We start from the raw sequence: 259,555 nt of genomic DNA on the forward strand, positions 1-259,555 counted from the left end.
TCAAACCCTTGTTAAATGTCAGTGAAGACTGTAGATATCTATCAAGGAGACCTAGGGGCATTTCTCCCCCTGGGATGGTCTCGCTGTTATGAACTAGAGCTGAAGTATACACAGAAAATGGCAATGAGGTCACCATTTCTGAGCTCCGAAATATGCTGATGTCCTGCTTATGTGGGTGCTGGGACTAGTAGAAGAAAGATCTTTATATTCAGTACAGAGTTCCAGCAGCTCTTCTCAGTACTGGGATTCCTTCTACAACAGACAGAGCTATTAGTAGTGAATATTTCTACAGGAACACTGAACACTGCCCTGTATCACACTAGAAGTGCTCCTATTCGTCTCTGTTATAACTCATTTTTCTTTCCCTCATACCTTTCTATTGCTTTTTTACCTCCCTCTATTATGAATACTATGTACTATTTAGTAAAATCTTGGTTGCTATATCCCATAGCAACCAATCAGATCTTTAAATTTGTTGATTTGATGATGCCAGGCTGCTATAGCTGATATTTGGTTGCTATGGGTTACAACACATCCTTACTTTTCACTCATGTTATTAAAAAGATTGCACAGAGGTCATATTTTTACCAGGCTATTAATAAAGACCCTTCACCTTCTTTTATACTAGTAGCACATTCAAATTATACAAAAAAGTGGCTTAGTTCACAGTGATCCAAATCAGACAGGACTGTCCTGCATATAGAGCCGGATTAACAATAGGGCTAAAGGGGCTACAGCCCAGGGGCCTCGGGCAGCTGGGGGGCCTGCCGTCATTCATCGGATCGGGGCGTCCCTGCCCCCAGCTCCGACTGTCACCTGTTCAAGGAGAATGAGAGGCAGCTAACAGCACATGTTATGCTGTTAGCTGCCTGCTGTCACTGTAGTACTTCAGCGGCACGCAGTAATCTCCTTACTGAGGAGATCTCGTGAGAGTGAGACTATGAGTCATAGTCTCACTCCCACAAGATCTCCTCAATATGGAGATTACAACGCGCCATGGAAGCACTACAGGGAGTGGAACAACGGAAGGAGGTAAACTCACAGGGGGGCTCATGGAGGGGTCCTTACAGTACCCTTAGCCCGGGGGCCTCCCTTCCCTTAATCCGGCCCATATCAGGCTGCATATAGACTGATTGACCATGTACAAACAATATATGTAATCTCCATTTATGTTACTTGCAGATGTTTCATTAACATTTGGTCTTAACTAAAACCTGATAAGGATAAATGTGAAGATTCTGTTTTTGAACCAATATGTTTTTCCACTATTAATAGATATTGTACATTCTACTACATTTTGAAAGATGGAACAAAGGGTTGTGGCTCATGGGGGGCTGACAATCTGGAAACCAATAATAAAAACACCCAAAAGACCATTTATCATTGTTATCATTATAATGGTGGATTCATAAGCGCACTGATATCTTTATGTAACCTCATATCCCAGCATTTTTTATTTCCAATTTATGTTCGCAGTAGTAGAAGCTGCTAATGTGGATGAGCCTTTACTTTCCCTACACAAACCGTAGCTCCAAGTAACAAAACACTCCTCCAGTTTTATTTCACCTACTTTTGTCAATTCCTTCTACTCAAGGCTTAAGTATAGGTAGTATAAGATCCCCAGATATAAATGACTGTACAGCCGCAAACAGCTCATTCATGATTGGAACTCTAAGTGAGCGAGTACTGCGTCAAACCTAAATGTTTTTTCTTTCTTTTCACAACTGGGATCCTTGGACCTAAATTTAGATGAAGAAGATTCCAGTAGTACCAGTATGTATCTAGGTGATAATGAGGGTTGGCTAGAGCAGTGATGTATAATAAATGTTGTTGTTTTTTTTTTAATTCCCTGATGCACTACAGGGCCCTTGGTTTAAGGGTATACTGTCACTTGTGTGCCACCAAATAGCAGCATGCCCTGGCTGCCACTTAATGGCTACCTGTGCATGCTGAGCCTTGTAGTGCAACTCTGACAAAATGCTTTAGCTCATCTGTGTTTGGTACATTTCCAAGCACCCAATGCTCCAGGATTGTGGGAATAGTCATAGTGCTTTTCACCACTAGACTTTTTCAGCCCAGGCTGGTGGCACTATAGCAGGGAAACCCACAGTGTATGGGCCCCCTGCCATAGAGCTAAACCAGCCCTACGCCTGTGAGCACAGGCATAGGCAAACCAAGGGGAGGGGGGGTTCCTAGTGCCTGAAAACCCTCCTCCAAGCCTGTGGCACTGGATAAGTGAGGTGGCTGGACCCTGCCCCCTTTTCACACAGCTCTGCTCAAAAAGAGAGAACTGCGTGCACCTACAACAGTACAACAATACAACAGTAGTGCTTGCAGCATTGCCCATGTATATTATGGGGATAGAGAGAGTGGGAGAGCAGCCAAGTACTGTCTAAAATTATAGCCATGCCCCCATGCATGATGGTCACACCCACTGGCAGCGTGGTGGGGAAACCCCCCTCTGCAAATCCTGCGTGTGCCCCTGACAGGGTTGGTTACACCTACGGGAAGGTTGGTGACTCTGTGATTACTGTAACATCAGTTTCATGTTCTAAGCTGACCATAGAGGACAGGAGTGTGAAATAACAGCTCCATCATTTTGTAGGTGACAGGAATCTCCCTCCATGATCGTTTTCCTAAATTTTAGATTTTCATAATTGAAAATGTTAAAGCATAAGGTTTTTTTCTGTCTATGGAATTTCATGGGTGTCATGATCTGCCTACAGCGTATGCATTACATGCTGCCTTGCATGGCAGCTCCTGTCTTTTTGTCATTCTATTATTTGTATTTCTATTTTGTGTTCCAGCAGTACCTCTTTTCACCAGAGGTGCTGCTATCGTGCATTATTCTTGTGCTTAAGGAGTTAACCTGTATGTTCACTAATTATCTCATGCACCTGGGTGTGTCTCATTCCCCTTATATATACCTGTTCCTCCCAGCAGTCATTGCTGGTTATTGTTGTCCCATCCTGTGATGTCCTTTCCTGTTGTCCTAATCCTGATGTCATTTCCTGTTGTCCTTACCTGATTGTTTCTGGACATTTCATGCTACTTGCTGCATCAGCTGGAACCTGGTATTTATCACTGCTCCTTATTACCTGTTATCACCTCTCTGCAAATAAACACAGTGTTTTTCACCGAATTCATGACTCCTAGCTGTACTTCTGTTTGAGAACCGTGACAGTATAACCAGCCTAAAAAACAGCTTTGGAGTCAGGTGAAAGTTTTGTTTTATTCTTGGACTTTTTTTTGCTGCAATCAAGTTTTCATTTGTCTTTTGCAACATGTCTGTTTTACCTATCATGAAATCACCCCTGCTACAAACCTTACAAATGGACATTATATTGTTGCGCTCCCAGCTGGCCGGATTTTCCGCTTTGCTTTCGGACCCACTCAGGAGACTATCAGAGACGGTTTCACTGAAATCTAATGCTGTTGATTTGACCCAGCCAACTCTGTCTGCTGCTGAATCCGTGCCGGCAACACCTTGCAATAATACCATGTCAAATTTGCATATAACTAACAACTGCAGTTTAACTAATGCCCGGTTCACAAGTGGGCCACGCCCCCATCTGACCGAAGTGGAGCGACAGCGCAGAGTAACCAACAAACTGTGTCTCTACTGTGCCAGCAATGCACATTTCTTGCAGGACTGTCCTGTCCGTAGACCACGTCAGCTTACTGAACCATCCCCTGTTGTTTCCTCTCGGCACTCCAAATCTGTTTATGCTCCAGCATTCCTGTTCTCTGCGAAGAGACCCAATCTGCCAGCTCCAGCCTCTGTCTCCTGTGCCGAGGTGCCAGCCTCTGTCTCCTGTGCCGAGGTGCCAGCATCTGCCTCCAGCTCTGAGGTCACATCATCTGCCTCCAGCTCTGAGTTCACATCATCTGCCTCCAGCTCTGAGGTCACATCATCTGCCTCCAGCTCTGAGGTCACATCATCTGCCTCCAGCTTGGAGCCTGCTGCCACTGTGTCCGGTTCCGAGTCTCCTGCCACTGTGTCCGGTTCCGAGTCTCCTGCCACTGTGTCCGGTTCCGAGTCTCCTGCCACTGTGTCCGGTTCCGAGTCTCCTGCCACTGTGTCCGGTTCCGAGTCTCCTGCCACTGTGTCCGGTTCCGAGTCTCCTGCCACTGTGTCCGGTTCCGAGTCTCCTGCCACTGTGTCCGGTTCCGAGTCTCCTGCCACTGTGTCCAGTTTTGAGTCTTCAGCCGCTGTCTCTGTTCCTGAGCTCCAGTCTGCTCCAGAGGGGGCGCTGCCCTTCCAGTCTGCTCCAGAGGGGGCGCTGCCCTTCCAGTCTGCTCCAGAGGGGGCGCTGCCCTTCCAGTCTGCTCCAGAGGGGGCGCTGCCCTTCCAGTCTGCTCCAGAGGGGGCGCTGCCCTTACCGTCTGCTCCAGAGGGGGCGCTGCCCTTACCGTCTGCTGCAGAGGGGGCGCTGCCCTTACCGTCTGCTCCAGAGGGGGCGCTGCCCTTACCGTCTGCTCCAGAGGGGGCGCTGCCCTTACCGACTGCTCCAGAGGGGGCGCTGCCCTTACCGACTGTTCCAGAGGGGGCGCTGCCCTTCCAGTCTGCTCCAGAGGGGGCGCTGCCCTTCCAGTCTGCTCCAGAGGGGGCGCTGCCCTTCCAGTCTGCTCCAGAGGGGGCGCTGCCCTTCCAGTCTGCTCCAGAGGGGGCGCTGCCCTTCCAGTCTGCTCCAGAGGGGGCGCTGCCCTTCCAGTCTGCTCCAGAGGGGGCGCTGCCCTTACCGTCTGCTCCAGAGGGGGCGCTGCCCTTACCGTCTGCTCCAGAGGGGGCGCTGCCCTTACCGTCTGCTCCAGAGGGGGCGCTGCCCTTACCGTCTGCTCCAGAGGGGGCGCTGCCCTTACCCTCTGCTCCAGAGGGGGCGCTGCCCTTACCGACTGTTCCAGAGGGGGCGCTGCCCTTCCAGTCTGCTCCAGAGGGGGCGCTGCCCTTCCAGTCTGCTCCAGAGGGGGCGCTGCCCTTCCAGTCTGCTCCAGAGGGGGCGCTGCCCTTCCAGTCTGCTCCAGAGGGGGCGCTGCCCTTACCGTCTGCTCCAGAGGGGGCGCTGCCCTTACAGTCTGCTCCAGAGGGGGCGCTGCCCTTACCGTCTGCTCCAGAGGGGGCGCTGCCCTTACCGACTGCTCCAGAGGGGGCGCTGCCCTTCCAGTCTGCTCCAGAGGGGGCGCTGCCCTTCCAGTCTGCTCCAGAGGGGGCGCTGCCCTTCCAGTCTGCTCCAGAGGGGGCGCTGCCCTTCCAGTCTGCTCCAGAGGGGGCGCTGCCCTTCCAGTCTGCTCCAGAGGGGGCGCTGCCCTTACCGTCTGCTCCAGAGGGGGCGCTGCCCTTACCGTCTGCTCCAGAGGGGGCGCTGCCCTTACCGACTGTTCCAGAGGGGGCGCTGCTCTTACAGTCTGCTCCAGAGGGGGTTCTGTCCCTCCAGCCCGAGTTGCCAGTCCATGCGGTCCAGCCCGAGTTGCCAGTCCATGCGGTCCAGCCCGAGTTGCCAGTCCATGCGGTCCAGCCCGAGTTGCCAGTCCATGCGGTCCAGCCCGAGTTGCCAGTCCATGCGGTCCAGCCCGAGTTGCCAGTCCATGCGGTCCAGCCCGAGTTACCACTTGGTGCTGTCTGCCCTCAGGCTTCTCAAAGTGCTGTCTGCTCTCAGGCTTCTCAAAGTGCTGTCTGCCCTCAGGCTTCTCAAAGTGCTGTCTGCCCTCAGGCTTCTCAAAGTGCTGTCTGCCCTCAGGCTTCTCAAAGTGCTGTCTGCCCTCAGGCTTCTCAAAGTGCTGTCTGCCCTCAGGCTTCTCAAAGTGCTGTCTGCCCTCAGGCTTCTCAAAGTGCTGGCAAGCCTGCCGCCCAGTCCGGGCCTGCTCCCAAGCCTGCCGCCCAGTTCGGGCCTGCTCCCAAGTCTGCCGCCCACTCCGGGCCTGCTCCCAAGTCTGCCGCCCAGTCCGGGCCTGCTCCCAAGTCTGCCGCCCAGTCCGGGCCTGCTCCCAAGTCTGCCGCCCAGTCCGGGCCTGTTGTCAAGCCTGCTGCCAAGTCCGAACCATCCGTTGCCAAGGGTGCCAAGTGTGAGCTGTCATCTACCTTTGAGGGGCACCTTTCTCAATTTAGTGCTCTACTGAGGTTTTGTGCTTCTTATTTCCCCTCAGTACCTAGCCTTGCCAGTGACCCAAAGAGGCAAGTTTTGTTTTTGTTAACACATTTTAGAGGAGAGGCTATGGAATGGGCAAACCCTTTTGTTGAGTCTGATCACCCCATTCTTTCTGATTTACAACTATTTGTCGAGGCAGTGATCAACAAGTTTTCACCAACACCTCCCGCTATGCCTTGTTACGGGGCCTCTGTATTGTCAGCAGGTCCACCCATCTCACCTGGCCTAGAGATTTCTTTGTGCTCCACCCAATTGGTTCAAACTGCTGTTCCAGGGAATTCTCGCAAAAAGAAAAAGCGAAAGAAGAGAGCAAGGTCTACAGAGCTTGAACTGGCAGCTGGCATAGTCTCCTTTGCTCATCCACCCATGGACGAGGACTTTTCTGCTGGCCCCCCAATTCTGGACTATGATTCCGATGATTTCAGACATTTTTGGTAATTGGGCGTCTGGAATCCGCCCTTAAGGGAGGGGGTACTGTCATGATCTGCCTACAGCGTATGCATTACATGCTGCCTTGCATGGCAGCTCCTGCCTTTTTGTCATTCTATTATTTGTATTTCTATTTTGTGTTCCAGCAGTACCTCTTTTCACCAGAGGTGCTGCTATCGTGCATTATTCTTGTGCTTAAGGAGTTAACCTGTATGTTCACTAATTATCTCATGCACCTGGGTGTGTCTCATTCCCCTTATATATACCTGTTCCTCCCAGCAGTCATTGCTGGTTATTGTTGTCCCATCCTGTGATGTCCTTTCCTGTTGTCCTAATCCTGATGTCATTTCCTGTTGTCCTTACCTGATTGTTTCTGGACATTTCATGCTACTTGCTGCATCAGCTGGAACCTGGTATTTATCACTGCTCCTTATTACCTGTTATCACCTCTCTGCAAATAAACACAGTGTTTTTCACCGAATTCATGACTCCTAGCTGTACTTCTGTTTGAGAACCGTGACAATGGGTTTTTGTAAAGCTAAAATATTCATGATTTCAAATATAGAATCTTAGAATTTGTCAGCATACAAGGACCACACGGCCCATCTAGTTGCCAATATTTCTTGAGAACAATAACAGACAGCAAAGCTCATCCAACAAGATGAAACGGTCAGAACCATGGCTAATGGTGCAGAAGCTATCTAATGCTGGGGCAGGGGAAGTGAGATGAGACAACTCCTCCCATGTCACCATACTCTACCTATACAGCCCATGTTAGATCCTGTCGCATAGGAAATTGCAGTAAGAGCTTAGAGGTTTTATTGAACACAATATAGATTGAGCCCAATTAACCTGCATTTTAAGCACAAATATACACAAACTATGTGGGTCATCAGGTACAAATGTTCTATTAGTTCTAGCTTTCAGAGGCTTATATTTTTAAATGAACACATAACTATGGAAAATATCACCCATTTTTGTACTTTCAAGTATGTAATAATGTGAATATAATGGGCTTTATGCAGAATTGGACACATTTTATGTCCAAAATGCAATTGTAGGATGCATCCAACAAATATGCAATTTACAGGTGTATTCTGTAATATACGTGTGACTCAGAATACTATATAAAATACATAGGCCAGATGAACATATGTTTAAAACATAGCATACATTTTAAGGGATTTATGTAGAGTTGGACATAATTGTAATTTGTTTGTGTAGAATACACATCTCCATACTGTGCATGCACATTAAACCTGCGTAAACCTCACTCCCTATGCAGAGTCAGTTGCATCGTACACATACTACACTATGGGCCTGAGTCATTAAGGAGAGCAAAGCATAAAAAAGGAGTAACTCTGCACCTGGGAAAAACTATGTTACATTGGAGGGGGAGGAAAATTTAAAATGTGGGGACAGATTGATAGTTGGGGGTAAGGCATGTCCTAGATCAACTTATAATTTCAGTGTAAAATTAAAGGTATTGAGTATTTGTACGCTAGATGAAAAAAAAGCTAGTATTTTACTTATGTACAAATTATTAAACTAATTTGCACCCCTTGCATTCTAACATGGTTTGTCCCAGAGAACATTTACTCCTTTTTTGCCTTACGTTCCTTAATGACTCAGGCCCTATATGCTTAGAAAGTTGAAACAGGGTGGGGGGCTGTACTTGGAGTCTGGAGCCAGCCCATCTGATTGTATGTTCAAAGAGCTATTTCACTGCTCCAATCAAATGGTAGCGAACACGCTGTCACTTACCAGAGTTATCGGGCTCCAATATCAAATATTCAAAAGAAAGTTTCATTAAGTGAATGATCAGTTACTTATAAAATATATGATCACATTCTTACTGTTTGAGTCCCTGTTTCAGAGTTTATAAATGAAGGTAAGTTATAATATGTGAGTATCAGACTAGAGCAGGAACTAATCCCGCTGCTTCCCACACAAACGCAGCTGTATTTACAGTTCTCTGGATGCAGTGCGGTGATGTTACTGAGTAGATCTGACACTTGCACAGGTTCCTTTAAACTAACTGCCAAATGGCAAAAATGGGTTTGATCTGATTTTATAATTTTTAATTAGGACTGTTTCCCTATATCATATAATCAATTCCTGATAGTCCCCTTCGATATTCACATGTTTCTAAATCATTAAAATTGTTACAACCTATTGTTACTTTACCACAGTTTATACGTGTATATATGGCCATATTTATATTAATGTGTTTCTCCTTTTCCAAAAACATAAATGTATGTATAGTTCTTGATTTACTCCACCCCACCACTACCTGCCAGAACATGCATACATGCTGCACGCTTCACCTCTGCCTACCAGAACATACATACATTAATGCACCCCACCACTGTCTGCCAAAACATACTTCCGTACATGTTCCACCCCACCACTGCTTGCCAGGACACACATACATATATACTGCACCCCACCACTGGCTGTCAGAATATACATACATACAGAGCCGCCATCAGGGGGGTACGGGGGGTACTAATGAATGGGGGCCGGGCTCACCAGGGGGCCCGCTGGCCACCGATGAGCTGTTCATCACTGCTGTGAGCCTGGCAGTGTCAGGCAGCTGTGAAACGCGAATTTCATCTCCGATCCACATCTGACAGCTGCCTGTCACTGCCAGGCTCACAGCAGCAGCAGGGACGCTGGGGAGGACACAACAGAGATTGCAGGGGAATGTTGGCTCTGTCCATTTGAACATGCGATCAGCCTCCTCTTCCTGTCAGATGATGACCTCACATCACACAGAGGGGTTGCAGCAAGCAACTTCTTCATTCTGGACAGTGTAAGTAATTTTATTTTATTTTACTTGTAGGCAATTCAACTTAAGCCATTAGTTCACACTATATTTTATATGGGGTTTGCCCCTCATTCCGATTATTCACTTGGTAGTTTCACTTCAATAATAATATGTAGTGTTAATTTCTATATGTATATTATTCATTCAATATAGGATGTAATACGTCCTTTTGATTTATTGTATGTTAATGGTAGGATTAAGGGTATGAATATTATGATACATTAGGCAGATGTGCTAATGTATCTCTTATTTATTTTCTTCACTAGGGTAATTTTGTTAATAATTCATTTAGTTGTTCACTATAGGGCACTGTATAGTATTAATAGGTTTATTTAATTTTTCTCTTCTTCTATCTACACTTTATATTTATTGAATATTAGGATTTATATAAATTGATATGTCTTTCTAAGGGTACTATATTACTGCTGAAAATGTTTTATAGAATTATCCATTGACTTCAGGGTGATCAGGTTTGTATTTTTTATTTTAATTTTAATTTTTAATTTTTTTATTTTTATTTTTTACTGGATCGCTCCCATATGTTCCATTCCTCTAAATGGGAGGGCCCTTTAATGCCTCACATGATAGTTCTAATGCAACTTACTTTCCTGTCATTTAATTTTCATTATAATTTCAATGCCTTAATATTTACTTTCTTGTCATTTGCTGAAAATGAAACATTCAGTGTTTAACAGAATTTTCAATTCGTATTTACAAACATGTGGTAAGAACGGTTGCCCCCAAGCATCGCTAGATATGATATAAATAGCCAATAGACAGGTCGCCTCGGGCTGCCTTGAAAAAGACACTAGCGAAACGCGCGTCGGCAAGACAAGCTCAACGCCGGCTCCGTGCTATATAATTAAACTTTTAGGAAGGGTTTGACTTAAAAACAACAGAATTACCATTGAGAGTGACCTTAATTTAAACTAATAACTTCCCCGATCGCTAACTGAATATATCATGTCACAAGGAAGAATTACTAAGGGGAATTGTTTACTTAAGAGGAGGCATGCTTTTAGTGGCTATTTGTCGCTATCTTAACAGTCATTAATATTTTTCAGATTCAGCATATTTTTCTCTTTTAATTATTTGGCTAATCTTGTTTTTAATAAATACATTCTTTTGCAATTTGTGTATTATATTAATGCATATCAATAAAGCTTTTTAGCATGTTTTATTATAGACAGGACCATTTGAGTGCCCTATTAGCCGCATTTTCTTTCTTTCTCTTTCTCTAAGATAATTGTAGGATTTTCAACAAGCACAGTGTGGGGAGGATAGAGATAGAGTAAACTAAGTGCAGGTCTGTAAGAAAACAAATATTATTATGTACTGTGTCCACCATAACAGAGAAAGTAAAAAAAACTAAATACGGTGCATTGAAAACCCTTGACCACCACACACACAGCACCACAGCTCATAGAGAGGGAGACATTAACTGTGCTTGTGGGGAGGGGAGAGGGGGACATTTACTGTGCTTGCGGGGAGAGGAGAGGGGGACATTTACTTTGGGGGGAGGGGAGCATTTACTGTGATGAGGGATAGGGGGCGCATGTATGGCGAAGAGGGAGGGGGGCACATGTATGGGGAGGGGGCACATGTATGGGGTGGGGGGCCCCGCCAGATTAATTAGTACTGGGCCCCACAGTTTCTGATGGCAGCCCTGCTTACATACATACTTCACCCCGCCACTGTCTGCATGGACATACATACATCCATACTGCACCCCAACACTGCCTGTCAACACACACATACATTCTGCAACTAATCAATGCCTGTCAGGACATACATACATGCTGCAACCAACCACTGTCTGCCAGGACATACATGCTGCATCCTACTACTGTCTGCTAGGACATACATGCTGCATCCTACTACTGTCTGCCAGGACATACATGCTGCATCCTACTACTGTCTGCTAGGACATGCATGCTGCATCCTACTACTGTCTGCCAGGACATACATGCTGCATCCTACTACTGTCTGCCAGGACATACATGCTGCATCCTACTACTGTCTGCTAGGACATGCATGCTGTACGCTACAACCGCCTGCCAGGACATACATACACACACACTGCACCCCACCACTGTCATAGCATACATGCTGCCCACCACTACTCACATTCAGAACATACATGCTGCACACCAACACTGCCTGCTATAACATACATATATACTGCTCCCCACCACTGCCTGACAAAACATACATACACACAAACATGCTGCACCACACAAGTACCTGCAGAACATACATACTCCACCCTACCACTGCCTTCCAGAACATACTTACATACATGTTCCACCCCACCACTGCCTGAAAGGACATGCATACATGCTGCCCCCCACCACTACCTGCTAGGACATACATGCTGTACCCTACCACTGCCTGCCAGAACATACCTGCTGTACCCTACCACTGCCTGCCAGGACATACATACATGCATTCTGCACCCCACCACTAGGTGCCAGTACACACATACATACATTAATGCAAACATACATGCTGCACTCCACCACTGCCTGCCAGAACATATATACCTACTGCACCTTATCACTGCCTGCCAGAATATACATAGTTACATACTGCACCCCAACCCTGCCTGCCAGACCATACATACATACATACATACATACTGCACCCCTTTACTGCCTGCCAGAACGTACATACATACAAACTGCACCCCTCCACTGCCTGCCAGAACATACATACATTCTTTATGCACCTCACCACTGCCTATCAGACAATACATACATACATTCTGCACCCCACCACTGCCTGCCAGAAAATACAAATATGCTGCACCCCACCACTGCCTTAAAGACCATACATATATACTGCAACCCAACCCTGCCTGCCAAACCATACATACATACATACATACATACATGCTGCAGCCCACCACTGTCTGCCAGATCATACATACTTACAGACTGCACCCACCACTGCCTGCCAGAACATGCACACATACTGCACCCCACCACTGCCTAGCAGACCATACATGCATACTGCAGGCTACCACTGCCTGCCTGAGCATACATACATACATACATACATACTGCACCCAACCACTGCCTGCCAGATCATACATACATATTGCACCCCACCACTGCCTGCCAGAACATATATACATATATGCTGCACCTGAACATGGCTTAGCAGACCATACATACTGCACGCTTCCACTGCCTGTCTGACCATACATACATGCTGCACCCCACCACTGTCTGCCAGAAGATACTTACATACTGCACCCCACCACTGCCTGCCAGACCATAGATACATACATGCTGCACCTGAACATGGCCTAGCAGACCATGCATGCATACTGCAGGCTACCATTGCCTGCCTGAGCATACATACATACATACTGCACCCCACCATTGCCTGCCAGAACATACATACATGTTGCACCCCACCACTGCCTGCCATAACATATATACATACATGCTGCACCTAAACACGCCCTAGCAGACCATACATACATACATACATACATACATACATACATACATACATACTTCAGGCTACCACTGCCTGCCTGAGCATACATACATACATACTGCACCCCACCACTGCCTGCCAGAACATACATACATGCTGCACCCCACCACTGCCTGCCATAACATATATACATACTGCACCATTTAGTGTAGCACATAACATATGGTTGAGGGTATACAGTTTAGCATAGAAAAGGATATATGGATGGGCCATGATAGCAAATCTGTTGGGCATATTTGGTGACATGTAAAGAAAAGCTTATAACAATGGGGTGCCATGTGAAAGAGACTGTTACATGGGAGGTGACATGAAAAAGCTGGTGCAGTTGGTGGTGGCATGTGTGCATGTGATCACATAGCTGGTGCAGTTGGTGATGGCATGTGTGCATGTGATCACATAGCTGGTGCAGTTGGTGGTGGCATGTGTGCATGTGATCACAAAGCTGGTGCAGTTGGTGGTGGCATGCGTGCATGTGATCACAAAGCTGGTGCAGTTGGTGGTGGCATGCGTGCATGTGATCACAAAGCTGGTGCAGTTGGTGGTGGCATGCGTACATGTGATCACATAGCTGGTGCAGTTGGTGGTGGCATGCGTGCATGTGATCACATAGCTGGTGCAGTTGGTGGTGGCATGCGTGCATGTGATCACATAGCTGGTGCAGTTGGTGGTGGCATGCGTACATGTGATCACATAGCTGGTGCAGTTGGTGGTGGCATGTGTGCATGTGATCACAAAGCTGGTGCAGTTGGTGGTGGCATGTGTGCATGTGATCACATAGCTGGTGCAGTTGGCGATGGCATGCGTGCATGTGATCACATAGCTGGTGCAGTTGGTGGTGGCATGTGTGCATGTGATCACATAGCTGGTGCAGTTGGTGGTGGCATGTGTGCATGTGATTACAAAGCTGGTGCAGTTGGTGGTGGCATGTGTGCATGTGATCACATAGCTGGTGCAGTTGGTGGTGGCATGTGTGCATGTGATCACATAGCTGGTGCAGTTGGTGGTGGCATGTGTGCATGTGATTACAAAGCTGGTGCAGTTGGTGGTGGCATGCGTGCATGTGATCACATAGCTGGTGCAGTTGGTGGTGGCATGTGTGCATGTGATCACATAGCTGGTGCAGTTGGTGGTGGCATGTGTGCATGTGATCACATAGCTGGTGCAGTTGGTGGTGGCATGTGTGCATGTGATTACATAGCTGGTGCAGTTGGTGGTGGCATGCGTGCATGTGATCACATAGCTGGTGCAGTTGGTGGTGGCATGTGTGCATGTGATCACATAGCTGGTGCAGTTGGTGGTGGCATGCGTGCATGTGATCACATAGCTGGTGCAGTTGGTGGTGGCATGTGTGCATGTGATCACATAGCTGGTGCAGTTGGTGGTGGCATGTGTGCATGTGATTACATAGCTGGTGCAGTTGGTGGTGGCATGTGTGCATGTGATCACATAGCTGGTGCAGTTGGTGGTGGCATGTGTGCATGTGATCACATAGCTGGTGCAGTTGGTGGTGGCATGCGTGCATGTGATCACATAGCTGGTGCAGTTGGTGGTGGCATGCGTGCATGTGATCACATAGCTGGTGCAGTTGGTGGTGGCATGTGTGCATGTGATCACATAGCTGGTGCAGTTGGTGGTGGCATGCGTGCATGTGATCACATAGCTGGTGCAGTTGGTGGTGGCATGCGTGCATGTGATCACAAAGCTGGTGCAGTTGGTGGTGGCATGCGTGCATGTGATCACATAGCTGGTGCAGTTGGTGGTGGCATGTGTGCATGTGATCACATAGCTGGTGCAGTTGGTGGTGGCATGCGTGCATGTGATCACATAGCTGGTGCAGTTGGTGGTGGCATGCGTGCATGTGATCACATAGCTGGTGCAGTTGGTGGTGGCATGCGTGCATGTGATCACATAGCTGGTGCAGTTGGTGGTGGCATACGTGCATGTGATCACAAAGCTGGTGCAGTTGGTGGTGGCATGCGTGCATGTGATCACATAGCTGGTGCAGTTGGTGGTGGCATGCGTGCATGTGATCACATAGCTGGTGCAGTTGGTGGTGGCATGTGTGCATGTGATCACAAAGCTGGTGCAGTTGGTGGTGGCATGCGTGCATGTGATCACATAGCTGGTGCAGTTGGTGGTGGCATGCGTGCATGTGATCACATAGCTGGTGCAGTTGGTGGTGGCATGCGTGCATGTGATCACAAAGCTGGTGCAGTTGGTGGTGGCATGCGTGCATGTGATCACAAAGCTGGTGCAGTTGGTGGTGGCATGCGTGCATGTGATCACATAGCTGGTGGGCAGTGGGGTATGTGTGAGAGAAAGATGCACTGGAAATGGAGGGTACTGGGTTTAGAGGAAATCTGAGGAAAAATTACTTGACCAAAATGGTAGTTGATAGGTGGGATAGACATCCAACAGAGGTGGTAGAGTTTATTATAATAGAGCAATTTAAACACTCTTGTTTATTAAGGATTAAAAAGAATTGTGTAAACTAGATGGGCCAAGTGATTCTATTTGCTGTCAAATTTCTATGTTCATGTTTCTGAATTTGATATCATACATATTTTAACTTTACAATAAGCTATGAAATTCCATAGACAAAGAAACTTACGGTTTAACATGTCCAATTAAGGTTCCTTATACACAATCTACAATGTAAGAAAATGATTGAAACTCTTCAACTCAAACTGCAAGAACCAATGAAATTACGACAATTAAGGCTGAAACATTAATGGACGTGTTCCATGCACAATACAGACACAGTATGCCATAACTTCCTGTGGTTAGCTGCAGTTTCAGCACTATCATGGAGTGAGATTGCTGTCACTCACACAATGGTGGAGCTGCTAATTCACAGATTTGTGTGTTTACTGGAATACACACATACAGTACTATCACATGTTAAAAATAGAACTACAAAATAACAATGTATTTGAAATACATTTAATTGGTGGAGAGACCTCTGCTTAGTTTGGTTATCAGTGAGCAATGTTTGCCATTACATTCCCTTACAAGGTTCAAGCTGACTTTTAACAACAATTCAAGGATACATAAAGTCAACAAGACGTTAGCAGAAAGTATTTTATTAGTTAACTGCACAGTACTGTAAACCGAACCCACAGAGAGCACTAGAACAAAGCAGCAAGGGGTATATACATAAAATTAAAATATGTTCCCACATTAAAAATAAAATATAAACTAGTTTATTTTAATATAGTAAAGCATATCAGATTGATTTATTTAGAAAGTAAAAACTTCATGCAAATGGATTGTGGATTGCCAACAGTAATACAAAATATGTTACTAGTGCAATGAGTGTTCGAATCAGCATTTACAGATAGACACAGATGTTATAAATGCTCAGAGAAAATAAATCCTAAATTAAAGAAGGAGAGAACCAATACTAAATCCTCAATATAGGGTTCTGTTCTGCCAAAAGATTCACAAACCAGGCTTCGGTAGGTATCTCCAAATTTGCATATAGGCTTAAATAAATGACCACTCATAAATCAGGACTGAGTGGGCTGGATGTTGTGATTATCTTTTCTGCTACATAGCAGCTCAGATCCTCAGTTGCATAGACTGTATGTGTGTATTCCAGTGATCACACAAATCTATGAATTAGCCGCTCCACCATTGTGTGAATGACAGCAATCTCACTCCATGATAGTGCTGAATCTGCAGCTAACCGATCACATGACTGTTACCAGACCAATCAAGAAAGGTTATAACAACATATGTTACAGTGAATTGGGGAGAGTTCTTTTGAGAAATGTTATATTTTTTTCTACATTTGGTAAAAATCTGCAGAATTTTAATGATAGGGTTTATAACACTGAGCATGTGAGCTACAGGGGGACTAGTTATACATACTAACTACAGGGGGCAGGGTGGTTATTATGGGCTGTGGGGGCTGACACTATCACTATTAGCCCTGGCTCTGCATAGACAGATAAAACATACAATGAGGGTGGTGAAAATTCTAATTAGGACTCGGCAGGTGGTAAAATAATTCATGCAAGTCCATCATAGTAGTTTCTGACATCCTGTTATGCCAACAAATGGACTTATTGTTTAGAAAGTACCTATTGTCTATACAGACAAAGTGAGCAGAGAGAACTGCTTTAAAAAAAATCAGCGAAAACTCTGATTTCAAATTGATTCACTGTTATAAATAAAGTTCCATTCACTCTCCATGCCGTCACTTCTAAATTTCCTTGTCCACTGTAACCACTGTCTATATATATATATATATATTCTAGATAGTTATAAAAGAAACTCCTCAAAACTTGTAGTACAGTCGAATATTTTATGTCCTAAAATATAATGCAATAAAGTATTCATCAACATAAAGACTCAGTACATGCTTCTTACATGTTCTCCACCTGCCAAGGACAGATCTACAAAATCAGATAAAGAACACAGAGGAAGAGTGATAATAGTACGGTAAAAACTCTATGGTTTAAATAACAGGTGTAATATTGCATACATAAATAAAAATGGTAAAAGGTTTTCTGTACACAACACAAGACAAAAGCTGTGATATATTTGTGAGAGAATAATGCAGACATCATTTTCTTGTAGTTATCTCTGTGCCATGTATGTCACTGCTGTCTATGTGGCCTGGAAACCTTAGACTGTCATTACTGGCGGTATACTAGTGTCATACACTTAAGTGTATATTTACTAAACTGCTGGTTTGAAAAAGTGGAGATGTTGCCTATAGCAACCAATCAGATTCTAGCTGTCATTTTGTAGAATGTACTACATAAATGACAAGTAGAATCTGATTGGTTGCTATAGGCAAAATCTCCACTCTTTCAAACCCGAAGTTTAGTAATTATAACCCTTACTCTCTGTCCCCAGAAATTCTGCTGACTGTCGTTCAGGGTTGAATGGAGATAATATATTCAAACAAATGTTTTGCTTATTTTAAGATATATGTAATCCAAAATATACAGGTAGGAAGGCAAATTTGCAGGTTTTTCGTCTTATTACATTTGTCTGCAGCATTGAGTTCAGTTATAAATGAGACCCAAGAGGTCTATAACCCCTATCCCATATGTACCCTTATGCTATGTACAATCTTTAGAGTGTATATGGCCTCTCCTTCAGCTTCTGCCATCTTTTTGCGGGTCGTGTTGGGTACTCAGCATTAGGTACTAATCTGTGACAGACCCCTATTGCTGCATCAACTTAGACTTTAACCAGAGTAGCGTAAATAGCAATATCAGATTTGGGATGCAGCGGTGAAGGTTGGCCGTGAACTGAAAGGCTGGTGCAGCCGGCCCGATGATGGTGGCAGGTCTGTATGTAAGTTATGTGCTATATACTATATACCAGTGTGTCCCAAACCCTGTCCTCAGGGAGCCCTAACATAGTGTATTTTCCAGCTCACATGTGAAATAATTATTACTACCTGTGAATCTATTACTATGTGTCATTGAGTAATACATACACCTGTGCTCCATCAAGGAGATGGGAAACTGTTAGGGTACCCTGAGGACTGGATTTGGAATACACTGCTATATACACTTCTACCTGGGTTATATGCAGATTGTTACAGTTGAGAGAGCACAATTATTTGCATAATAGACCTTTTGGGCCTCATGTAGTGTTGGACGCATTTGCAGAAAAAAACCACACATGAAAAAGTGTATTTACCTGCACATGTACAGTCTGATACAGCTCAAGATGTGTCCAGTTCTGCAACACCAGCATATGCACCAGGTTTACACCAGGACTCGGCGTAACATGTGTGTATACTTTAGCACCACAATATGGCAGAGAAAGCGTAAGGGTGCTATAGAGATATGACTTGTCTATGTTAGTAGGAGGTTGTGAGTCTCCATTACCCTATTTGTACACAATATGATATAGTAATTTACATAATAGAGACTAGTGACTGGACAGTGTTATTAATAAATGTGAATATCACATTTATCATGTAAAATATAATTAAATACTGTTATGCACGTTTTGTCGCTATCCAATAACGATTGTCGAATCTCGATTTGTGTTTCCAATGCACAAATATTTATTCTCAAAAAGTAGCAGAATAATTCAGGCGAAATAATAATAAGTACAGCCGTTACTTATCTCAGGCGCTCTGGATCCAGTGCAAGTCATTCAGGTCTGAAGTCTGTGTCAATGTGACTGAACACTAGATGAGAGCTACTGCTTATATGCAAACAGAAATACAGTAAAACAATGCAGATGGTATGGCTTACTTCTATTGGTCCAGGCTTCAGGAAGGTCCAGGGGGTTGCAGATCATAGGCTAGTTTAAACTAAAGAATCCAAAGGTGGGGGTCATCTCTCCAGGGGATGTGCTCCTTTCTTCCCGCCCAGACTCCAATTACAACTAGTCTATTAGCATTTTATAGTCAGCATCATATTAAAGGTTTATTCCCTAACATCAATAACTAGAGTATGCAATGTGCGATCTCTTCGCCGAATGCATCGGACAGCTGCTGATGTAAAGGGGATTAATATGATATCAGACATGACACATTTCCTTTAACCTGAACCATATGTATCACTAATATGCATATAACTTATAATATTACACATAAACACTACTATATTTCGAAAAAAATAACTTTGTGTTGCAACTACGATTAATGTGTACTATTTACAAATGTGTGTGTTTGTGCGAATGTATACAAAAGTGTAAAAACTGTTATTGCCACGTGTCGCGGCTGGATACGCCCTTCCACGTCGTAGCGTGCTCTATGCATAATTTCAGACAAAGACAATCAAGTTTGCTCGATATTAATTGAAATGACTATCCAATTTGCTGACTTCCACAATACAGAAATAAATACAAAATCCAAGTAAAATTCATTTCAATACAGAAATTTCTACAAGAATCAAATGTGAATCTTTCTTCCTGCCGAATTACTAATGGAAATACGTATAATTTAAAAGTCACATTAATGAATTAAGTATTTTCAGTGAGAGGGTTCAAGATGCATTCAGTCAATTAGAAGCAGCTGGCTGATGTCATCATGATCATCTTTGCATATTTTGCACCAGCCCTCCAGCACCATCAAGAAACAGACCTCTGAGAGGCGCATATTTATCTGTGTCCAGGTCTAACTATAAGTGTCGTGTCTTGCAGCCATGTCCATCTTCAGGGGGGGTACAGGGGGTACACCTGTAAGAGGCCCGAGAGAGTAGGGGGCCGGGACAGGACCCTTAATTTGTCGGAGCACACCTAATCTGTCCAGGCCCACCAGTCTGACCGCTGTGACTGTCATCCCTCCATGATGCAGCGGCTCCCAACTACTGATGACTGGGAGCACGCGCCAAAGTTGCATCATCATTGCACAGCGCCTTGGCAGTCTTTCAGCATCTGGGAGCCACTGCATCACAGAGGGTAGAAGGGGTAGGCATTATCACTTCTCACATCACTGAAAAACATCACAGGGTCACACAAAGGCAGAACAAGGGAATGGAATTGGGACTTGTATTGTGAAAAAGGAGGCATATTTACTGCATAGGGAGGGGGGAATGACTTGTGAAGAGGAATGGGGGAATGACTTGTGAAGAGAGGGGCATATTATGCAGAGGGAGGGGAGAATGTATTTTGAAGAGGGGGCATGTAATGTGAATAGGGGGGCATATATTGTTCAGAGAAAGGGGGGAATATATTGTGTAGAGGGGGCATGTATTGTACAGAGGATGGGGGGAATGTTTTGTGAAGTGGGGGGTGTTGGATTGTGATAAGTGGGGTTTTGTCCAGAGGGAGAGGGGGCTGCCAGATTAATTCATACTAGTCCTTACGGTTTCTGATGACCGCCCTGCATGCTGCGGACATCCCGTTATATTCACCGGCATCCAGCACGCTGCAATCACATGGTCACTTACGTCCCTGGTCCCATTTCCTCTCCTATCGAGCGGGTTATTTAAAAATGCTCAATGCACCTCATAGATGCCAGTGCATTTATCTAAGTTCCTGTTTGGTATCCTTGCTCCTTGTTGGGTTAGTCCTTATACCTAGTGCCTGATTGCTCTCATGTGGTGCATTTTTCTCCTATAACCTGGATTGTTCCCTATCTGTACCCCTGAGCCTACTGCTCCATTGTGTGTGAGGCTCTCTGTTTCCTGGAACATTTCCCTCATTGCCAGCTCCTGGAATTTCTTGCCTTGGATCCCGACACCAGTTCTGCTTTCGGTATTTAGTGTGCCATCCCTGTGCCAGCATACCGTGCTGCTAGCATACATAGCCACTAGCTATGTATAGGTCCCATCCTGGCTGCTGCGACCTGTGTGGCATTCGTAGCTAAGTCCATACCATCTTGCGGGGGTCCATGGTTCTGGGATCCAAACTTGCATAGTGAGCCCGATATAGCATTTACAAGAATATGCGGAACTTGTACTGGCCCTACTCTTGGGCTAGGTTTACTAACCTGCGGGTTTGAAAAAGTGGAGATGTTGCCTATAGCAACCAATCAGATTCTAGCTGTCATTTTGCAGAATGTACTAAATAAATGATAACTAGAATCTGATTGGTTGCTATAGGCAACATCTCCACTTTTCAAACCCTCAGTTTAGTAAATCTAGCCCTTGATCTCCTACTCTGCACTGTTCTGCATCTCTAAGTGTTATGAGTCCTAAGTGAAAGATATTTTTGATGCACATGCGCAGTATGGAAATGTAAATTTGACATAAATTAGCTACTTTGTCTGTTTTGTACAACTAATCACTAAACGTTTTGCCTTTAGAGTTGACAGGATTATTTTAAAAATTGTATTTCTCCACATATGTTAATTTTCCTTTGCTCATCTCATTTACTAAACATTTGCATCAACAGAAGCTCCAATAGTACAGAGGGGAAGGGAAAAAAAGAGGGAGAAAAATATTGCACCAGTTTAATTCACAGGTTTGTATATCCTCAGAATCATACAGATATATCTTCAATGTTATGAGAATAATTTTCCGTTTTTATTCATTATACATTATTTATATAATTTTTTCTTAAGGCAAAGTGTCTTTCCTCCTAATTATTGTCTTTAGACTCAGTAAGGCAGAAAAACATTAGGTTCCTCCAAATATATTAAATTATACAGTTAAGTGGAATCCAGTGTATCATTTTGAATTCAGAGTAACAGCTCATACTTAAGTCTTTCTGCTCAAACTGTCTGCATTAACAATAGGTGGATCTTAAACAATAGATCCTCTTGTTGACATAACAGGATGGCAGAGACTGCTGTGATCTAATTAGAATGCAGGATGTTACCACCTACCAAGCTCTAATTAGAATTTTCCATTGTTGTAAGAGACCTTCGGAATGTTTATACCTCATTTACAAGTCAAAGAGATCTATGTGAGAATCTGAGAAAATGCACAAATAGTGTGAGACCCTAATCTAAATTTCACCTCTAGACAAACAGTCTGAGAATGTGTTTTTGTCATCCCGGGAATTATTGAAATGAGATAAGGAGGATTGATTATAAATAGGCAGTATCAGGATATAGTTAGTACATGGAAGAGTTGGTGACTGGAAAGCTGGAAGGATGGAACAGTGCGAATGAGCAGGAGGAAAAGAAATAGAAGGGGAATACTCCAGAGTAAGGTAATTACAGTTCATGTCTCAGTATGTCCAATATGTTCATCTGTATTGCCATGTTATTTAGCTGTACTATCAAGTAATTCCACCTGCGCTACACTGACTTCTCTCCAAGTCTCTCTATACTTCCCCATGTTCCTCTCCTCTATCCTATCCTACCCCTCCTCCAGTGCTCACCCTCTTCTCCATCCTCCTTACCTAATATCCTTACCAAAGTCACCACCCCCTCCCCCGTAAACGCGACTGTTTAGCCTCCGTTACCAAATCCTCTGCTACCTACATGGACTGTTAATCTTAATGTCCCTTTAGCTTCTATTGTCTCACTAACCCCTTGCTATCTACCCTAAGGGCTAGATTTACTTAGCTGCGGGTTTCAAAAAGTGGGGATGTTGCCTATAGCAACCAATCAGATTCTAGCTGTCATTTTGTAGAATGTACTAAATAAATGAAAGCTAGAATCCGATTGGTTGCTATAGGCAACACCTCCACTTTTTCAAACCCGCAGTTTAGTAAATATACCCCAATGTCTCATGTCTGTCCAGTCTCTGTCTTCCTTGCTTGTATCTGTCATGTCTTTTTCTGAATTGTTCCTGTATGTCATAAGGTTTGTTCTGTTAATTACATCCATGCATTTATTATTCTGCTCTGTACCTATGTACATGTTGTAATGTTCACTGTTTTCATGTATGTCATATCTGTATCACTATGTTAGTCACTACGGAATCTGTGGTGCCATGCAAATAAATAATAACAATAATAATAATAATAATAATAATAATATTTTAACCAAATAATGAATAAACACAAATGTTTGTAGATATTATGCTGTACATGGTGTATTGTTATAAATGTGGGATGTGGTTTTGTCTTAAGAATGTTTATATAGTTAGGATTTCAATCTAAAAGAATTGTAGTTATAAAAGAATAATACTGTGCTTTTTACATTGTGTAATTTCGCATTATCTCTAATTAAATATTGTAGTGCTAAACAAAGTTAGGTTTACATGGCATGAACTTTACAATTCCTTATAATAAACTACAGATGGCAGTGCGGCAATATATACATGAACCATTACAAATGATAATGTACAACAATAATTTAAACCCTTAAATATATGTGTAATATATTGATGTGCATTTATAATTTGCCCCCCTAAAATGTGTGTATATATATATATATATATATATATATATATATGTAGATAGATAGATATAGATATAGATATACAGCCGGATGGTAGGCACTCCTCCTTAAAATATCTCACTGCCTGGGTGCCCTCCCAGAAAAAATAAAAACTTTTTCAAAATACATCACCACATGGGGGCGCACTCCTTGGTCTTCCAAAGAATCTATACACAAAGTTGTTCTTATTCCAACGTTTCAATCATGTTTGATGATCCCTGAGGAAAATCATTAAACATGAATGTAAAAAGCACAGTATTATTCTTTTATAACTACAATTCTTTCACACACATATATATATATATATATATATATATATATATATATATATATACTGTGGTATACCATACCGGCACTTCTCCTACTGCCATCCTTGCAAAACTATCAAAATCCATTTACTTCCATTTTCCATAGCGCCAATGATACATTTTAATACTTCCACTTCTAAATTTTCACTTTGTCCTCTATGACTTATATATGACATAGGTCCTCTACATTTTCCATGTACTGGGGTGCAAGATGGGCTGCCCACCTTGTATAAATAAAAAACATGGATTCTCTGCACTCTCCAAATACATAATTAATGTCCTACTAGCTGCTGTTCCATATTACAAACAAGGAATGTTAGTTCCCCTTATTGCATTATATGTTATAACGAAGCTGTGGTAAACTCAGGCATTGAGCTAAACAAGTTTTCTATAAGAAGTTTATAAATATTATCGAGTAAGTGTGAAGGGCAGCTTGTAGATGTGAACAACATTTAAAATTTTGTGAGGTCGTTGGTTGCATCGATACTCGGAAGACCCGAGACCAGGAAGTGGTTAAATTGAAGGGATCTCCATATTTCTGAGTTTGGTAAGTCCCATTTATCCTGGATCTCTTGAGGATCCGATCAGCTGTGGGATACGTGTGATTCCTGCCCGAACCCATGCCATGATTGCACTGTTAGGATAACCTGGAGGGAATAAGGGGTTATCAAAGATAGAGGACATGGGTGCGATGGGTGAGGAGATATGGTTAAGCGTTTGGAGTGTGGACCACCTAGTGATGGTGGGTCCAACTGTGGGGTGTTTAACAGAAGGCAATTTACTCAGGGTGTATCTGGCAGAGGAGGGTAGGTGTGATCCTTCTATCATTGTTTATCACCATTGGGATTTGTCATTTTCAGAATCCTTCTCAACACTATGGCATCATTGTGCGAAGGAAAGTGTGGAAGTTGTAGACCCCCCAAGTGCCTCTACCTGTATAGGATGTGGTGATTGAAGCAGGGCTTCTTTCCCCCTCACAGGAACTCTCTCAATAATCACTGTAGATCTAGAACCACCTGTCAGGTATGTGAATTGGGAGAGTTTGTAGGAGATATAGAATTCGTGGGCGGATGTTCATTTTTACTATGTAGATCCTACCTACCCAGGAGAAGTTTTTGTTCCGCCATTCTCCCAAGCCCAGTCGGAAACAAGTTAAGAGAGGTTTAAAGTTTAGTTCAAACAATTTGGTTAGATCTTTAGATATGAGTATTGCTAAGTATTTAATATGGGAGGGGTGCCATTAAAAATCAAAGCCCTCTTTGAATTCTTCCATCACATGAGGGGGTGAGGACAGGTTAAGGGCTACCAATTTAGATTAATAATTGATTTTAAAGTTAGAAATAGAACCGAAACAATGAAAATCTTTAATCAAATTGGGAATTGAAATGACTGGATTAGTGACTATAGTGAAGAGGTCGTCTGCATAAAGCGCTAGTTTATATTCCAGCATCCCCGCTCATACCCCAGAAATATCAGGGATGGCTCTGATGGATCTGACCAGGGTGTGTGTGTGCGATAGAGGGCCAGAATCCTACGGAGGCCCACTGGACCTAGACCTATGTGGAATAAACATACATTGCATGAATGACCAATCAATATGGTCAAAGTCATTACGGCATCTGTGGACAACGTTATGGATGAAATAGTTGAGAGCAAAGCAAATTAAATCAATAACTTTAGTGTTGTTATCCCGCGCCTCACACACCCGGTAACATAAATTTTATTCGGTTAGTGATAAGTTTTGTGCATCATTTAAATATCTACATTTAATATCTACAAAGAAATTGGCTTGTAACTAGGACATTGTGATGGATTCTTGCCTTCATTAGGTAGCACTGTAATGTGGGCCTCTAGAGATTGGGTGGAGAACAAAATATCTTCAGATACAACGTTGAAGGCCTGTGCCATCAGCGAAATCAGCTTATTTTTAAAAGCTTTATAATAAGAAATTGAAAAGCTGTCGTTGCCAGGGCTTTTACCAGAGGGGGTGAATCTGAACGTGTCTGATAATTCTTCTTGTGTGAAAGGTTGTTCCAACAAGGTCTGATCTGTATCTGAAAGGGCGGGGAAATTAATCTCTTTCAGGTAAGAGAGTATTATTGAGCTTCTATTAGCTAGGCCCAACCAGGGGGTTTTACCTGAGATATTGTAAAAACGGGAATAATATGAATGGAAGGCTGCTCCTATTTCAGGTGTGAGCTTACAGTCCTTGCCCTTATCATCTTTAACTGCTCCTATGAAGGTCTTGGCCCTTTGAGATCTTAAGGCTTTCGCTAGCAGGGAACCTGGTTTATTCCCCCGTTGAAAGAACTGGTTTCGCTTCAGTTAGTTCTACTAGTACCTCAGAGGATAAAGTGGCTTTATGTCTGGATTGTAGGTCACTAATTTTATTGAGAAGTTGGTTTTTGAGAATTTGTTTTGTTGTTTCATAAAACAGCCCAGTTGAATAAGTTTGCCCAAAAGGACACTTATGAGCCTCTCAGACAGATACTGCTGAGATTTATGAGGTATTGCTAAATTCAGCATAATCGTCAATGGCTGTGTTCAATTTGTGTCTTAAAATGAGAATCTTGTAAGAGAAGCTCATTGAGCCTCCATGAGCAAATTTTAACTTGCTGTCGTAATAATAGTAAGGTCATGGAAATGGGTGCATGGTCCGTCCATGTTGCCTGCCCTATAGAGGTCGAGTGAACTAATGGGGGATGTCTATGTAAGAGGAACAAGTAATTAATATGAGAGTAGACTCTGTGTGGGTGTGAGAAAAAGTTGTAATATCGGACAGTTGGTTGTTGTAGTCTCCGCGTTTCAACTAACTGAAACTTGAGCAAGGTGTGACTTACCCTGTGAAGGAGGGACCTACGATATCTTGGGACCTGGTTAGACATATTGAGTTCTGGATGCATGGACCAGTTGAGGTTTCCTCCTACCACCAACACACCCTCCGCCAGCACCTCCACCTGTCTCAGAACTTTGTCCAAGAATGAATGTTGACCCTGGTTTGGGGCCTATAAACTGACAAAAGTATAAAGAGTGTCATATAATTTACATTTCACTAAGAGGGCTCTCCCCTCCACCAGTCTGATCTTCTCTAAAGTGGTAAAAGGGAAACTTTAAGAAAAAAATTGCAACTCCCCACAAAAAATAATTACAACTTACCACTCTGTTACTGCTAAAGTACGGTTAGCATAGTAGCTATCTCGGAACTTCGGAGAGGTTCCTTGTTTAAAATGCATCTCATGTACAAAAACAACATCAGCGCTTTCTTTATGGAATTCTCTCAGAGCCCGTGAATGTTTCTCCGGTAAGTTTAGACCATTATCTTTAATCAAAACTATCTTAAGAATAGAAGTCATGGAGGTAGGTTAATACTATGCACTGCAGATCTAGAAGCCAAAGACCAAAACCAAATGATAAATAACTCTAGGAAACAAGGGGGGTGGATTTTTGTGAGAGAAAGGAAGAAGCAAGGAAAGTGAGAGAAAAATAGCATAGAATATAAAACATACATGTAAGAACAACAAAACATAATTTAAACCGCTCCAGGAAGAGAGGAGGAAGGTGATTACTCTCATCTCCTGGCTAAATTTTTTGGGTGGTGGGGGTCAACAGGGGTTAGTGATATTGACAACCATGGAAGATTAGTATTGGGATGGAATTTAGTGGGGACAAACCTCCGAACTTAAGAAGCTTAAGGGGACCAAAGTGAAGATATATGGACTAAGGTACAGGGATAATCTAGTGTGAGGCTGGGCATCTGATATACATTGGGGCTGGTGTTGCTAATGAAAAAGATATAGCTATAAAATGATCAACTAGCATATTAGGGGTGGGTAGGGGTATGTTGATCATATGGAATAATATGGAGATAAGTAATTCAACAGAAGTAAACATAATGCATACTTCCAGACTAGCCCTAAGACCCTCAAAACAATGGTGTTGATGTCCGCAGTGTGTGTTCCCATGTAGTAAATCTTACAACATAGGAATATAAGAACAGTACACTAAAAATGTCATAACTATAGTAGCAACATAATATATCAGAGAGGCAGGAATTAGAAGGGAACTGTAACGATCAAGAAATGTGAATCTAGAGATCTAGATATGGTCATTTCAGGTTTATGAGTTTCCTAAGGGGGGACTGCTGCTGCTTCGTGATTTCTTCCAGTGTTCTATCACTTGCTAGTTCCCTTTCGTCATAGGATGAAGTTTTGCGACATGCTTCTGCAGTTCCGGAAGATGAATGAATGTTGACATGTTGAATGTCCAATGCAGAGCAAAAGGAAGCGAAATCTGAGGGAGTGTGTATGGATTTAGTCCTTCTGTTGCGTGAGATCTAAAGATGGAATGGAAAGCTCCATCTGTATTTAATGTTTCGTTTATGGAGGGCATCGGTTAATGGTTTGAGCATACAACATAACTGAAGGTTATGCCAAGAGAGGTCCTGGAAGATTTGTATTTTTTGCCCATTATAATCTATTCCATCCAGATTCCTTGTTTTCTGAAGGAGCGCCTCCTTTTGCGCATAATAATGTAAGTGACATATAACATCTCTCGGGTGTTCAGATTGTGTACTCCGTAGTTTCAGAACTCTATGTGCCCTGTCAAAGTGGATTGGTTCGTGGAGGTCCTCTGCCTGAACTTCATTGAAAATTTTGGTGAGGAGCGGAAATAGGATCCTGAGCTTAGATATCTAAGGAAATGCTACGAATCCTCATGTTATTCCTGCTACTTCTACTGTCGAGATTATCTACCCTGGTTTGGAGTGGTTGCAGTTGTTGTGCTTGCTGTTCCAAGGCTTTCTGGAGTTGGTCTTGATGGTCCTTGAATTCTTCCCTGTGGTCTTCTAAGATTAATTTTCTGGAGGCTAATTGATCAAAATCAGCTTGAAGGTGTGCCACTTCCTTACGGATTGTCTCATGGAATCTGACCTCCAGAATTTCAAAATCTTTTTTCGTCGGGAGGTCTTCTTTTGTGGGAAGTGATTTTATGAGTTGCAGGATAGCTCCAAGATTGTGACTGTTCTGAGAGATTGGGTTAGTATTTGCCATATTAGCTAAAGAGGATATGTCAGATGAAGGAGTGGACATTCTCTGGAACCGTCTGATATCAGGTCGTTGCGGGCTATCGGAAGATTTCCCCAGAGTCTCTTTTTGAGGGGCTTCTCCTGTCTTTGCCCATGAATACTGCGTGTAGTACCATGGTCAATTTGAAAGAGCTAGACTTGAGTCACATAAATGATGCATAACAATGTAGGTCACCTCTAGTCACATCCCCCTGTATGGAGGCCTAGGCAGTCATGGAGGCCGGAATGCAGAAAGGGCCTGCAATTACATAACATTCTTCTTGCATAAATATAACTTTGTAAAGGTTTTTTGTTTTTTTTTAAGTTTTATTTTTGAGAAGGTCAATAATGAGCATCAGTCCAAGACAAAATCTGTTACAATCAGGTTATGCATGTTCCGGGACTAATACAATCATTGTACATCATAATAAAAAGAGTCTTGATATTGACCAAGTTTTAACTATAAGAATAGAAGAAAGAAGAGACAGAAAAGAGAGGATAGTCAGAGAAAAGTGGGCAAGATAGATTAGGAGGCGGTGTGGCAGGCCGCCAAAAAAAGAAAAGAAAAAGAAAACAAAGCAAGAGATAGAAGAGAAGTGGGGAGGGGGGAGGCAGGGGGGGGGGGGGCGGGGGGGATGGTAGCAGGTTGAGGGGGAATATCAAGTGGAATGTTTTAGAGGAGTCATAGGACAAAAGGAATTTGGATTTGAAAAAATTACATCCACGGCTCCCAGACTTTATTGAATGATTTAGAGGTATTGCGCAGTATGCATATAATAAACTCCATTTTGTATGAGTGCCAAACTCTATTAATAATTGTCTGCATAGTAGGCGAACTTTGTAAAGGTTTTGTTAGGAATTCACTAATACATATAAGAGAAAAGGTTGTTATATAATCTGTCACCACTAGGTGGTACTGCAAATTAAGATACTCCCTTTCCCTGTGTTAGTAAACAGTTTGTAAGTGATGTATGTCGATTTTGAACATTCAAATTTATTTACTAAACTGCGGGTTTGAAAAAGTGGAGATGTTGCCTAAAGCAACCAATCAGATTCTAGCTGTCATTTTGTAGAATGTATTAAATAACTAACAAGAATGTGATTGGTTGATATAGGCAACATCTCTACTTTTCACTTTTTCAAACCTGCAGTTTAGTAAATATACCCCTTGGTGTGGATCGTGGGTCTCAAGCTTCTGATGGCTAGAGAGCAGGTTACCACTAGGGAGTAGCATAATTTTAAGAAGATTACGCATGTAGTTAGAGAGATACAAGTGTGACTATTTTTTGGTAACATTTTGTAAGGTGTCCACTTGTGTAATGGGGGAGCGTGTTCTCCAAATATGTGTCACTGGAGAACAAAAGTGGGGGTGATAAAGAAGAGGATGGGATCTGTGGCAAAATATTCACACAGATATAAATATCTGGACTCACGTACAGGAATAGAAGTCCTGGGGTGTCATATCCAAGCGATAGCTATGAGCCACCTGTTTTTCAGAATAGGGTATACCTGCTATGGGGAGTGGCGTGTTGTGTCTTGATATGGCCACTTAATTATAAAATGGCGGGCTGCATTGTTTCTGTGTGTTGCTTGATTGGGGGTGATTTGTCTTTTGTAATCCCACACCACTATCCTAGAAGAGAGTGTAGAGGTTTACTCATGGGTAGTTACAGGGTCCAACTGCTGGATCCAAACTTGATGTTTTCTGTGTCCGGAAGCTGACAGTTCAGCCCTGTGCACAATTTTTGTTCAATGCAATATATAAATTGACCACAAGATGGTAGTGGTATTCTGTGCACATTATTGGTTCAATGCAATATATACGTTGGCCACAAGATGGTAGTAAACCTTAAATCAGATGAAAGTCGCAAATCTCTTTTCACTGGTCGGCAATAGAGACTGGAGGTCCTGCCGAACTGGAAATAAACATGGACATCTGTATTATATTATATAAACCAATTGTTGGTTCACCATAGAAAGCATATAAATATAAAAATAAATGCACAGCACTGGGGTCATGAGTTAGATTCCCAACCATGGCCTTATCTGTGTGGAGTTTGTATGTTCTCCCCGTGTTTGCGTGGGTTTCCTCCGGGTGATCCGGTTTCCTCCCACACTCCAAAAACATACTAGTAGGTTAATTGGCTGCTATCAAAATTGACCCTAGTCTCTCCCTTGCTGTCTGTCTGTCTCCCTCTCTGTCTGTCTGTGTGTGCGTGTGTGTCTATTAGGGAATTTAGACTGTAAGCTCCAATGGGGCAGGGACTGATGTGAATGAGTTCTCTGTACAGCGCTGCGGAATTAGTGGCGCTATATAAATAAATGATGATGAAGATGATGATGTGGCTGATAAAATTCTATAGTCAGAAGTGCGTTTACTACAACATACGGCACAACTGCTCAAAATGATTATAGCTCTTTTGCTTATAATACAGATACATTCCCCCCCCCCCCAATCCCTATTTCTTTCTTTCCATTTCTTTTTGTTTTTATTATTTTTATTTTCATTCTTTTTGTTTTAAATTTTATCTGTATCACCTTTTTTCCTTCTGCTCATATTGTGTCTGGTTACAGTTGCAAAACTTCATATTGCGCTCCTTTTCATGTGATATCGTTATATTGTTTTATAAAGAGCAGCAGCGGAATATATTGAGAGAGCTCCACCTACAACTTTGTTCTTACAATAAACCTATAGCTCATGCTACAGATCATGGATTGAACGCTGTCAGCTAAATTGTTAGGATGCTGCCGTTTCCTCTGCACACCTAGCACTGAGCAGAATGACTGGAAGACGTTCTCATGATTCCCATTTTCATTATTTGTGCAGAGAAAATCATAGTTCATTGGCTGATAGCAGATGTGACAGGATCAATACCATGTGTTACCCCTCTGTCATAGTGCAGAAGGTGGGTAACATATAATCGTCCCGCTCTGAGGTCACCATATGATGATTATACAAATGTTTCTGCAATCAATAATAGACTAAGACCAAACTATGGGTTTGAAAAAGTGGAGATGTTGCCTATAGCAACCAATCAGATTTTAGCTGTCATTTTGTAGAATGTACTAAATAAATGATAACTAGAATCTGATCGGTTGCTATAGACAACATCTTCACTTTTTCAAACCTGCAGTTTAGGACATATACCCCTATGTGTATTAACTTAGTAAGTATTAGTATCTGCTGCAGGAGAACAGAGTCTATACTGAACCTTTGACTGGTAATGTAGCCCTAGCATTGTGCCAATGCACACAGAAACTTAAAACATTGGTCATATTTGTTAGTTTAAAAAAATAAACTTAGTGTTCCTTACACAACAAAATGCAAAGACTGATTTACTCAGGTACTAATGATGCTTTAAAATACTTGTGTTTTTGCAGGTCAATTAATGAGCTGGATTTCCACTTAAAACAGAAGACATCTCAGAACAGGACCTTATTCGCTGAATATCTAAGTGCCCCAAGAAAAACCTCACATACAAATCTTATTGACTACAGCTGTCAATTTACCCAATTGTAAAGGATTCACAATAGCTTTTTTCTAAATAAGAGAAAGCTTTGACAACTAAGTTGTTACTAATCAGACACGTGATGAATCTCACAGGAGAGAAACCCCACCTATGCCTTAACTGTGACAAAAGTTTTACATATAAATCACAGCTAATCATACATCAGAGGATTCACACAGGAGAGAGGCCATTTAACTGTTTTCAATGTAGCAAATGTTATACCAACAAGTCAGATCTTTTAAAACATCAGAAGATTCACATGGGGGGAGAGAAGCCATTTAAATGCTCTGAATGTAGTAAGTGCTTTACCTACAAATCAGATGTTGCAAAACATCAGAGGATTCACACAGGAGAGAAACCATTTGAATGTTCTGAATGTAACAAATGTTTTACCGAAAAGTCAGTTCTTGTAAAACATCAGAGAATTCACACAGGAGAGAAACCATTTACATGCTCTGACTGTAGCAAGTGTTTTACCCACAAATCAAGTCTTGTTGCACATAGGAGGATTCACACAGGAGAGAAACCATTTAAATGCCCTGAATGTAGCAAGTGTTTTGCCCTCAAGTCATATCTTGTTGACCATCAGAGGATTCACACAGGAGAGAAACCATTTACATGCTCAGAATGTAGCAAATGTTTTACCCAAAAGTCAGATCTTGTAAAACATCAGAGGATTCACACAGGAGAGACACCATTTAAATGCTGTGAATGTAACAAGTGTTTTACCAACACGTCAAATCTTAAAAGACATCAGTTGACTCACATAGAGAATCAATCAGTTTCATAATCTGATTACAGCAAGTGTTTTACCAACAAGTCACCTTGAAAGATATCTTTTACCAACAAGTCACCTTGAAGGATATCAGATAATTCAGTGTTTTACTTATAAGATAACACATATCATTTACCAGAGGATCTTAATGCAGCATGTGTTCATAAGCAAATTAACTTGTTATATTACTATAATATCCATACAAGGGAAATCTATTTTTATTGTCTATTTAATGTCTCAATGTGGCAAGTGTTTTATATAAATTCAAAACCTTGTTAAATGTCAGAGAATACTGAAGAGATCTGGCAGAGGGACTTGATAGCATGATCTCCATGGGCCTGATTCATTAAGGATCTTAACTTGAGAAACTTCTTATTTCAGTCTCCTGGAGAAAACCATGTTACAATGCAAGGGGTGAAAATTAGTATTCTGTTTTGCACATAAGTTAAATACTGACTGTTTTTTCATGTACTATGTATTCAGAAAGGGCTATATAGTAAAATGATGTAAGTAAAACACAGTTTGCTATATCCCATAGCAGCCAATCAGATCATTACATTTGTTAGTTTGATGGCACCAGGCTGCTAATAGCTGATATCTGGTTCCTCCTGGTTACATCATGTCCTATTTTTCATGCCATGTTATTAAATAAATCCCAAGGAGGAGAAATTGTTTCCCAGTTGACACGTCCTGCATAAGTATTTAGTTTAAATTCCAAAGTGATTCAAATCAGACAGGACTGTGCTGAATACAGACTGAAGGATCACGTTACAACAATCTCTGTAATTACCATTTATGTTACTTGCAGCTATTTCCATAACAATTGATGTTGAATAAAAACTGATATGGATAAATGGGGAGATTTTATTTTTGATTGTGGATCTAATTTCTTTTTTTTCTCCGGTTTTAATGAATAATGTACACTCTTCTATATTTTAGAAGATGGAACCAGGGGTGATATTTAGGTAAACATTTGGGGCTGACAATCTGACAAAAAATACCCAAAAGGCCATCATCATCAGTTATTTATATAACGCTACTATTTCAGCAGCGCTGTACAGAGAACTCATTCACATCAGTCCCTGCCCCATTGGAGCTTACAGTCTAAATTGCCCAACACACACACACACACACACACACACACACAGAATAGGGTCAATTTTTGATTGCAGCTAATTAACCTACCGGTATGTTTTTGGAGGGTGGGAGGAAACCGGAGCACCTGGAGGAAACCCATGCAAGCACAGGGAGAACATACAAACTCCACACAAATAAGGCCATGGTCGGGAATCAAACTCATGACCTCAGTGCTGTGAGGCAGAAGTGCTAACCACTGAGCCACCGCGCTGCCCCCAAGGCCAGTTATCATTATTAACATACAGCAATTGTATCAGCTATGTCTTAGTTTGCCTGTACTGAAATGTAAGCACAGGGTCTTTCTGCCAATCAGTAATTGCTCAGTAGAAGGAAAGATACATAGTATTCCATGATCACTGTTATCTTGCATAGTCTCCTGTCCTGCAGAGGAAGAACTATTCCCTGTGTAATGGTGGACATATACACACACTATTAACAGTGTTATGGTCCCATATTGTTGAGTATGGGTGCTAAAACCAAAAACCTGATCAAAACTGATTGGCCAGGTCATGTCATTCACCTTAATCAGATGACTCACTGACAGATGAGTACATTACTGCCTCCTTGTGGTCAGCAGAGGTAGTGGGGTATAGGAATTAATAGCTCTCTATGATATCCCATTTCACAATGTTTTTTAAAGTTGCGTTCTCAGATGGAGAGTATGCTGCATAATATGGGCAGGACATGAACCCTCCTGCCAGCCCAGTGCAGTGCTCCTCACAGTGCTCAATTCACCCCTACAAAGCAACAGATTGCTAGCAGGGCAGCAGTATATAATATCAGTGGGGTCCAATTATGGTTGTTTCTTTAAACATCTATGAAAGCCCAAGAAGGGAGGAGTGGCTGAAACCCTCATTCTATATACAGAAGAAATAAATACAAAAATAAGTATATATTAAATGATTACATGAATACTAATATACATGCAGACAATGTATTAATGTACTGGTACTGGAGATATATGATGCCCATTCACAGTTATGAATATGTCTTGCTGGGTAGAGGATTTTGTTGTACTATCTGTGATACTCTGTTAGGTGATGGTCAAAAAGTGTCAACTGTGTCCCTTCTAGAGAGAAACTCACCAACCTTAATGCAGTGAGATTTGAGATCTCCAAAGAGGACAAGACCAAAGGATAATTGACACGTTTAAAGGGAAGATGCTAGTGGGGAAGAGGGAAGATCTGGGCATCTGATTTAATATAGAAGTTAAGCTAAAATAAGAAAAAAACATACAAAGTAGGTTATAATATCTAACACAGTACACTACCTATTCAGTCACGAATCTGTGCATGAGCATTATAATCATCCTATACATCTATATATATATATATATATATATGTACATATATACGCTGGTGTACGCCGGACGGAACTTTGACCCAGGGAACCTGTTCTGGGGCTTCCACTGTATGGATTTGGACAGAAACTTCCCAGACTGGTAACATTGGATCCCAGAAGACATACTAGAGGGTTGATGCCCCAGTCGGACCTCCTGTTGGTGTACGCTGGGCAGAACTTTGACCCGGGGAGCCTTTTCTCGGCCTTGGATTTGGATGACATCTATATATATATATATATATATAATATGTTTTGCTTGTCAGCACATGCAGAATGAGATGGTGGGTGGTCTAGAGCAGTTTCAAATACACAAAGATGATAACAGTCAAAAGCACTAGTGAACCGCGTGTGATTGGCTGTCTGAGAATGCACCAATGACGCTGGTTGGTGGTTTCTTTGTTGCATATATTATGTAATTATATGCGTGTTTAAGCAATTCTGTTTCCATTCGCAAGATTGAGAGCTGTGTCTCCTGTATTAGAGATGTTTTTTTAAATTTTATTGATGCCAAAATGCAAATGCATATTTTGCAAGTAGAAAGAGATTGGTAAGTGTAACGTTACATATACCTGCTGTAAACTAATGCATATGTTACTATTGCCAACATGCATACATCTTGAAATCCCTATGACTGACCATATGGGGGTTAAAAGGCTATTTTTAATATCAGCTTTTATAAGGAGAAATTATGCCCAATTTGTGATCAGCTCTGCGTCAAGCCCATAGTAATTCCTGCTCACTGCTGTCTGTCCTTGTCTCATGTCCTCTAGAGAAACAACAATTCACTGTATAATGGTCACTATGTATCAGCTAACTGATCCAATATCACTGTGTGTGTCTGTTTGGCCAGGTTATGTCATTGTTCTTAATCAGATGTCTCACTGACATATGTATATATATCTGCAGTTCTTGTGGCTAGCAGAGGTGGTGCAGTATAGGACAATAGAATCTTGTGTTTGCAGCTGAAGAAACTGAATAAACTGGTTGCGTGGATGAGCCCTTAGTGTCCGTACACAATCTGTAGCTCGCAGTCATAATATTCTCCTCCAGTTTGTAGTTATTCAGTGCTGTCAAATCCTTCCACCATCATGTAGGGAAAGAAAACCATACATGGCACCAGGTCCAGATGGATTATGAGCTGAATATTATAAAATCATTTCCATACATATTGTGCCATATTTAATGACATTAATAAATTCTATAATAGGTGGAAATCAATCACCAAGAGATTTTAATTTGGCAAGGATTATTTTAATTCCAAAACCAAATAAAGATGCAGAATTAGTACAATCATACAGACCCATATCTTTATTAAATCATGACATTAAACTTTTTTCGAAAATGATTGCTCTTAAGCTGGGTACACACTACACGGTTTTCGTCCAATAATCAGCTTAATCAGCTGACATACGACTGCTCGTTCAAAAGTCGGGGTCAGTGTGTGTAGTAACACGATGGTCGAAAGTCTGCCCAAATGGACGATTGTCGCCTCATTGGATTGGTCGTACCATTTAATATTTTCGTTCCAATCTCGTTTCCGCTGTGTAGTGTGTATAAACTTCCGACCGATCCACAACAGTGAGTACGAAATAACAGTCATTGCTCACGACAACATGGCTGTAAAAAGTCGCTAAAGGGACGTCCGCTCTTCCCTTTATCGTCCTAAACAAGGCTAGTGTGTATGCAGTCCATGGACCGAGCGATCGGACCATCGATCGCATGTAAAATCGCTCGGCATAAAAAGTTGGTGGAAAATTCTGTAGTGTGTACCCAGCTTTACACTGCAATATATCCTACCAACGATATTACATCAGCACAAACAGGCTTTACAAAAAGTAGACATTCAGTTCACAACATTAGTAATCATATTGCAGCAATGGTTAAACACATCAATGTAAGGAAATAAATAATATAATTAGTTTAGATGCAGACAAAGCATTTGACCGCATTTCGTGATCACACTTAATAAGGATATTTGAATTTCAAAAGTTTGGTTCTACTTTTCTACATGTTTTTAAAAATAAATAAATAACCAACCTAAAGCCTATTTGAATGTTAATAACAAAAATACAGCAACGTTTTTGCTGGGTAGAGGAACAAGATCTTCTTTAATCTTGCATTGGATCTTCTTTAATCTTGCATTGGATCTTCTTTAATCTTGCATTGCATCTACTTTTGAGACATTTGGATAAAATGTCAAAGTGGTAAGGGATAAAAATGAGAAAGAATGAGCTTAAAATATCTGCTTTTGCAGATGATGTTCTCCTATATGTTCATAAGCCGAGAGAAGCAATACCTTGGATAATGCAGAAGTTAAAGGATTATGAATGCATAGCAGGATTTATGGTGAATATTGATAAGATGGAGGCATTGACTTTCTACCAAGATACTAAGAAAGGCTGGGATAATGATTTTCCATTTAGATGGGCAAAGGGTACAGTTAAATATCTTGTCTTAAATATACCTCCACATCTATCTCAGATATATACAGAAAATGTTCCAGGTTTGATAAATATTCTAACCAAAGAACTGAACTTTCCAATCTCATTTTTGGGAAGATGCCGTCTTATTAAGACGATAAGCTTCCCAAGGCTATTATATCTTATCGAGATGCTTAGAGTAATATTTACTAAACTTGATATTAAAGCTTTAAATAAAATCTTACCAAAATGTGTATGGTCAAATAAACCTTCAAGAATTTTGTTGGTTAAATTACAACAACCTCAGAATAAAGGAGGAGTAAACTTACCAAACATAAAAGAATACAACTTAACAGTAAATTTTATATATGCAATTGATTGGATAAGAAAGACAAATATATATAGAATTATCCACTATGCTTCTATGCTTTTCGAGCAATATCAAAGAAAATACTTTGATATACACAGTGTGTAAAGCTTGGAGACTCATGCAAAAAAAATCAAAGTTATCATCATGTTATTCCCACTTACTCCCAATAAGTCACAATCCAAAATTTCAGAATGGCCAGGTATCTAAAGAAATAAAAATAGCTGTTATATAAAGTGTTAAGGCTAATATTTCAATTTTTGAACATTAAAAGGTTTGCATTTTATGATTCTGAACAGCTGAATAGCAGATATCCACATGTTAAAATATCGATGTTTGTATATCTACAAGTAAAAAGTTATGTGGCCAAGATACTTCAAGAAATTAAAAACATTGAAAGACAATTTGTGTTGGAGGAGAAGTTATGGAATCAAGTTTCAAAAAAATTATAATACTTCGTATATTTCTTTACAAATGAGAAATTTCATTGATAATAAAAATAGAAAAGGTGGAATGATAAAATGGGTACGAGAATTTTCACATTTGGATATAACATTTTGAAAGCACATGTGAATATGAATAGATTGCTGACAGCTAGTTCATTTAGAGAAATGAATTATAAGATATTACATATATTTAACACCGAAAATGAACCAGGATTATAGGAAGATCATAAAATACACACTGCTACAAGTGTCAACAAACAGGAGCAGGTGCATTGCATATGGTTTTGTTCTAAAATTAGAGTTTTTTGGACAGGAATACAAGATTATATAAGAAATAGTTAAAATATTGCATTTGAGATTAATTGTAAATGGTTTATTTGGAATATAGATGACAAAGATCTAAATTGTGCCTTAACATTGAAGAATAAAAAGTTATTATTGAAGTTTGCGGCAGTAGCACAAAAGACTATTCTATCCCAATGGATTTCAGCAAACCCTCCTAGTATAGAGATGTTGCTATATAATTCTTTTCATGTTTTTCAATTGGATTAGTTGGAAACAACCTTAAACAAAGAAAAACTGAAAGGAAATTTTATTGAAATATGAAAACCCTATATAAGTTTGCTTCCTCCAAACACAAAAGAGACACTCATATTATCCTTACAACTCTCTGATTGATATAATCTATATATATAAAAGAAGAAGTTTGTTTATAGGTTTGGTTGTTTTTAGGAGAATATTTGTATCTTCTACACCCCTGCACCGATTCGGATGAAACCAACGCAAGGTGATTCAGTTGGATCCCGGGGAAGATATTAAGGGGTTTAGGGACCCAGTCGGACCTTCCGTTGGTGTCAACTGGCCAGACATTTGACACGCGGAGCCTGTTCTGAGCCTTCCACTGGATGGATTGGACAAAAAATTTTCAAAGGCTTTTAACACTGGATCCCAGAAGACATACTAGGGAGTGTAGGTTTCAGTCAGATCTCCCGTTGGTGTACGCTGGCCAGAACTTTGACCTGGGGAGCCTGTTCTGAGCCCTCCACTGGATGGATTTGGTTTGTTTTCATTTGGACAACCCTGCACCGATTGGGATGAAACCAACTTGAGGTGCTCCTGCTGGATCCTGGGCAGGGTTTAAGGGGGTTAGGGTCCTGGTCGGATCTCCTGTTGGTGTACGCTCGGCAAAACTTTGACCAAGGGGAGTCTTTTCTGAGCCTTCCACTGGATGGATTTGGACAAAAACTTCACAGACTGGTAACATTGGATCCCAGAAGACATACAAGGGGGTTAAGGTTCGGGTCAGAACTCCCGTTGGTGTACCCTGACCAGAACATTGACCCGGGGGCCTGTTCTTAGCCTTCCACTGAATGGATTTGGAAAACATCTATATATATATATATATATATATATATATATATATATATATATATATATAAATAAAATAAGAAGTTTGTTTGTTTCTTTGTTGGGCGAATATCTTTGACACTCATGCAACTATTGGGATGAAATCAATGCAAAGTGGTCCAGTTGGATCCTGACCAGGTTTTATGAGGGTTAGAGTCGGATCTCCCGTTGGTGTACCCTGGGCAAAACATTGACTCGGGGAGATTGTTATGAGCCTTCCACTGGATTGATTTGGACAAAACTTTCACAGACTGGTAACAATGGATCCCAGAAGACATACGAGGGTGTTGAGTTTCCGGTCAGACCTCCCTTTAGTGTATGCTGACCAGAATATTGACCTGGGGAGCCTGTTCTGGGACTTCCACTAGATAGATTTGGTTTGTTTGACTGTCCGGTTATGCATTCAGACACCCCTGATTCGATTGGGATGAAACCAATGCAAGGTGGTCCAGTTGGATCCTGGCCAGGATTTAGGAGGTTTCGGGTCCAGGTCGGATCTACCATTGGTGTACGCTGGCCAGAACTTTGACCCGGGGAGCCTGTTGTGGACCTGCCATAAGTGGCATCAAAACAGGCAATACCAAACAAAATGTGGTTGAAACAATCATATAGCCTTCCTCTCAAACTTCACTCCCTAACTTGGTTATGACAGTCTACAATTTTAAAGCTCTCATTTTAAAATTAACTTCTCAAAATCAATTGCTCTTCACCTAATTCTCAGTGATGGTTCAGCACAAGTAGAAAGCTTTACTCTTCTATTAGCATCTCTCACAATTATGGGCAGGTGCATGTCCATCATTTACCTGGGGAAGAGATGTGACCGGGATGCACTATAGGAAGAAGGCAAGCCAGCTGAGGCAGTGTGATGCTCTTGGCAATGTTCTGCTGGAACACTTTGGGTGCTGGCATTCATGTGGATGTTATTTTGTATTGTACCACCTACCTAACCATTCTTGCAGACCAAGTATACCTCTTCATGGCAATGGTATCCCATAATGGCAGTGGCCTCCTTCTGCAGGATAATGCTCCCTGCCACTCTGTAAAAATTGTTCAGGAGCGGTTTGAGGAACATGACAAATTGTTCAAGGTGTTTACTTGTCCTCCAAATTTGAACCATTTGGCTCTTTTGAATTATTTGGCTCTTTTGACTCATTTAGATCATGAATTAACTGAAATTAACTAACTGAGCCAAATGAGCTAACTGAACTAAATGAGCTAAATTAACTAAGTGAGCTAAATGAACTTGAAGTAACTGAGCCAAATGAGCTAACTGAACTAAATGAGCTAAAGGAACTAAGTGAGCTAAATGAACTTGAACTAACTGAGCTAAATGAACTAAATGAGCCAAATGAGTGAAATGAACTAACTGAACTAAATTAACTAAGGGGTAAATTTATCAAGCTGCAGGTTTGAAAAAGTGGAGACTTTGACTATAGCAGCCAATCAGATTCTACCTGTCATTTTGTAGAATGTTCTAAATAAACAAGAACTGGAATCTGCTATAGGCAACAACTCCACTTTTTCAAACCTGCAGCTTGATAAATTTCACCCTAAATGAGCTAAATTAACTAATCGTTTGAACTAATCTTTTGAGTTGAATTAGATCAGAATAAACTAATCTCCAAAATGAACTAGATTTTCCATCACTACAGGAGACTGGGCGTGGACACGTGACGTGAGGAGACTGGGTAGGGTCAAGGGGGGAGGAGACTGTACATTAGGAGCTCAAGAGATGAGAACTTGCTGTCCTGGAGTTTCTCTTGATGTCATAGGGTCACGTGACTATTGAAGTCATATGATATAGAGGGTTATAGGCTGCTTTAAATTTGACAGTAACCTGCTTTTCACCCACCAGACTTCTGACTCAAATGGTACCCTCTTGCTGGTTCCTCACATATCCTGCTCCTACCCACCAGCTTATACCTCAGTATATTCGCCTGACCACACTTCTCACCATCTTTGCCACATGCCCCTTTCTCAGTTGCATTTGTCACTTCAATTTTGTGCCCATATCACTTCTTCTCAGACTACAGGACCATTCTGTTTCAGGGGGTCCTGGCCCATGATTTTCCTCCTGGCCCAGGCTCCTGGGAGTTGAATTGTACTCTGCTGGTAAGAGAGGAGGTGTTGGAGGAGCTGATGGATGCCACCGCTACATGGAAGAATGATAAATGTTATTTAGATTGTATGAGTAACTGGTGATATGCTAAAGTCAAAATGTGCATTTTCTTTCGGGTCAAAGGTAGACAACAGGCCTGTGAAAGGTAGAGAAACTAGAAGGCTGCAAAGACAACTGTAGTCCCTGCAGGACCTCTGTTTCCGGTAAAACTATTTCAGGTTCTTTCAGCTTGCAAGGAGTTAAAGTATAGTTCTCTTAGTAATATGTTTAATCAGCAATTATCCAGGGCCCCACTCAACTTGTGTCGCAGCAAAACTAACTATTATAGAGAGGAAACTAAGGGTGCCGGATATCACTAACATATAAAGTATAAACAGATTTAAGAACTACTTATTGGTACAGCTATGAGTATTAAACAGTTTAACTTATTCTACGCAGGTACAATAGCAGTGAAGTTACACGGGACATTCCAGTACATGCGCAGTTAGTACTGGGACAACGCCTAGCTGATATATGTAAATAGACATATCCCGGCCTGGCTTTGGTTACTATAGAATTTCATAATACACACAATAAAAGTAGAAGAACAATAAAATGGAGTTCAGCGCCATTTCACTTGCCCTGTCACAGCCTCCAACTGTGCAGCTTGGATGTGAGAAAGGTTCTGGAGGAAACCAAGGGGACACTAAAAATGAAGGATCCAGATGCACTGTCCTCTGTTCCAAGGTGGAGTTACCTAGAGAAGGATGAGAAATGTAACTTTCCTTTCCCTACTCCATGGCAGCCCTTACAATAGGTTAATCCCTGATCAGCTTAGTGTACCAGGAAGAATTTTGTCCCACCTGGCCCCTATATAAGGCAGCTGCTCCTCTTCCTCAGTGTCTTTTCTTCCTGTCTCAGCAGTGTATAGGACAGGTAGTGTAGTGAGTGTTTTTTATTTTATTTTTTATTTTATTCAAGAGGGCTGTGCTCTGGCTGTATGGTACAGCTCCAGCAGGGCAAGTACCAGACAAGTCTGCCTTTGAAGTTTAGCAAGACTGCCGGCGGGCGCGCACACTGAAATCGTGCGCGCAGGACAAGGACGCTTGCGCGCATGGGTAAGCCCAGGAAGGTTTTGCAGCCCACCCCCCGAGTGTCGAAGTCTACAGGATCTGTAGATTTCCTTCCAAGAAGCAAGGGGGAAGCAGGTGTAAAATAATCTGCTAACGATCACCTGGGTGTGGTCAAAGCAGGCACTGTGTTGAGCAGCTGCAGCCCATTTATGAGGCTCAGTATTAGCTTGGTATTTGAGGCTGCAGGACTGAGCAGCTACCTGGATAGTGCACTATGGACCAGGAGCTCACCTCAAAAAAGCTAAAGGACACCCCAAGGTAAGCCCTTAAAAAGGGGTTTTTGGTTACTCTTAGATAGCTTACCTAGGTCCTTTTTTCTATCATTTACAGTACCTCTGTGGAGCTTGTGCAGGGAAAAAGGAACTATAAACTGAAGAATCGTGTATGTGCAGCTTGTGATGTCAGTTTACCCAGTTTGTACTGACCCATTATGTGTGTCATGCACCCCAGAAATGGTAGAGGAGCCGGGGCCTCCTGAACAATTAAAGCAGTTCTTTTCATGGATGGTTAAAGCAATGCAAGAGTATCAGGCCCCAGAGCAGGATCCCTATAGTGTTACGAGCTGCGGTGGTGCTCTGCCGTCGCGACTCTCTCACCTGCGTCCCGGCCGTCGCTATGACGACCGGGACGTCACTTCCGGGTAACGGCCGAGACGCTGTTGTAGTTAGCACCGCGTCCCGGCATTAGGGTCAGCCAGGGGCGTGCACAAATCAGGCCAGGGGACATTAATTAACAGCCTCCTGTGGCTGATCCCCACTGCCTGTCCTCATTGGCCTGCACCCGTATATAAGGCAGGGAGGGCTTAGCCTCCCTGACCGTGCTGATACCTGACATCCCCTCCGGTGCTCCGTCCAGTCTGCAGATTGCTGGCCCGCCTGTTCCGTGTCACCTTCAGTATCTGTGCGCAGCTGTGCGAGTATAAACTTATACTACTTTGAGTTTAAGACCTGAGGGCATCTGAGTACCTGTGAGCATAACCAGTCTCTATGGGAAAGGCGGCTGCTAAAGGTAAAGACCTCTTCTACCAGTTCTATAAGTTTATGCCGCACTGGTTGTCGTAACATATAGTAGTAGATATGGACGAAGTAAGGCCAGGGCCGTCCAGGGAGTCAGATAGTGAGGATGAAGTGAAAGAGGATCCCAGGATATTTAACTTGGATACGGTGAATATTATACTTAAGCATATTAACAAGTCTTTAGGTATTGAGGAACCAACTGTACCAATTAAACCTCATGATGCATTGTTTTCAGAGCACCAACTGAAGTCTAGAGCAGGGTTTCCCAAACCCAATCCTCAGGGCTCCCCAACAGTGCAGGTTTTCCATATCTCCCTTCTGGAGCACAGGTGTATTCATTACTGACTGACACATTATTACAGATCCACAGGTGGTCCTAATTATGTCACATGTGATCCTGAAAACCTGCACTGTTGGGGAGCCCTGAGGACTGGGTTTGGGAAACCCTGGTCTAGAGTATTTCATACGCATAAAGTGGTTAAAGACTTGATCGCTAAAGAATGTCAGGCCCTAGACAAGAATCATCCTAACATGGGGAGATTAAATCGTATGTGTCCTTGTCAGGATGAAGATGTGCTGAAATGGTGTTCTGTGCCGAAGGTGGATTCAGCCATTGCTGGCTTATCCTCAAAGACCACTCTCCCGTGGGATGATGGGGGTCCATTAAAAGATGCTATGGATAGGAGAATGGAGACTTCCTTCAGGAAATTACACATCTGCTCAGGCATAACTCTAAAGTCTGGGATAGCCATGGCTTCGGTAGCTAGAGCCCGAGGCTGTGGGCCAGTACTCTACATACAGACATTGAAGATAAGATAAATAGATTATATCTTCTTAAATCCTTAGAGGTTATGCAGAAAAGCATTGATTTCTTGTGTAAAGCTTCGTTGGATATGATTGTTTTGTCTTCCAGGACCATGACCGCGGCAGTTGTAGCAAGAAGGCTACGTCCATGGGCAGCAGATCACCAATCCAAGAGCCATCAGACAATGCTTCCATATGAAGGCAGTTTCTTGTTTGGTGAAAAGCTGGATAATCTAATGCAGAGGCTTGCAATTGGCAATGCCAATCGCCTACCACAGGACAGAAAGGTGAGACGTTTTCACTCTTATTCCCCAAAAACAACAGTTTGCAGGGGCCCGTACCTATAGGCCAGGGAGACAATACCCTAGACATCAAGACAATGTGGCAAGACAGTCCTTTTGGCCCTTCAGACCAAAAAGGGGAAAACCAGGACTGCATAGATCCCAATGACTATCTAGAGATCCAGTCTCCACTAGCACCAGTGGGTGGCAGGATATCACGCTTTGCAAAAGTTTGGATTCGGACCACAAGACAAATGGGTCCAGGGGATAGTCATCAACGGCTTTGCCATAAAATTCCATACATACCCAGTGGGAAACAAATTTATTCAGTCAAGGAGCGCCTCGTCTCCCTTAGAACAGTAAGCGCTGGAGGAAAGCCTAAGAGGCCTGGTGAAAATAAAGGCTATCACACCAGTGCCATCCAGTCAGGAAAACATGGGATTCTATTCCAGACTATTCCTCATCCAGAAACCATCGGGTGCCTTCAGGACAGTGCTAGATTTAAGGGCTGTCAACTGCTATGTGCGAGGAAGACATTTCCAGGTGGAATCTGTAAACACAATTCTCAATGCAGTGGAAACTGGGGATATTCTGACGGCAATAGACTTAAAAGATGCATATTTCCATATTTCAATCACACCTCATCACCAACAGTTTCTGAGATTTTGCATTCTAGGGAGCCACTTCCAGTTCACTTGCCTTCCGTTTGGCCTTTCCACGTCTCCAAGAACATCCACCAAGGTGCTTCTAGTTCTCATAGCGGCACTCAGGGAAAAAGGAGTGACCTTGTGGCCGTATCTGGACGATATTCTAATTTCAGAAAAGTCAGAAAAAGCAGCCTTGGAAATTACATCTCAGGGAATCCAGTTTCTGCAACGACACGGTTGGTTATTCAATATAGAAAAAAGCCATCTGACACTGTCACAACAGCTTGTGTTTCTAGGAGTGCAGATAAATACACGTACGGACAAAGTCTGCCTCTCTCAAGAAAGGGCCGACAAAATTCAGTCCTTAGTGCACCAAGTTCAATCCCGTGTGTCAGCGTGAACATGTCTGCGTCTCCTAGGAATGTTTTCCTCAACAATAGGAATCCTCCTGTGGGCAAGATGGCATATGAGAGATCTTCAAGCAAACCTCTTTGCACAGTGGGATCATACAGTGGGGTCTCTAGACTCCAAAGTCAATCTCTCAAGGTCAGCGAGGCAGTCCTTACATTGGTAGCAGTTCCCAGGCCTGAGAAAACAGGGTGTGACTCTCTCGGTGCCAGACTGGTGTGTTCTTACCACAGATGCCAGTGCACTAGGTTGGGGTGCTCACATGCAAGATATGGTCACGCAGGGCACTTGGCGAGACAAAGAGAGAATTCTTCAGGGAAACATCTTGGAGATGAGAGCAGTCTGGCGTGCGGTTCAGTACTTCCAGCCCTATCTACGAGCCAGGCATCTACGAGTCTTTACCGACAACAGGACTGTGGTAGCCTTCATAAACAAGCAAGGTGGTACCAAGAGCAGAACAATGTTGGCAGAAATAACCACGCTAATGGACTGGGCAGAGGCAAATCTGAGATCTCTCTCAGCCCTCACGTATCAGGCAAAGACAACACAGTGGCAGATTACTTAAGCAGACACCAAGTCCATCCAGGGGAATGGAAGCTGCACGAAGAAGTATTTCAACTGCCACAAAGCAAATTTGGAACAACAGAAATAGACCTTATGGCCACAGGAAGCAATGCCAAGGTACCCCTCTTCTACTCCCGTCACAGAGACGTCAGGGCCCTAGGGATAGATGCCCTGTCAATGCAGTGGAACTTCAAACTGGGGTATGTGTTTCCTCCCTTTCTACTCATTCCTCAGGCACTCAGGAAAATAAGGAAAGAGAAAGTGGAGGCGATAGCAGTTCTCCCGGCGTGGCCAAGGCGTCCCTTGTTCGCTGTAGCACAGAGAATGTTGCTGGAACATCCATGGCCGTTACCGATCAGGCCAGACCTCATACATCAGGATCCAGTTTTACATCCAAATCCAAACTCCCTGAGTTTGATGGCATGAAAACTGAGAGGCAATTACTGAAATCCAAAGGGGTCTCAGATGAAGTAACAGACATTTTAATTCAGCCAAGGAAAAAGAACTCCTCTATGATTTATTACAGAATCTGTAAAACAATATTTCTTGGGCAGTGGACATGTTGAAGAATCTCTGCCAGTATGCCAGATGTGTTAGAATTTCTCAATGAGGTTTTGTTAAAGGACTAGCACCTGCTATGCTAAAGGTACAAGCATCTGCCCTTAGCATCCTTCTTCATATCAAACTGGCATCTCAGGGTCTTATCTTCCAGTTTTTTCAAGCACTAAAGAGGTTATGTCCAAGACGGAAACCATTCTTAGCCCATTGGTACCTTAATATTGTTTTGGATGGCTTAACAGCCTACCTTTTTGAACTGTTGCAAGACATATCTCTTAGATGCCTCACTCTAAAGGTACTCTTTTTGGTGGCTATCACTTCGGTTCGTCGAATAGGGGACATACATGCTTTGTGGTGTGAAGAACCCTTTCTAAATATCTATGAAGATAGAGTGGTTTTGAAGACGAATACGGATTATTTACCCAAGGTGGTATCTTCATTCCACATCAATCAGGAGTTGATTCTGCCATCTTTCTATCCTCATCCCTCTAATAGTGATAAAGCACGTCTCCACACTCTAGACCTAGTGAGGGCTATATCTACGTACATCAGCAGGACAAAAGATATAAGGAAGACAAAGCAACTATTCGTGCTTCCGGAAGGTCCCCGCAAGGGACATGCCCCATCCAAACCCACATTGGCAAAGTGGATCAGAGAAGTGATTGCACAGGTCTACAGGGGGAAAAGGGCATGAAGTACCTAGAATACTGAAGGCGTATTTAACTAGGGCGGTAGCGACCTCCTGGGCACATAGAACCCATGCATCGACGACTGACTTCTGTAAGGCAGCCGGATGGTCATCGATGCACACTTTTTCTAGCCATTATCTTCTTGACGTTTCAGTCCCTAAAGAAACACAGTTTGGGAGACGAATTCTCCAACAAGTGCTGTGAATAAAATTTTCTGTTTGACCTTATTAAGGTGTTGGTTTTATTGCCCTCCCAATTACTTTACTGCTTTGCTATATCCCATTGTAAGGGCTGCTATGGAGTAGGGAAAGTAAAATTAAGAATTATACTCACCGTTAATTTCCTTTCCTTGAAATACTCCATGGCAGCCCTATATTTTCCCACCCTTGTTCGGACAGTTATGTTATAGGACAGCTTGGGAAGTTACGAAAGACACTGAGGAAGAGGAGGATCTGCCTTATATAGGGGCCAGGTGAGACAAAATTCTTCCTGTCTACACTAGCTGATCAGGGATTAACCCATTGTAAGAGCTGCCATGGAGTAATACAAGGAAAGGAAATTAACGGTGAGTATAATTCTCAATTTTCTTTTTCAGGAAACTTCACTCTGGCCACGTATCCCAGTCTGAACTGCAAGATGAGACCGGTATTCCCAGAAAGGGAAATCAGAGTCCATTATGGCAACAGATGATGCAGATGATAAGCTCCTGTCAGTTATCACAAACATTGTTGATCCTGCAGGCACATATGTGGTCCTGGTCAGCCTTGATCAGGAGAAAGCCTTTGATAGGGTTTCACATGAGTTTATGCCTAGGGCACTGCAGAGATTTAGTTTGGGAGAAATGTTTTGTTTGTATATTGACCTTCTGTAACTTGACATTTACTACTTAGTATTGGTTAACAGCTGGAAGACTGACCCCTTCCCAGTTCTGTCTGGGTTCAGACAAGGTTGTCCTCTTGCACCTCTTATTTTTGTTTATTGTATATAGCTCTTCATGATGTGCATCAGAGAGACTAACGGGATCAGTGCGCCAGGACCTGATCAACAAAAGGCCAAGTGCTCGCTCTACATTGATGATGTCACTGACGTCTGTACTGATCAGGGTTCAGCGACAGCAGTCGTTCAGACCTGCGAGAATTTCGGCCGAGCTTCAGGGACAAAGGTCAATCTGTCACCCCTCCGTTCATTATCTTTCACAATCAAATCAGACTTCATCAAGATTCTGGGAGTCTGATTTGATGGCGAGGACGTGGCCCTGAAGTGTTGAGAGGAGTGTTGTGCAACAAGATCCTTCTTATTCTGCAGAACATGGCACAGGTGTGGCCACCCCTTTCTGCGGTCTGCAAGACCATTACAAAAAAAAGTCCTCCACTTCATCTGGGGCTCCAAACTGGACAGAGTAAAGTAGGCAGTTATGTACAAGTAGCCCCACAGAGACAGCTAAAGAGTACCTGATGTCCCCACTCTACTTGAACTAAACATCAGCACTGCTGACAACTCCATTTCTCCTAGCCATGGCCCCTCCAAAGGGGCAGGAGTTTTTCCTCTGGCTGGGACCAGTGGGACAAGCTCCTTCACTAACAACTATACTATTCACTGGTGTTACCTGCATGTTGAGCAATTTGTGAAGGAGCACCATCTGAAGAGAGTTATAATAGACTTGTGGAAGCCTAAAACTATCCACAAGTTCATCAGAGCTAAAGGACCTTATGGAGTTCCAGGACTCCCTGCAGCAATTGAAAAATATGTTTGGGACAATGTGGGCTCTAAGAGGTTAATTAATAGATACAACCACTTGACATTGATGGCCCTCAAGGGGTGGTCTGCCTCTCATGACATTCATGCACTCCTGGAACCTGTACAGATATGTTTATTGCCCCTGTCATTGTCAAAAGTTTTGCTGAAATGTCTTATCAATAAAAAAAAAAAGGTAAACCACACTTCCTTTGCAAGTGTGGTGCAGCCTAACAGGAAACCTTGTGCAAGAGGAGGGTCCCTTTCCTCTAGAGTGTATAGATGAAAAAATCTGGTTCCTGGCAAAATGTGGATATGTAATTGTGGAGTAAAATAGTCATTTAAGCCCAAGATGTATTAAAAACAAGTGTGAGTTGTATAATGAATTGATGGGTATAAGTGCACACAGTGTGAATCTATAAAGACTGACACAAAATTCCAGTATAAAAGTGTGTAAAGTATGTGCTTCTTTGCACTAATTACCTTGCATATCAAACAGTTTCCAGGTAAGTTAAAGTAAATCACAATATTTAATGTATAACATAAAGCATTAAAAATGTTTTAATCAGTGCACTGATAAAGAAATACAGGGTAAATAAAAAATCAGCATTAAAATAAAAGTTCTCTACCAGGAAGATACATAAGTATCTGCTTCCCATCTGGGGTATGCGGTGCCTGATAAATCCTGATTATTAAATAACAGAGTCTCAACAACCTGGATAGATCACAGAGTTCAAGTGAAATTATCATCGATGGTAGTTGATATCAAAGCTGATGTAAATAGTCCACAATGTGAATGAAATCTAAAATATTGCTTGATAAATTGTCAATGAATAATATGAGAGTTCAAGGCAGATTCACTCACCCTTAAGTGTAAGAGATGGAGTTTCAGCAGTTCTTATCCTTGTGGTCCAGGCAAGATGGGGTGCTTGCCAGCCTGGTGATGTAGATAAAAGAAAAATGTTGTCCGGCGTTCAGAAACAAACAGAATTTAAAAATCACTGTGTCAGCATAAACATAAAGGAGAATTTTGTGCACAATATAGCTATATTGGGGTTAAGCTCACCTGCCGGACGTCAAGGCATCTCCTGTAGGTGAGTCCCTAAGCTAGTGATACAAATTTACATTCAGGGTGTTCCATTTAAAACCTTCCCCTGAACCTCCATCTTATAAAGCCTGCAGCACCTTTGTAGGGAGTGGTCAATTCCCAAAAAACTAGAAAATGGTGATGTAGATAATAATGCCCGGATAATCCGGTCTTCCATTGGCTCCCTCTAATACAGGACCTACAGTCAAGTCCATAAATATTGGGACATCGCCACAATTCTAATATTTTGGGCTCTATACACCACCACAATGGATTTGAAATGAAACTAACAAGATGTGCTTTAACTGCTGACTTTCAGCTTTAATTTGAGGGTATTTAAATCCAAATCAGGTGAACAGTGTAGGAAGTACAACGATTTCTATATAAGCCTCCCATTTTTTAAGGGACCAAAAGTAATTGGACAAACTAAACAATCCTACATCAAACTTTCACTTTTTAATACTTTGTTGCAAATCCTTTGCAGGCAATTACAGCCTGAAGTCTGGAACGCATAGACATCACCAGACGCTGGGTTTCATTCCCTGGCAGAGCCGGATTTACACCTCATGGGGCCCTAGGTAAGATATCAGTTTGGGCCCCCCCCCTCTTCACACACACAGTGGCCCCTCGCACACACATAATACACGCACACAGTGGCCCCTCACACACACACACACACACACCTAATACACGCACGTGTATTCTTCAGCATTCAAATTTAGACAGATTGTGCCATTGTCTCTTACCTGTTCTTGCTCTTGTCTCTTGCAATTTTGTTATCCTCTCGCTGGCTTCTGGAAAGTTGGTGTCCTGTTTTGAAAATGCAAAAATGTATTATAATACAAAATGTTAACAAACCCTGAATGATTAGGCCCTTTAGTTAAAACAAAACACTCCATTATGGCCAGCTAAAAGTACCCCATTGAACAGGCATAAATAAGCAATATCTAAATATTTGTGGTCAATCAAATACAAACCTCTACCAGCCCCATCTCACTAATATTTAGTATTCTAGTGATTGCTGAGACAACAGAGAGCATCCATGTGACCACCACACAATCATGAGATTATGCCCTCCAAAGCTGCTCTATTTTTTAAATAACCCCTGCAGCCTTTTTCCTTAACCACCGCTTCCCCCCACCCCGCAGCCATTTTCCTTAACCCCTGCTGCAGCCATTTTCTTTAACCCCCCTACAGCAATTATCCTTACCTCCACTCTGTAGCTATCCCCCCCGTCACATCAAAACTCCCCCAGTCACATATATCAGCCCCCCTCCTCTGCCCTCCTTCACACATATCAACCTCTCTCCCTCCCTATAGATTTTCATGGCAGCCCCCCCCCACTTTATAGATTTATATGACAGTCCCCCCTCCCCCATCCCTATAGATATGCAGGGCAGTGCCCGTCCCTATAGATATGCAGGGCAGTGCCCCCCCTCCCTATAGATATGCAGGGCAGTTCCCCCCCCCCCCCCTCCCTCCCTATAGATATGCAGGGCAGTTCGCCCCCCCTCCCTATAGATATGCAGGGCAGTCCCCCCCCCCCCTTCCCTATAGATATGCAGGGCAGTTCCCCCCCTTCACTTACCTGTAGTTGTGTCGGCCAGCGTCGCTCCTCAAGATCAGCAGACAGGAAGTGAAGACGTCCTGCTTCCTGTCTGCTGCACAGCAACAGGCAGCCTAGCGATTGGCTGCCTGTTGCTAACCACTGACCACTAATGCTTTTGATCATGGAGCACCAGACCCCCCCCCCGTGCGACTTGGGGCAGGGGGCCAATTTTTTTATTTTAGGTTTTAAATTGCTCCTGTCCCCCCCAGCTGGCCCCCCCGAGAGCCGCTAGGCCCTAAGCAGGTGCCTAGGTTGCCTAGCGGTAAATCCGGCCCTGTTCCCTGGTGATGCTCTGCCAGGCCTCTACTGCAATGTCTTCAGTTCCTGCTTGTTCTTGGGGCATTTTCCCTTCAGTTTTGTCTTCAACAAGTGAAATGCATGCTCAATAGGATTCAGGTCAGGTGATTGATTGCTAGCCTTAAAAAACTCTTTAGTTGCTTTTGCAGTATGCTTCTGGTCATTGTCCATCTGCACTGTGAAGCACGGTCCAATGAATTCTGAAGCATTTGACTGAATATGAGCAGAAAATATTACCCGAAACACTTCAGAATTCATCCTGCTGCTTTTGTCAGCAGTCACATCATCAATAAATACAAGGGAACCAGTTCCATTGGCAGCCATACATGCCCACGCCATGACACTATGTAACGCTCCAGTCCCACAGATAGTACCTGTCCCGTTACCTGCAGTCCATTCATCTGGAAACTGCCATGTTCCAGCATCAGACATTCTCCAGTTCATTCATTCAGCTACATTCAGATCTGTGCAGGTGCAAGCCTATTGCACTTCAGGACCTCCTCCCTCTTTTTCATTGGCTACGCACTTCTGGAGCACTATTTAAACCTCCTGGATTCACCTGTCTGATGCCTGTTCTTCAAGCTCACTTCCTGAAGCCTGTGGTTCTGGTTCCTGTTCTCCGTGTGGTTTGCCTGTACTCCAGCCTGCTCTCAGTCTTTGGCCGTGTTGAACCTTCGCTGCTCAAGTACCTCACTTACCATCTCCAGTGTACATCATCGTGACAGCTCCGGTTCTCTCATTGCTACCACTCAGAGCCGCTACTACATTTGTGACTCATCAGCTGTTACCACGGGTTACCTCCGCTACTCCAGTCTGCTCTCAGTCTCTGGCCGTGTTGAACTATCGCTGCTCCAGTACCTCTATTACCATCTCCAGTGTACATCATCGTGACAGCTTCAGTTCTCACATCAATACCACTCAGAGCCGCTACTACATCTGTGACTCATTAGCTGTTTCTACGAGTTACCTCCACCACTCCAGTCAGTCTTCAGCCTCTGGCTGTGTTGAACTATTGCTGCTCCAGTACTTCCATTACCATCTCCAGAGTACTTCATAGTGACAGCCTCTGTCCTCTCGTTGTATACCACAGAGCAGCTATTCTCCTAGTGACTCATTGGCTGCTGACCATCAGCCTATATCATTGTTGTGCCTGTATTTATACCACTGTCTGTGGACTCCATCGTCTCCATACACTTCACCTCGCTCCCCCACATCGTTCTGCTGTACACTCACTCAAGGGACCGCGACCTGCAGATTTGGTGCAGCCAAGACCATACCTCCTTGTGGGAGTTCCTGGTGAAAACCACCTGTCTGTTAGACTCTGCGCCCGTGGGTGGGCTTAGCCATGTTCAGCAGAGCCTAGGGATTAATTCCCTGTAAGCCAACCGTGACAGTAAGAACAGGCCAAATGTCTGATCCCCCGGTGAATCCTTCAGCAAAAGACTTGCTACAGCATCTAGTTTCACGCACCAAGCAACAGGGTAGCATCCAACGGCAACTGTTACAGTGTTTACAGACTCTGACCGGTCACCTGGACATTCTACAGGCTGCTCAGCCACCTGTTGCTGTCTCTCCTCAAGACCAGCGCTCTACTCCGCATAGTCCGTCCTCTTCTCTGAGACTACCTACACCAGCAAAATTTGATGGGGACCCCAAACTCTGTTGTGGTTTCATTAACCAATGCTCCATACAGTTTGAACTACAGCCCCAAAATTTTCCTTCCGATAGGTTTAAAATAACTTACATTATCTCCTTGTTGTACGGTCAGGCCTTGGCATGGGTCTCTCCCCTATGGGAGCGAGAGGATCCTTTACTCAGCAACTACGTAGTCTTCTTAGCTACTTTCCGGCGGATCTTTGACGAGCCCGGACGAGTTTCTTCAGCCTCTGCCAGCATTCTCAGGCTTCGTCAAGGTGCTAACACAGTCGCCCACTATGTCATTGAATTTCGTACCCTTTCCTCAGAACTGTCCTGGAATAATGATGCCTTGGTAGCAACATTCTGGCAAGGGCTATCGGACAAAATTAAGGACGTACTGGCACCCCAAGAACTTCCTACCACTCTGGATGCGATAATCTCTCTTTGTAATAAAGTGGACCTTCGCTTCCGCTTAAGGTCAGCAGAGAAAGAATATCCTAACTGCTCATCCTTGAAATCTGCTCTTCGTTCCCACTCAACCTCCCCTACTCCTGAAGAGCCTATGCAGATCGGGAGGACCGGTTAACATCCAAGGAGAGGGATAGGAGACGTCTTAACAAGTTATGTATTTATTGTGGCGAGCCGGGCCACTTTCTGAATTCCTGTCCAAAGAGGTCGGGAAATGCCAGGCACTAGTCTGCTCTGGGGAGGTCAGACTGGGGACATGTAAATCCTTCCCATCCTCCGCTTGTTTTCTCACAGTCTCCGTATTATGGGGTTCCTCTGAAGAATTCTCTTAAGCACTAGTGGATTCGGGTGCTGCGGGGAATTTTATTTCCTGGACTCTAGTATCTCAGTGTTCTATTCCTGTAATCCCCTTATACCATCACTGCCACTGATGGGTCTCAACTCCCAGGAAGTATGGTTCGCTACCAAACTAAACCACTTACTCTCCGTATTGGGGTTCTGCATTCCGAAACAATCTCATTCTTTGTTTTGCCGCACTCTACCACTCCCATTATCTTAGGTCTGCCCTGGCTTCGTATACATTCTCCTAGCTTGGAATGGAATACCTTTGAAATTCTGGGCTGGGGATCTCATTGTCAGTCCAACTGCCTAGCTCATTTCAAGCCAGTTAAGATTCTATCTTCCGCTACCAAAACGTTTCTCCCAGGATTACCTCCTCAGTATCAAGACTTCGCGGATGTATTCGATAAGGTCCAAGCTGAGCTTTTGCCCTCCCCACCGGCCTTGGGATTGTCCGATAGAATTGCTCCCGGGGAAGGATCCTCCCAGAGGAAGAGTCTTTCCACTTTTCAGCCTGAAACCTCGGCCATGTCAGTATATGTCAAAGAAAATCTACAAAGGGGCTTCATCAGGCCGTCTGTCTCTGCAGCCAGAGCGGGATTCTTTTTTGCCAAAAAAAAGGACGGGTCTCTCCGTCCCTGTATTGATTACCGAGGTCTCAATGCGTGAATCCTATACATCTCATCACCGAGTTGTTTGACCGCATCAAGGTGGCCAAAGTCTTCTCGAAACTAGACCTACGAGGGGCCTACAACCTAATCCGCATACGCTCCGGAGACGAACGGAAGACAGCATTTAATACCCGTGACGGTCATTACGAGTACTTAGTTATGCCCTTCGGACTTTGTAATGCTCCAGCTGTCTTCCAAAGTTTCATTAACGAGATCTTCAGAGACCTGCTCTATTCATCTGTGGTCGTCTACCTGGACGACATCCTCATCTTCTCCCAGGATGTTCATTCACATCACCAACATGTCATTGAGGTTCTGTCTAGGCTCCGGAAGAACCAACTGTATTGTAAGTTAGAGAAGTGCTCCTTTGAAGCTTCCTCAATGCCATTTCTAGGGTATATCATCTCCGGTTCTGGGCTACAGATGGACACTGAGAAGGTTCGAGCAATCTTGGATTCACCACGTCCCGCCACCCTCAAAGCGGTGCAACGCTTCTTAGAGTTCTCAAACTACTACAGACAATTTATCCAGGGGTATTCCACCATTGTTGCCCCCATCACAGCGCTCACGAAAAAAGGGGAAAATACCAAGGATTGGACGGAGGAAGCCTTGGAGGCATTCACATTTCTGAAACGGGCCTTCTCTTCTGCACCCATCCTCAGACAACCCAATCTCTCGCAACCATTTTTTCTAGAAGTGGATGCCTCTGCTATTGGAGGAACAGTACTCGCCCAGAAGTATCCTCCTAACAAACTTCTTCCTTGTACCTTTTTCTCCCGCAAGTTTCTACCCGCAGAACGGAATTACACGATTGGAGACAGGGAGCTGTTGGCCATGAAGTTGGCTCTATCAGAGTGGCGTTATCTTCTGGAGGGGGCTCAGCATGTGGTTACCATATTTACTGACCATAAAAATTTGTTATACCTACATTCCGCTCAGTGCCTCAACCGTTGCCAGGCTCGTTGATCACTGTTCTTCTCTCGTTTTAACCTCTGTGTGACCTTCAAGCCAGGTCATCTTAACAAGAGAGCAGATGCACTTTCCAGGGCCTTTAACTCTGACCTGAACCCTGATCTACCTCTCAGTCGTCCCATCTTGGATCCTAAATGTTTGGTAGGACTGACTACGACCAATTCTCCTCCTCCTGGGAAAACATTTGTTCCTGCTTCTCTTCGGAAAAAATTACTCCGCTGGTGTCATGCCTCCAAATTCTCCGGACACACAGGGTTTCTCAAGACCTATGAGTTGATATCCCGCTCCTATTGGTGGCCTACTATTCGATCAGACGTCAAAGATTTTGTAGCTGATTGTAACATATGTGCCCAACACAAAAGTCCTCGTGCGAGTCTTATGGGTCCATTACAACCCTTGTCCATACCCACCAAGCCCTGGACTCATATCAGTATGGACTTCGTTACTGAGCTTCCACACAGTAAAGGATGCAATACCATCTGGGTCATTGTGGACAGCTTCTCTAAGATGGCCCACTTTGTTCCTCTCACAGGTCTGCTCTCTTTATCAGTCCTCACTCAACACTTCATAAAAGAAATCTTTCGTCTGCACGGTTGTCCTATGGCAATTGTATCTGACAGAGGGGTTCAATTCACCTCTAAGTTCTGGCGTGCCCTCTGTAAATCCCTCGGTATACAACTCAACTTTTCCTCGGCCTATCACCCACAATCCAACGGCCAAACTGTAAGGGTGAATCAGGATCTGGAGACATTCATCAGGTTATTCTCTTCCGCCTCCCAGGACAATTTGTTTGACCTCCTGCCATGGGCCGATTTTGCACATAATCTCTTCCATGAGTTTTCTGCTTCTTCACCATTCTTTACGGTTACTGGGCTTCATCCTCTGTTTCCCAAATTTTCTCCTCTCCCACCCACTCATGATCCAGCTGTTGAGGATACCATTTGTGACTTTTCCACCATATGGACTAAAGTGGTTGCACATCTTAAAAAGTCTTCCTCTCGTTATAAGACATTTGCGGAGAAGAGGCGCCGAGCGGTTCCAGCACTCATGGTGGGAGACAAGGTCTGGCTACCAACTCGTAATATTCGCCTCAAGGTTCCCTCCATGAAGTTTGCTCCTCACTTCACTGGACCCTATAAAATACTTCGGGTCATCAACCCAAGCTTCAGATGCCCGCTTCCCTTCATATTTCCAACTCCTTCCATATTTCCCTTCTCAATCCCCTCATTATCAACAGGTTCTCCGTTCCAGTATCCACCTCCACAGTACCTAAATTTTCTCAGAAACAGGAGTTTGAGATCACACAGATCCTGGATTCCAAGATCTCCAGAGGAACCACCAAGTATCTGGTAGATTGGAAGGGCTTTGGTCCAGAAGAACGCTCTTGGGTCAACGCTTCTGACATCCATGCTCCAGCTTTGCTCCGAAGATTCCATGCTCAGTTTCAACGAAAGACTTTGTCTAAGCGTCCAGTGGCCAATTTTAAAGGGGGGGGGGGGTACTGTAACGCCCCGGTCCCACAGATAGTACCTGTCCCGTTACCTGCAGTCCATTCATCTGGAAACTGCCATGTTCCAGCATCAGACATTCTCTAGTTCATTCATTCAGCTACATTCAGATCTGTGCAGGTGCAAGCCTATTGCACTTCAGGACCTCCTCCCTCTTTTCATTGGCTACGCACTTCTGGAGCACTATTTAAACCTCCTGGATTCACCTGTCTGATGCCTGTTCTTCAAGCTCACTTCCTGCAGCCTGTGGTTCTGGTTCCTGTTCTCTTTGTGGTTTGCCTGTACTCCAGCCTGCTCTCAGTCTCTGGCCGTGTTGAACCATCGCTGCTCCAGTACCTCACTTACCATCTCCAGTGTACTTCATTGTGACAGCTCCGGTTCTCTCATCGCTACCACTCAGAGTCGCTACTACATCTGTGACTCATCAGCTGTTACCACGGGTTACCTCCGCTACTCCAGTCTGCCTCAGCCTGCGGCCGTGTTGAACTATCACTGTTCCAGTATCTCTATTACCATCTCTAGTGTACTTCATCGTGACAGCTTCAGTTTTCTCATCACTACCGTTCAGAGCTGCCATTTCATCTGGGACTCATCAGCTGTTACCACGGGTTACCTCCGCTACTCCAGTCTGCCTCAGCCTGCGGCCGTGTTGAACTATCACTGTTCCAGTATCTCTATTACCATCTCTAGTGTACTTCATCGTGACAGCTTCAGTTCTCTCATCACTACCGTTCAGAGCTGCTATTTCATCTGGGACTCATCAGCTGTTACCACGGGTTACCTCCACCACTCCAGTCAGTCTTTAGCCTCTGGCTGTGTTGAACTATTGCTGCTCCAGTACTTCCATTACCATCTTCAGAGTACTTCATAGTGACAGCCTCTGTCCTCTCGTTGTATACCACAGAGCAGCTATTCTCCTAGTGACTCATTGTGTCACGGGCACTAGGAGTCTTTACCCAGGGATCACCAGGTGATAGGCTTACCAGAGCAGTATAGGTGGTAATATGGTACTCTGGTAGCAGGGTGATCACGGAACAGGAAATAGCAGATGATGAGATGCTCAGGAAAGTCTATGACTAGCAGCACTGGCAATATGGAGGTAGTAATACACGAGGAACTGTATGGACAAAGGACACGTGAAGGTAGTCAGTGGTCTGCGGTAGCAAGTTGTACCACTGCTATAGTGAGGAGGAATGTCCAACAGAAACGAGGAGGTGATGAGAGTCAGCGGTCTGCGGATAGCAAGTTGTACCGCTGTCTGAGTGAAGGAATGGAATCCAAGTGGAGGTATCCGGGGAGTCAGTGGTCTGCGTTAGCAAGTTGTACCACTGCTATGTGAGAGGATACTGGAACGGGTGAAACTGGAAACAGGGGTCAGTGGTCTGCCACTAGCAAGTTGTACCACTGAATATATATGTGAGGAGGTGCACGGGGAGAGACTGCAACACAATATATACACGGGCACCTTGACTTTGATCCACAGTAATATGCACAATATAAATGTATAAATGACTGAACAACACTGCCAATATAGAAAGTCTCTTGAAGTAATCCAGCATGAGATAACACAGTCAATGATGGCAATAGACTCAGTAGATAGTACACTCCAGAGGAGAACCCACACAGTCCAGCAAGGTATGCAATACACAGCACAGTCAATGGGAAGTATGCATACCGTGGTTCAGGAGAAGGCAGTCAGACAGAAGTGCAGAGATACCTGAACGGCAGGAGGCCGGCAGGATGCAAAGTCCCTGGATGGGTGAAGCGGTGGTCTAGCAGGTGCAGCGCACAGGTAGGTAGACCAGCAGGGAACCCAGGAAGGCGTGGAGAGCGGATCAGCAGTAGATGGATGCGTAGCGCTGAGAAGTAACAGCAGCGGGTCTCTGCGGGAACACGGAGGTAGCCAATAGCAACCAGCAGGTGCAGTAACGATGGGACACCAGAGCAGAGTTGAACTGGAACAGTTGATCACGGAGAGTAGCGGGTAGCAATAGTGGCAGCAGACTCAAGGAAACACGGGAGAGTTGACAAGGACTGAAGACTGAAGCGCACAGAGGCAGCGGATAGGAATCAGCTAAACAGTCACGATGAAACACAGACGGGTTGCAGGTTGAAGACTGTAGTGCACGGAGGCAGCGGATAGGAATCAGCTAGCAGTCACGATGATGAAACACAGACGAGTTGCAGGTTGAAGACTGTAGTGCACGGAGGCAGCGGATAGGAATCAGCTAGCAGTCACGATGATGAAACACAGACGAGTTGCAGGTTGAAGCCTGTAGTGCACGGAGGCAGCGGATAGGAATCAGCTGGCAGTCACAATCATGAACAGGTGAGTGGATGTGAAAGAAAGACTGTAGTGCACGGAGGCAGCGGATAGGCATCAGCTAACAGTCCCAATGATACAAGGTAGAGTTGAAGTGGTTAGAAGACTGTAGTGCACGGAGGCAGCGGATAGGAATCAGCTCACAGTCACGATGATACAGTAGATGGTAGAAGTGGTATGGGAACCACAGTAGTAGAAGTGGTTTGGAAACCACAGAGGTAGAAGTGGTTTGGAAACCACAGGAATCAGCTGGGCTGAATAAACGAGGAAACACAGGAACACCTTCAGAGACTCATGGGGAATGAGACTCCAAGATCAGGCAACGTGGTGTTGACCACAGGTGCTTAATATAGGGAGGTTGCCTGATCTGCCAATTAAGTTAAAGGAACATACACTGAAGGTTTGGAAAGGGCTGCGCATGCGCAGTCCCTCAGGATAGAGGACGTCCACGGTTCCTAATAGTCCGGGAAGAAGCACTCACAGTCCGGTGAGTGACAGTACCCCCCCTTTTAAAGGTGGGCACAGAACGCCTGGAACCGGGCTTGTCCGGATTTTTGGAATAAAACTTCTTCAGAAGGGCAGGAGCATTAAGATCTTCAGCTTTGATCCATGAACGCTCTTCAGGACCAAAGCCCTTCCAATGAACGAGGAAACGGAGGACTCCTCGCGAAATTTTTGCATCCAATACCTCAGTAATCTCGAAATCCTCCTCCTGATGAACTTGGCATTGGAAATCCGAAGACTCTTAGGAAGAAGAAGTTTAACACATACTGGATTGATAACTTGAATGATCCTATATGGACCAATAAAACGAGGGGCGAATTTCATAGATGGGACCTTCAAACGAATATTTTTGGTAGATAACCAGACACGATCTCCAATTTTTAGTGGTGGAATAGCCCGCCTCTTCTTATCTGCGAAAGACTTATATTTGTTAGATGTCTTCTTTAAACAGGTTTTGACCTGAGACCAGATATTTTTGAAGGTCTGACAAGCAGTCTCCACAGCAGGAACTTGGGTGGGCGGGAGGGCAGGAAATTCCGGAAAAGACGGATGGTGACCGTAGACCACAAAGAATGGAGTTTTGGATGATGACTCATGGTACATGTTGTTATGGGCGAATTCAGCCCAAGGGAGCAATTCTACCCAGTTGTCTTGGTTGGCTGAAGAGAACATCCTAATAAAGGTCTCAAGATCTTGATTGACTCGTTCCGTTTGTCCGTTAGATTGCGGATGGTAAGAAGATGAGAGTGCTAATCGTATGCCCAAGGTTTTACAAAGGGCCCGCCAGAATCTGGAAACGAATTGTACTCCTCTATCCGACACAATCTCAGACGGACATCCATGGATGCGGAAGATTTCTTTAATGAAATGTTCAGCCAGAGTAGACGAGGAAGGTAAACCGGGCAGAGGGACGAAATGAGCCATCTTCGAAAATCTGTCTACCACTACCCAAATAGTATTGTGATTCTTACTTGGTGGCAAATCAGTAACGAAATCCATACTAATATGGGTCCAAGGCTTGGACGGAATGGGTAGTGGTCGCAGCAACCCTGCTGGAGTTCTGCGGGAGGATTTGAACTGAGAACATAAATCACAGGAAGCAACAAACTCTTTGACGTCTCTCCTCATTGAAGGCCACCAGTAACTACGAGAGAGAATCTCAAAGGTCTTGTGTTCACCGGCGTGTCCAGAAAAACGAGAGGCATGGAACCACGAAAGGATTTTCCTCCTCAGAGTAGGAGGCACGAGGGTCTTCCCAAATGGCAGCATTTTGGTGGATGAAGCAGCCAGAGAAATACATTTGGGGTCTAGAATAGCATGGTTGGGAACCTCTTCTACATCAGAGGACGTCACAAAAGCTCGAGATAGAGCGTCAGCTTTCTTGTTCTTAGCGGCTGGTTTGAAGGTTATAATTAATTCAAAACGGGAAAAGAAAAGAGACCATCTTGCTTGACGAGGGTTCAAGCATTGAGCAGATTGCAAATATGACAAGTTCTTATGATCCGTGAAGATCGTCACCGGATGGCGAGCTCCTTCCAACAAGTATCTCCATTCCTGTAATGCAGCTTTGATGGCCAGCAACTCCTTGTCCCCGATAGTATAATTTTTCTCTGCGGGCAGAAGACCCCGAGAGTAGAAGGCACAAGGATGTAATTTTTGTTGCTCCGAGCGTTGAGAGAGAATAGCTCCTAAGCCCACATTAGAGGCATCTACTTCTAGGAAGAAGGGGAGTGTCACATTAGGCTGTCGCAGAATGGGAGCAGACGAGAAGGACTCTTTGAGGATTTGAAAGGCTTGGAGAGCCTCAGATGACCATTGCTTAGTATTAGCCCCTTTCCGAGTTAGGGCCACAATGGGAGATGCAATGGATGAAAAGTCTTGAATGAAGCGTCTATAGTAATTAGCAAAACCTAAAAAACGCTGGATGGCACGAAGAGTAGTTGGCTGAGGCCAATGTAGTACAGCATTTACTTTGTCTGGATCCATCTTCAGGCCAACTCCGGAAACTATATACCCCAAGAATGGAATCTGGGGTAACTCGAATGAACATTTTTCCAATTTACAGAACAACGAGTTCTTCCGTAGTCTGGAGAGGACCTCTGCCACATGTTGGTGATGAGAAGGCAGGTCCTGTGAGAAGATCAATATGTCGTCCAGGTAGACAACGACACATACATATAATAAGTCCCGAAATATCTCATTGATGAAACCCTGGAAAACCGCGGGGGCATTACATAGCCCGAAGGGCATTACTAAATATTCGTAATGCCCATCTCTGGTGTTAAACGCGGTCTTCCATTCGTCACCGGAACGGATTCTAATTAAATTGTAGGCACCACGAAGATCCAACTTAGTAAATATCCGAGCTCCCTTGATGCGATCAAATAGCTCAGTGATCAGCGGAATGGGATACCGATTCTTGATAGTAATGGCGTTGAGTCCACGAAAATCTATACAAGGGCGTAATGATCCATCCTTCTTTTTGACAAAGAAGAACCCAGCTCCAGCGGGAGAGGTGGAAGGTCGAATGAACCCACGCTGGAGATTCTCCTGTATGTACTCAGATGTGGCTTGAGTTTCAGGTAACGAGAGAGGATAGACCCGACCCCTGGGAGGAGTCTTGCCAGGTAGAAGGTCGATCGGACAATCCCAAGAACGATGAGGAGGAAGACGTTCAGACTGAGCTTTATCAAACACATCGGCATATGAAGCATACTGAGGAGGGAGTCCCGGGGAGGAAGATGAGATGGAAGATTGCTGTACTTTAAGAGGAACTACTTGAGAGAGGCAACGATGGTGACATTCAGACCCCCAAGACGTAACTTGAGGGGTGCGCCAGTCAATCTGGGGAGAGTGACATTGAAGCCATGGAAGGCCTAAGACAATCGGACTTGTCGTAACTGGAAGAATTAAAAACGAAATTTCTTCATGGTGTAGTACACCAATCTGAAGGGTTACTGGAGACGTACTCTGGGTGATGAGACCATTGATGAGACGTGATCCATCTATAGCCGTCACAGTAATGGGTGTTTTTAAAGTGATCACTGGTAGGGACCATTGATTCACTAGTGATTTGGAAATGAAATTTCCTGCTGCTCCGGAATCAATCAATGCCTGTGACTCAAAGGATTTGGTAGCAAAGGAAATTGTAACATCGAAAGCGCAGACTTTAGATTTCATAGACAATGGAGAGGACTCCAGGGACCCTAACTTCACCTCTCCAGAACTAGTTAGGGCCTGGCATTTCCCGATCTCTTAGGGCAAGAGCTGAGCATATGCGTGGAATCAGCACAATAGATACAGAGTCTATTCTTTACTCTTCGTTTCCTTTCCTCTGAAGATAATTTGGAGCGTCCTATCTCCATGGGAATCACAGATGATGGAGCTGGACGAAATTGAGGGTTTAAACGAAGAGGTGCTTTAACAGCCGTTGTTTTCTCAGACTCTCTTTCACGAAATCTCATATCTACACGATGGCAAAGAGAGATCAAATCTTCTAGTGACGAAGGAAGCTCTTGGGTAGTCAGTGCATCTTTAATTTTATCGGAGAGCCCCTGCCAGAAGGCGGCAACTAATGCTTCAGTGTTCCACTGAAGTTCAGAGGCTAAGATCCTAAATTGAATGACATACTGTCCTACTGTATGGGAGCCTTGTCGCAAACGAAGAATGCTGGAAGCAGCGGAGGTCACACGACCTGGTTCATCGAACACACTTCGGAACGTGGAAATGAATTTGGCACTATCCTGTAGAATTGGATCGTTTCTCTCCCACAGAGGGGAGGCCCAAGCCAGGGCTTGTCCAGAAAACAATGAGATAAGATAGGCCACTCTGGAACGATGGGTAGAAAAATTTTGAGGTTGAAGTTCAAAATGGACTGAACATTGGTTAAGGAAACCTCTACAAGTTTTGGGGTCCCCGTCATATTTTGACGGAGTAGGCAGGTGTAGCGTAGGAACTGTAGACACCTGGGATGGCACTGGGGAAACGGAGGAAGGCACAGGAGCTTCAATATTAGCTGTAACGGTCTGTCCAGATGTTCCTTGGGAGGTTAAAGATTGGTAACATTGAAGTAACAGCTGTTGGCGAGCATCCTGTTGCTCCACACGGCTGACCAGATGCTGCAGCATCTCCTTAGCGGTAGGTTCCGTATCTGGGTCTGTCATGGCCTGATCTTACTGTCACGGGCACTAGGAGTCTTTACCCAGGGATCACCAGGTGATAGGCTTACCAGAGCAGTATAGGTGGTAATATGGTACTCTGGTAGCAGGGTGATCACGGAACAGGAAATAGCAGATGATGAGATGCTCAGGAAAGTCTATGACTAGCAGCACTGGCAATATGGAGGTAGTAATACACGAGGAACTGTATGGACAAAGGACACGTGAAGGTAGTCAGTGGTCTGCGGTAGCAAGTTGTACCACTGCTATAGTGAGGAGGAATGTCCAACAGAAACGAGGAGGTGATGAGAGTCAGCGGTCTGCGGATAGCAAGTTGTACCGCTGTCTGAGTGAAGGAATGGAATCCAAGTGGAGGTATCCGGGGAGTCAGTGGTCTGCGTTAGCAAGTTGTACCACTGCTATGTGAGAGGATACTGGAACGGGTGAAACTGGAAACAGGGGTCAGTGGTCTGCCACTAGCAAGTTGTACCACTGAATATATATGTGAGGAGGTGCACGGGGAGAGACTGCAACACAATATATACACGGGCACCTTGACTTTGATCCACAGTAATATGCACAATATAAATGTATAAATGACTGAACAACACTGCCAATATAGAAAGTCTCTTGAAGTAATCCAGCATGAGATAACACAGTCAATGATGGCAATAGACTCAGTAGATAGTACACTCCAGAGGAGAACCCACACAGTCCAGCAAGGTATGCAATACACAGCACAGTCAATGGGAAGTATGCATACCGTGGTTCAGGAGAAGGCAGTCAGACAGAAGTGCAGAGATACCTGAACGGCAGGAGGCCGGCAGGATGCAAAGTCCCTGGATGGGTGAAGCGGTGGTCTAGCAGGTGCAGCGCACAGGTAGGTAGACCAGCAGGGAACCCAGGAAGGCGTGGAGAGCGGATCAGCAGTAGATGGATGCGTAGCGCTGAGAAGTAACAGCAGCGGGTCTCTGCGGGAACACGGAGGTAGCCAATAGCAACCAGCAGGTGCAGTAACGATGGGACACCAGAGCAGAGTTGAACTGGAACAGTTGATCACGGAGAGTAGCGGGTAGCAATAGTGGCAGCAGACTCAAGGAAACACGGGAGAGTTGACAAGGACTGAAGACTGAAGCGCACAGAGGCAGCGGATAGGAATCAGCTAAACAGTCACGATGAAACACAGACGGGTTGCAGGTTGAAGACTGTAGTGCACGGAGGCAGCGGATAGGAATCAGCTAGCAGTCACGATGATGAAACACAGACGAGTTGCAGGTTGAAGACTGTAGTGCACGGAGGCAGCGGATAGGAATCAGCTAGCAGTCACGATGATGAAACACAGACGAGTTGCAGGTTGAAGCCTGTAGTGCACGGAGGCAGCGGATAGGAATCAGCTGGCAGTCACAATCATGAACAGGTGAGTGGATGTGAAAGAAAGACTGTAGTGCACGGAGGCAGCGGATAGGCATCAGCTAACAGTCCCAATGATACAAGGTAGAGTTGAAGTGGTTAGAAGACTGTAGTGCACGGAGGCAGCGGATAGGAATCAGCTCACAGTCACGATGATACAGTAGATGGTAGAAGTGGTATGGGAACCACAGTAGTAGAAGTGGTTTGGAAACCACAGAGGTAGAAGTGGTTTGGAAACCACAGGAATCAGCTGGGCTGAATAAACGAGGAAACACAGGAACACCTTCAGAGACTCATGGGGAATGAGACTCCAAGATCAGGCAACGTGGTGTTGACCACAGGTGCTTAATATAGGGAGGTTGCCTGATCTGCCAATTAAGTTAAAGGAACATACACTGAAGGTTTGGAAAGGGCTGCGCATGCGCAGTCCCTCAGGATAGAGGACGTCCACGGTTCCTAATAGTCCGGGAAGAAGCACTCACAGTCCGGTGAGTGACACATTGGCTGCTGACCATCAGCCTATATCATTGTTGTGCCTGTATTTATACCACTGTCTGTGGACTCCATCGTCTCCATACACTTCACCTCGCTCCCCCACATCGTTCTGCTGTACACTCACTCAAGGGACCGCGACCTGCAGATTTGGTGCAGCCAAGACCATACCTCCTTGTGGGAGTTCCTGGTGAAAACCACCTGTCTGTTAGACTCTGCGCCCGTGGGTGGGCTTAGCCATGTTCAGCAGAGCCTAGGGATTAATTCCCTGTAAGCCAACCGTGACAGTAAGAACAGGCCAAATGTCTGATCCCCCGGTGAATCCTTCAGCAAAAGACTTGCTACAGCATCTAGTTTCACGCACCAAGCAACAGGGTAGCATCCAACGGCAACTGTTACAGTGTTTACAGACTCTGACCGGTCACCTGGACATTCTACAGGCTGCTCAGCCACCTGTTGCTGTCTCTCCTCAAGACCAGCGCTCTACTCCGCATAGTCCGTCCTCTTCTCTGAGACTACCTACACCAGCAAAATTTGATGGGGACCCCAAACTCTGTTGTGGTTTCATTAACCAATGCTCCATACAGTTTGAACTACAGCCCCAAAATTTTCCTTCCGATAGGTTTAAAATAACTTACATTATCTCTTTGTTGTACGGTCAGGCCTTGGCATGGGTCTCTCCCCTATGGGAGCGAGAGGATCCTTTACTCAGCAACTACGTAGTCTTCTTAGCTACTTTCCGGCGGATCTTTGACGAGCCCGGACGAGTTTCTTCAGCCTCTGCCAGCATTCTCAGGCTTCGTCAAGGTGCTAACACAGTCGCCCACTATGTCATTGAATTTCGTACCCTTTCCTCAGAACTGTCCTGGAATAATGAAGCCTTGGTAGCAACATTCTGGCAAGGGCTATCGGACAAAATTAAGGACGTACTGGCACCCCAAGAACTTCCTACCACTCTGGATGCGATAATCTCTCTTTGTAATAAAGTGGACCTTCGCTTCTGCTTAAGGTCAGCGGAGAAAGAATATCCTAACTGCTCATCCTTGAAATCTGCTCTTCGTTCCCACTCAACCTCCCCTACTCCTGAAGAGCCTATGCAGATCGGGAGGACCGGTTAACATCCAAGGAGAGGGATAGGAGACGTCTTAACAAGTTATGTATTTATTGTGGCGAGCCGGGCCACTTTCTGAATTCCTGTCCAAAGAGGTCGGGAAATGCCAGGCACTAGTCTGCTCTGGGGAGGTCAGACTGGGGACATGTAAATCCTTCCCATCCTCCGCTTGTTTTCTCACAGTCTCCGTATTATGGGGTTCCTCTGAAGAATTCTCTTAAGCACTAGTGGATTCGGGTGCTGCGGGGAATTTTATTTCCTGGACTCTAGTATCTCAGTGTTCTATTCCTGTAATCCCCTTAGACCATCACTGCCACTGATGGGTCTCAACTCCCAGGAAGTATGGTTCGCTACCAAACTAAACCACTTACTCTCCGTATTGGGGTTCTGCATTCCGAAACAATCTCATTCTTTGTTTTGCCGCACTCTACCACTCCCATTATCTTAGGTCTGCCCTGGCTTCGTATACATTCTCCTAGCTTGGAATGGAATACCTTTGAAATTCTGGGCTGGGGATCTCATTGTCAGTCCAACTGCCTAGCTCATTTCAAGCCAGTTAAGATTCTATCTTCCGCTACCAAAACGTTTCTCCCAGGATTACCTCCTCAGTATCAAGACTTCGCGGATGTATTCGATAAGGTCCAAGCTGAGCTTTTGCCCTCCCCACCGGCCTTGGGATTGTCCGATAGAATTGCTCCCGGGGAAGGATCCTCCCAGAGGAAGAGTCTTTCCACTTTTCAGCCTGAAACCTCGGCCATGTCAGTATATGTCAAAGAAAATCTACAAAGGGGCTTCATCAGGCCGTCTGTCTCTGCAGCCAGAGCGGGATTCTTTTTTGCCAAAAAAAAGGACGGGTCTCTCCGTCCCTGTATTGATTACCGAGGTCTCAATGCGTGAATCCTATACATCTCATCACCGAGTTGTTTGACCGCATCAAGGTGGCCAAAGTCTTCTCGAAACTAGACCTACGAGGGGCCTACAACCTAATCCGCATACGCTCCGGAGACGAACGGAAGACAGCATTTAATACCCGTGACGGTCATTACGAGTACTTAGTTATGCCCTTCGGACTTTGTAATGCTCCAGCTGTCTTCCAAAGTTTCATTAACGAGATCTTCAGAGACCTGCTCTATTCATCTGTGGTCGTCTACCTGGACGACATCCTCATCTTCTCCCAGGATGTTCATTCACATCACCAACATGTCATTGAGGTTCTGTCTAGGCTCCGGAAGAACCAACTGTATTGTAAGTTAGAGAAGTGCTCCTTTGAAGCTTCCTCAATGCCATTTCTAGGGTATATCATCTCCGGTTCTGGGCTACAGATGGTCACTGAGAAGGTTCGAGCAATCTTGGATTCACCACGTCCCGCCACCCTCAAAGCGGTGCAACGCTTCTTAGAGTTCTCAAACTACTACAGACAATTTATCCAGGGGTATTCCACCATTGTTGCCCCCATCACAGCGCTCACGAAAAAAGGGGAAAATACCAAGGATTGGACGGAGGAAGCCTTGGAGGCATTCACATTTCTGAAACGGGCCTTCTCTTCTGCACCCATCCTCAGACAACCCAATCTCTCGCAACCATTTTTTCTAGAAGTGGATGCCTCTGCTATTGGAGGAACAGTACTCGCCCAGAAGTATCCTCCTAACAAACTTCTTCCTTGTACCTTTTTCTCCCGCAAGTTTCTACCCGCAGAACGGAATTACACGATTGGAGACAGGGAGCTGTTGGCCATGAAGTTGGCTCTATCAGAGTGGCGTTATCTTCTGGAGGGGGCTCAGCATGTGGTTACCATATTTACTGACCATAAAAATTTGTTATACCTACATTCCGCTCAGTGCCTCAACCGTCGCCAGGCTCGTTGATCACTGTTCTTCTCTCGTTTTAACCTCTGTGTGACCTTCAAGCCAGGTCATCTTAACAAGAGAGCAGATGCACTTTCCAGGGCCTTTAACTCTGACCTGAACCCTGATCTACCTCTCAGTCGTCCCATCTTGGATCCTAAATGTTTGGTAGGACTGACTACGACCAATTCTCCTCCTCCTGGGAAAACATTTGTTCCTGCTTCTCTTCGGAAAAAATTACTCCGCTGGTGTCATGCCTCCAAATTCTCCGGACACACAGGGTTTCTCAAGACCTATGAGTTGATATCCCGCTCCTATTGGTGGCCTACTATTCGATCAGACGTCAAAGATTTTGTAGCTGATTGTAACATATGTGCCCAACACAAAAGTCCTCGTGCGAGTCTTATGGGTCCATTACAACCCTTGTCCATACCCACCAAGCCCTGGACTCATATCAGTATGGACTTCGTTACTGACCTTCCACACAGTAAAGGATGCAATACCATCTGGGTCATTGTGGACAGCTTCTCTAAGATGGCCCACTTTGTTCCTCTCACAGGTCTGCTCTCTTTATCAGTCCTCACTCAACACTTCATAAAAGAAATCTTTCGTCTGCACGGTTGTCCTATGGCAATTGTATCTGACAGAGGGGTTCAATTCACCTCTAAGTTCTGGCGTGCCCTCTGTAAATCCCTCGGTATACAACTCAACTTTTCCTCGGCCTATCACCCACAATCCAACGGCCAAACTGTAAGGGTGAATCAGGATCTGGAGACATTCATCAGGTTATTCTCTTCCGCCTCCCAGGACAATTTGTTTGACCTCCTGCCATGGGCCGATTTTGCACATAATCTCTTCCATGAGTTTTCTGCTTCTTCACCATTCTTTACGGTTACTGGGCTTCATCCTCTGTTTCCCAAATTTTCTCCTCTCCCACCCACTCATGATCCAGCTGTTGAGGATACCATTTGTGACTTTTCCACCATATGGACTAAAGTGGTTGCACATCTTAAAAAGTCTTCCTCTCGTTATAAGACATTTGCGGAGAAGAGGCGCCGAGCGGTTCCAGCACTCATGGTGGGAGACAAGGTCTGGCTACCAACTCGTAATATTCGCCTCAAGGTTCCCTCCATGAAGTTTGCTCCTCACTTCACTGGACCCTATAAAATACTTCGGGTCATCAACCCAAGCTTCAGATGCCCGCTTCCCTTCATATTTCCAACTCCTTCCATATTTCCCTTCTCAATCCCCTCATTATCAACAGGTTCTCCGTTCCAGTATCCACCTCCACAGTACCTAAATTTTCTCAGAAACAGGAGTTTGAGATCACACAGATCCTGGATTCCAAGATCTCCAGAGGAACCACCAAGTATCTGGTAGATTGGAAGGGCTTTGGTCCAGAAGAACGCTCTTGGGTCAACGCTTCTGACATCCATGCTCCAGCTTTGCTCCGAAGATTCCATGCTCAGTTTCAACGAAAGACTTTGTCTAAGCGTCCAGTGGCCACTTTTAAAGGGGGGGGGGGGGGTACTGTAACGCCCCGGTCCCACAGATAGTACCTGTCCCGTTACCTGCAGTCCATTCATCTGGAAACTGCCATGTTCCAGCATCAGACATTCTCTAGTTCATTCATTCAGCTACATTCAGATCTGTGCAGGTGCAAGCCTATTGCACTTCAGGACCTCCTCCCTCTTTTCATTGGCTACGCACTTCTGGAGCACTATTTAAACCTCCTGGATTCACCTGTCTGATGCCTGTTCTTCAAGCTCACTTCCTGCAGCCTGTGGTTCTGGTTCCTGTTCTCTTTGTGGTTTGCCTGTACTCCAGCCTGCTCTCAGTCTCTGGCCGTGTTGAACCATCGCTGCTCCAGTACCTCACTTACCATCTCCAGTGTACTTCATTGTGACAGCTCCGGTTCTCTCATCGCTACCACTCAGAGTCGCTACTACATCTGTGACTCATCAGCTGTTACCACGGGTTACCTCCGCTACTCCAGTCTGCCTCAGCCTGCGGCCGTGTTGAACTATCACTGTTCCAGTATCTCTATTACCATCTCTAGTGTACTTCATCGTGACAGCTTCAGTTTTCTCATCACTACCGTTCAGAGCTGCTATTTCATCTGGGACTCATCAGCTGTTACCACGGGTTACCTCCGCTACTCCAGTCTGCCTCAGCCTGCGGCCGTGTTGAACTATCACTGTTCCAGTATCTCTATTACCATCTCTAGTGTACTTCATCGTGACAGCTTCAGTTCTCTCATCACTACCGTTCAGAGCTGCTATTTCATCTGGGACTCATCAGCTGTTACCACGGGTTACCTCCACCACTCCAGTCAGTCTTTAGCCTCTGGCTGTGTTGAACTATTGCTGCTCCAGTACTTCCATTACCATCTCCAGAGTACTTCATAGTGACAGCCTCTGTCCTCTCGTTGTATACCACAGAGCAGCTATTCTCCTAGTGACTCATTGGCTGCTGACCATCAGCCTATATCATTGTTGTGCCTGTATTTATACCACTGTCTGTGGACTCCATCGTCTCCATACACTTCACCTCGCTCCCCCACATCGTTCTGCTGTACATTCACTCAAGGGACCGCGACCTGCAGATTTGGTGCAGCCAAGACCATACCTCCTTGTGGGAGTTCCTGGTGAAAACCACCTGTCTGTTAGACTCTGCGCCCGTGGGTGGGCTTAGCCATGTTCAGCAGAGCCTAGGGATTAATTCCCTGTAAGCCAACCGTGACAGTAAGAACAGGCCAAATGTCTGATCCCCCGGTGAATCCTTCAGCAAAAGACTTGCTACAGCATCTAGTTTCACGCACCAAGCAACAGGGTAGCATCCAACGGCAACTGTTACAGTGTTTACAGACTCTGACCGGTCACCTGGACATTCTACAGGCTGCTCAGCCACCTGTTGCTGTCTCTCCTCAAGACCAGCGCTCTACTCCGCATAGTCCGTCCTCTTCTCTGAGACTACCTACACCAGCAAAATTTGATGGGGACCCCAAACTCTGTTGTGGTTTCATTAACCAATGCTCCATACAGTTTGAACTACAGCCCCAAAATTTTCCTTCCGATAGGTTTAAAATAACTTACATTATCTCTTTGTTGTACGGTCAGGCCTTGGCATGGGTCTCTCCCCTATGGGAGCGAGAGGATCCTTTACTCAGCAACTACGTAGTCTTCTTAGCTACTTTCCGGCGGATCTTTGACGAGCCCGGACGAGTTTCTTCAGCCTCTGCCAGCATTCTCAGGCTTCGTCAAGGTGCTAACACAGTCGCCCACTATGTCATTGAATTTCGTACCCTTTCCTCAGAACTGTCCTGGAATAATGATGCCTTGGTAGCAACATTCTGGCAAGGGCTATCGGACAAAATTAAGGACGTACTGGCACCCCAAGAACTTCCTACCACTCTGGATGCGATAATCTCTCTTTGTAATAAAGTGGACCTTCGCTTCTGCTTAAGGTCAGCGGAGAAAGAATATCCTAACTGCTCATCCTTGAAATCTGCTCTTCGTTCCCACTCAACCTCCCCTACTCCTGAAGAGCCTATGCAGATCGGGAGGACCGGTTAACATCCAAGGAGAGGGATAGGAGACGTCTTAACAAGTTATGTATTTATTGTGGCGAGCCGGGCCACTTTCTGAATTCCTGTCCAAAGAGGTCGGGAAATGCCAGGCACTAGTCTGCTCTGGGGAGGTCAGACTGGGGACATGTAAATCCTTCCCATCCTCCGCTTGTTTTCTCACAGTCTCCGTATTATGGGGTTCCTCTGAAGAATTCTCTTAAGCACTAGTGGATTCGGGTGCTGCGGGGAATTTTATTTCCTGGACTCTAGTATCTCAGTGTTCTATTCCTGTAATCCCCTTAGACCATCACTGCCACTGATGGGTCTCAACTCCCAGGAAGTATGGTTCGCTACCAAACTAAACCACTTACTCTCCGTATTGGGGTTCTGCATTCCGAAACAATCTCATTCTTTGTTTTGCCGCACTCTACCACTTCCATTATCTTAGGTCTGCCCTGGCTTCGTATACATTCTCCTAGCTTGGAATGGAATACCTTTGAAATTCTGGGCTGGGGATCTCATTGTCAGTCCAACTGCCTAGCTCATTTCAAGCCAGTTAAGATTCTGTCTTCCGCTACCAAAACGTTTCTCCCAGGATTACCTCCTCAGTATCAAGACTTCGCGGATGTATTCGATAAGGTCCAAGCTGAGCTTTTGCCCTCCCCACCGGCCTTGGGATTGTCCGATAGAATTGCTCCCGGGGAAGGATCCTCCCAGAGGAAGAGTCTTTCCACTTTTCAGCCTGAAACCTCGGCCATGTCAGTATATGTCAAAGAAAATCTACAAAGGGGCTTCATCAGGCCGTCTGTCTCTGCAGCCAGAGCGGGATTCTTTTTTGCCAAAAAAAAGGACGGGTCTCTCCGTCCCTGTATTGATTACCGAGGTCTCAATGCGTGAATCCTATACATCTCATCACCGAGTTGTTTGACCGCATCAAGGTGGCCAAAGTCTTCTCGAAACTAGACCTACGAGGGGCCTACAACCTAATCCGCATACGCTCCGGAGACGAACGGAAGACAGCATTTAATACCCGTGACGGTCATTACGAGTACTTAGTTATGCCCTTCGGACTTTGTAATGCTCCAGCTGTCTTCCAAAGTTTCATTAACGAGATCTTCAGAGACCTGCTCTATTCATCTGTGGTCGTCTACCTGGACGACATCCTCATCTTCTCCCAGGATGTTCATTCACATCACCAACATGTCATTGAGGTTCTGTCTAGGCTCCGGAAGAACCAACTGTATTGTAAGTTAGAGAAGTGCTCCTTTAAAGCTTCCTCAATGCCATTTCTAGGGTATATCATCTCCGGTTCTGGGCTACAGATGGACACTGAGAAGGTTCGAGCAATCTTGGATTCACCACGTCCCGCCACCCTCAAAGCGGTGCAACGCTTCTTAGAGTTCTCAAACTACTACAGACAATTTATCCAGGGGTATTCCACCATTGTTGCCCCCATCACAGCGCTCACGAAAAAAGGGGAAAATACCAAGGATTGGACGGAGGAAGCCTTGGAGACATTCACATTTCTGAAACGGGCCTTCTCTTCTGCACCCATCCTCAGACAACCCAATCTCTCGCAACCATTTTTTCTAGAAGTGGATGCCTCTGCTATTGGAGGAACAGTACTCGCCCAGAAGTATCCTCCTAACAAACTTCTTCCTTGTACCTTTTTCTCCCGCAAGTTTCTACCCGCAGAACGGAATTACACGATTGGAGACAGGGAGCTGTTGGCCATGAAGTTGGCTCTATCAGAGTGGCGTTATCTTCTGGAGGGGGCTCAGCATGTGGTTACCATATTTACTGACCATAAAAATTTGTTATACCTACATTCCGCTCAGTGCCTCAACCGTCGCCAGGCTCGTTGATCACTGTTCTTCTCTCGTTTTAACCTCTGTGTGACCTTCAAGCCAGGTCATCTTAACAAGAGAGCAGATGCACTTTCCAGGGCCTTTAACTCTGACCTGAACCCTGATCTACCTCTCAGTCGTCCCATCTTGGATCCTAAATGTTTGGTAGGACTGACTACGACCAATTCTCCTCCTCCTGGGAAAACATTTGTTCCTGCTTCTCTTCGGAAAAAATTACTCCGCTGGTGTCATGCCTCCAAATTCTCCGGACACACAGGGTTTCTCAAGACCTATGAGTTGATATCCCGCTCCTATTGGTGGCCTACTATTCGATCAGACGTCAAAGATTTTGTAGCTGATTGTAACATATGTGCCCAACACAAAAGTCCTCGTGCGAGTCTTATGGGTCCATTACAACCCTTGTCCATACCCACCAAGCCCTGGACTCATATCAGTATGGACTTCGTTACTGACCTTCCACACAGTAAAGGATGCAATACCATCTGGGTCATTGTGGACAGCTTCTCTAAGATGGCCCACTTTGTTCCTCTCACAGGTCTGCTCTCTTTATCAGTCCTCACTCAACACTTCATAAAAGAAATCTTTCGTCTGCACGGTTGTCCTATGGCAATTGTATCTGACAGAGGGGTTCAATTCACCTCTAAGTTCTGGCGTGCCCTCTGTAAATCCCTCGGTATACAACTCAACTTTTCCTCGGCCTATCACCCACAATCCAACGGCCAAACTGTAAGGGTGAATCAGGATCTGGAGACATTCATCAGGTTATTCTCTTCCGCCTCCCAGGACAATTTGTTTGACCTCCTGCCATGGGCCGATTTTGCACATAATCTCTTCCATGAGTTTTCTGCTTCTTCACCATTCTTTACGGTTACTGGGCTTCATCCTCTGTTTCCCAAATTTTCTCCTCTCCCACCCACTCATGATCCAGCTGTTGAGGATACCATTTGTGACTTTTCCACCATATGGACTAAAGTGGTTGCACATCTTAAAAAGTCTTCCTCTCGTTATAAGACATTTGCGGAGAAGAGGCGCCGAGCGGTTCCAGCACTCATGGTGGGAGACAAGGTCTGGCTACCAACTCGTAATATTCGCCTCAAGGTTCCCTCCATGAAGTTTGCTCCTCACTTCACTGGACCCTATAAAATACTTTGGGTCATCAACCCAAGCTTCAGATGCCCGCTTCCCTTCATATTTCCAACTCCTTCCATATTTCCCTTCTCAATCCCCTCATTATCAACAGGTTCTCCGTTCCAGTATCCACCTCCACAGTACCTAAATTTTCTCAGAAACAGGAGTTTGAGATCACACAGATCCTGGATTCCAAGATCTCCAGAGGAACCACCAAGTATCTGGTAGATTGGAAGGGCTTTGGTCCAGAAGAACGCTCTTGGGTCAACGCTTCTGACATTCATGCTCCAGCTTTGCTCCGAAGATTCCATGCTCAGTTTCAACAAAAGACTTTGTCTAAGCGTCCAGTGGCCACTTTTAAAGGGGGGGGGGGGGGGGGTACTGTAACGCCCCGGTCCCACAGATAGTACCTGTCCCGTTACCTGCAGTCCATTCATCTGGAAACTGCCATGTTCCAGCATCAGACATTCTCTAGTTCATTCATTCAGCTACATTCAGATCTGTGCAGGTGCAAGCCTATTGCACTTCAGGACCTCCTCCCTCTTTTCATTGGCTACGCACTTCTGGAGCACTATTTAAACCTCCTGGATTCACCTGTCTGATGCCTGTTCTTCAAGCTCACTTCCTGCAGCCTGTGGTTCTGGTTCCTGTTCTCTTTGTGGTTTGCCTGTACTCCAGCCTGCTCTCAGTCTCTGGCCGTGTTGAACCATCGCTGCTCCAGTACCTCACTTACCATCTCCAGTGTACTTCATTGTGACAGCTCCGGTTCTCTCATCGCTACCACTCAGAGTCGCTACTACATCTGTGACTCATCAGCTGTTACCACGGGTTACCTCCGCTACTCCAGTCTGCCTCAGCCTGCGGCCGTGTTGAACTATCACTGTTCCAGTATCTCTATTACCATCTCTAGTGTACTTCATCGTGACAGCTTCAGTTTTCTCATCACTACCGTTCAGAGCTGCTATTTCATCTGGGACTCATCAGCTGTTACCACGGGTTACCTCCGCTACTCCAGTCTGCCTCAGCCTGCGGCCATGTTGAACTATCACTGTTCCAGTATCTCTATTACCATCTCTAGTGTACTTCATCGTGACAGCTTCAGTTCTCTCATCACTACCGTTCAGAGCTGCTATTTCATCTGGGACTCATCAGCTGTTACCACGGGTTACCTCCACCACTCCAGTCAGTCTTTAGCCTCTGGCTGTGTTGAACTATTGCTGCTCCAGTACTTCCATTACCATCTCCAGAGTACTTCATAGTGACAGCCTCTGTCCTCTCGTTGTATACCACAGAGCAGCTATTCTCCTAGTGACTCATTGGCTGCTGACCATCAGCCTATATCATTGTTGTGCCTGTATTTATACCACTGTCTGTGGACTCCCTTGTCTCCATACACTTCACCTCGCTCCCCCACATCGTTCTGCTGTACACTCACTCAAGGGACCGCGACCTGCAGATTTGGTGCAGCCAAGACCATACCTCCTTGTGGGAGTTCCTGGTGAAAACCACCTGTCTGTTAGACTCCGCGCCCGTGGGTGAGCCTAGCCATGTTCAGCAGAGCCTAGGGATCAATTTCCTGTAAGCCAACCGTGACACACTACCACCACCATGCTTCACTGATGAGTTGGTATGTTTTGGATCATGAGCAGTTCCTTTCCTTCTCTATACCCTTCTCTTCCGATCACTCTAGTACAAGTTGATCTTTGTCTCATCTGTCCATAGGATGTTGTTCCAGAACTGTAATGGTTCTTTTAGATGTTGTTTGCCAAACTCTAATCTGGTCTTCCTGTTTTTGTGGCTCACAAATGGTTTTCATCTTGTGGTGAACCCTCTATATTCACTCTTGTGAAGTCTTCTCTTGATTGTTGACTTTGACACATATACACCTACCTCCTGGAGAGTGTTCTTGATTTGGCCAACTATTGTGAAGGGGTTTTTCTTCACCAGGGAAAAAAAAATTCTGTCATCCACCACAGTTGTTTTCCGTGGTCTTCCGGGTCTTTTGGTGTTGCTGAGCTCTCCGATGTGTTCTTTATTTTTAAGAATTTTCCAAACAGTTGATTTGGCCACTCCTAATGTTTTTGCTATCTCTCTGATGGGTTTATTTTGATTTTTCAGCCTAATGATGGCTTGCTTCACTGATAGTGACAGCTCTTTGGATCTCATATTGAGAGTCGACAGCAACAGATTCCAAATGCAAATGTCACACCTACAATCAACTCCAGACCTTTTACCTGCTTAATTGATGATGAAATAATGAGGGAATAGCCCACACATGTCCATGAAATAGCTTTTGAGTCGATTGTCCCATTACTTTTGGTCCCTTAAAAAGTGGGAGGCACATATAGAAATCGTTGTACTTCCTACACTGTTCACCTGATTTGGATGTAAATACCCTCAAATTAAAGCTGAAAGTCTGCAGTTAAAGCACATCTTGTTAGTTTCATTTCAAATCCATTGTGGTGGTGTATAGAGACCAAAATATGAGAATTGTGTCGATGTCCCAATATTTATGGACTTCAATGTAACTGATGAATATCCAATAAGACTCCGGCCCTTCACTCTCTATACTATGCTGCCACCTCTTGCCTGGTGGTCACGGCTGCTTTCAGGTATATGTGCACAAACGCAGCAGCATATATTATGCTGAATAGCACTCACTAGTCTTAGCTGACAACGTGATATATAGATGATTAATGTTAGTTTCCTTTGTGTTTTGCCCTGAAAAGAGCTTCCTCAGGGCTGGTATAGATATGTGTACAGGATGAAATTTTTTTTATAGAGTCAACAGACATAAAGTGAGCTCAGTGATTAGTGGGACCGCCTCCATGGTGGGGGTGTGTGGTCATCCCTAATTTGCATAAGTTCAGTTATTGGTCTGAAATCACTAGTGCAGTCTCTAACATTTGTATATAGGGTTCAAAGCTAGTATTTAGGAGCCAACGAAGGACTGGATTATCAGAGCATTATCACCTAAATCATTTTATTATGTAATGTTTATTATATGTTCTCAAAGAGGTCGATAACCATAAAACATTATAGTTGGTTCATATTGATGATGGTTAGTCTAGGGTGCTCTCCTGGATAAGTACCTCTCTGAGGAACCTCTAACTCACATACAGATCATATTAGCGGTACTCTGCGCTATTCTCATCTCGTAGTGGTCACCTGTTCTGGATTCACACTCTGAGATCCTGAGAGGGATAAAATGATCTCTGTTGCTTCACTTGTTTCTCTCAGAGCTCAATCATTACTACTCACATGCTCAGGAGCTTCTACCCCACACACCCATTCCTCTCCACACTTTGAAGTTGACTCGCTCAAATATAGAGCACACAATTCCAAACTCCACATTTGAGCGTCACTCACTCACTTTACAGGTAGCATTGCCCTTAGATAGAGCCATTGTGTTTATCAGTAGTTGCCAAGAAACTAAACTTTCATTCATGCTTCTCTCATATACCCTTTACTTGCTCCCAATCCTGGTTACAGAAGTTCTTTCATGCTGCCCCTACCCTGTGGAATATCCTTCCTCATACAACAAGACTTTCCCCTAGCCTTCCAACCTTCAGGGGTTTCCTGAAAACTCACCTCTTTAGGAAAGCTTATAAAATTCCAGAACCACCTTTATTACCTCCCTGGGCTATTTTACCTGATTACTGCATCTACACAATTCACTCAAAACCTACATTTATTCTCAAACAATCCTCTGATTTCCAAACAAACATTTCTGTGTGACCATATTGTAATATACCATGTAATAAAACGGTTGATAGACACAAAATCACCATATGAAATATTAGAAATATAATTTACTTATAAGAAACCAGAAGGCAAAACAGCAACATAAAGTAACATGTGCATAACCAATAAAATTGCGTAAGTACAGGAAGCAAGCTTACAGAATTACAACTTGCAAAATTACATAAATAAAACACTTGAAAAAAAGGTCTTGCTTGGGTTTCAGCAGCATAGAGATGGTAATGGAGGCCAAAGGAAATGATACTATCACAGAGGGAAGAAGTGTAGAGGGAGAAGAGCAGGGGAGCGAGAACAGATCCTTGGGAGATGCTGACAGTTAGTGGGAGAGGAGGTGAAGTGGTGGAAGAAACAAAGACCCAAAAGGAGTGGTTGGTGAAGTAGGAGTTGAAACATGTAAGAGCGGCGTCACGGAGTCTAATGATGTAGAGGGTTTGCAGGAGGAGAGAATGAACAATGGTGTCAAATTCTGCAGAGGTCTAGAAAGATATTCAGGATGAAAAGACGCTTGGATTTGGCAGTGAGGATGTTAATAGTTTCCTCGGTGAGAGCGGTTTCATTGGAGTAGAGGGGGATAAAAGCCAGAAGGTCAAAGAGAGAATGTGGGTGAAAAGGAAGATGGTGATACAGTTGTAGTCAATCATATGATTATTTAATAGGTTTGCAGAGTGAATTGAATGCACTTCGTGAAGAACATCCACTTTGCAAACTTTGGGGGGGGGTATTCAATTAGGTGCATTTTGGCAAACTTCAGGTGGGCTGTCATGTGTTTTGTTTTTGTTTTTTACTAAGGAGTGGCTTACGTCTAGCTACTCTACCATACAGGCCTGATTTGTGGATTGCTGCAGAGATGGTAGTCCTCTTGGAAGGTTCTCCTCTCTCCACAGAGGAATGCTGTAGCTCTGAGAGTGACCATCGGGATCTTGGTCACCTCCCTGACTAGGGCCCTTCTCCCCCGATCGCTCACTTTAGACGTCCGGTCAGGTCTAGGAAGAGTCCTGGTGGTTCCAAACTTCTTCCATTTGCGGATGATGGAGGCAACGGTGCTCATTGGGACCTTCAAAGAAGCAGATATTTTTCTGTAAACTTTCCCAGATTTGTGCCTCTAGACAATCCTGTCTCGGAGGTCTACAGACAATTTATTTGACTTCATGCTTGGTTTGTGCTCTGACATGCACTGTCAAGTGTGGGACCTTATATAGACAGGTGTGTGCCTTTGCAAATCATGTCCAATCAACTGAATTTACCACAGGTGGACAATTAAGCTGTGGGAACATCTCAAGGATGATCAGTGGAAACAGGATTCACCTGAGCGCAATTTTGATCTTCATGGCAAAGGCTGTGAATACTTATGTACATGTGATTTCTTAGTTTTTTATTTTTAATAAATTTGCAAAAATCTCTAAAAAAACTTATTTCACATTATGGGGTATTATATGTAGAATTTTGAGGGAAAAGGGAATTTATTCCATTATGGAATAAGGCTGTAACAACAAAATGTGGAAAAAGTGAAGCACTGTGAATACTTTCCGGATGCACTGTAAAACATTTGCCACATTCAGAAAATGAAAATTGATTCTCCTCTATTTGAATGCTATGGTGCTTAAACAAGTTAACTTGCTTATAAAATTCTCTGGTGAGTAAGAAGTGTTTTCTTTTTTTTTAAATATTTATTTCATTCAGAACATAGAAATGGTTTCTTTCCTGTGTGAATTCTCTGATGTTTAACAAGATCTGACTTTTGGATAACACAATAATCACATTCAGAACATGAAAATGGCTTCTCTCCTGTGTGAATTTTCTGATGTCTAACAAGATCTGTATTAGTGATAAAACACTTGTTACATTCAGAACATGAAAATGATTTATCTCCTGTGTGTATCTTCTGGTGCACAATAAGGCTTGACTTTTCCTTAAAATACTTGCTACATTCAGAGCACTTAAATGGTTTCTCTTCTGAGTGGCTCCTCTGATGACTAACAAGGTGTGTATTAGTGGCAAAACACTTGCTACATTCAGAACATGAAAAGGGCTTCTCTCCGGTGTGAATCTTCTGATGTCTATCAAGATCTGCCTTTGTGATAAAACACTTGCTACATTCAGAACATGAAAATGGTTTATCTCCTGTGTGAATCTTCTGATGTCTAATAAGATTTGGCTTTTGCGTAAAACACTTGCTACATTCAGAGCACTTAAATGGTTTCTCTTCCGAGTGGCTCCTCTGATGAATAACAAGTTGTGCATTAGTGGTAAAACACTTGCTACACTCAGAGCATGAAAAGGGCTTCTCTCCGGTATGAATCTTCTGATGTCTAATAAGATTTGGCTTTTGCGTAAAACACTTGCTACATTCAGAGCATGAAAATGGTTTTACTCCTGTGTGAAGCATCTGGTGTCTGACTAATTCTGAAGTGGTCCTAAAACATTTGCTACATTCAGAACATAAACATGGCTTCTCCCCTGTGTGAATCCTCTGGTGTATGATCAGCTTTGACTTAAATGTAAACATTTTATCACACTCAGAGCATAGATATGGTCTCTCTCCTGTGAGACTCATTGTGTGTTTAATGAGTAACAAGCTACAGAAGGCTTCTTAATCAGAAAATGAAATCCTCAAGTTTAATAAGCAGTGACTTCTGTAGTCGATATGACTTGTCAGTGAACACTCAGATATTAAGAAAAAAAAGAATGCGAGTCCTCTTCTGTTGCTAGAGGAAATCCTGTTCATTAATCCACCTATTAAAAACATATAATAAGATTTGATACCCTAAGGATATGAATGTAAATATTACACCACGTTTGAAAACTGTCCCTAATTAAAAAATATCTCATCTTGGAGTATATTCTGATTTGATATATAAATAGTAAAAATAAAATAAAAGAACAAAAAAAGTGATTAATAGTGTAGTATTTTCCAATTAAAACAGCCAACAACCCAAAATGTGCTAAAAAATCATAATGTGCATAACATGAATCAGGATTATCTGATTATCTCCAAAGCTCCTTCCTGGTGAGGGCTCCAGATCCAAAGACATACATTCAAATAGAAAAGGAATACAAATAGTGTAATATGTTCTGGATAAATGTAATCACAAGATACAAGTAATACACGCACAATGAATAAAACAAATCCTGCTTATCTGATGGTTCAATATACAGGATAGTCCTACTTCATCCAACGTAAAGCACTCAAAAATAGCAGTGTAAACAGCAATAAGGTAGCAGGTAGAGGCACAATAAAACAGGACAAACAAACCTGACATGTTTCATCCAGCCATTCATGTGACACCGACGTCCTCAGGGGGTATATACACACCAATCAGCCACGACGTTAAAACCAAGTACACCCCTTCATGGCAACGGTATTCCCTGATGGCAGGGTCCTCTTTCAGCAATATAATTTGCCCTTCCACGCTGCAACAATTGTTCAGGAATGGATTGAGAAAAGCGAGAAAGAGTTCAAGGTGTTGACTTAGCCTCCAAATTGCACAGATCTCGACCCGATTGAGTATCTATGGTATGTGCTGGAAAAACAAGTCAGAGCCAGGAGGCCTCACCTCACTCCCGCAATTTACAGGACTAAAATGATCTGCTGCTAATGTCTTGGTGCCAGATACCACAGGACACCTTCAGAGGTCTTGCAGAGTCCATGTCTCGATGGGTCAGAGCTCCTTTGGAGGCATGAGGGGCACCTGCATGATATTAGGCAGGTGGTTTTAATGTCGTTGCTGATTGGTGTATATATTTATATAAATATTACATATTCGGCTAAATATCTACCAGAATTTATGTCTTCTTCAAGCCGAGTTACTGAGTCGTATATTGAGTTGATAATTAAATATTGGTGACCTCACTGATGTTTAAAAGGGGTCACATTATATATATATATATATATATATATATATATATATATATATATATAGTGTGTATATATATCTCTACTTCATTTTACTACTATTTTTTATTTCATTTTACTTATATAAAATAATCGATGATTACACTGCTGCTGTCTAAAGGAAAATTCACTCAAGTTGTCGGTAGGATATATGAAGTTGTATAAAAAGAAGAAGAAAAAAGGGACAAGCGATGCCTATTGTTGTTTGGGCACTTGGTAATATTTAAATTTTTACCCGTGCTGTTTCTAGTATAGCTGGGTGACTGCAAGAGTTGCAACTATGTAAATTATCAAACAAAATAAACAAAAATAAATAAATAAAATAAATAAAAAATATCCAAAATAAAAAAGGCTTGCTTATAATCTGAAAATTAATTTATTATAATGCAATAATTACAATACAATGGACTAGTATCACTCAACAAATTTATGTGTGTGTATATAAATAAATATATATATATATATATATACACACACACACACTAGCAAATATGACCCAGCCCACTATTTTAGTGTGTTATCACATTACCAATCACACGTGCAGTCCCAAGAGCTGTATATTTCCACAGCAAGCACAGATTCTTAACATAATACAAATTGTCCATATTTATAGACAAAGTCTAATATAATATTTGTCTAATTGCTGCTTTCTGAAACCAAACATTCGTAGCTAGCTCTACCAATCATCTCATCCCAGTTATCAGGCGATGCACTGGGGTGCTGGCATTTTCTCCGTCATTCTGCCCAGTGTGAGGTGCGCAGAGGAAACAGCGGCGTCCTGGAGTGTTGGCGGACAGCATTTGTTAATTTCAAGAGCAGCTGGCAAGAAGGTAGTTTTTCAATGATTGGATTTCAGGTATATCACCTATTATATAGCACCACCTCACTTCCTGACCCCTAACTAACACAAGTGCAGATAAGTCTGCTTAACAGACTCTGGACTCTGGTCTCTCAGTCCCTCTTGGACTCCTCTCAGACCTCCTGCCTGATACAGATTCTTCACTGGGCCTCCTCAGATCATCTCAGAGCTAATGTCTTGTTACATGTAGGTGTGTACTGAGGTCCTCCCACAGGTGTAACCACACCTTTATACCTCTGTGGGGGGAGGATCCTCCCAGACCTGAACAGATCAGGACCAACCAGCACCACGCAGATATTACCACATTGTATTTATAAAACTTACTCTCAACAGTAAGTTATAACAGATAGTAGAGATCACGTCAGTTCCATTACCTGTATAAAAGCACTCAGTATATGGTGTCGTCCTTTTAGATGTCCATAGAACATCTAAAGCCATATAATTTAAACGTAATGCCATCTAGTTTGGATTTCTTGATGTGAATTATTAGAATAAAACAAATTTACGATTGTTTTATTACATTACAGTGTTTCCTGGATGTGACAGGATGGACCTACTATGCTACCCTGTCTGTGCTGCTGGGGATCGGCTGGGCTTGCCTTGCCACCGTCCCTCTTTCTTTATCCCAATTGCGCCCCTCTAACCGCAGTATGAGGGGCCTGCTTCCACCACTAGGCTCCTTTGCCAGCAGCCACAAACGCTTCCTAATGGGTAACTTTCGCTGCAAGCCCCTTGCTGGGCACCTGGGCTGGTCCATTTGACCGCTTCCTTTAGATCAGGGTTGCTGTGGATGGTTCCCTCTGGCCTATTACACTGGCCAGAGCTGCATGGTAGCGGGCAGAGCGTTTGTACTAGATGCTGGTCCAAACCTCAGAACAGCCAGATAACGGATTAGAGTGGTCTAATCTTTAGGTCACAGGAATTACAGCAGGTAAGGAGGAGTCAAAGCAGGATCTTGAAGCAGTGATGTGTTATTAGCTCAAGCAGTCCTAATAAGCACAGTTACACACTAGTTTGAGGTACTAGCGATCCAGAAGTTACAAATGTAATGATACATTTCAGGGTAAAACAGGGCTCTTTTTATACAGTTTTCAAGCTCTAACCTGGCAGGAGGTAATCCAGCCTTCTGCCCCTTTAACCAATCCAGACTGATTCATGCCGCCTGCAAAATCAGCCGGGAGGGTTTAACACCTTTTTACATTGTAGCTTGTGACAGGAAGGGGGTGTTCTTCCCTCCTGTTCACGAGCTCCCAGGGAGAGGGGGGCTCAGCCCCCTCTCCTCCCCTGATGCCAGTGAGTCTACGGAGGGAGAGCGATATTTTAAATCTGCCACCTAAAATCACTTCCAGGGACCCTGCACCAGGATCTGGCTCTCCACGCTGGCCAAAAACAGTACCAGGGGAAAAGCAGTCAGATCTTGAGGCAGCACTCCCTAGCTGCCCCTACCTGGAGCTCTCTGAGCAGCTCCAGTATGTGGCTTAGCCACCTGCATCTCCTATATTCATTTGACTCCAGGAAGTTAGACTGTAAGTACCTCCTGCAGCCACTGAAGCTGGCTCCCGGGGGGTGACGGCTCCAGGGCTGCTCCTGCAGCTCCAGCTGGACCAAAAGGGACCAGGTAAATCATTTTTATTTATTATATACATTAATACACTTAAACCTTTACACATTTTCCGCATGTTTACACTCCTGGCGACTAGTGCCAGAAGTTATCCCTTTCACTGCACGCCAGTTAACTACCATCGCTGCAGCACCTACACATTAAATATTTCATTAATTACTTTAAACATTTAAATAACATACATTTATACACTCCCCAGTACCTAGCTCCGAGGTTTAACCCATTCAATGCTGCGGCGCTGGATATTACGTCCCCTGTGCAGCAGCACGCATCGAAAACACTTTTATTTCATTAAAAACATTTAAAATATTTGCTTTGCCCAAATTGTGCCTAGCGCCAGTACTTTAATCTCTCTGGTGCCAGGAAGCAACCCTCCCGGCGCCGGAGTACATTTAAAGATGGCCGCAGCACAAACCTCCAGACCGGGCCACTCTGGGCATTTTATATTGAATTTTAAAATGTTTCTATCGCTGATTGGGAGATTTGATGCAGCGATGAATAATGCTTTCTAGAGAAAGAGCACAGTAGAGGGATATTACATCAATATGGCGACAACCTACAGAATATCTACACACTAAGGCCATTTATGTAGCATCAAAATGTGACTGTACAAAGGAAATTACATTTTGTGATGTGGACACCCTGAGGTGTCCCCCCTGTGAGAACTGTCTTGAGCGCACCTTTGCTTCAGATGCACTAGCTACCAGCCTTTCACCCCTTAAAGTACCATGGTCACACAGCTGTGCAGAGCCGGACAGTGGGGAAAAACAGAACTGACATAAAACAAGAACATACAAGGAAGAAAAACGTAAAGGAAGACATGATATCAAAATGTAGGGAGGGCCCTGCTCTTGAGAGAGTGAATATTCTAATTGGAAGGGGGCACAGCTGAAACAAGAGGGGCACATGTGGTACAGTGTGGAGGTTGGGACAGTTGTGAGTGTGTATTAATGTGGGTAATATATGGGCGGCACTAGGGAAGGCTCAAATAAAAAGATGAGATTTTCAGAGGGTGTTTAAAGCTTTAAAGCAGTGTTGTCCAACCCGCGGCCGCCGGCGGGCCACATGCGGCCCAGCCCGTCTGTAAATGTGGCCCAGCGGTTGTGACAAGGGGGCAGCGCTGTTAATGAAAAAAATATCCTGCAAAAAAAAAAGAAAGAAAATATTTACCTTGCGGTCACGTCAGCTGGCGCTCCGGCTCCCTCCCTGGTCTCCTCCTCCGTGCGGCGCTCACAGTGAATGTCGGGGGTGACGTCATCACACCTAACATGCATTGCGTAGCGCAGCACAGAGGAGTCACCCGCGCAAACTATCAGCAGCAGTGAAAGATTATCCAGTATCTTATTGTTGTTACTCTGAATTTGGACTTTCTGCAGCATGCAATTATGAACTAGCTGTGTTCTCTGTATGTATCTAATATAAATATTAAGAGATGATTGTATTTTTAATATTTTAAGCCATTTTAAATGTGCAGTGCTGAGTAGGGTGAAATTATCACCCACTGTTACCCTCATCGGAGGCTGCTCCATGAGCCATTTTTCCTGCCACCCTATCTTTAAATCTCTGTAGATTTCTATTAGTCCTCCTGATGCTACCTATATCCGTGACCATTTCAAACTGGTCAATAAAAAAAAATGATTCATGGGTGCAGAAAGAGAGAAAAAAAAAAGTTTTGGGCATTTAATTCCCCAAACCCCACTAAGGGACAGAAGCAGGTAAGTTAAATTGTAGCTGGTAATGGGACTACTGCTTTAATCATGATTCTGCAACAGGTTTCCTAACTCTTACTAACTTCATTTCCAAGTAAGTTTAATATGTTAACTATGTTTTCTATGTTTTTTTGGATGATCAGCTATCGTTAGTGTTAGTGTATTTTATGTACGGCCAAAACCAACTCGTCGTCTTCCAATGTGGCCCAGGGAAGCTAAAAGGTTGGACACCCCTGCTTTAAAGGCAGAGTGATCTTTAAAGAGAGAGTGATCGGATGTGATAGAGAATTCCATAAGTGGGTAGCAACACGAAGTCTTGTAGGGACGAACGAGAGGTGGTTACGAGTGGCAGGGTGAGGCGCTGTTCAGAGATGGATAGATATGAGATGTATATAGGGGTGGTGTTATTAAGAGCTATGCAGGAAAAAGAGAGTAATAGTAATTGAATTGGCTTCTGGAGGACACAGGGACACAGTGCAGGGATTTGCCAAATGGTGCAACAGATGTTAAGCAGTAAAAGAGGAAGTTTTTACAGTTTTTGTTGCACCATTTGATGGAATGAAGCAAGATAGATGGGTGAGTAGAATGCCAGATAAGACATTGCATTAGTCAATGAGAGAGTGCATTAGAGATTTGTGAGCATCTTGGGTAACAAAATGGTACATTCTAAAAATATTTCTAAGGTGGAGTAGACAGGGCTGGGAGAGAGACTGGATGTGAGAAATAATGCAGAGGGTGGAGACAAGTGCAACACTAATGCACTGGGCTTGGGAGACTAAATCGGGGTAGAAAAGGAGGACAGTTCCCCATGTACCCGGTGAGTGTACTCATCTACCAACCAAGAACTCTACTGGTCTTTGCACTGATGGTCACCAAAAGTGGCATCTGGGCCAGATGACTGCCTTGCTGGCAGAAGAAGTACAATTGAACAGAGATTTTTCAGACTGCCTCTGGCTCAGCTACTGCAGGGATTGGCTTGTTTACTATACTATACTATGTTGCTTTGCCTTTATATAATGCATCTGTATTACTGTGCGATTAATCCATTATTTAGTAAAAATACAATAGCTCTTATGGTGAACTGTAAAAAATAAACATAGTATTTTTCATTCAGAGATTTGAACGGATGTGAAATACTTACCCACATACTGGGAATAAGACTGGAGCACAACCCGGTTTGGCAGATCTGGTGGGGAGACGTCTCTAGGTACACTATTAGTTGGTTAGCATGAGTAGATAGCTTAGGTGAGCCCCAATATACTGTGACACTCATCAATACAGGTACATCTGTAGAAAAGTAGGCACATGAAATAACACAATTATCATTGTACAGAACTCTTGCATGCATATAAATAAGCCTTAATATTAACAAACATAGAAACCAAAGAACTATAGAAGCCGAAAGTCCACCTAGTCTGCTCATTTTACATTTTAATGATTTCATCTTAGTCATACATGCCAACACCTGGAATATCCGGAAGGATCCTGGATTTTCCTCCCAGACTCCAGAGACTGTCATTCTCCCAGACATCAGGTGAAGCGGGAAAAAGGAGGATACAACGATGCATATTGTAAAATCCCGGCCTTCCCACTACTAAAACATGTCATTACACAGCTGTGGAGGGTTGTAGCGACATCATCACCCATCAGTGGGCGGGGTATGGTGCAGAGGTGGACTAGTTGGCCACACAGCACATCTAAGTAATTGCCCACTTCATGGACTAAGGAAACACCCCATGTAACAGCAATCTGCACCTAGTTTGGGGGCTGGTAGATGCTGTAGAAAATTGGTTTGGTGCAAACAGTAAAAAGGTGAAACCAATAATCACCCCATTTATTCATTTAGAATAATGCTTGTTCCTCTCTGAATTATAGATCAAATGAATCATTAACAATGAGGGAAGATAAGGTTGATGTTTATATTACAGATGTCTATTTTTGTTGTTTAAAAATGTTTACTACATAGGTACAAACGTGTAAATGCCCCTCTCTACCCCTTTAGCGCATTTCAGTGAACCCAACCCGTAAAGTCTAATCTCATGCAGCCTATCAAATATTACATTAAAACCCCATCCTTAACCATGTGACCCGGTGACTGTATGACCCCATCCCTAACCATGTGACCCGGTGACTGTATGACCCCATCCCTAACCGTGTGACTCAGTGACTGTATGACCCCATCCCTAACCGTGTGACCCAGTAACTGTATGACCCCATCCCTAACCATGTGACCCGGTGACTGTATGACCCCATCCCTAACCATGTGACCCGGTGACTGTATGACCCCATCCCTAACCATGTGACCCGGTGACTGTATGACCCCATCCCTAACCGTGTGACTCAGTGACTGTATGACCCCATCCCTAACCATGTGACCCAGTGACTGTATGACCCCATCCCTAACCATGTGACCCGGTGACTGTATGACCCCATCCCTAACCGTGTGACTCAGTGACTGTATGACCCCATCCCTAACCGTGTGACCCAGTAACTGTATGACCCCATCCCTAACCATGTGACCCGGTGACTGTATGACCCCATCCCTAACCATGTCACCCGGTGACTGTATGACCCCATCCCTAACCATGTGACCCGGTGACTGTATGACCCCATCCCTAACCATGTGACCCGGTGACTGTATGACCCCATCCCTAACCATGTGACCCGGTGACTGTATGACCCCATCCCTAACCATGTGACCCAGTGACTGTATGACCCCATCCCTAACCATGTGACCCAGTGACTGTATGACCCCATCCCTAACCGTGTGACCCGGTGACTGTATGACCCCATCCCTAACCATGTGACCCAGTAACTGTATGACCCCATCCCTAACCATGTGACCCGGTGACTGTATGACCCCATCCCTAACCATGTGACCCGGTGACTGTATGACCCCATCCCTAACCATGTGACCTGGTGACTGTATGACCCCATCCCTAACCGTGTGACTCAGTGACTGTATGACCCCATCCCTAACCATGTGACCCAGTGACTGTATGACCCCATCCCTAACCATGTGACCTGGTCACTGTATGACCCCATCCCTAACCATGTGACCCAGTGACTGTATGACCACATCCCTAACCATGTGACCCAGTGACTGTATGACCCCATCCCTAACCATGTGACCCGGTGACTGTATGACCCCATCCCTAACCGTGTGACCAGGTGACTGTATGACCCCATCCCTAACCATGTGACCCGGTGACTGTATGACCCCCATCCCTAACCATGTGACCCGGTGACTGTATGACCCCATCCCTAACCATGTGACCCGGTGACTGTATGACCCCATCCCTAACCATGTGACCCGGTGACTGTATGACCCCATCCCTAACCATGTGACCCGGTGACTGTATGACCCCATCCCTAACCGTGTGACTCAGTGACTGTATGACCCCATCCCTAACCATGTGACCCAGTGACTGTATGACCCCATCCCTAACCATGTGACCCAGTGACTGTATGACCCCATCCCTAACCATGTGACCCGGTGACTGTATGACCCCATCCCTAACCATGTGACCCGGTGACTGTATGACCCCATCCCCAACCATGTGACCCAGTGACTGTATGACCACATCCCTAACCATGTGACCTAGTGACTGTATGACCACATCCCTAACCATGTGACCCAGTGACTGTATGACCCCATCCCTAACCATGTGACCCAGTGACTGTATGACCACATCCCTAACCATGTGACCTAGTGACTGTATGACCCCATCCCTAACCATGTGACCCGGTGACTGTATGACCCCATCCCTAACCATGTGACCCGGTGACTGTATGACCCCATCCCTAACCATGTGACCCGGTGACTGTATGACCCCATCCCTAACCATGTGACCCGGTGACTGTATGACCCCATCCCTAACCATGTGACCCGGTGACTGTATGACCCCATCCCTAACCATGTGACCCGGTGACTGTATGACCCCATCCCTAACCATGTGACCCAGTGACTGTATGACCCCATCCATAACCATGTGACCCGGTGACTGTATGACCCCATCCCTAACCATGTGACCCAGTGACTGTATGACCCCATCCATAACCATGTGACCCGGTGACTGTATGACCACATCCCTAACCGTGTGACCCGGTGACTGCTGTATGACTTGGGAAGAGCACTGATAGATGTGACGGTGCTGTATAACCAGACACAACACTCCCCTCCATATAATTACCGGCTTCTCCCAACATGCGTCTTGTCTGTGGCCGGAAGAGGGACCGGGAGACCACGTGATGTAGGAGACTGGGCGGGGACACTGGGGAGGAGACTGGGCGGGGACACGGGGGAGGAGACTGGGCGGGGACACGGGGGAGGAGACTGGGCGGGGACACGGGGGAGGAGACTGGGCGGGGACACCTTGCGGGGGAGGAAACTGAATAATATAAGAGCCAAAGTCAGATGGACTCACTCTTAGGTGTAAGAGATGGGGTTACGGCAGTTCTTATCTTTGTGGTCCAAGCAAGATGAGGTGCTTGCCAGCCTGGTGATGTAGATAATAATGCCCAGATAATCCGGTCCTCCATTGGCTCCTTCCGATGCCAGACCTGTCTGGATATCCGATAAGACTCCCGTCCTTCACTCTCTATATGCTACAACCACTTGCCTGGTGGTCAGGGCTGCTTTCGGGTATTTGTGCGCATGCGCAGAAGCCAATATTATGCTGGATAGCATTCAGTAGTCTTAGCTGACAACGTGATATATAGATGATTAATGTTAGATTTTTCGCCCTGATTAGGGCCTCCTCAGGGATAGTATAGATATGTGTAGAGGATGAAAAGATCCTTTTTATAGAGTCCATAGACATAAAGTGAGCTCAGTTATTAGTAGGACCATCTCCATGGGGGGGTGGGGGTGGGAAATGTGGTCATCCCTAATTTACATAGGTTCAGTTATTGGTCCAAAATCACTAGTGCAGTCTCTAACATCTGTATATAGGGTTCAAAGCTAGTATTTGGGAGTTAAAGGAGGACTGGATTATCTGAGCATTATCACCTACATCATTTTATTATGTAATATTTATTATATGTTCTCAAATAGGTCGATAACCATAAAACATTATAGTTGGTTCATATTGATGATGGTTAGTCTAGGGTGCTCTCCTGGATAAGTACCTCTCTGAGGTACCTGTAACTCACATACAGATCATATTAGCGGTACTCTGCGCTATTCTCATCTCGTAGTGGTCACCTGTCCTGGATTCACACTCTGAGATCCTGAGAGGGATAAAACGATACCTGTTGCTTCACTCGTTTCTCTCCTAGCTCAGTAATAACTGCTCACATGCTCAGGAGCTTCTACCTCCCACACCCATTCCTCTCGACTCTTTGGGGGGTATTCAATTGTCAGCATTAACGCTGAAAAACGAGCGCTCAAAAAATATTACCGTTTATACTGTAATATTGCGCGCGAAAAGCGTTAATACGGTAGTTTACTCGCGGAATTTCAGCTCGCCGCTCAGGGGGCTGCGAGCTGAAATTCCGCGAGTAATTACCGTATTAACGGTAAGAATTTTTGAGCGCTCGTTTGTTAGCGTTAACGCTAACAATTGAATACGCCCCTTTGAAGTTGACTCGCTCGAGTACATAGCACACAATTCCACATTCGAGCATCACTCACTCTCATGTTTACAGGGAGCATTGCCCTTATATAGGGCCATTCTGTTTATCAGTAGTTGCCAAGAAATTACAGAAACTTTAATTAATGTTTCTCTCATATACCCTTTACTTGCTTCCAAACCTGGTTACATAAGTTCTTTCATGCTGCACCTACCCTGTGCAATATCAATCCTCAAACAACAAGACTTTCCCTTAGCCTCCAAACCTTCAGCGGTTTCCTGAAAACTCACCTCTTTAGGAAAGCTTATAAAATTCCAGAACCACATTCAAAACCTACCTGATTACTGCATCTACACAATTCACTCAAAACTTACATTTATTCTCAAACAACCCTCTGATTCCCAAACAAACATTTCTGTGTGACCACATTCAGCCCCACTAAGCACTTTTTCCCATTGCAATCTGTCAGAACCAATATAGAATCTGAGCAACTTATTATCATGTATAAAACTCCTATTTTCCTATAAACTGCAAACTTGTGAGCAGGACCTACATACAGCTTTGTCAGTAACCTGTCGTGATCGTTACCAACTGTAAAGTGTGGTAGTATATGTTAATGCTGTATAAAATAAAGTTTGTATTAATAATTGGCTGTGAATTCAAAATGTTCACATTTCAGTACATGGGAAACAATTCATAGTTGACACAATTTCTGTATATTAATATGAATAACTGGTCTTTATGGGTATTTTTGTTGTTCGGTGCCAGATTGTCAGCCCTGCATCAAATATCAATCCTGGTTCCAGCTTAAAAACACATAAGAATGTACAATATTCAATAATAAAGAATCAACATATTAGTTCCACAATTAAAAAAGAATCTCCACATGTATCCACATCTCAATTTGTATTCAACATCAAGTGTTATGGAGGCAGCTGCCAGTAATGTAAATGGTAACTACAGAAATTGTATGAACATGACCATTGAGTCTATATGCTGGGTGTTCCTGTTTCATCATAATTACTATCTATTAGTATTACACAGAGAGCTACACCCTCATATAATGTAACATCACATAATTGTAACATTACTATATGTTATTTATACACATCTATACAAATATAGATAAAAAAAAGATAGAAAAAAAAAATATTTCACATGTACAATTCCCTTAGTAAAATCAGAACCATTTCAAAAAAGTTCATTCCCACATGTCTATATATAACTATGATCCTGCTCTCTACACTGTATATAAAGCACATTTGTGTATCACATGAAAAGGATAATACATCAAGTATCCATTTGTATTAGTACCATCATTAAATTAAAAAGGGAGAGTGTCACTAATAGCAAATCATCAACTGTGCAGCACAAAAGCAGATTTAAGCTCAAGTGCCTTCATTTGCACAAGTGCACCCAGTTTCCACCAGGTTGCATGGGTTTACACAGTAATAAGGAGTGTCTGCAGAACATTGCACAGGACAAGGAGAGGAACTGGGAGGAGTGAGGTTGCTCTGTACAAAGTACAGTGTAAGCATACAGTGCACATTGTTTTGCACAGCAGACACAATTTCATTTTGTGACGCAAGATAGAAATGCGGCAACACTCTTAGGATCGCTTCTTTGCTGTGCTGAATTTTTCAGTCTGCAAAAGGACCTGAGCTTTATGACAGCTCAGAGTTGGAAGAGATCAGGGCATATATTTACTAAATGGCGGGTTTGAAAAAGTGGAGATGTTGCCTATAGCAACCAATCAGATTCTAGCTGTCATTTTGTAGAATGTACTAAAATTAATGATAGCTAGAATCTGATTGGTTGCTATAGGTAACATCTCCACTTTTTCAAACCTGCACTTTAGTAAATATACCTCCAGGTCTCAACCTATACTTTAACATGGGACACCTTTTAGGCCTCCATGCTGAAGTTCTATAAATGTAATAAAAAGGTTTATAGACACAAAATAAATCACCATATGAAATTTTAGAAATATATTTTACTTATAAGACACCAGAGGGCAAAACAGCAACATAAAGTAACATGTACATAATCAATACAGGAAGCAAGCTTACAGAATTACAACTCGCAAAATTACATAAATAAAACACTTGGAAAGAGGGCCTTGCTGGGTGTCAGCAGCATAGAGATGGTAATGGAGGCCAAAGGAAATGATACTATCACAGAGGGAAGAAGTGTAGAGGGAGAAGAGCAGGGGGATGAGAACAGATCCTCTGGGGATGCTGACAGGTAGTGGGAGAGATTGGGAACTGGAGGAAGAAACAAAGACCCAAAAGCAGTTGTTGGTAAAGTAGGAGTTGAACCATGTAAGAGCGGCAACACAGAGTCTAATGATGTAGAGGGTTTGCAGGAGAGAATGAACAATGGTGTCAAATTCTGCAGAGGTCTAGAAAGATATTCAGGATGAAAAGACGCTTGGATTTGGCAGTGAGGATGTTAATAGTTTCCTCGGTGAGAGCGGTTTCATTGGAGTAGAGGGGGATAAAAGCCAGAAAGTCAAAGAGAGAGTGTGGGTGTAAAGGAAGATGGTGATACAGTTGTAGTCAATCATATGACTAGTTAATAGGTTTGCAGAGTGAATTGAATGCACTTCGTGAAGAACCTCCACTTTGCAAACTTTGGGGGGGGGGGGGGGGGGTATTCAATTAGGACGGCAGATCGCGGCTGTGCACATAAAGTGCCATCACGGATTTCCCTTCGTAACCCTATGGGGTGCGAAGGGAAATTTGTGATGCTGCGGAAACAGGAAGCGTGCAGCCGCCCGTAGCCATGATCTGTCGTCCTAACTAAATACCCCCCGTTATATCAGGGAGTTAATCCAGGGAGAAAATGCACAAGGTCTCTTGTGTCAGTTCTTTCAGTGTAAAATAGCTTCAATTGTATATACAGTGCATCCGGAAAGTATTCACAGAGCTTCACATTTTCCACATTTTGTTATGTTACAGTCTTATACCAAAATGGAATAAATTCCTTTTTTCCCCTCGAATTTCTACACACAATACCCCATAATGACAACGTGAAAAAAATTTGGGGGAGATTTTTGCAAATTTATTAAAAATAAAAAACTAAGAAATCACATGTACATAAGTATTCACAGCCTTTGCTCAATACTTTGTTGATGCACCTTTGGCAGCAATTACAGCCTCAAGTGTTTTGGCACGCCTATCTTTGGGTAGTTTCGCCCATTCCTCTTTGCACCACCTCTCAAGCTCCATCAGGTTGGATGGGAAGCGTTGGTCACAGCCATTTTCAGATCTCTCCTGAGATGTTCAATCACATTCAAGTATGGGCTCTGGCTGGGCCATTCAAGGACATTGACAGAGTTGTCCTGAAGCCACTTCTTTGATATCTTGGCTGTGTGCTTAGGGTCGTTGTCCTGTTGAAAGATGAACCGTCGCCCCAGTCTGAGGTCAAGAGCGCTCTGGAGCAGGTTTTCATCCAGGATGTCTCTGTACATTGCTGCATTCATCTTTCCCTCTATCGTGACTAGTCTCCCAGTTCCTGCCACTGTAAAACATCCCCACAGCATGATGCTTTCATCACCATGCTTCACTATAGGTATGTTATTGCCCTAGTGATGAGCGGTGCCTGGTTTCCTCCAAACAGGATGCCTGGCACTCACGCCAAAGAGTTCAATCTTTGTCTCATCAGACCAGAGAATTTTGTTTCTCATTGTCTGCGAGTCCTTCAGGTGCAATTTGGCAAACTTCAGGTGGGCTGTCATGTGTTTTTTTTTTTTTTACTAAGGAGTGGCTTACGTCTAGCCACTCTACCATACAGGCCTGATTTGTGGATTGCTGCAGAGATGGTAGTCCTCCTGGAAGGTTCTCCTCTCCACAGAGGAATGCTGTAGCTTTGAGAGTGACCATCGGGATCTTGGTCACCTCCCCGACTAGGGCCCTTCTCCCCCGATCGCTCACTTTAGACGACCGGTCAGGTCTAGGAAGAGTCCTGGTGGTTCCGAACTTCTTCTATTTGCGGATGATGGAGGCCACGGTGCTCATTGGGACCTTCAAAGAAGCAGATATTTTTCTGTAAACTTTCCCAGATTTGTGCCTCTAGACAATCCTGTCTCGGCGGTCTACAGACAATTTATTTGACTTCATGCTTGGTTTGTGCTCTGACATGCACTGTCAAGTGTGGGACCTTATATAGACAGGTGTGTGCCTTTGCAAATCATGTCCAATCAACTGAATTTACAACAGGTGGTCAATTAAGCTGTGGGAACATCTCAAGGATGATCAGTGGAAACAGGATTCACCTGAGCGCAATTTTGATCTTCATGGCAAAGGCTGTGAATACTTATGTACATGTGATTTCTTAGTTTTTTATTTTTAATAAATTTGCAAAAATCTCTGAAAAACTTATTTCACATTATGGGGTATTATATGTAGAATTTTGAGGGAAAAGGGACTTTATTCCATTATGGAATAAGGCTGTAACAACAAAATGTGGAAAAAGTGAAGCGCTGTAAATACTTTCCGGGTGCCCTGTAAAACATTTTCCACATTCAGAAAATGAAAATTGATTCTCCTCTATTTGAATGCTATGGTGCTTAAACAAGTTAACTTGCTTATAAAATTCTCTGGTGAGTAAGAAGTGTTTTCTTTTCTTTAAAATATTTATTTCATTCAGAACATAGAAATGGTTTCTTTCCTGTGTGAATTCTCTGATGTTTAACAAGATCTGACTTTTGGATAACACAATAATCACATTCAGAACATGAAAATGGCTTCTCTCCTGTGTGAATTCTCTGATGTCTAACAAGATCTGCATTAGTGATAAAACACTTGCTACATTCAGAACATGAAAATGGTTTATCTCCTGTGTGTATCTTCTGGTGCACAATAAGGCTTGACTTTTCCTTAAAATACTTGCTACATTCAGAGCACTTAAATGGTTTCTCTTCTGAGTGGCTCCTCTGATGACTAACGAGGTGTGTATTAGTGGCAAAACACTTGCTACATTCAGAACATGAAAAGGGCTTCTCTCCGGTGTGAATCTTCTGATGTCTATCAAGATCTGCCTTTGTGATAAAACACTTGCTACATTCAGAACATGAAAATGGTTTATCTCCTGTGTGAATCTTCTGATGTCTAATAAGATTTGGCTTTTGCGTAAAACACTTGCTACATTCAGAGCACTTAAATGGTTTCTCTTCCGAGTGGCTCCTCTGATGAATAATAAGGTGTGTATTAGTGGTAAAACACTTGCTACATTCAGAGCATGAAAAGGGCTTCTCTCCGGTGTGAATCCTCTGGTGTCTAACAAGATGTGCTTTAGTGATGAAACACTTGCTACATTCAGAGCATGAAAATGGTTTTACTCCTGTGTGAATCCTCTGGTGTCTGGCTAATTTTGAAATGGTCCTAAAACATTTACTACATTCAGAACATAAACATGGCTTCTCCCCTGTGTGAATCCTCTGGTGTATGATCAGCTTTGACTTAAATGAAAACATTTTATCACACTCAGAACATAGATATGGTCTCTCTCCTGTGAGACTCATTGTGTGTTTAATGAGTAACAGGCTACAGAAGGCTTCTCTTATTCAGAAAATGAAAAAAATTTTGTGGAAAACCTCAAGTTTAATAAGCAGTGACTTCTGTAGTCGATATGACTTGTCGGTGAACACTCAGATATTAAGAAAAAAAGAATGCGAGTCCTCTTCTGTTGCTAGAGGAAATCCTGTTCATTAATCCACCTGTTAAAAACATAATATTTTATACCCTAATGATATGAATGTAAATATTACACCTCATTTGAAAACTGTCCTTAATTAAGAAATATCTCATGTTGGGAGTATATTCTGATTCGATATATAAATAGTAAAATGAAAAGCACAGAACAAAAAAAGAGCATAATAGTGCAGAATTTCCCAATCAAAACAGCCAACAACCCAAAATGTGCTCAAAAATCAAAATGTGCATAACATGAATCAGGAATATCTGATTATCTCCAAAGCACCTTCCTGGTGAGAACTCCAGCTCCAAAGACATATATTCAAATAGAAAAGGAATACAAATAGTGTAATATGTTCTGGATAAATGTAATCATAAGATACAACTATTACAAGTACAATCAATAAATCAAATCCTGCTTATCTGATGGTTCAATTTACAGGATAGTCCTACATCATCCAATGTAAAGCACTCAAAAAAAGCAGCATAACCAGCAATAAGGTAGCAGGTAGAGGCACAATAAAACAGGACAAACAAACCTGACATGTTTCATCCAGCCATTCATGTGACACTGACGTCCTCAGGGGGTATATACACACCAATCAGCCACGACATTAAAACCAAGTACACCCCTTCATGGCAGCGGTATTCCCAGATGGAATGGATTGAGAAAAGCGAGAAAGGGTTCAAGGTGTTCACTTGGCCTCCAAATTCCCCAAATCTCGACCCGATCGAGCACCTATGGTATGTGCTGGGAAAAACAAGTCAGAGCCAGGAGGCCTCACCTCGTAAATTACAAGACTAAAATGATCTGCTGCTAATGTCTTGGTGCCAGATACCGCAGGACACCGTCAGAGGTCTTGTGGAGTCCATGTCTCGATGGGTCAGAGCTCCTTTGGAGGCATGAGGGGAACCTGCATGATATTAGGCAGGTGGTTTTAATGTCGTTGCTGATCGGTGTATATATTTATATAAATATTACATATATGGCTGGTGCATCTAAATATCTACCAGAACTGATATCTTCTTCAAGCTGAGTTACCCAAAATAGGATATAGTATGCTCTTATATTGAGTTGATAATTAAATATTGGTGACTTCACTGATGTTTAAAAGGAGTCACTCATTATAAAATATAAATATATTATATATATACATACATACACACACACACACACACACACACATAATGCTGTTGAGTGATACTAATCCATTGTACTCTAATTATTGCATTATAATAAATTAATTTTCAGATTATAAGCAAGCCTTATTTATTTGGGATATTTTTTTTTTATTTATATTTTTTGTTCTGTTAATTTACATAGTTGCAACTCTTGCAGTCACCCGGCTATACTAGAAACAGCACGGATAAAAATTTCGAAATTACCAAGTGCCCAAACAACAATGAGCATCGCTTGTCCATTTTTACTTCTTTTTATACAACTTCATATATCCTACCGATAACTTGAGTGAATTTCCTTTAGACAGCAGCAGTGTGATCATCGACTATTTTATATAAGTAACATGAAGTATAATTATATATATATATATATATATATATATATATATATATATATATATATATATATATATATATATATATATATATATGTATAGACACACACACACTAGCAAATATGACTCGGCTATTGACTATTTTTGTCTGTGTTGCCACATTACAAATCACACGTGCAGTCCCAAGAGCTGTATACTCCCACAGCAAGTACAGATTCTTAACATAATACAAATTGTCCATATTTGTAAACAAAGTGTCTAATATAATATTTGTCTAATTGCTGTCTGAAACCATACACTGGTAACTAGCTCTCCCAATCATCTCATCCCAGTTATCAGGCGATGCAACTGGGCTGCTGGCATTTCCTCCCCATACCTCACAGAACTGTGGATAATGTCATCATTCCACAGTCATCATCATCATTTATTTATATAGCGCCACTAATTCCGCAGCGCTGTACAGAGAACTCATTCACATCAGTCCCTGCCCCCATTGGAGCTTACAGTCTAAATTCCCTAATATAGACACACAGACACACACAGACACAGACAGAGAGGGAGAGACTAGGGTCAATTTTTTTGATAGCAGCCAATTAACCTACCAGTATGTTTTTGGAGTGTGGGAGGAAACCGGAGCACCCAGAGGAAACCCACGTAAACAAGTGGAGAACATACAAACTCCTCACAGATAAGGCCATGGTCGGGAATTGAACTCATGACCCCAGTGCTGTGAGGCAGAAGTGCTAACCACTTATCCACCGTGCTGCCCATTCTGCTTAGTGTGAGGCGCACAGAGGAAACAGCGGCGTCCTGGAGTGCTGTCTGACAGCATTCATCACAGGAAAAAGCATGAGCAATCAGTTAATTTCGAGAGCAGCTGGGAGTTTTAAAAATGGCAAGAAGGTAGTTTTTCAATTATTGGGTTTCATGTATATCATATTATATAGCCCCACCTCACTTCCTGACCCATAACTAACACAAGTGCAGATAAGTCTGCTTAACAGACTCTATTACGACTCTCTGGACTCTTGTCTCTCAGTCTCTCTTCTCAGGCCTCATTTAGGTATGTGAATATGTCTGAAATACTTACCCACATAAGCAGCACTGGGAATAAGACTGGAGCACAGCCCGGTTGTGCGGATCTGGTAGGGAGACGTCTCCGGGTACACTCTTAGCTGGATAGCACAGGTAGATAGCTTAGGTTATCCCCAATATACTGTGATACTTGTGAACACAGGTGAATCTGTAGAAAAGTAGGCACATGAAATCACAAAATGATCATTGTACAGAACTCTTGCATGTTTATAAATAAGCCTTAATATTAAGAAACATAGAAACCAAAGAACTATAGAAGCCAATTGTCCACCTAGCCTGCCCATTTTACTGGTTTCATCTCAGTCATACATGCCAACATCTGGAATATCATCCACATCAACATTTAGTTATATAACGCCAGCAGATTCTGTAGCAGTTTACAATTATAAACAAACAGTAATAAAACAATACTGGGTAATCCATACATACAGAAAGGTAAGAGGGTCCTGCTTGAAAGCTTACAATCTATGGGATCTAAAAGGATCCCAGATTTTCCTCCCAAACTCCAGAGACAGTCAATCTCCCACACATCAGGAGAAGCGGGCAGGAAGGAAGAAAGGACAATGCGAATCGTCAAATTCGGGCCCACCCACTAGTACGTGATGGTGCAAAACATGTGATTACACAGCTGTGGAGGGTTGTAGTGCCATCATCACCCATCAGTGGGTGGGGTAAGGTGCAGCGGTGGACTAGTTGGTCAAACAGCACATCTACGTGATTGCCCACTTCACAGACTATGGAAACACCCCATGTAACAGCAATCTGCACCTAGTTTTGGGAGCTGGCAGATGCTGTAGAAAATTTGCTTGGTGCAAACAGTAAAAAAGTAAAACCAACAACCACCCCATTTATTCATTTAGAATAATCCTTGTTGCTCTCTGATTTATAGATCAAATTAATCAGAAGAATGAGGGAAAATAAGGTTGATGTTTATATTACAGATGTCTATTTTGGGCGTTTAAAAATGTTTACTAATAGGTACAAACGTGTAAACGCCCCTCTCTACCCCTTTAGTCCATTTAAATAATCCAACCCACAAAGTCTAACCTCATGCAGCCTATTAAATGTAAGTATTTGATTGTCCGACCCAAGTGATGTAATCCAAAGTAGAAAATAGATTTATTATTACTACAATTTAATCTTGGCCAATTGTGGGAACAGCGCTGCTAGTAACTGCATAAAACTTCAATTCAGAACACTCTGCCCCCAACAGCAGTGCCTGACAATATACTGGAATACAATAAGGAATGTAACTCTTAGTAGTGACATCATACATGGATAAAGAAAAGACAGAAGTGACAGTTTACACATGTAACCTCATAGATACAGTAAAGTCTAGAAGAAAAAAGGAAGAGAGAGGTCTGCTATTGGAGGCACTATTTGGTAGTGTGATATCAAATACAATTCTTAATATTTATTATTTATAATGTTTAAAATAAATATTACAGATTTAGATTATTTTTTTTTGTAAATTTTTCTCTTCCAAGTGAATAACAAAGCTAAAATATAAGTGAAAAAGGTGTAAACATCAATAAAATATTAAATGAGCGGGGACAGAGGACCTTCTCATATATTAATCAATGTAAGGTAGGTATACTCCCCATATTTAATTTTTATCAAAATTGCAATTCTTACTCCACTTCTATTGTGTCAAATTTTATCATATGATTTGGTAATATTACATGGATTAAATCCGAAAATCTTATACCATACAATGATCTATGATGCTCCTATACTCACCTAGACAATATATGATTATACGAGACTGTGAAGTTACAAAACACCCTCAGCAAATTGCTGCATGACCCAAACCACTAACCGTATGACCCAGTGACAATATGACCCCATCCCTAACCGTATGACCCAGTGACAATATGACCCCATCCCTAACCGTATGACCCAGTGACTGTATGACCCCATCCCTAACCATGTGACCCGGTGACTGTACGACCCCATCCCTAACCATGTGACCCGGTGACTGTACGACCCCATCCCTAACCGTGTGACCCGGTGACTGTACGACCCCATCCCTAACCGTGTGACCCGGTGACTGTACGACCCCATCCCTAACCGTGTGACCCGGTGACTGTACGACCCCATCCCTAACCGTGTGACCCGGTGACTGTACGACCCCATCCCTAACCGTGTGACCCGGTGACTGTACGACCCCATCCCTAACCGTGTGACCCGGTGACTGTACGACCCCATCCCTAACCGTGTGACCCGGTGACTGTACGACCCCATCCCTAACCGTGTGACCCGGTGACTGTACGACCCCATCCCTAACCGTGTGACCCGGTGACTGTACGACCCCATCCCTAACCGTGTGACCCGGTGACTGTACGACCCCATCCCTAACCGTGTGACCCGGTGACTGTACGACCCCATCCCTAACCGTGTGACCCGGTGACTGTACGACCCCATCCCTAACCGTGTGACCCGGTGACTGTACGACCCCATCCCTAACCGTGTGACCCGGTGACTGTACGACCCCATCCCTAACCGTGTGACCCGGTGACTGTACGACCCCATCTCTAACCGTGTGACCCGGTGACTGTACGACCCCATCCCTAACCGTGTGACCCGGTGACTGTACGACCCCATCCCTAACCGTGTGACCCGGTGACTGTACGACCCCATCCCTAACCGTGTGACCCGGTGACTGTACGACCCCATCCCTAACCGTGTGACCCGGTGACTGTACGACCCCATCCCTAACCGTGTGACCCGGTGACTGTACGACCCCATCCCTAACCGTGTGACCCGGTGACTGTACGACCCCATCCCTAACCGTGTGACCCGGTGACTGTACGACCCCATCCCTAACCGTGTGACCCGGTGACTGTATGACCCCATCCCTAACCATGTGACCCGGTGACTGTATGACCCCATCCCTAACCATGTGACCCGGTGACTGTATGACCCCCATCCCTAACCATGTGACCCGGTGACTGTACGACCCCATCCCTAACCATGTGACCCAGTGACTGTATGACCCCATCCCTAACCATGTGACCCGGTGACTGTATGACCCCATCCCTAACCATGTGACCCGGTGACTGTATGACCCCATCCCTAACCATGTGACCCGGTGACTGTATGACCCCATCCCTAACCATGTGACCCGGTGACTGTATGACTTGGGGAGAGCACTGATAGAGGTGACTATAGTAAGAGTGTAATAATAAGAATACAGAGCAGGAATACAGCTGTACAGACAATAATATCAGTCTGTGTGTGACACAGTCACTTGTTCTGCTGTGTACAGGAGCCCTCAGCTGTGATCACCATCCAGCGTCTCTGCTGCTTTCTCTCCCCCTCTGCACTCTCTCTCTTCCCCGTTATCTTGTGTATAAGTTCCTGGTCAGTGCTCCCCCCTCCTCCTACACATCACATCCACTGCAAACACTATAGACCCAACTACTTCCTAACACAGCCCCCCAGACGTGCACTGCTGACACTCAGGGGCCCCATAACCAGATGATGGGGCCACATATACACACGGTGCTGTATAACCGGACACAGCACACTCCCCCCCCCCCCGTATAATTACCGGCTTCACCCTGCAGACATCTGGTTTGTGGCCGGGAGATCACGTGACGGGGGAGGAGATTGGGCGGGGACACGGGGGAGGAGACTGGGCGGGGACACCTTGGAGTATGGGCGCAGAGTGGGCGGGGATATATGGGAGGAGAATGGGCGGGGAGATATAGGAATATACTGGGCGGGGACATGGGGGGAGGAGACTAACTCGGGAGCTCCGTACTGTGACGTCACCAGCAGTCACATGGTACAGCAGTTGCAGATGACAGCAGTAGATGCAGGATATAAGGGATATATATATATATAGGAGTATATAGGACATCATCCTCCTGCTCCCTCCAGCTTGTCCTAAACAGACTTCTCGCTAGATTCCCCTTCTCAGTTGCATTTATCACTTCATTCTGGTGCATAATACACTTGTGATTCCAAATTTCTTGTCAATATTTGTAATGAACATACTCGGAATGGTAATACATCTATATAGGTTAATGGAACCATGGCAGTACACAAGCATTTACATTTCCAATTAATATTTGCTGTATTATTGTGTTCTGCTTATACTGTACACCTTGTGCACTATAGAAGCTACATGTGACGTTCTCCCCTGTCCACATCACTGACATTGTCATATATATATATATATATATATATATATATATATATATATATATATACACATTCATTAAATGTTATTATGTAACAATGAATGATAATAGTAACTACTGTCTAACCCAGTGGTTCCCAAAATTTGCAGTTCGCGGCACCCTTAGAGTCTCCAAATTTTTTCAAGGCACCCCTCCAAAATAATTACTGAGCAGTCCTGTTTTAGAAGTAGTTGGGTCAAAAAATTGTAATAAGTATTTAGGTCACAACAAAAATACTTATTTAGTTGTATGCAACACTGCCCCCTCTGCATCCAGGCACACTGCCCCCTCTGCATCCAGTCACGCTGTCCCCTCCTCTGCCCTCTGTCACGCTGTCCCCCTCCTCTGCCCCCTCTGTCACGCTGTCCCCCTCCTATGTCCCCTCTGTCACGCTGTCCCCCTCCTCTGCCCCCCTTTGTCACGCTGCCCCCCTCTGTCACGCTGTCCCCCTCCTCTGCCCCCCTCTGTCACGCTGTCCCCCTCCTCTGCCCCCCTTTATCACGCTGTCCCCTCCTCTGCCCTCTCTCTCGCTGTCCCCTCCTATGCCCTCTCTCACGCTGTCCCCCTCTGTCACGCTGTCCCCTCCTCTGCCCTCTCTCACGCTGTCCCCTCCTCAGCCCTCTTTCACGCTGTCCCCTCCTCTGCCCTCACGCTGCCCCCTCTGCAGCCCTCTCTCACGCTGCCCCCTCTGCAGCCCTCTCTCACGCTGCCCACTCTGCAGCCCTCTCTCACGCTGCTGCCCCCTGTCACACTGCCCCCCTGCCACACTGTCCCCCTCCGCTGTCACGCTGTCCCCCTCCGCTGTCACGCTGTCCTCCGCTGCCCTGCTGTCACGCTGTCCTCTGCTGTCACGCTGTCCTCTGCTGCCCCTTTGTCACACTGTCCTCTGCTGCCCCGCTGTCACCTGCTGCCCCGCTGTCACATTGTCCTCTGCTGCCCCGCTGTCACCTGCTGTCACACTGGCCTCTGCTGCCCTGCTGTCACCTGCTGTCACACTGTCCTCTGCTGCCCCGCTGTCACACTGTCCTTTGCTGCCCCGCTGTCACCTGCTGTCACACTGTCCTCTGCTGCCCCGCTGTCACCTGCTGCCTCGCTGTCACACTGTCCTCTGCTGCCCCGCTGTCACCTGCTGTCACACTGTCCTCTGCTGCCCCACTGTCACCTGCTGTCACACTGTCCTCTGCTGCCGCGCTGTCACACTGTCCTCTGCTGCCCCGCTGTCACCTGCTGCCCTGCTGTCATGCTGTCACCTGCTGTCACACTATCACCTGCTGTCCCACTGTCCTCTGCTGCCCCGCTGTCACACTGTCACCTGCTGTCACACTGTCCTCTGCTGCCCCGCTGTCACACTGTCCTCTGCTGCCCCGCTGTCACCTGCTGCCCCGTTGTCACCTGCTGCCCCGCTGTCACCTGCTGCCGCGCTGTCACGATCCCTCTCACTCTGCCCCGCGCCAGCCATAAAAAAAAAAAAAGAGATCACAGAAACTTACCAATCCGTCGGGCGCCGGGACCCAGCAGCCTCCTCTCTCACGCAGCTGTCACTGACGTCGATATTCAGTGAAGCTGCGGGAGAGAGGAGGCTGCTGGGTGCCGGCGCCCGGCGGATTGGTCAGTTTCTGTGATCTCTTTTTTTTTTTTATGTCTGGCCCGCGGCACCCCAGTGACAGCACCGCGGCACCCCTGGGAGCCGCGGCGCACACTTTGGGAACCGCCGGTCTAACCTATATATTTAATGACTTGATATACAAGGGGACACCAGTATACTCCAAAAGAACAGGCTGCCACTATCCATTTAGGAGATGTATGTTGCACGATCAGTTTTTTTATATAGTTATTAAAAGGACGAATAATATCTCTCGTAGCCTATTTTATTAATAGAGAAGGTGTGAATTTGTTTGTTGTCATGGTTGGTAATCTAATTGCTCCAATTATGGTTGAATTTAGCAACATTACCTCTATGTAGGTAAATAGACCAGATCATTGGCAGATCTAAGTGAATTCCGCACTTCCATATTTCAGATGTTGAGATCTCTTGGGACGACATTCATTTGGAAGTGATGTACTTGTAAGTATAAAATAGGGTAATGTGCAAAAAGGATGAATTGTGGATTGGCAATAGGTCAGTATTAGGAACACTTAGGATACACATAGGGGAGTCTTATAATAGGAGCAAGTGACCCCCCAGACACATCACACCAGCCCCTTCCTTGTCAAGTTATGCCCCTTCCTCACTTCCCTCAGACATCATATTAAGATACCCCCCCTTCCCTCACACATTATATTAAAATCCCCCCCTCCCTTCCCTCACACTTACCTTGCTCCATCCACACTGTGTAGGAGAGGCAGATAGTCTCTCTTGCAGCTCTGCACACATGGGGTGACACCTGTGTGGTCCACGTCCTATGGGACCTGTATCAGTGACAGGGTTAGGAGGAGCAGCCACACATAGGGAGAGGGAGGGATGGAACAAAAGATTTGCAGCCAAATGAAGGTGCCTGGTCCCGGAGGAGGAGCCAGCCACCAACTACCATTTTATCACCCCTTGAGAGGATCTGGCCTGGGAGAACCGTGACAGAGGGGGCCCCGGGACACATGACCCTGGTCCCCCCCTTAATCCGGCTCTGCCCCCAATCCACCGCCGCTCCCCTTCCCCTCGCATGCGCCGCCCAAAGGGGTTGAAAAATGTAATTAAAGGAAAAAAATATAAAAATACTAGTTCCAGTGGAGACCTGGGGCCCCCAGGCCTTTTAGCACCCCTGGGGGTAAATGTATCAAGCTGCGAGTTACCGGCGGGTTGGAATTCACTACAGATAGGCTATAAAGTCCCGAAAGATAAATGGGGAATCCTCCTATAAGCTGAGAGTTTTCGGGCGGGTTTGAAAAGTGTAGATGTTGCCTATAGTAGCCAATCAGATTCTAGCTAATATTATATACTAAATGAATGATAACTTGCAACAGGCCAAGCAAATTGGCCGCTGAACTTCATTTTATTGTTCTTGTACTTTTATTGTGTGTACTATGAAATGCTGATGTAACCAAGGCAAAGCCGGGGTATGTCTATATACATATATCAGCTAGGCGTTGTCCCAGTGCTAACCGCGCATGTACTGGAATGTCCCGTGTAACTTCACTGCTTTGCGCCTGCGTAGAATAATTGAAATTGTTTATTACTCATAGCTGTACCAATAAGAAGTTTTTAATTCTGATTATACCTTATATGTTATTGATATACGGCACCCTTAGTTTCCTCTCTATAAAAGCTGGTTTTGCTGTGACACAAGGTGCCTCGTCCTGGACCGTCTGTAATGGTGCCAATCATTTGTCTATCCAGCTTGAGAGAGAGAGAGAGAGCGTGAGGCCCTGGATAATTGCTGATTAAACATATTTCAAAGAGAGCTATAGAAGCTTAGTATATGATTATTATATTTTTACTTGTTTGCAATAAAACATTGATATTTGAATTTTGTGGTCACGACTCTTTAACTCTTTGCAACCCTAAAGAACCCGTAAAACGTTTCACCGCAAACACATATCTACCATCAGCTCCAACACAGTACTCCTTGTGTATCTTATAAAGCTGGTATTGTCGCACGACTGGGACTGTATGTGTGTTAGCTGTCTGTGTTGATAAAGCTGATGTTTTATTCCAGTACTTGAGTATTCCAGTTGGATTCGACATGATGCTAACCAATGCTGACATAGCGAAGAAGTTTAACTTCCATACTTGGAGTGGACATTAAGACCACAGGGCCACTACAGTGCTAAAAACATAGGTACTCCCACAACCATCAGAGTGTAGGAACAGTTTCCGTGCAGCATGTGTATGTGACGTGGATCAATAATTCAACATTTAATCAGCAAATTTGTAGTATTAGAATGAAGGAAATGGGATCTGCGCTTCCTCACCTAGATGTGTGTTGCTGCCATTAGGAGCGTGACAGGGCTCGTCCCAATCCCCAGTAGAATATAGTAATAAAATAATAACTCCCAGGTGCAGGGGCAAATGTATGAAATGGAATAAGGAAGAGTATGGTTAATGGGGCATGAAGTAGCTAAAATGCCAATATTTAATAGTGCCACAAACAGGGATCATACAATAACAAAAATAACCAGTGCACTGGATAACAATAAATGCATACATTTGTACAATGCTAAATAGCAAATAATTTAATAAAATTAGTCCAATAATCCTCTATATACGGAGATGCAGAATGAAAGCAATATTACACACAACCTTGCAGTGTATAAATTCAAATTAATTGCATGAATAAATGCTCCGTTGATAGTAATAAAGAAAAAATCAATCCGTTCTGATACAGTTCACACGGTATGAATTCTCAGTCCATCCAGATAGTATTTAGACAATGAAGAGAAATGAAAGTCAATCCGTTCTGGTACAGTTCTTATAATGCACATAATCGGGTCATACAGGGGCTGATGGAACTAACCTGCTGCTGGAGAATGTGTCCGGAGAGTCCTAGTCCAGCGGTTAGTGTTCCACTTGTTTTCACAGCTGCCCCGAGGTCCTGTCTATACAGGGAGGGAGGTCCTATCCAGCCGTATCAGTATCCTTGCAGATGTGTAGATCGCGTCTGCAGGATGAAAGTGAATGTATTGCACATGCGCAGTGGCGCGTATCGGTGTAAAGAAGTCAGTTGGAAAAAATAATAAGCTCAAGAGCTTGCAATCAAAAGGTGTCATCAATTCCTACCCTTTGTCGGCTTCGTCAGGGATGAATTGATAAGAATGAAGTTGGTTTCCTAAGTCCTCCATTATAAAGGTGGTAACAATGACATCCTTGTATATGGATTGGTTCCTACATTGGATTGACATCTAGAAGGACTAAGGTTGGCGGTCCTCTATGTTTCCATCATAGTGCATAATAACCCTCCTCCCTTGTCGGCGGGTTTTATAATTATTTCTTTATTTTCTCCCAATTCTTTAATGGCCAAACTATCCAAATGGCTTATGTTGGATTGTTGGTACTTTGTTTTTAAAGTCAATTTATCAAAATCATTTTCAACCAACATTTGGAAGGTATTAATAAATGGGCCTTTACAGTGGCTGGGGTTGAATTTAGAGAGATTCTTCAAGGTAGTGTGTTTGAATTTATCATGAGGTTCTTGGTCATGATTAGTAATTATAGCTTTTGAAGGGTCTGAAAAATATTTTTTTAAAGTTATTGTTCTAATACATTTTTGGGTATCAATAAATGTATACAATTTATTAAGGCCCTTCTCTGGAGCAAATTTAAGTCCTTTTTGAAGGATATTTGTTTGGGGTGCAGTCAACTCAAGGCTACTAAGATTAATTATACGATGCTCTTTCGCATCTATTTTCTCATTTTGGGTTTAGTTCCTATGTCTAGTACGTCCCCCTCTGTTTCCTCTAATTCCCACGTGTCTCTTCTCCTTTTTAGACATAATCCTGTTGGGCTGGTTAGCTGATTCTGTACGGGTAGGGGGGAAAGTTTCTTCGCTAATTCTAAAAAAAGATCCAAATTTTGTTCAGCTTCTTGACTATTTGCTGGTGTAAACTTTTCTGCTATTGTTGAAGTTTCCTTAATGTAGCTCAATTTGTCAAGAAACATCTGCTTAGTTTTTCTCCAGTCCGCAGATGCCTCCTGGCTTCCTTTGCGGTACTGTTGTTTTGCTAGCACTGTATGCTGATCCCTTTGGGTTCTATCTCTAGTAGGGATGTGTTTGATCAAAGGAGATCTAGATTAGTTGACCTCAAAGTGCCTAGTGTTGTGGAATTGGGTCTGATAGCTCTGTGGGGGGTTGAAAAGCCTAGGTTTGGTGTGAGGTGTTTTATAAGTGTGGTTCAAAAACCTTTTTTTTAGAATTGGTTTATGATCCTGTTTGAAATTGTAGTCCTTAATGTCCCTAAGGAACTTCCTTTCTTTAGTTTTCATAATCTCTTCCTCAATTTGTAGGAGCTTAGTTTTTGTAAGGTCCTCTAGATTCTTGTAGTCTTCCAATTGGTTAATTGGTGCAAATCTTTTCTCTAAGAGTGCGATCTCTTCTTCTATTCTTTTTATTGATGACTCCCTATCTTTAATTATAAGGTTCATTAGAGAAAAAGAACATTGTTCTAGTATCTGGTTCCAATTCTGTTGGAATTCACTGTTATCCAAATTGATAGTGGATTTTTTTACAATCCTAAGTCCCCTTGGAACAATTTTATTTTCTATATATTTAGACAGAGTAGTAATTTCCCACCATTGTTTAATTTCTTGGGTTAATAGTTTTACATATCTAAGAAAATTACCGCAGAAGGTGTTTTCATCAACCACAGGTTCAACCACCCTGTCTTCAGTAGAGAAAATTCCCCCTACTCTAAGGAGCCTGTTTTTTCTCCGGAATAGGAGCATGATGTACGGAAAAAAGCGAGAGAGAATGTATGTTGATGGTAAGGCATGCAGCGGATAGCCCTAGGACTGTTACTAGTAATAGATTGAAGGAAATGGGATCTGCGCTTCCTCACCTAGATGTGTGTTGCTGCCATTAGGAGCGTGACAAGGCTCGTCCCAATCCCCAGTAGAATATAGTAATAAAATAATAACTCCCAGGCGCAGGTGCAGATGTATGAAATGGGATAAGGAAGAGTATGATTAATAGGGCATAAAGTAGCTAAAATGACAATATTTAATAGTGCCACAAACAGTGATCATACAATAACAAAAATAACCAGTGCACTGGATAACAATAAATGAAACACTAACCGCCGGACTAGGACTCTCCGGACACATTCTCCAGCAGCAGGTTAGTTCCATCAGCCCCTGTATGATTCGATTATGTACATTATAAGAACTGTACCAGAACGGATTGACTTTCATTTCTCTTCATTGTCTAAATACGATCTGGTTGGACTGAGAATTCATACCGTGTGAACTGTATAAGAACGGATTGATTTTTTCTTTATTACTATCAACGGAGCATTTATTCATGCAATTAATTTGAATTTATACACTGCAAGTTTGTGTGTAATATTGCTTTCCATCTGCATCTCCATATATAGAGGATTATTGGACTAATTTTATTAAATTATTTGCTATTTAGCATTGTACAAATGTATGCATTTATTGTTATCCAGTGCACTGGTTATTTTTGTTATTGTATGATCACTGTTTGTGGCACTATTAAATATTGGCATTTTAGCTACTTCATGCCCCATTAACCATACTCTTCCTTATCCCATTTCATACATCTGCCCCTGCGCCTAGGAGAGTTATTATTTTATTACTAAATTTGTAGTAGTAACTAAGTCAAATCTAAGGACCAATAGCATTTCATAAGCAGCCATTGATGGTCTGCACCCACTGACTTCAACAGAAGTGACTCCCAAAACATAAACACCAACAGTAATCCCTCAGATGCATAGGGTAAGTGGTTCCTGTGTTTTGTTTAGGCGTTCCTCAGTCTGTGTTTGTCTTTAGAGCTGGGGTTTACCTGTTATGTGCCTACTGTGAGTGTACAGAGAGCTGGCTATCGACAGTTCTGGAATAAAGGTAATGTATTTGTTTATTGTGTTATGTTCCTAATTCTAGCTGTGTCTTGTACAGGAACCTGGCCATCCTATATGATCCTATTTTACATCAAGACCCTATATTAAAAAATATTATACCACATGATCTGAAAATAGTTTTTAGGAAAGGTAATAATCTTAAGAATTTATTGGCCCCAAGTTTAATTAGATGCGGCCCTAAAAATCTAGGAGAAACCGCAAATTGGATCCCAAAAAAATAGATGGATATTTTAAATGTGGAAATGTAAGATGTACAACCTGTTCTTATACTTCAAATAAGGTATTGAAATTCACTCATGAGGATAAGAAGTATAAGGTTAGAGGGTTTATTAATTGCAACTCATGTTATGTCATTTATATGTTGAAATGTAGTTGTGAAATAATATATATTAGTAGAACTAATGGGGCTTTGAAATTGAGGTTCATGGAACACAAGCGTAATATCATAAATAAAAAGGAGAACCACAGTGTTCCACGCCATTTTAATACCCACCATGGAGGTAATATCCAGGATTTGACATTAATTGGGATTGAGCACGTCAAAATGACAGAATGAGGGGGTGACAGATTTAGAAGATTATGCACACAAGAAGTGTATTGGATTCATCAACTAAATTCACTTAGTCCTGCAGGACTGAATGAAATACTAGAATTGAATGAAGTACTTTCTTAAGAAATCAATAACATGAGTGTGATTTGTTATAGTTCTTTGGATAGGTATTTCATTATCGTAAATATATGTCTGAGTTTGCGTGTATACATTTATGTATACATGTATCCAGAGATATAAATATGTTGTTGTGCCAGTATAGAAATTGTGGTTCATAGTGATTCAGAATAAATGAATCAGATATAATATTGTGACTTTGTGATCCATAATGAATTAGAATAAATTAATTATATATAGGATTTTGAAATGCTTCTCTATATCCATTTATATAACATTTGTGGCTCGACAAAATTTAAAAAAATGATTTATATATAAGAATGAGGAATATCTCTATATCTATTTATAATTAAGAGACAGCTGAATTGAAACAATAAGAACATTAAGTATTGAGAATAGTAAGAAAAATAGAAAGTAAATAGGAATGTATTGATATGTATAGAGAGATGGAGATTATATTGACAAGTTTGTGAAATGGTATTAAATAATAATTAATATAAGTTTATTTTATTTTAGTATATATTATTCCAGACTTAGTTTATTATGAGTTTTATTTTTATTTAATGGAATGTTGTATTATAAACATATTTTTTTTAAAATGAATGGTAAGGATTAATGGGTTAATGCAACACCTGTTAGGTAATTGATTGAAAAAAAGGTATATAAAAAAAAACAATAGTGAAGGAAAGAAATCTAATAATGCCTCTGGAAAAACCGTCTTTAACGATGAAACGCGTCAGGTAAAAAATATTTTCAAACTAGGAATCATCCTATTTTGTCCTGCCACTGTCTGCTACAGTTCCCTTTCTGTGACAGCAAGATTTGGATGCCGGCTAATCCTCTCGAACACACGTTGCTAATGATTGTGGGAGGAGAGTGTCTTCAACGTGCATGCTGAATATCAGCAAACACCCGGACGGTTGAATATCTGTTTGCTGGACTCAAGCTGTTCTTAGTGCGCTTTTATTGGAGACCAGTGGGAGTAGAGAAAATGGGTTTGACATTGACTCCTAAGGTAAATGACACTATCGGACTCTAGCCTACTTCTATAAAGATAGACATACTTTTATCACGGATATCCATGTACCTACTGAAGTGGGTTTATTGATTGATTCACTTTACTTTTATACATTGTGTTTGAAAAACATATTCAATTAAGATTAATGTAGGATTCATTTAATTCAATCAGTATCTGTGCTATTGGCGGAAATATGACACAGAAAGATTAATTACTGAGACGGTCAGTTCGTCATTTAAACAGCAAATATAATATACAGATTGGACAAGTTTTATGGAATCCACTAATTAATTTATGTACTCCTGTAATCCTTATTGGACTCTATGATACAGTTTTACCTGCAATATTGGACCATTTGATCTATAGATTTTTATATCATAAAGTCATGTCAGGCATTTCTACGTATCTATGTGCTATAATAATTCTATAAAGGATATAACATTATCATATTGCATTGTTTTTAGCTGACTGGTGCATTATCACTCTCTCCCTGGAGGTAGCCCTCTTCCATCATTAACCTCCCCAGTCATAACCATTATGTGGTGGCCATATTCTTAATGCTACTAGAGCCGCAATTCCCCAACATAGGAAATCTCCCACCACCCACCTATTTCTGTGGTACTAGCTAAAATCCAAAATAGCTGTAATATGGAAACTCTTGGGTTCCGGTATTCCACCTCTCCTTCCTCTCACCTGATCAAATGGGTCAACTGTAAGAATTATTACACGGAACACTTAGACTCGCTATCTTCCTCCGCTACCTTGTAACTGTATTACTGTATAATGCATGCATACATTTTCCATGTTTCTGATGTGCTTGTAAAATTGCATGTTATTAATTCTCCCCTTTTTCGTCTTCCCTTCCTCCTTTCCTGCTTGTTTGTTTGCTTTCTGATTTTGCTTTCTTTACCCTGTAAAAACTGAAAAACTCAATAAAAACTTTCATGGTTATAACAAGATAGAAGAATCCGCAAATCAGCGATTATCTTTGCTTAAATATCAAGACAATGAACATTGGATTTTTTTTGTAATATATTTTTTTGTATATGTTATAGCAGCTGCGCCTTCACCATGTGGAATGCAGGTGTATAAGTTCCTGATATTCATAATGACAAGAAACAGTTGTCTCCTGGAAATAGTCTTAGACCAAAATAATTATGTTGAATCATGAATAAGTCTACATGATATTGGAGGTAATTAACCATATATTAAGCTAGCGGTAGAGAAAATTGCCCCTTGCAGATAATAGGTTTCTTCCTGGGGGGCGGGAGGGTGTAGCATTCCTACGGATCTTGGGTACAGTATATAGCACTGGACTAATTGGGAAGCAAAAGGTGTTTTGTATTGATATCCAGCCCACAATTGGGGAAGCCTAAATAGATCATCTCATCATCAATCCAGGCTTTAAACTTTAAAGTGTAATCATCATCCAATTGTACATATGCATCAAAATCAATGAGTTGCTGTGGGACTTAATTGCGATTGTATGAGTAGTCCATTATCACTCTAGCTCCTTCTTTATCCACTGGCTAAATTATAATATCCTTATCATTAGCCAATTCTTTATGGGCATTCTCTCAGAAATTGGACAGTTATGATTTTAGCGCCCTTGTAGCTGGACTTTGTTTATACAGTCAAACGTGCCATTAGTTTATTAGTGGTTACAGCATTCTTAAAATGATCTTTTAGCTTAAGATTTCATTGCATTTTATATAGATCAATTTCAGTAGCCACCTCTGACTGAATAAAGGAAGGAACAAAACATTTCTGTAAGATGCTGTCTTCAGTTATAGACGGTGTCCTTTTAGAAAGATTGTAAATTGCGGTTTGCTGACACCCATCTGTGGCTTTTGTGACCTTGTACGTTGAACCCCACTCAGTGGTGTCTTTTCCTTTTTCTCTGCCTTTTGCACTAGTACAATTCACTTCTAAACATGATAAACCGTTTGAAGAGGAGCAATGTGCAGTATCCATTCTGGAAATAGGGGTGCTTTCCCCATCATTAGAGCTAGTTTCCTGGAAAAGGCACCTGGAAGTTGGGTCTATGGGGTCTAGTAAGTTTATCCCAAACAAAGCCAAGGTTATACTCTATTTTCATTAGAGTCTAAAGAAGCTTTTTGGAGTTTGACTATCATAAATGAGATAGGCTCTTCTCCATATTTATTTACCTGATCAGACACCTTCTTAAACCGATCATTCAATACAATGTAAGTGTGAAAATTAATATTGGTGACTTCATTTCTAACATCTACCATCCATCTACTTTGCCTCTTCAATGACCAGATGGATCAAATACATGGAGCATTTATTTAAATTTACACAACATTTACTACAGAAATCTGGGATTGTACTGTCTATAGTGGGCTGGTTACCAGACAGGTATTTGTTTAGCTTTATAACAGTCTGATAGAGTGACTGCATGAAAATGTAAATCCAACTGTTTTCTTTAATTTTAGTAAGTTACTATAAATATCTTTAGATCTAATAGTGCCGGTATTGTTGTGAAAAGTCTCAGAGTGAATAACTTTGCTGGTTTCATTCTCCTCAAAAGCTTCTATATCCAAACATATGTCAATGACAAAGCAAGAAAACAACCACAAAAATGGGCAACAACATTGAGATGTTATCTCCATATGCAGGTATATATAATAACTTTAAAAATATAAATCTGTGTATCTATATATATTTATATATTTCTGTTATTAGTATTGTGGTATCATGTGTGTAACAGATTGTAAGATCGTTTGGGTAAGGCCATCTTTACCTTCTGTCTGGCTAAACAATAGGTGAATCCTAAACAGAAGATCCATTTGTTGACATAACAGGAGAATTATATGATCTAATTAGAATGGAAGATTTTACCACCTGCCAAGGCCTAACTAGAATTTTCTTTTGTAGTAAGTGACATTAGGCATGTTTATATCTCATTTACAAGTTAACAAGTTTTACAAGAGAATTTGTTCTGATGAAAGAAAATGTGTGAGACTCTAATTTAAATTTCACATAGAAACCAACAGACTGAAAATATCTTTTGATCATCCTGGGAACTATTAAAGAGAGATGGGGAGGAATGATTATATATAGTCTGTATCAGGTTATTGTTAGTTAGTTGATGGTTGAGTTGGTGGGTGGAGAACTGGAAGGCTGGAACAGAAAGAATTAGCAGGAGTGAAATAGATTGAAGGAGAACTCTAGAGTGTAAGGTAATTATAATATGTCTAAGAATATATTGATACATACACAAATGTTTGTAGATATTGTCTTGATTTGAATGTGGAATGAGGTCTTATTTTAAAATGTTCCGCCTTAGCAATGTTTATATTGTTATTATTGCAATGTAACAGTTAGATCTGCATAATGCAATATATGTTACCAACTCACCAAGTTACCAAGTGACCAAGTCACTCCAATCTTCCCCTTCTGGTCAGTACTAATATGATTTGTTATCTGGGTCGAAACTTACCTGCATGCAGATTTTAAAGGCAAATCCTCCCGAAGCAATAGCAGCCATAGGAAAACTAGGGACTCACTTAACAGAAGTTGGGATCAATAAATGTAAAGAACTAGAAATGGGGTGCAAGAGAGCTAGGATTTTCTTATTTTCTTTGCAAAACAAGACATAGATTCACTGCACTCACCACATACAAAATATATATATGTGCACTATTTGTATTGAAGATTACACTTGCATATATATAATTATTGGAAAAAAACTGCACTCACATTTTCAAGTAAATTCTCTTTGGGGTGCTCCACAATAGCTCCCATTTCTATAGTAGCTAGCACATGTTCAAAAAATAGAGAGGGCTTTCACCATTTAAAACAGGTAGATTATTCTTTATTATCAATCCAGTTCCTTTATATTATAGTCAAAGTTTCGGTCTTACATCCCATCCAGACCTTTTTCAAGACAGGTTTCATTGAACAGCAGACAAGACAGGCATAGATAATGTATAAGGATATATATATATATATATATATATATATATTATATTTTTTTTTTCTATTGGTACTGTGGTGTCGATGATTCACTGAAAATATATTGTAAAGGAAGGTATACAGTCTGCAATGGATATAGACTAATCCTCTATCTATGTATAAAACAATCATGTATCTGATTATATATATTTATAGGGCGTACACTCTTCTGTCATTACCCAAGTTACATATTAAACAACCAGAATGCTACTGACAATATATAAAGAGGCTGGGAATTGGGTAACAGTGTTACCATGTTCAGTAACTTATGCAAAAGTGATCACATCCTCACTGTTTGAGTGACAATTTGATCCTTTATAAATCAGGCTAGATATACTGTGAAAGCATATAACTAATGTACACTAAGTGATAACAGTATTACATCTTTTTCTTGTTTTATTAGTATAAATGAAATATATATAATTACAATGATATTTGATATTAACAAACTGTTTAGCTGTCTTCTATAGGATGTTAGGGCACCATTAGTGTTTTTGCTTTGTTAGTATATATAAAGGTATATATAGGTGTGCAGCTCCTTCAAATTATTACTATTTTCATTAGTTTAGTATTCTTTCTATGGACAATAAACCCTGTATATTAAGTTAATAAGTAATACTATGTGCAGATGGACCATAGCGTTTAATAAACTGCAGATTTCATTGGCAAAAGGTCCCAGCAATATGGGAACATATACAAAAATGAAAACAATGGTCAATGACTGGGTCATAATTACAACTAAGTAATTCCTATAATTCCTGCATTTCTTGCTATTTTCCTCCTAAATACCAATGTTTGCCAAATTATTTTTTTTGCTTTCATTTCATGGCATTATCTTCAGAACTACATCTTTCTTCACCCTTCCTGAAACACGTACCTCTGTCCACATTGCCCCTTCAGTACTTCACTCACCTCTAGTTAACACTCATGAACTGTTGTCTTATTTAAATTCAATACTGTGCATGTGTCTAAACATACAGAAAAAGAATGGAAACCTAGAATTAGACATTTAGGGGCATATTCAATTAGGATTTGCGCCCGCGATTATGCGCGGCTGCGCATGTAAAGTGTCATTATGGTACACCAACATCCTTGATGCTGCAGTATCGGGACCCGTGCAGCCAGGCGTAATCGCGGCTCAAATCCTAATTGAATATGCCCCTAATAGAGAACGTGAGAAGAAGGACTGTGCATTTATAATACAGATAAGATAACAGTGATCTCTCTTTAGTAAGAGAATATTCCTCTTATAATATTATTATATGTAAGTTGCTTCATTAATATATAGTAGGCAGTGAGTCCATTATCTCCTGTGTGTGGATATTACACAGTGTTTTGTCTTGTGTGGTTGCACAGATAAGTCTTGTGATTTAAATATGTAGTATTATTCCTGCTTTTTATACCTTTGTGTTTTATCATACTTTCTCCCTCAGTGTTCTTTATCTGATTTTGTTGATATGTACGAGGAGGGACACGGAATATAAATTTTAATCTTTGTATTTATTTTGAAATCATAGTTACTGCTGATATTTAAAACAGTGCTCACATTGTTTGTCTAGACTAGAGGTGAATCCTAGACAAAAGATCAATTTGTTGACATAACAGGATAGCAGAGACTGCTGTAATCTAATAAGAATGGAAGAATTTCCACCTGGAAAGGTCTAATTAGCATTTTCCTTTGTAGTAAGAAAGTTTATATCTCATTTACAAGTCAATGAGGTCTATAGGAGAAGCTGCTCTGATGAAACAAATTTTAAGAATGTAATTCGATTTTAATTCAATTTTCACCTGGACACAAACAGCCTGAGAATACCTTTTCATCATCACAGGAACTACTGAAGAAAGATGGGGAGGAATGAGTATAAATAGGCTGTATCAGGCTAGTGTCAGTTAGTGGATGGTTGAGTTGGTGGCTGGAGAGCTGGAAGGATGGAACAGTAAGAATAATCAGGAGGGAAAGAGTTAGAAGGAGAAATCCACAGAGTAAGGTAATTATATTTTGTATACAATTGTATTAATACATACACAAATGTTTGTAGACATTATGTTATAAATATTGTATTATTATAAATCTAGGATGTGGTTTTGCCTTAGATTACAATACTAACTATATAATTGTTGCTAACAGAATTATAATTATTAAGGTATACAACTGTGAATTTTATATTCTATATTTTTATATATTTAATTGTAAATATCGTATTGCAAAATTAAGCTGGTTTTACATGTCTTGAACTTTAAATATCCTGATAATACACTGTATATTATATGTATCTACTTCATCCTATTGTTGGCAGTGTAGTCAGATATTTATGAACCATAATACATATAAACATACATTTATAAAATATTTCTAAATATATTGATGACTATTCCTAGATTTTCAAATAAATTGTATGAGCCATAAATGTAAGGATAGGAATGATTTAGTTGTCCCATAATCTTAAGAAACAAGTTTTATTGCACAATTACTTAACATTAAGGCCAAATAGTTTTATGAGCCAACCATTACATGCATGATAATACATTTGGTGTGGTAATTATTCTAGAAATAAATAGATTATATATATATATATATATATATATATATATATATATATATATATATATATATATATATATATATATATATATATATGGTAGGATCCACTTTTGAATTGCTGCCACATGATTGGCTGATTAGATATTTGCATTACTCCAAAGAGCCTCTTTTTTTTCCCACGTAGTTTGCCTGTTGCCTATTTTGTTTATGATGGTATCACCTACAACTAAATATGTAAATTGCTTAAATAGCATATATATATATATATATATATATATATATATATATATGGTAGGATCCACTTTTGAATTGCTGCCACATGATTGGCTGATTAGATATTTGCATTACTCCAAAGAGCCTCTTTTTTTTCCCACGTAGTTTGCCTGTTGCCTATTTTGTTTATGATGGTATCACCTACAATTAAATATGTAAATTGCTTAAATAGCAGGGAGTAGGAAGGGAGTCCAATATTTACTGTATATAACATAATTATATGTTGTATGGGTGTACAAATAAGCCTGTAGTTTTGATCTATGTATGCATTATTAATCCTGCTTTATATACCTTGGTGTTTTTACCAATACAATTAGTGCTCTCACTTTGTGTGCTTTATCTGATTTTGTATCTCTGTCCTTGGCTGGACAAGGATGTAATCGAATAAATATCTGAGGCTTTATATTGAGCATTATTTGTATTATTATATTATATTTTATGAGCATTCAATATTTGATATTTGAAATCATTACAAATTTTGTAAGGTAGCAGTAGCTTTGACTTGGGGAGGTTTTATATACATGTTTATTTTAAATAGTGAATAATTTGGATATCAGAGTTACTGTTGATATTTAGGACAGGTCTTTCTGCTCACACTCTCTGCCTAGACAATATGTGTAACCTAAATAAAAGATCCTTTTGTTGACATAACAGGATGTCCGAGAATGCTATGATCTAATTAGAATAGATGGTTTTACCACCTGTGAAGGTATAATCAGAATTTTCCTTTGTAATAAGTGACGTTAACAATGTTTATACCTCATTTACAAGTCAAGGAGGTTAACACGAGATGCTGCTCTGATGACAGAATTTTATGAACGCCTAATGTAAATGTTACATTAAGACAAAGAGTCTTTCATCATCCTGGAAACTATAGAAGAGAGATGGGGAGGAATGACTATAAATAGGCTGTATCAGGATAGAGTTAGTGAGTTGGTGACTGGAGAGCTGGAAGGATGGAACAGTAAGAATGAGCAGGAAAGAGGTAGAAGGAGAAATCTCCAGAATAAGGTAATTGTATTTCACATACAAATGTACTGATAGATACACAAACCTTTGGAGCTATTGTGTTCTAGATGTCGTTTTAATATTTAATGTATGGTATTTTTGAACAATGATTAATTCAAGGAATGTAAAGGATTTTTTTGGAAACGTGATCACATTCTCACTGTTTCAGTTCCCATTATATCCTTTATAAATTAAGGATAGATATATTGTGATAATATACTAATAGTGTATGCAAAGTGATAATAGTATTCAACTGTTTCTTGTTTCAGCTGTCTTCTGTAGGAAATAAGGGAACTCTTTTGGTTTTGTTTTGTTAGCATATACAAAGGTGTATCTAGTTGTGTAGCTCTTTTAAAGTATTGGAGTGTGTTAAAAATTACTCTGTGCAGCAGTTTAGCATTTTTTTATTTTCTATATAGAAATGATGAACTCAGACTGAGAGAAACACTCACACATACACTGCCAGACACATATATACATTTATTTTATAATACATTTCTGTCATTTATCTTTTCTATCATTTTGTTCCTTTTCCTGATATACCCTAAACTCAAACCCTAAACCTGTCCTCGTCTCTTAAAGAAAAAAGTAGTACTGTGTACTTACACCTATACATAGAACGTGTAATGTGGCAGTGTGGCATGTGTCTATGTATAGACAAGTGGCATTGTGCGTGTGTCTATACATACAGAAAAAGAATGAAAGCCTACAATTAGACATTTATAGACAACACTAAAAAAGACTGTGCATTTATAATACATATAAGAAAACAGTGATCTCTCTTTAGCAAGAGAATATTCCTCCTATAACATTACAATAATATAATATGTAAATTGCTTCATTAATAGATAGTAGGTAGTAAGTCCATTATCTGCTGGGTGCAAATATTTCCCAATGTTTTGTCTTGTGTGGGTGTACAGATAAGTATTTTGATTTACTGTGGGTATGTAGTATTAATGCTGGTGTTTTTACCATACTATCTCCCTCTGTGTTCTTTATCTGATTGTGTTGATCTGTATTTGGCTGGATGAGGAGGTACAAGAAGGAGGATGAGTTCTTATGAGAATTATTTGTATTTATTTTGAAATCATAGTTACTGCTGATATTTAAAACAGGTATTTCTGCTCACATTGTCTGCCTAGACTAGAGGTGAATCGTAAACAAAAGATCCATTTGTTGACATAACAGAATGTCAGAGACTGTTGTAATTTATTAAGAATGGAAGATTTTCCACCTGCCAGTGTCTAATTAGCATATTCCTTTGTATTAAGTAATGTTTACATCTCATTTACAAATTAATGAGGTTTACATGAGAAGCTGCTCCAATTAAACAATTTTTAGGAATAAAATTAGATTTTAATTTAAATTTCACCCGGAGACAAACAGTATGAGAATACCTTTTCATCATCACAGGAGATACTGAAGAAATATGTGGAATTAATGAGTATAAATAGGCTGTATCAGGCTAGTGTTAGTTAGTTGATGGTTGAGTTGGTGGCTGGAGAGCTGGAAGGATTGAACCTCCATCTGTCTAAAGAATAGGTGAATCCTAAACAAAAGATCCATGTGTTGACATAACAGGATGTGATCTAATTTGAATTCAAGATTCAGGTCTCATTAGAAATTTCCTTTGTTGTAAGTGACCTTAGGAATGTTTATACCTCATTTACAAGTCAAGGAGGTTTACATAAGAAGCTGCTCTGGTGAAAGAAAACATATGGACTTTATGAGACCTTAATTTAAATTTCACCTTAAGACAAAGAGTCTGAGAATATCTTTTGGTCATCCTGGTAACTACAGAAGAGAGATGGGGAGAAATGACTATAAATAGGTGGTATTAGGCTATTTTCAGTTAGTTGATGCCTGAATTGGTGGCTGGAGATTTAGAGGGTGGAACCAGTAAGAAGGTGCAGGAGGGAAATAGACTGAAGAGGAAATCTACAGTTAAGGTAATTATATTATGTCTAAGAAGATATTGATACATACATAAATGTTTCTATATATATAGACTTGATATGGATGTGGGATGAGTTCTTGTCTTAAAATGTCCTGCCTTCAGAATGTTTATACCTATAGTATTGCAATATACCAGAATAATAAATATAATTATAACGTTACACTGCTATGAAGTTTGTACTCTACAACTTCTTTCTATAAATACATTTTTCAGTATGGGATCATGTGTGTAGCTTATATATTTTATAATTTATTTTTCTAGCCATTTTTTTTATTATGTTTTTGTTACTCTTTTCTGTAAACCCAAACATCAAACCTACAAATGCATCTTATATAGGTATTATTATATGCCCTTAAAACCAGCTGAATCAAGCTGATAGCTCATGTTAATAGTCCTGGTTCATGCACTGCAGCCACCATGTTGTGATGTTGCTGTTTGCTCTGTACCCCTCACACTGAACAAAGTGACAGGAAGGTGTTCTCTATATTCACATTTCCATGAAGTGTGTAGTGAAAACGCCAACATACTGGTGCATCAGCTGAAAAAAGTTGTGCCAGGATTGGTAGCAGTTGTTACCCGTCTATGGTCCTGCGGTACTCATTACCACCACAATGTGAACCCCAACAACATTTTAAACGACATAGGAATAATGATGGCTATAAGGCATACAGTAATAAAATGCCTACTTACCTTTACCGTGCACTGTCCAATCCGAGTGGCCTAAACGCCTGAAAATGCCAGTTTTAAAGCGGAAATACCCGGAGCCTACGCCTCTGTAATAGAATAAAGGCGTGTGGTCTGGATACTGCCACTTTAAAACCGCCATTTTCAGTGTGTCCATAGTAAATGAAGTCATATCATACTGTAAGTGTTTAGGCCATTTGGATTGGACAGTGCACGAAGATTTCAAGCTCCAGACAAACTGCATGTCTGGCATATGTTTATTAGGCATTTTATTACTGTAGGCCTTTTAGCCATCGTTATTCCCATGCCGTTTAAAATGTTATCGGGGTTCACATTGTTGTTTTACCGTAGCTCACCCCTCTGGTCAGTGCAGGAGGTGAGTAATGTATAATAGATTATGCTGCAGGAGGAGAGAGTTCTATTTACTGCACATTTCATTAGCAATAGGTTCCCAGCAAAATGGGAACATACACAGAAAAACAAAAAACAATGATCAAGGACTGGTATATATTTGTTAGTTTATATAAATATACGTTGTATTCCTTATTCAACATAACACTGCTACTGTGAAAGCAGATTCACACAGCAAACAGATAATCATTACATTGTTAACATTATCATAACTTTTATTACAGGTGAATTAACGAGCAGGATTCCCAGAATAAACAGAAGGTGTCTCAGAAGAGGACATTGATCTCTGAACATCTAAGAATTCCAAAGAAAAATCTCACTAACAACTAAAGTAGACTACATGCATTAATTATTCTTCAACTCTACAAAATTCCCACAAGCAATTTTCATTTTCTGAATAAGAGAAACCATCTCAACTAAGTTGTTACTCATCAAACATATGATGAATTTTGCAGGACAGAAACACAATCTATTCTGTGAATGTATCCAGTGTTTTACCCTCAAGTCAGATCTTGTAAAACATCAAGGGATTCATATAGAAGAGAAGTTATTTAAATGTTCTGAATGTAGCAAATGTTTTACCCGAAAGTCAACTCTTGTTACACATCAGAGGATTCACACAGGGGAGAAACCATTTAAATGCTCTGACTGTAACAAGTGTTTTACCCGAAAGTTCACTCTTGTTACACATCAGAGGAATCACACTGGGGAGAAACCATTTAAATGCTATGAATGTAGCAAGTGTTTTACCCGAAAGTCAGATCTTGTAAAACATCAAAGGATTCACATAGAACAGAAGTTATTTAAATGCTCTGAATGTAGCAAATCTTTTACCCGAAAGTCAACTCTTGTTACACATCTGAGGATTCACACTGGGGAGAAACCATTTAAATGCTCTGAATGTAGCAAATGTTTTACCAGAAAACCAGAGCTTATAGAACATCAAATGATTCACACAGGGGAAAAACCATTTAAGTGCTCTGAATGTAGCAAGCACTTTACCCAAAAGTCACATCTTGTAAGACATGTTAGGATTCACACAGGGGAGAAACCATTTAAATGCTCTGAATGTAGCAAGTGTTTTACCCAAACTGCAGAACTTGTTAGACATCATAAAATTCACACAGGAGAGAAACCATTTAAATGCTCTGAATGCAGCAAGTGTTTTACCCTTAAGTCACATCTTGTAACACATCATAAGACGCACACAGGGGAGAAACTATTTAAATGCTCTGAATGTAGCAAGTGTTTTACCCTGAAGTCACATCTTGTAACACATCATAAGACTCACACAGGGGAGAAACCATTTAAATGCTCTGAATGTAGCAAGTGTTTTACCCAAAAGTCAGAACTTGTAACACATCAGAGGATTCACACAGGAGATAAATCATTTAATTGCTCTTAATGTAACAAGTGTTTTGCTGATAAGCCACATCTTGTATCACATCAGAAGATTCATGTCCCAGTAATTTTCTGTAGTAAATACCATGGAGGGAAAAAATACTAATCTTCCAATATGTACACACTACATCCAATACATAAAGAATGTTAATCTTATGAGAATACAATAAATAAGTGACTTATATGAAGAATTATTTTAAATAAATATATTTAACAAAATTAAGTGTCCACAGGCTAGTAAGCATAAGATTACCTATAAGTGTAAAATATAATAACACAATGATGTAAGCATAATAGGAGCAATAATATATGAAAACATAAGTGTTAGCCAAAAGACATGTAAGACCCAGCTGAACATTCAGGACTTTAGGATGGAGAGTTTATAAATACATAATCCAATGGCTTTATCATTTAAGCAACATTTTTCCCTGTTTCCTCCTTGGGCTGTTCTCTTAATACGATCAATTGGCATACAGTGTAGTTCCAGAATCATATGTTCAAATGATAAGAAATGTCAGGCCACTGGTTGTTCCAAGATTTTATCTCTCAATGCTGCCATGATACTAGATTTCTGATTGGCAATTAATTATTTTAGTGGGCATTCAGTATTACCCATGTATAGTAACCCACAAGGGCATTCAATGATGACATAGGAGCTGCTATAAGTAAGGTGATGGTTAATTTTATTATTTTTACCCAAATGTGTAAGGTTGAAGTTTGTACCTACTTGCATATTGTTGACAAGCATCAGTCCTAATGCCACAAAGTCTAAGTGGAGGGGTAAAGGATGGATGACTGCTGTATTTTTGTACTGGGTCATTCAGTACCAAAAGGTCCCTCACACTGCAATCTCTTTTGTACCATATCAAAGGATAATCAGAGAAATAATTTTGCTCAGAATTATTTTTTTTCAAGCCAGTATCATTTGTCAAAAGGTTCCAATTTTTGTTGATAGCTTATATAGTGGCAGGCTCTGTTACTGAATGTTGTACAACCATCTTTATATTATTTTATGTGGTTTCTTTTTTTTTGGCCATAGTATCTATTGTCTATCGATTTTAATTGCTGTAATGATCACATTTCTCACGTGCATTGTAACTATACTGAATAAATCTATATCCCATATCTGTCATCTGTTTGTGACTTTAAATATCATTTCTGACGATTTGTGTGACTCTTAAGAATTGTTATAGGAGAAGATCTTCTTTAGGAGATGGAGGGTGATGCCTGAATGTATTTAATATCAAATTATGGTCTGTGGATTTTCTTAATAAATTGCAATACACCAGCTAACAGTCTATTACATCACAGTAGTTCACGTATTCCTGCCATTCTCAAGGGATTAACCAAGGGCAAATTTTTCCAACTCAGACAAAACTGCTTAGATGAACAGAGAAGCCAGAGAAGTATATCCAAGAAAACAACAGGATGACAAGAAAAAGAATGTATAGGAATTTTTTGAACCTATGGAAGTCCATCAGAGGCAAACTATAAAAACATTGGGACATCTTATTAACAAGCCTGATATATTAATCTGACATAGAGGTAGGGTATGAAGGATTATGTTACTCCATAGTAAATTTGATTTGACTATTATAGCCATTCAAAAAATGTAAGAAACAATTTAACAAAAGTTCATCACCCTCCCCGATCATGAAAAGATAATCTATATAGTGACAAAATATCAATATTTGTGAAGCGAAGGCAAATTGAAAGACGTTCTTCAAACTGAAACAGAAAAATTTTCATAAATACTGATGCCATGTTTGACCCTATTGTGGTAGCAGAGTGTTGGACATTGAAGGACATCCAGATGAAATGATTTACATCTCTAAAATAAGAACGATCTGTAGAAACAAATCTAAACTTTTTTCCAAATTAAATTTATTGTCCACAAATTTACGTGATGTTAAATACTTTTTTTTGTCAAAAAAGACAAAAGTATTATAGGAGTGATACCTTTATTGGCTAACCAAAATACATTTTTTATATTTGCTAGCTTTCAGAGCACAGAGGCCCCTTCATCAGGCTGGTTTATAAATGAAAGAAAAAGGAGGCAATATATATATATATATATATATATATATACACAACAAATCAATGATATATAAATCAATGTAGCAAGTGTTTGCCCAAAAGTCAGGTCTTGTAAAACATCACAGAATTCATACACGAGAGAAACCATTTACTTGCTCTGAATGTAGCAAGCATTTTGCCATTGAGTCTTATCTTTTAGCAGATCATAAGATTCACACAGGAGAGAAACCATTTAAATGCTGTAAATGTAGTAAGTGTTTTGCCATCAAGTGTCGTTGGACATCAGAGGACTCACATAGGAGAAAACCATTTAATGCTCTGAATGCAGCAAATATTTTACTCAAAAGATAACACTAATAACTCAACAGTCACTCCGAGTTACTCAATGTAATATGTGTTTCATAATTAAGTTAACTTTTTTTTATAACCATAATATCCATACAAAGGGGAAGCAAGTTTTTTTTTTTGAAGTTGAGAAATTACGGGAAAAATCTAACTCTTGTTAAATGTCAGAGAAGATTGGAGAGATCTGACAAGGGGACTTCAGAATATTTCTCTCATATGTTATGAACTAGACCTAAATATATAACCGCCAATAACGATAGGTTCGCCCTTCCTGATCTCTGTAATATACTGCTGTTCTGTTCATCCAGGTGCTGGGACTAGGAGAAGAAAGATCTTTCTATCCAGTAGAGAGTTTCAGCAGCTCTTCTCAGTACTGGGATCCCTTCTATGACAGACAGAGCTATGAGTACTGAATATTTCTACAGGGACACTGCACACTGCCCTGTATCACACTAGAAGTGCTCCTATTGGTCCCTGTTATTCCTTCTTATTCTTTCCCTCATACCTTTCTAGTGCTGTTTTACCTCCATCTATTAAGAGTAAAATGTAGTATTTTGTAAAATGGTGCAAGCAGAACAGTGGCAGCTGTATCCCCAGCAGCCAATCAGATGATCACATTTGTTTGTTTAATGGCACTAGGCTGCTAACAGCTGATATAGATTTTCTATGAGTTTCAGCGTATCCTTGCTTTTCCCACCATGTTATTAAATAGATCTATGGGGGGCAATTTGTGTATCAGGTTATTAATAAAAAATCCTTCACACTCTTTTAAACTAGTAGCACATAAAAGTATACAAAATAGTAAAACAGTGCAGGTTAATCCAAATCAGACAGCACTCTCCTGCTTGTAGACTGAATAACTAAAGACCGGTTATTATTGTTATCATTATAATGGTGGCCACACAAGTGCACTGATATCTCTATGTTTCCGCATTCCCCTGTGTTTTTATTTCAAATTACATTCACAGCTTCAAAATCTATATCTCACAGTAATAAAATACACTCCTTTGTATTTCACCCACTGCTGTCAAATACTTCCAATCAGGGCTTGCGTTCTGGTCGTGGGAAATCCCCCAGTTATAAATATGACTGTATGGTCGCAAGGACTTCATTCTCTGCAGGAGCTCTTAACGAGTTAGTATTGTGTCAACCTAATTTTTTTGACAAAACCAGATGAAGAAGATGCCAGGTGTGCCAGCCTGTGGTTTGAAAGAGTGGGGGGGTTTATTTATATTTTTTCCTGGTGCACTATAGGTCACAGTGGATCCTTGGTGCCAGTGGATATTGGCACTTCATCATGATCAGGATCAACATTTATTTATATAGCGCCAGCAAATTCCGTAGCGCTTTACAATTGGGAACAAACATTAATAAGACAATACTGGGTAATACATACAGACAGAGAGGTAAGAGAACCCTGCTCGCAAGCTTACAATCTATAGGACAATGGGAGTTAGAAACACAAGGGCATGTGCTACATCATATTGCACAATGGACCAGCTAGACTGCAAAGGTAAAAGTACTGAGTGGGCTGTGTGTGTTGCAATGTTGGTCAGAGGGTTGTTGTCTTGCGTTAGCTGTGTAGAGGATGGTAATAGGGTAATCTAGGGAAATTAAGATGGTGGTTGAGGAATATCATAACCTTGTCTGAAGAAGTGGGTTTTTGCAGTGAACGCTTGAAGGTTTGAAGACTAGAGGAAAGTCTTACTGTGCGAGGGAGGGATTTCTACAAAGTGGGTGCAGCCCGGAAAAAATCCTGTAACCAAGAATGGGAGGATGTGATGAGAGTGGAGGAGAGACGTAGATCTTGTGCAGAACGGAGGTATCGAGTGGGGAGATATTTCGAGACCAGTGAGGAAATGTATGTTGGTGCAATTTTGTTGATGGCCTTGTATGTTAGTAGAAGAATTTTATATTGGATTCGTTGAAATGCAGGCAGCCAATGTAGAGACTGACAGAGTGGCTCAGCAGAGGAAAAAAGGTTAGTAAGGAAAATCAATCTAGCCGCTGCATGCAAAATAGATTGTAGGGGTTCAAGTCTGACTTTGGGAAGACCAGTAAGGAGGGAATTGCAATAGTCGATGCGGGAGATGATGAGTGCATGAATTAATGTTTTTGTGGTGTCTTGTGTCAGATATGTGCGTATTCTGGAAATGTTCTTTAGGTGTATGTGACATGATTTAGATATAGAGTTGATGTGGGGAATAAATGACAGTTGTGAATCAAGGATTACACCTAGGCAACGAGCTTGCAGCTTGGGATTTATGGTCATGTTATCAACAGAAATTGAAATGTCAGGCAGGAAGCTTCTGTTTTTGGGTCGGAATATTATTAATTCATTTTTTGAAAGATTGAGTTTGAGTTGGCTAGAAGACATCCAAGATGAAATGGCAGAAAGACAGTCGGTAACGCGAGACAACACAGATGGTGAAAGATCAGGAGAGGATAGATAAATTTGTGCATCATCTGCATAGAGATGATACTGAAATCCAAAGGAGCTTATTAGTTTTCCAAGAGAAGTGGTGTAGATAGAGAATAGCAGAGGACCTAGGACTGAGCCTTGTGGCACTCCAACTGATAAAGGAAGCGGAGCAGAGGTGGATCCAGAGAAATTAACACTGAAAGAGCGATTAGATAGGTAGGATGAGAACCAGGACAGGACAGTGCCTTCAAGACCTAGGGATTGTAGAGTTTGTATGAGGAGAGAGTGGTCAACAGTGTCAAATGCAGCAGAGAGATCCAGGAGAATTAGAAGAGAGTAATGGTTATTATTTTTTTGCTGTGATCAAATCATTGACAACCTTGGTCAGTGCAGTCTCTGTGGAGTGTTGAGAGCACAAGCCTGACTGAAGAGGATCCAATAGGTTGTTTGCTGTAAGAAAGTGTGTGAGGCGAGTGTAGGCAATTCTCTCGAGAAGCTTGGAGGGGCATGGGAGCTGGGAGATGGGGTGGTTATTTACGAGAGAGTTAGGGTCAGAATTTTGTTTTTTTTAAAATGGGAGTAATCACTGCATGCTTGAATAGTGATGAAAAAATACCAGTAGAAAGAGAGAGATTACAGATTTTAGTTAGAGGTGGAATGAGAACAGGGACAGGGACATACCAATTTGTGAGGGAATGGAATCAAGAGGACAGGAGGTAGAGTAGGAAGATGAGAAGAGAGTAGAAACTTCCTCTTCATTTGTGGGATCAAATGAAGAGAGAGTATCACAGGGTGCTACAAAGGAATTGAGCCGATTGCCTATCAAGGGAGATGATACCATTTCAAGCCTGATCTTATCAATTTTGTCCTTGAAATAGGAAGTAAGATCCTGTGCACTGATGTTAGTTGGAGGATTTGGGGAAGGAGGATTCAGAAAAGAGTTAAATGTGTTAAAGAGGCGTTTGGTGTTAGAAGCCTGAGCATAGATGAGAGATCGGAAGTATGCTTGTTTAGCAGTGTCCAGAGCATTTCTATAGGAGTGGTAGATATCAGTATATGTGATGAAATCATTAGAGGCACAAGATTTACGCCAGTGACGTTCTGCTTTACGAGAAAGTTTTTGTAGAGTTCGTGTTACTGTAGTGTGCCACAGTTGCCAACGAATTCTACGCGAAGTATGTAGTGTCGCTGGAGCCACTTGATCCAGGGCAGTTGCTAGGGTTTGATGAAAATGGGGTACTGCCCGATCAGGGGAGGGAAATGTAGAAATTGGGAAGAGAAGGTGTTGGAGAGAGGTGGAAAACTGTTGAAAATCAATAGAGTTGAAATTCCTGCGGTTGTGAGGAGGTTTGGAAGAGTTTGAAACTAGGGAGAGTGAAGAACTCGGGGTGAGCGAGTAGCTAATAAGTTGATGATCCGAGAGGGGGAAAGGAGTGTTTAGGAAATTAGAAACTGAGCATAGTCTAGAGAAAACAAGATCAAGACAGTGGCCATCCTGATGAGTAGCGGATTCAATCCACTGGGAGAGGTCAAGTGATTAGGTTAGAGAGAGTAGTTTGGAAGCAGCATTGGAACGTGGATTAGAAATAGGGATGTTGAAATCACCCATGATGATGGTGGGAATATCAGTAGATAAGAAGTGAGGGAGCCATGCAGAGAAGTGTTCAAGAAATTGTTGGTGTGAACCAGGGGGGCGATAGATGACAGCAACACGCATAGAGAATGGGTTAAAAATCCTAACAGCATGTACTTCAAAAAATGTGAATGTGAGTAATGGGACACTTGGTAGAACTGTGAATGTGCACTGTGGGGAGAGAAGTAGTCCAACCCCCCCCCCCCTTGTGGGTCACCAAGTGCCAGCATGCCCTGGCAGCCATGGAAATTCAGACTCTTGTACTACTACAAGTGGCAGTATGCCCAGACAATTTTAGTGGTGCCCATGTATATTATGGGGATAGGAAGAGTTGGAGAGCAGCCAAACACTGTCTAAAATTATTGCTACACCCCCACGAATGCTGGTCACGTCTACTGGCGGCGTGGTGTGGAAACCCCCCTCTTCAAATCCTCACAGTATTGGGTCCCCTTCCATACTGCCAATCCAGCCATAAGATGATCAGCACATTGTTGTTTATAACTATTGTTATAGCTATTCTTCAATAAACTCCAAAAATATAAACTCATATTAGAAGAAAAACAAGAAAAACTTTAATTTTTAAACTTTTTATGTTTTTTTCAAAAAAAATCCGAATCCAAAACCTTAAATCCGAACCGAGACCTTTCGTCAAGTGTTTTGCGAGACAAATCCGAACCCCAAAAATAACGAAAATCCGGATCCAAAACACAAAACACGAGACGTCAAAAGTCGCCGGTGCACATCCCTAGAAAAATGAAGCATATATTTTTGTAACAATATACACTGCAAAGTATCTCTGGAATGCCCGCAAGACAATTCGCGGCTATTTGAATTTCCCCCTGTTTTATGGGTATTAGTCACTGGGGATTTAACCGTATAAAGTTGGAGAAAAAAATATCCCAATAAAAATGACATTGATCTTCTAAAACATTATAGTCACCTTTACAGGATTGTTATTTAGGCCTAAATGAACTGTCTTCAAAGATCAAACGTGTCCCTTAAACAGTGGAGTTAGCAATATTTTTGGCTAAACTAATGTTCAAATGCAGCCAATTATGTTACAGGTTCAACGAGAATTAATGCAGGCTTACAGCAAAATTCTGCTGGTTATGCAGTCATTGCATTTTACCACCAAGTGAGAAAACTAAAGGTCTGTGTAATGACCTATAGGACTGTAAATAAAGAAAGCCTTGTAAATAATGTAGTTATGTTTGAAAAGGACATTGAAAGAGACAGTCAAAATGAGTCACTCACTCTGAAATCCTGTTTAAGCTTATCCATAGATTGTATTTGACTCCTGAGCGACTGCACAGATTTATGCCTAGTGAATTGAAATTTTATTTGGGGAATTGTGGTGAGGTTAGGAGCCTCTTGCATATGTTCAAAAAATAGAGAGGGCTTTCACCATTTAAAACAGGTAGATTATTCTTTATTTTCAATCCAGTTCCTTTATATTATAGTCAAAATTTCGGTCTTACATCCCATCCAGACCTTTTTCAAGACAGGTTTCATTGAACAGCAGACAAGACAAGCATATATAATGTATAAGGATATATATATATATATATATATATATATATATATATATATATATATATATATATTTATATTTTATATTTTATTTTTTTTCTATTGGTACTGTGGTGTCGATGATTCACTGAAAATATATTGTAAAGGAAGGTATACAGCCTGCAGCGAATATAGACTAATCCTCTATCTATGTATTAAACAATCATGTATCTGATTATATATATTTATAGGGCGTACACTCTTCTGTCATTACCCAAGTTACATATTAAACAACCAGAATGCTACTGACAATATATAAAGAGGCTGGGAATTGGGTAACAGTGTTACCATGTTCAGTAACTTATGCAGAAGTGATCACATCCTCACTGTTTGAGTGACAATTTGATCCTTTATAAATCAGGTTAGATATACTGTGAAAGCATATAACTAATGTACACTAAGTGATAACAGTATTACATCTTTTTCTTGTTTTATTAGTATAAATGAAATATATATAATTACAATGATATTTGATATTAACAAACTGTTTAGCTGTCTTCTATAGGATGTTAGGGCACCATTAGTGTTTTTGCTTTGTTAGTATATATAAAGGTATATATATATAGGTGTGCAGCTCCTTCAAATTATTACTATTTTCATTAGTTTAGTATTCTTTCTATGGACAATAAACCCTGTATATTAAGTTCATAAGTAATACTATGTGCAGATGGACCATAGCGTTTAATAATCTGCAGATTTCATTGGCAAAAGGTCCCAGCAATATGGGAACGTACACAAAAATGAAAACAATGGTCAATGACTGGGTCATAATTACAACTAGGTAATTCCTATAATTCCTGCATTTCTTGCTATTTTCCTCCTAAATACCAATGTTTGCCAAATTATTTTTTTTGCTTTCCTTTCATGGCTTTATCTTCAGAACTATATCGTTCTTCACCCTTCCTGAAACACACCTCTGTCCACATTGCCCCTTCAGTACTTCACTCACCTCTAGTTAACACTCATGAACTGTTGTCTTATTTAAATTCAATAGTTATAATAACCTCACCCTATTGCCAGAAACTAAAAGGATGTAAATCTTACAATCATCTTTCCTACCTTTCCTCCTCCTTGCTTCTATTAGCTGGTGATATATCACCTAATCCAGGTCCCCCACACTTCTCCCACACACATATATCTGAACTCTACCAAAATACAGCAAACCTCAAACACATCACCTGTCTCCAATCAGTGGCGGATCCAGGGGGAGGGCGATCGGGGCAATCGCCCCCCTTAGCAGGGACTTCTTGCCGGTGGCTGCACAGTATGTGCAGGTCCGTTCAGCAGTGACAGTCTACTGCCCGGCTGCTCTGATTGTGTTTTAAACACAATCAGAGCAGCCAGGCAGCACACTGTCACTGCCGAGCGGACCTGCACATAGTGTGCAGCCGCCGGCAGCCTTAGATGTCGGAAAGGGGGCAGGGCCTAAATCGCCCCCCTATAGCAATTTTCTAGATCCGCCCCTGTCTCCATTCCATCCCAAAGTCCTTTAAATGGAATGCACACTCTGTAACAAACTTACCACCATGGCTCACGCAATTAGACAATGCCTTACCTGCAGCCCTTTCACATGGTGGCCTCCATGACACCCACACACCCAGACCAGGAGGCAGACAAGGAGTTGGGGTTGGACTACTTTTCTCCCCACAGTGTAAGTTCACAGTTCTACCAAATGTCCCATCACTCACATCCACATCTTTTGAAGAACACACTGTTAGGATTTTTAACCCATTCTCTATGCGTATGGCTGTGATCTATCACCCACCCTGGACCCCACCAACAATTTCTTGAACATTTCTCTGCATGGCTCCCTCACTTCTTATCCTCTGACATCCCCACCATCATCATGGGTGATTTTAACATCTCTATTGCTAATCCACGTTCCAATGCTGCTTCCAAACTACTCTCTCTAACCTCCTCACTTGACCTCTCCCAGTGGATTGAATCTGCTACTCATCAGAATGGCCACTGTCTTGATCTTATTTTCTCTAGACTGTGCTCATTTTCTTAACAACAATGGATAACAATATGAAATCCTACAGGTGCTGTTATAATTGTTTAAAGATACATAAGAAATATAAGAAGAATACTATGAAGATGCTCTAAGGATCTTTGATTTTCTACGATACTTTTCTCATATATCATGAAAATGGAAAAGAGAAAGCATAATAGTGCAATACTGTATAAACAAATACACATATGGAACAACGTCCCATATAAAGCTCTTTATGACTTGGAGACCCGCACCTTCTTCTTAGCTTAACGCCCCCTAGTATTGGGCTACTCACTAGAAATCTATGGGGAATGGGCACATCAATATAGGTTTCTTATTTCTTTTTCCTTTATTTTCTTCCTCCATACATCATAAAAGACTCGCCATCAAGACTCGGGCAGCACAGTGGCCTAGTGGTTAGCACTTCTGCCTCACAGCACTGGGGTTATGAGTTTGATTCCCGACCATGGCCTTATCTGTGTGGAGTTTGTATGTTCTCCCAGCGATTGCGTGGGTTTCCTCCAGGTGCTCCGGTTTCCTCCCACACTCCAAAAACATACTGGTAGGTAATTGGGTGCTATCAAAATCAACCCTAGTCTCTCCATGTCTGTCTGTGTCTGTGTGTCTATATTAGGGAATTTAGACTGTAAGCTCCAATGGGGCAGGGACTGATGTGAATGAGTTCTCTGTACAGCGCTGCGGAATTAGTGGCGCTATATAAATAAATGATGATGATGATGATATACCATAAAAGAAAAAATAAAGTGCATCTAGCGTGATATTGCTTAAATAAAATAAACTTTTTATTCACACTAATATTGTAACTGGTAGGAGTGCATGAATCTTTCCCTTGTGGATTTACACAAAATAAATAAAATAACAAGTAAATCCACAAGGGAAATATTCATGCACTCCTACCAGATGAATGAGAATATTCAGGCAGATGATAATTTTTCCACAATGGCCTTGAATATCCAAATGTGGAAAAGCCAAAGAAATCCCCATTCAGCGGAAGGAATACAGATGGAAAACAATAATGGAATGCTGATCAGCTTGCAATAGGTTTCGACCATGACAGTCCTAGTCAAGGTGCATGTCAGCTGATCATCCCTAATGTGCTATTTCTGTCTAACTTATCCAATCACAGGGACTGATGTGAGAGAGTTCTCTGTACAGCGCTGCGGAATTAGTAGCGCTATATAAAAAGCTGCTGCTGATGATGACGATTTAAGGCGGTGTGGGAATAGCTCATTTGTAAATGTTGGGTTTTCATTTCTTTAGTCATTTGTCATTTCTGCACATAATACATGAGAATTCTCAGCACAATTGTTTCTTATATATTACACTTAACCAGAGCTTAGATTAAATAAAATAAAAACATACCAAGACTTTATACAAAGAAAACAAGTAGTACTATCTAATTCTCTATATATATGCAGATGAAGAACAGGCACTGGGAAATACACCCAAATATAGGATGTAAGAAGTGATACTGTGCATGTGTCTGAACATACAGAAAAAGAATGGAAACCTAGAATTAGACATTTAGGGGCATATTCAATTAGGATTTGCGCCCGCGATTATGCGCGGCTGCGCATGTAAAGTGTCATTATGGTACACCAACATCCTTGATGCTGCAGTATTGGAACCCGTGCAGCCAGGCGTAATCGCGGCTCAAATCCTAATTAAATATGCCCCTAATAGAGAACGTGAGAAGAAGGACTGTGCATTTATAATACAGATAAGATAACAGTGATCTCTCTTTAGTAAGAGAATATTCCTCTTATAATATTATTATATGTAAGTTGCTTCATTAATATATAGTGGGCAGTGAGTCCATTATCTCTGTGTGTGTGGATATTACACAGTGTTTTGTCTTGTGTGGTTGCACAGATAAGTCTTGTGATTTAAATATGTAGTATTATTCCTGCTTTTTATACCTTTGTGTTTTATCATACTTTCTCCCTCAGTGTTCTTTATCTGATTTTGTTGATATGTACATAGATGGATGAGGAGGGACAAGGAAGATAAATTTTAATCTTTGTATTTATTTTGAAATCATAGTTACTGCTGATATTTAAAACAGTTTCACATTGTTTGTCTAGACTAGAGGTGAATCCTAGACAAAAGATCAATTTGTTGACATAACAGGATAGCAGAGACTGCTGTAATCTAATAAGAATGGAATATTTTCCACCTGTAAAGGTCTAATTAGCATTTTCCTTTGTAGTAATAATGTTTACATCTCATTTACAAGTCAATGAGGTCTACAGGAGAAGCTGTTCTGATGAAACAAATTTTAAGAATGTAATTCGATTTTAATTAAATTTTCACCTAGACACAAACAGTCTGAGAATACCTTTTCATCATCACAGGAACTACTGAAGAAAGATGGGGAGGAATGAGTATAAATAGGCTGTATCAGGCTAGTGTAAGTTAGTTGATGCTTGAGTTGGTAGCTGGAGAGCTGGAAGGTTGGAACAGTAAGAATAATCAGGAGGGAAAGAGATAGAAGGAGAAATCCCCAGAGTAAGGTAATTATATTTTGTATTAATACATACACAAACGTTTGTAGACATTATATTATAAATATTGTATTATTATAAATCTAGGATGTGGTTTTGCCTTAGATTACAATACTAACTATATAATTGTTGCTAACAGAATTATAATTATTAAGGTATACAACTGTGAATTTTATATTCTATATTTTTATATATTTAATTGTAAATATCGTATTGCAAAATTAAGCTGGTTTTACATGTCTTGAACTTTAAATATCCTGATAATACACTGTATATTATATGTATCTACTTCATCCTATTGTTGGCAGTGTAGTCAGATATTTATGAACCATAATACATATAAACATACATTTATAAAATATTTCTAAATATATTGATGACTATTCCTAGATTTTCAAATAAATTGTATGAGCCATAAATGTAAGGATAGGAATGATTTAGTTGTCCCATAATCTTAAAAAACAAGTTTTATTGCACAATTACTTAACATTAAGGCCAAATAGTTTTATGAGCCAACCATTACATGCATGATAAATCATTTGGCGTGGTAGTTATTCTAGAAATAAATAGATAATATATATATATATGGTAGGATCCACTTTTGAATTGCTGCCACATGATTGGCTGATTAGATATTTGCATTACTCCAAAGAGCCTCTTTTTTTTCCCACGTAGTTTGCCTGTTGCCTATTTTGTTTATGATGGTATCACCTACAACTAAATATGTAAATTGCTTAAATAGCAGGGAGTAGGAAGGGAGTCCAATATTTACTGTATATAACATAATTATATGTTGTATGAGTGTACAAATAAGCCTGTAGTTTTGATCTATGTATGCATTATTAATCCTGCTTTATATACCTTGGTGTTTTTACCAATACAATTAGTGCTCTCACTTTGTGTGCTTTATCTGATTTTGTAACTCTGTCCTTGGCTGGACGAGGATGTAATCGAATAAATATCTGAGGCTTTATATTGAGCATTATTTGTATTATTATATTATATTTTATGAGCATTCAATATTTGATATTTGAAATCATTACAAATTTTGTAAGGTAGCAGTAGCTTTGACTTGGGGAGGTTTTATATACATGTTTATTTTAAATAGTGAATAATTTGGATATCAGAGTTACTGTTGATATTTAGGACAGGTCTTTCTGCTCACACTCTCTGCCTAGACAATATGTGAAACCTAAATAAAAGATCCTTTTGTTGACATAACAGGATGTCCGAGAACGCTATGATCTAATTAGAATAGATGGTTTTACCACCTGTGAAGGTATAATCAGAATTTTCCTTTGTAATAAGTGACGTTAACAATGTTTATACCTCATTTACAAGTCAAGGAGGTTAACACGAGATGCTGCTCTGATGACAGAATTTTATGAACGCCTAATGTAAATGTTACATTAAGACAAAGAGTATTTCATCATCATGGAAACTATAGAAGAGAGATGGGGAGGAATGACTATAAATAGGCTGTATCAGGCTGGTGTTAGTTAGTCGGTGGCTGGAGACCTGGAAGGATGGAACAGTAAGAATGAGCAGGAAAGAGGTAGAAGGAGAAAGCTCCAGAGTAAGGTAATTGTATTTCACATACAAATGTATTGATACATACACAAACCTTTGGAGCTATTATGTTGTAGATGTCGTTTTAATATTTAATGTATGGTATTTTTGAACAATGATTAATTCAAGGAATGTAAAGGATTTTTTTTGGAAACGTGATCACATTCACACTGTTTGAGTTCCCATTTTATCCTTTATAAATTAAGGATAGATATATTGTGATAATATACTAATAGTGTATGCAAAGTGATAATAGTATTCAACTGTTTCTTGTTTCAGCTGTCTTCTGTAGGAAATAAGGGAACTCTTTTGGTTTTGTTTTGTTAGCATATACAAATGTGTATCTAGTTGTGTAGCTCTTTTAAAGTATTGGAGTGTGTTAAAAATTACTCTGTGCAGCAGTTTAGCATTTTTTTATTTTTTTATATAGAAATGATGAACTCAGACTGAGAGAAACACTCACACATACACTGCCAGACACATATATACATTTATTTTATAATACATTTCTGTCATTTATCTTTTCTATCATTTTGTTCCTTTTCCTGATATACCCTAAACTCAAACCCTAAACCTATCCTTGTCTCTTAAAGAAAAAAGTAGTACTGTGTACTTACACCTATACATAGAACGTGTAATGTGGCAGTGTGGCATGTGTCTATGTATAGACAAGTGTCATTGTGCGTGTGTCTATACATACAGAAAAAGAATGAAAGCCTACAATTAGACATTAATAGACAACACTAAAAAAAACTGTGCATTTATAATACATATAAGAAAACAGTGATCTCTCTTTAGCAAGAGAATATTCCTCCTATAACATTACAATAATATAATATGTAAATTACTTCATTAATAGATAGTAGGTAGTAAGTCCATTATCTGCTGGGTGCAAATATTTCCCAATGTTTTGTCTTGTGTGGGTGTACAGATAAGTATTTTGATTTACTGTGGGTATGTAGTATTAATGCTGGTGTTATTACCATACTATCTACCTCTGTGTTCTTTATCTGATTGTGTTGATCTGTATTTGGCTGGGTGAGGAGGTACAAGGAGGAGGATGAGTTCTTATGAGAATTATTTGTATTTATTTTGAAATCATAGTTACTGCTGATATTTAAAACAGGTATTTCTGCTCACATTGTCTGCCTAGACTAGATGTGAATCATAAACAAAAGATCCATTTGTTGACATAACAGAATGTCAGAGACTGTTGTAATTTATTAAGAATGGAAGATTTTCCACCTGCCAGTGTCTAATTAGTATTTTCCTTTATAGTAAGTAACCTTAGGAATGTTTACATCTCATTTACAAGTTAATGAGGTTTACATGAGAAGCTGCTCCAATTAAACAATTTTTAGGAATAAAATTAGATTTTAATTTAAGTTTCACCCGGAGACAAACAGCCTGAGAATACCTTTTCATCATCACAGGAGCTACTGAAGAAATATGTGGAATTAATGTGTATAAATAGGCAGTATCAGGCTAGTGTTAGTTAGTTGATGGTTGAGTTGGTGGCTGGAAAGCAGGAAGGATTGAACAGTAAGAATAACCAGGAGGGAAAGAGATATCCCAAGGATAAGGTAATTATATTTTGTATAAAATTGTATTGATACATACACAAACGTTGGTAGATGTTATATATTGTAAATATTGCATTGTTATAAATCTAGGATGTGGTTGGGCCTTAACAATGTTTATATAGTTAGTATTGTAATCTAACAGAATTATAATTATTAGGGTACACAACTGTCAATTTTATATTGTATATTTTCCTATTTATTAGTAAATCACCTAAATTGTATGAGCCATACATATAAGGATAGGAATAATTTAGTTATCCCATAATCTTAATAAATATCTTTTGTTGCACAAATACTTAACATTAAAGCCAAATAGTTTTATGAGCCAACCAATGCATACATGATAATACATTGATTGTGGCAATTATTCTATAAATTAATAAAGATATACACACATATATATATATATATATATATATATATATATATATATATATATATATATATCAGACATAGATCCTCTGCACTCACCATGAACAGACTGGGGTGGAAGAGGGGGTTGCCCACATTTTTATAGACAAGAAAACAGGGATACTCTGCACTCTCCAAACACATACTTAATGTTGTACTAAATACTGTTCTATGTTAAAAACAGGGAATGTTAGTTCCACATATTGCAATATATGTTAAGCTGACCAACTCATGCCAAAGTCTTCCCATTCTGGTCAGTCCTAACATGATCAAATGCTATGCTATTTTATCTGGGCTTAAGGCTTACCTGCACACAGCTTATATTTTATATTATCAGTACTATGGTGTCATAGGTGTAATAGATTGTAAATTCATTTGGGCAGGGTCATCTTTACCCTCCATCTGTCTAAAGAATAGGTGAATCCTAAACAAAAGATCCATGTGTTGACATAACAGGATGTGATCTAATTTGAATTCAAGATTCAGGTCTCATTAGAAATTTCCTTTGTTGTAAGTGACCTTAGGAATGTTTATACCTCATTTTACAAGTCAAGGAGGTTTACATAAGAAGCTGCTCTGGTGAAAGAAAACATATGGACTTCATGATACCTTAATTTAAATTTCACCTTAAGACAAAGAGTCTGAGAATATCTTTTGGTCATCCTGGTAACTACAGAAGAGAGATGGGGAGAAATTACTATAAATAGGTGGTATTGGGCTATTTTCAGTTAGTTGATGCCTGAATTGGTGGCTGGAGATCTAGAGAGTGGAACCAGTAAGAACGTGCAGGAGGGAAATAGACTGAAGAGGAAATCTACAGTTAAGGTAATTATATTATGTCTAAGAAGATATTGATACATACATAAATGTTTCTATATATATAGACTTGATATGGATGTGGGATGAGTTCTTGTCTTAAAATGTCCTGCCTTCAGAATGTTTATACCTATAGTATTGCAATATACCAGAATAATAAATATAATTATAACGTTACACTGCTATGAAGTTTGTACTCTACAACTTCTTTCTATAAATACATTTTTCAGTATGGGATCATGTGTGTAGCTTATATATTTTATAATTTATTTTTCTAGCCATTTTTTTTATTATGTTTTTGTTACTCTTTTCTGTAAACCCAAACATCAAACCTACAAATGCATCTTAAATAGGTATTATTATATGCCCTTAAAACCAGCTGAATCAAGCTGATAGCTCATGTTAATAGTCCTGGTTCATGCACTGCAACCACCATGTTGTGATGTTGCTGTTTGCTCTGTACCCCTCACACTGAACAAAGTGACAGGAAGGTGTTCTCTATATTCACATTTCCATGAAGTGTGTAGTGAAAACGCCAACATACTGGTGCATCAGCTGAAAAAAGTTGTGCCAGGATTGGTAGCAGTTGTTACCCGTCTATGGTCCTGCGGTACTCATTACCACCACAATGTGAACCCCAACAACATTTTAAACGACATAGGAATAATGATGGCTATAAGGCATACAGTAATAAAATGCCTACTTACCTTTACCGTGCACTGTCCAATCCGAGTGGCCTAAACGCCTGAAAATGCCAGTTTTAAAGCGGAAATACCCGGAGCCTACGCCTCTGTAATAGAATAAAGGCGTGTGGTCTGGATACTGCCACTTTAAAACCGCCATTTTCAGTGTGTCCATAGTAAATGAAGTCATATCATACTGTAAGTGTTTAGGCCATTTGGATTGGACAGTGCACGAAGATTTCAAGCTCCAGACAAACTGCATGTCTGGCATATGTTTATTAGGCATTTTATTACTGTAGGCCTTTTAGCCATCGTTATTCCCATGCCGTTTAAAATGTTATCGGGGTTCACATTGTTGTTTTACCGTAGCTCAACCCTCTGGTCAGTGCAGGAGGTGAGTAATGTATAATAGATTATGCTGCAGGAGGAGAGAGTTCTATTTACTGAACATTTCATTAGCAATACAAACATTTCATTCCCAGCAAAATGGGAACATACACAGAAAAACAAAAAACAATGATCAAGGACTGGTATATATTTGTTAGTTTATATAAATATACGTTGTGTTCCTTATTCAACATAACACTGCTACTGTGAAAGCAGATTCACACAGCAAACAGATAATCATTACATTGTTAACATTATCATAACTTTTATTACAGGTGAATTAACGAGCAGGATTCCCAGAATAAACAGAAGGTGTCTCAGAAGAGGACATTGATCTCTGAACATCTAAGAATTCCAAAGAAAAATCTCACCAACAAGTAAAGTAGACTACATGTATTAATTATTCTTCAACTCTACAAAATTCCCACAAGCAATTTTCATTTTCTGAATAAGAGAAACCATCTCAACTAAGTTGTTACTCATCAAACATATGATGAATTTTGCAGGACAGAAACACAATCTATTCTGTGAATGTATCCAGTGTTTTACCCTCAAGTCAGATCTTGTAAAACATCAAAGGATTCATATAGAACAGAAGTTATTTAAATGCTCTGAATGTAGCAAATGTTTTACCCGAAAGTCAACTCTTGTTACACATCTGAGGATTCACACAGGGGAGAAACCATTTAAATGCTCTGAATGTAGCAAATGTTTTACCAGAAAACCAGAGCTTATAGAACATCAAATGATTCACACAGGGGAAAAACCATTTAAGTGCTCTGAATGCAGCAAGTGTTTTACCCAAACTGCAGAACTTGTTAGACATCAGATGATTCACACAGGAGAGAAACAATTTAAATGCTCTGAATGTAGCATGTGTTTTACTCAAAAGTCAAATCTTGTAAGACACCATAAAATTCACACAGAGGAGAAACCATTTAAATGCTCTGAATGCAGCAAGTGTTTTACCCTTAAGTCACATCTTGTAACACATCATAAGACTCACACAGGGGAGAAACCATTTAAATGCTCTGAATGTAACAAGTGTTTTAGCTGCAAGTCACATCTTGTAAAACATCAAAGAATTTACACAGGGGAGAAACAATTTAAATGCTCTGAATTTAGCAAGAGTTTTAACCAAAAGTCAGAACTTGTTAGACATCAGATGATTCACACAGGAGAGAAACCATTTAATTGCTATTAATGTAACAAGTGTTTTGCTGATAAGTCACATCTTGTATCACATCAAAAGATTCATGTCCCAGTAATTTTCTGTAGTAAATACCATGGAGGAATAAAATTGCTAATCTTCCAAAATGTACATACTACATCCAATATATAAAGAATGTTAATCTTATGAGAATACAATAAATTAGTGACTTATATGAAGAATTATTTTAAATAAATATATTTAATAAAATTAAGTGTCCACAGGCTAGTAAGCATAAGATTACCTATAAGTGTAAAATATAATAACACAATGATATAAACATAATAGAAGCAATAATATATGAAAACATAAGTGTTAGCCAAAAGACATTTAAGATCCAGTTGAACATTCAGGACTTTAGGATGGAGAGTTTATACATACATAATCCAATGGCTTTATCATTTAAGCAACATTTTTCCCAATTTCGTCCTTGGCCTGGTTTCTTAATAGGATCAATTGGCATACAGTGTAGTTACAGAATCATATGTTCAAATGATAAGAAATGCCTGCCCACTGGTTGTTCCAAGATTTTATCTCTCAATACTGCCATGATATTAGATTTCTGATTGGCAATTCATTATTTTAGTGGGCATTCAGTCTTACCCATGTATAGTAATCCACAGGGGCATTCAATGATGACAAAGGATGCTCATAAAAAAAAAATTCAAACCAGGATCACTGTGAAAAGGTTCCAATTTTTGTTGATAGCTTGTATAATGTGGCATTCTCTGTTACTGAATGTTGTACAACCATCTTTATATTATTTTATGTGGTTTCTTTTTGTTTGGCCATAGTAATTATTGTCTACCTATTTTAATTGCTGTAATAATCACCTTTTGAATCTCATGTGCATTGTAACTCTACTGAATAAATCTATATCCCATATCTGTCATCTGTTTGTGACTTTAAATATCATTACTGCCGATTTGTGTGACTCTTAAGAATTGTTATAGGGGAAGACCTTCCTTAGGATATGAAGGGTGATGCCTGAATGTATTGAATATCAAATTATGGGCTGTGAATTTTCTTAATAAATTGCAATACATCCTGGTAGGGTATGAAGGATTATGTTACTCCATAGTAAATTTGATTTGACTATGATAGCCATTCAAAAAATTTAAGAAATAATTTAACGAAAGTTCATCACCCTCCCCGATCATGAAAAGATAATCTATATAGCGACAAAATATCAATATTTGTGAAGCGAAGACAAATTGAAAGACGTTCTTCAAACTGAAACAGAAATATTTTAATAAATACTGATGCCATGTTTGACCCTATTGTGGTAGCAGAATGTTGGACATTGAAGGACATCCAGACAACTCTAAAACAAGAACTATCTGTAGAAACAAATCTAAACTTTTTTCCAAATGAAATTTATTGTCCACAAATTTATGTGATGTTAAATACTTTTGTGTCAAAAAAGACAAAAGTATATAGGTGTGATACCTTTATTGGCTAACCAAAATAAAATTATTATATTTGCTAGCTTTCAGAGCACAGGGGCCCCTTCATCAGGCAATTTTATAAATGAAAGAAAAATGAAACAAAAAAAAAGATTTTTTTGCTACACATTCTGATAATTGTCCACAAATTGAAATCTTTGTTATTATGGTCGCAAAATATGTAGACCAATTGAAAATTAACTCAGATAAAAGGACAAGGATAGGATATCTGACAAAAATGGAAGGAAAAGTAATCAAGGATATTCAAGAATTGAATAATGTGCAATTAAACAATCTGGAAAAAGCAGAAATATTGTGATTTGGCCACAGGAAGAGTACAAAAATAAGGCCTTTAGGCAACTGAGAGATGAAGACTGTTATAAACAGTTAATCCTGAATGAATAAAAAAATTGTAGAAGCCTTGTAAAAAGGAGCCATAGTACAATAACTTTTTAAAAGTTGATGATCTGAAGATACCTTTATTTTTTACATGCTTCCAATAATTCACAAAAACAGCAAAACACCATGGGCAGTCCAATTATATCAAGGACAGAAACCCTACTAGAGCAGGAAAATGAATTCATAGACAATTAAGAGAATATGTTACCAGTTACCCTCCTTTATAAAGGATGTCCTAAGAAGACTTAATGATCTCCATCTGGATAAAGCTAACTGGTTAGCCACATGTGATGTCGAATCGCTGGACATGAGTATACTACATACAAAAGGGTTCCTGGTGACAATGTTTTATAAAAATGGAACAAAATGAGGAATTCAATATATTTTAATTGAATGCCTTGAATTTATATTAAGAAAAAACTACTCCAGACCCAAAATACTCAATGAGTGTGGCTTGCCAACCTGTACTTCAGGTGATTGGAGAATGAAACTGTTTTCAGTGAAGAGAATGAAGAATTCACAAAACATTTGAGCATGTGGATACACTTCATTTGAGGCTTATGAGTGAAATTAGCAAATGCAAGGTCAATTTCCTAGACCTGCAAATCAGAGTTGTAGAAGATAGAAGAGTAGACACTGTCTTATATCGCAAACACACCGTGACTAGCAGTCTATTACATCACAGTAGGTCATATTTTCCTGCCATTTTCAGGGGATTACCCAAAGGCAAATTTTTACAGCTCAGATAAAACTGCTCAGATGAACAGAGTTGTAATATAAGAACAAAAGAAGTTTTCAACAGATCGAAACAAAGGGATACAGTAATCATAATATCAAAATAGCCTTACGAGAAGCCAGAAAAGTATATCCAAGCAAACAATGGGAAGACAATGAAAAGAATGTATAGGATTTATCTTATTAACACGCCTTACCTATTAATCTGACCTAGAGGCAGTCCTGAAATCCAATGTTGCCATTAGTTTGTGAAGGTCCACCAACCCAAGAGATAAGCTGGTCCATAGTCACTTTAAGCCACATAAAAAAGTCAAAATAAAACCAAGGGATCTTGCCAAATGTAAGGCCTGTAAATACATGAAAAAGACTTTGATGGTAAAATATAAATACCAGAAGAATTAGGAAATACAGGATTACAAAAACTGTGATACAGAAAGAGTCGTCTAAGGATTACTTGCAAAATCAATTACATAAGGATGACTACCAGACCACCGAAAAGATGAAATCTTGAACATGTAGCAAATATTCGAAATATAGATAAGAATACTAAGAAAATGAAGATGCTGACTTCTGTAACTAGACTTTTTAGAAACGAACATGGATCAACCTGAAGGACCTAATTGCGTTTGGCTTGCATAAAGTCTCTTTGGGAATTATAGGTGGAGATCTTTGCACGCAACTTGTTAACAAAGAAAGTGGCTTGATCTTCATAATGGATACTTTGACTCCAAAGAGAATGAATGTATATATCAACTATGCTTCTTTCCAATAACTGAGCTATCTCAAGTCAAATAACACATTGAAATGCTTTAGCAATACTTACCTCTGAGTGGTAGGAAAATCTGAAAGAAAGGATAGTTCTACGCTGATTGTATATTTTTAACAAAATATGTAAATTACATATATAAGTACAGTAAAACATCAGAACATCTAAAATTAAAGGGATGGTAATAAATACCTGAGTGGGGAACTGGGAACTTCCTCTGTGAATGGTTTCAGAGGACCAGGCAGGCATGTTCACCTATAATATAGAAATGCAATAACAAGAATCCGAATCAAAGGAAAATTTTGATGCAACTGGAATCAGACATAATAATAGTAAATAAATAAATATGAACTGGATACCTCTGATAATATGGAATAAATCTGAAATCTGAAATGGGATATGACAAACAAATAGAAATAATAAAAATATAAATAGGTAAAAAATAAATCAAAAATATATTAAAAAAAACTAATAACAAGACTATATAAACAATAGGAAGTATATAATGGTAGACTAATATAGCAGATTTAAAAGTACATGCAATACATATACTGGAAAGCAGGATTTAGCAAGCCATGTTAGCAGTAACTGTGTAAAAGTATAAAACAAGCTAGTCTTCCTAATTGACTGTTGAAGTTCTATTGCATAACGGTAATGCGCCGGTGTATAGGAGACAATCCAAAGTTCTTCAATAAGTCCGCAATGGTTGGAACGGCAAACCTCAAAAGAAAGGGGGGGGAGGGGAAACAGAAAATGGGGGAAGGAAAAAACGATTGGTGATCAACAATGATGTAAAAAAATGTTTAAAATACAGTAAACCAAACCTAATGCACAGCTAAGGTGGAATTGTAATACTGACAAATATAACAAATTCCCAACTAAATAGAAGGCATATAGTGAGAGATATAACAGTGGTTTGTATATAATGAATATCGGAGAATGGTTATGGGACAACAACTAATATTTTACCCGGACCCGGGCTTGCCAGGGGGCCGGGCCCTCGCGTGCTAATTTGTAATGTTTATTTTTTTTCTATTTGGTGATTTATTTATTTATTTTTTCGTGGGGGGGGGGAAGGGGGGTCCGTCGTTGGTGGGGGCAGCTGGAAAGAAAAAAAAAGTCTTAAAAGTCAGGAGTGCTTGGACATATGTGACACTCCGGTGAATTCAGAACCTAGTGATTTTGATGTGCTAGCCACGCCCTAACTGCACATTGCCACGCACCTGAATGTATGACCACACACCGAATTTTGTTGCGCCGCCATTAGGCGCCGCAATTTTATTCTGGGGCTTACTCGACTATGAGGGGGGGGCCCCATGAATTTGTTGTACCCGGGCCCTGAATTCCTCTTGGCAGCCCTGCTAGTGGCACTATAGCAGGGTAACCTCACAGTATTGGGTCCCCTTCCATACTACCAATCCAGCCATAAGATGATCAGCTCATTGTTGTTTATAACTATTGTTATAGCTATTCATCAATAAACTCCAAAAATATAAACTCATATTAGAAGAAAAATAAATGTCTTTGTTTATTTCATTAAAGACACAAATATGTGGATGCCTAGCTCAGTAATGAGTAGACACACCACTTATTACATGTGCATTATATGTTATATCCAATATTACATCATAGGGGAAAAGATAAGGACAACAATCATACTTGGCTAAAGAGACATACATTATATTTCTAACAGCTACATTATATGCCCTGGGAATCAAAGAGAAAAAGAAGAAGGAATATCTTTAATACATAACAAAAAATCCTAGTAATGGCACTAACTACACAGTGTCCTAAATTTGAGTCAATCTTTAAATCCTATTGGAATCTAAATCAAATACAATAATCTGTTATAATTCATTGCATCTTGAACGCTTCCATATAGTGAATAGACCGATGAAAGAAACAAAATTAAAAAGATTTTATCATTATTAATATTATCCTAGATTTGTAAGGTGACACAGTGCTCCACAGTGCCATATTGTAGGGAAAATTAGGCACTCACTAGAGGATAGAGAGAGAGAGAGAGAGAGATGCAAGGTAGTCAAAATAAATGAAAACAATGGATATGAAGGGCTGTGATCATCATAGAGCTTACATTCTAAGTGGAAGAGGTCACAGCTGAAACAAGTGGAGCGAGTGGGGCTCAGAGAGATTGGGTCAGTCGTGAAGGTGCATTAGTGTGAGTAGTATCATCTGGGATAAGGTAACCTCTAAAACAGAGATAAGTTTTCAGAGAGCATCTAAAGATTTGAAGGCTGTGGGAAAGCCGAATTGGGCATGGTAGAGAATTCCATAAATGACCAACACGGGAGAAGTGTTATAGGCAGCAGTGAGAGGTGGTTACCATAGACGAGACAAGGTTAGAGGTGGATCTAATGCAATACAGTTAACAAAATATGATGAAATTGTAAAGAATAAAACTTTTGCATCATAAACTGTATGTCTGGGACACGGCAGAATTAAATGGACAAGACCTGACAAACTGCCCTCACACACAGTGTATTTAAACAGGTTTCACTGGAAGGTCATCTGGAGGGACAGTGTACAGTCATGGTCAAAAGTTTTGAGAATGACACAAATATTGGTTTTCACAAAGTTTGCTGCTTCAGTGTTTTTAGACCTTTTTTTCAGATGTTGCTATAGTATACTGAAGTAAAATTGTAAACATTTCATAAGTGTCAAAGGCTTTTATTGACAATTACATTAAGCTAATGCAGAGAGTCAATATTTTCAGTGTTGACCCTTCTTTTTGAAGACCTCTGCAATTCGCCCTGGCTATCAATTAACTTCTGGGCCACATAATGACTGATGACCGCCCATTCTTGCCTTATCAATGCTTGGATTTTGTTAGAATTTGTGGGGGTTTTTGTCCACCCGCCTCTTGAGGATTGACCATAAGTTCTCAATGGGATTAAGGTCTGGGGAATTTTCTGGCCATGGACCCAAACTTTCAATGTTTTGATCCCCGAGCCACTTAGTTATCACTTTTGCTTTATGACAAGGTGCTCCATCATGCTGGAAAAGGCATTGTTCATCACCAAACTGTTCTTGGATGGTTGGAAGAGGTTGCTCTTGGAGGATGTTTTGGTAGAAATCTTTATTCATGACTGTGTTCTTAAGCAAAATTGTGAGTGAACCCACTCCCTTTGCTGAGAAGCAACCCCACACATGAATGGTATCAGGATGCTTTACTGTTGGTAGGACACAGGACTGATGGTAGCGTTCACCTTTCCTTCTCCGGATAAGCATTTTTCCAAATGCCCCAAACAATCTGAAAGGGGATTCATCAGAGGAAATGACGTTACTCCAATCCTAAACAGTCCAATCCCTGTACCTTTTGCAGAATATCAGTCTGTCCCTGATGTTTTTCCTGGAGAGAAGTGACTTCTTTGTTGGCCTTCTTGACACCAGGCATCCTCCAAACGTCTTCGCCTCACTGTGTGTGCAGATGCACTCACACATGCCTGCTGCCATTCCTGAGCAAGCTCTGCATTGGTGGTGCCCCGATCCCGCAGCTGAATAAACTTTAGGAGACAGTCCTGGCGCTTGCTGGACGTTCTTAGGCACATTGAAGCATTCTTCACAAGTAGTGAACCTCTCTCCTTGAAGTTCTTGATGATCCAATAAATGGTTGATTAAGGTGCAATCTTACTAGCAGCAATAGCCTTCCCTGTGAAGACATTTTTGTGCAAAGCAATGAGAACTGCACGTGTTTCCTTGCAGGTAACCATGGTTAACAGAGGAAGAACAATGATTTCAAACACCACCCTCCTTTTAAAGGTTCCAGTCTGTTATTCTAACTCAATCAGGATGACAGACTGATCTCCTGGTCAACACTCTCACCTGTGTTAATGAGAGAATCACTGACCTGATGTCAGCTGGTCCTTTTGTGTCAGGGCTGAAATGCAGTGGAAATGTTGTTTTTGGGATAAAGTTTATTGTCATGGCAAAGAGGGACTTTGAAATTAATTGCAATTCATCTGATCCACTCTTCATGACATTCTGGAGTATATGCAAATTGCCATCATAAAAACGGAGGCAGCAGACTTTGTGAAAAATAGTATTTGTGTCATTCTAAAAATGTTTGCCCATGACTGTAAATACTAATGTCTTGGAAGAAATTTCCCCTAGGTGTCATTTATAGTGTGTTCAAATTAGTACAAAAGTTTTGATCGTCCATAAATTTTCTCTGACATATCGCAGAGACATATCAAATATAATGGAATTACAACAATAACATATATCATTTCTAAAGATATGTGACAAATGTGGTTTTCCTGTTGTTATCTATGCTTCACAACCCTTGTGCGGTTTTTGCCCCTAAGTACAGTGGCACACAGAATTCCTAAAATATGAAATGCAAAGACATGTTCATTTAAGTTTATATTTCTTATATACATGCTTAGGTAGCCTTTATCTTTTACATTTGCCTAAAAGGTTCTTAACTATTAGGCTACTTTGCTTATACAATGTCTTAACCAGACAGGGCAAGAATGATCAGAGAGAAGGCATTGGCTGTGATCTGCATTGTTCAATTATTTTTATGAAAAGAATGTATGAGCTTAACCTAATTACCTCCCCATGGGCTGACTGACCAAATGTTTTTTAAAAGCTTTTGCCTGAGGGGAATTAATCTACAATCATAGTTGTCAATTGAATATTTTATTTGGGCCCTCACCCTGACACCTCCCCCCTTTAAGTGATGGCATGGAGTTTGACTGACAGTTCATTCCCCAACCCTTCTCCTATAGCTTTACCCTGGCAAGATAACTCCCATTGTCCACTTGGTGAACTGCTAGCTGGGTCTTACCAGGTTTTCCAGGGAGAGTGACTAAGAATGGGGTATGTACCTCACTCAGCTGTGACATATTGTCCTCCAATAGCTGTGGGCTAACCTCTGCATACTCAATTGGTTCTATTCCTGCTGCCGTAGTTATTTGGTCCACCAGCGAGTCACTCTTCCCCTCCTCTAGTAAACTGCAGACTGGGCAAAAGCATCCCTGTCATAATGAGTCTTCAACAGATTAACATGAAAAACCCTTTGTTGCTTCTTGGCATGATCTATAGTTATTACATAGGTTACAAAATTTAGGCAATGGTGGATAAGATATTGGCCTTCCCATGCAGCCTGGAGTTTTTTGGGGGGTCTGATGGGCAAGTACCCTCACCTTCTGACCCACTCCATAAAATCTGTCCTTGGCAGTGTGGTCATACCACTGCTTCTGACATACCTGGGCCTCTGTCATGTTTTCATGTAACAACCCTGGCAGAGTGTGCATGTAACCTCTAAACCTCAAGTTAAAAATTAAGTGAAAAAGTGACCTGAGACTCCTGTCACTGTACTTTGATGTGGAGATGTACGGAATATATCTAACTATTATTATTATTTGTGACAAACCTATAAACATTCCCTAAGGGAAAAATGGAACTCATACTAAATAAGAGTATCGAGTAGGCGAAGCAAAGTCTTATGAAAATGGTGGTTCACAGGTCACAAAGTCCTTTGGATGACAATCCTCATTCTCTCGCATTTCGACTTTTTGTAGGGACTAACAGTACTTTTTTTTAATTGAATGGGAGCCAATAAAAAACTTTTTAAATTTGTGTCAAAAATACTACATCAGAAATCAATAAGAACAGTTTTATACATATCCAACACCTTAAAGAGTGAAATATAAATAAACATGTATATATATATATATATATATATATATATATATATATATATATATAATAATTGTTTTTGTTTTTATATTAAATGTTATCCAAATCCATCCAGTGAAAGACCCAGAATAGGCTCCCTGGGTCAAAGTTTTGGCCAGTGTACACCAAAAGGAGGTCTGACCCAGACCACAATCCCCTAGTAGGTCTTCTAGGATTCAATGATACCAGTCTGTTAAGTTTTCATCAAAATCCAACCAGTGGAAAGCTCAGAAAAGGCTCCCGAGTCAAAGTTCTGTCCAGCATACATTAACGGGAGGTCTGACCCTGACCCTAAACCCCTTAAAACAAGGCCAGGATCTAACTGGACCACCTTGCATTGGTTTCATCTCAATCGGTGCAGTGGAGTCCAAATGCAAATCCGGACAGACAAACAAACCAAATCCATCTAGTGGAAGGCCCGGAACAGGCTCCCCGGGTCAAAGTACTGCCCAGCGTACACCAACTGGAGGTCCAACTGGGATCTTAACTCATTTAAAGCCTGTCCAGGATCCAAGTGGACCACCTGTCGGTGGTTTCATCCCACTCTGTACAGATGTGTCCGAATGCATAACTGGACAGACAAACAAACCAAATCGGTCTAGTGGAAGGCCCAGAACAGGCTCCTCAGGTCAAAGGTCTGGCCCGGTACACCAACAGGTGGTCTGACCGTGACCTTAATCCCGTAATATCTCTCCTGGATCCAAAGATACCTGTCTGTGAAGTTTATGTCCAATTCCATCCAGTGGAAGGCTCAGAACAGGCTCCCCGGGTGAAAGTGCTGCTGACCACACACCAACAGGAAGCCTGCCCCAAATCTAACTGGACCACCTCGCTTTGGTTTCATCCCAATCGGTGCAGGGGTGTCCGAATGCAAACAAACCAAATCCATCCAGTGGAGGGCCCAGAACAGGCTCCCCAAGTCAAAGTTCTGGCCAGCATATACCAACAGGAGGTCCAACTGAGACCTGCACCCCCTAGTATGTATTCTGGGATCCAATGTTCAAAGTCTTTAGAAATTTTCATCCAAATCCATCCAGTGGAAGGCTCAGAACAGGCTCCGCGGCTCAAATTTCTGGCCAGTGTACACCAACGGAAGGTCCGACCAGGTCCCTAAACCGCTTAATATCTGCCCGAGATCCAACTGGACCACCTCGTGTTGGTTTCATCCAAATCAGTGCAGGGGTGTGGAAGATGTCCGCTTACAAATAAATAAACAAACAAAGAAGCAAACACACTGATATATATATATATATAAAACACACATAAAATAAATACAATACAACTAAAAGACGAGCCACACATAACATACATTTGTGTGCATTTAAGTGTTCCTAAAGTAACCAATTGTATAACATCAAAACCTAACCAACCAAAATGACCCTCAATGTTCCCCAATCTCATATAGAAAATGTTAACCAACCAGTGTTTCAGCTATGGCCATCTTACTAAAGGACAAAGAGGGTTCTCAATGTATCCTCACACTATAACTATAACCGTAAAGGCATTCTGATATTCATATCCATTTTAAACGTGTGCCTCTAAAAAGTTCAGCCTGACTTTTTTAATGACACCGCGTCATTTCTAATGTAGCGCTGGGGAATACTATATGTCTAACCCCAGAGTGTCATATAGAAGCGATATGTCTTTGTTTAATGCTTCTCTGTTAGAATCAGCATTTAGACACATAAAGAATGTGGAACCTAGAGCTATACAACATATAACATAAATAAATGTAAATAATTCACATACTTACGGGAGGCGGAGGATTTGGAATATTGTCAATATAATCCTTATTTCTTCTTTATTTGTCAGTCAAAAGTAAAAATACAACAAAGAAAACCTTATAGGGACTGATTCATCAAGACATGTATCTTACGATTTTGAGCGTATTATATGCAAAATCAATCTGCGCATGCCCAGAACCAAACCATACGCCAGTAAGCACAGCTCTGCTCTGTCTTCGTACACACAGGTGACTTACTACAGCCTATTATTTTGGGCAGTGAAAAGGGCAAGGTATGTGCATTTGGCCATAGTCAATTTACAGTAAGGAGGTGCCAAACCTGAGAGTACGCAGCCACGTCCAAATCATCAAGCTCTGCGCATATCGAAGGTGCTTGTTTCCCTGCCGTATATCTTGCACCAGCTACAGGGCTAGTCTAAGTCCTGAGTCCTAGTGAAGTCAGTATTGTATGCATGCTGTAACATGTGTCTGCAATCACAAGCAATGGTACAAATGTATTTTATGGTCAGCAGACATTAATATCATCCTAATAAATATTTCTTATGGAAAAAAAACACTTTCTTTTTCATTGTTTTATCACTAATGCCTATATTATTACCAGGTGACATTCATTTAATCATGTATTTTTTTCTGTGTGTTCTTTGGTGAATTTATAATCCATCTAGGTATTAGATATATGGTGCAGTGTCTTGTGTAGTGGAGCTCAGTATACCTACACCCGAATTCATTATCGCACGTATCCTCACTGTCTCTTGTAGAATTCGTCTATTATTTTACAAGCACTCAGAATACATGCCTTCATGAATCAGGCCCATAGTGTAGTCATCTTCATATGTAGTCCATCACCACACTGTGCTGAGTTTGTACAGATATCAACCATGTTATCACGCTATCAATATCATATCCACTTACAAAGAGTAGAAGAGTTCAAAGCCTTCAGGTAAGATGATTCCAGCGCCCACTAATTTTCCCTTCCAATCTCTCTATGTCACAAGGAGCTGTAGATGAAATTCAATGTAATGGCAGAGATTTTCTGTGATAGAGTTCATGCCTGCTACTATAGGTTTTCCTGAGGGGCTTAAGGAATATTTTTGTATCTTGGAAAGGTATAAAGTACAGGATTCATTAGACGTTTCACTAACAAATATTTCTCCACTTTTTAAAAAATTATACCTTTTAGATTATATTTACAAATAATCCATCCTAATTAAATTAATGTGTGTCTGTTCTCTCTTTAACAAGGTAATATTCCTCTTATTATATTATAATAATAAAATATATAAATTGCTTCATTATTGAGATAGTAGATAGCGAGTCCATTAAGTCCTGTTTGCGGATATACCCAATGTTTTGTTTTGTGTTCATAAGTTAAATACTGACTGTTTTTTCATGTAGCACACAAATACTTGATAGCTTATCTGTACACTGAAATTTAAAGTTGATATTTGTGTGCTACATGAAAAAACAGTCAGTATTTAACTTTATATTTTAAACAAGTTAACCCGTGCATGATACTCATGCATTCTAGTCAAATCAAGCTACTTAAGGTGTTAAAAAGGTTCTTGTCATGCATTTGGGCCATAGCCCAGGCCTCAACCACCAACCACTCCCAACTGTCACCCCCGGCAACCACCAACCACTCCCCACTGTCACCCCCGGCAACCACCAACCACTCCCAACTGTCACTTCTCCTTCAAGAAATATATATATTTTAAATCTTTATAAACACTTTTAACAATTAAAAAATTAAATTAACAAATTAAAAACATCTTAGTATACCAAATTTCAGCCCTTTCTGAATTTTTTTTTACACACACACTAAGAATTTAGTAGGTCAGTGTATAACTCCGCCCAGCAGGTGGCGCTGCAGCTCGGTTTTATTTTTTCCACACACACACAGACAGACAGACTAACACACGCCACTAGACATTTATATATTAGATGCTTTTTTTTATATATTCATAATGGTTCATACGTATTGAATTACACAGCAAACAATAGAAAAGTAGAAAGTAGATACATATGACGATTATCCGGATATTTATAGCTCAAGACAAGTAAACCCAGCTCTATTTTGCAATAAATTATTTAAAAATAAATTTATGAAAATATAGAATACAAAATTCACAATTGTGAACCATATAATTATAATTCTGTTACATTACAATACTAACAATATAAACGCACAACCACATCCCAGATTTATAAGATTTATAAGAATACAATAACTACAACATAATATCTACAAATGTTTGTGTATGTATCAGTACATTTGTATTCAAAATATAATTACCTTACTCTGGGGATTTCTCTTTCTATCTCTTTCCCTCCTGATCATTCTTACTGTTCCATCCTTCCAGCTCTCCAGTCACCAACTCAACCATCCACTAACTGACACTAGCCTGATACTGCCCATATATACTCATTCCTCCCCATCGTTCTTCAGTAGTTCCTGTAATGATGAAAATGTATTCTCAGACTGGTTGTCTCTGGGTGAAATTTTAATTAAAATCTAATTACATTCTTAAATTTTGTTTAATCAGAGCAGCTTCTCATTTATATCTCATTGACTTGTAAGTGAGGTGTAAACATTCTTAGGGGCATATTCAATTGTTCGGCGTGACCGGCGAAAAACGAGCGCGTTAAAACTATTACCGTTTATACGATAATTACTCGCTCAATTTCAGCTCGCAGCGAGCTGAGCAGCGAGCTGAAATTGAGCGAGTAAATTACCGTATGAACGGTATTTACGTGCAATATTACCATATAAACTGTAATATTTTTCGAGCGCTCGTTTTTCGACGGTCATGGCAAACAATTGAATATGCCCCTAAGAATGTTTACACCTCACTTACAAGTCAATGAGATATAAATGAGAAGCTGCTCTGATTAAACAAAATTTAAGAATGTAATTAGATTTTAATTAAAATTTCACCCAGAGACAACCAGCCTGAGAATACATTTTCATCATTACAGGAACTACTGAAGAATGATGGGGAGGAATGAGTATATATGGGCAGGAGCTGGGTTTACTTGTCTTGAGCTATAAATATCCGGATAATCGTCATATGTATCTACTTTCTACTTTTCTATTGTTTGCTGTGTAATTCAATACGTATGAACCATTATAAATATATAAAAAAAAGCATCTAATATATAAATGTCTAGTGGCGTGTGTTAGAGTGGAATTGTATGATTATTGATTTAATATCTATCATGTGCTAAGCTTTAGAAGCTAATATGTTATGCTATAACTTTAAGAGAAATTAGCAGATATTATGTTCCGTTTAAAAGACAAATTATTCAAGGTTGACTACATAGCAGAATGTTCCCATAAAACAGATCAAAGACATATAGTAACATTCTTGATAGATAAAACCCAAGGACTCAAAGATTTTCTGTTCACCAGTCGACTGAAATCAAAGAAAGCTCTGACTGACATTGCAGGGACTTGATAGAAGTATCGGTGAACCCCGATACCCCAACATTTTTGGGGGCTTCGTCTGGGATGCTCCAATATCTCCACACCTGACGCCAAACTCCACTGATGTCCAGAGAACTGCTGAACTAAATCCAGGGAGTAAGAAAAGTGTAGATTTCTACCTTCTTACTCTGTTCAGTATTTCTTTGTATGTCTAAGGAAAGTCAGTTGAGGTGATTAGAGGGTATTCTATGAACCCAATGTACAGTCAGAGGAAAGGATAATAAAATGATAACTGTATGGATACTGTAGATTATGATGGATGTAGACAATTTTAGTTAGAAGATAATAAGAGAGGTGTATGTAAGAATTGTACCTGCTGCATTGTTCTGAGAAAATATTCAGGTTGCAAGGGACCTAGACTAGAGTGTGTTTCAACTACAAATGCATATTACGGTTTTGTAAGTAATGAAAAAGAACTATATTTTACGTTAGGGTGCATTTGAATGAAGAAATACTACATACTGGCCACAAAATCATATGTTACCAGATTATAAACCTATATGCCATACACTGACTTGAGGGGAAGAATCGGATCAGCCATAAGTGCCAGCCTTTTAATCTACAGCCGATAAAACTCACATCTGGTGTTCCTATGGCAGACTAGGAGGTAAAGGATTAAAGATACTTATAGTCTGTACAAAGAGGAAAAATGTATTACCTTATTCCACTTATAAGACATTGTATCCCAGATACTGACAGTACTGTGACCAGTAACCCAGTAATTGGGGGCACAGAACAGTAAGATGCCTACTATAGGCAAGCCTATGGATATAATGAAAAAGAGAGAAGGTAGTAAAGCTCTTAAAAGAATTCATAAAGTACTCAAGAGAACAGGATTTCAGGATTTCCCCCCCCAGAAGGAACATTAGACTTAGAGAAATGGTATGGGTTTTATTTGAATAATAAAGAATGGATAAAAAGGCTTGGCTATGAAGATCAGGTCAATGTGTGGATATGCTAAATGTATGTTTGATCCTGCGCAGCTGAATGAGTGAGATGTGCCCCTCCCTTATTCTGTGTAAAAGATTTCAGTGTGTTGAGATAAGAAGCACTCTGTTTTTTGTTATCTGACAATGTATGTAATGCTGATAAAATATGTCCGGAGTGCTGAGTGATAATAACATGTTGAGGCTAACTTGTATTTAGTCTAATGCTGGGACTTGTAGTTCCACAGCAGTAGGCTGGAAGGTATCGGCTGATTTTTCTTTCTCTGTGAGTTTTGTCTCCGTCTTACTTCGTGTGAGGGAGATCTGTGTTTGTCTGTCTTGTCTGTTTATTTTTTTTACAAGAGACATGTTTCAAGGTTAAAGAAGTTGTACATTTTGTAAATAATATAATGCCTGCCTGCTTAATTCTAAGCTTTTAAAGAGATGCATAACAAGTGTTGAAATGTTTTGGTCCATCATTACACGATTCAGTGGACGGACAAGTTGGCTGGGGTCCAAAAAGCCGTTTCTGTATTTGAACAAAATAATTTTGTTTCTGAAATTTGAGAAAAATAGCTTTCTCTTTAATGAAGTTGAGAATTGTGGGAGTGAGCCTTTACATGAAGATATATATTACAAGCTGTTTTTATCTGTGTGAAAATGGCGCTGATGAATGTTCTCAGAAATAAGGGGGGTTTGTTATGCCCATAAAGAAATGTTACGAGATAAAATGTCGTCTGTGAGCGAGAATTGTGAATATATTTGTACTTTAAACATGGAAATCACAGAATCTGGAAATATGTGTGAATATTTAGTTTACAAAGAGATGATGAGAAAGGAGTGGCTTTGAACACTAGCCCAGGTCTCGTCACTTTGACATTCCCTGTTTGTGAGATTAGGGACTGCCCCTTTGAGTAAATCAGTTTTTCATTGCATGGAACGCATAGCGTCACAGTTAAGCTACAAAGAGAAACTTTTAAACAAGTGTCGTATTAGCAGCTGTTCAATGTGAATTAATAACAGTTACTGTAATTCCTAGTGAATAAATGTTAATCTCTATGCAAAAGTTTTTTCTTCACAGAAGCTCTCCAGCTACAAAGCAACCTTTCAATCCAGACTGCATTGATCCAACTTGCAATGAATAGAAGTTGCAATATGTTTTGGTCAACAGCCACAACAAACATAAGTATAAACTAATGAAGGATTTAAAGAACGTAGATTCTGCTGAGTAATGATTACCTTGTTTTGGAAAGAGATATTAGAGTTTATGTGCTATTCGCATAGCAAATGCGTGAACCAGATGGTTTTTCTGTATGTGCAGAAAGCAAAAGGTTTTTATTTTTATCCTCATAACAATTTTGAGTCAATCAGTGTTGTAAACGCATTCACTGCCCTTATTTACTGTGCTATAATAGTAGTATACTGCAAGTCCTTCTTTGTATCGTGGGTATGGTAATGCATTGATGGGAATTCAATGTTTGTACGGAAATGAAAAAGATTTAAGACTTTATGAGCTATTATCTGTGTTTTTGCATTAGCATTTCTGGGTGATAGTAAGACATTTACACTCTCCACTGAGCAAAACCAAATGTTTAACCAATTTTAAGCTAAAGCAACTTCAGCACCAGCACTGGCTTTGCCAGATTGTGACAGAGCTACTCAAGCACACAAAGTTTAAAGCTTCACTCACAATAATGCCCAACATCGCAGACTGTTTAAGACCAGATTCCTCAATGGCCTTTCTGAAACATATCGTCAACAATTGTTCCTTATAAGACCAGAAGTAGTAACAATGGAAATGCAATCCATGCTCCAAGTCCTAGAAGGTATAGAAGACCGGGAAAAGGAGAAGCAGAGGAAAGTCAAAGACAAGTCCCAAACCGTTCATGTGGTTCAAGAAAATCAAGACTGGAAGGTTCGTACAGACACAAGAGGTGCACCTGAGCAATAAATAAAGGAAAAAGGAAACATGACTCTGGCAGAAATGAAAAAACAAGGAATTTGTTTCTTTTGCAAACAAAGAGGCCACATGAAAAGAGATTGCATTAAGCATAAGAAATGGCTGGAAAGAAGAAATCAACAAGCTACAGACCAACAACTGGCATAGGAAATTGGCACTCCAACGTACCTCCGGCTCACAAATAACCAAACTCTGAAAGACAACTTGACTAAAGGCCTAGTGAATATCATATTACCTAATGGTCAAGAATGTGAGTGTCTAATTGATACTGGAGCAAGCCGCACTGTATTAAGAAAACAGGAGGTACCTCAACAACTATTAACAGAAATTGATTTACCTGCTACAGGCCTAGCAAGAAAATAAGTAAAACTAACAGAAAGTAAACCAGTCACACTTTTAGTAGGTGAAGAGAAAATTGAAGTACCAATACAATTTCTCACTTCCTCATCTTGTCCCTATAATCTGTTGGGAGCAGATGTATTTTCAAAGATACAAGCCAGTATCAAATACACCCCAACTGGAGTAAAACTCACAAGTCAACTCCCATCTCCAGTCCAAGAAGAGCTTACAGCAGCAATCTACATGCTGGAGCAGATTAGCACATGTCACAAGGATAAGACTGTTAATCTACCAGATTGGCTGAACATAGTACCAGACAAGTTATGGTCCAAAGGAAAACAGGATGTGGGTACACTTAAAGTAAGTCCTGTGAAACTGACACTAAAACCAGGAACACATCCTGTCTCAATTAAACAGTACCCACTTGCTGCAGCTCAAACCAAAGCTATCTCAGAACAAATACAAGAATATCTACAAATAGGGGTGTTAAGAAAATGTCGCTCTCCTTATACCACAACCCTATTCCCAGTAAAGAAACAAGATGTCGGACAAGGGGGTGCAATACTGGATGGTTTATGACCTAAGAGAGGTCAACAAAAGACTTCTGATCAACACTCCCATTGTACCCAACCCCCACACTTTGCTTAATCAGATACCTCCAAATGCAAAATGGTTTTCAGTAATCGACTTGGCAAATGCTTTCTTCTCAGTCCCAATCACAGAAGATAGTCAACTCCTTCTAGCCTTCACCCATGATGGAAACCAATATTGTTGGACAAGACTCTCTCAAGGAGGAGCCACAAGCCTATAATAATTTTCAGAAGCAATGGCACTAATTCTTCAAGGATGGAGGCCTATCAATCCAACTACTCAACTCATTCAATATGTAGATAATCTCATGGTGGCTGCGGAAGCTGAAGAAGAATGCAAAGCAGAAATACTGTCATTACTCTGTTTCCTGGCCGAACAAGACTGCAGAGTATCACCAAGCAAGTTGCAACTAGTACAGGAAAAGTAATATTCTTAGGACATTGTATCTCTGCAGGAACCAGACATCTTACAACTGAAAGAGTTAAAGTTATACGAGACATGAAGACACCAAAAACAGTCAAAGAAATCAGAGCCTTTTTGGGACTCCTTGGATATTGCAGAGAGTGGATTCCCTCAGCTTCAATTCTTATGCAACCACTGTATGAATGATTGAGGAAACAACAGGGAACAGAACCGCTCAATATAACTGAAATAGAGAATGCAGTGCAAGCCCTGAAACATGCTATCTCTACTGCACCAGCACTTGGACTACCAGACTACCTGAAGCCTTTCACATTGTTCTGCTATGAGCAGTCAGGACATGCTCTAGGAGTCCTCACACAGAAACATGGAACGAAACAAAGGCCACTGGCCTATTATTCTGCCCAACTCGATTCAGTTATAAGAGGTTCTCCATCATGTATACAAGCAGTAGCAGCAGCAATACTGAAAGCAAAGGTAGCAGATATGGTATTGGACCATGCACTTATTACTCAAGTTCCACATGCAGTCACAGAAATTCTTAATCAAGCAAAAACAAGACATTTGTCTGCAGCTAGCCTAACTAAAAATGAGGTAGCCTTGCTTAGCACCTCACATGTAACAATTACCAGATGCACAGTCCCCAATCCAGCAACCCATTGATGATTCAGAAGAGGGGAGTAAGGGGAGTCACAAAGAAGATGAATCATCAGACAGGGAATATGAGGACCTGAGTGAAGCGTCTGAAAAAGAAACTGAAGAAGCTGAAGAAATACACACACAAAAATTTTCACATGATTGTTTGGAACTTATGAAATTAGAGACTTCAGCTTTACATAATGTTACTGACACACCACTTTCCGATGCAACCCTAACTCTTTATGTAGATGGATCTAGATACTATGTGGATGGATTTCCATATACAGGTTATGCCATCGCAACTGAGGAAGAGGTGCTTGACTCAGGAACACTGTCTAATGGAACATCAGCACAAGAAGCAGAATTGATAGCTCTAACTAAAGCTTGTGTATATGCAGAAGGACAAAAAGCCAATGTATATACAGATTCACGTTATGCCTGGGGAGTGACGCATGATTTCGGTCCCATTTGGAAAAGCAGAGATTTCCAAGGATCAAATGGAAAACCCATCAAACATGCCAACTTAATTAATGAACTGTTTAGAGCATTGGAACTCCCTAAACAAGTGGGAATTATAAAGGTTCAAGCTCACACTAGAGAACAAACTCCAGAAGCAAGAGGAAATAACTTTGCAGATCAAGCAGCAAAAAAGGCAGCCCTCCAACCAAAGAATACTACATTTCTTGTAGACTCAACAGAAGGTGACACAGACAATTTTCAATTCCCAGACTTACAGAGCCTTAAAGACTTTCAGAAACAAGCATCAAAGGAAGAAAAGAAAAAGTGGGAAAAAGAAGGTGCACAGCTTGATGAGCAAGGAATATGGTCAAAAGAAAATAAATGGTGCCTACCAAGAGCCTTATACCCAGTAATGACTCAGATTGCACATGGACAAGTACATCATTCCAAAGAGGCAATGACTAATAGGGTATGGAAAAATTGGATTGCCCCTGGATTTAACTGTGCGGACACAAACTATGTGGCAGCTTGCTGGATATGTGGAATACACAATCCAGGGCAAAGAGTAAAGACCCCAAAGGCTTTCTATCCCTTTCAGAGACTTCAGATCGACTATATACAACTTCCTTAATGTGGTACCTACGAGTATGTGTTAGAAGGAAAAGCTACTGCCAAAAATACAGCAAAGAAATTAATCTCAGAAGTCATCTGTAGATATGGCATACCTGAAGTTATTGAATCAGATAGAGACCCTAATTTTGATACAGGTACCCATAAACTGCTATCTGGGGACTGGGTAGTCATAAGAAAGCACATCAGGAGAAGTCTTGAACCCAGATACAAAGGTCCTTATCAAGTCCTGTTGATGACTCCCATGGCAGTGAAAGTACAGGAAAAAGACACCTGGATTCACGCATCACACTGCAAAGTCTTCAAATCAGGGGAGTCTTGTTCTGATAAATAGAAATGACTGTCTTATGGTATTGATATATCTTACCAGAATATTTGTGCCTGAAGTAGGGATCAAGGCCTCCCTAACCCAGTGTGAAACAGACAGATAAGTGACAAATTGCCTATGTCACTGTGAGAAACAGATGGGAAGGAGTGCTCAACAATTTGCACTCATAGGAGAATAAACTTTGAAAATGCCTTTGTGCAGATGCATAACCTCATTGGCAAAGTTGTCAGCAATGATTCATTTTGAATATTGGGAATATTGCCATTAGTAGCAAAGGGTTTAGCAATTCAGCTCATTGTATATGTGGTAGAGAAAATTGTTATATGGCTGATTAAGAAATTACTGACATTTGATTGTTGTTTCTGCAGGAAAAATAATGAGCTTCCAGAACCAGTAATGATCACAGGAATTTCTACAAGTTTAATGCCCGAGACAAACAGTGAACATTATGAGCAATGGTCAACAATCAAACCAAAAACCTGCACAGTCTGCAACAAGAGATTGACAGTGACCATCGAGAAACCAGAATGAAAATTTATGTCCTATTCATTAGTGGGACATATTTGTTAATGAATCTTATTCCATATAGAAAGCAATGAGTATTTTGATTCACCCATTGATATAAATTCTTCTTGTACTAACTATAATGATTATATGGAACTGCTACTTAACATGTAATACAAGAAAGCTTTTGAATAGATATCAGCAAAGTATTCCCCTCTATGCACCTAGATAAAACATTAAATAGGGAAAGAAAAGTTATGGTGATAAAGTACCAGAGATATGTGCTTAATGAATTCTTGTTCTACTCATATGGGGTCCTTATGATACCATTTAAGTAAATGTAGGTACTAACTGTCTTCTGCTGAGTATCGCCATGACTGATAGGTAGAGGTTAATAGTTGATATTTAATCAAAGAGGGGAATGTTAGAGTGGAATTGTATGATTATTGATTTAATATCTATCATGTGCTAAGCTTTAGAAGCTAATATGTTATGCTATAACTTTAAGAGAAATTAGCAGATATTATGTTCCATTTAAAAGACAAATTATTCAAGGTTGACTACATAGAATGTTCCCATAAAACAGATCAAAGACATATAGTAACATTCTTGATAGATAAAACCCAAGGACTCAAAGATGGGGGCAGCACAAGGATGTTGACAGAAAGCATGGAAAGAGATAACGCATAAAGAAGAAAGAATTGTTTGATCTTTGATGCAAAACAGAAATATATATATTGTTAATTGATTTTCTCTCATTATTTTACTGTCTTATAATTGGTTGTTCAGTATCTATACCCCTAGACTTACATGTATAAAAATAGACGCTGAAGCGGTCTCAAATTGGAACAGAATAAAAGCTGCTCAGCATTATATCATACAGGTGTTGAGTATTTTCTGTTCACCAGTCGACTGAAAACAAAGAAAGCTCTGACTGACATTGCAGGGACTTGATAGAAGTATCGGTGAACCCCGATACCCCAACACGTGTGTTAGTCTGTCTGTCTGTGTGTGTGTGGAAAAAATAAAACCGAGCTGCAGCGCCACCTGCTGGGCGGAGTTATACACTGACCTACTAAATTCTTAGTGTGTGTGTAAAAAAAAATTCAGAAGGTGCTGAAATTTGGTATACTAAGATGTTTTTAATTTGTTAATTTAATTTGTTAATTGTTAAAAGTGTTTATAAAGATTTTAAAAAAAATATATATATATTTCTTGAAGGAGAAGTGACAGTTGGGAGTGGTTGGTGGTTGCCGGGGGTGACAGTGGGAAGTGGTTGGTGGTTGCCGGGGGTGACAGTGGGAAGTGGTTGGTGGTTGCTGGGGGTGACAGTGGGGAGTGGTTGGTGGTTGCCGGGGGTGACAGTGGGGAGTGGTTGGTGGTTGCCGGGGGTGACAGTTGGGAGTGGTTGGTGGTTGAGGCCTGGGCTATGGCCCAAATGCATGACAAGAACCTTTTTAACACCTTAAGTAGCTTGATTTGACTAGAATGCATGAGTATCATGCACGGGTTAACTTGTTTAAAATATAAAGTTAAATACTGACTGTTTTTTCATGTAGCACACAAATATCAACTTTAAATTTCAGTGTACAGATAAGCTATCAAGTATTTGTGTGCTACATGAAAAAACAGTCAGTATTTAACTTATGAACACAAAACAGAATGATAATTTGCACCCCTTGCATTGTAACATGATTTTGTCCAGGAGACTGAAATAAGAAGTTTCTCAAGTTAAGATCCTTAATGAATCAGGTCCATGGACACCAGTGAAATACATAACATGGAGATAATGCAAGAAAATTATTTCTGCATTATTATCTCACAGTCGCCTCCATGACATGTATTTCATTTCAGGCTGTGTGGGAATAGCTCATTTGTAAATGTTGGGTTTTAATTTCTTTAAATTGTAATTTCTGTACATAATACATGAGAATTCACAGCACAATTGTTTCTTATATACCACACTTAACCAGATCTTAAATAAAATAAAATAAAAACATACCAAGGGCTAGATTTACTAAGCTGCGGGTTTGAAAAAGTGGGGATGTTGCCTATAGCAACCAATCAGATTCTAGCTTTCATTTATTTAGTACCTTCTACAAAATGACAGCTAGAATCTGATTGGTTGCTATAGGCAACATCCCCACTTTTTCAAACCCGCAGCTTAGTAAATCTAGCCCCAAGTCTTTATACAAGAAAAAAGTAGTACTGTCTAATTCTCTATATATCCAGTTGAAGAACAGGCATTGGGAATTACACCCAAATATAAGACGTGAGAAGTGCCCTGTGCTTGTGTCTAGACATACAGAAAATGAATAGAAACCTAGAATTAGACATTTAGGGGCATATTCAATTCTTTGAATATCCCATCGCGTTAAAACTATCACTGTTATTACGGCAATAGATAGCTGGATTTCAGCTCGCGACTCGGAGCTGCGAGCTAAAATTCAGCAAGAAAACTACCGTAATAACGGTGCGAGATTTTTGCCGTTTCCACCGACAATTGAATATGCCCCTTAGGGGCATAGTCATTTAGGATTTGCGGCTGCGCATATATATATAGAGTCATTACGGTACAGCAACATCCTTGATGCTGCAGTATCGGGACCTGTGAAGCAGCGCGTAATCACGGCTCAAATCCTAATTCTAATCCTAAAAAAACAGTGATCTCTCTTTAGTAAGAGAATTTTACTCCTATAATATTATTATATGTAAGATGCTTTATTAATATATAGTAGGCAGTGAGTCCATTACCTTCTGTGTGTGAATATTACCGAGTGTTTTGTCTTGTGTGGTTGCACGGATAAGTCTTGTGATTTAATTATGTAGTATTAATCCTGCTTTTTATACCTTGGTGTTTTATTATACTCTCTCCCTCAGTGTTCTTTATATGATTTTGTTGATATATACATAGATGGGTGAGGAGGTACAAGAAGGAGGATGAGTTCTTATATTGAGGATTATTTGTATTTATTTTGAAATCATAGTTACTGTTGATATTTAAAACAGGAATTTCTGCTCACACTGTCTGCCTAGACTAGAGGTGAATCCTAGACAAAAGATCCTTTGTTGACCTAAAAGGATGTCAGAGACTGTTGTAATCTAATAAGAATAGAAGATTTTCCATCTGCAAAGGTCTAATTAGCATTTTCCTTTGTAGTAAGAATGTTTATAGCTCATTTACAAGTCAATGAGATATACCTGAGAAGTCGCTCTGATTAAACAATTTTTAAGAATGTAAATCAATTTTAATTTAAATATCACCTAGACACAAACAGTCTGAGAATACCTTTTCATCATCACAGGAACTACTGAAGAAAGATGGGGGAGGAATGAGTATAAATAGACAGTATCAGGCTAGTGTTAGTTAGTTGATGGTTGAGTTGGTGGCTGGAGAGCTGAGCGGATGGAACAGTAAGAATAATCAGGAGGGAAAGAGATAGAAGGAGAAATCCCCAGAGTAAGGTAATTATTTTTGGTATACAAATGAATTGATACATACACAAACGTTTGTAGATATTATGTTATAAATATTGTATTTTTTATAAATCTATGATGTGGTTGTATCTTAATAATGTTTATATAGTTAGTATTGTAATCTAACAGAATTATAATTATTAGGGTACACAACTGGGAATTTTATATTCTATATTTTCATATATATTAGTAAATATTGTATTGCAAAATAAAGCTGGGTTTCATGTCTTAAACTTTAAATATCCTGATAATACACTGTATATTATAGGTATCTACTTTATCCTATTGTTGGCAGTGTAGTTAAATATGTCTGAACCATTATAAATATAAATGTACATTTGTAAAATATTTCTAAATATATTGATGTCAATTTCTAGATTTTCACTTAAAATGTATGAGCCATCTACTGTATATAAGGATAGGAATAATTTAGTTGTCCCATAATCTTAATAAACAACTTTGGTTGTACAATTAGTTAACATTAAGGCCAAATAGTTTCATGAGCCAACCATTGCATACATGATAATATATTTATTGTGGCTATTATACTATAAATAAATATATATATATATATATATATATATATATATATATATATATATATATATGCACACAATTAGTGGCCACTTCTTAGGTACACATTTCTGCTACTTGGTAGAATCCACATTTGATTTGCTGCCACATAATTGGCTAATTGTATATATTCATTACTCCAGAGTGCCTCTGTTTTTCCTCTTTAGTTTACTTTAGTTGTATATTCTTCATGAGGGCATCACCTGCAACTAAATATGTAAATTGCTTTAATAGTAGTGAGTAGTTAGGGAGTCTATTTTCACCTGTGCGGACAGATCATATATTTTGTATCTTGTGTATGTGTATGTATAAGCCTTTAGTCTTGATCTACATAGTAACATAGTAACATAGTTGATGAGGTTGAAAAAAGACACCAGTCCATCAAGTTCAACCTATTTTGGATCTCCTGCGATCCTGCACTTATGTTTGAAATTAATCCAGAGTAAGCAACCGCCAATCTGTTTCAATTGTGAAAATCCCCCCAGACTCAATATTGCAGTCCTATTTTTACCCTATATCCACTACTATCCTTCATTTTAAATTAACGGTCGTATCCCTGGATACACCTTTTCGCTAAAAATTTGTCTAACCCTTTCTTAAACATATCTATTAAATCTGCCATCACAACCTTCTCTGGCAATGAATTCCATATCTTGACTGCCCTTACTGTAAAGAACCCCTTCCTTTGCTGGTTGTGAAATTTCCTCTCCTCTAACCTTAGGGGATGACCACGTGTCCTGTGTATAGTCCTTGGGGTAAAAAGTTCCCATGAAAGCTCTCTGTATTGACCCCTAATGTTTTTGTACATAGTAATCATCTCCCCTTAGACGCCTCTTTTCTAAAGTAAACATGCCTAAACTGGCTAACCTTTCCTCATAACTTAATGACTCCATACCCTTTATCAATTTTGTCGCCCTTCTCTGAACCCTTTCTAGTTCCAAATTATCTTTTTTATAGAGTGGTGCCCAGAACTGTACTGCATATTCAAGATGAGGTCTTACCAATGATTTATACACTGGCAAAATTACACTGTCTTCCCTTGCATCTATGCCCCTTTTTATGCATGCCAATACTTTGTTTGCCCTTGCAGCTGCTGCTTGACATTGAGCACTATTGCTAAGTCTACTGTCTACGAGCACTCCCAAATCCTTTTCCATTATAGATTCTCCTAAATTAATTCCATTTAATTTATAGATTGCATTCTTGTTTTTGATCCCTGAATGCATAACCTTACATTTATCTGTGTTAAACCTCATATTCCATTTGGCCTCCCAATCCTCCAGTTTATTTAAGTCCCTCTGTAGAGAAGCTACATCTTGCTCTGATTTTATTATCTTACAGAGTTTAGTGTCATCTGCAAAAATAGAAACTTTACTCTCTAAACCATCACCAAGGTCATTAATAAATATAATAAAAAGGAGTGGTCCCAGCACGGAACCTTGAGGTACTCCACTTAAGACTTTTGACCAATTAGAAAATGTTCCATTTATCACAACTCTCTGTTCCCTATTCTCTAACCAGTTTTCGATCCAAGTACAAATTTTGATTCCTAGACCCAGTTCCCTTATTTTGTAAACCAACCTCTTGTGTGGCACTGTATCAAAGGCCTTTGCAAAATCTAAGTAGACCACATCTACTGTCCTGCCCTGGTCTAAGTTCCCACTAACTTCCTCATAGAAACTAATTAAATTAGTTTGACATGACCTATCCCTCACAAATCCATGTTGATTCCCACTAATAATTTTATTGCGTACCAAGTTATCCTGAATACTGTCCCTTAAAATACCTTCCAGTAGTTTCCCCACTATTGATGTCAGGCTTATAGGTCTATAATTCTCTGGTTGTGATCTCGTCACCTTTTTAAACAACGGCACCACATCTGCTATTCGACAATCCCTTCGTACTGAGCCTGATGAGATTGAATCTCTGAAAATTAAGAATAGCGGTCTAGCTATTTCCGAGTTTAACTCCATAAGGACCCTTGGGTGTATGCCATCTGGACCTGGAGCTTTATTTATCTTAATATTCTTCAGTCGCCTCTGCACTTCTTCCTCTGACAACCAAGTATTAATTAATGGCATGGTTTCATTTCCATTTTTATGTATTACTCCTGCCATTTGTTCCTCTCTGGTAAATACTGAAGAAAAGAACATGTTTAATACCTCTGCTTTTTCCTTAGTATCATTTATCAATTTACCCATCTCACTTCTTAGGGGTCCTATATTATCTTTTTTAATCCTTTTGCCATTTATATACTTAAAAAACTTTTTAGGGTTTGTCTTACTTTCTTTTGCAACGTGCCTTTCATTTTCTAATTTAGCCAATCTAATTTCCTTTTTGCATGTTTTATTACATTCCTTGTACCTACGGAAGGACTCCTCTGACCCTTCAGACTTAAACAATTTAAATGCACGCCTCTTCCTTTGCATTTCTTCCCTTACCTTTTTATTTAGCCACATTGGTTTAGACTTAATTCTTTTACATTTATTTCCCATAGGAATGAATTTATACGTGTATGTCTCCAACAACATTTTAAAGACAGCCCACATTTCTTCCGTATTTTTTCCTTCAAAGGCTTTGTCCCAGTCTATGCTCTTTATAGACTCCTTTAGCATATTAAAATTTGCCTTTCTAAAGTTTAAAGTCCTAGTTGATCCCTTATACCGTTGTTTCTGGAAACTAATTTCAAATGAGACCATATTATGATCACTGTTTCCCAAGTGCTCCTTTACTTGAATATTTGAAATTACGTCTACATTGTTTGTCATTACTAGGTCCAGTATAGTCCGGTTCCTAGTTGGTTCCTCTACTAATTGGGACATGTAATGGTCTTTTAGTGTGCTCAGAAACCTATTTCCCCTAGCTGTACCGCAGGTCTCAGTACTCCAATCAATGTCCGGATAATTAAAATCCCCCATAATTAAAATTTGACCTAGTTGTGTAGCCTTTTCAATTTGCTGTAGAAGTTGGGCTTCCTCAATCATACTAATATCTGGCGGTTTATAGCATATCCCTATCAGCAACTTCTCTGAACTTTTTCCTCCGCTGGATATTTCCACCCACAATGCCTCTATATTATCACCAATATTCTCATATATAACTTCCTGAATACTTGGTTTTAATTCTGGCTTAATATAAAGACATACTCCTCCTCCCCTTTTATTTACCCTATCCCTCCTGAAGAGAGAATAGCCTTCCAAGTTGACTGCCCAGTCATGTGTGTCACGGGCACTAGGAGTCTTTACCCAGGGATCACCAGGTGGTAAGCTTACCAGAGCAATGTAGATGGTAATAGTGTGCTCTGGTAGCAGGGTGATCACGGAACAGGTAATAGTAGATGATGAGATGCTCAGGAAAGTCTATGACTAGCAGCACTGGTAATATGGAGGTAATAATACACGAGGAACTGTATGGACAAGGGCAAGTGGAGGTAGTCAGTGGTCTGCGATAGCAAGTTGTACCACTGCTATAGTGAGGAATGGAACAGGTGATACCGGAACAGGAATCAGTGGTCTGCCTTTAGCAAGTTGTACCACTGAATATATATGTGAGGAGGTGTACGGGGAGAGACTGCAACACAGGATGTACACGGGCACATTAAACACGATCCACAGTAATATGCACAATATATATAAATGACTGAACAGGTCTGCAAATGTAGGAAGTCTCTGAAGTAATCCAGCACAAGGTAACACAGTCAATGATGGCAAAAGACTCAGCGGATTGCAGACTCCAGAGGAGAACCAACACAGTCCAGCAAGATATGCAATACACCAGCACAGTCAATGAGAAGTATGCATACCGTGGTTCAGAAGGCAGTCAGATAGGAGTGCAGTGATACCTGGGCGGCAGGAGGCCGACAGGATGAGAAGTCCCTGGATGTAAGAGGCAGGGGTCTAGTAGGTGCAGCGCACAGGTAAGTAGACCAACAGGGACACGAATCCACAGGAATCAGTAAAACATGGAACTGGACTCATGGAGGACCCAGGAGAATAGAGATGATCTAGCAGAGGAGTAGCTGATGAGATACGAATCCAATGCTGACAGGAGGGTAGAGACCAGCGGGAAGCAGGAAGGCGTGGAGAGCGGATCAGCAGTAGATGGACGATAGCGCTGGCAGCGGCAGCAGGACTCTGCGGACCCACGGGAGAGATGAGATGAGGCTGACGTGCACAGGAGCAGCGGATAGGAATCAGCTAGCAGTCACGATGATGAACACAGGCGAGTTGCCAGCTGGAGGCTGTAGTGCACGGAGGCAGCGGATAGGAATCAGCTCACAGTCACGATGATGAACACAGGCGAGTTGCCAGCTGGAGGCTGTAGTGCACGGAGGCAGCGGATAGGAATCAGCTCACAGTCACGATGATGAACACAGGCGAGTTGCCAGCTGGGGCTGTAGTGCACGGAGGCAGCGGATAGGAATCAGCTCACAGTCATGATGATGAACACAGGCGAGTTGCAAGCTGGAGACTGTAGTGCACGGAGGCAGCGGCTAAGAATCAGCTCACAGACTTGATGATGAACAGGTGAGTGGATAAGGAGAGAAGGCTGTAGTGCACGGAGGCAGCGGATAGGAATCAGCAAACAGTCACAATGGAATATAATAGCGTTGAAGTGGTATAGGAGACTGTAGTGCACGGAGGCAGCGGATAGGAATCAGCTCACAGTCACGATGATACAGTTGATGGTAGAAGTGGTATGGGAACCACAGTAGTAGAAGTGGTTTGGAAACCACAGAGGTAGAAGTGGTATGGGAACCACAGATGCTTAATATAGGGAGTGTTGCCTGATCTGCCAATTGAGTTAAAGGGACATACACTGAAGTATAGGAAAGGGCTGCGCATGCGCAGACCCTCAGGATGGAGGACGGCCACGGTTCCTAAATGTCCGGGAAGAGGCACTCACGGTCCGGTGAGTGACAATGTGTATCATCCCACCAGGTCTCCGTAATACCTATAATATCATACTGCTCATTCATTGCTACTAGTTCTAACTCCCCCATTTTACCTGTCAGGCTTCTTGCATTTGCAAGCATACACTTAAGTCTATTGCCTCCCTTAGGTATTTCTTTTTGCTTTAAAAAGGGCCACTCCTTATCGACTATGCTTCCCTTTCCCCCCTCTCCACCCCCTTGACTCTTGTTAAATTCCTCCTTACTACTCTCAATGTCTATCCCATAAATACTTGCTTGACCCTCCCCCCCAGAGCCTAGTTTAAAATCTCCTCCAACCTTCTCCCCTAGCACTGCAGCCCCCTCCTCATTCAGGTGCAATCCATCACGACAATAAAGATGGCAACTGACCGAGAAATCAGCCCAGTGCTCTAAGAATCCAAAACCCTCCTTCCTACAGCAATCTTTTAGCCACGCATTAACCGCCCTAATCTCCCGCTGCCTCCCTGGACTAGCGCGTGGCACAGGTAGTATTTCCGAAAATACTACCTTGGATGTCCTTGCCTTAAGTTTGCGACCTATGTCCCTGAAATCATTCTTTAGGACACCCCTTCTTCCTCTAACTCGGTCATTGGTGCCAACATGCACCAAAACCGCTGGGTCCCAGCCCCTCCCAACAATCTGTCCACCCGATCCGCAATATGCCGAGCCCGAGCACCCGGGAGACAACACACTGTTCGGCATGCACGGTCACGGTAACAGATTGCCCTATCTACCTTCCTAATAATTAAATCCCCTACCACCAAAATCTGCCTGGGTCCCTGAGTAACTTTGGTCCCCTCTATGCTGAAGAGACCATTCCCCTGGTTGCTAGAGGAAGCAGTCTCATCCAACTCTACCAATTCTGAACTGCCTTCCACAGTATCTTCATCCAATCTGGCAAATCTGCTGGGATTGCTTAGCTCAGAACTGGCTTGCCTCTTCCTCCCTCTGCTACCCCTAGTAACTGTTACCCAGCTGCCTACCTGTGCATCCTCCTCTGTTTCTGCTCCACCCTGCTCAGCTAACGCATCAACGGTGAGCTGTAAACTCTGCTCCAGGTTGGCAATGTCTCTCAATGTTGCAATGGTCTGCTTTAGATCAGTTACCTGGGCTTCCAAAGAGACCAATTGCTCACATTTCTCACAGAGGTATAAACCTTGGAACACTTGCTCCAAGTGTGCATACATATGACAAGATATGCATTGAGTGAGATCATCAAGCCTGCTACTACTCATCTTATTATAGCTAACCTAACTTCTTATAGCCTACAGTGAACTTGAGTACTAGCCTTTGTTAGCCACTTACCAGATTAAACCCCTTCCTGGATTCAACTCCTTACTGGATCTAACTCCACACTTTAAACAAAAACAGCACTTGAAATCAAAAAAGCAGTGAAATCACAAGCTCCCACGTAGATCACAAGATCTACGTATGCATTATTAATCCTGCTTTTTATACCTTTGTGTTTTTACCTTACTATTAGCACTCTCTATCTGTGTGCTTTACCTGATTTTGTAAATCTCTCTTTGGCTGGTCGAGGATGTATTCAAAGGAAGGGTTGAGTCTTTATTCTAAGGATTATTTGTATTATTGTATTATATTTTATGGACATACAATATCTGATATTTGGATTTATTAAAAGTTTGATAAGGTACTTGTTCAAAGATTCCAAAGGAGAAAAAAGAATGTTCTATGGGGGCACTCTGTAATCTAAATAGTCAATTAAACTTATTCCTTTATTAATACTATTAACATATTCCTCTTGTCCAGATTATAATCTTGGAGTAAGGATGGAACAGTAAGTGAAAATGAATGAAAAGGTGTTGATAAAATGGTAGATCATCTACCAAGTCTCACCACGTGATCCCAGGTCATATATAATGTTTATAGAGTGATATAACAGTAAGCTTTAAAAAATTGTGTGGAACTAACAATGTTTCTCACACCTACTGTATTATTATCAATCAATAACATAGTTCAGTAATAATAACGTGCAGAGACCATTGATCTGTCTAAATCCTTATTAAGGTATTCATATATACAACTGTACTGAAACATGTTATTCAATATAACATATTATATTGAACTTGGCTGTAAGGCCATAAAAATATGTATTATAACAGTAAAAGGAATCTACTGCTCTGTATAACACATTCACTCCATGATAGCAGACTAGTCTTATCTATTTGATATTTAAAAATAGTTCTTATTCACTAGTCCGTTTATATTTGTCAATGGGGTACTAATCATGTAGGCTGGAGATTATTTAAAAAAAATACTTTCAATGTTATAAAAAATATTTTGTATAAAAACTACTCCTAAATGCCAATACACTCGCTATCTGCAGCTACCGTTGTTATAAAGATAAAGTGACAACTTTAATACAAGCTCTCATTACACCATGTTGCCTTCAGCTATTACTAACAACTACTTATGTTAAAGCCTGTATAGCTGCTGTATCTGCTGCAGTTAAGATTCACGAGTCAAGGGAACATTAACTGCTTGTATAAACTTACTATTATTCAGAATTAATCTCAGCATGTAGCAGATTTGCACTTGCTAAATCTGCACAAAGCTTCACTATATCCAAAAATGCCAGTGATAAAGCAACAAAATATCCAAATAAATGCCAATAATAATCAGATTGAAAGTGTCTCTATATGTAAGTATAAATCAGTCCTTTAATAATATAAATCTGACATTTGATTTGATGTTTGTTCTATTATATTGCAACTTCATATTGATTTCTGATATACCTTATTAAGGTGTTATTCAATTTTATTTTATTTTTTATATTTTATTGGATTTTCCCACATTTTTTATGTAATGATACAAGTTTGAATTTTTGTTCTATTTTATTTTATTTTGTCTAGGTATTATAGGCATGAATTGATCTTTTTGCAAAGTTTTTGAGTCTAAATGTCCTTTTGGACTGTTTTGGTTTTCATTGAGTAGTTCCCATGTTTTTCAGATTGGCACTTGTGTGTACATCTTTATTTGACAGTTTGTATATTATAGAGGTTATTGGTGTGACCTATTTTAGTTTGTACTATGAGCTGCCTTTCTTTAGCTTACCGATTTGTACCTATTTGTTGACTGAACATACTATTTGTTAGCTCATGTTAATAGGCCTGGGACATGCACTGCAGCCACCATGTTGTGATGTTGCTGTTTGCTCTGTACCCCTCACACTGAACAAAGTGACAGGAAGGTGTTCTGATTATTTACATTTCCATGAAGTGTGCAGAGAAAACGCCAACATACTGGTGCATCAGCTGACAAGCGTTGTGATAGGATTGATAGCAGTTGTTCACTGTCTATGGTCGGTGCAGGAAGTGAGTAATGTATAATAGATCATGCTGCAGGAGTAGAGTGCTCTAGTTACTGCACATTACATTAGCAATAGGTTCCCAGTAATATGGGAACATACACAGAAAAACAAAAAACAATGATCAAGGGCTGGTTCATATTTGTTAGTTTATATAAAAAAAACATTGTGTTCCTTATTCAACATAACACTGCTACTGTGGAAGTAGATTCACAGAGCACACAGATAATCATTACATTGTTAACATTATCATAATGTTTATTACAGGTGAATTAAGGAGCAGGATTCCCAGAAAAACCAGAAGGCAACTCAGAAGAGGACATTTATCTCTCAAAACATCTAAGAGTTCCAAAGAAAAATATCATCAACAATTAATGTAGACTACATACATTAATTATTCTTCAACTCTAGAAAATTCCCACAAGCAACTTTCATTTTCTGAATAAGAGAAACCATCTCAACTAAGTTGTTACTCATCAAACATATGATGAATTTTGCACGACAGAAACACAATCTTTTCTGTGAATGTATCAAGTGTTTTACCCTCAAGTCAGATCTTGTAAAACACCAAGGGATTAATTTAGGTGAGAAGTCCTTTAAATTAGAGATGGGCGGGTCCGGTTCTCCGAGAACCGAACCCACCCGAACTTTGGGTATCCGAGTACCGAGCTGAGCAGCTCGGTACTCTCCCGCCCATTCCGAATCCAAATCGAGGCCGAACGTCATTGTGACGTCGTCGGATCTCGGGACTCGGTTCTCGCGATACTTCAACTTTATAAATACACGCCTCCACAGCAATCCATCGCCATTTGACAGAGGGAGAGAGCAGGGTGTAGTCATAGGCTAATTAGAGCAGGGACAGAGAATACCATATTGTTCTTGCAATTGCTCTAACCAAAATCGCTAGTGCAGAGAGGAGGATAGAGGTTTATTATTTTTTCTTCATATTTGGCACTCCCCAGCGCTTTTGGGGTGTCCCCCATAATTGTGCATTAATATTTCTGGCTGTCAAAAGTCATATCTGTCAGCAGTATCTACTAAATAATTTGTAGCACACCTCAGTGTTTTTGGGGTGTCCTCCCTAATTGTGCATTAATATTTCTGGCTGTCAAAAGTCATATCTGTCAGCAGTATCTACTCAATAATTTTTAGCACTCCTCAGTGTTTTTGGGGTGTCCTCCCTAATTGTGCATTAATATTTCTGGCTGTCAAAAGTCATATCTGTCAGCAGTATCTACTCAATAATTTGTAGCACTCCTCAGTGTTTTTGGGGTGTCCTCCCTAATTGTGCATTAATATTTCTGGCTGTCAAAAGTCATATCTGTCAGCAGTATCTACTCAATAATTTTTAGCACTCCTCAGTGTTTTTGGGGTGTCCTCCCTAATTGTGCATTAATATTTCTGGCTGTCAAAAGTCATATCTGTCAGCAGTATCTACTCAATAATTTGTAGCACTCCTCAGTGTTTTTGGGGTGTCCTCCCTAATTGTGCATTAATATTTCTGGCTGTCAAAAGTCATATCTGTCAGCAGTATCTACTCAATAATTTTTAGCACTCCTCAGTGTTTTTGGGGTGTCCTCCCTAATTGTGCATTAATATTTCTGGCTGTCAAAAGTCATATCTGTCAGCAGTATCTACTCAATAATTTTTAGCACTCCTCAGTGTTTTTGGGGTGTCCTCCCTAATTGTGCATTAATATTTCTGGCTGTCAAAAGTCATATCTGTCAGCAGTATCTACTCAATAATTTGTAGCACTCCTCAGTGTTTTTGGGGTGTCCTCCCTAATTGTGCATTAATATTTCTGGCTGTCAAAAGTCATATCTGTCAGCAGTATCTACTCAATAATTTTTAGCACTCCTCAGTGTTTTTGGGGTGTCCTCCCTAATTGTGCATTAATATTTCTGGCTGTCAAAAGTCATATCTGTCAGCAGTATCTACTCAATAATTTTTAGCACTCCTCAGTGTTTTTGGGGTGTCCTCCCTAATTGTGCATTAATATTTCTGGCTGTCAAAAGTCATATCTGTCAGCAGTATCTACTCAATAATTTTTAGCACTCCTCAGTGTTTTTGGGGTGTCCTCCCTAATTGTGCATTAATATTTCTGGCTGTCAAAAGTCACATCTGTCAGCAGTATCTACTCAATAATTTTTAGCACTCCTCAGTGTTTTTGGGGTGTCCTCCCTAATTGTGCATTAATATTTCTGGCTGTCAAAAGTCATATCTGTCAGCAGTATCTACTCAATAATTTTTAGCACTCCTCAGTGGTTTGCGCTCAGAATGGATTCAAAGCAGTCCACATATGATCTAAATGAGCAACCAGGTTCTGTCACCAGTCCTGATGTTAGTGTTCCCAGTACGTCATCTGGCCAAGGCGATGTCAAACAACAGAGTGTTTTCAAATTAGTGCAAAAAACAAAAACCAAAAAAAAATTTACTGTATTGAAGCGAAAAAGAAGTGTAACTGAGCAAAAGTTAAGTGACGATAAAAAAAAAATTGCAAGCATGCCATTCTACACACGCAGTGGCAAAGAGAGAATGAGGCCTTCACCTTTGGCTATTAGTGGCAGATCCCAAAAAGTTACCCAGGCTACAATTGGTGCACAACTACTGTTACGCGTCAAAGCTGAGCTGCAAGATACCAGTGAGGCATTACAGGAGAATATTTGCTCTGATTCACAAATGACAACAATCCCTGTGGAGAGTCCATCCAACAGTGGGATGTCTAATCGTGAGCATTCTGCTGATGTGTGCCTTAATAGCCCGAGTGTAGCCGGTGATACCCAAATTGAGGATGCCACTTTGGAATTAGAAGAGGATGAGGGGGAGATTTGTGTAGGCGACGAGGGCGCTAATGAGGATGTTGATGAGGATGAGGTTGTTTGTGTAAGTCCTGCACCAGTGGCAGCAGTTCTGGCACGTGACAAGAAAAAGGCCATTGTCATGCCTGGGCATAAAACAAAAAAATCCACTTCTTATGTGTGGAATTATTTCTACCCAAATCCAGACAACAATTGTATAGCCATTTGTAGTGTATGTGAAGCCACAGTCAGTCGAGGGAGGGACCTTAACCATCTTGGAACCTCGTCTATGTTACGCCATTTAACGAGAGTTCATGGCAAAGTGTTGGGAAAAGCTGAAAGTTCTTCCCAAAAGAATACAAGCACTCCCTCATCAGCTAAGACCCTCCGCTCACCGACATACCGACGGCTACAAAATACACCCACCACACCATCCTCATCAATATCCTCAGTAGCGCTCGGAGTTAGCCCGGCATCCCACTTAAGGCTGGATGACTCCGGCACTATTATTGATTCCTCTGAAGAAAGCGTTAGTCCTGCTGCTGCTGTTGCTGCTGCTGGGGGTGAATCGTCATCCCAGAGGCAGGTGAATAAAATGAGCAGTCCTACATTTCAGCAATTAACTGTGAAACAATCATTTGCGAGGGGAAGCAAATATGACAGCAGTCACCCAGTCGCCAAGCGAATCACAGACGCCATGGCTGCAATGTTAGTGTTAGATCTGCGTCCAATCTCCACAATAAACGCAGCTGGTTTTTCACAGTTAATTGAGGTTTTGTGTCCGCGTTACAGAATTCCATCGCGACACCATTTCTCCCGTAAAGCTATTCCACAACTATACCAAAAAGTGTGTAAAAATGTAGAGATTGCGCTGAAAAATGCCATTCTGCCCACTGTTCACTTAACCACAGATATGTGGACAAGTGGAAGTGGCCAAACCAAAGACTATATGACTGTGACAGCCCACTGGGTTGGTCATTCACCTTCACCAGCAGGAACAGCAGCAGCATGTACACCACTACGTAACATTTGTCACAGGCAGGCCACTCTTTGTATCACCGGCTTCACTAACAGGCATACGGCTGACAATTTGTTACGCAAACTGAGAGATGTGATTGATGCATGGCTTATACCACTCGGACTCTCCCCAGGGTATGTCATTTCAGATAACGCCAACAATATAGTGCGAGCATTACAGCTGGGTGATTTCCAACATATTCCCTGTTTTGCTCACACCATCAACTTGGTGGTGCAGAGCTTCCTACGAAATAACCGTGAGGTGCAGGAGATGCTTTCGGTGGCCCGTAAAATTTCAGGCCATTTCAGGCATTCAGCCACAGCATGTAGGAGATTACAGCAGCTCCAAGAGCAGTTTAACTTGCCCTGCCACCAACTTAAGCAAGAGGTGGTAACTCGGTGGAATTCCACCCTGTACATGCTTCAGAGGATGGAGGAACAGCGCAAAGCCATCCAAGCATATTGCACAAGTCATGACATTGGGAAAGGAGGGGGGATGTATTTCACTCTTGCACAGTGGGGAATCCTTTCAGTGCTGTGCAAGGTGCTGAAACCATTTGAAGTTGTGACATGTGAGGTCAGTGCAGACTCTGCTAGTTTGAGCCAAGTCATTCCTTTAATTAGACTATTGGAAAAGCAGCTTGAGAAAATGAAGGAGGAGCTGAAAGCAAGCAATTCAGCAAAGTATGTTGGCCTTGTCGATCAAGTACTTAATTCGCTTCACAATGATCCTCGAGTTATTAAGATCTTGAACTCGGATCAGTACGTTTTGGCCACTGTGCTTGATCCAAGGTTTAAAACCTACATTGAGTCTTTACTTGTAAATGAGCGAGATGTGAACTTTTGCAAGGAGCTATTGCTCAGCAAGTTGGCCGCTGAACTGGGCCTCGGCTTGACGACGTGTCCTCCTTCACTTTCTCAAGCTGTTGCTCGTAAAAAATTAAATTTCCAAAAAAGAAGCAGGGAAGACACAGGGGGCAGACGAGAACAATTTAACATCTGGGCTGGTTTGAAGGATTTTTCAAAAAAAAGTGTCACTTTGCCCATAAGTCCATCCAATATGAGTATAAACATGCAAAGGATGGTGGAGGATTACTTTCAAGAGGTAGTTGATATGGAAATGTCAGACAGTCCCTTTCCTTACTGGGAAGAAAAGCAAGCCATTTGGAAACCCATGTACAAACTTGCTTTGCAATACCTAAGCTGCCCACCCTCCAGTGTGTACTCTGAACGAGTGTTCAGCACAGCAGGGAACTTAGTCAGTGATCGCCGTAGAAGGTTACTTCCCAAAAATGTGGAGAAAATGATGTTTATAAAAATGAACTACATCTTCCACGAGGAAGGCCTTCACCATCCAAGACATCCAAGCACTGACTGTTCTCTAATGGCGGATTCAAGCGGCGATGAATTGATAGTCTGTGATGATGACGTACACACTGATGAGGGTGAGGATGAAGCTGAAGATGATGCCGATAACATCTTTTTAAAACTTTCTATGTAAGTGTAGGGTGCAATCTACCCCCAAAGAGGAAAGGGACTTGTGGCATTTCCATATCACATACCATCTTGAAAGGCTGCTGTTAGGGCAATTTATCCTTAAGGGTAGGGTGTCATAGACAGAGTGACCCTAAACTGGCTTTGTCCATTTTTCATAATATTGTACAGTCTATAATGGCTGAATTTTTTAGTATTTTATACAAGTGGAGGGGGGCCTAGAGAGACAGAAACCAAACTGGCTTTCTCCATGTCAATTAATATTGTACAGTCTATAATGGCTGAATTTTTTGGTATTTTATACAAGTGGAGGGGGGCCTAGAGAGACAGAGTGACCCCAAACTGTCTTTCTCCATGTCAATTAATATTGTACAGTCTATAATGGCTGAATTTTTTAGTATTTTATACAAGTGGAGGGGGGCCTAGAGAGACAGAAACCAAACTGGCTTTCTCCATGTCAATTAATATTGTACAGTCTATAATGGCTGAATTTTTTGGTATTTTATACAAGTGGAGGGGGGCCTAGAGAGACAGAGTGACCCCAAACTGTCTTTCTCCATGTCAATTAATATTGTACAGTCTATAATGGCTGAATTTTTTAGTATTTTATACAAGTGGAGGGGGGCCTAGAGAGACAGAGTGACCCCAAACTGTCTTTCTCCATGTCAATTAATATTGTACAGTCTATAATGGCTGAATTTTTTAGTATTTTATACAAGTGGAGGGGGGCCTAGAGAGACAGAAACCAAACTGGCTTTCTCCATGTCAATTAATATTGTACAGTCTATAATGGCTGAATTTTTTGGTATTTTATACAAGTGGAGGGGGGCCTAGAGAGACAGAGTGACCCCAAACTGTCTTTCTCCATGTCAATTAATATTGTACAGTCTATAATGGCTGAATTTTTTAGTATTTTATACAAGTGGAGGGGGGGCTAGAGAGACAGAAACCAAACTGGCTTTCTCCATGTCAATTAATATTGTACAGTCTATAATGGCTGAATTTTTTGGTATTTTATACAAGTGGAGGGGGGCCTAGAGAGACAGAGTGACCCCAAACTGTCTTTCTCCATGTCAATTAATATTGTACAGTCTATAATGGCTGAATTTTTTAGTATTTTATACAAGTGGAGGGGGGCCTAGAGAGACAGAAACCAAACTGGCTTTCTCCATGTCAATTAATATTGTACAGTCTATAATGGCTGAATTTTTTGCTATTTTATACAAGTGGAGGGGGGCCTTGAGAGACAGAAAGCAAACTGGCTTTTTCCATTTCTTTACATATTTAACTATAAGTGTAGGGTGTAATATACATTCAAAGACGATGGCTGCATTGCCAATATGCATAGATGGAGAGGAAGACAATCTGTTTTGTGTGTAGAATAGGCCTACCAACGAAGAATTAAACTGTTTTTTTGGATGATTTATTACCTCAACAATTAGATTACTTGTCTCTAAAACAGTTGGAGCACTAAATTGGGTTAATTTAGGCCCAAAAACATGGATTTTCCCAAAAAATAGCAAAACAAAACCAAACAAAACCAAAACCAAAACCAAAACACGCAATGGCGGTTTTGCAAAACCAAAACCAAAACCAAAACACGACGGTAATCCAGATCCAAAACCGAATCCAAAACCAAAACACGGGGGTCAGTGACCATCTCTACTTTAAATGTTCTGAATGTAGCAAGTGTTTTACCCAAAAGTCAACTCTTGTTACACATCAGAGGAATCACACAGTAGAGAAACCATTTAAATGCTCTGAATGTAGCAAGTGTTTTACCCTCAAGTCAGATCTTCTAAAACGTCAAAGGATTCACATAGAACAGAAGTCATTTAAATGCTCTGAATGTAGCAAGTGTTTTTCCCGAAAGTCAACTCTTGTAAGGCATCATAAGATTCACACAGGGGAGAAACCATTTAAATGCTCTGAATGTTGCAAGTGTTTTAGCAGCAAGTCACATCTTGTAACACATTATAAGACTCATATAGGGGAAAAATTATTTAAATGCTCTGAATGTAGCAAGTGTTTTACCCTCAAGTTACATCTTGTAACACATCATAAGACTCACACAGGGGAGAAACCATTTAAATGCTCTGAATGTAGCAAATCTTTTATCCAAATGTCAGATGTTGTTAGACATCAGAGGATTCACACAGGAGAGAAACCATTTAAATGCTCTGAATGTAGCAAGTGTTTTACCCTAAAGTCAAATCTTGTAAGACATTATAAGATTCACACAGGGGAGAAACCATTTAAATGCACTGAATGTACCAAGTGTTTTAGCTGCAAGTCACAACTTGTAACACATAATAAGACTCACATAGGGGAAAAACCATTTAAATGCTCTGAATGTAGCAAGTGTTTTACTCTCAAGTCACATCTTGTAACTCATCATAAGACTCACACAGGGGAGAAACCATTTAAATGCTCTGAATGTACCAAGTGTTTTAGCTGCAAGTCACATCTTGTAACACATCATAAGACTCACACAGGGGAAAAAACATTTAAAGCTCTGAATGCAGCAAATGTTTCAGCTGGAAGTAACATCTTGTAAAAAATCAAAGGATGCACACAGGGGAGACTGAATTTAAATGCTCTGAAAATAGCAAGAGTTTTACCAAAAAGTCAAAACTTGGCAGACATCAGACAGTTCACAAAGGAGAGAAACCATTTAATTGCTCTGAATATAACAAGTATTTTGCTATTAAGTCACATCTTGTATCACATCAAAAGATTCATGTCCAAGTAATTTTCTGTAGTAAATGCCCTAGAGGCAAACGTTGCTAATCTTCCAAAATGTACACACTACATCCAATATATAAACAAAGTTAAACTTAATGAGAATACAATAAATAAATGACTTATATGAAGAATTAATTGAAATAAATGTATTTAACTAAAATAAGTATCCACAGGCTACTAAGCATAGGATTACCTATAAGTGTAAAATATAATAACACAATGATATAAATATAATAGGAGCAATAATATAAGAAAACATAATTGTTAGGCAAAAGACAATTAAGACCCAGCTGAACATTCTTTAGGATGGAGAGTTTATAAATACATAATCCAATGGCTTTATCATTTAAGCAACATTTTTCCCAATTTCCTTCTTATGTTGGTCTCTTAATAGGATCAATTGGCATACAGTATAGTTCCAGAATCATATGTTCAAATGATAAGAAATGCCTGGCCACTAGTTGTTCCAAGATTTTATCTCTCAATGCTGCCATGATACTTGATTTCTGATTGGCAATTCATTATTTTAGTGGCCGTTCAGTTTATGTATAGTAACCCACAAGGGCATTTAATGATGACATAGGAGCTGCTATAAGTAAGGTGATGGTTAATTTTCATATTTTTACCCAAATGTGTAAGGTTGAAGTGTGTTCCTACTAGCATATTGTTGACAAGCATCAGTCCTAATGCCACAAAGTCTAAGTGGAGGGGTAAAGGATGGATGACTGCTGTATGTTTGTACTGGGTCATTCAATACCAAAAGGTCCCTCACATTACAATCTCTTTTGTATCATATCAAAGAATGCTCATAAAAAAATATTTTCAAGCCAGAATCACTGATCAAAAGCTTTGCATTTTTAATGATAGCTTGTATAAAGTGGCATGCTCTGCTAATGAATGTTGTACAGCCATCTTTATGTTATTTTATGTGGTTTCTTCTTCTTTGGCCATGATAGCTATTGTCTACCCATTTTAATTGCTGTAATGATCCCCTTTTGAATCTCATGTGCATTGTAACAATACGGAATAAATCTATATCCCATATCTGTCATCTGTTTGTGACTTTAATTATCAGTACTGTTGATTTGTGTGACTCTTAAGAATTGTTATAGGAGAAGACCTTCTTTAGGAGATGGAGGGTGATGCCTGAATGTATTTGATATCAAATTATGGTTTGTGGATTTTCTTAATAAATTGCAATACATCCCGGTAGGGTATGAAGGATTATGCTACTCTCTCATAGTAAATTTCATTTGACTATTCTAGCTATTCAAAAAGTTTAAAAAATAGTAATAACAAAAGTTCATCACGCTCCCCGATCATGAAAAGATATGGCAATAAAAAAATCAATATTTGTGTAGCAAAGGCAAATTGAAAGACGTTCTTTAAAGTGAAACAGAAAAATGTTCACAGATACTGATGCCATGTTTGAACCTATTGTGGTAGCAGAGCGTTGGACATTGAAGGACATCCAGTCGAAATGATTCACATCTCTAAAACGAGAACTATCTGTAGAAACAAATCTAAACTTTTTTCCAAATGAAATCTATTGTCCACAAATTGAAACCTTTGTTATTATGATCGAAAAAATATGTAGACCAATTGAAAATTAACTCAGATAAAAGGACAAGGATAGTAAGTTTGACAAGAATGGAAGGAAATGTAATCAAGGATATTCAAGAATTGAATAATGTGCAATTAAACAATTTGAGAAAAGCAGAAATATTGTGATGTGGCCACAGGAAGAGTAAAAAAAAAAATAAGGCCTTTAGACAACTGAGAGATGAAGACTGTTATAAATAATTAATCCTGAATCCCATCAGCAACTTTAAAGAACTATATGAAAGAATAATTTTAGAAGCCTTCTAAAAAGGAACCATAGATATCAGATATCAGAATATAACTTTCTAAAAGTTGATGATCTGAAGATACCTTTATTTTTTACATCCTTCCAATTATTCACAAAAATAGCAAAACACCATGGGCAGTCCAATTATATCAAGGATAGAAAGCCTACTGGAACAGGCAAATTAATTTAAAGATATACAATTAATAGAATATGTTGCCAGCTTACCCTCCTGTATACAGGATATAGCAGATGTACTAAGGAGACTTAATGATCTCCATATGGATAAAGCTATCTGGTAAGCCACATGTGATGTTGAATCCTGGAGACACAATATTTTATAAAAATGGGACAAATTGAGGAATTCAATAAACTTTGACTGAAGTCCTTGAATTTATAATAACAAAAAATATTCTAGACCCAAAATAAGGCAATGGGTGCTGCTTTCCAACCTGCCAACCTGTACTTCGGGTGATTGGAAAATGAAACTGCTTTCACTGAAGAGAATGAAGAATTCACAAAACATTAGACCATGTGGATACACTTAATTTGAGGCTTATGAGTGAAATTAGCAAATACAAGGTCAATTACCTAGACCTGCAAATAAGAGTTGGAGAAGAAAGAAAAGTAGAAACCGACTTATATCGCAAACACACACTGACTAACAGTCTATTACATCACAGTAGTTCACATTTTCCTGCCGTTCCCAAGGGATTACCCAAAGGCACATTTTTCCAACTCAGACAAAACTGCTCAGATAAACAGAGTTGTAACATAAGAAAGAAGAAGTTTAGAAAACAGATTGAAACAAAGGGGATACAGTAATCATAATATCAAAATAGCCTTTTGAGCCAGAGAAGTATATCAAAGCAAACAACAGGAAGACAAGAAAAAGAATGTATAGGATTTTTTTTAATATATGCAAGTCCATATAAAATCTTTTCAAACTAGGAATCATCCTATTTTGTCCTGCCACTGTCTGCTACAGTTCCCTTTCTGTGACAGCAAGATTTGGATGCCGGCTGATCCTCTCGAACACACGTTGCTAAAGATTGTGGGAGGAGAGTGTCTTCAGCGTGCATGCTGAATATCAGCAAACACCCGGACGGTTGAATATCTGTTTGTCGGACTCAAGCTGTTCTTAGTGCGCTTTGATTGGAGACCAGTGGGAGTAGAAAAAATGGGTTTGACACTATCGGACTGTAGCCTACTTCTATAAAGATAGACATACTTTTATCACGGATATCCATGTACCTACTGAAGTGGGTTTATTGATTGATTCACTTTACTTTCATACATTGTGTTTGAAAAACATATTCAATTAAGATTAATGTAGGATTCATTTAATTCAATCAGTAACTGTGCTATTGGCGGAAATATGACACAGAAAGATTAATTACTGAGACGGTCAGTTCGTCAGTTAAACAGCAAATATAATATACAGATTGGACGAGTTTTATGGAATCCACTAATTAATTTATGTGCTCCTGTAATCCTTATTGGACTCTATGATACAGTTTTACCTGCAATATTGGACCATTTGATCTATAGATTTTTGTATCATAAAGTCATGTCAGGCATTTCTACGTATCTATGTGCTATAATAATTCTATAAAGGATATAACATTATCATATTGCATTGTTTTTAGCTGACTGGTATTTTAATACATTGAATGTTTTTCAACCATTTCATGAACTCATCTATGGTCATTGGCAATTAGTTTCCAGCTCTGTTCCTTTTTTAATTTAGTTTTCTTTTTAAAGAGCCCACAGACTCTTTTTACAGCAGCAGGTTACATAATTGCCTATTGTAAAGTTTTTCAAATCTCACTCAAAATCCATCTATAAGTGCTAAGGACTTTTCCTGCTATATAAAATGGTACTGTATTGTCTATTATGTTATGTTCCTAATTCTAGCTGTGTCTTGTACAGGAACCTGCCCATCATCAATGATGGGCCGATGGCCCATTTTGCAGGTCTCTGTAGATAAAGGTATAAAGACTATTCTGAAGGACACAACAGTGTAAGGTGTGGGAAGAGGAGAAGAAAAGTTGTTCAAAGGTAAAGCCCATCGGGTTTTGTCTTTAATAAAATTGACGCTTTAAAAAATGATGGCAAACCGCCCCTTGATAAATATCCCCCCTAGTCTCTACTTGGGCTACAACTTTAGCTGTAACACTTAATCGTGACTTTTGAAGAATTATCAATTTAATAATTTATGCCTACTCTAAGGAGGGAATTCAATTGCCATGAGGTTCCTCAGAACAGCTCAATTTTCCTCGCACCTCTATGGGTCACGAGGAAAAATTAAGCATATATTTTTGTAACAATATACACTGCAAAGTATCTCTGGAATGCCCGCAAGACAATTCGCGGCTATTTGAATTCCCCCCTGTTTTATGGGTATTAGTCACTGGGGATTTAACCGTATAAAGTTGGAAAAAAAGATATCCCAATAAAAATGACATTGATCTTCTAAAACATTATAGTCACCTCTACAGGATTGTTATTTAGGCCTAAATGAACTGTCTTCAAAGATCACACGTGTCCCTTAAACAGTGGAGTTAGCAATATTTTTGGCTAAACTAATGTTCAAATGCAGCCAATTATGTTACAGCTTCAAAGAGAATTAATGCAGGCTTACAGCAAAATTCTGCTGGTTATGCAGTCATTGCATTTTACCACCAAGTGAGAAGACTAAAGGTCTGTGTAATGTCCTATAGGACTGTAAATAAAGAAAGCCTTGTAAATGATGTAGTTATGTTTGAAAAGGACATTGAAAGAGACAGTCAAAATGAGTCACTCACTCTGAAATCCTCTTTAAGCCTTTCCATAGATTGTATTTGATTCCTGAGAGACTGCACAGATTTATGCCTACTGAATTGAAATTTTATTTGGGGAATTGTGGTGAGGTCAGGAGCCTCTTTCATATGTCCTAGAGTTGTCCATGAATTCTGCTCCTGCGGTCGGAGATTTTTGTATTGATAAATAAGGTTGTGAATGTTGCATTATCACTCTCTCCCTGGAGGTAGCCCTCTTCCATCATTAACCTCCCCAGTCATAACCATTATGTGGTGGCCATATTCTTAATGCTACTAGAGCCGCAATTCCCCAACATAGGAAATCTCCCACCACCCACCTATTTCTGTGGTACTAGCTAAAATCCAAAATAGCTGTAATATGGAAACTCTTGGGTTCTGGTATTCCACTTCTCCTTCCTCTCACCTGATCAAATGGGTCAACTGTAAGAATTATTACACGGAACACTTAGACTCGCTATCTTCCTCCGCTACCTTGTAACTGTATTACTGTATAATGCATGCATACATTTTCCATGTTTCTGATGTGCTTGTAAAATTGCATGTTATTAATTCTCCCCTTTTTTGTCTTCCCTTCCTCCTTTCCTGCTTGTTTGCTTGCTTTCTGATTTTGCTTTATTTACCCTGTAAAAACCGAAAAACTCAATAAAAAAACTTTCATGGTTATAACAAGAAGAAGAATCCACAAGTCAGCAATTATCTTTGTTTAAATATTAAGACAATGAACATTGTTTTTTTTGTTTATATTTATTTTTGTATATGTTATAGCAGCTGCGCCTTCACCATGTGGAATGCAGGTGTATAAGTTCCTGACATTTATAGTGACAAGAAAACAATTGTCTCCTGGAGATACAAAGTCTTAGACCAAAATAATTAATGATGTTGAATCATGAATAAGTCTACACAATATTGGAGGTAATTATCCATGTATTAAGCTACCGGTAGAGAAAATTGCCCCATTGCAGATAATAGATTTCCTCCCAGAGGTTGGGGAGGGGGTGTAGCATTCCCATGGATCTTGGGTACAGTATATAGCACTGGACTAATTGGGAAGCAAAAGGTGTTTTGTATTGATATCCAGCCCACAATTGGGGAAGCCTAAATAGATCATCTCATCATCAATCCAGGCTTTAAACTTTAAAGTGTAATCATCATCCAATTGTACATATGCATCAAAATCAAAGAGTTGCTGTGGGACTTAATTGCGATTGTATGAGTAGTCCATTATCACTCTAGCTCCTTCTTTATCCACTGGCTAAATTATAATATCCTTATCATTAGCCAATTCTTTATGGGCATTCTCTCAGAAATTGGACAGTTATGATTTTAGCGCCCTTGTAGCTGGACTTTGTTTATACAATCAAACGTGCCATTAGTTTATTAGTGGTTACAGCATTCTTAAAATGATCTTTTAGCTTAAGATTTCATTGCATTTTATATAGATCAATTTCAGTAGCCACCTCTGACTGAATAAAGGAAGGAACAAAACATTTCTGTAAGATGCTGTCTTCAGTTATAGACGGTGTCCTTTTAGAAAGATTGTAAATTGCGGTTTGCTGACACCCATCTGTGGCTTTTGTGACCTTGTACGTTGAACCCCACTCAGTGGTGTCTTTTCCTTTTTCTCTGCCTTTTGCACTAGTACAATTCACTTCTAAACATGATAAACCGTTTGAAGAGGAGCAATGTGCAGTATCCATTCTGGAAATAGGGGTGCTTTCCCCATCATTAGAGCTAGTTTCCTGGAAAAGGCACCTGGAAGTTGGGTCTATGGGGTCTAGTAAGTTTATCCCAAACAAAGCCAAGGTTATACTCTATTTTCATTAGAGTCTAAAGAAGCTTTTTGGAGTTTGACTATCATAAATGAGATAGGCTCTTCTCCATATTTATTTACCTGATCAGACACCTTCTTAAACCGATCATTCAATACAATGTAAGTGTGAAAATTAATATTGGTGACTTAATTTCTAACATCTACCATCCATCTACTTTGCCTCTTCAATGACCAGATGGATCAAATACATGGAGCATTTATTTAAATTTACACAACATTTACTACAGAAATCTGGGATTGTACTGTCTATAGTGGTCTGGTTACCAGACTCTGGGTATTTGTTTAGCTTTATAATAGGCTGATAGAGTGGCTGCATGAAAATGTAAATCCAACTGTTTTCTTTCATTTTAGTAAGTTACTATAAATATGTTTAGATTTAATAGTGCCTGTATTGTTGTGAAAAGTCTCAGAAGGAATAACTTTGCTGGTTTCATTCTCCTCAAAAGCTTCTATATCCAAACATATGCCAATGACAAAGCAAGAAAACAAACACAAAAATGGGCAACAACATTGAGATGTTATCTCCATATGCAGGTATATATAATAACTTTAAAAATATAAATCTGTGTATCTATATATATTTATATATTTCTGTTATTAGTATTGTGGTATCATGTGTGTAACAGATTGTAAGATCGTTTGGGTAAGGCCATCTTTACCTTCTGTCTGGCTAAACAATAGGTGAATCCTAAACAGAAGATCCATTTGTTGACATAACAGGAGAATTATATGATCTAATTAGAATGGAAGATTTTACCACCTGCCAAGGCCTAACTAGAATTTTCTTTTGTAGTAAGTGACATTAGGCATGTTTATATCTCATTTACAAGTTAACAAGTTTTACAAGAGAATTTGTTCTGATGAAAGAAAATGTGTGAGACTCTAATTTAAATTTCACATAGAAACCAACAGACTGAAAATATCTTTTGATCATCCTGGGAACTATTAAAGAGAGATGGGGAGGAATGATTATATATAGTCTGTATCAGGTTATTGTTAGTTAGTTGATGGTTGAGTTGGTGGGTGGAGAACTGGAAGGCTGGAACAGAAAGAATTAGCAGGAGTGAAATAGATTGAAGGAGAACTCTAGAGTGTAAGGTAATTATAATATGTCTAAGAATATATTGATACATACACAAATGTTTGTAGATATTGTCTTGATTTGAATGTGGAATGAGGTCTTATTTTAAAATGTTCCGCCTTAGCAATGTTTATATTGTTATTATTGCAATGTAACAGTTAGATCTGCATAATGCAATATATGTTACCAACTCACCAAGTTACCAAGTGACCAAGTCACTCCAATCTTCCCCTTCTGGTCAGTACTAATATGATTTGTTATCTGGGTCGAAACTTACCTGCATGCAGATTTTAAAGGCAAATCCTCCCGAAGCAATAGCAGCCATAGGAAAACTAGGGACTCACTTAACAGAAGTTGGGATCAATAAATGTAAAGAACTAGAAATGGGGTGCAAGAGAGCTAGGATTTTCTTATTTTCTTTGCAAAACAAGACATAGATTCACTGCACTCACCACATACAAAATATATATATGTGCACTATTTGTATTGAAGATTACACTTGCATATATATAATTATTGGAAAAAAACTGCACTCACATTTTCAAGTAAATTCTCTTTGGGGTGCTCCACAATAGCTCCCATTTCTATAGTAGCTAGCACATGTTCAAAAAATAGAGAGGGCTTTCACCATTTAAAACAGGTAGATTATTCTTTATTATCAATCCAGTTCCTTTATATTATAGTCAAAGTTTCGGTCTTACATCCCATCCAGACCTTTATCAAGACAGGTTTCATTGAACAGCAGACAAGACAGGCATAGATAATGTATAAGGATATATATATATATATATATATATATATATATTATATTTTTTTTTTCTATTGGTACTGTGGTGTCGATGATTCACTGAAAATATATTGTAAAGGAAGGTATACAGTCTGCAATGGATATAGACTAATCCTCTATCTATGTATAAAACAATCATGTATCTGATTATATATATTTATAGGGCGTACACTCTTCTGTCATTACCCAAGTTACATATTAAACAACCAGAATGCTACTGACAATATATAAAGAGGCTGGGAATTGGGTAACAGTGTTACCATGTTCAGTAACTTATGCAAAAGTGATCACATCCTCACTGTTTGAGTGACAATTTGATCCTTTATAAATCAGGCTAGATATACTGTGAAAGCATATAACTAATGTACACTAAGTGATAACAGTATTACATCTTTTTCTTGTTTTATTAGTATAAATGAAATATATATAATTACAATGATATTTGATATTAACAAACTGTTTAGCTGTCTTCTATAGGATGTTAGGGCACCATTAGTGTTTTTGCTTTGTTAGTATATATAAAGGTATATATAGGTGTGCAGCTCCTTCAAATTATTACTATTTTCATTAGTTTAGTATTCTTTCTATGGACAATAAACCCTGTATATTAAGTTAATAAGTAATACTATGTGCAGATGGACCATAGCGTTTAATAAACTGCAGATTTCATTGGCAAAAGGTCCCAGCAATATGGGAACATATACAAAAATGAAAACAATGGTCAATGACTGGGTCATAATTACAACTAAGTAATTCCTATAATTCCTGCATTTCTTGCTATTTTCCTCCTAAATACCAATGTTTGCCAAATTATTTTTTTTGCTTTCATTTCATGGCATTATCTTCAGAACTACATCTTTCTTCACCCTTCCTGAAACACGTACCTCTGTCCACATTGCCCCTTCAGTACTTCACTCACCTCTAGTTAACACTCATGAACTGTTGTCTTATTTAAATTCAATACTGTGCATGTGTCTAAACATACAGAAAAAGAATGGAAACCTAGAATTAGACATTTAGGGGCATATTCAATTAGGATTTGCGCCCGCGATTATGCGCGGCTGCGCATGTAAAGTGTCATTATGGTACACCAACATCCTTGATGCTGCAGTATCGGGACCCGTGCAGCCAGGCGTAATCGCGGCTCAAATCCTAATTGAATATGCCCCTAATAGAGAACGTGAGAAGAAGGACTGTGCATTTATAATACAGATAAGATAACAGTGATCTCTCTTTAGTAAGAGAATATTCCTCTTATAATATTATTATATGTAAGTTGCTTCATTAATATATAGTAGGCAGTGAGTCCATTATCTCCTGTGTGTGGATATTACACAGTGTTTTGTCTTGTGTGGTTGCACAGATAAGTCTTGTGATTTAAATATGTAGTATTATTCCTGCTTTTTATACCTTTGTGTTTTATCATACTTTCTCCCTCAGTGTTCTTTATCTGATTTTGTTGATATGTACGAGGAGGGACACGGAATATAAATTTTAATCTTTGTATTTATTTTGAAATCATAGTTACTGCTGATATTTAAAACAGTGCTCACATTGTTTGTCTAGACTAGAGGTGAATCCTAGACAAAAGATCAATTTGTTGACATAACAGGATAGCAGAGACTGCTGTAATCTAATAAGAATGGAAGAATTTCCACCTGGAAAGGTCTAATTAGCATTTTCCTTTGTAGTAAGAAAGTTTATATCTCATTTACAAGTCAATGAGGTCTATAGGAGAAGCTGCTCTGATGAAACAAATTTTAAGAATGTAATTCGATTTTAATTCAATTTTCACCTGGACACAAACAGCCTGAGAATACCTTTTCATCATCACAGGAACTACTGAAGAAAGATGGGGAGGAATGAGTATAAATAGGCTGTATCAGGCTAGTGTCAGTTAGTGGATGGTTGAGTTGGTGGCTGGAGAGCTGGAAGGATGGAACAGTAAGAATAATCAGGAGGGAAAGAGTTAGAAGGAGAAATCCACAGAGTAAGGTAATTATATTTTGTATACAATTGTATTAATACATACACAAATGTTTGTAGACATTATGTTATAAATATTGTATTATTATAAATCTAGGATGTGGTTTTGCCTTAGATTACAATACTAACTATATAATTGTTGCTAACAGAATTATAATTATTAAGGTATACAACTGTGAATTTTATATTCTATATTTTTATATATTTAATTGTAAATATCGTATTGCAAAATTAAGCTGGTTTTACATGTCTTGAACTTTAAATATCCTGATAATACACTGTATATTATATGTATCTACTTCATCCTATTGTTGGCAGTGTAGTCAGATATTTATGAACCATAATACATATAAACATACATTTATAAAATATTTCTAAATATATTGATGACTATTCCTAGATTTTCAAATAAATTGTATGAGCCATAAATTTAAGGATAGGAATGATTTAGTTGTCCCATAATCTTAAAAAACAAGTTTTATTGCACAATTACTTAACATTAAGGCCAAATAGTTTTATGAGCCAACCATTACATGCATGATAATACATTTGGTGTGGTAGTTATTCTAGAAATAAATAGATTATATATATATATATATATATATATATATATATATATATATATATATATATATATATATATGGTAGGATCCACTTTTGAATTGCTGCCACATGATTGGCTGATTAGATATTTGCATTACTCCAAAGAGCCTCTTTTTTTTCCCACGTAGTTTGCCTGTTGCCTATTTTGTTTATGATGGTATCACCTACAATTAAATATGTAAATTGCTTAAATAGCAGGGAGTAGGAAGGGAGTCCAATATTTACTGTATATAACATAATTATATGTTGTATGGGTGTACAAATAAGCCTGTAGTTTTGATCTATGTATGCATTATTAATCCTGCTTTATATACCTTGGTGTTTTTACCAATACAATTAGTGCTCTCACTTTGTGTGCTTTATCTGATTTTGTATCTCTGTCCTTGGCTGGACAAGGATGTAATCGAATAAATATCTGAGGCTTTATATTGAGCATTATTTGTATTATTATATTATATTTTATGAGCATTCAATATTTGATATTTGAAATCATTACAAATTTTGTAAGGTAGCAGTAGCTTTGACTTGGGGAGGTTTTATATACATGTTTATTTTAAATAGTGAATAATTTGGATATCAGAGTTACTGTTGATATTTAGGACAGGTCTTTCTGCTCACACTCTCTGCCTAGACAATATGTGTAACCTAAATAAAAGATCCTTTTGTTGACATAACAGGATGTCCGAGAATGCTATGATCTAATTAGAATAGATGGTTTTACCACCTGTGAAGGTATAATCAGAATTTTCCTTTGTAATAAGTGACGTTAACAATGTTTATACCTCATTTACAAGTCAAGGAGGTTAACACGAGATGCTGCTCTGATGACAGAATTTTATGAACGCCTAATGTAAATGTTACATTAAGACAAAGAGTCTTTCATCATCCTGGAAACTATAGAAGAGAGATGGGGAGGAATGACTATAAATAGGCTGTATCAGGATAGAGTTAGTGAGTTGGTGACTGGAGAGCTGGAAGGATGGAACAGTAAGAATGAGCAGGAAAGAGGTAGAAGGAGAAATCTCCAGAATAAGGTAATTGTATTTCACATACAAATGTACTGATAGATACACAAACCTTTGGAGCTATTGTGTTCTAGATGTCGTTTTAATATTTAATGTATGGTATTTTTGAACAATGATTAATTCAAGGAATGTAAAGGATTTTTTTGGAAACGTGATCACATTCTCACTGTTTCAGTTCCCATTATATCCTTTATAAATTAAGGATAGATATATTGTGATAATATACTAATAGTGTATGCAAAGTGATAATAGTATTCAACTGTTTCTTGTTTCAGCTGTCTTCTGTAGGAAATAAGGGAACTCTTTTGGTTTTGTTTTGTTAGCATATACAAAGGTGTATCTAGTTGTGTAGCTCTTTTAAAGTATTGGAGTGTGTTAAAAATTACTCTGTGCAGCAGTTTAGCATTTTTTTATTTTTTATATAGAAATGATGAACTCAGACTGAGAGAAACACTCACACATACACTGCCAGACACATATATACATTTATTTTATAATACATTTCTGTCATTTATCTTTTCTATCATTTTGTTCCTTTTCCTGATATACCCTAAACTCAAACCCTAAACCTGTCCTCGTCTCTTAAAGAAAAAAGTAGTACTGTGTACTTACACCTATACATAGAACATGTAATGTGGCAGTGTGGCATGTGTCTATGTATAGACAAGTGGCATTGTGCGTGTGTCTATACATACAGAAAAAGAATGAAAGCCTACAATTAGACATTTATAGACAACACTAAAAAAGACTGTGCATTTATAATACATATAAGAAAACAGTGATCTCTCTTTAGCAAGAGAATATTCCTCCTATAACATTACAATAATATAATATGTAAATTGCTTCATTAATAGATAGTAGGTAGTAAGTCCATTATCTGCTGGGTGCAAATATTTCCCAATGTTTTGTCTTGTGTGGGTGTACAGATAAGTATTTTGATTTACTGTGGGTATGTAGTATTAATGCTGGTGTTTTTACCATACTATCTCCCTCTGTGTTCTTTATCTGATTGTGTTGATCTGTATTTGGCTGGATGAGGAGGTACAAGAAGGAGGATGAGTTTTTATGAGAATTATTTGTATTTATTTTGAAATCATAGTTACTGCTGATATTTAAAACAGGTATTTCTGCTCACATTGTCTGCCTAGACTAGAGGTGAATCGTAAACAAAAGATCCATTTGTTGACATAACAGAATGTCAGAGACTGTTGTAATTTATTAAGAATGGAAGATTTTCCACCTGCCAGTGTCTAATTAGCATATTCCTTTGTATTAAGTAATGTTTACATCTCATTTACAAATTAATGAGGTTTACATGAGAAGCTGCTCCAATTAAACAATTTTTAGGAATAAAATTAGATTTTAATTTAAATTTCACCCGGAGACAAACAGTATGAGAATACCTTTTCATCATCACAGGAGATACTGAAGAAATATGTGGAATTAATGAGTATAAATAGGCTGTATCAGGCTAGTGTTAGTTAGTTGATGGTTGAGTTGGTGGCTGGCGAGCTGGAAGGATTGAACCTCCATCTGTCTAAAGAATAGGTGAATCCTAAACAAAAGATCCATGTGTTGACATAACAGGATGTGATCTAATTTGAATTCAAGATTCAGGTCTCATTAGAAATTTCCTTTGTTGTAAGTGACCTTAGGAATGTTTATACCTCATTTACAAGTCAAGGAGGTTTACATAAGAAGCTGCTCTGGTGAAAGAAAACATATGGACTTTATGAGACCTTAATTTAAATTTCACCTTAAGACAAAGAGTCTGAGAATATCTTTTGGTCATCCTGGTAACTACAGAAGAGAGATGGGGAGAAATGACTATAAATAGGTGGTATTAGGCTATTTTCAGTTAGTTGATGCCTGAATTGGTGGCTGGAGATTTAGAGGGTGGAACCAGTAAGAAGGTGCAGGAGGGAAATAGACTGAAGAGGAAATCTACAGTTAAGGTAATTATATTATGTCTAAGAAGATATTGATACATACATAAATGTTTCTATATATATAGACTTGATATGGATGTGGGATGAGTTCTTGTCTTAAAATGTCCTGCCATCAGAATGTTTATACCTATAGTATTGCAATATACCAGAATAATAAATATAATTATAACGTTACACTGCTATGAAGTTTGTACTCTACAACTTCTTTCTATAAATACATTTTTCAGTATGGGATCATGTGTGTAGCTTATATATTTTATAATTTATTTTTCTAGCCATTTTTTTTATTATGTTTTTGTTACTCTTTTCTGTAAACCCAAACATCAAACCTACAAATGCATCTTAAATAGGTATTATTATATGCCCTTAAAACCAGCTGAATCAAGCTGATAGCTCATGTTAATAGTCCTGGTTCATGCACTGCAGCCACCATGTTGTGATGTTGCTGTTTGCTCTGTACCCCTCACACTGAACAAAGTGACAGGAAGGTGTTCTCTATATTCACATTTCCATGAAGTGTGTAGTGAAAACGCCAACATACTGGTGCATCAGCTGAAAAAAGTTGTGCCAGGATTGGTAGCAGTTGTTACCCGTCTATGGTCCTGCGGTACTCATTACCACCACAATGTGAACCCCAACAACATTTTAAACGACATAGGAATAATGATGGCTATAAGGCATACAGTAATAAAATGCCTACTTACCTTTACCGTGCACTGTCCAATCCGAGTGGCCTAAACGCCTGAAAATGCCAGTTTTAAAGCGGAAATACCCGGAGCCTACGCCTCTGTAATAGAATAAAGGCGTGTGGTCTGGATACTGCCACTTTAAAACCGCCATTTTCAGTGTGTCCATAGTAAATGAAGTCATATCATACTGTAAGTGTTTAGGCCATTTGGATTGGACAGTGCACGAAGATTTCAAGCTCCAGACAAACTGCATGTCTGGCATATGTTTATTAGGCATTTTATTACTGTAGGCCTTTTAGCCATCGTTATTCCCATGCCGTTTAAAATGTTATCGGGGTTCACATTGTTGTTTTACCGTAGCTCACCCCTCTGGTCAGTGCAGGAGGTGAGTAATGTATAATAGATTATGCTGCAGGAGGAGAGAGTTCTATTTACTGCACATTTCATTAGCAATAGGTTCCCAGCAAAATGGGAACATACACAGAAAAACAAAAAACAATGATCAAGGACTGGTATATATTTGTTAGTTTATATAAATATACGTTGTATTCCTTATTCAACATAACACTGCTACTGTGAAAGCAGATTCACACAGCAAACAGATAATCATTACATTGTTAACATTATCATAACTTTTATTACAGGTGAATTAACGAGCAGGATTCCCAGAATAAACAGAAGATGTCTCAGAAGAGGACATTGATCTCTGAACATCTAAGAATTCCAAAGAAAAATCTCACTAACAACTAAAGTAGACTACATGCATTAATTATTCTTCAACTCTACAAAATTCCCACAAGCAATTTTCATTTTCTGAATAAGAGAAACCATCTCAACTAAGTTGTTACTCATCAAACATATGATGAATTTTGCAGGACAGAAACACAATCTATTCTGTGAATGTATCCAGTGTTTTACCCTCAAGTCAGATCTTGTAAAACATCAAGGGATTCATATAGAAGAGAAGTTATTTAAATGTTCTGAATGTAGCAAATGTTTTACCCGAAAGTCAACTCTTGTTACACATCAGAGGATTCACACAGGGGAGAAACCATTTAAATGCTCTGACTGTAACAAGTGTTTTACCCGAAAGTTCACTCTTGTTACACATCAGAGGAATCACACTGGGGAGAAACCATTTAAATGCTATGAATGTAGCAAGTGTTTTACCCGAAAGTCAGATCTTGTAAAACATCAAAGGATTCACATAGAACAGAAGTTATTTAAATGCTCTGAATGTAGCAAATGTTTTACCCGAAAGTCAACTCTTGTTACACATCTGAGGATTCACACTGGGGAGAAACCATTTAAATGCTCTGAATGTAGCAAATGTTTTACCAGAAAACCAGAGCTTATAGAACATCAAATGATTCACACAGGGGAAAAACCATTTAAGTGCTCTGAATGTAGCAAGCACTTTACCCAAAAGTCACATCTTGTAAGACATGTTAGGATTCACACAGGGGAGAAACCATTTAAATGCTCTGAATGTAGCAAGTGTTTTACCCAAACTGCAGAACTTGTTAGACATCATAAAATTCACACAGGAGAGAAACCATTTAAATGCTCTGAATGCAGCAAGTGTTTTACCCTTAAGTCACATCTTGTAACACATCATAAGACGCACACAGGGGAGAAACTATTTAAATGCTCTGAATGTAGCAAGTGTTTTACCCTGAAGTCACATCTTGTAACACATCATAAGACTCACACAGGGGAGAAACCATTTAAATGCTCTGAATGTAGCAAGTGTTTTACCCAAAAGTCAGAACTTGTAACACATCAGAGGATTCACACAGGAGATAAATCATTTAATTGCTCTTAATGTAACAAGTGTTTTGCTGATAAGCCACATCTTGTATCACATCAGAAGATTCATGTCCCAGTAATTTTCTGTAGTAAATACCATGGAGGGAAAAAATACTAATCTTCCAATATGTACACACTACATCCAATACATAAAGAATGTTAATCTTATGAGAATACAATAAATAAGTGACTTATATGAAGAATTATTTTAAATAAATATATTTAACAAAATTAAGTGTCCACAGGCTAGTAAGCATAAGATTACCTATAAGTGTAAAATATAATAACACAATGATGTAAGCATAATAGGAGCAATAATATATGAAAACATAAGTGTTAGCCAAAAGACATGTAAGACCCAGCTGAACATTCAGGACTTTAGGATGGAGAGTTTATAAATACATAATCCAATGGCTTTATCATTTAAGCAACATTTTTCCCGGTTTCCTCCTTGGGCTGTTCTCTTAATACGATCAATTGGCATACAGTGTAGTTCCAGAATCATATGTTCAAATGATAAGAAATGTCAGGCCACTGGTTGTTCCAAGATTTTATCTCTCAATGCTGCCATGATACTAGATTTCTGATTGGCAATTAATTATTTTAGTGGGCATTCAGTATTACCCATGTATAGTAACCCACAAGGGCATTCAATGATGACATAGGAGCTGCTATAAGTAAGGTGATGGTTAATTTTATTATTTTTACCCAAATGTGTAAGGTTGAAGTTTGTACCTACTTGCATATTGTTGACAAGCATCAGTCCTAATGCCACAAAGTCTAAGTGGAGGGGTAAAGGATGGATGACTGCTGTATTTTTGTACTGGGTCATTCAGTACCAAAAGGTCCCTCACACTGCAATCTCTTTTGTACCATATCAAAGGATGCTCAGAATTATTTTTTTTCAAGCCAGTATCATTTGTCAAAAGGTTCCAATTTTTGTTGATAGCTTATATAGTGGCAGGCTCTGTTACTGAATGTTGTACAACCATCTTTATATTATTTTATGTGGTTTCTTTTTTTTTGGCCATAGTATCTATTGTCTATCGATTTTAATTGCTGTAATGATCACATTTCTCACGTGCATTGTAACTATACTGAATAAATCTATATCCCATATCTGTCATCTGTTTGTGACTTTAAATATCATTTCTGACGATTTGTGTGACTCTTAAGAATTGCTATAGAGGAAGACCTTCTTTAGGAGGTGGAGGGTAGTGCCTAAATGTATTTAATATCAAATTATGGTCTGTGGATTTTCTTAATAAATTGCAATACACCGGCTAACAGTCTATTACATCACAGTAGTTCACCTATTCCTGCCATTCTCAAGGGATTACCCAGGGGCAAATTTTTCCAACTCAGACAAAACTGCTTAGATGAACAGAGAAGCCAGAGAAGTATATCCAAGAAAACAACAGGATGACAAGAAAAAGAATGTATAGGAATTTTTTGAACCTATGGAAGTCCATCAGAGGCAAACTATAAAAACATTGGGACATCTTATTAACAAGCCTGACCTATTAATCTGACATAGAGGTAGGGTATGAAGGATTATGTTACTCCATAGTAAATTTGATTTGACTATTATAGCCATTCAAAAAATGTAAGAAACAATTTAACAAAAGTTCATCACCCTCCCCGATCATGAAAAGATAATCTATATAGTGACAAAATATCAATATTTGTGAAGCGAAGGCAAATTGAAAGACGTTCTTCAAACTGAAACAGAAAAATTTTCATAAATACTGATGCCATGTTTGACCCTATTGTGGTAGCAGAGCGTTGGACATTGAAGGACATCCAGATGAAATGATTTACATCTCTAAAATAAGAACGATCTGTAGAAACAAATCTAAACTTTTTTCCAAATTAAATTTATTGTCCACAAATTTACGTGATGTTAAATACTTTTTTTTGTCAAAAAAGACAAAAGTATTATAGGAGTGATACCTTTATTGGCTAACCAAAATACATTTTTTATATTTGCTAGCTTTCAGAGCACAGAGGCCCCTTCATCAGGCAAGTTTATAAATGAAAGAAAAAGGAGGCAATATATATATATATATATATATATATATATATATATATACACGACAAATCAATGATACATAAATCAATGTAGCAAGTGTTTGCCCAAAAGTCAGGTCTTGTAAAACATCACAGAATTCATACACGAGAGAAACCATTTACTTGCTCTGAATGTAGCAAGCATTTTGCCATTGAGTCTTATCTTTTAGCAGATCATAAGATTCACACAGGAGAGAAACCATTTAAATGCTGTAAATGTAGTAAGTGTTTTGCCCTTAAGTGTCGTTGGACATCAGAGGACTCACATAGGAGAAAACCATTTAATGCTCTGAATGCAGCAAATATTTTGCTCAAAAGATAACACTAATAACTCAACAGTCACTCCGAGTTACTCAATGTAATATGTGTTTCATAATTAAGTTAACTTTTTTTATAACCATAATATCCATACAAAGGGGAAGCAAGTTTTTTTTTTTGAAGTTGAGAAATTACGGGAAAAATCTAACTCTTGTTAAATGTCAGAGAAGATTGGAGAGATCTGACAAGGGGATATTTCTCTCATATGTTATGAACTAGACCTAAATATATAACCGCCAATAACGATAGGTTCACCCTTCCTGATCTCTGTAATATACTGCTGTTCTGCTCATGCTCATGCAGTAGGAGAAAGATCTCTCTATCCAGTACAATTCCCACAGCTCTTCTCAGTACTGGGATCCCTTCTATAACAGACAGAGCTATGGGTACTGAATACAGGGACACTGCACACTGCCCTGGATCACACTAGAAGTGCTCCTATTGGTCCCTGTTATTCCTTCTTATTCTTTCCCTCATACCTTTCTAGTGCTGTTTTACCTCCATCTATTAAGAGTACAATGTAGTATTTTGTAAAATGGTGCAAGCAGAACAGTGGCAGCTGTATCCCCAGCAGCCAATCAGATGATCACATTTGTTTGTTTAATGGCACTAGGCTGCTAACAGCTGATATAGATTTTCTATGAGTTTCAGCGTATCCTTGCTTTTCCCACCATGTTATTAAATAGATCTATGGGGGGCAATTTGTGTATCAGGTTATTAATAAAAAATCCTTCACACTCTTTTAAACTAGTAGCACATAAAAGTATACAAAATAGTAAAACAGTGCAGGTTAATCCAAATCAGACAGCACTCTCCTGCTTGTAGACTGAATAACTAAAGACCGGTTATTATTGTTATCATTATAATGGTGGCCACACAAGTGCACTGATATCTCTATGTTTCCGCATTCCCCTGTGTTTTTATTTCAAATTACATTCACAGCTTCAAAATCTATATCTCACAGTAATAAAATACACTCCTTTGTATTTCTCCCACTGCTGTCAAATACTTCCAATCAGGGCTTGCGTTCTGGTCGTGGGAAATCCCCCAGTTATAAATATGACTGTATGTCCGCAAGGACTTCATTCGCTGCAGGAGCTCTTAATGAGTTAGTATTGTGTCAACCTAATTTTTTTGACAAAACCAGATGAAGAAGATGCCAGGTGTGCCAGCCTGTGGTTTGAAAGAGTGGGGGGGTTTATTTATATTTTTTCCTGGTGCACTATAGGACACAGTGGACCCTTGGTGCCAGTGGATATTGGCACTTCATCATGATCATGATCAACATTTATTTATATAGCGCCAGCAAATTCCGTAGCGCTTTACAATTGGGAACAAACATTAATAAGACAATACTGGGTAATACATACAGACAGAGAGGTAAGAGAACCCTGCTCGCAAGCTTACAATCTATAGGACAATGGGAGTTAGAAACACAAGGGCATGTGCTACATCATATTGCACAATAAACAACTTTGGTTGTACAATTAGTTAACATTAAGGCCAAATAATTTCATGAGCCAACCATTGCATACATGATAATATATTTATTGTGGCTATTATACTATAAATAAATATATATATATATGTATATATATATATATATATATATGCACACAATTAGTGGCCACTTCTTAGGTACACATTTCTGCTACTTGGTAGAATCCACATTTGAATTGCTGCCACATAATTGGCTAATTGTATATATTCATTACTCCAGAGTGCCTCTGTTTTTCCTCTTTAGTTTACTTTAGTTGTATATTCTTCATGAGGGCATCACCTGCAACTAAATATGTAAATTGCTTTAATAGTAGTGAGTAGTTAGGGAGTCTATTTTCACCTGTGCGGACAGATCACATATTTTGTATCTTGTGTATGTGTATGTATAAGCCTTTAGTCTTGATCTACATAGTAACATAGTAACATAGTTGATGAGGTTGAAAAAGGACACCAGTCCATCAAGTTCAACCTATTTTGGATCTCCTGCGATCCTGCACTTATGTTTGAAATTAATCCAGAGTAAGCAACCGCCAATCTGTTTCAATTGTGAAAATCCCCCCAGACTCAATATTGCAGTCCTATTTTTACCCTATATCCACTACTATCCTTCATTTTAAATTAACGGTCGTATCCCTGGATACACCTTTTCGCTAAAAATTTGTCTAACCCTTTCTTAAACATATCTATTAAATCTGCCATCACAACCTTCTCTGGCAATGAATTCCATATCTTGACTGCCCTTACTGTAAAGAACCCCTTCCTTTGCTGGTTGTGAAATTTCCTCTCCTCTAACCTTAGGGGATGACCACGTGTCCTGTGTATAGTCCTTGGGGTAAAAAGTTCCCATGAAAGCTCTCTGTATTGACCCCTAATGTATTTGTACATAGTAATCATCTCCCCTTAGACGCCTCTTTTCTAAAGTAAACATGCCTAAACTGGCTAACCTTTCCTCATAACTTAATGACTCCATACCCTTTATCAATTTTGTCGCCCTTCTCTGAACCCTTTCTAGTTCCAAATTATCTTTTTTATAGAGTGGTGCCCAGAACTGTACTGCATATTCAAGATGAGGTCTTACCAATGATTTATACACTGGCAAAATTACACTGTCTTCCCTTGCATCTATGCCCCTTTTTATGCATGCCAATACTTTGTTTGCCCTTGCAGCTGCTGCTTGACATTGAGCACTATTGCTAAGTCTACTGTCTACGAGCACTCCCAAATCCTTTTCCATTATAGATTCTCCTAAATTAATTCCATTTAATTTATAGATTGCATTCTTGTTTTTGATCCCTGAATGCATAACCTTACATTTATCTGTGTTAAATCTCATATTCCATTTGGCCGCCCAATCCTCCAGTTTATTTAAGTCCCTCTGTAGAGAAGCTACATCTTGCTCTGATTTTATTATCTTACAGAATTTAGTGTCATCTGCAAAAATAGAAACTTTACTCTCTAAACCATCACCAAGGTCATTAATAAATATAATAAAAAGGAGTGGTCCCAGCACGGAACCTTGAGGTACTCCACTTAAGACTTTTGACCAATTAGAAAATGTTCCATTTATCACAACTCTCTGTTCCCTATTCTCTAACCAGTTTTCGATCCAAGTACAAATTTTGATTCCTAGACCCAGTTCCCTTATTTTGTAAACCAACCTCTTGTGTGGCACTATATCAAAGGCCTTTGCAAAATCTAAGTAGACCACATCTACTGTCCTGCCCTGGTCTAAGTTCCCACTAACTTCCTCATAGAAACTAATTAAATTAGTTTGACATGACCTATCCCTCACAAATCCATGTTGATTCCCACTAATAACTAACAACTAAAGTAGACTACATGCATTAATTATTCTTCAACTCTAGAAAATTCCCACAAGCAACTTTCATTTTCTGAATAAGAGAAACCATCTCAACTAAGTTGTTACTCATCAAACATATGATGAATTTTGCAGGACAGAAACACAATCTATTCTGTGAATGTATCCAGTGTTTTACCCTCAAGTCAGATCTTGTAAAACATCAAGGGATTCATATAGAAGAGAAGTTATTTAAATGCTCTGAATGTAGCAAATGTTTTACCCGAAAGTCAACTCTTGTTACACATCAGAGGATTCACACAGGGGAGAAACCATTTAAATGCTCTGAATGTTGCAAGTGTTTTAGCAGCAAGTCACATCTTGTAACACATTATAAGACTCATATAGGGGAAAAATTATTTAAATGCTCTGAATGTAGCAAGTGTTTTACCCTCAAGTTACATCTTGTAACACATCATAAGACTCACACAGGGGAGAAACCATTTAAATGCTCTGAATGTAGCAAATCTTTTATCCAAATGTCAGATGTTGTTAGACATCAGAGGATTCACACAGGAGAGAAACCATTTAAATGCTCTGAATGTAGCAAGTGTTTTACCCTAAAGTCAAATCTTGTAAGACATTATAAGATTCACACAGGGGAGAAACCATTTAAATGCACTGAATGTACCAAGTGTTTTAGCTGCAAGTCACAACTTGTAACACATAATAAGACTCACATAGGGGAAAAACCATTTAAATGCTCTGAATGTAGCAAGTGTTTTACCCTCAAGTCACATCTTGTAACTCATCATAAGACTCACACAGGGGAGAAACCATTTAAATGCTCTGAATGTACCAAGTGTTTTAGCTGCAAGTCACATCTTGTAACACATCATAAGACTCACACAGGGGAAAAAACATTTAAAGCTCTGAATGCAGCAAATGTTTCAGCTGGAAGTCACATCTTGTAAAAAATCAAAGGATGCACACAGGGGAGACTGAATTTAAATGCTCTGAAAATAGCAAGAGTTTTACCAAAAAGTCAAAACTTGGCAGACATCAGACAGTTCACAAAGGAGAGAAACCATTTAATTGCTCTGAATATAACAAGTATTTTGCTATTAAGTCACATCTTGTATCACATCAAAAGATTCATGTCCAAGTAATTTTCTGTAGTAAATGCCCTAGAGGCAAACGTTGCTAATCTTCCAAAATGTACACACTACATCCAATATATAAACAAAGTTAAACTTAATGAGAATACAATAAATAAATGACTTATATGAAGAATTAATTGAAATAAATGTATTTAACTAAAATAAGTATCCACAGGCTACTAAGCATAGGATTACCTATAAGTGTAAAATATAATAACACAATGATATAAATATAATAGGAGCAATAATATAAGAAAACATAATTGTTAGGCAAAAGACAATTAAGACCCAGCTGAACATTCTTTAGGATGGAGAGTTTATAAATACACAATCCAATGGCTTTATCATTTAAGCAACATTTTTCCCAATTTCCTTCTTATGTTGGTCTCTTAATAGGATCAATTGGCATACAGTATAGTTCCAGAATCATATGTTCAAATGATAAGAAATGCCTGGCCACTAGTTGTTCCAAGATTTTATCTCTCAATGCTGCCATGATACTTGATTTCTGATTGGCAATTCATTATTTTAGTGGCCGTTCAGTTTATGTATAGTAACCCACAAGGGCATTTAATGATGACATAGGAGCTGCTATAAGTAAGGTGATGGTTAATTTTCATATTTTTACCCAAATGTGTAAGGTTGAAGTGTGTTCCTACTAGCATATTGTTGACAAGCATCAGTCCTAATGCCACAAAGTCTAAGTGGAGGGGTAAAGGATGGATGACTGCTGTATGTTTGTACTGGGTCATTCAATACCAAAAGGTCCCTCACATTGCAATCTCTTTTGTATCATATCAAAGAATGCTCATAAAAAAATATTTTCAAGCCAGAATCACTGATCAAAAGCTTTGAATTTTTAATGATAGCTTGTATAAAGTGGCATGCTCTGCTAATGAATGTTGTACAGCCATCTTTATGTTATTTTATGTGGTTTCTTCTTCTTTGGCCATGATAGCTATTGTCTACCCATTTTAATTGCTGTAATGATCCCCTTTTGAATCTCATGTGCATTGTAACAATACGGAATAAATCTATATCCCATATCTGTCATCTGTTTGTGACTTTAAATATCAGTACTGTTGATTTGTGTGACTCTTAAGAATTGTTATAGGAGAAGACCTTCTTTAGGAGATGGAGGGTGATGCCTGAATGTATTTGATATCAAATTATGGTTTGTGGATTTTCTTAATAAATTGCAATACATCCCGGTAGGGTATGAAGGATTATGCTACTCTCTCATAGTAAATTTCATTTGACTATTCTAGCTATTCAAAAAGTTTAAAAAATAGTAATAACAAAAGTTCATCACGCTCCCCGATCATGAAAAGATATGGCAATAAAAAAATCAATATTTGTGTAGCAAAGGCAAATTGAAAGACGTTCTTTAAAGTGAAACAGAAAAATGTTCACAGATACTGATGCCATGTTTGAACCTATTGTGGTAGCAGAGCGTTGGACATTGAAGGACATCCAGTCGAAATGATTCACATCTCTAAAACGAGAACTATCTGTAGAAACAAATCTAAACTTTTTTCCAAATGAAATCTATTGTCCACAAATTGAAACCTTTGTTATTATGATCGAAAAAATATGTAGACCAATTGAAAATTAACTCAGATAAAAGGACAAGGATAGTAAGTTTGACAAGAATGGAAGGAAATGTAATCAAGGATATTCAAGAATTGAATAATGTGCAATTAAACAATCTGAGAAAAGCAGAAATATTGTGATGTGGCCACAGGAAGAGTAAAAAAAAAAATAAGGCATTTAGACAACTGAGAGATGAAGACTGTTATAAATAATTAATCCTGAATCCCACCAGCAACTTTAAAGAACTATATGAAAGAATAATTTTAGAAGCCTTCTAAAAAGGAACCATAGATATCAGATATCAGAATATAACTTTCTAAAAGTTGATGATCTGAAGATACCTTTATTTTTTACATCCTTCCAATTATTCACAAAAATAGCAAAACACCATGGGCAGTCCAATTATATCAAGGATAGAAAGCCTACTGGAGCAGGCAAATTAATTTAAAGATATACAATTAATAGAATATGTTGCCAGCTTACCCTCCTGTATACAGGATATAGCAGATGTACTAAGGAGACTTAATGATCTCCATATGGATAAAGCTATCTGGTAAGCCACATGTGATGTTGAATCCTGGAGACACAATATTTTATAAAAATGGGACAAATTGAGGAATTCAATAAACTTTGACTGAAGTCCTTGAATTTATAATAACAAAAAATATTCTAGACCCAAAATAAGGCAATGGGTGCTGCTTTCCAACCTGCCAACCTGTACTTCGGGTGATTGGAAAATGAAACTGCTTTCACTGAAGAGAATGAAGAATTCACAAAACATTAGACCATGTGGATACACTTAATTTGAGGCTTATGAGTGAAATTAGCAAATACAAGGTCAATTACCTAGACCTGCAAATAAGAGTTGGAGAAGAAAGAAAAGTAGAAACCGACTTATATCGCAAACACACACTGACTAACAGTGTCTTCAACGTGCATGCTGAATATCAGCAAACACCCGGACGGTTGAATATCTGTTTGTCGGACTCAAGCTGTTCTTAGTGCGCTTTGATTGGAGACCAGTGGGAGTAGAAAAAATGGGTTTGACACTATCGGACTGTAGCCTACTTCTATAAAGATAGACATACTTTTATCATGGATATCCATGTACCTACTGAAGTGGGTTTATTGATTGATTCACTTTACTTTCATACATTGTGTTTGAAAAACATATTCAATTAAGATTAATGTAGGATTCATTTAATTCAATCAGTAACTGTGCTATTGGCGGAAATATGACACAGAAAGATTAATTACTGAGACGGTCAGTTCGTCAGTTAAACAGCAAATATAATATACAGATTGGACGAGTTTTATGGAATCCACTAATTAATTTATGTGCTCCTGTAATCCTTATTGGACTCTATGATACAGTTTTACCTGCAATATTGGACCATTTGATCTATAGATTTTTGTATCATAAAGTCATGTCAGGCATTTCTACGTATCTATGTGCTATAATAATTCTATAAAGGATATAACATTATCATATTGCATTGTTTTTAGCTGACTGGTATTTTAATACATTGAATGTTTTTCAACCATTTCATGAACTCATCTATGGTTATTGGCAATTAGTTTCCAGCTCTGTTCCTTTTTTAATTTAGTTTTCTTTTTAAAGAGCCCACAGACTCTTTTTACAGCAACAGGTTACATAATTGCCTATTGTAAAGTTTTTCAAATCTCACTCAAAATCCATCTATAAGTGCTAAGGACTTTTCCTGCTATATAAAATGGTACTGTATTGTCTATTATGTTATGTTCCTAATTCTAGCTGTGTCTTGTACAGGAACCTGCCCATCATCAATGATGGGCCGATGGCCCATTTTGCAGGTCTCTGTAGATAAAGGTATAAAGACTATTCTGAAGGACACAACAGTGTAAGGTGTGGGAAGAGGAGAAGAAAAGGTGTTCAAAGGAAAAGCCCATCGGGTTTTGTCTTTAATAAAATTGACGCTTTAAAAAATGATGGCAAACCGCCCCTTGATAAATATCCCCCCTAGTCTCTACTTGGGCTACAACTTTAGCTGTAACACTTAATCGTGACTTTTGAAGAATTATCAATTTAATAATTTATGCCTACTCTAAGGAGGGAATTCAATTGCCATGAGGTTCCTCAGAACAGCTCAATTTTCCTCGCACCTCTATGGGTCACGAGGAAAAATTAAGCATATATTTTTGTAACAATATACACTGCAAAGTATCTCTGGAATGCCCGCAAGACAATTCGCGGCTATTTGAATTCCCCCCTGTTTTATGGGTATTAGTCACTGGGGATTTAACCGTATAAAGTTGGAGAAAAAGATATCCCAATAAAAATGACATTGATCTTCTAAAACATTATAGTCACCTCTACAGGATTGTTATTTAGGCCTAAATGAACTGTCTTCAAAGATCACACGTGTCCCTTAAACAGTGGAGTTAGCAATATTTTTGGCTAAACTAATGTTCAAATGCAGCCAATTATGTTACAGCTTCAACGAGAATTAATGCAGGCTTACAGCAAAATTCTGCTGGTTATGCAGTCATTGCATTTTACCACCAAGTGAGAAGACTAAAGGTCTGTGTAATGACCTATAGGACTGTAAATAAAGAAAGCCTTGTAAATAATGTAGTTATGTTTGAAAAGGACATTGAAAGAGACAGTCAAAATGAGTCACTCACTCTGAAATCCTGTTTAAGCTTATCCATAGATTGTATTTGACTCCTGAGAGACTGCACAGATTTATACCTACTGAATTTAAATTTTATTTGGGGAATTGTGGTGAGGTTAGGAGCCTCTTTCATATGTTCTGGAGTTGTCCATGAATTCTGCTCCTGCGGTCAGAGATTTTTGTATTGATAAATAAGGTTGTGAATGTTGCATTATCACTCTCTCCCTGGAGGTAGCCCTCTTCCATCATTAACCTCCCCAGTCATAACCATTATGTGGTGGCCATATTCTTAATGCTACTAGAGCCGCAATTCCCCAAAATAGGAAATCTCCCACTACCCACCTATTTCTGTGGTACTAGCTAAAATCCAAAATAGCTGTAATATGGAAACTCTTGGGTTCCGGTATTCCACCTCTCCTTCCTCTCACCTGATCAAATGGGTCAACTGTAAGAATTATTACACGGAACACTTAGACTCGCTATCTTCCTCCGCTACCTTGTAACTGTATTACTGTATAATGCATGCATACATTTTCCATGTTTCTGATGTGCTTGTAAAATTGCATGTTATTAATTCTCCCCTTTTTTGTCTTCCATTCCTCCTTTCCTGCTTGTTTGCTTGCTTTCTGATTTTGCTTTATTTACCCTGTAAAAACCGAAAAACTCAATAAAAAAACTTTCATGGTTATAACAAGAAGAAGAATCCACAAGTCAGCAATTATCTTTGTTTAAATATTAAGACAATGAACATTGTTTTTTTTGTTTATATTTATTTTTGTATATGTTATAGCAGCTGCGCCTTCACCATGTGGAATGCAGGTGTATAAGTTCCTGACATTTATAGTGACAAGAAAACAATTGTCTCCTGGAGATACAAAGTCTTAGACCAAAATAATTAATGATGTTGAATCATGAATAAGTCTACACAATATTGGAGGTAATTATCCATGTATTAAGCTACCGGTAGAGAAAATTGCCCCATTGCAGATAATAGATTTCCTCCCAGAGGTTGGGGAGGGGGTGTAGCATTCCCATGGATCTTGGGTACAGTATATAGCACTGGACTAATTGGGAAGCAAAAGGTGTTTTGTATTGATATCCAGCCCACAATTGGGGAAGCCTAAATAGATCATCTCATCATCAATCCAGGCTTTAAACTTTAAAGTGTAATCATCATCCAATTGTACATATGCATCAAAATCAAAGAGTTGCTGTGGGACTTAATTGCGATTGTATGAGTAGTCCATTATCACTCTAGCTCCTTCTTTATCCACTGGCTAAATTATAATATCCTTATCATTAGCCAATTCTTTATGGGCATTCTCTCAGAAATTGGACAGTTATGATTTTAGCGCCCTTGTAGCTGGACTTTGTTTATACAATCAAACGTGCCATTAGTTTATTAGTGGTTACAGCATTCTTAAAATGATCTTTTAGCTTAAGATTTCATTGCATTTTATATAGATCAATTTCAGTAGCCACCTCTGACTGAATAAAGGAAGGAACAAAACATTTCTGTAAGATGCTGTCTTCAGTTATAGACGGTGTCCTTTTAGAAAGATTGTAAATTGCGGTTTGCTGACACCCATCTGTGGCTTTTGTGACCTTGTACGTTGAACCCCCCCTTAGTGGTGTCTTTTCCTTTTTCTCTGCCTTTTGCACTAGTACAATTCACTTCTAAACATGATAAACCGTTTGAAGAGGAGCAATGTGCAGTATCCATTCTGGAAATAGGGGTGCTTTCCCCATCATTAGAGCTAGTTTCCTGGAAAAGGCACCTGGAAGTTGGGTCTATGGGGTCTAGTAAGTTTATCCCAAACAAAGCCAAGGTTATACTCTATTTTCATTAGAGTCTAAAGAAGCTTTTTGGAGTTTGACTATCATAAATGAGATAGGCTCTTCTCCATATTTATTTACCTGATCAGACACCTTCTTAAACCGATCATTCAATACAATGTAAGTGTGAAAATTAATATTGGTGACTTAATTTCTAACATCCACCATCCATCTACTTTGCCTCTTCAATGACCAGATGGATCAAATACATGGAGCATTTATTTAAATTTACACAACATTTACTACAGAAATCTGGGATTGTACAGCCTATAGTGGGCTGGTTACCAGACAGGTATTTGTTTAGCTTTATAACAGTCTGATAGAGTGACTGCATGAAAATGTAAATCCAACTGTTTTCTTTAATTTTAGTAAGTTACTATAAATATCTTTAGATCTAATAGTGCCGGTATTGTTGTGAAAAGTCTCAGAGTGAATAACTTTGCTGGTTTCATTCTCCTCAAAAGCTTCTATATCCAAACATATGTCAATGACAAAGCAAGAAAACAACCACAAAAATGGGCAACAACATTGAGATGTTATCTCCATCTGCAGGTATATATAATAACTTTAAAAATATAAATCTGTGTATCTATATATATTTATATATTTCTGTTATTAGTATTGTGGTATCATGTGTGTAACAGATTGTAAGATCGTTTGGGTAAGGCCATCTTTACCTTCTGTCTGGCTAAACAATAGGTGAATCCTAAACAGAAGATCCATTTGTTGACATAACAGGAGAATTATATGATCTAATTAGAATGGAAGATTTTACCACCTGCCAAGGCCTAACTAGAATTTTCTTTTGTAGTAAGTGACATTAGGCATGTTTATATCTCATTTACAAGTTAACAAGTTTTACAAGAGAATTTGTTCTGATGAAAGAAAATGTGTGAGACTCTAATTTAAATTTCACATAGAAACCAACAGACTGAAAATATCTTTTGATCATCCTGGGAACTATTAAAGAGAGATGGGGAGGAATGATTATATATAGTCTGTATCAGGTTATTGTTAGTTAGTTGATGGTTGAGTTGGTGGGTGGAGAACTGGAAGGCTGGAACAGAAAGAATTAGCAGGAGTGAAATAGATTGAAGGAGAACTCTAGAGTGTAAGGTAATTATAATATGTCTAAGAATATATTGATACATACACAAATGTTTGTAGATATTGTCTTGATTTGAATGTGGAATGAGGTCTTATTTTAAAATGTTCCGCCTTAGCAATGTTTATATTGTTATTATTGCAATGTAACAGTTAGATCTGCATAATGCAATATATGTTACCAACTCACCAAGTTACCAAGTGACCAAGTCACTCCAATCTTCCCCTTCTGGTCAGTACTAATATGATTTGTTATCTGGGTCGAAACTTACCTGCATGCAGATTTTAAAGGCAAATCCTCCCGAAGCAATAGCAGCCATAGGAAAACTAGGGACTCACTTAACAGAAGTTGGGATCAATAAATGTAAAGAACTAGAAATGGGGTGCAAGAGAGCTAGGATTTTCTTATTTTCTTTGCAAAACAAGACATAGATTCACTGCACTCACCACATACAAAATATATATATGTGCACTATTTGTATTGAAGATTACACTTGCATATATATAATTATTGGAAAAAAACTGCACTCACATTTTCAAGTAAATTCTCTTTGGGGTGCTCCACAATAGCTCCCATTTCTATAGTAGCTAGCACATGTTCAAAAAATAGAGAGGGCTTTCACCATTTAAAACAGGTAGATTATTCTTTATTATCAATCCAGTTCCTTTATATTATAGTCAAAGTTTCGGTCTTACATCCCATCCAGACATTTTTCAAGACAGGTTTCATTGAACAGCAGACAAGACAGGCATAGATAATGTATAAGGATATATATATATATATATATATATATATATTATATTTTTTTTTTCTATTGGTACTGTGGTGTCGATGATTCACTGAAAATATATTGTAAAGGAAGGTATACAGTCTGCAATGGATATAGACTAATCCTCTATCTATGTATAAAACAATCATGTATCTGATTATATATATTTATAGGGCGTACACTCTTCTGTCATTACCCAAGTTACATATTAAACAACCAGAATGCTACTGACAATATATAAAGAGGCTGGGAATTGGGTAACAGTGTTACCATGTTCAGTAACTTATGCAAAAGTGATCACATCCTCACTGTTTGAGTGACAATTTGATCCTTTATAAATCAGGCTAGATATACTGTGAAAGCATATAACTAATGTACACTAAGTGATAACAGTATTACATCTTTTTCTTGTTTTATTAGTATAAATGAAATATATATAATTACAATGATATTTGATATTAACAAACTGTTTAGCTGTCTTCTATAGGATGTTAGGGCACCATTAGTGTTTTTGCTTTGTTAGTATATATAAAGGTATATATAGGTGTGCAGCTCCTTCAAATTATTACTATTTTCATTAGTTTAGTATTCTTTCTATGGACAATAAACCCTGTATATTAAGTTAATAAGTAATACTATGTGCAGATGGACCATAGCGTTTAATAAACTGCAGATTTCATTGGCAAAAGGTCCCAGCAATATGGGAACATATACAAAAATGAAAACAATGGTCAATGACTGGGTCATAATTACAACTAAGTAATTCCTATAATTCCTGCATTTCTTGCTATTTTCCTCCTAAATACCAATGTTTGCCAAATTATTTTTTTTGCTTTCATTTCATGGCATTATCTTCAGAACTACATCTTTCTTCACCCTTCCTGAAACACGTACCTCTGTCCACATTGCCCCTTCAGTACTTCACTCACCTCTAGTTAACACTCATGAACTGTTGTCTTATTTAAATTCAATACTGTGCATGTGTCTAAACATACAGAAAAAGAATGGAAACCTAGAATTAGACATTTAGGGGCATATTCAATTAGGATTTGCGCCCGCGATTATGCGCGGCTGCGCATGTAAAGTGTCATTATGGTACACCAACATCCTTGATGCTGCAGTATCGGGACCCGTGCAGCCAGGCGTAATCGCGGCTCAAATCCTAATTGAATATGCCCCTAATAGAGAACGTGAGAAGAAGGACTGTGCATTTATAATACAGATAAGATAACAGTGATCTCTCTTTAGTAAGAGAATATTCCTCTTATAATATTATTATATGTAAGTTGCTTCATTAATATATAGTAGGCAGTGAGTCCATTATCTCCTGTGTGTGGATATTACACAGTGTTTTGTCTTGTGTGGTTGCACAGATAAGTCTTGTGATTTAAATATGTAGTATTATTCCTGCTTTTTATACCTTTGTGTTTTATCATACTTTCTCCCTCAGTGTTCTTTATCTGATTTTGTTGATATGTACGAGGAGGGACACGGAATATAAATTTTAATCTTTGTATTTATTTTGAAATCATAGTTACTGCTGATATTTAAAACAGTGCTCACATTGTTTGTCTAGACTAGAGGTGAATCCTAGACAAAAGATCAATTTGTTGACATAACAGGATAGCAGAGACTGCTGTAATCTAATAAGAATGGAAGAATTTCCACCTGGAAAGGTCTAATTAGCATTTTCCTTTGTAGTAAGAAAGTTTATATCTCATTTACAAGTCAATGAGGTCTATAGGAGAAGCTGCTCTGATGAAACAAATTTTAAGAATGTAATTCGATTTTAATTCAATTTTCACCTGGACACAAACAGCCTGAGAATACCTTTTCATCATCACAGGAACTACTGAAGAAAGATGGGGAGGAATGAGTATAAATAGGCTGTATCAGGCTAGTGTCAGTTAGTGGATGGTTGAGTTGGTGGCTGGAGAGCTGGAAGGATGGAACAGTAAGAATAATCAGGAGGGAAAGAGTTAGAAGGAGAAATCCACAGAGTAAGGTAATTATATTTTGTATACAATTGTATTAATACATACACAAATGTTTGTAGACATTATGCTATAAATATTGTATTATTATAAATCTAGGATGTGGTTTTGCCTTAGATTACAATACTAACTATATAATTGTTGCTAACAGAATTATAATTATTAAGGTATACAACTGTGAATTTTATATTCTATATTTTTATATATTTAATTGTAAATATCGTATTGCAAAATTAAGCTGGTTTTACATGTCTTGAACTTTAAATATCCTGATAATACACTGTATATTATATGTATCTACTTCATCCTATTGTTGGCAGTGTAGTCAGATATTTATGAACCATAATACATATAAACATACATTTATAAAATATTTCTAAATATATTGATGACTATTCCTAGATTTTCAAATAAATTGTAGGAGCCATAAATGTAAGGATAGGAATGATTTAGTTGTCCCATAATCTTAAAAAACAAGTTTTATTGCACAATTACTTAACATTAAGGCCAAATAGTTTTATGAGCCAACCATTACATGCATGATAATACATTTGGTGTGGTAGTTATTCTAGAAATAAATAGATTATATATATATATATATATATATATATATATATATATATATATATATATATATATATATATGGTAGGATCCACTTTTGAATTGCTGCCACACGATTGGCTGATTAGATATTTGCATTACTCCAAAGAGCCTCTTTTTTTTCCCACGTAGTTTGCCTGTTGCCTATTTTGTTTATGATGGTATCACCTACAATTAAATATGTAAATTGCTTAAATAGCAGGGAGTAGGAAGGGAGTCCAATATTTACTGTATATAACATAATTATATGTTGTATGGGTGTACAAATAAGCCTGTAGTTTTGATCTATGTATGCATTATTAATCCTGCTTTATATACCTTGGTGTTTTTACCAATACAATTAGTGCTCTCACTTTGTGTGCTTTATCTGATTTTGTATCTCTGTCCTTGGCTGGACAAGGATGTAATCGAATAAATATCTGAGGCTTTATATTGAGCATTATTTGTATTATTATATTATATTTTATGAGCATTCAATATTTGATATTTGAAATCATTACAAATTTTGTAAGGTAGCAGTAGCTTTGACTTGGGGAGGTTTTATATACATGTTTATTTTAAATAGTGAATAATTTGGATATCAGAGTTACTGTTGATATTTAGGACAGGTCTTTCTGCTCACACTCTCTGCCTAGACAATATGTGTAACCTAAATAAAAGATCCTTTTGTTGACATAACAGGATGTCCGAGAATGCTATGATCTAATTAGAATAGATGGTTTTACCACCTGTGAAGGTATAATCAGAATTTTCCTTTGTAATAAGTGACGTTAACAATGTTTATACCTCATTTACAAGTCAAGGAGGTTAACACGAGATGCTGCTCTGATGACAGAATTTTATGAACGCCTAATGTAAATGTTACATTAAGACAAAGAGTCTTTCATCATCCTGGAAACTATAGAAGAGAGATGGGGAGGAATGACTATAAATAGGCTGTATCAGGATAGAGTTAGTGAGTTGGTGACTGGAGAGCTGGAAGGATGGAACAGTAAGAATGAGCAGGAAAGAGGTAGAAGGAGAAATCTCCAGAATAAGGTAATTGTATTTCACATACAAATGTACTGATAGATACACAAACCTTTGGAGCTATTGTGTTCTAGATGTCGTTTTAATATTTAATGTATGGTATTTTTGAACAATGATTAATTCAAGGAATGTAAAGGATTTTTTTGGAAACGTGATCACATTCTCACTGTTTCAGTTCCCATTATATCCTTTATAAATTAAGGATAGATATATTGTGATAATATACTAATAGTGTATGCAAAGTGATAATAGTATTCAACTGTTTCTTGTTTCAGCTGTCTTCTGTAGGAAATAAGGGAACTCTTTTGGTTTTGTTTTGTTAGCATATACAAAGGTGTATCTAGTTGTGTAGCTCTTTTAAAGTATTGGAGTGTGTTAAAAATTACTCTGTGCAGCAGTTTAGCATTTTTTTATTTTTTATATAGAAATGATGAACTCAGACTGAGAGAAACACTCACACATACACTGCCAGACACATATATACATTTATTTTATAATACATTTCTGTCATTTATCTTTTCTATCATTTTGTTCCTTTTCCTGATATACCCTAAACTCAAACCCTAAACCTGTCCTCGTCTCTTAAAGAAAAAAGTAGTACTGTGTACTTACACCTATACATAGAACGTGTAATGTGGCAGTGTGGCATGTGTCTATGTATAGACAAGTGGCATTGTGCGTGTGTCTATACATACAGAAAAAGAATGAAAGCCTACAATTAGACATTTATAGACAACACTAAAAAAGACTGTGCATTTATAATACATATAAGAAAACAGTGATCTCTCTTTAGCAAGAGAATATTCCTCCTATAACATTACAATAATATAATATGTAAATTGCTTCATTAATAGATAGTAGGTAGTAAGTCCATTATCTGCTGGGTGCAAATATTTCCCAATGTTTTGTCTTGTGTGGGTGTACAGATAAGTATTTTGATTTACTGTGGGTATGTAGTATTAATGCTGGTGTTTTTACCATACTATCTCCCTCTGTGTTCTTTATCTGATTGTGTTGATCTGTATTTGGCTGGATGAGGAGGTACAAGAAGGAGGATGAGTTCTTATGAGAATTATTTGTATTTATTTTGAAATCATAGTTACTGCTGATATTTAAAACAGGTATTTCTGCTCACATTGTCTGCCTAGACTAGAGGTGAATCGTAAACAAAAGATCCATTTGTTGACATAACAGAATGTCAGAGACTGTTGTAATTTATTAAGAATGGAAGATTTTCCACCTGCCAGTGTCTAATTAGCATATTCCTTTGTATTAAGTAATGTTTACATCTCATTTACAAATTAATGAGGTTTACATGAGAAGCTGCTCCAATTAAACAATTTTTAGGAATAAAATTAGATTTTAATTTAAATTTCACCCGGAGACAAACAGTATGAGAATACCTTTTCATCATCACAGGAGATACTGAAGAAATATGTGGAATTAATGAGTATAAATAGGCTGTATCAGGCTAGTGTTAGTTAGTTGATGGTTGAGTTGGTGGCTGGCGAGCTGGAAGGATTGAACCTCCATCTGTCTAATGAATAGGTGAATCCTAAACAAAAGATCCATGTGTTGACATAACAGGATGTGATCTAATTTGAATTCAAGATTCAGGTCTCATTAGAAATTTCCTTTGTTGTAAGTGACCTTAGGAATGTTTATACCTCATTTACAAGTCAAGGAGGTTTACATAAGAAGCTGCTCTGGTGAAAGAAAACATATGGACTTTATGAGACCTTAATTTAAATTTCACCTTAAGTCAAAGAGTCTGAGAATATCTTTTGGTCATCCTGGTAACTACAGAAGAGAGATGGGGAGAAATGACTATAAATAGGTGGTATTAGGCTATTTTCAGTTAGTTGATGCCTGAATTGGTGGCTGGAGATTTAGAGGGTGGAACCAGTAAGAAGGTGCAGGAGGGAAATAGACTGAAGAGGAAATCTACAGTTAAGGTAATTATATTATGTCTAAGAAGATATTGATACATACATAAATGTTTCTATATATATAGACTTGATATGGATGTGGGATGAGTTCTTGTCTTAAAATGTCCTGCCTTCAGAATGTTTATACCTATAGTATTGCAATATACCAGAATAATAAATATAATTATAACGTTACACTGCTATGAAGTTTGTACTCTACAACTTCTTTCTATAAATACATTTTTCAGTATGGGATCATGTGTGTAGCTTATATATTTTATAATTTATTTTTCTAGCCATTTTTTTTATTATGTTTTTGTTACTCTTTTCTGTAAACCCAAACATCAAACCTACAAATGCATCTTAAATAGGTATTATTATATGCCCTTAAAACCAGCTGAATCAAGCTGATAGCTCATGTTAATAGTCCTGGTTCATGCACTGCAGCCACCATGTTGTGATGTTGCTGTTTGCTCTGTACCCCTCACACTGAACAAAGTGACAGGAAGGTGTTCTCTATATTCACATTTCCATGAAGTGTGTAGTGAAAACGCCAACATACTGGTGCATCAGCTGAAAAAAGTTGTGCCAGGATTGGTAGCAGTTGTTACCCGTCTATGGTCCTGCGGTACTCATTACCACCACAATGTGAACCCCAACAACATTTTAAACGACATAGGAATAATGATGGCTATAAGGCATACAGTAATAAAATGCCTACTTACCTTTACCGTGCACTGTCCAATCCGAGTGGCCTAAACGCCTGAAAATGCCAGTTTTAAAGCGGAAATACCCGGAGCCTACGCCTCTGTAATAGAATAAAGGCGTGTGGTCTGGATACTGCCACTTTAAAACCGCCATTTTCAGTGTGTCCATAGTAAATGAAGTCATATCATACTGTAAGTGTTTAGGCCATTTGGATTGGACAGTGCACGAAGATTTCAAGCTCCAGACAAACTGCATGTCTGGCATATGTTTATTAGGCATTTTATTACTGTAGGCCTTTTAGCCATCGTTATTCCCATGCCGTTTAAAATGTTATCGGGGTTCACATTGTTGTTTTACCGTAGCTCACCCCTCTGGTCAGTGCAGGAGGTGAGTAATGTATAATAGATTATGCTGCAGGAGGAGAGAGTTCTATTTACTGCACATTTCATTAGCAATAGGTTCCCAGCAAAATGGGAACATACACAGAAAAACAAAAAACAATGATCAAGGACTGGTATATATTTGTTAGTTTATATAAATATACGTTGTATTCCTTATTCAACATAACACTGCTACTGTGAAAGCAGATTCACACAGCAAACAGATAATCATTACATTGTTAACATTATCATAACTTTTATTACAGGTGAATTAACGAGCAGGATTCCCAGAATAAACAGAAGGTGTCTCAGAAGAGGACATTGATCTCTGAACATCTAAGAATTCCAAAGAAAAATCTCACTAACAACTAAAGTAGACTACATGCATTAATTATTCTTCAACTCTACAAAATTCCCACAAGCAATTTTCATTTTCTGAATAAGAGAAACCATCTCAACTAAGTTGTTACTCATCAAACATATGATGAATTTTGCAGGACAGAAACACAATCTATTCTGTGAATGTATCCAGTGTTTTACCCTCAAGTCAGATCTTGTAAAACATCAAGGGATTCATATAGAAGAGAAGTTATTTAAATGTTCTGAATGTAGCAAATGTTTTACCCGAAAGTCAACTCTTGTTACACATCAGAGGATTCACACAGGGGAGAAACCATTTAAATGCTCTGACTGTAACAAGTGTTTTACCCGAAAGTTCACTCTTGTTACACATCAGAGGAATCACACTGGGGAGAAACCATTTAAATGCTATGAATGTAGCAAGTGTTTTACCCGAAAGTCAGATCTTGTAAAACATCAAAGGATTCACATAGAACAGAAGTTATTTAAATGCTCTGAATGTAGCAAATGTTTTACCCGAAAGTCAACTCTTGTTACACATCTGAGGATTCACACTGGGGAGAAACCATTTAAATGCTCTGAATGTAGCAAATGTTTTACCAGAAAACCAGAGCTTATAGAACATCAAATGATTCACACAGGGGAAAAACCATTTAAGTGCTCTGAATGTAGCAAGCACTTTACCCAAAAGTCACATCTTGTAAGACATGTTAGGATTCACACAGGGGAGAAACCATTTAAATGCTCTGAATGTAGCAAGTGTTTTACCCAAACTGCAGAACTTGTTAGACATCATAAAATTCACACAGGAGAGAAACCATTTAAATGCTCTGAATGCAGCAAGTGTTTTACCCTTAAGTCACATCTTGTAACACATCATAAGACGCACACAGGGGAGAAACTATTTAAATGCTCTGAATGTAGCAAGTGTTTTACCCTGAAGTCACATCTTGTAACACATCATAAGACTCACACAGGGGAGAAACCATTTAAATGCTCTGAATGTAGCAAGTGTTTTACCCAAAAGTCAGAACTTGTAACACATCAGAGGATTCACACAGGAGATAAATCATTTAATTGCTCTTAATGTAACAAGTGTTTTGCTGATAAGCCACATCTTGTATCACATCAGAAGATTCATGTCCCAGTAATTTTCTGTAGTAAATACCATGGAGGGAAAAAATACTAATCTTCCAATATGTACACACTACATCCAATACATAAAGAATGTTAATCTTATGAGAATACAATAAATAAGTGACTTATATGAAGAATTATTTTAAATAAATATATTTAACAAAATTAAGTGTCCACAGGCTAGTAAGCATAAGATTACCTATAAGTGTAAAATATAATAACACAATGATGTAAGCATAATAGGAGCAATAATATATGAAAACATAAGTGTTAGCCAAAAGACATGTAAGACCCAGCTGAACATTCAGGACTTTAGGATGGAGAGTTTATAAATACATAATCCAATGGCTTTATCATTTAAGCAACATTTTTCCCTGTTTCCTCCTTGGGCTGTTCTCTTAATACGATCAATTGGCATACAGTGTAGTTCCAGAATCATATGTTCAAATGATAAGAAATGTCAGGCCACTGGTTGTTCCAAGATTTTATCTCTCAATGCTGCCATGATACTAGATTTCTGATTGGCAATTAATTATTTTAGTGGGCATTCAGTATTACCCATGTATAGTAACCCACAAGGGCATTCAATGATGACATAGGAGCTGCTATAAGTAAGGTGATGGTTAATTTTATTATTTTTACCCAAATGTGTAAGGTTGAAGTTTGTACCTACTTGCATATTGTTGACAAGCATCAGTCCTAATGCCACAAAGTCTAAGTGGAGGGGTAAAGGATGGATGACTGCTGTATTTTTGTACTGGGTCATTCAGTACCAAAAGGTCCCTCACACTGCAATCTCTTTTGTACCATATCAAAGGATGCTCAGAATTATTTTTTTTCAAGCCAGTATCATTTGTCAAAAGGTTCCAATTTTTGTTGATAGCTTATATAGTGGCAGGCTCTGTTACTGAATGTTGTACAACCATCTTTATATTATTTTATGTGGTTTCTTTTTTTTTGGCCATAGTATCTATTGTCTATCGATTTTAATTGCTGTAATGATCACATTTCTCACGTGCATTGTAACTATACTGAATAAATCTATATCCCATATCTGTCATCTGTTTGTGACTTTAAATATCATTTCTGACGATTTGTGTGACTCTTAAGAATTGCTATAGAGGAAGACCTTCTTTAGGAGGTGGAGGGTAGTGCCTAAATGTATTTAATATCAAATTATGGTCTGTGGATTTTCTTAATAAATTGCAATACACCGGCTAACAGTCTATTACATCACAGTAGTTCACGTATTCCTGCCATTCTCAAGGGATTACCCAAGGGCAAATTTTTCCAACTCAGACAAAACTGCTTAGATGAACAGAGAAGCCAGAGAAGTATATCCAAGAAAACAACAGGATGACAAGAAAAAGAATGTATAGGAATTTTTTGAACCTATGGAAGTCCATCAGAGGCAAACTATAAAAACATTGGGACATCTTATTAACAAGCCTGACCTATTAATCTGACATAGAGGTAGGGTATGAAGGATTATGTTACTCCATAGTAAATTTGATTTGACTATTATAGCCATTCAAAAAATGTAAGAAACAATTTAACAAAAGTTCATCACCCTCCCCGATCATGAAAAGATAATCTATATAGTGACAAAATATCAATATTTGTGAAGCGAAGGCAAATTGAAAGACGTTCTTCAAACTGAAACAGAAAAATTTTCATAAATACTGATGCCATGTTTGACCCTATTGTGGTAGCAGAGCGTTGGACATTGAAGGACATCCAGATGAAATGATTTACATCTCTAAAATAAGAACGATCTGTAGAAACAAATCTAAACTTTTTTCCAAATTAAATTTATTGTCCACAAATTTACGTGATGTTAAATACTTTTTTTTGTCAAAAAAGACAAAAGTATTATAGGAGTGATACCTTTATTGGCTAACCAAAATACATTTTTTATATTTGCTAGCTTTCAGAGCACAGAGGCCCCTTCATCAGGCAAGTTTATAAATGAAAGAAAAAGGAGGCAATATATATATATATATATATATATATATATATATATATATATATATATACACGACAAATCAATGATACATAAATCAATGTAGCAAGTGTTTGCCCAAAAGTCAGGTCTTGTAAAACATCACAGAATTCATACACGAGAGAAACCATTTACTTGCTCTGAATGTAGCAAGCATTTTGCCATTGAGTCTTATCTTTTAGCAGATCATAAGATTCACACAGGAGAGAAACCATTTAAATGCTGTAAATGTAGTAAGTGTTTTGCCCTTAAGTGTCGTTGGACATCAGAGGACTCACATAGGAGAAAACCATTTAATGCTCTGAATGCAGCAAATATTTTGCTCAAAAGATAACACTAATAACTCAACAGTCACTCCGAGTTACTCAATGTAATATGTGTTTCATAATTAAGTTAACTTTTTTTATAACCATAATATCCATACAAAGGGGAAGCAAGTTTTTTTTTTTGAAGTTGAGAAATTACGGGAAAAATCTAACTCTTGTTAAATGTCAGAGAAGATTGGAGAGATCTGACAAGGGGATATTTCTCTCATATGTTATGAACTAGACCTAAATATATAACCGCCAATAACGATAGGTTCACCCTTCCTGATCTCTGTAATATACTGCTGTTCTGCTCATGCTCATGCAGTAGGAGAAAGATCTCTCTATCCAGTACAATTCCCACAGCTCTTCTCAGTACTGGGATCCCTTCTATAACAGACAGAGCTATGAGTACTGAATACAGGGACACTGCACACTGCCCTGGATCACACTAGAAGTGCTCCTATTGGTCCCTGTTTTTCCTTCTTATTCTTTCCCTCATACCTTTCTAGTGCTGTTTTACCTCCATCTATTAAGAGTACAATGTAGTATTTTGTAAAATGGTGCAAGCAGAACAGTGGCAGCTGTATCCCCAGCAGCCAATCAGATGATCACATTTGTTTGTTTAATGGCACTAGGCTGCTAACAGCTGATATAGATTTTCTATGAGTTTCAGCGTATCCTTGCTTTTCCCACCATGTTATTAAATAGATCTATGGGGGGCAATTTGTGTATCAGGTTATTAATAAAAAATCCTTCACACTCTTTTAAACTAGTAGCACATAAAAGTATACAAAATAGTAAAACAGTGCAGGTTAATCCAAATCAGACAGCACTCTCCTGCTTGTAGACTGAATAACTAAAGACCGGTTATTATTGTTATCATTATAATGGTGGCCACACAAGTGCACTGATATCTCTATGTTTCCGCATTCCCCTGTGTTTTTATTTCAAATTACATTCACAGCTTCAAAATCTATATCTCACAGTAATAAAATACACTCCTTTGTATTTCTCCCACTGCTGTCAAATACTTCCAATCAGGGCTTGCGTTCTGGTCGTGGGAAATCCCCCAGTTATAAATATGACTGTATGTCCGCAAGGACTTCATTCGCTGCAGGAGCTCTTAACGAGTTAGTATTGTGTCAACCTAATTTTTTTGACAAAACCAGATGAAGAAGATGCCAGGTGTGCCAGCCTGTGGTTTGAAAGAGTGGGGGGGTTTATTTATATTTTTCCTGGTGCACTATAGGACACAGTGGACCCTTGGTGCCAGTGGATATTGGCACTTCATCATGATCATGATCAACATTTATTTATATAGCGCCAGCAAATTCCGTAGCGCTTTACAATTGGGAACAAACATTAATAAGACAATACTGGGTAATACATACAGACAGAGAGGTAAGAGAACCCTGCTCGCAAGCTTACAATCTATAGGACAATGGGAGTTAGAAACACAAGGGCATGTGCTACATCATATTGCACAATGGACCAGCTAGACTGCAAAGGTAAAAGTACTGAGTGGGCTGTGTGTGTTGCAATGTTGGTCAGAGGGTTGTTGTCTTGCGTTAGCTGTGTAGAGGATGGTAATAGGGTAATCTAGGGAAATTAAGATGGTGGTTGAGGAATATCATAACCTTGTCTGAAGAAGTGGGTTTTCAGTGAACGCTTGAAGGTTTGAAGACTAGAGGAAAGTCTTACTGTGCGAGGGAGGGATTTCTACAAAGTGGGTGCAGCCCAGAAAAAATCCTGTAACCAAGAATGGGAGGATGTGATGAGAGTGGAGGAGAGAAGTAGATCTTGTGCAGAACAGAGGTATCGAGTGGGGAGATATTTCGAGACCAGTGAGGAAATGTATGTTGGTGCAATTTTGTTGATGGCCTTGTATGTTAGTAGAAGAATTTTATATTGGATTCGTTGAAATGCAGGCAGCCAATGTAGAGACTGATAGAGTGGCTCAGCAGAGGAAAAAAAGGTTAGTAAGGAAAATCAATCTAGCCGCTGCATGCAAAATAGATTGTAGGGGTTCAAGTCTGACTTTGGGAAGACCAGTAAGGAGGGAATTGCAATAGTCGATGCGGGAGATGATGAGTGCATGAATTAATGTTTTTGTGGTGTCTTGTGTCAGATATGTGCGTATTCTGGAAATGTTCTTTAGGTGTATGTGACATGATTTAGATATAGAGTTGATGTGGGGAATAAATGACAGTTGTGAATCAAGGATTACACCTAGGCAACGAGCTTGCAGCTTGGGATTTATGGTCATGTTATCAACAGAAATTGAAATGTCAGGCAGGAAGCTTCTGTTTTTGGGTCGGAATATTATTAATTCATTTTTTGAAAGATTGAGTTTGAGTTGGCTAGAAGACATCCAAGATGAAATGGCAGAAAGACAGTCGGTAACGCGAGACAACACAGATGGTGAAAGATCAGGAGAGGATAGATAAATTTGTGCATCATCCGCATAGAGATGATACTGAAATCCAAAGGAGCTTATTAGTTTTCCAAGAGAAGTGGTGTAGATAGAGAATAGCAGAGGACCTAGGACTGAGCCTTGTGGCACTCCAACTGATAAAGGAAGCGGAGCAGAGGTGGATCCAGAGAAATTAACACTGAAAGAGCGATTAGATAGGTAGGATGAGAACCAGGACAGGACAGTGCCTTCAAGACCTAGGGATTGTAGAGTTTGTATGAGGAGAGAGTGGTCAACAGTGTCAAATGCAGCAGAGAGATCCAGGAGAATTAGAAGAGAGTAATGGTTATTATTTTTTTGCTGTGATCAAATCATTGACAACCTTGGTCAGTGCAGTCTCTGTGGAGTGTTGAGAGCAAAAGCCTGACTGAAGAGGATCTAATAGGTTGTTTGCTGTAAGAAAGTGTGTGAGGCGAGTGTAGGCAATTCTCTCGAGAAGCTTGGAGGGGCATGGGAGCTGGGAGATGGGGTGGTAATTTACGAGAGAGTTAGGGTCAGAATTTTGTTTTTTTTAAAATGGGAGTAATCACTGCATGCTTGAATAGTGATGAAAAAAATACCAGTAGAAAGAGAGAGATTACAGATTTTAGTTAGAGGTGGAATGAGAACAGGGACAGGGACATACCAATTTGTGAGGGAATGGAATCAAGAGGACAGGAGGTAGAGTAGGAAGATGAGAAGAGAGTAGAAACTTCCTCTTCATTTGTGGGATCAAATGAAGAGAGAGTATCACAGGGTGCTACAAAGGAATTGAGCCGATTGCCTATCAAGGGAGATGATACCATTTCAAGCCTGATCTTATCAATTTTGTCCTTGAAATAGGAAGCAAAATCCTGTGCACTGATGTTAGTTGGAGGATTTGGGGAAGGAGGATTCAGAAGAGAGTTAAATGTGTTAAAGAGGCGTTTGGGGTTAGAAGCCTGAGCATAGATGAGAGATCGGAAGTATGCTTGTTTAGCAGTGTCCAGAGCATTTCTATAGGAGTGGTAGATATCAGTATATGTGATGAAATCATTAGAGGCACAAGATTTACGCCAGTGACGTTCTGCTTTACGAGAAAGTTTTTGTAGAGTTCGTGTTACTGTAGTGTGCCACAGTTGGCAACGAATTCTACGCGAAGTATGTAGTGTCGCTGGAGCCACTTGATCCAGGGCAGTTGCTAGGGTTTGATGAAAATGGGGTACTGCCCGATCAGGGGAGGGAAATGTAGAAATTGGGAAGAGAAGGTGTTGGAGAGAGGTGGAAAACTGTTGAAAATCAATAGAGTTTAAATTCCTGCGGTTGTGAGGAGGCTTGGAAGAGTTTGAAACTAGGGAGAGTAAAGAACTCGGGGTGAGCGAGTAGCTAATAAGTTGATGATCCGAGAGGGGGAAAGGAGTGTTTAGGAAATGAGAAACTGAGCATAGTCTAGAGAAAACAAGATCAAGACAGTGGCCATCCTGATGAGTAGCGGATTCAATCCACTGGGAGAGGTCAAGTGATCAGGTTAGAGAGAGTAGTTTGGAAGCAGCATTGGAACGTGGATTAGAAATAGGGATGTTGAAATCACCCATGATGATGGTGGGGATATCAGTAGATAAGAAGTGAGGGAGCCATGCAGAGAAGTGTTCAAGAAATTGTTGGTGTGAACCAGGGGGGCGATAGATGACAGCAACACGCATAGAGAATGGGTTAAAAATCCTAACAGCATGTACTTCAAAAAATGTGAATGTGAGTGATGGGACACTTGGTAGAACTGTGAATGTGCACTGTGGGGAGAAAAGTAGTCCAACCCCCCCCCCCTTGTGGGTCACCAAGTGCCAACATGCCCTGGCAGCCATGGAAATTCAGACTCTTGTACTACTACAAGTGGCAGTATGCCCAGAGAATTTGAGTGGTGCCCATGTATATTATGGGGATAGGAAGAGTTGGAGAGCAGCCAAACACTGTCTAAAATTATAGCTACACCCCCACGAATGCTGGTCACGTCTACTGGCGGCATGGTGTTGAAACCCCCCTCTTCAAATCCTCACAGTATTGGGTCCCCTTCCATACTGCCAATCCAGCCATAAGATGATCAGCACATTGTTGTTTATAACTATTGTTATAGCTATTCTTCAATAAACTCCAAAAATATAAGCTCATATTAGAAGAAAAACAAATGTCTTTGTTTATTTCATTAAAGACACAAATATGTGGATGCCTAGCAGAGTAATGAGAAGACACACCACTTATTCACATGCATTACATGTTCTATCCAATATTACATCATAGGGGAAAAGATAAGGACAACAATCATACTTGGCTAAAGAGATATACATTATATTTCTAACAGCTACATTATATGCCCTGAGAATTAAAGAGAAAAACAAGAAGGAATATCTTTAATATACAACAAAAAAACCTAGTAATGGCACTAACTACACAATGTCCTAAATTTCAAATACAATAATCTAAATCAAATACAATAATCTGTTATAATTCATTGCATATGGAAATCTTCCATATAGGGAAAAAAAATAATGAAAAAGATTTTATCATTAATAATATTATCCTAGATTTGTAAGGTGACACAGTGCTCCACAGTTGCCATATTGTAGGGAAAAATAGGGCTCACACTAAACAGAGAGATACAAGGTAGTCAAAATAAATGCAGACATGAAAACAATGGATATGAAGGGCCCTGCTCATTATAGAGCTTACATTCTAAGTGGAAGAGGTCACAACTGAAACAAGTGGAGCGAGTGGGGCTCAGAGAGATTGGGTCAGTCGTGAGAGTGCATTAGTGTGAGTAGTATCATCTGGGATAAGGTAACTTCTAAAACAGAGATAAGTTTTCAGAGAGCATCTAAAGATTTGAAGGCTGTGGGAAAGCCGAATTGGGCATGGTAGAGAATTCCATAAATGGGGAGCAACACGGGAGAAGTGTTATAGGCAGCAGTGAGAGGTGGTTACCATAGATGAGATAAGGTTAGATGTCGATCTAAGAGGGCGGGAGGGAGAATATTTTCCTATGAGATTTGAGATGTATGAAGGGGTGGTATTGTTGAGGGCTTTGTAGGTAAGGGTGAGTCATGTGAATTTGATTCTAAGGGATACAGGAAGCTAGTGCAGGGATTTGCAAAGTAATGCAGCAGATGTGAAGCATTGTGAGAGGGAAATTAGTCTTGCAGCAGTATTTAGGATGAATTGAATTTGGGATACATGGAAGTTGGGAATGCCAGATAGCAGGAGGTCACACTAGTCTAGACAGGAGATGATGAGAGACTGAATAAGAGTTTTGGGCAGCATTTAAGGTCTGACTTTGAACCTGTACGGGGTTACTCATGATTCCAGAACTCATTCTTTCACTCACCTATCACACAGGTTATAAATTTGCTGAATTGCCCCAAACAGTGCTCTCACACCCGTATATACATATTTTCTGAAACCAACTATAGAATAAGTGCAATTGGACCCCAATATACTGCCACACAGTGGCACACTGTGCTCATTGTTACACACAGGTTAGCAATGCACACACCAGCAATCAAAGGGTTAACAGATCAAAACGCTGTTGCACAAATGTACACACTGGCACACACTAAGCTTCTTAATCAAATGGATTAACAATTCACACACCATATTCAAAGGGTTAGCATGGTCAAACAATATTCTTAATAAAATACTAATGGAATTGTTAGAGTATCAAGGACAAAACTTGCTCAATTTTAGATTTAATATACAAAGGTACAGGACATTTGGATATAAATAAAAATAATAACAAATAATAAACAACATACAGAAAATAAATGCAATACAGTTAACAAAATATGGTGAAATATGTCTGGGACAAGACAGAATTAAATGGACAAGACCTGACAAACTGCCCTCTCACACACAGTGTATTTAAACAGGTTTCAATGGAAGGTCATCTGGAGGGGCAGTGTACAGTCATGGTCAAAAGTTTTGAGAATGACAAAATGGGGCAGCACGGTGGCTAAGTGGTTAGCACTTCTGCCTCACAGCACTGGGGTCATGAGTTCAATTCCCGACCATGGACTTATCTGTGTGGAGTTTGTATGTTCTCCCTGTGTTTGCGTGGGTTTCCTCCAGGTGCTCCGGTTTCCTCCCACACTCCAACAACTGGTAAGTTAATTGGCTGCTATCAGAATTGACCCTAGTCTCTCTCTGTCTCTGTGTGTGTGTGTGTGTGTGTGTGTGTGTGTGTTAAGGAATTTAGACTGTAAGCTCCAATGGGGCAGGGACTGATGTGAATGAGTTCTCTGTACAGCTCTGTGGAATCAGTGGTGCTATCATCATCATCATCATTAACATTTATTTATATAGCGCCAGCAAATTCCGTAGCGCTTTACAATTGGGAACAAACATTAATAAGACAATACTGGGTAATACATACAGACAGAGAGGTAAGAGAACCCTGCTCGAAAGCTTACAATCTATAGGACAATGCTATATAAATAAAGGATGATGATGAAGTATAAGTTTTCACAAAGTTTGCTGCTTTAGTGCTTTTAGACCTTTTTGTCAGATGTTGCTTTGGTATACTGAAGTAAAATTGCAAACATTTCATAAGTGTCAAAGGCTTTTAGTGACAATTACATTAAGCTAATGCAAAGAGTCAATATTTTCAGTGTTGACCCTTCTTTTTGAAGACCTCTGCAATTCGCCCTGGCATGCTGTCAATCAACTTCTGGGCCACATAATGACTGATGGCCGCCCATTCTTGCCTAATCAATGCTTGGATTTTGTTAGAATTTGTGGGTTTTTGTTTGTCCACCCGCCTCTTTAGGATTGACCACAAGTTCTCAATGGGATTAAGGTCTGGGGAGTTTCCTGGCCATGGACCCCCAACTTTCGATGTTTTGATCCCCGAGCCACTTAGTTATCACTTTTGCCTTATGGCAAGGTGCTCCATCATGCTGGAAAAGGCATTGTTCATCACCAAACTGTTCTTGGATGGTTGGGAGAAGTTGCTCTTGGAGGATGTTTTGGTACCATTCTTTATTCATGGCTGTGTTCTTAGAGAAAATTGTGAGTGAGCCCACTCCCTTGGCTGAGAAGCAACCCCACACATGAATGGTATCAGGATGCTTTACTTTTGGCATGACACAGGACTGATGGTAGCGCTCACCTTTCCTTCTTCGGACAAGTGTTTTTCCAGATACCCCAAACAAAATGAAAGGGGATTCATCAGAGAAAATTACTTTACCCCAGTCCTCAGCAGTTCAATCCCTGTACCTTTTTCAGAATATCAGTCTGTCCCTGATGTTTTTCCTGGAGAAAAGTGACTTCTTTGTTGGCCTTCTTGACACCAGGTCATCCTCTAAAAGTTTTTGCCTCACTGTGTCTGCAGATGCGCTTATACCTGCCTGCTGCCATTCCCGAACAAGCTCTGCACTGGTGGTGCCCTGATTCCGCAGCTGAATCAACTTTAGGAGACCTTCCCGGCGCTTGCAGGACATTCTTGGGCGCCCTGAAGCCTTCTTCACAATTACTGAACCTCTCTCCTTGAAGTTCTTGATGATTCAATAAATGGTTGATTTAGGTGCAATCTTACTAGCAGCAATATCCTTTCCTGTGAAGCCATTTTTGTGCAAAGCAATGATAATGCACGTGTTTCCTTGCAGGTAACCATGGTTAACAGAGGATGAACAATGATTTCAAACACCACCCTCTTTTTAAAGCTTCCAGTCTGTTATTCTAACTCAGACAGAATGACAAGGTGATCTCCAGCCTTGTCCTCTTCAACACTCTCACTTGTGTCAATGAGAGAATCACTGACCTAATGTCAGTTGGTCCTTTTGTGGCAGGGCTGAAATGCAGTGGAAATGTTGTTTTTGGGATAAAGTTTATTGTCATGGCAAAGAGGGATCTTGAAATTAATTGCAATTCATCTGATCACTCTTCATGACATTGTGGAGTATATGCAAATTGCCATCATAAAAACCAAGGCAGCAAACTTTGTGAAAAATAATATTTGTGTCATTCTCAAAACTTTTGCCCATGACTGTAAATGCTAATGTCTGGGAGGATAATTATTCAAAAGAGAAGCATTTGAGCTTCAAAGGATCATGTCCCATCAATACTACTATCTGTTTATAAATACCCTGGAGGAAAAATATTACAAATCATCAATAATGTACACACTACATCCGATATCAACAAAGTTAATCTTAAATCAGTTGAATTGCATAAAGCTATTTGCAAACACCAATAAGAAAAACGTTTTTTTAAACCAATGTGATATACTGCACATTGTTGGCAAACATTGCCTCAAGGAAAATATATATCACACATTGTTATAGTTCTAAGCCCTTACCATATATTTCTTCAGTCTTACCCACATATAGTAATCCACAGGAGGATTGAACCATAACACAGGAGCTGCTACAAATAAGGCAATGGTTAATTTGAGTCTTTTTACTCTAATATGGGTGATTGAAGTGTGTTACTACTAGCATATTAGTGCAGGTAACACAACCATCTGTCCTAATGCTGCCCAATCTAAGTGGAGGGTGAAGGATGGGTGACTGCTGTAATTTTGTATAGGTTAATTCGGAACCAAAAGTTCCCCCAAGTTGTGCCCTCTTTTGTACCATATCAAAGGATAATCAGAGAAATAATTTTTCAAGCCAGGATCACTTTCTTGATAGCTTGTATAAGTGACATGCTCTGTTACTGAATGTTGTACAACCATTAAATCTATTAAAGTTATGTAGTTTCTTCCTTTTTGGCAGTAATAGTTTTTGTCTTTCCATTTTAAGTGCTTTAATAGTCACATTTTGAATCTGATGTGCATTGTAACCTCACTCAGTAAATCTATGTCCCATATCTGTCATCTGATTGTGGCATTTGATATCATTATTGACAATTTGTCTGACCCTTAAGAATTGTGATAGGGGAAAGCCTTTCTTGAGAGATGGAGGGTGATGGCTGGATGCCTGTAATATTGTATTACGGTCTGTTATTTTCTGAATAAATTGGTATCTATATTGTTGCCCACTCTAATAACCAATACATCCTGGTAGTGTATGGAGGATTCATGCTTTGCTCGGACTATTCTGGTAATTCAAAAAGATTAAGAAATGATTTAACAAAAGTTTATCGCCCTACCAGATCATGAAAAGATCTAAAGTGACAGAATATTAGTATTTGTGTAACAAAAGCAGATTGGAAAATTTAACGCTCTTCAAACTGATACATAGAAATATTTGCAAATGCCAGTGCCATGTTGGACATAAAATGCTGTTTTTCGAATTTGAAGTAATTTAATGTCAGTATAAGTTCAATCCCAGATGTTAAAAATAGAATGTGACGTCCAGAGAATCTTGGGTTGTTCATTAGAGTTTGTGTGATAGCGCCCATGCCGTCGCCATGTGGAATGTAAGTGTACCAGTACCTGATATCCATGGTGACAAGCAGACACTTGTCTTCTGGAAATACTGGAATTCATCAAATTAATGAATTCTGTTTAAACATGAAAAAGTTGAGGAAGTGCCTGTATATACGTTTGGAGGTAATGATCCACATATTTAGCTAGATGTTAAGAAAGTGATCCCCTTGCAGATATTAGGGATCTTCCCTGGGGTTGTGTAGCATTCTTGTGAATCTTGGGAACTGTACATAGCACTGGTCTAATGGCCAAGTCACAAGTCAAAAAGTGTTTTGCATTGACATCCTACCAACCATCGGTGAAGCCTAACTGGATCATCTCATCGATCTGGGTTTTAAAATTTAAAGAATGATCACAGTCCAATTGTAAAAATACATCCAAATCAAGGAGTTGCTGTAAGACTTCATTGCGATAATATCACTATAGCTCCCCTTGCTGAATTATAATATCCTTTTTATTGGTCAATTCTTTAAAGACATGTCTCTAAGAAATTGAAGAGTTATACTTTTAGAGCCCTTGTATAGGATCCTTGGTTTATTAGGTCAAATGTTCTAGATGTAAAAAAAGTTGGTTTATTGGAGATTAAAGCCTTCTTAAAATGATAAATCCATGGAACATTTATTTAAAATCACACACCATTTTCTACAGAATTCAGGGTTTATACGGCCATAGAGGGCTGTTTAATGACTCTGGTGCTGGCTATCTAGGAGTTAAGACTCCTTTAGTCAAGTACCAGACCCTGATTCACTAATAATTGGCAAAACTCTTTGGTATTTTCTACGCTGTGGGCCTCCCAAAAGCGGGGTGACAGTATGCTGGGACCATACCTTGCAGAATAGGTGTGAAGACTTCTGCTGACTGATGATTTTGCAGGAAGTTCTTTATGTAACATAAGTGTACCACCACTAATTACAGTAGTCTAGAGTTTCCAAGACACATGGACACCAGTGAAATACATAACATTGAGATAATGCAAGAAAACTATTTCTGCATTATTCTCTCACAGTCGCCTCCATGACATGTATTTCATTTCAGGCTGTGTGGGAATAGCTCATTTATAAATGTTGGGTTTTAATTTCTTTAAATTGTCATTTATGCACATAATACATGAGATATATATTACACTTAACCAGATCTTAGATTAAATAAAATAAAAACATGCCAAGACTTTACACAAAGAAAAAAGTAGTACTGTCTAATTATCTATATATCCAGATCAAGAACAGGCACTGGGAATTACACCCAAATATAGGATGTGAGAAGGTGCACTGTGCATGTGTCTAAAAATACAGAAAAAAAATGGAAGCCTAGAATTAGACATTTAGGGGCATATTCAATTAAGAATGTTTATATCTCATTTACAAGTCAATAAGGTCTACAGGAGAAACTGCTCTGATGAAACTACTTTTAAGAGTGTAATTCGATTTTAATTAAAATTTCACCTGGAGACAAACAGTTTGAAAATACCTTTTCATCATCAAAGGAACTACTGAAGAAAGATGGGGAGGAATGAGTATAAATAGGCAGTATCAGGCTAGTGTTAGTAAGTTGATGGTTGAGTTGGTGGCTGGAGAGCTGGAAGGATGGAACAGTAAGAATAATCAGGAGGGAAAGAGATAGAAGGAGAAATCCTCAGAGTAAGGTAAGTATATTTTGTATGCAATTGTATTGATACTTACACACACGTTTGTAGATATTGTGTTGTAAATATTGTATTATTATAAATCTAGGATGTGGTTTTGCCTTAACAACAATTATATAATTAGTATTGTAATCAAACAGAATTATAATTATTAAGGTATACAACTGTGAATTTTATATTCTATATGTATATATATTTAATTGTAAATATTGTATTGCAAAATAAAGCTTGGTTTACATGTCTTGAAGTTTAAATATCCTGATAATACAGTGTATATTATATGTATCTACTTTATCCTATTGTTGACAGTGCAGTTAAATATGCAGTTGTAAAATATTTTCTAAATATATTGATGGCTATTCCCAGATTTTCAAATAAATTGTATGAGCCATAAATGTAAGGATAGGAATAATTTAGTTGTCCCATAATCTTAAAAAAACAAGCTCTGTTGCACAATTACTTAGCATTAAGACCAAATAGTTTTATGAGCCAACCCTTACATACATGATAATACATTTAGTGTGGCAGTTATTCTAGTAATCCATATATATATATATATATATAGATATATATATATATACAAACAATCAGTGGCCACTATTTAGGTACACCTCTCTAGTACTTGGTAGGATCCACTTTTGAATTGCTGCCACATGACTGGCTGATTAGATATTTGCATTACTCCAGAGAGCCTCTTTTTTTCCCGTAGTTTACTTGTTGTCTATTTTGTTCATGAGGGTATCGCCTACAACTAAATATGTAATTTGCTTAAATAGTAGTGAGTAGCAAGGGAGTTCAATATCTCCTGTATATAACATAATTATATGTTGTGTGGGTGTACAAATAAGCCTGTAGTTTTGATCTATGTATGCATTATTGATCCTGCTTTTTATACCTTGGTGTTTTTACCAATACAATTATTGCTCTCACTTTGTGTGCTTTATCTCATTTTGTAACTCTGTCCTTGGCTGATCGAGGATGTAATTGAAGAAATATCTGAGTCTTTATAGTGAGCATTTTTTTAATATTATATTATATTTTGTGGGCATACAATATTTCGTATTTGAAATTATTAAAAAGTTCGCAAAGGTAACAGAAGCATTGACTTGATGAGGTTTTATATACATGTTTATTTTAAACCGTGAATAATTTTGAAATCAAAATTACTGTTGATATTTAGAACAAGTCTTTCTGCTCACACTGTCTGCCTAGACTAGAGGTGAATCCTAAACAAAAGATCCATTTGTAGACATAACAGGATTATTATTATTATTATTATCATTTATTTGTTAGGCGCCACAAGGTGTCCGCAGCACCGTACATAGTACAAACAGTAAACCATACAGGGTTAAACAGTACAGAACAGTAAACACAAAGTACCAGTGCTTCAGAAACTCCGGGACAGACAAATGGAGTAAGGACGGAGCAGAAGAACAGGTGTTGAGACACGAGGGAAGAAGTGCCCTGCTCAAACGAGCTTACATCCTAAGGGAGGGTGGACGAAACAGACACAAGAGGGAGCGGTGATACCAGGGGAGAGAGGGAAGAGCGAGCAGAGTAAGTGACGGGTTAGGTGGATGATTGGTAGGCTTTAAGGAACAGGTGAGTTTTAAGTGCTCGTTTGAAGGAGCACAGCTTGGGAGCGAGACGGATGGAGCGAGGGAGGTCATTCCAGTGTAGGGGGGCAGCTCGGGAGAAGTCTTGGATTCTGGAGTGGGAAGTGGTAATGAGAGTGGAAGAGAGGCGACGGTCAGAGGCAGAGCGCAGGGATCGGGCAGGAGTGTGAATGGTGAGGAGGTCAGAGATGTAGGGGGCAGTAGACAGGGAAAGAGCTTTGTAAGTGGTGGTAAGGAGTTTGAAGAGGATTCTGTAGGGAATGGGGAGCCAGTGTAGGGTAAGGCAGAGAGGGGAAGCAGAGGAGGAGCGGCGTGAGAGAAAGATGAGTCGAGCAGCCGCATTGAGTACAGAGCGGAGGGGGGCGAGATGAGAGAGGGGGAGGCCAGTGAGGAGAAGGTTGCAGTAGTCGAGGCGGGAGATGATGAGTGCATGGATGATGGTTTTGGTGGCGTCTTGTGAGAGGAAGGGTCGGATGCGGGCTATGTTGCGAAGTTGGAGTCTACAGGCTTGGGCAAGGGATTGGACATGGGGGGCAAAAGAGAGAGAGGAATCAAGGGTGACACCCAGGCAACGGAGTTGGGTAACAGAGGAGATGGTGGTGTTGTTAACAATGATAGAGAGGTTGTGGTGGGAGGGGAGTTTGGGGGGAGGAAAGACAATGAATTCAGTTTTGGAGATGTTAATTTTGAGAAAGCGGGAGGACATCCAGGAGGAGATGGTCGAGAGGCAGTCAGATACGCGAGAGATAAGGGAGGAAGAGAGATTAGGAGAAGAGATGTAGAGTTGAATGTCGTCAGCATACAGGTGATACTGAAGACCAAAGGAGGAGATGAGCGCACCAAGGGAGGAAGTGTATAGCGAAAAGAGTAAAGGGCCGAGGACAGAGCCCTGGGGGACGCCTACTGGGAGTGGGGAGGGGGTGGAGGAAGAGCCAGACATGGAGACAGAGAAGGTGCGGTTAGTGAGGTAGGAGCAGAACCAGGCAAGGACGGAACCGGAGAGGCCGAGAGAGAGAAGAGTTTGCAGAAGAAGGGGATGGTCCACAGTGTCAAAGGCCGCGGAGAGGTCAAGGAGGATGAGTAAGGAGAAGTGACCCTTAGATTTGGCTGAAAGGAGGTCGTTGGTAACTTTGGCCAGGGCAGTTTCAGTGGAGTGGAGGGAACGGTATCCAGATTGGAGAGGGTCAAGGAGGGAATCGTCCGAGAGATATCTGGTGAGGCGACAGCAGACTATCCGCTCAAGAAGTTTGGAGGCGTAGGGGAGAAGTGAGATGGGGCGGTATGGATGTCAGAAAGTGCTGTAATCTAATAAGAATGGAAGATCTTCCATCTGCCAAGGGCTAATTAGCATTTTCCTTTGTAGTAAGAATGTTTATATCTCATTTACAAGTCAATGAGGTCTACAGGAGAAGTCGCTCTGATGAAACAAATTTTAAGAATGTATTTCAATTTTAATTAAAATTTCACCTGGACACAAACAGTCTGAGAATACCTTTTCATCATCACAGGAGCTACTGAAGAAAGATGGGGGAGGAATGAGAATAAATAGGCAGTATCAGGCTAGGGTTAGTTAGTTGATGGTTAAGTTGGTGGCTGGAGAGGTGGAAGGATGGAACAGTAAGAATAATGAGGAAGGAAAGAGATAGAAGGAGAAATCCTCAGAGTAAGGTAATTATATTTTGTATGCAATTGTATTGATACTTACACACGTTTGCAGATATTATGTTGTAGATACTGTATTATTATAAATCTAGGATGTGGTTTTGCCTTAACAACAATTATATAATAAGTATTGTAATCAAACAGAATTATAATTATTAAGCTATACAACTGTGAATTTCATATTCTATATTTTTATATATTTAATTGTAAATTTTGTATTGCATAATGAAGTTTGGTTTACATGCCTTGAACTTTAAATATCCTGATAATACACTGTATATTATATGTATCTACTTCATCCTATTGTTGACAGTGTAGTTAAATATTTATGAACCATTATAAATATAAACATACATTTGTAAAATATTTCTAAATATATTGATGGCTATTTCCAGATTTTCAAATAAATTGTATGAGCCATATATGTAAGGACAGGAATAATTTAGTTGTCCCATAATCTTAAAAAACAAGCTCTGTTGCACAATTACTTAACATTAAGGCCAAATAGTTTTATGAGCCAACCATTACATGCATGATAATACATTTAGTGTTTCAGTTATTCTAGTAATCCATATATATATATATATACAAAAAAATTGGTGGCCACTTTTTAGGTACACCTCTCTAGTACTTGGTAGGATCGACTTTTGAATTGCTGCCACATGACTGGCTGATTAGATATTTGCAGTACTCCAGAGATTCTCTATTTTTCCGTAGATTACTTGTTGACTATTTTGTTCATGAATATGTAAATTGCTTAAATAGTAGAGTAGCAAGGGAATCCAATATCTCCTGTATGTAACATAATTATATGTTGTATGGGTGTACAAATAAGCCTGCAGTTTTCATCTATGTATGCATTATTAATCCTGCTTTTTATACCTTGGTGTTTTTACCAATACAATAAGTGCTCTCACTTTGTGTGCTTTATCTGGTTTTGTATCTCTGTTCTTGGCTAGTCGAGGATGTAATTGAAGAAACATCTGAGTCTTTATATTGAGTATTATATGTATTATTATATTACATTTTATGGGCATACAATATTTCATATTTGAAAGTATTGAAAAAATTGCAAAGGTAGCAGTAGCATTGACTTGAGGAGGTTTTATATACATGTTTATTTTAAACAGTGAATAATTTTGAAATCAGAGTTACTGTTGATATTTAGAACAAGTCTTTCTGCTCACAATGCTTGTCTAGACTAGAGGTGAATCCTAAACAAAAAATCCATTTGTTGCTATAACAGGATGTCAGAAAGTGTTGTAATCTAATAAGAATGGAAGATCTTCCATCTGCCAAGGGCTAATTAGCATTTTCCTTTGTAGTAAGAATGTTTATATCTCATTTACAAGTCAATGAGGTCTACAAAAGAAGTTGCTCTGATGAAACAAATTTTAAGAATGTAATTCGATTTTAATTAAAATTTCACCTGGCGACAAACAGTCTGAGAATACCTTTTCCTCATCACAGGAGATACTGTAGAAAGATGGGGGGGATGAGTATAAATAGGCAGTATCAGGCTAGTGTTAGTTAGTTGATGGTTGAGTTGGAGGCTGGAGAGCTGGATGGATGGAACAGTAAGAATAATCAGGAGGGAAAGAGTTAGAAGGAGAAATCCCCAGAGTAAGGTAATTATATTTTGTATGCAATTGTATTGATACTTACACAAACGTTTGTAGATATTATGTTGTAAATATTGTATTATTATAAATCTAGGATGTGGTTTTGCCTTAACAACAATTATATATTTAGTATTGTAATCAAACAGAATTATAATTATTAAGCTATACAACTGTAAATTTTATATTCTATATTTTTATATGTTTAATTGTAAATATTGTATTGCACAATGAAGCTTGGTTTACATGTCTTGAACTTTAAATATCCTGATAATACACTGTATATTATATGTATCTACTTTATTCTATTGTTGGCAGTATAGTTAGTTATTTATGAACCATTATAAATTTAAATGTACAGTTGTAAAGTATTTCTAAAAATATTGATGGCTATCTCTAGATTTTCACCAAATTGTATAAACATATATGTAATTATAGGAATAATTTAGTAATCCCATAATCTTAAAAAACAACTTTAGTTGCACAAATAATGCACATTAAGGCCAAATAGTTTAATGAGCCAACCACTGCATACATGATATAACATTTATTGTGGCAATATATATATATATATATATATATATATATATATATATATATATATATATATATATATATACAAGTTAACCTGTGCATGATACTCATGCATTCTAGTCAAAACAAGATACTTAAGGTCTTAAAAAGGTTCTTGTCATGCATTTGGGCCTAGCCCAGGCCTCCTCAGGGGAAGATCGTTACTTTCCGACGCAAGTGCCCTTTTTAATGTGTGTTCATGAGGTAAAATTACCTCACGAAAATGAGTTTGACCCCTTAACTCGTAAATTTAGCCTTTACTACCCCTCCCACGGGGGGAAGGGGGGATGATGGAAGTTAACTGACTTGACTATTCTAATTTTTTTGTCAAATAATGTCAGTATACCAAATTTCAGGTCAATTGGATGAGCCCTTTCTGAGGAAATAGTTTTTTTCACACACACACACACACACACACACACACACACACACACTAACGCATGCCTCTACACATGTGTGTTCATGAGGTAAAATTACCTCACGAAAATAAGTTTGAGCCCTACCAAATTTCAGCCCTTTTTGAAATTTTTTTCCTACACACACTAAGAATATAGTAGGTCAATGTATAACTCTGCCCAGCAGGTGGCGCTGCAACTTGTTTTTTTTTTCCACACACACACAGATGCCACTAAGCATTTATATAATATATATATATATATATATATATATATATATATATATATAAAAAAATATATATATATAACGTGTGTGTGTGCAGATGAGTGGTTACTTTTTAGGTACACGTTTCTAATAGTAGAATCCACCTTTGAATTGCTGCCATATGACTGCCTGATTATATATTTGCATTACTACAGAGATCCTATTCTTTCCTCTTTAGTGTACTTGTTGTCAATATTCTTCATGAGGGCATCACCTACAACTAAATATGTAAATTGCTTTAATAGTAGTGAGTAGTTAGGGAGTCTATTATCTCCTGTGCAGACAGATCACATATTTTGTATCTTGTGTACGTGTATATGTAAACCTTTAGTTTTGATCTATGTAGGCATTATTAATCCTGCTTTTTATACCTTTGTGTTTTACCATACTATTAGCCTTTTCCTCTGCCTGATTTACCTGATTTTGTAAATCTCTCTTTGGCTGGTCAAGGATGTATTCGAAGGAAGAGATGAGTCTTTATTCTAAGGATTATTTGTATTATTGTATTAAATTTTATGGACATACAATATTTGATATTTGGATTTATTAAAAATGTGATAAAGTGCTTGTGCAAAGATTCCAAAGGAGAAAAAAGAATGTTCTATGGGGGTACTTTGTGATCTAAATAGTTAGTTAAACTTATTCCTTTATTAATACTTTTAAAATATTTCTCTGGTCCAGGTTATAATCTTGGAGCAAAATATTTAAAAACATTCAGAGTGAAAAAGAATGAAGAGGTGTTCTAAAATGGTAGATCATCTACCAAGCCTCACCAAGTGCTCCCAGATCACATATAATGTTTATAGAGTGATATAACAGTACGCTTTAAAAAAAAAATGTATGGGACTAACAATGTTTATAACACATTCACTCCATGATAGCAAAACTAGTCTTATCTATTTGAAATTTAAAAATAGTTGTTATTCACTAGTTCATTTATATTTGTCAATGGGGTACTAATCATGCAGGCTGGAGATTATTTAAATACAATACTTTCAATTGTATCATATATATTTAGTAAAGAGGTTACACTGGCTATCTGCAGCTACCGTGGTTATAATGATAAAGAGATAACTTTAATACAAGCTCCCATTACACCACACTGCCTTCAGCTATTAGTAACAGCTACTGATGGTAAAGCCTGTATAGCTTTACCGATAACAGAGCCTCAACGATCCCTTGACGTGTTTCGTCTGTAGCAGACTTTATCTTTTGATATCTTTATCTTTTGATAAAGTCTGCTACAGACGAAACGCGTCAAGGGATCGTTGAGGCTCTGTTATCGGTAACTGCTGACGAGGAGGTTCCTGTCTATGCGGTCAGAGAGGCTTTTTTATAAGGACCGCTGCAAGCGCTACCTAAACAGATAAGCCTGTTATATTTTACCCGATGTATGGGCATTTTATTGTCTTTTATGGATAAAGCTTTGATTAAAATGGTTTCTATCCTATGATTATGTGCTACTTGTCATGAACGCACTGCAATACTTCTGTTATTCATTCCTCTGAGTTCCACTATGCAAATCATCGGTTTGGAAGTATAATCCACATGAGAAGGGGTTTGAAATTTTGGGGAAATATCCCTTAGAAGATACACTTTATAATATATATGTATTTTTTATGAGGCCAATTTGAATGTTTATGGCTGTGAGTTTCACTTGATATTATTACACTATGTTTGGCGCTTCTCTATTTTTATATATATATATATATATATATATAGAAGATATACAGCAATAAACAATTGGCGCAAACAACAGTATTGTATATATATGGTATTTCAAAAGAGTCCACAAAAACACCTCTTCCTTATAATGGGTGGTAAGTCCAGAGTACATAGATAGGTATAGTGCAGGAATCGGCGCTCAAGGTGTGACAGTATTGGAAAATAAGCCAAAGTTCAGTGGAAAATATAAGTCATAAGTAAATAGATATTTCAAGATTCTGGATAGTCCTCTTGGACCAAGGTTATAAGTCCAGTCTTGCATGTATGTAAAAGACAGAAAAACAGAAAAATCAGAGGACTAGTGTGTATTTGTGATAGCCCATCACAATAATCAACACACCAGAAGATCAATAAAATAGCTTATCTGCATAGACTGCTCTTATTCAAAGGCAGGAACCGTTTAGCTGTGTAGCAGCTTCCAGTATAATAATATAACCAGCTTCCCCGGTATCACGATGTTTCTCCAGAAGTCTGCATAATCAGCACATCTGTATGTCTGTTCCTCAGTCATACACCAGTCACAAAACCTCTCCTCCACTCATCAGATATGGGGAAACAAGATAATGTACCATATGGTGTAGTATTTCAAAAAACGGATATTTAATTAGCGAATCATATAGAATGTGCACTCACAATAAATCAATAAAAAACAAGCTTATCTGTTATACAGGTTACACTGATTGCTGTAAAACCAGCCCCTCGGGTATACACAGGAACTTCCCACAGTCTCCGCACAGAAAACTCGATGGTTAGATACTCCAGGTAGACTCAATACAGGGATGCACAGTCAGTGGAAGGGCCTCAACGCGTTTCATCTAATGACTTCTTCAGGAGGAATGTAAAACACTTCCTATTTACAGGAGTGTAATTTGTATATGGCGGCGGCCATTTTGCGCATACGCATTGCGCGATCGCTACTGCGCATGCGCGACCGAGCAGCGATTATTCTGCTGTGTTTAAAGTGAGTTATCTCTCACTTGTTTCAGGAATGGCTGAATAGGTTCATAGGGGCACCTAGGGACTGGTGCTCAATGCCAGGAGGGGCATAAAGAGTGTAGAAAATGGCGATTTACCGGCGGCCATTTTGTTTTTGGGCAGGCTAAACCCAAAGTTGAAATAAACATATCATTTCAATTGTAAGGGGCCATCTTGGTTGAGGGAAAACAGAGTGACCTTAGATGATAATATTAAGGTATAGCAGCAATAGATGATAGTAATAACATACTGAGTGGTACATAGTAAATAATAAATAATAAGCATAATAACAAGCATAGTGACATCATATAGTTGTAGAACATAATAACATAATATAAAAATATATAAAAATATATAAAAATATATAAAAACAAAGATGATGAGGAAACATATAACCAAACTATCCAGAAGGGAAATGTTCTGGATATTCCAACATAACACCCTGGCCCCGGCTGGACTTAACGAAGGCTATGAGATCGCTCCGTTTTTATGATGATTACGCTTTTTATGTTGATTATGCTTCCTTTGTGCTTTTATGTGTTTTATTTTATTTAACTAGGTGTCTTACCATAATTAAATAATGATTCTGTATAAGTCCTACTAGGATAATGTATCAAAATATAGGTAGGAGACACACCAGGGTTATGCAACCTTTGCCTTGCTGTATATGCTAATACACATAGGTTATACATGTGGATATATACATTTTATATGTTTCCTCATCATCATCATCTTTGTTTTTATATATTTCCTCTCCAACTGTGATTCACTGAGAATAAACTATATATAAACATATATAAACAGAAACACATGCATTGCCAGACACATATACACATATTTTTATAATTTATTTTTCTAGCATTATTGTTTATTATCTTTTTGCTATTCTTTTCCATAACACACTTAGCCCAACATCAAACCTACAAATGCATCTTAAATAGGTATTATTATATGCCCTTAAAACCAGCTGAATCGAGCTGATGGCTCACGTTAATAGTCCTGGTTTATGCACTGCAGCCACCATGTTGTGATGTTGCTGTTTGCTCTGTACCCCTCACACTGAACAAAGTGACAGGAAGGTGTTCTCATTATTCACATTTCCATGAAGTGTGCAGAGAAAACGCCAACATACTGGTGCAACAGCTGGTAAAAGTTGTGACAGGATTGGTAGCAGTTGTTACCTGTCGATGGTCAGTGCAGGAGGTGAGTAATGTATAATAGATCATGCTACAGGAGTAGAGTGCTCTAGTTACTGCACATTACATTAGCAATAAACATTGTGTTCCTTACTCAACATAACACTGCTACTGTGGAAGTAGATTCACACAGCACACAGATAATCATTACATTGTTAACATTATCATAATGTTTATTACAGGTGAATTAAGGAGCAGGATTCACAGAAAAAACAGAAGGCAGCTCAGAAGAGGACATTTATCTCTCAAAACATCTAAGAATTCCAAAGAAAAATCTCACCAACAAGTAAAGCAGACTACATACATTAATTCTTCTTCAACTCTAGAAAATTCCCACAAGCAATTTTCATTTTCTGAATAAGAGAAACCATCTCAACCTAGTTGTTACTCATCAAACATATGATGAATATTGCAGGACAGAAACACAATCTTTTCTGTGAATGTATTGAGTGTTTTACCCTCAAGTCAGATCTTGTAAAACATCAAGGGATTCATATAGAAGAGAAGCCCTTTAAATGTTCTGAATGTAGCAAGTGTTTTACCCAAAAGTCAACTCTTGTAAGACATCATAAGATTCACACAGGGGAGAAACCATTTAAATGCACTGAATGTTGTAAGTGTTTTAGCGGCAAGTCATATCTTGTAAGACATTATAAGACTCACATAGGGGAAAAACTATTTAAATGCTCTGAATGTAGCAAGTGTTTTACCCAAATGTCAGATGTTGTTAGACATCAGATGATTCACACAGGGGAGAAACCATTTAAATGCTCTGAATGTAGCAAGTGTTTTACCCACAAGTCACATCTTGTAACACATCATAAGACTCACACAGGGGAAAAACCATTTAAATGCTCTGAATGTAGCAAGTGTTTTACCCAAATGTCAGATGTTGTTAGACATGAGATGATTCACACAGGAGAGAAATCATTTAAATGCTCTGAATGTAGCAAGTGTTTTACCCTCAAGTCAAATCTTGTAAGACATCATAAGATTCACACAGGAGAGAAACCATTTAAATGCTCTGAATGCAGCAAGTGTTTTAGCTGCAAGTCACAACTTGTAACACATTATAAGACTCACACAGGGGAGAAACCATTTAAATGCTCTGAATGTAGCAAGTGTTTTACCCTCAAGTCACATCTTGTAACACATCATAAGACTCACACAGGGGAAAAACCATTTAAATGCTCTGAATGTAGCAAGTGTTTTAGCTGCAAGTCACATCTTGTAACACATCATAAGACTCACACAGGGGAAAAACCATTTAAAGCTCTGAATGTAGCAAGTGTTTTAGCTGCAAGTCACATCTTGTAAAAAATCAAAGGATTCACACAGGGGAGACTGAATTTAAATGCTCTGAAAATAGCAAGAGTTTTACCAAAAAGTCAAAACTTGTTAGACATCAGGGGGTAAATGTATTAACCTCCGGATTCTTGAACTCCCGCGAGTTCGGCGTCTTCAGCGCTTAAATTTAAAGCGGCGCTGCCTTGTAAAGGGAAGTTTCCCTTTACAAGGCAGCGCCACTTAAATTTCCCTTTACAAGGCAGCGCCGCTATAGCTTTAAGCGCTGAAGACGCCGAACTCGCGGGAGTTCAAGAATCCGGAGGTTAATACATTTACCCCCAGGCAGTTCACAAAGGAGAGAAACCATTTAATTGCTCTGAATGTAACAAGTATTTTGCTATTAAGTCACATCTTGTAGCACATCAAAATATGTCCGAGTAATTTTCTGTAGTAAATACCCTAGAGGGAAACATTGCTAATCTTCCAAAATGTACACACTACATCCAATATATAAACAAAGTTAAACCTAATGAGAATACAATAAATAAGTGACTTATATGAATACTTAATTTAAATAAATGTATTTAACTAAAATAAGTATCCACAGGTTACTAAGCATAGGATTACCTATAATTGTAAAATATAATAACACAATGATATAAACATAATAGGAGCAATAATATATGAAAACATAATTGTTAGGCAAAAGACAATTAAGACCCAGCTGAACATTCAGGACTTTAGGATGGAGAGTTTATACATACATAATCCAATGGCTTTATCATTTAAGCAACATTTTTCCCAATTTCCTCCTTGGGCTGTTCTCTTAATATGATCAATTGGCAGACAGAGTAGTTCCAGAATCTTATGTTCAAATGATAAGAAATGTCAGGCTACTGGTTGTTCCAAGATTTTATCTCTCAATGCTGCCATGATTCTAGATTTCTGATTGGCAATTCATTATTTTAGTGGGCGTTCAGTCTTACCCATGTATAGTAATCCACAGGGGCATTTAATGATGACATAGGAGCTGCTATAAGTAAGGTGATGGTTAATTTATATATTTTTACCCAAATATGTAAGGTTGAAGTGTGTTCCTACTTGCATATTGTTGACAAGCATCAGTCCTAATGCCACAAAGTCTAAGTGGAGGGGTAAAGGATGGATGACTGCTGTATGTTTGTACTGGGTCATTCAGTACCAAAAGGTCCCTCACACTGCAATCTCTTTTGTACCATATCAAAGGATGCTCATAAAAACATTCAAGCCAGGATCACTGATCAAAAGCTTTGAATTTTTGTTGATAGCTTGTATAATGTGGCATGTTCTGCTAATGAATGTTTTACAACCATCTTTATGTTATTTTATGTGGTTTCTTCTTCTTTGGCCATGATAGCTATTGTCTACCCAATTTAATTGCTGTAATGATCACCTTTTGAATCTCATGTGCATTGTAACTATACTGAATAAATCTATATCCCATATCTGTCATCTGTTTGTGACTTTAAATATCAGTACTGTTGATTTGTGTGACTCTTAAGAATTGTTATAGGAGAAGACCTTCTTTAGGAGATGGAGGGTGATGCCTGAATGTATTTAATATCAAATTATGGTCTGTGGATTTTCTTAATAAATTGCAATACACCGGCTAACAGTCTATTACATCACAGTAGTTCACGTATTCCTGCCATTCTCAAGGGATTACCCAAGGGCAAATTTTTCCAACTCAGACAAAACTGCTTAGATGAACAGAGAAGCCAGAGAAGTATATCCAAGAAAACAACAGGAAGACAAGAAAAAGAATGTATAGGAATTTTTTGAACCTATGGAAGTCCATCAGAGGCAAACTATAAAAACATTGGGACATCTTATTAACAAGCCTGACCTATTAATCTGACATAGAGGAAGTCCTAGAATCCAATGTTGCCATTAGTTTGTGAAGGTCCACCAACCTAAGAGATAAGCTAGTCCATAGTCACTTAAGGCATATAAAAAGGTCAAAGTAAAATCAAGGGATCTTGCCAAATGTAAGGCCTGTAAATACATGAAAAAGACTTTGATGGTAAATTACAAATACAAGAAGAATTAGGAAATACAGGTTTACATAAACTGTGATACAGAGGGAGTCGTCTAAGTGTTACAATTTACTTGCAATATCAATTTCATAGGGATAACCACTGAAAAGATAAATTCTAGAATATGTAGCTAATATTCAAAATATAGATAAGAATACTAATGAAGATGCTGACTTTTGTAGCTAGACTTTTTAAAAATAAACATGGTTCAACCTGAAGAACCTAAGTGCGTTTGGCTTGCAAGAAGTCTCTTTGGCAATTATAGGTGGAATTCTCAGCATGGAACTTGTTAAAAAAGAAAGTGTCTTTATCTTCATAATGGATACTTTGACTCCCAAGGGAATAACTGAGCTATCTGAAGTCAAATAACACATTGAAATGCTCTAGAGATACTTACCTCTGAGTGGTAGGAATATCCGAAACAAAGGATAGTTCCATGCTGATTGTATATTTTTGACAAAATATGTAAATTACATATACAAGTACATTAAAACATCAAAACATCTAAAATTAAAGGGATGATAATAAATGCCTGAGTGGAGAATTGGGAGATTCCTCTGAGAATGGTTTTAGAGGACCATGCAGGTTTGTTCACCTATAATATAGAAATGGAATAACAAGAGTCCCAATCAAAGGAAGATATCGATGCAACTAGAAGAAGACATAATAATAATAAATGAATAAATATGAACTGGATACCTCTGATAATATGGAATGAATTGTCTTAAATACAAAAATAATGCCAAAAATAATGGGACTGATATAAAAACAATATGACAAATGTCACAATATGATAAATATGAAATAGGATATGACAAACAAATATTAATAATAAAAATATAAATAGATAAAAAATAAATAAAAAAATATATATTTTAGAAAGTAATAACTAGACTGTATAAACATTAGGAATATTAATTACAGTGTGAATATCAAAGCCTATGATCAACACCACTTAAGAGGGGCTAATTGTTCAAGTATATAAAGTATATAATGGTACACTAATATAGCAGAATTTTTTTGTACTTTGGTCACAATTATTACTTTAAATTAAGAATGCAAAAAAAAAGAAGTTTATTGTCGCACCAATTGATTGGAGTTTGGTTTCTCATAGTTTTATGTCTAGAAAATTATTCCTCTATTGACCATGGGGTGCAACCACTAATTTTACATTTAAGTATTGCAGAGAAGAGAAATTAAATTAGTTCACAAACAAGTTACCTTGAAAATGCTTATTTATATCTAAGCATGAAAATATTTACTTGTATCTGAAATATCTTAATGGTTTAAAACGTAATTATATTATTGATTATTAAAACTGTAGTAGTAAAATGCAGCAAAATATAAACTTAAAATTATTAAGCTAGTGAACATGCATTGTGTGTTAAAATTGGCTGGATCAAGACAACAAACAGAAGAAAATAAAATATATATAAATAAATACAAGATAGAACAAAATAAAATAATACCAATTAGTGAGCTTAGAAAGAAAGGTAAAATGCATTTGTAGTAAAAGGCATAATCAGGTCATATAACTAAGGGGTAAATCACAAATTAATTTGACATATTCACTCATTGAGCACTTTTTTAAAAAGGAATATTTATTCATTATATACATTTTTATACCATTGTCACTAACTTTAATTTTCACTTTGCACAATTTCTTTTATTATTTCACAAGTAATAGCAACAGATTTATTATTTCAACAACTATTATAATATAATTATTAGATTAATGTTCATACTCAGAGCAATACTTTAGCTAGAGACACAATTTATTTGTTATTATTATTTCATTATATGATTACATACTCTTATAATATAAATGTTCACAACATTATAAATAAATTGCACTCATTATTTACACTTATAATGAATCTATTTAGATCCCTAAAATTATTTGGTTATATATAATAACAAATAACATACAAAAAATGTGTACCAGCATCATTATACATGCAATAATAGTAAAAAAAGACCAATTACTATAACAATGAAAGATAGTATACTGTTTTGATCAACACTTTCATTCCCGTTAAAATTATACCTACCGTTATTATAAGTGTGATAGATCAATCTATATTTCTTTGACAAACATGGCAACTGAATAGAACTAGTATTAGGACAACTGTAGCAACATAATCATTATGAAATCGATACACCAACAAATTAACTCAATGGAAGGATTCCTGCAGATAGAATTAACAAAAGTTAAAAAAGCATATTATTGTCAGCCTATAGGGGAATAAAATAAGTGTAAGATGATTGGCTACACATAATTTAAAAATCCCCATTTGCCCGCATATCGGGTTTGACTAGACAAAGCGGTGAGACGCATATTGGCATTTTTGCTGGCTACACTTCAAAAATCATAGTTAAAATATGAGGTTTCTGATATGCAACTAGATTACCCCCTCTAGTCCGCAGCTAATACACTTGATTGACAGGCAGCTAGCGGCACGCACTGAACTTATGTGCTGAATTGATGTTCCCCTGCCTGTAGTAAGATCGATGCATTAGGAGGTAGTCAGCAAATCACTCGCTGCCACACTTAGGAGCTCTAATATATTTATACGACAGGCAGCAAGCTATGTGTACTTAGATCATGTGCTGAATTTATGCTCCTCCACTTGCAATGAGATCGACCTATCAGGAGGGAGTTAGCGTATCAATCCCTGTCACACTTGAGAGTTCAAAAACCTTCAGATGACAGGCAACAAATTGTGTGCGCTAAGGTCATGTATTAAACTAATAATCTCCTGTTCACAATGAGATCGGATTTATAAGGGGAAGGCAGCTAATTACTCCCTGTTATATTTGGAAGTCTAAATGATATAGACTCTCCCTTTGTAGCCGTAAGATAATGAGTCATATGTGGTGATTCTATTCGACTACAACACTTCCCTGTCCCCTGTGATTTCAGCATGTTTAGGACGCAGTGTACAAATCACTAGGTATTATATTTAGGAGTCCAGATGATAAAGACTCCATATATCTTTGGTACAAATACAAATAAGTACCAATATGAGAATTTATAACACATAATATCTCTGGGCAGTGATCCAACAGAGGGATCAAGAATAGATATAAATAAATCAAAACAGCACTCATTTGTAACTATAGAGCTACATTTGTGTTGATAGCAGCCAATTAACCTACTAGAATGTTTTTGGAGTGTGGGAGGAAACCGGAGCACCTGGAGGAAACCCACGCAAACATGGGGAGAACATACAAACTCCACACAGATAAGGTCATGGTTGGGAATTGAACTCATGACTCCAGCGCTGTGAGGCAGAAGTGCTAACCACTTAGCCACCGTGGTGCTCTATGCTATGCTTTGTCATGGTGCAGACACCAAAGCTCTGTAACCAATCAGAACTAACAGACACAGATGGCAAGTTCCCACCTATGTGGAACTTTAATTTCTTTATATTGTCATTTCTCCACATAATACATGAGAATTCTCAGCACAATTGTTTTTTTATATATTAACCAGATCTTAGATTAAATAAAATAAAAACATTCCAAGACTTTATAAAAATAAAAAAAGTAGTACTGTCTAATTTTATATATATCCAGATGAAGAAAGGCAGTGGGAAGTACACCCAAATATAGGATGTAAGAAGTGATACTGTGCA

At 39.6% G+C, this 259,555-nt stretch overlaps 2 protein-coding genes, 1 long non-coding RNA gene and 1 pseudogene across 4 annotated transcripts; 3 read left to right on the plus strand and 1 right to left on the minus strand.

Moving 5' to 3' along the window:
- The first annotated feature begins 32,452 nt into the window (after nucleotides 1–32,452).
- LOC142150620 (uncharacterized) lies at nucleotides 32,453–206,215 on the plus strand. Its single transcript, XM_075205820.1, is given in 7 exon segments — nucleotides 32,453–33,267; nucleotides 127,911–128,805; nucleotides 130,881–131,028; nucleotides 147,221–147,900; nucleotides 188,322–189,054; nucleotides 204,366–204,369; nucleotides 204,971–206,215. Coding segments are annotated over 7 exon segments (3,933 nt in total). The 5' UTR covers nucleotides 32,453–32,629; the 3' UTR covers nucleotides 205,806–206,215.
- LOC142151205 (uncharacterized) lies at nucleotides 97,945–110,620 on the minus strand. Of its 2 annotated transcripts, none has more exons than XR_012691166.1 (3): nucleotides 110,488–110,620; nucleotides 103,084–103,236; nucleotides 97,945–100,502 (listed from the first exon to the last, which is right to left on the minus strand). It is a non-coding gene; the product is annotated as an uncharacterized LOC142151205 (long non-coding RNA). The 2 variants fall into 2 exon arrangements; XR_012691165.1 differs by lacking the exon at nucleotides 110,488–110,620 and adding an exon at nucleotides 106,642–106,691.
- Nucleotides 206,216–207,168: 953 nt separating the features above from the next.
- On the plus strand, nucleotides 207,169–212,682 carry LOC142150621 (uncharacterized; annotated as a pseudogene).
- A 14,820-nt stretch (nucleotides 212,683–227,502) lies between these two features.
- On the plus strand, nucleotides 227,503–229,757 carry LOC142149742 (uncharacterized). The gene has a single exon (XM_075205044.1). The coding sequence runs from the start codon at nucleotides 227,714–227,716 to the stop codon at nucleotides 228,677–228,679; it is 966 nt and encodes a 321-aa protein (XP_075061145.1). The 5' UTR covers nucleotides 227,503–227,713; the 3' UTR covers nucleotides 228,680–229,757.
- Nucleotides 229,758–259,555: the final 29,798 nt, after the last annotated feature.

This window comes from Mixophyes fleayi, chromosome 4 (assembly GCF_038048845.1).
Source record: "Mixophyes fleayi isolate aMixFle1 chromosome 4, aMixFle1.hap1, whole genome shotgun sequence".
NCBI classification, from domain to species: Eukaryota; Metazoa; Chordata; class Amphibia; order Anura; family Limnodynastidae; genus Mixophyes; species Mixophyes fleayi.

Excerpts from the sequence above, each read along its gene's own strand:
- LOC142149742 (XM_075205044.1), top strand. The coding sequence starts at position 227,714 with ATGATGAATTTTGCAGGACAGAAACACAATCTATTCTGTGAATGTATC.